Source organism: Myotis daubentonii, chromosome 15 (genome assembly GCF_963259705.1).
Source record: "Myotis daubentonii chromosome 15, mMyoDau2.1, whole genome shotgun sequence".
NCBI lineage: Eukaryota > Metazoa > Chordata > Mammalia > Chiroptera > Vespertilionidae > Myotis > Myotis daubentonii.
Window position 1 is genome coordinate 30103615 of NC_081854.1, and position 251218 is coordinate 30354832.

Consider the following 251218-nt stretch of genomic DNA (forward strand, 5'->3'; position numbering starts at 1 on the left):
TCATCAAGTGTCACGCTCTGCACCAGGCCTTTTTATACGTTAATACCATTTAATCCTCTCAAGAAGGGAAACAGATCGGATTAAGGGGGGTTGGCTGGTGGCTGCCCAGGGGACCCACTTATCATGGGCAGGAAAAGACGGCTGGATTAACAGTGTCAGGGCGGTCACTCAGGTCTCCACCCCCCTCAGTAATTAGCAGATGTAAATTGATCTTCAGCGGAAGTGCCCACACTGCATCTGCCCGGCTTATTTTTATTGACTATTACAGTGGGGTGCTGCTTGCCAGGAGCACAGAATTTATCTGTATTTTCAACCCTTTAATAAGAAACTTAAGAAGCTGTGTGGCTGAGAAAATTGAAAAATAAGCCCTAGCCAGTTTGGCTGGTTCGATTCTGGACAAGGGCACACACCTTGGTTGTAAGCTCCTCCCCAGACCGGGCCCTGGGAGGGGTGCGTGCAGGAGGCAACCAATCAATGTGTTTCTCTCACATTGATATTTCTCTCTGTTTTTCCCTTCTACTCTCTCTGAAAATCAATGGGAAAAAATCCTTGGGTGAGGATTTAAAAAAAAAATTGCAAAATAAGACTGCCAAGAAATTAAGGATTAGTACTTCTGATTTTTTTCCAGAATATCGATTCAGCCAGAGGAAGTAAAAGAGAAAGTGGTCTGTTTCCGTGTGGGTAGGAAACCGGTCTCTCCAGCGCTATTCAAGGGCCACTGGACAGACCCTCCGATGCTGCACCAAACAGCAAGCTCTCTGCATTCAGCCGCGGCCCAGGCATCGCGGTGAAGAACGTGAGGCCAGTAGAGAACAGTCACTGGCCCAAGAGGCCACGTAGCTGATGGAGGTCCTCAGGGGTCTTTGAGGGACCATAATCCAGGACCTCCACCCTCCCTTAGAGCCACCTGTCCACTGAGGCTGCCAGGACACAGGCCCACCTGAGGGGTCCAAAAGCATTCTTCTCATACTCCATCGGCAGGTACACGTCTGTTACCTGCTTTTCTGCAAACCAAGCCTCGCATCAGCCTGCCACCAACCGTCTTCCACTCAAATTCCAGGAGTGTTTTGGTATTGCACACAGCGCCCAGACATGCGGCTCTCTTCCAAACTAGGAACAGCTGAGGCCCTCCTGGAACCCCGAGAGACGGCAGGAGGGGAGGAAGTGGCACAGCCCCGCAGAGATACAGCCCCACCCCATGGGCTTCCAACCCACCTTCTGCCCAGACCAGAAGCCCAGAACAAACCCCACGTGGACCCCGCCTCGTGGCCAAGCTGGAGCAGACTCTGTCCTCGTCATGGAGGCCCCAGGGCAGGTGTGCACCTGGGAATGCCCTGGCTCTATTGCAGAGATTTGTGTTTGAAGTAACAGAAATTAGAGCGGCGAGAGGGAGGGTGCCCATGTCTGTAGAAAGAAGCCGGAGGAGAGGCGGAGAGGCAAGGCCAGACTGGGAAGGTGACCAGATGCGACTGCTCACGGGCCTCCCCTGAGCGACAGGGAAGCCTGTTTCATACGGGGACTTGCATCTCATCACAGACAGGCGCTGCTGCCAGTCGCACTGTCTGCGATCCTGGCACATTGTGTGGGGCCATTCGTCGCTGACCACGTGTAATAAAATGACACACCTGTGTCCTTTTGGTCAAGGGGTCCCACACTCAGCCAGCGTTTGCTGAGCAACCAAATCATCAGGAATAAGCAGCACCGATGGTCGGGAATACGTGGTGTTCCTCACCCGGCCCGGCTCCCGGGAGTGCGGGCGCCCCACGCCCTGCGGGAAGCGCGACGGAGCGCTCCTCCCACCGTCAGGCCCCTGCCACCTCCATGCACCTGAGGGAACTCGCTCAGTGGTGTCACTGACAAAAGTCAACGAGCCTCAAATTCTTCCCAACAGATGACATCTGAGTGAGCTGAAATCCAAACTTGGCCAAGAGAACAAAGTGGCTGACCAGCGGCTCGGGCCAGAGACAACTCCAGCAGATATGATTCAGGACAAGAAGTCTTTAGGAGAGGAAGGAGGGAGGGACAAGGGCACTTCTGAGGACCTGAGAGGTTCTTCCAGAGCCCGGTGCCAAGGAATGCTCACCAGCCTGGCCATCAGCCTTCCCTCCGGGTGCCGGGGGAGCGCCCCTCCTCCTGGGTCACACCAGGAAGCACAGAGGAAACGCAGCAGTCACCGCTCCTGACTAACCGTGGACGACATGATATGAGACGTGTCCTGAGGGAGACAGCAGAGTCACGCGGTGTCGATGCCCTGTGACAGGGTGGGGACACACCAGGTTGGCAAGATGGAAGCTGGTGCAGGCTTGTTAGGAGTTACTTGTATATGAGTCCAAATTGTAAATGGACTCACTCCTGGTTCTGTAACCCCGCTGCTGGGAGCTTATCCTAAGGCAGCGATGGGACATTTCAACAAGACGGATAAGTAACTATGCTCATGGCAGCAGGGTGTACAGAGGGAAAAACGGGATTACCCAAACCCACCGATTGGGGTTCATTAAGTAAATGGGCACCCGTGCAGACCTGATCTCTCTTCTTCATTTCTGTATCCTCAGGCCCAGAAAGTGCCTGGCACATTTTAGGATGTTTGCTGAAAGCATGGATACCAGAGGTTACCAGGCGGCCACTGAAAAGATCGCCGAGGCACAGTTCTGTCCTGTCAGGAAGGACGACCCCGGTGCCCAGCGACTGCGAGGTGCATGGGCAGTGGGCATAGTAACCCATTGGCACAAATAGATGTACAGAAAGGATGCATTCAAAACTCAGCCACTGGGACCAGCGTGCTGCTTCCATTTTTTATCAGTAGTATTCTATCAGAAGGCCAGGTAGACATTTCCAATATGGGGCACGCATTATTGTATCACCTTAATATCCCAGAAGCACAGAGAGTTTGCTTCCAACTTGGGTCCCGAGGCCGGCCGGCATTTCCCACCAGCAAGTGACTCCTGGGCCACAGGTCCCTGGACTCTGACCCCACGGAGCTCGGGGGTGGCTGGCAGGGAGGGTAAGAAGGAAAAGCCAAGGCTGAGTGAAAGTGCTCCCAGGGGGAAGAGCTGCTGAAATGTGGGGCTACTGGCAACTTGATTTGGCGGCAGGATACATTGGAAAGAATTCTTCATTCTGAGGCATCGAAATGATGACAAGGAAGAGAGCCCGTGCGTCTCCTGCGTGGCTGTGGAGAGGCCAAACGGCGTGGCCAGCCATGACTGGGAGAGGCGGAGTGACACTCATTGTGGAGCTGCACTTATTAATGGAACTGCACACACCTCGAAGGTGAACTGGACTGCAGGGTCTCCCGTGTCCACACCCCCCCCCCCGCACCCACCGCACCCGCTGCCATAGGAAACCTCCACCTGCTCCGGGTGCTCCTCCGGGACCCGCTGCGCACCAGCACCTGCTGACCTGATGGCGAGTCTCGATGCACGTAACCCCCTTCAGGGCCACCAGGTGGCGGCCAGAGAAACGGGCTTACAGGCTGCGCTGTCCTTGACAAGGGCCCTCAGTGAGTTTCCACTCCAGACATTTCCATTTTGTCCTGAAATCTGAATCCACCCTCGTGAGATCAAAGTTTGTCACAGACCGTCAAACCTCAGAGGGAAGGCGGGGGGCGGGGAAGGGGTGGGCGGGTAAGAGATCAACCAAAGGACTTGTATGCATGCATATGAGCATAACCAATGGACACAGACACTAGGGGGGTGAGGGCATGTGCTGGGGGGTGGGGGTGGCCGGGGAGAGGTCAATGGGGGAAAAGGAGACATATGTCAATAAGGAATTAAAAAGAAAAAAGTTTGTCACCATTGAGAACATCCAAAAGAATGAAATACGGATGCTTTAAGCAATTCCAAAAATACCCTGGTAAGTGGGGTAGAGCTGGGGCGAGCGGGCAGCATCGGCGCTGCCCTGCGAGTCCTGGCCGGTCTGACACTAGACACGCACACTTAGGTGATCTGGGAGCAACTCGAGCACCAGGCACTGAAGCATCACACAGCCCAACAGGCTACAAAACTTCAGTCGGCCAGAGCAAAGCTGAGGGCAGTAGGTTTGAGCTGATACCATCTGATCGGAGAACAGAGCTGTGACAGAGTCAGCATTCCACAGTCCTGCTCCTGGGCTTGTATTTACAGTCAAGGAAAGGAGAGGGAACGGAGGAGGGAGGTGGCTCAGTGTCCTGTGCCTGTTGGAACAAATGCCCACAGCGTGGCTTAAAGCAACAGTGGATTCTCTCTCGGTCTGGAGGGCAGAAGTCCGACAAGGTCTCCCTGGGCTGAAGCCACGGTGTCCAAGGGCTGTTCCTCTGGGGGCTCCGGGGAGAATTCATTTCCAGCTTCCAGAGGTGCTGCATCCTTGGCTCCTGGCCCCTTGCTCCGTCTTCGCAGTCAGAAGTGTAGTAGCATCTTCTTGTCTCTTTAACCCTCAACTCTTCTGCTCTGATCATATCTCCTCTCCTCTCTGACCCCCCTGCCTCCCTTTTATAGGATCAGGATCACCTCCTCATCTCCAGACCCTTAACCACACCTGCAAGGTCCCTTTCCATGTAAAATCACATGTCCACAGGCTCTGGGGTCAGGGTGCAGGCGCCCTCGGGGCCGTTATCCTGCCAGCCACAGGCAGCCCCACTGGGCGGGGCTCTGAGAGAGGCCAGTGCACACACCAGCTCTGCCAGGCAGGCGCCGCCCATCACCCACAGGTGAGGAGCCTGAAATCAGGGCAACCCAGTGCTCAGGGCACACACACATCCAGGAAGCCCGGGGCCAGTCTCTTCATTAGGCGGCTGTCCCAACGGAGCGCCTGGCAGCAGGGCCCAGCCCTCTGGCCAGATGCTGACAGTCATCAGCGTGGCTTTTGAGGATTTTCAGGCCCAGCCAGGAAGACAAGACAAACACATGGAGACACCAACTGCAATACTAACGTTTGCAAAGGACCCGAGCATTTGTTGCTTTGAATCCAGCTCTCACGCGAGAAACCCTGGGCCGGGAAGGGCCGAGTCATGACTCCGTCGCCAGGATGGAGGGATGGAAGCGGTGAGCCAGCCTGTCCATGGCACCGTGTGGAGTGCGCCTCTTGGCTGAGTCCAGTGAATGGATGACCGAGGACGTGGGAGCCGCGCACTCTCCTCGGGAGCTGGTTGTGGCCAGGGGAGCCAGAGGTCAGGGTGGTGGGAGGAGAGACTGTGGGGCCTGAGCATCCTCCCAGTTCTAAGCTAGAACGGGTGGCAGGCGGTGGATTTTGTGCCATTGCCACATGGGAGCGCGGCCAGCTGCAGTCATCACAGGGCCAGCCTGGGGAGGGTAATTTCCAAAACATGTGGCCGAGAGGGATGATGGAGCATCAGCACTCCAGGCCGCAATGCAAAGCAGATGGAGAGGCTGGGAGTGTCCTCCAACCGCTGATAGGCCTCTGAGGGGCCAAGAGTGAGCACCACTGTCCTCAGCTCCCCTGAAGATGGGCGGACAGACGGGCAGCAGCAGGGTCCTGTCCAGACAGGTCGTGTCCGGGCCGCCGGCAGCTCCAAGCCACCCACCCGGAGGGCACAGAGGCGGATCCTGACCACAGGCGTGTTGAAGGGAATGCATGTGCTCCTGCCCATCAGCAGTGGACAAGGCTGACCCCTGTCTGTGTCCCTCTCCTGGAGGAGTGCCCCCCCAAGAGGCCCCATGGACACCACTTTGCCTCTCTCATCTGCTTCCCCAAACCCCACCAAACACGCCCCATCTGCAAGCACCTCACCGAGCCCGCCTCGCTCATCAGCGTGAACTCCCCACGAGTCTGCAGAACACTCAGAGGAGGGGCACTTGGTGTGCTTTTCAGAACTGTGGGAACGGGACACCACACTGCCTTCCGGGCCCAGGAATCAACAGGCCTGGGGAAGGGACGGTTAGGGAACACCTCTCCCCCCAGGAGGGGACAGCGGAGAGGCACCAACTGGCCTTCTGGCTGCATGTGGCCGGGTCACAGACTTCGGCCGCGCTCCAAGTCTGTGTTTTATTTGCCTTCTTTTGTTTTGCTTTTCACTTTTTCAACAGTCTCTGGCTGAGAAAGTGGTCATTCTTAACTCTACTCAACAGGGCGTGATGGTGTGCGTTAACTTTTCACTCTAGAAAGAGACTGAACAGGACAGCAGGCCCCAGCACAGCAGCCCTGCTGCAATGCTTGTGAAAACCAGAATTTGCCCCAACATGATTGCTCTGTTAGGGAGCAGTTCAAACATAGCACAGATGGCACGTTCCCTGATGCACGATTTCACCTGCCAGGAACACCGGGCACACAGACAACGGCGCCCGCGGAACTGAACCTTGGACAAGACCACGACACCCACTCGCCTCAAAGCCCATGGTGACCCCAGGGGCCCATACCCTCCGCTTCGGGACCACTGGGCATCTGACCTCACCGTGGGACCCTCCCAGGCCCGCATCCCAGCAAACTCTGCTGGCGCCCTGTTTATTGTTCTGGTTATGTAGTTAATCATCTAACGCATGAAGCTGGCTGCCATTTTCATTAGGTCCCCATGTTTCCATGTCACTGATGAAGTTTTGAGTGCTGTGCTCCCAAGCCCATTTTCCCACAAACCCTGTGGCTTTTAATGTAAACCCTGAGATTCTGCACAGCTGGGGGATTTTTAGGATCGCGTTCATCACGTTATAGCAGGACCGTCCACGTTACGTGTGATGTGTGGCTTGTCCGAGAACCCCTTGTGTTCATTCTCCCTAAGGACCCAGAGAGCCTCCTGGCACCTGCTTTGGGGGGGGGGGGGCGGCAATCTGCTCCCTTTCCCCGATTCACCGCTGAGGACACAGGTTGCGGTCTGGCATTTATATTACGTATAACAGTAGGTGAAGGCCCGCTCACCTACACTGTATAGTAGTTCATTTAATCAGACATGCCAGCCTTTTTCAATAAAACTACAAAACTTTCTTTCTGCCACATGACACGGTTTTGATTAAAAGTAAGAAGAACTCAGCCCCAAGTTGGCAACTTCAAAGACCAAAGAAACTTAAGGATTAACTCGGAGTAGCTTCAACAGCTGGTCAAGCAATTACCTCGGTTGAACAAGCATTTATTTATCGCCTATTGAATCCTAAGCACTGGCCATCAAGCCAGATCCAGAGTCTAGACAGAGAAACAGGAGCTCGCATAAATTAATATAACACAACCTAGCACTTGCAACAATAAATAATAGGTGTGCAAAGTTCAGCAGCGGAGAGCGGCGAGTCTGCCTCCACTGACTCACCAACTCCTGCCACTGCCAGCCACCGCCCACACCATCCCTCGAGCCACTGACGTTCTGTGACAGCCCTGAGGTGACTCCAGCACAGGGTGAGGGATCGGGGCTCAGGGAGGCTCAGTGACTTGCACGCATTTACACAGAGCGAGCCGCAGAGCTCTCCGCAAATCAGTGAGTCAGACCCACTCCACTGGGGGATTTTATAGTATCACTGTATTACAGTTGTTTTTAGTAACTCGTTTTGCTTACTCTTAACCACTTATACTATATTTATAAGCACAGGACCTTGTTCGAAGCAAAAATATGTGCCTTGCATGTTCACCTTTGTTTGGAGTCTTCCCTAAGTGAAGGGTTCTCTCCTTGACCTCATCGCCTTGAACGTTGCACGTGCGTTCAGAGGGAAGCGGAGCTGCTAGAGCAAAGCCCGCTCACTCTGCCCCTCAGAGGTGCCCTGCAGCCCCGGGGAGCGAGCGCCCAGCCCACAATCGCACAGGAAGGGGCACAGATCCTGGGAAAGGCTGCCAGGGTCCCATCTCCCCTCGCAGGGCAGCCTTGGGGACACATGGCCTAGAGGGGTTTGCACAACATTCTCAGGTGGCGAGAGAGTGCCAGAGCCAATGTTTGCACTCACAGGCAGAGGGAGACTGGGCGGGCGGCAGAAGTCCCTGAGTCCCCCTGGAAGGGGGCTCCTGTCTGGGCTGAGGTGACACACCACAGAGGGTGCCCAGTCCTTGGCTTAGAAGCTCAGGGTCCTATGGGTGTAAAGAACTTCCAGAATGTTCCAAGCCAGCATGGTGACATGGGACAAATGCATCATGAACAACAGTGATGCATCTTCCCAGAGCATCAATTGTATAGGAGGGCTGGAGAGTAAGAACATTGTAAACATTATTTTTGTATGTTAAAAATCATGGCTGTCTGGTGGGATTAAATGTAAAACTTCAAAGAAATGCCATCCTTGTAGAGGGCCGCACCAGCCAGTGCCCCCAAATCGCCATCAGGGTCATTGCACAGATGCTGACCTCTGTCCTTTCTGGGTGTGGGTGGTAACAACCTCACTCCCATGTGTGGGAGGGGGTGCCGGCCCCTCCTTCCCAGGACACACACGTCTCACACGAACTGCAGCCTTTACACAGAGGAGCTTCATGCTTGTATGTGCTGGGGAGGCGTGTGGAAACCAGCTTCGACATGCAGTGCTGGGACAGCCCCTTTAAGACCCTTTATTCTGAGATGAGGAGATAGAAACATCCTCTGGTAATCCGGGGGAAGCATTGCTTCAAGTGACAAAGTTTTCCTCCTAAACACAGTTCTGGTTGTCACCAAACCTAAACTTCTTCGTCTCAAATATAGAATCCAATCGGAAGGAGGTCCTCTCCCTCCCACCAACAGCCTGAGCCTGGCTGGCTTCCACCTGGGAGGCGGGGTATCCCTAAGCCCCACCCCACCCCCCAGGCCCAGCACGCTCAGTGTTTGCACCCTTCATTTTCTCATCTCTATGCACAACTCGTATCACATCTGAACATCCCATACTGAACATCCCATCTGTTACCTACGTTAAACAGATTTATGTGTAAGCCCAAAACTGTTTACACGCTTTAACAGCTGATGGCTCAACGTTTAAAATGAAATTTTTTTTTAATAAACATTGCCTTTATAATTATTCAGAGAGTGTGCTTACATTTTTTGGAATGCCCTATATGTACAGAAACCAACCATGACCTTGCCACTGCAAATGAAAGATCAGAATCAATGACTAAATAGTAAGTACCCATAAAGGTAAAAACAGGGTGATGCTATTAAATTCTATCCAGATCCTGAGATCCAGTGCATTCATCACTGAAGTCTACCAGACATTTGAGGAAAAAAATAACCAGACTTACACAAACTTACTCAGAAAATAAAGAAGGGGTGTTTTCTTATTCGTGTTATGTGGCCTATTACTCTGATACCAAAACCAGATGAAGATATTATAAGAAATTAATATACCAAAACCCCTTATGAACATAGGCATAGAATGCCTTAAACTCTGAGCAAATCTGTTCCGGAAACTTTTGAAAATGACAGCACATTATTACCAGATGGGGCTTGTCCCAGGAATGCAAGGTCAGTTTAATATCTGAAAATCCATCAGCCTAGTTCACTATACAAATCAGGGGGAAAGGAGAAGAACAATAAGATCCTTTTTAAAATTGCAGTTAAAAACTTTTGACAAAACTCAGCATGCAGTTATGATAAAACTCCAAGCAAATTAGGGATAGAAGAGAACTTTCTCAATCAGATAAAGGACTTATATATAAAATCTGATGCTCGGATCATCCTTAATGGTAAAATATTGGGCTTCCCCCTCAGAAGCAGACGAGGCAGGGATGTCCCCTGTCCTAACTTCTGTTTAACGTTGTGTGGAGGTCCTGGACAGTGCAGAAGGACAGAGAGGGACAATAAAAGACATGCAGGTTGGAAAGGAGGAAGTTAAACTTTATTCACAGGCAGTGTGAACACCTACCTAGGTAACCCCAAGGAATTAAAAAGAAAGATGCCACTAGAACTAGGACTAGAACTAAGTAGGGTCACAGGATAAAGGTCAATATCAAATATCAGCACAAGCAATTAGAAATTGGAAAACATTGAATATTGAGTCATAAAATGCTTAGGGATAAATTTAACAAAATATGTGCTAGACCTGATGACGAAAACTACAAAACATTGCTGAGAGAAATTGTAGACGGCCTACATAAAAGAAGAACCTGAATAAAAGAAGAGGCCAACGATATTCAAGGATGATGGAATAGTCAATGTAGTAAGTTGACAACTCTTTGCAAATGGGGATTCAAATCAATCCCAGTCAAGGACAAGCAGGCTGTTTTTGTAGAAGTGCACAGGCCAATTCTGAAGTTTCTATGGAGATAAAAAGGATGTGTAATAGCCAAAGAATTTTGAAAAAGAAGAACAAATATAGAAGACATATTATTTAAAATGTGCTATAAACTACAATAATAAAGACTGTGATATTAGTGTAAAGACAGGTATATAGGAAGAGAATCAGAAATAGACCCACAAGTAAATGATCAATATTCTCAACCAGTTACAAAAGTAATTCTATGTGGGAAAGAATGGTCTTTTCTTTTTTTTCTTTTTTCTTTTTTGTTAATCCTCACCTGAGGATATTTTTCCATTGATTTTTTTAGAGAGAGTGGAAAGGGGCGGGGGGTGAAATATCAACCAGTTGCCTCCCGCACGCCCCCTGACCAGGGCCAGGGAAGGCTTGAGCCTGCAACCCAGGTACGTGCTCTTGACCGGAATCAAACCCAGGACCCTTCAGTCCGTGGGCCAACACTCTATCCACTGAGCCAAACTGGCCAGGGCAAGAATGGTCTTTTCAACAAACAGTTTTGACATAAATGCATATCAATGTGGGAGAAAACCATGAATCTCAACTCTTACTTCACCATACACAAAAATTATCTTGAAATGAATCATACATCTAAATGGAAAAGCTAAATTTATAAAACTTCTGGAAGAAAACATAAGAAAAATTATTAATGACCTTGGGAAAGGCAAATCATTCTTGGAGAGGACACAAAAAGCATAAGTCATTTAAAAAATGGGTAAATTGAACATCATAAATTTCTGTTCTTCAAAAGATATTATTAAGAAAATTAAAAAAGCAAGCACAGATGGGGAGAAAATATTCACAAAACACATATTTCATGAAAGACCTGTGTCCAGACTACATTTAAATGCTTTTGAAATTCAGTAATAAGGATACAAATACCCCAATTAAAATGAGTAAAAGATTTAAGTAGTCATTTCATCAAAAATTGCAAATGGGCACATGAAAAGATGCTCAAAATCTTAGTCACTGGGAAAATGAAAATTAAAACCATCACACGATACCACTACACACCTATCACAATGGCTAAAACATTTTAAAACAACTGGCAATATCCAGTGCTGGCAAGAATGTGGGGCACCTGGCAGCACCAGGACTAGGCTGGGGCAAGGAGGCATCTAGGGTGAACACTTAAAGAGGCATGCCCTCTCAGGCCGACGTGGGGGAGCCTGAGCCTGCACCCTCCTTTAGTGCTGCCTGGAGGTGCCTCCTGGTTTCACCCTCGCCTGAGCCCTGATGTGGGTGCATTGTTGTTGGAACACACAGTGGAGCAGCCACTTTGGAAAAGCTTGGCAGTTGCTTATAATTAAGCACACACTTACCATAAGACCCAGCAGCTCCACTCTGAGAGAGGAGAAACGAAAACACATGTCCACAATAAGACTTGCCCGTGAATGCTCACAGTAACGATGCCTAACAGCCCCAAACTGGGACTAGCCCAGTGTCCATCAGCAGGTGAACACGTAAGTTCTCATATATCCAAACAATGGAATACTACTGACAACAAAAAGGAATAGACCTCTGATAAACAATACTACAAGATTAATCTCAATGTTATGCAGTAAAAGAAGCCAGACACATAAAAAGTGCCTACTGTCTGATTGCATTGATATGAAATTCTAGAAAAGATATTAATCTATGTGAGAGGATGCAGGTATGTGGCCATAGGCTGGGATGATGAAAATAATTTATCTCAATTGTGGTGTTGACTACATGCATGTATAAATTTGTCCAAATGCATCCTATATAATAAAAGCCTAATATGCTAAGTGTCTGGTCAGCCATTCAACCAATCAAAGCATAATATGCTAATAATATGCTAAGGCTGCTCAACCGCTTTCTATGACATGCACTGACCACCAGAGGGCAGACAGTTGACCAGTAGGTGAGCTTGCTGCTGGGGTCGGGCTGATCAGGACTGAGCAAGACTGACCGGACATACCCTGGAACCCTCCCGCAGTCTCTCCCCCACTGGCCAACCAACCATGTCCCTCCCAGCCCCAATCGTGCACAGGTGGGGTCCCTCGGCCTGGCCTGTGCCCTCTTGCAATCTGGGACCCCTCGAGGGATGTCAGAATGCCCGTTTCAGCCCGATCCTGCAGGCCAGGCTGAGGGACCCCACTGGTGCACGAACTTGTGCACTGGGCCTCTAGTCAATATGTATAATTCAAATGATTAAAAGTATTTCAGATATTTCAGAAAATCAGGATTTAAAAGGACCCAGTAGCATCTTGAAGTGTTCCCCACTGGCCAGCAATGGAGCCACTTGAGTATCAAAGTTGTAATGATGGCAATAGATGAAAGCAGACACATGTATACAAACCCTCATGTCATAATCATACTAAAATGTGCTTGGCTTTTTGGAGGTTCATCAGGATAAATGCCTGATTACCCCCTCCCAACTTTACCAATTGCTAGAACCAAGCATGATCCTGTGTGAACTGGGCAGCCTCATGGTCAGTGGAGGAAAGTCCTTCTCTATAAAGAACCATAGCTGAGAGACATGGAAGACCATTACCGACATGCAGCCCCGCGCACAGCCATGGATCCAGGCACGCTCACCTGCTGCTGAATATCCAGAAGGGCTGGAGGGGATGTTGTAATGGACGGAGCAGGCCAACATCCCAACTGGGATTTGCTGTAAATACTCGGGTAGAGGAGTGGGGTGTACATGGGAGGGAGGGGTGGAATTGGTGAAACGAAATTCCGACCTGTTGATCATTGCTGCAGCTGGTGATGAAGTTACTCATTTATATTCTTTGTTTTACTTCTGTGTAGGTTTGAAAAAAGGGAGAGAAATAGCTTTGATGGGGAGGGTAGTGGTAATGGTGGAGTAAGAAAGAAAAGACATATTTTGACAAAATAAAGCCAGAATTATAAAGGGTGAATTTGACCAGAGCAGGGACCTAGCTTGTTAATATTTACGTAGTTACATCAGAACTATGTAATTTGGTCTGGCAACTGCTTTGCCAATTAGGGATTAGGAAGGCAAGACTTAAAGGTTACTGAACAACAGGCAAAATGATTTATTATTCTTAGGTCATTGGAATAAAACATAGATATGCTTAACTATTTATGGAATTTCACCTACTCTCACTCAGGCCGAGGGCCAGATTTAAATATATGAGCCAGCATCATGCTCTTACAGCCAGACTTCAAGGGCTGTGCAGCCAAAGTTGAATTCCTTTCAAGGACGGTTTTGTTTCTCTGCTGATAATGTCATTCTGATTGTGAGCCCATTAGTCCACCCCATGGCCATCACCAATAGTTTTGAAATTTACAGCCCATGATACGGCTTTAACTGCATTGCTTAGTCTCTATTTTCTGACTTTGAACAAATCTCTTAAACTCTGAGTCTGTTTTTTTTTTTAAATGTATAATAGAGTTACCTCTTAGAGGTTTGGTTTTTGTCATTGTTGGGTTTTTTTAATGTGCTTCAGGCATGAAACAGCTCTGGCCACGGACACAGGCATCAAGTAAGGATGAACTAAGGACTGTCCATCCACTTTGCCCCTGATTGATACAAAAGCAACACCACCAATCAGGTGTCTCCTGGCCCACTGCCAGGCGTTCTAAGAGGGTTTATTAATTCTCACCGAGGACATGTTTGTTGATTTCAGAGAGAAAGGAATGGAGAAAGAGAAAGAGAGAGAGAGAGACATCGATGTGAGAGAAAACATCCACAGGCTGCCTCCGGCACGCGCCTGGCCAGGGCTCTCGTAGGGTGCTAACAAGGCTCGGGCCAGAGGAAGGAAAACCTCGGCACTGGCTCTGCCTGGTACTCGGTGGAGAAGAGACAAGCATCGCACACCTTATAACGAGGCTCTTCCAGAACCTCAAGAACAAACTCAATGGCAGAGATCCAAGAAAGACCACACCCATTCCCGCCAAGGCCCAGGGCAAGCGGCTGCAGGGGCAGCGACTGGGCGGCGAGGCCGGGCTTTCTGACTGCCCCACCGGCCCGTCTCCTCCAGAACCAATACCAGACCCCAGTGACAGCGACCGTCCTCCGGATCCCTTTCTTCAGCACTTTCCAGGCAGCGATCAGTGCCTTCCGCAGCCAGGAGCCAACCCGGGGGAGCATGGGGACCGTGTGTCCTCACCTGGGAGGAGGTGACTCGGGCTTTCTGGGGGGTGAGGGCTGAGCACCGTGAGCCCAGCTGAGCGGCCAGGCCGAGGGCGGCGCCTTCCCCGGGGTTGACACGCACCTCCACTCGGCCACCAACTTCAGAGTCAGGTCACGGTTGCAGCAGCCAGCAGCCTGGGGACACCCAGCCTCCAGCCCCTGCTGCCTGCCATTAATGCGTTTTCAGGTGACCATCATAACATCCGGCCACTTCCACAGCTGCCCGTGGTCTGGGGAGAGTCACCTCGGCCTCCTTTCCAGCTCTGTAGCTAAAAGTACCTCCCAAAAGGGCCCGATGACATCACCGCGTGGAATGAAAACAAAGCTTCGAGGCACAAATTGCTTTATCGTCTGCCACCGCTGTGATGTGCGCACAGAAAGAGGCTGTGGCCTCGTTCGCAAGCCCCGGGGAGAGTAAGCGTTCAGAGGCACCGCCAAGGAAGGGACGCCTCCCTGGCCGGCTCTGGCTTCCTTTGAAGATTGTTCCCGTCCTCAGAAACCAATCTGGCCATCCGCATTCTCTGGAAACGCAGGGCTGGAGAAAGGGTTGGGACAAGCGCTTCCCCACCTTCCACAGGCCACGTCCACCCACCATGGAACCAGCTGACATTAGCTTCGTTCTCCAGACCCCCATGTGGGGGTGTCTGGGTTCTGTTAGTGACAGACCCAGGAGAAAGCCTGGCCCGGTCTTCCCAGAAGAGGAGCTTTCCATACGGGGAGCAGCTTGGGCAGGACACCCGGCGCCCAGGCTCTCCAAGCCGACTCCCACTGCGGCAAGTCCTGGTCTGAGCGAACACTCAAGTCGCTGCACAGTGGTGTCAGAGCAGGATCCACGTGTCCATATTTTTTCACTCCATCTTCCCAATTAACAAAGACCGGGGTTCAGGGAGTGGAGCCAAAACTCCTTTTGGAACTGCTCCCCGCTTCCCAGACAAGCGGAGAGCCAGGGGAGGAGACCAGTAGGGACAGAACATCCTCGGGACTTCCAGGGGGGCTGGCGGTCGCATCTCCCGCACGGTGGACAGCCACCTCTCACGGGATAGCTTCCAGCACCTGAATCTCCAGTGCCTCAGCCTCACCCTCCGTGGAAATCACATCCCAGGTGCTGGCCCCTGAGCCAGGTAGCAGGGTTGCTCATCTCTGCACCCGGAGTGAGGGGCTGCTGGAAGTCTGGTCTTGGGCACTTAGAGCAATTCGCAGTGGTTCTCAACCTTCCTAATGCCGCGACCCTTTAATACGCCGGGTACTCATATGTGGGCGTATCTGCATGTGGGCAGACCCGCCTGGAGACGGATAGAGGAGCGGTGTCTCGGTTCCTATGACCATCGCGACCCACAGGTTGAGAACCGCTGCTAAAGGAAGGGTGTGAGAGGAGGGGAGGGGAGGGAGAAACACTGGAGAGGGAGTGGGGAGTCTTAGCCTAGAGCTGACCCTGGGCCCAGAGCCTGAACTGCGTTCACCACCACCGCAGCCTGTAGGAAGCTTACACAAAGGCGCCCTGCAAAGCCCGTCCTCCCTGGGTGCCTTTCCTCCATCTCACAATTTCAGGATTGGAGAGACGCTAGTACTACTCAGCAGGTACAAGTGTCCGGACACCTTACAAAAGACTTAAGAATGGGCTAACAGTGATGATTGAGTGTCCTCTCTTGTCTCTGCCTTTGATCAGCTCAGAGTTGACAAGTCTAAATGGTGGAAAAGTGGTGATAATGCAAGTGACTCTTGTCCATAGAAATGCAAATGAATTGTGTGGGTGGCACGTGGATCCTAACCCTGGGTGGGCCAGCTTTTCACCCCAGCACTCCTCGCTGCCTCCTTTGAAAAGCTAGCAACATCTTACTGGACCCCTCAATAGCTCATGAGTTAAATAAAATCTCTCACTTGTGTGCGTTTCATATTGGTTTGACTCAGAATTTTATCTTCTTTTAAAAATGATCCTTCCCCACCAGGTCCCACTGCTAGTAAACGGCAGAGTGGGATCTGAGCCAGCGCAGCCCACTCTGTCCCGAGGAGAGAGGAGAGGAGCCCGTCTGGCAGGTCGATGATGTGCCTGCCACCTGTGCTTCCTTCAGTCCTCGCTCTGCCGATGAGGCCATAGCAGCGAAGCAGAGAATCCACCGAAGCAGCAGATTCTGCTCCTAAATCCATGACCAGCCCCCAAAGCCGGCTCCTCCGCGTGGAATGGACGGGACACTCCTGTCCTTGCTGTTGTCTGTCTCTGAGTGGCTGACCCGAGGCGGCCGCCCACGGCCTCCACTCCTCAGGGACGTGTGTGACCAAAGTCAAAGCACCGCCAGGCTTCCAGAAAGCCCCACTCGGAGGGAACCCAGCGCCTCTGGGAGCTCAGGGGCAACTTTTCAATCCAGCCATAGGGAGATTGCGAAAGAGAAAGGGAGAGAGAGTAATACAACTGACAGCGTGGGTTCCTCATCAGTTACCAAGGCTCAGGGAGGGTCACGACCTTCCGGGGAAAGTCCCACCTCTCCCCATCGCTGTCTGGGAAAAGCCTGACTCCCGCAGCCCAGCCTCCCAGAGCCCTCTGGTGATTCAGACACTAATTATTTAAAGATCTCAGCCAGTTCTCCAAGTTTAAAAAGATTAAAGGGACAAAAGAATTTGTGGTGCGTTTTCTTTGGTCCCCCTCCCTCCCCCCCTTTTTTTTACTTTCAATTTTGAAATAATTCACAGGAGATTGAAAAGAAATGTACAGCAGGTCCCACACACCCTTTCCCTACTCCTGTCTCCCCGTGTTACCATCTGACACAACTGCAGTATCACTGCAGCAGCACAACCAGGAGGTTGGTGCAGTCCCCAGAGGGGCTCAGATTCTACCAGTCCTGTGTGCATGCATGTGTGTGCGTGCACGTATATGTGTGTGTGTGTGTGCATGTGCGTGTGCGCATGTTTCTCTCCCTACTGAGAGTTTGTTCCTCTTTATTGTCCAGTAGTATTCCATGGTGATCAAAGACTTCTGAGGTGTTTCCAGGTTTTGACTGTTAGGAATACAGCTGCTACGAAGATTCGTGTACAGGTCTTGTGTGACAATAGGTCTTCATTTCTCTGGAATAAATGCCCAAGAGTGTAATTGCTGGGTGGCCTGTTCAGTTTTAGAAGGAACCGCCTACCTGTCTTTTAGAGTGGGGTACATTCTGCATTCCCAGAATGCATCCTGGCAGCATTTGGTGTTAACTGTTTTCACTGCAGCCATTCTGACTGGCATGTGCTGGGATCTCACTGTGGCTTTAGTTTGCGTGTCCCTGACAGCCAGTGACACGGAGCACCTTTTCAAGGCCTTATTTGCCATCCATATCTCCTCTTTGGATGTTCGTGTCTTTTGCCCATTTTTTAGGTGGCTTGTTTTTTCACCCATTGTTTTGAGTGTTCTCTATATATTGGAGACCAGGCCCTCTGTTGGACATGTGGTTTGCAAATATTTCCTCCACTAGTTAGCTTGTCTTCTGATCCTCTTAACAGAGCTTGTCAATAAGCAAAGTTTTTCCTTTTGATCAAGTCCAGTTTATGGACTTCAGTACATGCTTTGAGCATCTAAGAACTCCTAGCCTGTCCCTAGATTCTAAAGCTTTTCTCCTGTTTCTTTTTTCCTGAAGTTTTATAATTCACCATTTTCCACTTTGCATTGGTCTTGGGAGAAGACGCAGGGTTACCTGGCAGCTTGTTCTCTGCCCCAGACGTGGCTGCTCCAGCACCAGCTGTGGAAAGGCTGTCCCCCACGGAGGAGCCTCTGACCTTTACAGAGAATCATCTGGGCACATCTGTGTGGGTCTATTTCTGGGCCTTCTAGTCTGCCCCATCCATCTGTGTGTCTGTCCCTCCACCAACACCACATAGCCTCGAAGGCGGTCCCTCTTAGGCGCTGGCATATCAGGTACAGTGATCCTTCCCTCTTGAGTCTTCTTTTCCAAAATCCTGTTAGTTCTTCTAGGTCCTTCGCCTTTCCGTATAAATTTGTTTGTGTTGACAGGATTCTTGCTGGGTTCTTACTTTCTCCTTTTAAAATAAGCATTTGAAACGATCTGCATTCTCTCGGGCATTTCTGCAAACCCCTGTCCGGTGGTGCCTCAAAGGCTCCCAGAGCTCTGGGTGGATATAAGCTGGACTTCCTTGGACACCAATGTTTCGAATTAGTACGTGGCCTTCTGGGTGGCCCTTCCTGCTGGCTTCCTCAAGTTGTCCCCTCCCCCAGCACATTCACAAAACCATCCCAGAAAGTCTCTCCCAGCTGCTTCCTCCGCTTCTTCTACTCCTTCGGGCTCTGCCTATGGGGCGTGGCCTGGGAGGAAGCTTTCCTTAGAAGCGTGGCTTGAACTCCTGCACTGATAGGCACCCGAGGGCCCACAAAACGCAGATGCCAGCCTCACCCAGCGCTTCTGATTCAGGCGGCCCGGGGCCCGAGACTCTGCATTTTTAACAAGTTCCCCGGTGCTGCTGCTGGCTAGGAGCACCCCTTGAGGACCCCTCCATTGTATGAGAGACTACTGTTGCATTTTTAGGTAAAAATTGTTTTCCCAATACTATTTAAAGGAAAGTGAAGAAGTGAGGAAAATGCTTCTTTTCAGAGGAAGTCTAATTTAAATGGTTTGCTGGTGGTTCACAGAACCTTTTACTGAAGGAAAATACAGATAACATGGTGCAGGAAACATAACGGGAAAACGGGCTGCTGCGTGTCGCACTCTCTGCTCCAGACCCCGTGCAGGGGGCTTTGCAGGGTCATCTTGTTCATTCTCCCGCCATTCTTGCCCGAGCTGACCGGGTGGTGCCGGGGACAGCCAGGCCCGCAGGCCTCCAGAAGCACCAGGCAGGCTCTTCTTAGAGAAACCACTCACAGGACGTTAACAGCCCCAGAGATACCAGGTCCTCATCCCTGGAGCCTGTGAATGTGATCTTATAAGGAAGAAGGGACTTTGCAGGTATGACTGAGTTAAGGGGAGACTACCTGGATTATCCTGGGGAACCCTAACTGCAATCACAAGTGTCCTTATAAGAGGAGGAAGATAGAAGAGGAGGGGAACATGAAGAAGGAGGCAGAGACCTGAGCGATGTGGCCACAAGCCAAGGAATGCCTGGAGCCCCCAGGAGCTGGAAAAGCAGGAAGGACCCTCCCCGAGGACTACGGTTGAGGGGCAGCACAAGTGTGTCTTTCTTAGCCCCTCGTGAATAATGCATTCAGGGCGAGCTCACCAGGGTGCTCAACCACACAGCCTCCTTTCCAGGCTGCGAGGCCCCAGACGGCCCCTCTTCAATATCCAGCTGCTCTGATTCCCACCTCGGGTGGAAAAGCTGTTTCTTCTGGAGAAGTTTCCTTAAAGTGAGTGTGCTTTATGATCCTTAGCTGACAGCTGCAGCTCACACGCTAGGAGAACTTTTCCACGCTGGGTCAGACTGCGGCAAAGGGAGGTGGCATGAAAACCACCAGGTCCCAGTGGCCTCGGGCCGGGTTCCGGGGCTGCGCGACCTCAAGCAGGTCACGCTCTGGCCTATGAAACTGTTCATTTGTGCCCTGGCCCACAGGCCTTACATGCAGACCCTGTAAGTAAACTACAGCATAGTCAGCTGGGTACACCCAGCGACACTCCTAGCGCCGGCCCTGGCCCTGAACCGGGGGGTGAGAATCCCAGAGGGGTAGCAGCTGAACCGGGAGCTAGAGGGGGCTCTTTAGTGGGGCCCCGGCCAGCAGCAGCACCACCACCAGGTACGTGTTAGAAATGCAGATTCCCAGGTCCGTCCAAGACCTGCCCTGTGGAAAGCCCTCCGTTCCTGATTATAACTGTGTAACTGCCACCGTTTACCTCGGTCTCCAGGGAACTCTGAGGCTCTGGCTGAGAGGCACTGGGCAGGTGGTTTCAGAAGGGCTGGTCGGACTTGCACCTAAAGCCAATGTTAATCATTTCATCTGGTTTCTTCTTTGTAGTGTTCGCATAGATCAGGGGTGGGCAAACTTTTTGACTCGAGGGCCACAATGGGTTCTTAAACTGGACCGGAGGGCCGGAACAAAAGCATGGATGGAGTGTTTGTGTGAACTAATAGAAATTCAAAGTAAACATCATTACATAAAAGGGTACGGTCTTTTTTTTCAATAGTTTTATTCATCGGCCCGCGGGCCGTAGTTTGCCCACGGCTGGCAGAGATGATTAATGAGGGCAAAAGATGGATTATTAACGGCGAAATTCCAGGCATGTGGGTGGGGTTCAGGAACACTGTTTTCTCAAATCGTCCTGTGGATGGCCACCTCTGTGCCACCTGTTCACTCTACTCAGCAAACATGTGTTAGAATCCACCGTGTGTCTGGGGGTAAAGTGTGATGAGCTGACGAAGCCCCTGTCCTCGGGGAGCGAGGAAAGACAAGGAACACAACACAAAAGCCCAATCTGATCACTGCGACATCAGGGGGCCAGGAGCAGCCGCCGGGTCCGGGTCCCAGGCGGGTCCCAGGACATGAACAGGGGCAGGGATGAGGCTGGAAACGTTCCACAGAGGGTGCTCGTAGGAGCCACGTGCACAGCGAGTGAAGGAGGCCGGCCTGGGCAGAGCACAGGTGGCCTCAGCTGAGGGCTCTGAAGCTGGGACACAGCACAGAGGCAAGAAGGCCGGGCACTTACCCTGTCGTGCACCGGCGGCTTCCCCAGGCTGCCCCGGGGAAGGCGTAATTGTGGGGAACACAGCAGTTTCCAAAGGGTACTCAGCTCTAGCCATCAGCCCCTCCCTCCACCTGGGCATACCAGCAGATTAGTTCTCTGTTGCTGCGTAACTGTGTGTCTGAGAACGACAATGGTCATTAATTCTCTCACAGCCTCGGTGGGTCCGGAATTTGGGTGTGGCTTGGCTGGCTGGCTCTGGCACGGGGTCTCTCACGCTGGGGTCATCAGAAGGCTGGACTGGGGCAGCAGGCCCCACTTCGGAGGCGGCCCCCTCATGGGGCTGTTGGCTGGGCCTCAGTGCCTCTCCCTGTGGGACATCACACAGGAGCGTGGCCACGGGAGGCAAGGCTCACCAAGAGCAGTTTGGGGCCACCTCCCTGAGAGGAGGCATCTCCCAGTCCTGGGGGTGTCTGCATACCACAGGGCAGCACCACATCATCCACTCTCCAGAAAGTCTTCCGCGGATGAGACCCTTGACCTGGGGTTGTCCAGGCTGACGGAGGACGGGAGGAGCCCAGGATGTCTCCACATCAGTAACTTGGCCCTGAAGCTTCCTCGTCCTAAGCACTCCCTTCCCCGCAGTCTTGTACGACAGTCTTCACAGTACAAGAGCGCCGGCTCCCCGTCACACAGGAGGATTTGGCATGATCAGGAAGCTCACTCCCCAGCACTGCCCCCCTCGTCCCCCTTCTCTACTCCCCCCCCCCCGCCCTGAGGTTCCACACCGATAGCAGAGCCAGCGGATGGTGCGAACTCTAACCTGGAAGCGTCCTTGCCCTGTCGCTGCTTGTCTCCCATCCTGCCGTTGGCGACCGTTGCCATAAGCACACGTGGAACGATAAACAGTCGGTGCCACTGCGGACCCCAGCCCCGGGGCTGCACTGTACCTCCCAACTGCAGCAGCCCCGCCTCTCCAGGCAGAGCGCCCTCCTCGGGGCTGGGCTGGGCCCGGTGAGCCAGATGTGCTGACGGTTGGACATGTTGGTGAGCTCTCCATCCCGGGGGGGGGTGGGGGGGCGGCGGTAGTATTATTTTAATGACGAAGGTGCTGAATTTGGAAACTATGCACTATCACTGCCCTTGTTTTACGGATGAGAAGAGTGAGTCTCGGGGCCTAGGACGCTCGTCCACAGCCTGCAGCACGAGGCTGGGCCCTGGGTCCATCCATGTTCACAGAACCCCCCTTCCCCTTGAGCCACTTCAGGTTGGAACTCGCAACACACAAGCTCAGTACCAAGGGGAAAGCAGACCACAGGCCAGAATAAGCTGAGTACTGACTTGGTTCTAGACAGTCAGCTTTCCGGATGCCCAGAGCGGAGAAAAGAGCATCTGGGAGCCTGGGGACCTTCAAGAGGAGCTGCCCCCCAAACAGGCTGTACAACAGGCCCACTTGGATGGGAGCCACGGTGACTGGTCCGGTCTCTCGCTCCACTTTCTGCCTGTGAAGCAGGTAAATGGCTCTCCTACCGCTCCTCACTCCCAGCCCCGTCCTCACTCCCCTGTCCTGTCCTGTCCTGACTACTGGGGGAGGCCTCCTCACCAGGCCATGCGCCCTGCAGTCTGTTCCCTGTGCCTCACGCTTCACTCTGCTTGGGGACTGGACGGGCTGAATTAAAGCCCCAAAAGATGCACACATGTCCCAGCCCCCAGAACCTGCGACTCTGGTCTTCTTTAGGAAAAGGGTCTTTGCAGGTGTGATTAGTTAAGGATCACAAGATGAGATCATTCTGGATTTAGGATGGGCCCCAAATGCAATGACTGGTGTCCTTATAAGAGAAGGACAGAGGGAGAACACAGACACAGGGAGAGGCCATGTGAGGACAGAGGCAGGGACTGGAGAGATGCAGCAGCAAACCAAGAACACCCGAGTCCCCAGGAGCTGGAGGCAGGAGGCAGGATCCTCCCCGGAGCCTTCGGAGGGAGCGGGACCCTGCCCACACCTTGATTTCAGACATCTGGCCTCCAGAACCGGGAGGAACTACATTTCTGTTGCCAGCCCCTGGATTGTGGTAACTTGTGGCAGCCCCAGGAACTTAGGCAGTGTCCAGCCTCCTTGGGCAGGAGGGGTCAGCTGAAATGCCTGCTGGGCAATCTGGGTTCAGCCTCTTGAAGAGCAGCAGGCAGGAGACGCCAGGAAAGGGGCATCAGACGTGGGGCCCCGTCGGCGCTTGGCAGGGTTTGGCTGAAACAGGCATATCCTGGTAATGTTGATTTCTTGGCACATTTTTGTGGATAAACAATGATTTGAGCCAATAAGACTGGAGCTTGATATGGTGGGAGGTGCTCACCAGTGCCCTCTCCCTCCTCAGCTCATCATCCACACAGACCCTGCACACACACACACACACACACACACACACATACACACACACGCTGCTCTTTATTTCTAGGAACCCGTGCAGTGACATCCTGTGCAGTTCATGTTCTAAAAAGGAAGAAATGGAATCATTTTCCTATCTTAACAGCAAAACTCACTGAAGCTGTTCACACAGTAACTGGGCCCTGCTAACTTTCCAGAGCTTCTCTGTCCCTGTCCTCTCATTTTAGCCTCATCATGGCCTCCCAACCCAGATGGTGCAGGAGGCACCCTGCCCATCTCCAAGGCGGCATGAATGCTGGGGAAGGGAGGGCTGGCCTAGGGCCGCAGTTCCTCCATAACAGGGCCTGCTCTGCCCAAACCGCACCGGCACTCACCAGTGGGGCAGGCAGCCGGAGAGCCCAGTGCTGCGTCTCTCTGTCCCCTTTACACCGGCCCAGCTGACTCCGAGTGGCTGGGTCTCCCCGTCAGAAATGACTTCATAAGCTGAGGGGCTCAGGCCTCATTTCTTCTTATAGAAAGGGGAGCAAAAATGCCAGGAAAAGAAGTCCTCTCTCTTCCACTCTCATTCGTCTACAAATGATACCAAAAGGTGGTGCGGAGGAACCGGAACCCTGGGGTCAGCGAGCCTGCACTAGGGTCCTGGCTCTTAGCTGATGACCTCCTGAGTCACTGCATGGGTTTCCTATGGCTGCTGTAACAAGTTACCACAAATTTATTTTCTCACAGTGGGCCCTGTGAGGCTAAAATCAAGGAGACAGCAGGGTTGTGCTCCCGCCAAAGTCTCCAGGGGAGTCTGCTCCTGCCCCTGTGGCTTCTGGTGGCTGCCCTGACCCGTGGCTTGTGTGTGGCTACACTGCTCTAGCCTCTGCCTCTGACGTCGTGTGGCCTCCTTCTCTCCTGTCTGTGCCAAATCTCCCTCCACCTCCCTTTTATGATGACCCTGTGATTACTTTGGGCCCACCTGGACAGTCCAGAAAGATCTCCCCATCTCAAGTCCCTTAACTGAATTGCACCTGCAAAGTCCATTTTCCATGTAAGGTCACATATCCCCAGGTTCTCAGGATTAGGATGTGGACAACTTTGGGGGCCATTTTCCAGCTTACCACAGTCACTTACCTTACACGGGAGTGATAAACCTGCCCTTGTGGGCCTGAGAGGGCAGAGAACCTAGAGCCATGTGCCCCCTGAGGGCCTGGTAAAGGTCAACAAGGGCAGTGGGAGTGGTGACCGGCCTGAGCCCAGGCACTGCCACATCAAGAGCTGGTGAACATCAAGTGTCCACTCTCAGGGCTGGTAGAGCCACCCCACCCCCTGGCCTGCTCAGGTTAAATACCCACCTCTCGGGACCAGGAGAAGCCTTGGGCCAGTTCAGCCCGCCTGCCCACAGAGCCATGAGATGGTGGATGACATTCCAACTCAACGCTCATGAAGGGAAACTTCTGGTCAACCCAGATATGGAGAGACTGACCATACTCTCTTCTCTCTGGTCATGTTTGCTTTCTGAATTGGTTTTTAAGGAAAAAAAAAAAAAAGGATCGTTCACAAGAAAAGAGTTAAATAGGAGGTTGCAAACAAAGGAGATAAGTAAGGTGACAATGAAGAAAGTTCTAGAATTTTGGCAGCAGAGTCCAGACACCCTACTCCCTTGGGAAAGTACACAGGGTTCTTCCCATTAGGCAACCAATCTCATTGTGAGAGTTTATTATATTCAACTCATTCTCTGTTGGAAGAGAATTCCTCCAGGAGCCCCTATCAGCCAAGGACTGTTTGTTAATTATGAGCAGGGGAGGTGCAGGGGGCAGGGCAGTGCAGGGGAGGAGGATGGGCTTGCAATTCCTGTGAATGCACTGACTTAGAGGTGTGGGCCATGTGGTGGGAGGCTGGAGCCCAGCCCGCGGTGCTGGCACCCATCCATACTGACTCCCTCTGCGAGACCCACTGGCCAAGAAGGAAATGCATTGTGCTGGCCCAAATATTGCCAGATGTGACGAGGCAGTGGATTCTGTTTTTTAAATCCTCGATTACGCAGAGGTGGCTGACCTGGGGCATGACTTCTTCCTAGACTTCCTGAAACCAGCTTGCTGGGCCTCTGCACAGACCCCACCTCATTGAAATGTGGCCTGGTACTGCACGGCTGGGTCTAAGGACGTGTCCTTCAGTCCACACACACACAGGAGTTGGTGTAAGTACTTGTCCTCTCAGTGTGCCTCAGTCCTGACTTCTGGGATCCAGTAACTTCTTCCTTCTTAGCAAATTTGCACTAGACACCACCACATAGCACACTTCCTATTACCCCATTCCCCAGTCCATGGCAGACATCACTATCAATCACCCAAATCCCAAACTCTTGTGGAGAGTGTCCAGCCAGGAGCCCCTTCATGAGAGGGTCTCAAGGGAAGCGCTCCGCAGAGGAACAGCACCCACCCATGAGCGGTGACTGCCTCCTTCTAGAGCAGTGGTTCTCAACCTGTGGGTTGTGACCCCTTCAGCGGTCGAACGACCCTTTCACAGGGGTCACCTAAGACCATCCTGCATATCAGGTATTTACATTACGATTCATAACAGTAGCAACATTACAGTTATGAAGTAGCAACGAAAATAATTTTATGGTTGGGTCACAACATGAGGAACTGTATTTAAAGGGCCAGAAGGTTGAGAACCACTGTTCTAGAGTCATGTAAGGGAAGGTGGGAGTGGGGAAAATGAGGCTCCCCAGGCTGCCTGAGGGCACTCTGAGAACCCGAAGGCCTCTCCATGCTCAGGACTCTAGAGTTGGAGGCAAGCCACACCTTCTGCAGAGCCTTTGGACACTTGCAAATTTGGAGACCATTTCAAGAAAAAACAAAACCATGAAAAGGTGCCTTTGCCCCAAGCCAGGCAGCTTCCCTCCTTCTGGAGTCACAGCCTCAAGGCACAGGCCCTGGGACACAAAACCCAGGGGACAGGATCCCAGCCACAAATGTGGGAACAAATACAGGGTCCCGGCAGCTCGTTTCTGTCTTTCCAGCCCAAACCAAGCTCCGGGTCTGGACGGACTGTCCTCCGTGTCCAATGGGAACGACAGATGGCATTTTCCAATCTGGAAGCCTGACCATAGCGGGGACAGATGGACCAATGCCATAGGGCGGTCAGGGAGCCCGGGTTCTTAGCGGTCCACACTGGAGCGGGTAATCCTGCCAATGTTTTCAACAACCAAAAAGCCACTTCCGCCCTCTCTCCCATTACAGCTCAGGCCGCGGAAGGCATGAGGAATCGCCAACACATGGCAATAGCTCACCACAATTTCGCATCAAGCCAGATTTTTACACAAAGCATAATGACTGGGGAGAACTGGGAACTCCTGAAACGGCCCTGGTGAACCCCATCCATTTCCCTTGCTGTCCCGTCTTTCCAGTCCCCTCCAAGCAACCCTGTTAACAATGCGGCCACCATCCTTCCCAGCTATGAAGTTCAAGGCCCAGGGCTGACGGCCAATCCTCCGCCCCCACCTGGTGAGAGCTTTGGGTTGAGCTTGCATGTTATGGAAGAACCTTCCCAGAGAGTTTCAGGAAGCTTATGTGCGGAAACCCTGATTGTCACTTTCGTTCATTGCCCAACTGTATAATGGGAAACAGACATGTCAATAAGCACCAGGAAGAGACCTGCTTTGAAAACTTGCTCAGATGAAGCTGCTGTGAAGCTCACACACACTGTAAAGGCGCTTATCATCGGTACGGCATGCTTAAGGCAGCTTGTGTACAACTGCAAGCTGCTGATCCCCAATTCTGATCCTGGTTAGTTGGGGGGACCCAGCCCTACCTCCATGCTCGGTCGGAAAAGCCGTAATGAGATGCACATTTAGCAAAAAAGTATAGTTAATCGGGTTTGTTTGTGGCATATCCGAACCCGAGTGCTGAGAGACAAGCCTGTCACCAGGGACATGTCACAAAAAGGAAAGAATAAAGCAGTAATTGACAGAAAACCGTAATGAAGGAGGCAGCACTGACTGCGTCAGATCAAAGATAGCAGACAGATCGCTGTTCGTACCAAATGAATCTGCTGTTGAGCTCCTGCATTTGGTCGAACACCCGGACTTTTCAACGGGAAAACAGAATGCTTTGTTTTGCTTAAAGATATTCCCAGGCTGCATTTATCACATAATTGCATGGCAAGTCTGAATGCATTAATAATATTTAAAAATACACATTGCCCAATAGCATCACATCCAAACTCCTAAAGAAAGCGCTTAATTTCCGATGTTCCGGCTGGTGCCGGAGCCGGCTCCCAAGCTAGGGAGCCTGCACTTACCCTGGAGGCAGCGGTGGGTGTCGGCCGCGTGTCCTGCTGTGTGGCGTGTGGCGGGTCTGCTATGTACGCGTCCTCCCTGACTGCATTGGCCCAGGTGCCCGCAGTAGCCGCAGGGCGCTGACTCTGCTCTCCTGGACTGGCTCGCGCTCAGCGGGGAAGTTTCAAGTTCCAGGCAGTCTGGGATTCCCTCTTCCCTCGCACACACTTAACCCTGCTTTTGCCTGGTTAAGAGGGATCTGAGTGAAATCAGCCTTGCACGCTTGGGGACACCGACTGGCTGTGCTTGGGGGCGAAGAACCAACTCTTGGTCTCCATCTGGCTTCCCTGCTGCTTTCTCCGTAATAAACTGGAGCATGTGGGGAAGATGCTTCTTTGCAAGGCTTTTTGGTTTTTTAACCCACTGGACTCTTGCTCCCCTGAAGGAGTCCTCCCTAGGGATGACCAGGCTGCTGGTCTTAGGATGACGGGTGCCCTTTGTGGGGCTCCTTTTCAGGGCCACCTTGGGGAGTTTAGGGCTCAGCTCTCACCCTTGGGCTCAGGGAGGGTGGAGGCCCTGGGGAGAAGCCAGCTGGTAAATTCCAGCCCACTCCCAATTGTCTGCAGATGCTCAGCCTGTCTCCTTCCTTCCAGAGTCCCAGTGTCTGTAACATGTAAATAGCACCCACTGACCAATAAACTCTGAGAAGTGATTTGCGTGCCCAGTGGAGGCCCAGTGGATTGCCAAACATCTGAGCCCACCTCTCCTCTGAGCCCTCACACACCCCTTGGCCCCTGAGTCACCCATTCTGTCCGCTTACCAAGGCGTCCTCGGCTCTCATGAGCTACAGGGAAACTGAGCCATGAGAGCTTGACATGCTGTCATTCACTCCAGAAGTAGGCACTGAGCTCCTACCATGCACTAGCTGGGGGTTCCATGGTGGATGTAGGAAGAGATGACAGCAATGACACACACACTCTCACACACGCTCACTCACATGTGCACGCACTTACACACGCTCACTCACACACTCACACATACACTCACACATGCTCACTCACATAGGTGCACACACCCATGCATGCACACACATGCACTCACACACACATGCACACATGATCTCATCCTTGCTCCTATCTAACTGCGTTGACCGCTTGAGGCCAGCATTACTATGTTTTCCGGTCACACGAGAGTCACACAACCCTCCCAAAGAGTCCCTGGGGTCTCAGATATTCTCTCTTCTTAACTAAGACACCTTCAAGAAGTAGGTGTCAGTAGCCATTCGCTTGGGAGACTGAAAAGACATGTCCCCAATCTCAGTTCTGATTCATGGTTCCAGAACTGACACCCCAAAATTCCAGCCCTTGGAGGCAAATCTCTGGGTCCTCTTTCAGTGGGCTGATGGAGGAAAGGAGAGACACCCTCAGCTCCCACACCACGTGGTCCAGACTGACTGCAGCCAGCTGCCTGGATTCAGATGGGACTTCACCACTTACTTGGCTGTGCCATTAAGGCAAGTTGCTTAACCTCTCTGAACTTCAGTGTATGCATTGCTAAAATTCAGATAACAGTACCCCTCTCACGGGGATGATGTTCAGAATTAAATACTTTAAAACATGTAGTTTTCTTGGAAGTGTTATTACTGAAACTCATATCAGAGATGCCATCATCCCCTGGTCCCATCACAGGGCTTCCTGGGAAGGTCTGGGGGCTGGAGCACCAGAGAAGCAGTCGCAGGCACTCACGCCTGTGACTGCAGCCAATTTGATGTGTATCTGTAGCCCTGAAAATGCTGTTAACCTTTGCCACGGTCATTCTCTGGAATCTCCAGAAGAAATCCAAGATAGCAAATTAGGAGACATTGTGAAATGGGTCAGCAGCAGCCCACTCCACAGGGTTTAAATATAAATGCATATTTAGATATGAGCACTTTATCTAGAATTGATAAAATAAAATATTCAAAATGGAGAACAGTGCATTAAAATATAATCATTAGAAGTTTTAAATCATCTTAATTGATGTCTGAGAAGCAAAGCCTTGTGTCTGGGGTGGGAGTGTGGAGTAAAGACTGAATTGGCTACAGCACCCCACACGTTCAACTTGGGGACGTCTGCATGGTAGTATTATGGGTGGTCTTTATCTTGTTTTTCTGCTTTTCTATCTTTTTGACGTTTTCTACAATGAGCATGGATTTCTCTTATTACCAAAACCCAGACATTTTATAAAATAAAAAAGCCAATTCTGACCTGTCCCTCCCTCATTTTCAGTCATCGATTCTTCCTTTGCAATGTCTTTCTCATTATTTTCAATTTTCTGTCTCAGCTCTTCTCTGCCAGGCAGAAAATGTCCCACCAGCCACCTCTGGCTTCCCAGACAGTGCCCCCTGGTCACTGCCTGGGGCCACCTGCCCACAGTGACCCAGCCCACGATCACATTCTCCCTCCCGTCAACCTGGGGTTACCAGTATCACTGTGCCCGATTCACAGATGGGAACAGTGAGGCTCAGAGAGGGTAAGTGACTTGCCCAAGTCATTCAGCTAGCAGGTGGTAGGGCTGGGACTTGAACCATTTCACACCAAAGCCCTTAGCCATCCCGGGAGGTGAGGCATTCCAGCCCATGGGGCGTAGTTGGAAAGATGCCAAATTTGACCTGCTGCTTCCGTTTCAGGGTTTGTCTGGGTGCTGCCCTTCAGTGTCCTGGCCTCATGACTCACATCCCAGTTGTCTCGAGTGTCATCATCACAGCATCTGGTGGGCAATGAGGGTGTGCAAAGCCCCAGAGGGAATGAATTCATAATCCACTCACTGTGAGCAATGGGGACCCTGCCATGAATGAGAGACAAGTTCCCTGCTCTCCGGAGCTCACACTGTACCAGAGCAGATGAATGAAAAGGCACACAGATGAGGAGCAGGGAAACATCGGATGTGCTGAGTGCTGTGCGTCCGGGCAGAATTCCAACAGGGCCTCTATTTCAGGGGGTGACCAGAAAGGCCCCTCTGAGGAAGGGACAGGAGGGTCCCATGCCAAGTTTGGGACCTGGGATGGTCAGGTTTACGTGTTGGCTCAGCCAGGCTGTCGTCTCGGTGATTCAATCAAACGCTTACCTGGGTGTTGCTGTGAAGGGATTTGTGGACATGGTTAACCTCTGTGTCAGACTTCCGGTAACGGAGACCACCACCTTCCGTAGTGTGTGGGCCACACCCGCTCACTCAAAGACTTTGGGAGAAAAACTGAGGTTTCCACGAGGGAGGAGGAAGTCTGCCTCTGGACAGCGGTGTGGGCTCCCGGTGCTTCCAGCCCTGCCCCATGCACACAGGCTCGCCAGGCCCACAATCGTGGGAGTCAATTCGCTAAAACAAGTTCCTTAGATATGTAAAGCCTCCTATTGGCTCCATCTCTCCATACAAGATGGAAACTTTGTCTGAGTCCTGGGACTCTATTGTCCGAAGGAGCCGTAGGAGTTACTAACACGTTGGACTTCTCTAGCGTGCTTCCTTCTTAATGAGGTTTTGTACAGCTGGGAAACTGCAAGGCAGGTAACAATCGGTTAACTACGGTGCTTGTGGCCATTTCCATTTAAAAGCCAGGCTGGGCATCCTGCCCTCCACAGCACCATGGCACTTTTTCCTGTGGCAAAATGTGATTCAATATAAACCATTTCAGGTTAGACCACCATTTCCAGAAACCTAATTTCCTAAGTTGTGGACTGCCAGTACTTGTTGGATTCTACTTTTTAACCAAGAGCTATTTTGTAAACAAGGTCTGAAAAAACTTTATTAGCGTGACGCTGGTAGATTTAAACCAGTGGTTTCGACTGTAGCTGCACATTCGCCGGGGTAGGCTGGTTTGAGAGGACCAATCCAATCCAGACAGCTGAGCCCGTCACATGACAGCCTCACCAGAAAGTCGGAGATGAAGACAGTGCTGACCTCCCTTCTACATCCATTTGTTGAAAGAGCAAAGGAGCGACAGAAAGCATATTCAAGTACCAAGAGTTATGCTGTTTTCATTAATTTATTATAATTAGAATAAGGCCCTTTACAAATTACAGCTTCATTGTGATGTAACTCACATACCATACATTTCACTGACATGAAGTGTGCGGTTCACAGCTTTTGGTCTTCCACCACTACTATAGGACGAGAAGGCCCCTCTGGCACCTGAGAGGGCATTGTCAGACCCCGACGGGGCAGGAGTTAACGGGGGACTAGCACCACGAACGGAATTCCAGCTGAGAAAGGGCTGGTGGCAGCAGCTGACAGGCGGGGGCTGGGCCACCTGGGCGGGGATTGGGCAGAATCGTTTCACTCCCTTAGGATGGAGTGAAGGCTGGCAGCCTGTCCTGAGCGGCCTTGGCACCAGTCAGAACCCGCTTCCTGACTCCCGAGCACCCTGGCCCACGTTCCTCCCCATGTTCTCTTACTCTGGCACCAGGAGGGCCCCTTTACTTTCAAGGTGAGATGTTGGGGATGGGGGGCCCTGGGGCCTAGGGTACCCATCCAGCCCCGTGGGGTGGGGAGAAAGGTCAGAGCTTGGGGATCTAATCCTGCCTCGTGGAAACCTGCCCTCAGTGCTATGGCTCCAGCCAGGCCGTTCTGCTGCCCAACGAGAAAGGAGGGTGGGACCCTACAGGCCAGAGCACAGTAGTCGGTTGAGCAAATAGTGATCTCTCAGGATGGGAGACAGACTCGGCCCTGCCCAGGCGCCTCAACAAAGGAAATGGGCCAGAGTCAGGAGTGCTTTCCCTGCTGGTTGACACATCCAGGTGGAGACAGGCGCACCTGCAGCAGCAGAGGGAAGGCAGGGCCGGCGAACACTGACTCACTGGACGTGCCGATTAGGACTTGAATCTCTCCGTCCCTCCCTTGCTCTCCAGCAGGGGTGGGGGACTTTTTTAATGCCAAGGGCCATCTGGATATCTATAACATCATTTTGGGCCACACAAAATTATCAAAAACTAGCCTTCTATACTTGGTTAAACATTTACTTAACTCACCCCTAATGCCCTGGCAGGGCCAGAGCCAGTAGTCGGCAAACTGCAGCTCGGCAAACCGCGGCTCGTGAGCCACAGGAAGCTCTTTGGCCCCTTGAGTGTGGCTCTTCCACAAAATACCGACTTCTGTGCATGGGCCACGAAGTTTCAATTGCACTGTACGTGCGCACCCGCACGTGGTATTTTGTGGAAGAGCCACAGTGAAAGGGCCAAAGAGCCGCATGTGGCTCACGAGCCGTGGTTCGCCAACCACGGGGCCAGACCAAATGATTTCTTGGGACTTCTACGGCCCGTGGGCCAGATGTTCCCCACCCCTGCTCTACCGCAAGTCCAGGGAGCAGAAGGCACTGCCAGTCCACAAGCAAGGGTGTAGGGATGTCTTCTGGAGTGAAGCTGGGGGCTCCAACATGCCCCCAGCAAACAAGGAGTCTGGGCCCCCCAGGGACACAGGACGGCGTGTTCTCTCCTTTCTGCACTGTCCTGGAGCCAAGTCCAAGCTGTTCTGCCAAAACATCCTCTCCTCTCACCTCCACAGGCTTCACTGGAGAAACTACCACCCTGCCCTCCGACCCGGCCCTCAGTCAGGAGTCAAGAATTCGGTGGCTGACGCCCAAGCCACAGGTCAAGGAACCATTCTCTCATCGATGCACAGGAAGGGTTTTCAACTTTTGCTCTTATAAAGAGCACAGCAAAGGCTAGAAATCTGTTCAGAGAGCCTCAATGGCAAATTGAGTTCTGCCGCTCATCCAGGTTTCCCGGTGAGCCAGGGCTCCCTCCATCTAATTACAGGCTTGAGGGAGATGCTTCTTCCGGGCCTGGAATCCTGCTCTGGATCGAGTGAGGAATGCTGTACATCAATGAAGTGAAAACACAGATCGCTTGACAAGGGAAGCCAGCCAGCCAGTGGCTGACTGGGGAAAACTCACTGGCAGATAAAGATGGATAAAGTGTGTGCGCGAGTGAATGCATTGTGCGGGTGTACATTTGTGTGAGTGTGGACTCACATACACACATTTATCTGTACACACACGCACACACACTCATGCTCACACTCACACTCACGCCCTGTTCTGGTCACTGGGAGGGCTGGGTCTGGACATCAGGAGCAGGAGCACCCCCAGCACCCAGATCGTAGTTTCTAAATACCATCTTCCTCTAACAGTGACCAGGATTCCTTGGAGAGACAGCCAATTCCAGTCTGAGCAGGAAAAATACCAGATGCTTCTGGAACACCTTGACACATCAGATGGCTGGGAAGCCATCAGGAGCCGGGGCACCATCAGTGCCCGGAGAGCCAGCTGGACGGGGCGTACTGAGAGCAACAGATGACACCCTGTTGAAAAAAAGTGTAAATCATGAGTTCCTACTCAGACAAAGACAAACAAGGGAAAGTCTGGGGAAGCATGAGATGTTTATGTAGTTTTCAAGGACTTTTCTACAAAATACTTATTTATAATAAAGAGGGAAAGTCACTTTGCAGGGGAGAGGCCTAGCAGACATCATGTTAATTAAACAATCAATGTTCACATGGCCAGTAATGAGACAAATTAAAAAGTTACCCCATCCCCCATGGACGCACAGAGAGGCACAGCTCCACTTCCTGCCATTCCTACCCAACTGGAATCTCATCTCCAGGAGACACCAGACCTGGTGTGAAACCCAGTGCCAAGGTGGAGCACGTGGGAACAGATGAGAAAGTTGCAGAGACTAAAGGAAGGGGATCGAAGCTGTGTGACAATCCTGTGCCAAGCACAGATGGACCCTCTGCTCCCCGGCCAGGCTGGGATGGGCTCAGACGGACTGCGTCTCTTTCTGAATCTGACCCACACTGAGGCTTGTGGAAGGCCTGTGTCTGAAGGGGACACAAGCCAACGTGCTTGGAGATGGTGGCTGGCCCCCACCCTACGCCGCGTTTCCTGCACACGGGTAGTGCTCTCTGCGGGGCACTCCCTCGCCTTTGCATGGAGCTGCTGTCTCATCCATGTGTCCCTGGGTGTGAAGGCTAGTCCTTCCACTCCTCACCTCTGCTCATTTCTCCGCTCCCTCTCCTGATCTGAGCAACTCCCCCTCCCCCACCCCCCACACACATACACATACCGTATGTGGCACATTCTGCTGCCTGGAGTTTCACCCTAGAGGAGGGCCCAGGGCTAGGGCAACGATGAGGACTTCCCAGGGAGAGGGTCATCGAAGAGGAACCCCTAGGGCCATGGGTCTGAGCAAGGCCCCAAGAGACAGGCATGTCCTTTGTACCCTGAGCATCCACAGGAGGTCCCTGACCTAGTCCATCCACTGCCCACGCCTCCAGTAAATGCTGCATTACAGATGCCAGGGTGAGAACACCCCTTGGGCCAGGGCGCCCCTCCACACACTTCTCCCCTCTGCCCTTTTATGTTACTCTACTGTCACCCCCACATAAGGATAGGAAGCCAGCTGGGCCCTGAGGGTGCCTGGCCTTGCTAGGGAAATGGAGCCTTTATTTTATTTTATTAAATATATTTTTATTGATTTCAGAGAGGGAGGAGGAGAGACAGAAACATGAATGATGAGAGAGAATCATTGATCGGCTGCCTCCTGCATGCCCCCCTACTGGGGATCAAGCCTGCAACTCGGGCATGTGCCCTTGACCGGAATCGAACCAGGGACCCTTCAGAATGCAGGCCAATGCTCTATCCACTGAGCCAAACCAACTAGGGCGAAATGGGAGCCTTTAGTGCACTCCCTCCCTCTCTTTTCCCCACACCAACTCCTGCACCAGCAGGCCCTGCCTCCACCCAGTAGGTGCCAGTTGCACCCCCTCCCCAATGTGACAAACAAACATGTCTTCAGACATTGACCCATGTCCTATGAGAGGAAGAGAGCCCACCCTTGTCCACAGTTACCCGCAAAGCTCCAGCTCTGTGGCTTATTGGCAAAATGACTCCACCAGCTGAATGGGGAGGCGGTGGGGGCTGGGGCCTGGGAGCTCCAGGTATCCAGGCAAGTCCCCTGGGCCTGTGGAGGCCTGGTCCCAGCTGGCTGGTGAGAGAAGCATGAGAAGAAAGCAAACTTCGTTGGGGACACAAGAGGTCTATCTGCAGGGTTTGTGATAAACTCCAGCAGAGCCCAAATACAGGCTTTCCTTGTCATCAGTAGCCCACAGCCTGAGTCAGCTACGCCCACAGCACTGAGATCGTTCTTGAAAACCCCAATCACAGACAAGGTGAAAGCTGGAGGAAGTGAGTGAGAGGGAGCTGGTTGGCTGTGATAAGCGAGGGGGCTCAAGGGGTTCTGGGGCTGCCCCAGGCCTGTGGCCAGCATGAGGTCCTCCCTTAGGTATGCTGCCCTGGGCCCAGCAAAGGGAGCCTGGGAGTCCATGGAGAAGCCTTGACCCACACCCACTCAACCTGGCTGGGAGCCAGGGGCCCCTGTGTGATCACACCCGGAGGGCCTCACAGGGAGCAGTCAGCAGCCAGGGCAGCGAGGGAGCAAGGCCTCATGGCTCACCTTCTCCTGACAGCCTGGTGGCCCGAGCAAGGCTGGAAGGACATGGTCAAATAGAGCTATCTGAAGGCGATATTTAAGCCAGACCAGCCCATGGGCAGGCGAGTGCTGGGCAAGGATCTCCAGGAGGCCTTCTGGGTCCATTTCCCATGGCAGGCAGGGCCAAGAGTGGAGCACAGGCCTGTCCAGGAGAGAGGCTGCTGCTTGTCCCCCCCAAAAAGGGGCCCCAGCTCTGGGGTTCACATCCACTCAGGGTTCAGGCAGTGGTGACGCATGGCTTGTGAGCAGAGGGGTCAGAGGGATGGCGCACAGGAACCAAGCTGGCAATCAGACCTCTGCCCACACTCCAGTCCACATCCGTGGCCCTTCTCCTTGGGCCCTTCCACCACCCAGCTCTCCCAATCTTTCTCTCTGAGAAAACAGGGAGTTGGTGACAAGATGGAGAACAAATTCAGGTTATGTAATTTGGGAGGATCTTTTCAAGAAAAGCAATACAAAATCACAGATACCAGACTCGGCACAACGGTGAATGCTTAGCTACTGCTCTCTGGGTGCCCTGAGGACGATTTGATGATCACATGATGACTGACTTGGGAAAGTGGAATTTTTCTGCCCAGAGGCTGCAACACCAGCCACAGACCTCTCCCACTGTCTTGGGCCAAATCGGTAATAGTCTACCTTTCCTTGAGAGTTTTGCTCACTCCTTTCAACTTATGCTAATCCTATTTTTTAAGCCCCATAAGACATTATTTTCCTTATAGTTTCAGTTTTTAGACTACGCACACATTTACCACTTTCTCTGCTCTCCTTTCCTTCCGCATCTCAGGTCTTCCATCTGGGATCACTTTCCCTTTGACAAAAGTATAGTCTTTAAAACTTCTTTTAGTGCTTGTCTACTGGTGGCAAACTTTTCTCTTTTGTGTGTTTTATTTTTTTAAAAAGTGTAAATTGAAGAATGACAGAGATAAGTTGCAACCATAGCACTCCTTCTTACAACGTGAGTGCCCTCAAAAACACAAGGACGCCAGGCTCTGCCTCCCAGGAGGCCCACACTACGCACATGCAACTCATCCGTGTGACTGCGGGAGCGACAATGTGTTCACTTCCATGGCTGTTCCGTATCCCGTGGAATGAGTCGACCGTGAAGAGTTGTCCTTTCTGCCCTGGTGGGCGTACTCAATGGTTAGAGCACCAGCCCACGCACTGAAGAGTCACAGGTTTGATCCCCAGTCAAGGGCACGCACCTGGAATGCAGGTTTGTCCCCAGCCCTCTTCTGGCGCGTGAGGGAGGCAACCAATCGATGTGTCTCTCTCGCATTGGTGCTTCTCTCTCTCTCCTCCCTCCTTCCACTCTAAAAAATCAATGGAAAAAATATCAAAATACCTGGTGAGACTTAACAACAAGAACAAAAAAGAGTTGCTCATTCTGCTAGTGATGGGCATCTGAGGATTTCCCGTTGGGGCTCACAATCCGCTGCTGGGGCCGTCCTGCGTGTCTTCAGAAGCACATGTGCCGAGTTCTTTTGGACAGAGCCCGGGAGGCTGTTGGACGATCATGTGCATGTGCTCACTTCGGCAGAAGGCGCCTCACTGTTTCCTCAGTGGTTTTATCAATTCCCACCCTCCCTTTAAGGCAGCGGTTCTCAACCTGTGGGTCGCGACCCCTTTAAATACATCCTGCATATCAGATATTTACATTACGATTCATAACAGTAGCAAAATTACAGTTATGAAGTAGCAACGAAAATAATTTTATGGTTGGGGGTCATCACAACATGAGGAACTGTATTGAAGGGCTGCGGCATTAGGAAGGTTGAGAAGCACTGCAAGGCATAGGAGGCCCCCAAGTTCACCTACCTCAGTATTGTTAGTCTTTTAAATCTTAGCCATTCGGAAAGTATCTCGTGGTGGTTTTGATTTGATCAGTGAGGTTGAGCCACCTTTTCAGATATTTATTGACCATTTTGAGATCTTTTCGTGTTACATGTTTGTTCATGTGTTCATGCCTTTTGCCTTTTGGGGGGTGAAGTGGGGGACAAAAATTAATTAACCATTAAATAATTCAGCAGTAACAAATGACTGAGAGTTACAATCCTCATTTCTGAAAATGACCAGGACGGCTTTCCCTCCTCCATCTCCATTCCTTCTTTTGTAGGCTTCCTGGCAGCACGCCTGTGCTTGGTCCATCTACACATGGAGTTGTGTATCTGTATTACCTTACAGGTAATAAAAACCTGATTACCTCTCATAAATAAGTCCTTTATTGGTTAAAAGGATAGCAAATATCCATCCCACTCTGGCTTGATTTTCTGTCCTCGTTTACTAATGCTGTCTCTGATGAACCAAAGTTCTCAATCAGAATGAACGCCAATTTGCCAGTCTTTTCCTTTATAGTCAGTACTTTTTTTTTTTAAATCCTCATCTGAGGAGTGAGGATATTTTTTCCATTGATTTTTTAAGAGAGAGTGGAAGGGAGGGGGGAGGGGAAAAGAGAGAGAAACACCTACGTGAGAGAGATACATCAATTGGTTGCCTCCTGCTCATGCCAAGACTGGGACTAGGAATCGAACCTGCAACCCTTCAGTCTGTGGGCCGATACTCCAGCCACTGAGCAAAACTGGCCAGGTCTATCGTCAGTCCTTCTGCATTCAGTTTAAAACACCTTTGCTAACTCCAAGGCCATGAAGAAATCTTAGTTTCTCCTAAAAAATTTGTTTCCTTTCACAGTTTCTCTGTAACTGATTTTGTGTAACTTATGAGATGGGGATTCATAATTGTTTCCTTACGAATATCTAGTTGACCTGGAACCACTTATTAGCAACAGTGCCTTTCCTCTCTGAGCTGCAGTGTCTCCTGCATCGCCCACCAGAAAGCTGCATGAGGGGGTCTGTTTTCAGGCTCCGTATCCTGCCCATTGCCCTCTGGACAGAATGATTCTCACACTAACACTGCTTTGCTTTCTAGGAGCACGGCAGTCCTCCAAAGTCGTCCAAAGTCTTCAACACCATCTTCACTATTCTTGGCCTTTTGCATTTTTCAAATACATTACAGAATAAGTATGTCAATTTCTAGAAAAATCGGTGCTTGAATTTCGGTTGGAATAGCACTGAATCCACCATTTAGGGAAGAATTGACTTTTTTACAATATTAAGGCTTGCAATCCACAAACATGCCCTACACTTACATTTCTTAGGTTTTCTTCACTTTTCTTCAATAATATTTCACAGCTTTCTGTCTCAGCTATCTTTTGTTAGATTATTTCTATGTGGAAGTGTCTGGAAGGTTATCATAAATAAAATTTATACGTGATTATTGTTTCTGATATTTAGAAATACAACTGATTGGCCAATGTTGAGCATGAGTCCAGCAATCTTGCGAAAGTCACTCATTGCTTTTAATATTTTGCTTTTGGATTTCTTTGGCTTTTCTTTATAAATAATCACATCATCTGCAAAAAAAAAAAATCAGTTTCATTTCTGGCTTTTCAAGTCTTATACCTTTAAATCTTTTATGGCTAGGTTCTGCGGTGCAGTGCCCAGCAGAAGTGGCGTTGGGCAACCATCCTTGGCTTAGTCCCACCTCAGGGACAAGCTTTTGCTATTTCACAGTTTTGTGGGATGTTTGTCACAGATTTCTGATTTGATCAGATTAGGGAAGTTCCTTTCCATTCCTGGTTTACTAACAGCTCTATTAATCATGAATGGGTGTGGAGTTGTACAAATGACTTTTCTGCTTTTATTGAGATGATCATGTAGTTTATTTCTTTGTTGATGAGATGAACACATTTGTTACTTTTTAAAAATATTACACAAAACTTAAATTCCTGAAGCCAACCCAACTTGTCCATGACATATTATCACTCAATATCACTGAATCCGCTTGCTCATACCTTGCTTAGAATGATTGTCTGGGATTTTCAAGAGAAACACTGTCCTATAACTTTCTTTCTCTCTCTTTTTTTTGTAACATACTTCTCAGGTTTAGATTTCAAGGTTATATTGCTTCATAAAACAAGATGGGACATGAACCTCTTTTTTTGTTGTTGTTCTGTGGAAGAGTTTATAACAGATTGCTGTTCTTTCTTAAACATTTCAAACATTTAACTTCAGTGAAGTCATCTGAGCCTGGAGTTTTTCTTGTGACAAGATTTTAAATTATAGGTTAAGATTACCTGAAGATAGACACTATGAAGAGTGACCTCAGCAAAATGGCAGAATAGGAGTTTCTGGTGCTCATCTGCTCCCAGAAACATTAATTTGAACAGCTATCCATGCATGGAAATGCCTTCAGAAGAGCTAAAGATTCCATGTGAGAGATTACAGCTCCTGGGTTAAGCCCAGATAAGAAAAGTCACATTGAAGAGGATAAAAAAGACAGTTTCATGTTGTCACCCCTCCCCCCAGGCCCAGGCAGCCCAGCACAGAGAGACACCCTCCACAAAAGGGAGTATCCAACTTCACCATGGACTCCAGGATGAGCTCATAGGTGCCAGGTTTGTCCCAGTGAGCCTAGATTCCAGGCCCAACCCTGTGGACCCAAGCCCCAGACCTGCTCACCTGCTTACCCAGGCACCAGGGTGGCCTACCCAAGAACTCCACTCAGGTTCCTGGATGGGCAAAGTGGTGTAGGACTTTCCCTGCCACAGTCAGTCTGTGAAGACTGGAAGAGGTGCCTACTTCTTCAAATGTGCAACATTTGAAGAATCATGAATAATCAAAGAAAACTGATACCACAAAAGGAAGCTAATAAAAACTCCAATGACTGACTCTAAGAAATACAGATCTATGAAGTATCTGAAAAGAATTCAGAATAACCTTTTAAAGGAATTCAGTGAACTAAATACACACACAGATAGCTAATTAAACAAAATTAGGAAAATGAACAAAATGACAAGTTCAATAAAGAAACAAAATAAACATGTTTTTATAAAAAACACAACTTGCAGAAATCCTAGAGTTAAATAAGATGTCTGAAATGAAGAATCTGAGAGAGAGCGCTTCAATAACAGACTGGATAAGCAGAAGAATTAGTGAACTAGAAGACAGGCCATTTGAATCATCCAGAAAGAGGAGCAAGAAGAAAAGGAATAAAGGAAGCCTAAATGAATTACGGGATATCATTAAAAGAAAAAATACTAGATATTATGGAAGCACCAGGAGGAGGAGGGAGAAAGGGGTAGAGAGCTTATTTTAAAAAAATAGTGGCTGAGAATTTCTCATATCTGGGGAGAGTTTTAGATATCCAAGTTCATAAAGCTCATTGATTTTGCCCACTCTGCCAAATTTCAACCCAAAATGATTTTCAGCAGGACACATTATAATAAAACTATTTAAAATCAAAGATAGAGTTTTAAAAGGAACAAGAGGGAAAAAATTCTCACAGACAGGGGAGCCCCAGAAGGCTATAAGTACATTTCTCAGCAGAAACTATGGAGGCCAGGAGAAAGTCGGGTGATGTATTATTCAAAATGCTGAAAGGAAGAAGCTGCTAGAAGAATACCTGGCAAAGTTGTCCTTCAGACATGGAAGAGAGATAAAGGCTTTCCTAAACAAATAAAAACAGAGGGAGTTCATCACCACTAGACCTGTCTTATAAAAATGCTAAAGCAGTTCTTCAAGCTGAAATAAAAGGACACTAAATAGTAACATAAAAACAGACAAAAATAAAAATTTTACACTGGTAAAGGTAAGTATATAGTCAAATTCAGAATACTCTAATATAATGGTGTGTTAATCACTTAACTCTGGTGTAAAAATTAAAAGACAAAATTATTAAAAATAAGTACAGTTACAATAATTTGTTAATGGATACAGAATATAAGATGATATAAACAGCAACATTGAAAACAAAAAAATTGAGAGCAAGGAAATAAAAGTGTAGTAAGGTTTTTGTATGAGATCAAAGTGGTTATCAGCTTTGAAAAGACTGTTATATTTATAAGGTGTTTTATGTAAGTCTCATGGTAACCACAAAGCAAAAACCTACAGAAGATACACAAAAGGTCAAAAGAAGGGAATCAAAACATACCACTACAGAAAATCATCAACTCACAAAAGAAGATAGTGAAAGAGGAAGAAAAATAAACAATGAAATAGCCAAAAACAATATGGCATTATTAAGTCATTACCTATCAATAACTACTTTAAATGTAAACAAGTAAAATCTCCAATGAAAAAAGGCATCAAGTGGCTGAATGGATTTAAAAAAACCACACCTTAATTGTATGCTGTCTACAAAGTGACTCATTTCAGCTTTAAGGATACATAGGCTCAAAAGGAAAGGATGGAAAATATATGGAATGAAAATGGAAAAGAAAAGGCAGCAGGGGTGGCATGGACTTTAAGTCAAAAACTGTAACAAGAGACAAAGGTCATTATATAATGTCTAGAGGCCCAATGCACAAAATTCATGCAAGAGTAGGCCTTCTTTATCCTGGCTGCCGGCACCAACTTTCCTCTGGCACCCAGGACTCAGGCTTCCCTCACAGCCCAGGCTTCATCAGGAAGGTTGTCCGGAAGGATGTCCGGTTTAATTAGCATATTACGCTTTTATTATTATAGGCTAGAGGTCCGGTGCATGAAATTCTTGCACTGGGGGGTGAGGGGAGTTTCTCTCAGCCTGGCCTGCACCCTCTCACAGTCCAGGAGCCCTCGGGGATGTCTGACTGATGGCTTAGGACTGCTCCCTATGGGGAGCGGGTCTAAGTTGGCAGTCGGACATCCTTAGTGCTGCCACAGAGGCAGGAGAAGCTCCCACCACTGCCGCTGCGCTCACCAACCATGAGCCCAGCTTCTGGCTAAGCAGCACTCCCCCTGTGGGAGGGCACTGACCACCAGGGGACAGCTCCTGCATTGAGTGGGATTGGGCCGAAACCAGCTCTCCGACATCCCCCAAGGGGTCCCAGAATGCGAGAGGACGCAGGCCAGGCCAAGGGTCCCCAGCAGTGCATGATTAGAGCCAGGGAGGGATGCGGGAGGATGGCCAGCCGGGGAGGGACTGCAGGAGGGCTGCAGGGTGTGTCTGGCCCATATCACTCAGTCCTTATCGGCTGGACCCCAGCAGCAGGCTAACCTCCCAGTTGGAGCATCTGCCCCCTGGTGGTCAGTGCATGTCATAGCGAGCGGTTGAGCGGCCTTAGCATATCATTAGCATATTATGCTTTGATTGGTTGAACGGCCGACTGGACAACCAGACACTTAGCGTATTAGGCTTTTATTATATAGGATAAGGGGGTTAATTCAGCAAGAGGATATAACAAGTGTAAATGTACACTGAGTGGCCAGATTATTATGACCAGCCCATCAGTACTTCATTGACACTTCCAAAAATACTGAATATTGAAAACTTCCTAAGCCAATACTCTCAAGATTTTATTATTATTGTTATTTGCATAACTAATTCACTTCATTGTACTGATGGGGTGGTCATAATAATCTGGCCACTCAGTGTATATATTGCTCATAGTGCTAGTTTCTGAAAAGAAAGACACAACTGGCAAACCTTTAGCTAGACTAAGAAAAAGAGATAGAAGACACAAATACATATAATCATAAATGAGAGAAAACATTACAACTGATTCAATAGAAATACAAAGGATCATAAGGGATGACTATGAATAATCATACACCAACAAACTAAACTAGAAGAAATGGTTGGAAAATTCCTAGAAACAAGACTGAATCAAGAAGAAATAGCCCAGCCAATGTGGCTCAGTAGTTGAGCATCAACCCATGAACCAGGAGGTCACAGTTCAATTCCTGGTCAGGGCACGTGCCCAGGTTGCAGGCTCAATCCCCAATAGGAGGAGTGCAGAAGGCAGCCAATCAATGATTCTCTCTCACCACTGATTTTTCTATTTCTCTCTCTCCCTCTCCCTTCCTCTCTCAGAAATCAATAAAAACCTTTTTTTAAAAAGAAGAACTAGAAAATTTGAAGGTACCATTAATGAGTAAGGAGGATAAACATTAATCAGAAACCTCCCAACACAGAGAAGCCCAAGACCAGAGGGCTTCACTGGTGAATTCTACCAAACATTTAAAGAACAGTTAAGGCCAATCCTTCTCAAACTCTTCCAACAAATTAAAGAGGGGGAAATACTCCCAAACTCATTTTACAAAGCCAGCATTACTCTGATACCAAAGCCAGATGAGGACACTACAAGAAAACTACAAGTCACTTATATGCACATATGTATAACCCGTGGACACAGACAATGGTGTGGTGAGGGCCTGGGGGGAGGAAGGGATGGGAAAGGGCTAGAAGAGGTTAATGGGGGCAAAAGGAGGACCTATGTAATACTTTCAACAATAAGAAAAAAAGAAAATTACAAGTCGATATTCCTGATGAAAAAAGATGAAAAAATTCTCAATAAAATACAAGCAAACCAAATTCGACAGCACATTAACCCCTAGAGTGCTGGGGAGCGCGATCGTGCTCCTCCTGTCTTTCGCCAAAAGTGCCGGGAGCGCTATCAAAGCTTCGAAATGGCGTCCAGTTCTAAGTCTGCTTTTATTAGTGATGATGATATTGCTAAATATGTCAATGTAGTAAAGGTTTCCTTAAGTTTTTGAATATGTAACTTCATTTACTTGCAATTCATAATTTTTTCCCCTAAACTGCTGTAAAATCAGCAAAAATGCCTTGGCAATTTTAGCATAGTTCCTAGGATATTGGTTGACACTCAAAGGGTTAATATGATGATACACCATGATCAAGTGGGATTTGTCCCTAGGATGCAAAGATGATTCAACATATGCAAATCAATAAATGTGACATACCATATTAATAGAATGAAAAATATCATATGATCATCTCAATAGATGCAGAAGCATTTGACAAAATACAATATCCTTCATGATAAAAATTCTCAACAAATACAATGTAGAAGGAACATACTTCAATATAATAAAAGCATATATGACAAACTCAAAGCTGACATCATATTCAACAGTGAAAAGTTGAAAGCAATTCCTCTAAGATCAGGAATAAGACAAGAGTGCCCACTCTTGTCACTTCTATTCAACATGATACTTGACGCCCTTGTCAGAGCAATCAAGCAAGAAAAAGAAAAGGCATCCAAATCAGAAAGGAAGAAGTTAAACTGTCTGTTTATATATGATATGATCTATAGAGAAAATCCTAAAGATCCCCCCCAAAAAACTGTAACATAAACAAATTCAGTACATTTGCAGGATACAAAACCAACATCCAAAAATCCGTTGCATTTCTATACACTAAGAACAAACTATCTGAAAAAGAACTAAATAAAACAATTTCATTTATAATCGCATGAAAATAATAAAATTCTTAGGAATAAATTTAACCAAATCTTTCAAGGAGGTGAAAGATTTCTACACTGAAAATTTTAAGACATTTATGAAAAAAAATTAAAGAGAAATAAATGGAAAGATATGCCATGTCTATGAAACAAATATTGTTTAAAATGTCCATACTAACTAAAGCCATCTACAGATTCACTGCAATCCCTATCAAAATTATAATGATGGAAATAGAAACAAAATCCTAAAATTCTCAATGGAACCACAATAGACCCAAAATAGCCAAAGCAATTTTTAAAAAGAAAACAAGGCTGGAGATATCACAATTCCTGGTAGCAAACTATACTACAAAGTTATAGTAATCAAAACAGTATGGTACTGGCATAAAAATAGACTCATAGAACAATGAAACAAAACCAAGAGCCCAGAAATAAACATATATAAACTAATATTTCACAAGGGAACCAAGAATATACTATGGGGAAAAGACAGTTTCTTCAATATATGGTAATGAAAAAACTGGATATTCACATGCAAAAGAATGAAATTGGACCCCTATCATAAAACCACTCACAAAACGCTGACTCAGTCAGGTGTTGTAAGGCTCTGAGGAGTGGTGGTGAGGACACCAAGTGCACCTTGGATGGCATGGGTCCAACACGGCCATGGTGGGCACGCTGGTGAGGAAGGTGGAGGACTATGTCCGGAGCAAGGATTTCCAAGACTACCTCATGAATATAAAATATATTTAGGGAACACTGTGGCCCTGCTTTAGAAAGCTAAACCAGCTACGCGGCACCTAGAAGAGTCTGCAAGTTGCCTCTGAGCTTTCATGGCTTAGGTGCAGCCATCAGAAAAGAAACCATAGAAGAGCTATTGCCTGAACAGTCCTCTTAATCATTTGTGACCTGGGATATTGAGCTCTTAGGTTGTCAGAATTCCAGTTCATGCGGCAATCTGTATCATTCTGGTTTAGCCAGATAGCAGGAAAATCTTGGGAAAGGACAACAGTGCAGGGACAAACTTCCCCCAAACACATGTCTGCACCAGCCAGAGTACCTGTAGCATAGTTTGCATGACCTGGTTGGGGTTGAGCCTCACAGCCAGCCAGCCTGAGAGGAGATCCCACCCACAAATGGGGCAACAACAATCAAGACCCAATTATAACAGAAGAGCACAAATAACCCACAAATGGGACACTCGTAGAACATCCAGCTCAGTAGTTTAAGGAGATTGCACCACTGGGTCCCACAGTACATTTACAATAAAAGGCCACCACATGAAGACTGGGAGTCATAGCAATTCTATCTAATACATAGAAACAAACACAAAAAGACAACTAAAATAGGGAGACAAAAAAAAACAAACAAAAAACCACCCCCAAATGAAAGAAAAGGAGGAATCTTCAGAAAAAATAACTAAATGAAATGGAGATAAACAATATATCAAGACTGGAAGATGGCTGCCATTGGGAAGGCAGACTGCAAGATAGTGCGTGAGTGAGAGAATGAAGGGAGAGTGTGTGGTCACATGGGGAGTGTTTGTTTGTGAGTTGAGGGACAGCTATACTCCAGGGGACTGCGGGGGATTGCCAGACAGGGCTCCCCTGACCGGACAGCTTCCACTGATGCTGGGATCCTTCCCGGAGCTACCAGCTCTGATGCGAAGACCATGCCATCTTGAAGGGGAGAGTGGATGTTGTTGGAAGTCTGAAGGGCCCAGGAATCTACAACAACAGCACCCAGCAAACAGCTGCAAACCCAGGAGCATCAGACCCCAAGAGGAGCGGGCACGCGGATTTGGAGGAGCTCTGCACCCCCTCATGGAAAGGGCAAATTTTGCCTGGGATAAGGAGAGAGAGAGAACTACATAACCAGACACCCGGAGAAGAGAGATCATGGGGAGACAAAGACACAGCCTGCATATGAAAGAAAAACAGGCATCAGCAGAAAAGGAAGTAAACAAAATGGAGGTAAGCAACCTGTCAGAGAAAGAATTCAGAGAAATGGTCATAAGGTGGATGAAAAGAATGGAAGACAAATTCAACAATATGTGTAAGAACCAAGAGGAAATGAAGAAGAACCAAGAAGAAATGAAAAATGACATCACTGCTATAAAGAACTCAATAGAAAGCATCAACAGTAGACTAGAAGAAGCAGAGGACTGCATCAGTGAGCTAGAAGACAAGGTAGGAAAAAATACCCAAGCAGAGCAGCTTCTAGAAAAAAAAATTAAAAAGCAGGAGGAGAGCCTAAGAGAACTTTGGGACAACATGAAATGAAACAACATCCACATAATAGGGGTACCAGAAGGAGAGGAAATTGAGGAAGGAATAGAAAACCTGTTTAACGAAATAATGACAGAAAACTTCCCTGACATAGGGAAGAATAAACTCACACAAATCCAAGAAGCTCACAGAGTCCCAAAGAAAATGAACCCTAAAAGACCGACGCCAAGGCACATTATAATTAAATTGGCAAACTCCAACGACAAAGTAAGAATCTTAAAAGCGGCCAGAGAGAGACAGAAAGTTACCTACAAAGGATCCCCCATCAGACTAGTAACTGATTTCTCAACAGAAACACATCAGGCAAAAGGGAATGGAATGAAATATACGAAGTCATGCAAATCAAGGGTCTGAAATCCAAGAATACTGTACCCATTGTGACCTTCTCAGATCACAATGGCATAAAACTGGAAATCAACTACAATAAAAACAATCCAAAAAAAAATCAAACACCTGGAGGCTAAATAGCATGCTATTAAACAATAACTGGGTTACCAGAAAGATCAAAGAAGAAATAAAAAACATCATGGCAACAAATGACAGTGAAAACACAACAATTCAAAACCTATGGGACACAATGAAAGCAGTCTTGAGAGGGAACTTCATAGCTCTACAAGCCTACTGCAAAAAAACAAGAAACAATGGTAATAAATTACCTAACCCTACAACTCAAAGAGTTAGAAAGAGAGCAACAAGAAAAGCCCAGTGTAAGCACAAGGAAGGAAATAATAAAGATCAGAGTGGAGATAAACGACATAGAGACAAAAAAAAAAAAATACAAAAGATCAACAAAACCAAGAGCTGGTTCTTTGAAAGGATAAACAAGATTGATGAACCTCTAGCCAGGCTCACCAAGAAGCAAAGAGAGAAGACCCAAATAAACAAAATCAGAAATGAAAGAGGAGAAATAACAACAGACCCCACAGAAATACAAAGGATTTTTTTTAAATACTATGAACAACTCTATTCCAACAAACTGGAAAACCTGGAGAAAATGGGCATATTCCTAGAAAAATACGACCTTCCAAAACTCAATCAGGAAGAATCCAAAAATCTCAATAGGCCAATAACTATGGAAGAAATTGAAGCAGTCATCAAAAAGCTTCCAGCAAATAAAAGCCCGGGGCCAGCTGGCTTCACAGGGGAGTTTTACCAAACATTCAAGGAAGAACTAAAACCTATCCTCCTCAGACTACTACAAAAAATTCAAGAGGAAGGAACACTTCCAAGCTCATTCTATGAAGCCAACATCACCCTAATACCAAAACCAGGTAAAGACAACACAATGAAAGAGAATTACAGGCCAGTATCCCTCATGAACATAGATGCTAAAATCCTCAACAAAATCTTAGCAAATCGGATCCAGCAGTACATCAGAAAGATCATACACCATGACCAAGTAGGATTTATCCCAGGGATGCAAGGATGGTACAATATCCGCAAACCAATAAACGGGATACATCACATAAACAAACTGAAAGAAAAAAAACCACATGGTCATATCAAATGATGCTGAAAAAGCATTTGACAAAATCCAACACCCATTTTTGATAAAAACTCTCAGCAAGGTGGGAGTAGAAGGATCATACCTCAACATAATAAAAGCCATATATGACAAACCCACAGCCAACATCATACTCAATAGGCAAAAACTAAAACCATTCCCCCTAAAAACAGGAACAAGACAGGGATGCCCCCTCTCACCACTCCTGTTCAACATAGTACTGGAAGTACTAGCCGTTGCGATCAGACAAGAAGAAATAAAAGGCATCCAGATTGGAAAAGAAGAAGTAAAACTGTCCTTATTTGCAGATGACATGATACTGTACATACAGAACCCTAAAGACTCCATCAAAAAATTATTAGACTTAATAAATGAATTCGGCAATGTAGCAGGATACAAAATTAATGCTAAGAAATCCATGGCATTTCTTTACACCAATAGTGAACTTACAGAAAGTGAAACTACAGAAGCAATCCCATTTACCATTGCACCAAAAAAATTAAAATACCTAGGAATAAACTTAACTAAAGAGGTAAAAGACCTCTACTCAGAAACCTACAGGATGTTGAAAAAAGAGATAGAGGAAGGCATAAACAGATGGAAGAACATACCGTGTTCATGGATTGGTAGAATCAACATCATTAAAATGTCTATACTACCCAAAGCAATCTATAAATTCAACGCACTTCCCATTAAAATACCAACGGTATACTTCACAGATCTAGAACGAACTCTCCAAAAATTCATCTGGAATAAAAAAAGACCCCGAATAGCTGTAGCAATCCTGAGAAAGAACAAAGTAGGTGGGATCTCAATACCAGATATCAAGCTGTATTACAAAGCCACTGTTCTCAAAACTGCCTGGTACTGGCACAAGAACAGACATATAGATCAATGGAATAGAATAGAGAGCCCAGAAATCGGCCCGAACCAATATGCTCAATTAATATTTGACAAAGGAGGCAAGAACATACAATGGAGTCAAGATAGTCTCTTCAATAAATGGTGTTGGGAAAATTGGACAGCTATATGCAAGAAAATGAAACTAGACCACCAACTTACACCATACACAAAAATAAACTCAAAATGGATAAAGGACTTTAATGTACGACAGGAAACCATAAAAATTCTAGAAGAATCCAAAGGCAACAAAATCTCAGACATATGCCGATGCAATTTCTTCACTGATACAGCTCCTAGGGCACTTGAAACTAAAGAGAAAATGAACAAAAGGGACTATATCAAAATAAAAAGCTTCTGTACAGCAAAAGAAACCATCAACAAAACAAGAAAACCCACTGAGTAGGAAAACATATTTGCCAATGTCATATCTGATAAGGGCCTAATCTCCAAAATTTATAGGGAACTCATACAACTTAATAAAAGGAAGATAAACAATCCAATCAAAAAATGGGCAAAGGACCTAAATAGACACCTTTCAAAAGAGGACATTCAGAAAGCCAAGAGGCATATGAAAACATGCTCAAAGTCGCGAATCATCCGAAAGATGCAAATCAAAACAACAATGAGGTACCATCTCACACATGTCAGACTGGCTATCATCAACAAATCAACAAACGACAAGTGCTGGAGAGGATGTGGAGAAAAAGGAACACTCGTGCACTGCTGGTGGGAATGCAAACTGGTGCAGCCACTATGGAAGACAGTATGGAGTTTCCTCAAAAAACTAAAAATGGAACTCCCATTTGACCCTGTGATCCCACTTCTAGGTATATATCCCAAAAACCAGAAACACCAATCAGAAAGGATATATGCACCCATATGTTCATAGCAGCACAATTCACCATAGGTAAGATCTGGAAACAGCCTAAGTGCCCATCAGTAGATGAATGGATTAGAAAACTGTGGTACATCTACATGATGGAATACTATGCTGCTGTAAAAAAGAAGGAACTCTTACCATTTGCAACGGCATGGATGGAACTGGAGAGCATTATGCTAAGTGAAATAAGCCAGTCAATGAAGGAAAAATACCACATGATCTCACTCATTCATGGATAATAGAGACCATTATAAACTTTTGAACAATAATAGATACAGAGGCAGAGCTGCCTCAAACAGATTGTCAAACTGCAGCGGGAAGGCTGGGGAGCGTTGGGGGGCAGGAGGGAGGAGGGTAAGAGATCAACCGAAGGACTTGTATGCATGCATATAAGCATAACCAATGGACATAAGACACTGGGGGGTAGGGGAGGCGAGGGGATTATCAAGGGCGGGGAAAAAAAAGGACACATATGTAATACCCTTTGTAATACTTTAAGCAATAAAAAAAAGAAATTAAAAATAAATAAATAAATAAAAATAAAAAATGTAAAAACAAACAAACAAAAAAAAACATGACCCATATATATGATGTCTATAAGAGACCTACCCCATGCACTGGCCAGTGTGCTCAGTGGATTGAGCATCAGCCCATGCACTGGAGGTCACAGACTCGATTTCACATGTCTCAGTTGTGGGTTTGATTCCCAACCCCAGTAGGGACAAGTGTGGAAGGCAACCAATCGATGTGTCTCTCTCACATCAATGTTTATCTCTTTCTCTCTCTCTCTCTTTTTCTCTCTCTCTCTTCCCCCTTCCTCCCTCCATTCCACTTTGAAAATCAATGGAGAAAATATCCTCAGGCAAGGATTAAAATAAATAAATAAATAAACACACACACACACACACACACACACACACACACACACACACAGAGAGAAGCACACATACACATACACACACACACACACATATCCTCAGGTGAGGATTAACGAAAAACATTTTTTTAATCATATGATCATATCCATAGATGCAGAAAAATCATTCGACAAGATCCAGGAATAAACTTAACCAAGGAGGTAAAATCATGTACTTGGAAAAAAGTGTAGAACAGGAAAGAAAGAAAGAAAGGAAAGAAAGAAAGGAAGGAAGAGAGAAAGAAAGGAAGGAAGGAAGGAAGGAAGGAAGGAAGGAAGGAAGGAAGGAAGGAAGGAAGGAAGGAAGAGAAAAAAGGAAGAAAGAAAGAAAGAAAGAAAGAAAGAAAGAAAGAAAGAAAGAAAGAAAGAAACAAACAAACAAACAAACAAACAAACAAGTGGAAGCATATACTGTGTCCACAGATTGGAAGAATTAATATCATTAAAATGTCCATACTACCCAAAGCAATCAATAGATGCAATGCAATCCTTACTAACATACATTCAGCATATTTCACAGGTCTAGAACAAATATTACAAAAGTTTATATAGAACCAAAAAAGATGCCAGATAGCCTCAGCAATCTTGAGAAAGAAGAATAAAGTTGGAAGGATCACAATACCAAATATCAAATTATACTACAAAGCCATTGTAATCAAAACAGGCTGGTACTGGCACAAGAACAGGTATATAGATCAATGGAACAGAACAGAGACCCCAGAAATCAACTTACTCCTTTATGGTCAATTAATATTTGACCAAGGAGGCAAGAGCAAACAATGGAGTAAAGATAATCTCTTCAATAAATAGTGCTGGGAAAATTGGACAGGTATATGGAAAAAAGAAAAGAAAAGAAAATTAAGAAAGAAACTAGATTACCAACTTACACCATACACAATAAGCTCAAAATTGACAAAAGACTTAATTGTAAATCGTGAAACCATAAAAATCCTAGAAGAAACATAGGCAGTAAAATCTCAGACACCTCACATAGCAAAATTTTCACCAATACATCTCCCAAGGCAAGAGAAACAAAGGAAAAATAAACAAATGGGACTATATCAAACTAAAAAGCTTCTGCACAGCAAAAGAAACCATCCTCAAAATGAAAAGGTAACCTACTGTATGGGAGGACATATTTGCCAATGATACATTTGATAAGGGGGTAATTTCCAAAATACATAAAGAACTCATACAACTCAACAAAAGGAAGACAAACAAACCAACTAAAAATTGGGCAAAGCATCTGCACAAAGCAAAACACTTATCCAAAGAGGACACACAAATGGCCAAGAGACATATGAAAAAAATGCTCAATGTCACTAATCATCAGAGAGATGCAAATTAAAACTATACTGAGGTGTCACCTCACACCTGCCAGAATGGATACCATCAGTAAATCAACAAACAAGTCCCAGCAAGGATGCAGAGAAAAGGAAACCCCAGTACACTGCTGGTGGGAATGCAGCCTGGTGCAGCCCTGTGGAACACAGTATGGGATTTCCTAAAAAAATTAAAAATGGAACTGCTGTTTGACCCAGTGATCCCACTTCTGGGAATATATCCTAACAATCCTGAAACACTAATCAGAAAGAATCTATGCACCCCTATGTTCATTGCAGTGTTATTTATAATAGCTAATATCTGGAAACAGCCCAAGTACCCATCAGTAGATGAGTGGATTAAAAAAAGCTGTGGTACATTCATACAATGGAATACTATGCAGCTGTAAAAATGAAGGAGCTCGGGAGAGAAACCAAGATGGTGGCATAGGTAAACACTGGAGATTGCTGCCTCACACAACCACTTCAAAAATACAATTAAAAGACGGAACGGACATCACCCAGGACCACAGGAAGGCTGGCTGAGGGGAAATTCTACAACTAGAAGGAAAGAGAAAAGCATACCAAGACTCAGAGGAGGCGCAGTGCGGAAGTAAAATACAAAGGTGCGGAGGTGCGTGCAGAGTGGGCTGGCGGCTGAAGGCGCGGTTGTCTGTTTCAATCGGGAGGGAGTCTCAGGCTCTGAGCTCCAGTTCCGGGTGAGTCTCTGGGGACCCAGACTCAAACGGGAGAAGCGGGACTGTCTGGCATCAGTCGGAACTCGAGGGCAGCTTTCTCTCCGTGGTTTGCAGCAGTTGCTGGGACATAGAGCCTCTGGGGACTGGACTGAGAGCAGCCATAACTGCTCGCTCCGCCCGCCCTGTTGATCCCCTGGGACCCGCCCTGCCCAAGCCCTGCACAGAGGCATTTGCAGGATAGCCTCATGCAAAGGCTAGATTTGGACCTCCCTAGAGGACAGAAGTTCTCCCACTGCAGACACAGTTGATTCTCACAGCCAGTTGGCCTGGAGGTCAAATCCCCCCCAGTATTACCTACAACAATCACGGCTTAACTACAACAAGACTGCGCACAAAGACCACAAGGGGTTGCACCAAGAAAGTAAAAAAAAAAATGAGGAGACAAAGAAACAGGACACAAATGACAGAAATGGAGGATATAGAGTTCAAAACCACACTTTTAAGGTCTCTCAAGAACTGTCTAGAAGCCGCCGATAAATTTAATAAGACCCTCGAAAAGACTGGTGAGACTGCCGATAAATATAGTGAGATCCTCAAGAAATCTAATGAGACCCTTGATGTTGTGATAAAGAACCAACTAGAAATTAAGCATACACTGACTGAAATAAAGAATATTATACAGACTCCCAACAGCAGACCAGAGGAGCGTAAGAATCAAGTCAAAGATTTGAAATGTGAAGAAGCAAAAAACACCCAACCAGAAAAGCAAAATGAAAAAAGAATCTGAAAATACGAAGATAGTGTAAGGAGCCTCTGGGACAGCTTCAAGCGTACCAACATCCGAATTATAGGGGTGCCAGAAGATGAGAGAGACCAAGATATTGAAAACCTATTTGAAGAAATAATGACAGAAAACTTCCCCCCACCTGGTGAAAGAAATAGACTTACAGGTCCAGGAAGTGCAGAGAACCCCAAACAAAAGGAATCCAAAGAGGACCACACCAAGACATATCATCATTAAAATGCCAACAGCAAAAGACAAAGAGAGAATCTTAAAAGCAGCAAGAGAAAGAAACTCAGTTACCTACAAGGGAATACCCATACGACTGTCAGCTGATTTCTCAACAGAAACTTTGCAGGCCAGGAGGGAGTGGCAAGAAATATTCAAAGTGATGAATACCAAGAACCTACAACCAAGATTACTTTATTCAGCAAAGCTATCATTCAGAATTGAAGGTCAGATAAAGAGCTTCACAGATAAGGAAAAGCTAAAGGAGTTCATCACCACCAAACCAGTACTATATGAAATGCTGAAAGGTATCCTTTAAGAAGAGGAAGAAGAAGAAAAAGGTAAAGATACAAATTATGAACAACAAATACGCACCTATCAACAAGTGAATCTAAGAATCAAGTGAATAAATAATCTGATGAACAGAATGAACTGGTGATTATAATAGAATCAGGGACATAGAAAGGGAATGGACTGACTATTCTTGGGGGGGAAAGGGGTGTGGGAGATGTGGGAAGAGACTGGACAAAAATTGTGTACCTATGGATGAGGACAGTGGGTGGGGAGTGAGGGCGGAGGGTGGGGTGGGAACTGGGAGGAGGGGAGTTATGGGGGGAAAAAAGAGGAACAAATGTAATAATCTGAACAATAAAGATTTAATTTAAAAAAAAAATGAAGGAGCTCTTACCCTTTCAACAGTATGGATGGATCACGATATCATTATGCTAAGTGAAATAAGCCAGCCAGAAAAAGACAAATATCACATGATCTCACTTATATGTGGAATCTAAAGAACAAAATAAACTGATGAACAAAATAGGTCCAGGACGCATAGAATAGACTGACAGATCTCAGAGGAAAGGGTGTTGGGAGGGGCAGGAAGAGATTAACTCAAGAACTTATAAGCATAGCTCATAGACACGGGCAATAGTGTGTTGAAGGCCTGGAATGGGTTGGGGGCTGGGTAGAAGGGAGATGAGGGACATCTGTATAATACTGTCAACAATAAAAAACAAATTTTAAATAAATACAAGGGAAAAGGTTAAAAAAAAAACAAAACCCAACACTCACAAACCTTAAGTACATTAAAGACTTAAACGTGAGACGTGAAACATAAAACTCCTAGAAGAAAACAAAGAGAAAAAGGTCTTTGACACTGGTCTTGGCAACAATTTTTTGGATGTCACACCTAATGCACAAGCAACAAAAACAACCAAGTGAGAGACTACATCAAAAAAGATTGTGCAAAGCAAAAGAAATAATCAACTAAGTGAAAATGAACCTACAGAATGGGAAAAAATATTCATAAGCCAGCCATCTGACAATGGGTTAATATCCAAAATAAATAAGGAAGTCATACAACTCTATAGCCAAAAACATAAAAAAAATCCAACTAAAAAGTAAACAAAAGAACTGAATAAACACTTTCCCAAAGACAAACATGGCCAACAGATATATGAAAAAATGCTCAATGTCACTATTCATCAAAGAAATCAAAAGCATAATGAGGTATCACCTTACACCTGCTAGAATTGCTATCATAAAAAATACAAGAGCTAATAAGGACTGGTGGGGATGTGGAGTTAAGAAAACCCTTGAGCAATGTTGGTGGGACTATAAATTGGTCTGGCCACAATGGAAAACAGTCTGGATGTTCAAAATAGAACTGCCATATGAACCAGTAGTCCCACTCTGGAAATACAACCAAAGGATTCCATAAGTTTTGATATGTCAACTTGTCATATTTAATTGTCAGTTGAAAATACCTTCCCACCCTGGCCGGGTGACTCAGTTGATTGGAACATCATCCCATACACCAAAAGGTTGTAGGTTTGATTCCTGATCAGGGCACATACCTAGGTTTCGGGTTTGACTCCCAGTTGGGGATATATAGGAAGCAACCAGTCAATGTTTCTCTCTCTCTGTCTCTCTCCCCACCCCTTTCCTTCTCTCTCTTAAAAAAATAAAAAAATAAAATAAATTAATAAACATATCCTCAGGTAAGAATTTAAAAAATAATTTAGAGAGTTGTGGCAACATACCACTAATTCCCATTTTGATTTATCTGACCTTCTCTCCGGTCAGGACTGTGGCCAACTTCGATCAAGTTCCGAAAAAAAACATGGAAGAATGTGTGCTCTACACGTCAAGTAGGTCAAGTTCCTTTATCCCACAGTGGAAATACCCCGTTTATATACTGTTTCTTAAACGTTTGTCGCAGATATTGAGTTTCATGTCTTAAGACTGTACAGTATCTTGATCCTTTTTTTCCAGGGCAATAAAAGAGAGCTTTAAAACAATTTAATTCCTTTCCAGGCCATCTCAACTTACATTGTAATGTTTCCCAATATTTTATTGTTTTGACAACTTCATTGTGAGAGAGTTTGTACAGAGCACTTAGACATATCTGTGTGTTTACTGTTCTAGTTGTTCACCACCACTTCTTGCTCAGAACCTCCTCCTGGAATTCGTTCCTCCTCTTGAAGAAAATTCCTTACTACTTCCTTTCTTGAGGAATTATCTGCAAGTAACACCCTCACTTTTGTTAATTAATGGTTTTTTAAATGTCTTCCAATTCTTAGTAGCTTTGAGATATAATTTGTATACCAAAAATTCACCCTTCTTAGTGTGCAACTGAATGACTTTTAGTCATTAAATTTATATAGTTGTGGCAACATTACCACTAATTCCCAAACATTTTCATCGCCTCAAAAATAAACCCTATATCCCCATTTCTCCCTCCCCCCAGCCTCTGGCAACCACCGAACAGCTTTCTGTCTATGCATTTGCCTATTCTGAACATTTCATATAATATGCAGCCTATTATAACTGGCTTCTTTCACTCAGAATGATGTTTTTGAGGTTCATCCATGTTGTAGTGTCAGCTTTATTTCTGTTTATGGCTGAATAACATTCCATTGTGGTGATGGACCACATTTTATTTATCCATTCACCTTTGATGGACACCTGATTCTCTCCAGGTTCTGGCCACTGTGAATAGTGCTGCTATGAATATTCACATACAAGTTTACATGTGGACATACGGTTTCAATTTTCCTGCATGTACACCTTAGAGTGGAACTGCTGGATCAAATGATGATCGTCACCGGCGTTCTTGAACAGTTTCACTACAGACCCAATTCTGTGTAGATAATATTTTTCTCTCAATGCTCATTGGTACTACCCTCTGCTTCGGACGTCCAGTGGTTGTTGAGAAGTTTGCTATGGTTCCTTCATTCCACTGTAGGTGGTCTCACCTTTCTCTCTTGCTGCTTTCAGAATTATTTTTGTCTTTAATGTTCTGTGTGTGTCCAGGCATAGATTTATTTTTATTTCTACTTGGAATCTATTCTGCTTCCTGAATCCTTTAAATGTTTTATTTCTACTGTTCTGTCCATTCCCTCCACCTGGGAGTCCAGATACGTGTTAAATTAGGCCTTCTCCTTCCAGCATTTTGACTGGTCTTTTTCTCATGTCCATCTCCTCTCTCAGGTGACTATCCATGGAAGTTGTGAGTCCTCATCTCACCATGCCCATCCCTGGAGGATGCATAGAGGCATGAAATGTAGACATGCTGTCCCCACCCCCACCTTCACCCCCCAGCATGCCCTGATGTAAACTACCCAGCCCAGGAACCCCCATGGGGTGGAGGGGGAAGAGGCATGACTATTTGGAATGGCAACTTTGAATGTTTCTCAGAAAAAGCATTGAGCATAGTCCAAATCAGTGAATACGATTTTGTTGTGAATTTCACAAACCCCACTAATGTAACTGCCAAAACCATGTGAGAGAAGCAGGCCCCACACGCTGATCACGAGCAGTGCAGACCACCTCTGTGCTTCGAACTGTTTTCTCTGCCTTTGTTTTTTATGTTGTTGTTTTTTGTTATGTGTACACTTTTAATGGGTTTAAACATTTAGTGAATCAACAATGTTAGGCATGATTATAATGAACTCCTTAGACATTTAAAATCTGCCTTTGGCCCTGATCGGTTTGGCTCAGTGGATAGAGCGTCAGCTTGCGGACTCAGGTCCCAGGTTCGATTCCGGTCAAGGGCATTTACCTTGGTTGCGGGCACATCCCCACTGGGGGGTGTTCAGGAGGCAGCTGATCACTGTTTCTCTCTCATTGATGTTTCTGACTCTCTATCCCTCTCCCTTCCTCTCTGTAAAAAAATCAATAAAATATATATTTTTTAAAAATCTGCCTTTGTTTTTTAACTTTAGATGATGAGGCAGGCTCCTCCGGACATGACTTGCTCTAAGAAGCCCTGGAGCTATAACTTTCTGGAGCTGGCAATGGTTGTGTCATGCAACAGGCCGGGTTACCTGCAATACTGAAGCAGGCTCCCACTGTCTCAGGGACCCTGTGTCTGAGAGGGAGCACTCCGCCGGGCAGTGTTCTGTGTATCGGGGAGCTGATCTGACAGAATAAGCCACCCCCCTCCCTTTGCAAGAACCCCACAAGTACTGTCAGCACAGTGGAAAGGGCTCGTGGGTGATCCCTGAGCAACCACCAGGAGGGAGGCTGGCCTCGGCAAACCACCTCTTCAAAGGAAATAACATTAAAGCTGCTGTGGTCATAAATACATTTATTTCATTAAAAATGCTTAATTACAGTGCTGAGAGCATTTCCCCCTAGAAAAGTAGGTAAGCAATATTTCCATCAAAATGTTAGTTGTCTCTGCAAATACCTATTTCATTTCACAGAACAGAGCACACAGCAAAAGGCTTCTGCTACTCCTTTTTTTTTTTCCATTTTCTTTTTTGTTATAAACACCATAGCAAATTAAAAAAGCTGTTTAAACAGAGAAAAATATTGTAGTTCTTGATTTTCTGCGTGAACTTAACGCAATCCACACTGTGCTTCCCACTCTTTCTCTAGGTACCAACAGTGGGACTCAAACGAAGGGGTCTTCTGGAGGGTTGGCGGCTGTTGTCATCTGTTATTTACTGGGACACTTTCCCCTGTGGATGAGGCTCCAGATGCATTTTAACAGAACACGTGCAGTCACCTCCATTCAAAGCCATGGGGCCAGACGCGTGTAGAACTGGGTGGTTGGCTGGAGCCGGCGCTGAGAGCGGCAACGGCTCCACCTTGGGTCCTGTCATGGTCGGGCAGCCAGTCCTGCATCACTGGATCTGGATGGCTCCGTGCTCAAGCTGCATTTCGGGCTGCAGTGTGGGCTGCAGGGTCTCGGCCGTCTGCAAGAGGGGAGAGAGGAGGGCTTTTCTATAAAAGTACCCACCAACTCAAGTCCAGGACACTCACTGGTCACAAAATACCAATGGTTTTCATGCACAGAGCAAACACACAGCAGAGCTGGAAGGTCCGGGTCCTAAGCGCACCCCTGTTTTGATTGATGACTCCCAAAACTTGAGCTGCTTCGCAGCAGCTCTGATGAATCCAGGATGTGGCCCCTCCTTGCGGGACCGCCTGCTTGCTCAGGTCCTAAACGACCCTCCCACACAGCTGCAGAGGTCCCTAAAGTCTGTGGTGCTGATTTCCTATTCCCACCCCCTGCTTATCACTGGGGATACTCTTGAAGTGGTTAACACATCCTTAACCTAATATATTTGCCTAGAATTTCAGTTACCATTTTGCCTTTTCTTATAAAAACTGTTCCAATGTTCCAAAAAAGCATTTAGGGGCAGCTAGCTTTCTCCCCTTAAAGACATAAGTTCTAAACAATGAGTTATAGATATTAAGATATTTTTAATGCATATTTACAATGTTAAGATTCATTAAAGGGAAAAATATAATCTTGGAATAAGTCACCAGTCATCCACCTAAACCATGCAGAACTGGCTCCCAGATGGAGATTTGGGGATTTTTAGGGTCCTCTAAGCTGTCTGTCAAAGGCAATGTCACAAAGACTAGACCCTCAAGGGTAGTCCCAGCTTCCCTGGCAGGAAATTTAGCTGGAGAGGCCTGGCATGGCAACTGAAAAGAGACAAAGAAAGCCACAGAGACTGGAAGGCGGAAGTCCCTGGGCATGGGGGCTAGTGCTACAACCCCTACTGCAATTCAAGGCTGAGATTTTGAAATACTATACAAATGGCATTTATCAGTGTTTCCTTGAAGCAGAAGCCTTCCAGTCTCAGACGAAGGACTCAGCACAGGCATTGCCCGTGCTGTCTAAGAGCCCACAGAATGGCTGGGCAAGAGCAACAAAAAAGGGACCAGCTGACACAGACGAGGTGGGGGCTTCCCCACACATTTCTGGACAAGGGAAAGTGGATTAGACAGTGCTGGTGTCTGCAGACAGGAGAGAAGCTACAGGCTGGGGCAGTATGCATGCACCTCATTCTCTGCTCTTCTATCTATCCTAATTGAATGGATCTTGAGACCTGCCAGGTGTGAATCGAGACAAAAAAATAATGCAGGAAGCCAAGGTGGCAAGGTGCTAAAATGGACACAGTTTTCCTCAACTCTGAAATCTGTAATGGCAACAAACCTACAACATGGAAGATGACCACCACAGAGCCCCCCAGGCCTGAAGAACACACGCCGTGCCAACCTCTGCGCCGCCCAGCAGCAGGAGTGAACTGCTTTTACACACAACCCTTTCACAACAGCGTGGGTATCAGACACCATCACCCGGCATGAGACGAGGTGGGTACACATGGACAGGTTTGTTCTTAAATCACAACAGAAAACTGGTCGGGGAGAATTCCTCTCCCCACACGCACACACCCTTCGTCGGCTCCAGGCCATGCCTCATCCCTCTCCACAATGGAAGGGCCTGTATGGTCACTGCTCTGAGGAAGCCCAACACCACTCAGGGTGGGAAGTGCCTGGGCTGTGGGAGCGGCTGGAGGGGTCTGGTGGGGGGTGAGGCGCACACCTTCTTTAGGACACACCTTCCCAAACTCTGGGCCAACTGGGGCCTCATTGTGAGACAGGAGAATAAGAATTTAAGTCCTCAGAGGACTGCTGAGTTCACTGAGCTGGCACCTGGTCAGCAGGGTCACCATGGGCAACCTACTTGGTTCCATTCCTCAGCAACCACCTCACGAGGCTGCAAGAAAACCAAATGAGAACTTCCTTTCCTCCCAGGGCAATGGAGAGCACACGACGCCTAGCACAGTGCAGAGCAGAGTGCAGGAGGGAAGAAGGACCGCCTGGAAATGCGGGGCTTTAATTCTAAATGTCAAAGGCTGACGGCATCGACACAAGAGGCTCAGCAAAAAGGAGAGGAGCAGACCCAGAGAGGACAGCAGACCATGCAGAAGGCGGGGCAGGAGCCAATACCTAGCAGGCTGGAACAGAACATCCACAGGGTCCTGTGGGCAGGGAGCTCTGAGGCCTCCCCAGGCCAAGGCTGCCCAGACACATGCCCCTGCCTTCCCATGGCCAAACACCTACATCACAAGGCATTTGTCTTATCTCAGCAGTAAAGTTAGCGATTTAACCCCACGGCCTGTGAGGTCTGAGAATGCAGGCCACCGGCTTCTCTGTGCCCTTCACAGCAGCCTTGGCCTTGTTCCCACGACTCACTGCCCTCTCAGGACCAATCCTATGGTCACTCTCAAGAAATAGGAATATGCACTGACTTTAGAACTGGTTGTTCTAAACACAACCAACCAACCACACAGAACCACTCACACTGTCCCCTAAAGGGGATCAGGCTGTCAGGCTTATGCGAGCTCTCCCCACTAGATTAGGGGGTGAGAGGCAGGCCTGGGTCCCCTGCAACCAGGGTGGCTCTAGAGAAGCCACAATGCTTGCTCCACTGAGCACACTCACCGAGGGGCAGCTCCAAGAACACTTCAAATATCTAAAGAAGCGACTCACTCATCTGACATTTCAGAAAGTGTCCAATCGGAGCATGAAAGCCGGTTTCCAGTGCTCCCAGGAAGCATGGATAAGGGCAGCTTAAGCGGAGATCCAGCAAAGCCAGATGCCGAGAGGCTTCCGTGGAAGCTCGCCGGTGCTCAAGCAGACATGCCAAGCAAGCACATAGCAAACACAGGTGGGCCTCACAAATGCAGAGTTCCCGCCAAGGCCGTCAGACTGCTATGCTAGAAGTATGGTGTGGGAAGCTGGAAACCTGGCCAAATGGTGCTCCCAGGACCAAGTGCAGGCACCACAGCTAGCCGGGCCATCCTACATTTCCACCCTAAAGCAGCGGCCTGCTCAGAGGCAAGTGGCCCAAAAACCTGCCCCTGGGAAAAAGGTGAACGCTGAGGGCTGCGCCAGCAGGAGTGCCAACCACTGGGCCCTGGGCCCTGGGCCAGGTGCCACCCACACAGAGGAGCAGTGAGGTCTCAGGTCAATGGGAACCCCTCACTTTCGAAGGAGAATTGACCAGAATTTATTTTTTGCTTCTGAGTTTATAGACAAATATTTGCACAAGACAAAATAGCTCAAGAATCAGTTTAAGACTGGCACCTGGGTTGAGATCTAACTTCTCACCTTCCTCCTGGAAGAACGTCAGAAGTAGAAATAACCAAGCTGCGTTCATACCTATAGAAGACCCAGGACTTGTCCACAGAGACCCACCTGAGCTGCCGTAGTGTGGTCAGTCACTGGCGCCAGCTGGACGTACTGGACCTGGATGTCACTGCCCTGGAGAGGTGACCCATCCATGCCGGTGGCAGTGGGGTCTGAGGAGGCCACCGCTATCAGCTGGGCCCCCTGAAGCACCTGGAGGGACAAAGCAGACACCGTCAGCACCATCACGGGTACAAGGGCAGAGTGAAAGCCATGCATGCAGACTCCACGTGACAGCATGGACCAAGGAAGACGACCCAGCACTGCACTCCACACTGTGGGGTCTGCCTGCCTGCAAATCATCTGGAGTAACGTATGCGTGTGTAGAGAGCATACGTGAATGTATGTGTGTGTGATCAGATTGTTCCACATCTGCAAGGGACCTCCCTCAAACATCCACATTTCAGAAAGATGGCTTTTTAAGCCTTAGAAGAAAAAAGCAACCAGCTCAGGTTTCTGAAGAGTGTGGGACGTGGCCAAAGGCATGCCTGAGAGCGCTGGGATGGAGAGAAAGTGGGACATGGAGCAGGAGATAAAGCACGTGAATACCTTGGGAAATCACTGTTGTTCTAGGTTCACGTGGGGAGACATGGAGGGCAGCCAGGAGGGACAGGAAAGGCAGCAGGTTCTCCTGGAGCATTTGCAAGTCACGGGAGATGAAGAAGTGCCCCCCCTCCCCCCGCCCCAAGAGTTGACCATCGAGTTTAAGAAATAGCAGAAACATGGGTGTGAGTTACAACACCCAATGCTCCAGATGGAGCCAAGAAGACCTCTGTGTGAGGAGCAGCGGCTGGGAGAGAAGACACTGATGAAAGATAGCGGTAGAACTCCCGGGGGAAGAGGGTGCGGGGGGAGGGGGAGAACAAGTTCCAGAGACAAATCACCAAGGCACATGCCCCCATGACAACCAGGGACAGCACCTGGACTGTGCCTGGAGGTGGGGGCCAGGTGAGGGCCCAGAGACAGGGTCTGGGTAACACTACTACTCATGAGCACCCCCACATCCAGGCCCACCTCCAGCCCAGCCCTCCTGGTGCTCTAGCAGCCGGAAGATAAGCTGGTGCCTTGACCTCCCAAAGGCCAGGATGGGGAGGTGGTAAAGGAGGTCTCTGAGGCTTTATATTCATGACAGTGAAATGCCAGAGCTGTGAGGGTTTTTACTTGGGCAGTGCACCCCACCCCTCCATCAAATTATATGCCTATGGCACCACCTTCCAGGGTCACTTGTGGGCCATCCATAGTGGGGCAACAATGACCACAATTCCCAGCCAGCCCACTACCTCCTGCAACAGCATAAGAGCTAAGGAAGAAGGTGTGGATCCGCAGAGAAAAGAGGGATTGCCCACTCTGGGAAAGGTGGGCTCGGAGTCCTTACGAAAATAGAGTCTGTGGTTTTAAAATATCATTCTAGTTTTTGATAAACAAGAGTTCTATTTCTTTAACAAGGAACTCATAAAGGAAAAAGAGGTAAACTCCATTTTTAGAATAAAAGATGACAGAAGGTTGTTAACTACTTTTCGTTTCTTCAGAAACCACAGTTTCACATTCTAACACCAGCCGGCTATGTTGGGAGGATACTGCCCCAAGATGCACACCTTCTTCTCCCCGGACCCGCAGGTGTGTGCCCTGATACTCGCAGAGGCACTCTACAGACGGACGGATTGAGCTGGTCATTTCAAGATGGGGAGAATGCCCTTGAGTATCAGGTGGGCCCAATGTCACACGGGTGTCTTGAAAGCAGAGACTTTCCCAGCTGCAGAGAGGCAGAGGGATGCCACATGCGAAGAGTCACTGGCCATGGTTGGCTAGGAAGATGAGGAAGGGGCCACGAGCCAAGGACTGCGGAGCCCTCTGGAAGCTGGAAAAGGAGCCTCCAGAGGAACCAGCCCCGCGACCCCTGGCTTTAGCCCAAGGAGACCACGTTGGGCTTCTGCCTTCCAGTCTACACAGCAGCCACAGGATATTCACAACTGCACTCGCCATTTCCGAAACTGCCTTCTTTGAGCACAGGAACTTGCTTCTGGATCCCCAGAGGGCTGAGCTGACAACAATGGCTCTTACTTAAAACACTACTCATTTCCATTATAAACTGTTTGCACTAATGAGTTTTTGAAAGGTTAAAAAATAAAATTAGAGAAAACTGAAGTCTCCTCTAAGAATTCACATTTTCTTTTCCCCAGCACTTACTCTCCTTCAGATCTTTCATGATCAGAAAACAGGGCACGGTTCTATCCAGTTCCATAGCTTTCCTTCCCCATCTCAAGGGAGGCTGCCACCCTTCCTCCTCCCCCCACCCATGATCCATAGAGTTGAGCAGTCAAAGGAGCAGTTAGTGTGGCTGCAGCTGGCGTGGCCACAGTCCACCTGAGGAGCCAGCTCTGCCTGGGAGCAGTCAGGAGACAGCAGAGCTTGGGGATATCCCCTCAGCACACCCACAGCCCTCGGTTCTCAAAGCTGAGAATCCAAGTCCCCTCTGCATGGCCCAGAGGCCTCCGCTGGGCATCAGTCTCCTTGTGGCTTAGGAAAGCATCATTGTTTTTTAAGAAAGAGCAGCAAGATCTAGGCGGGCTCCCTAGGTCCCTCCAGCAAGCATCCCTATATGCTCTTTACTCCACAAACTCCCAACACGAACAGGTCAAAGGACTCTAATCAAGAAACACTATCTGGGACTTGAAGAAAGGGAGACACAAAGCTGTGTTTAGTCATGGAAGTGTTTTAGGAGCCTCTGTTCCTCAGAGGGTTCGGCAGTGGCTAGCTTGTGTTTCATCCCTTTGCCTCTTTTTGGAGGTGGACCACCAGTTCCTTCTCTCCACAGGTTGCTTTCACTCTGGTCTGTAAGTCTGAAGTTAATGACTGAACCACTCTGCTTCATCTTTCCTCGCTCCCTATCTTCACAACATCTCTCAAATTGTCAATTCTTTGTGCTACTTAATGTATAGCTACGTTCTTAGGAATCTGGAGATTCAAAACCTCTAGCTCAGCAGAGGAGCCCTGCAGAAACACTGACTAGACAATGTGTCATTAGTTGACCCCGTGTCCCACACGACCTTATTTCAAGTCTAAGACAACACAGCTGCGAGTGGGAGACCTGCTGGTTTGGAGCCTGGCACCGTGCTTGTGGCATCTGCACCTACATCTCTTAGTGAGCAGACTCACTCCTGACTTACAGGCATCTGTGAATTTTTTATGAAGTAGTCCCATGCAGGACTGTCCACGCTATGTTCTTGCTTACCAGCCCTCATGTCCCCCCAGTGTGGCACCTCATGTCTAATTGGCACAATCAAGTGTGGTTTATTCCCAGTGTCAAAGCTGAGGAAAAAGTAATGTGGGCAACAACATCCCACCAAGTGGAGGGTTGTGTTTCAGGTCAGAGGCTGTGCCAGGCAATAATGCTGCTCCACAACAGCTCGGAAAATCAAAATGGGGAAAAGATGAGAGGTAAGAGACCTGGTAGGAAATCCTCAAAACCACACAGCCACCTGCCCTTTTGGTGGGTGAAAGCGAGAGAGGGTACAGACTGCGACGCCATGGCTGCCCTAACTCAGCACTGATTTCTAGATCCTGGACTGAACTTTAAAAATCTAAGCAATGTTTTCAAATACTAAGCTAAAATGTTAGATATTTTAATGTAGTTACAGTTTATAATTGATGTATATTTTAAAGATCCCTTAACAAGTGAATTTAAGGTCAAATCATATAACAATTTTTAAAGGAAACTTATGAAATCATGGAACTTATTTCTGAGAAGGTTCTGCCTGTACTCTGGTTTTGGCAATGAGTCACAACCCTCTACAAACGGAAGGCATTTTACAGTATCCTAAGATAGATTTTCCCCTGTCAGCATTGCCAATAAAGGGACTTCTCACATGATCTACACAGCTGATTAAATCTTAAGAATTATGTCAGAAATCTCAGAATCTAAGTGTGCAGAATTATAATAGTGAAGATAGGCACATTACCAGCCTGGCTGGTAAATGAAAATAAAAATAGGAAAATGTTCTCCATTGGGAATTCATTCAAAATGCTATGCCTTTTAAACATTTCCACATTGGTTTGGTTTTGCTCAGTGATCAGAAATGAGTTAAACATTTAACGTGCAAACTACTGGAGGAAAAGACCTTCAGCCACTTAGTTATCATTCTTCCCCTGCTCGTACTCCAGATCCTGCAGAGAAACTTGCCCAGGGGACTTCCACCATGTTGGGCCTCAGCGGAAGCCCTGCTGCTCAGCTCCAACACCTTGACTCCAGCATTGGGAGAGGGTGGGTGGCCCAGCACCTAAGCCTGCCTCCTGCTCCTCTCACCATGCCCCATCAGCGACACAAAGCTGGCCTGGATGAATTCCCACTCATTTCCCAAAAATGAGCTTTCAGCTCCTTCTTCATTCTTCCTGCTCATTTTCTGTTCAGTACCTTTTCCAAACAGGCTCTGGAATGTAGAAAGATCTAACTGGAATGCAGTGAGCTTCCAGGCCAGTAGCCAGAGGCAGCACCTCCCGGCTGCCAGCCACTGTGAGCCTGCGGCTGCACTTACTGTGGGGCTCCCCAAAGGGCAGCACATCGTCCATGAGGCACTCATGGGTGGGGTGCAGGCATGAGCCGTACCCCAGCTTCATTTAGAGGGTTCCTCTACATTTCTGAAGCACAGCCAATTATTTTCCAAAAGAAAATAGCCCAGGGCACAGATATAAAGCAGCCTACTAAGGGGATCCTGGACCTAAGAGCACTGTTTTGTGGAGCACACACATCTGGTTTTCCTCTCTATATTGCCAATTCTGAAACTATTTAATATCCAAATGAGATAATGCAAAACTGGTGCAGAACCAAAAATAAATGCAAGAAGCCCAGGGACTTTTCAGTAATATTCAGATATAGAATTCCCAATCCAATCAAGAATCCACCCAGATTAAAAAAGAAAAGAAAGCCTAACACTCCTCCCCACCCCCCCCAAAGAAACCAACAAAAAACCCTTAATGCACTTACAAGATCTGCTTGTAACAGTTTAATTAAGTTTATAGCCAGGAACAAGATCACTAATCCTAAGGTCCCCTAGAAACAAATCCCTTACTTGTTTTGTGTTTATGTTTAAACTAGAGGCCCGGTGCACGAAATTCGTGCGGTGGGTGGGGGGTGGGGGAGGGTGTCCCTCAGCTCAGCCTGTACCCTCTCGCAACCCGGGACCCCTTGGGTGATGTCCAACCTCTTGCAATCCGGGACCGCTGGCTCCTAACCGCTGGCCTACCTGCCTGCCTGATCGCCCCTCACCACTCTCTCTGCCTGCCTGATCACCCCTAAACCCTCTGCCTGCCTGCCTGATCACCCCTAACCACTCGCCTGCCTGCCTGATTGTCCCTAACCACTCGCCTGCCTCCCTGATTGCCCCTAACCACTCGCCTGCCTGCCTGATCGCCCCTAACCACTCACCTGCCTGCCTGCCTGATGATCACCCCTAACCACCTCTGCCTCAGCCCCCGTGGCTTCGTCAGGAAGGACATCCAGAAGGTCGTTCAGCTGCCCGGTCTAACTAGCATATTACGCTTTTATTATTATAGACTGAACTTGCTGCCCTGGCCAGTATGGCTCAGTTGGTTGGGCATCATCCTGTGCACCAAAAAGGTTGCTGGTTTGATTCCGGATCAGGGCACATGTCCAGGTTGCAGGCTTGATCTGCAGAAGGGGGTGTGCAGGAGGCAGCCGATCAATGTTTCCCTCTCACACCCATCTTTCCCCCCAACTTCCTTTCTCACTAAAAATCAATTTTATAAAATATCTTTAAATTGAACTTATAAAGGTAATGCAATCAACTAACCAGGCTGACTTTCTCAAATCTGGATATTAATTCAAGGAGTAGCTTCCTTGTCATAGAAAAGTGAGGAGCTGAGAGAAAGATGCCTGTCCCAGGGACACACCCAAACCAACTGGCCAGGAGATCTACCAGCCTGAAATCTTTTTTGTACATTTGTACAGCAAACACCAAAAACAAATGACCATTCTTAAGCCTTTAAACTCTCTAACGGACCAGCAGCATATTTCCCTAGACTCCATTTTTGAGTGCTTTCATAAACCACATCGCCATTAGTAGTTGGTCCAAAAGGAGCTCAAACGGCAAGGCTCCTCTGGGATCGGTCCTCAACAAGACCCAGCACAGAGACTTCTCACAGCCCTCAGATTCAAGCCAACATTACAGAAAAGCATTCTATGGCCAGCAAGGCTACAGTTGCAAAGCTAACAGGCTAATAGCCATAAGCCAGATTTACAGCCTGGACCCGAGGGAAGATGCCCCAGGGAACCCAGGTCTAGATTATGTGCACACAAAGATGCTGTGTGGCAAGCAGTAATAAAAAGCAGGTTCTGCCATATGCTCTGTGGCTTGTGTGTTCCAGCATGGGAGCAAGAATCTCAAACACAATCTAAGAGAAAGCAAAACAAAACCTAAAAAATAGAATAAAGCAGAAACGGGAGCCTGGAGATACTTGGTATTCATCCCCGTTTCAGATAGCTTAGCCTTCCTAGGAACAAATCTTAACCATGTGTCTTAAAACTTTCCAGTTGATTGGGGTTGGGGATGGAGGGAGGTTTAATAACTCAGCCAGAGTCAAGTCCAAGGCCCTTCACTCTTTCCCAGGAGGTCTCTAGCTTCTGGAGTGGGTGAGACAGAGCAAGAACGAAATGAAAGGTTTATTTTAATTATGCATGTAAGTGATTCATTAGATCACTATAGTGCCATTTAGACTGGAAAGGGGTAGGGTTGTCAGTCTGCCAGCCATCACACTTCCTGGCTGCAATGAGGTGGGATGCCAGCTATCGTCCCAACTGATAATGAGAACAAAGTGGCCACCACCTCACAGACAGAGACAATGCAAGCACTGTGCTCAGGGATGCTTCCTTTCACTGTCCCATGACTGTTCTCACAGCTCTGACCTTTTTTCAATTCCGAAAACTCACTGCACAGAACAGCAAAAATTATTGTTGTGTTCACTGTGATGTAGCAAAACAAAACAACTAAAAAGACGTGATGCAACTTTCCTGTTGAGTTTAATTCAGTAAGAAGCGTTAATAAAGTACTACTTTATAAATGTCCATGTTTTACTGAGTGATATGGGTGTCAACTAATGTTCCCTCCTAATTGGAATGGAAAAAAAAGTCTTTCAGTCTTCATATTCTCACCTACAACCCAAACTGCAGGAGTGATCTAGGTTGCAGACCCACAGCCTCCCTGGAAAAGACCAAGAGAGGTGCCTCCTATGGCAGGTGCACCTACAGAGGAAATATTTAAGGGTTCTTGCATAAATTTAAAAGTTCATCATGTTGCAGAAACACAGCTTCGATATTCATGATGACTAGTGGGACATCTACATATTCCTCATACTGGAGCACAGCCTCCATCAGCCCAGTGTTACTATTCTATTGTGATAAACCACGGTGCCTGCCATCTCTTATAGAGAAGATAGTTCAGAAACTGATTTGTACACCAGCTACTAACAGTAAGACTATTTTTTTTTAAAGAGTTTTGCTTTTTTAAAAAAATTTCTTTATTGGTTAAGGTATTATAAATGTGTCCTCATCCCCCCATTAACCCCTAACCTTCCCCCGCCCGCCACTCATGCTCTCATCCCCTGTTGTCCGTGTCCATTGGTTTGGCTTATATGCATGCATACAAGTCCTTTGGTTGATCTTCTTAACAGTAAAACTATTACACCCTGACTACTAATAGTAGGACTATTATCACTACTTACTAAACAGCAAGACTATTATACACTGAATATTAATAGTAAGTCTATTATCACTACTTTCTAATAGTAAGACTATTACACATCCAGTGGACAAAGTCTCATTAGGTGTCACCCTATCTCTGTCTTCACCAGAGGCCCTTTGGTGAGGATGGCACTCTTCCCCTTTCAAGGCAACCGTTCTAGAGGCGACTCCACTCCCATGCCTACCCTCAGTGCAGTGGTTCTCAACCTTGGCTGCACATTAGAATCACCTGGGAATCTTTTTAAAATCCTGATTTCTGGGCCTCATCATTAGTAACAAAGAAACAGAATTTCCGGAGGATGAGGCCCAGAAATCAGGATTTTAAAAAGATTCCCAGGTGATTCTAAAGTGCAGCCAAGGTTGAGAACCCCTCCCTCAGTGCATCATAACTTCCATGCATTGAGGAGATGCAGAAAAATCTGCCCACTACTGAGTGTCCTTTCATACAAGTGAAGAAAAGACTGCGCCTGTGTGCGCATCAGACAGTGACTGGGAGTCCCAGGAGGGACTCTGAAGGCACAGAGAGCACACAGGCATCTCCCACAGGAAGCCCCACCGCACCCAGAACGTCACCAACTCACATTGTTTCACAAATAACTTGTGTCATGGTGCAGAGCCTGGATTTGTCACACATCTCTGTGGGATGTAGGCCCAAGGGGGGGTGGGGGGGGTTCAGCCAATGTTGGGGTCAGGGATATAGTAGGATCAATTATGTCTTCTAAGCTATCTCCTGGTCCTAACCTCTGAAACAGCTAGTTGGAACTCTTTTGAAATGGGGTCCTGGAGAATGCAAAAGATGAGACCACATTAGAACAGGATAGATCCTAATCCAATGAAAAATATCCTTATAAGAAGAGGGGAATTGGACATAGATAAAGAAAGGAGAACACCATGGAAACACAGAGGCAGAGGTTGGAGTGATGCAGTCACAGCCAAGGACTGTCAGGAGGCCCAGGAACAGGGGAGACAAAGATGGATCTACCCCTAGAGCCTCTGGAGGGAGTGCTGCCCTGCTGCTGATGCATTTGGATTTCTGGCCTCTACAGCTGGAAGAAGATGCATTTCTGGCTGTTTTAAGCCACCCAGTGGCGGTCACTGGTTTAAGGATGACGGCCCAGGAACAGTCTTCACACTTTCAAACCCTCAGCTAGAATACATGCCCAGGGCCATCTGGTCAACTGTATTTAATTGACAAAAGTTCAGGCCTTTTGCTTCCTGAGAACATCCTGACAGTTCCTCTCCTCTCCCTAATCTTTGTCAGCTCTTCACAGGTGGGTCTCTCTAGGGAACTCAAAGGATAGCTTGCCCCTCTGCCCTTTCAAAGGAGAAGCCAACAGTCTCCCCCCAAAATCGCTGGGCTATAGGATTCCTGGACACCCTAACAGGTGTGAGCGCAGGTCTGCGTTGGGTCCAGTACAGGCACGTCTTGAACCAAGAACAGCCAGTACAAGACTGATGCCACCCAGCAAGATACACAGACATGAACTCAGTAGTGCAGGGCTGTAGACAAGAGCAGCCAGACACCAGCTCAAATCTTAAGTTGCTCCTGTTGCTTAAAGACCATAATAAGAAAGCTGCCAAAATTCAGAAGACACAAGCCGATGGTCTATTAAAAAAATAGATCCCAGCCCGGCCAGTGTGGCTCAGTGGTTGAGCATTGATCTTTGAACCAGGAGGTCACAGTTAAATTCCTGGTCAGGGCACATGCCCAGGTTTTGGGCTCAATCCTCAGTGTGGGTGTGCAGGAGGCGGCTGATCAATGATTCTCTTTCACCATTGATGTTTCTATCTTTCTCTCTTGTTCAAAGGAGACAGATTCCAGCCCTGGCCGGGTGTTCAGTCAGTTGGAGCATCATCCCATACACCAAAAATGTTGCAGATTCAATCCCCAGTCAGGGCACATATAAGAGGCAGCCGATCAATGTTTCTCTCTCACATCAATGTCAATGTCTGTCTGTCTGTCTGTCTGTCTGTCTCTCTCTCTCTCTCATTAATATTATTAACATATTCTAGGGTGAGGATTAAAAATAAATAAATAAATAAGTAAATACCCAGATTCCGATTTCCCATTGAGAAGAACTGGCCATGGGCAGGAGCTGTTCTCCTGACACTCAGTTCCCTTAACAAGACCCACTGAGCAAATGGCTACTGGGCTCCAGCTCCACCTGGGGCCAAGAACTTTCCAGGAGTTCTCAGAAAATTCCACGTTGAGGTAAGACAGTGAGATTACTGTCTGATCAAGATATCAAGGACCAAGCAGCCACAAATATTTTCAGGCTCAAATCCCTTTCTGCATCCACAGCAGAGCTCAGTCACAACATCCCATATCCTTTCTAGGAACAGACAGGGTGCCCTGGACTAAATGCCTGTGGAACCCCCCAACACAAAATTTGTATGTTGAAGCCCTATCCCCCACTGTGATGGTGTATGGAGGAAGGATCTTTGGGAGACAATTAGGATTCAGTGAGGCCATGAGGGTGGGTCCCTATGATGGAATTAGTGCCCTTCTGAGAGAAGTGCTCTCTCCATGCATGCACCAAGGAAAGCCATGGGAGGACATAACCAGAGACAGAGTCCTCACGAGAACCCAACTGTGCCGGCAGGCTAATCTGACTTCCACCCCCCAGAATGGTGAGGAACAAAGGTCTATTGTTTAAGCCCCTACTCTGTGGTGTTCTGTTACAACCACCTGAACTCAACAGAAGGTGTGGTACATAAACATCATCATCATCTTCCTTCTTGTGAGGTGAAACCTGTTTGGAGATGGCCAGAAGGACAGATAACTGTGAAAGAAAAACCCACTAATAAACCCACAGGCATCTCTAATAGATCAATCAGCCTTAGGTTCAAAATTCACTGTTGTTAATTTTGTGGGGCTTTTAAATGAAGGGACAGTCAGATACACACACTGTGTTATCTTCAATGATTTGTAAAGACCTAGTTTACACACCTTTCAAGTTCAATTTAAGAAGAATCCCTTCAGCAGGTCCCTGGACTCCTGACACTATGGATCATTCATCTGGGATCATTTATCATTTTGAATTTGGGGACTTCACAGTGTGTTACCTCAGTCCCTTGACACTGAGAGACTATCTTTCTAACCTCTAGGGTTCAGAAAGAGGAAAATGTAAGACGGGCGAGGACAATGGCAGTTTTAATATGCCTGTTTCTGAAGGGTTCCTAGGCTTGAACCAGACCAGCACCCTATCCTCTCCCCTGTGCACCTCAGATGGGCCAGGAGTCATTAGCACTGTTAAAGCACACAGCACGCTGCCCACAAACACATTGGGCCAACACAGAAAAGCCTGGTTCGAATGTGACAACTGCTTGCTCTCACTGCATAGTGTGCTCGAGGCACCCCACTCCGAGGTCAGATTAACTGACACCAGGAGTCAGAAACAACACAAATGTTTAACTTCAGGTGTAAAAAAAATTTCTTTAAACTTTGTCCAAGTGAAAAACTCAAAAAACACTTCACACTCAGCCAATGGTGGGCCACCTCTGGGGAGGAGAGTGAGGGCTGCTCGTGAAGAGGGAGTTCACACTTTACAGCATGCTTCCATATTACCCAGCATGGTCTGTGTTCGTGCTATCACTCATACACTGAAATGAGAAACCACCACCCCGGTAACTCCAAATGAGAGATGGAAGAAAGGAGGGAGGAAGGACAAACTTCCTCCTGAAGGTGATTCAACCTCAGAAAACCCATTTCGCAGATATGGAGTTAAAGCTACAAGCTACAGCTGTGCTGGGGTGGGGTGCAGGCCATGGCCCAGGGCAGATCAGTGGAATGAAGGCCTGGAGCTCGGGGTTCCCTTCCTCCTATGCCCCCCACTGGCCAAACCGAAGAGGAAAGCCAGTGGGTGAGGGAGCCTAGAGAAGACTGAGCCAGGAGTGCAAGGGTTCATATAAGAGAGGCCAATAACAAGGGATATCCCTGGGTTCTGCTCCACTGCAGTGTCCTCTCTGAGGGACATCCTGGCTGCTGATGGCTGCTGCCGATGGCTGCAAATGTCAGGATCACACATCCGCTATTTTAGTCATCAGAAGAGCCCGTCGGTCACCATTCAGCCCTAAAGTGAGCAGACAAGGACCCAAAGCCCTGGATGGTGGGCAGGACCATGGTGCCAGTGAGTTTACATGGGAGCAGCAGGACTGGCTGGGGTCCCGGGGCCCCGGCTGCACACTGGGCATTCAACACAGATGCCATCTTGTTTGTTATCATTAGTTCTACTTTGCCAAGAGGAAATGGGGCCTCAGAGGCTAACTTATGTGCCCAGGATCACAGGCCAATAAAAATACAACCAAACAGAAGAGGCTTTGAACACAGTTATAGTAACTCCTCGGGGCTGCTCCCGTCGCACCACAGGCCAGAGCCAATCCCTTGTGGGTGACTGAGACATGTTAGAAAAAATCGAAAAGAATGATTACGCAACAAATCATACCACTAAGAAATCTTAAGAGCTCATTTTACTTTAATAATCATTTCCCATTAAAACAAAGAGAATTATTTATGCTAAAATCCCCTCTACTTAAGCCTTAGTTAAGAAGAGAAAACAGCTACAAGGCCTTTACTCAGTTTCTTTTTGGCCAACTTCTCTCTTAGCTGAACACCTGCCAATCACAAATTATTAAGCCTTGGTGTATTCTCCAACTCTGGAGGGGCTTTTGGGAATTCAACTCAGGTGCCAACAGAACATCACCCCAAATGGAAGGTAATTCTCTCAAAAAGATTTGCCAACTGTTTACATCATGAGGACCTATTTTTAAGGAGCCACACTTTTCCATCCTATTTCAGCAGGCCTTCCATTAACTGGGGCCTGGTTTACCCGACTGTCTTCAACGCAATGAGATGGACCTACCAGTGGACTGGGGTTGGTGCCCATATGTGGGTGTGTGGCCTAGGAGAGTTCATGTCTCACTGTTCGGTCACTGCCTGACCCGCTCTGGGTGAGGTACTACCTCCATCCATGGACAGAAGATCTACAGCTGGATTGTTGGCCCACACAATCACAATTCTAAAGGCTCCCACTTCAAAGTCATCTGTATAAATCAAATCTCATCTTTCACCAGCTGGAATGCCATCCTCAGAGCTTAGACCAGCCTTCATCAGTAGGCACCGGGCTTATTTCTACGAACTATACCATAACAAGTACATGGTATTGGGTGCCATGTATACATCTGATGACATAGGAACATTAAGTGAAAGTAGTTATTGAAAGCAAGCAAATAGCTCAAAGGGGCAGGTGAAGGGGCAGAATTAAAAATCTGTCTGTGTCACTTTACAAGTTTTTTGTTTTTTTACTTTGGGAATCAACATGAAACAATGGAATGAATTCTAACAGTAACTGACCAACTATATTTATGTGCACATGAAAAACCATTCCTAGATGATCTGCCTGACCTGCATGTATATTATGCACAAAGCAGCTATTAGTTCAATGTGTTCTTAATCTCCCCTCTCCCTGTCTCTACACACACACACACACACACACACACACACACCTGATGGTCTCAGCTATTACACTTTTTCTTCAATCCAAACCCAGTGGCATGTCACACATATTTCAGTTTCTATTATGACACAGCAGCCTGCTAGCAGGCACATACACAGTTAAAAGACTGTGACAGAAAAGTTTCAGAAAAGCCCAAAAGAAATCACCAAAGCTTCCTTATACTGAAAAATTTCTGCAACTAAAAAGAAAAATGGAATTGCTCAGGAGTCACACATTTTCAGGTTATTGAGCTGTAGGTTTTAAATAAGAACTCTTCTAGCCTGGCATGAAAGGCTCAGTGGCTGAGCATCAACCTATGAACCAGGAGGTCACGGTTCCATTCAAGGTGAGGGCACATGCCCAGGTTGTGGGCTCTATCTTCAGTAGGGGGTGTGTAGGAGGCAGCCAATCAATGATTCTCTCTCATCATTGATGTTTCTATCTCCTTCTCCCTTCCTCTCTGAAATCAATAAGTATTTTTTTTTTAAAAAGAACTCTTCCATACATTTCCAGGCTATTATTCATGGTTAAAATTATTGATGAATATATACTACATTTTTAATGGTTTAAAAATGGAACTGTTTCAAAGTTCTTCAACTAACCTGTGTCTCTTACAATTAAATAAGTGCCAATTTGTAATAATAACTATTGTATTCATTCATCAATCATTAAATATTGATAATTTGGTACTACCCCAGGTACTGTGTAGAATAGAAATGAACAAAATTTAGATCTAACAGTATTAAAACTATTTAACCTTTTAAATACATATTTGACAATAATGAAGTTGATAAAAAATGATTCTGTAATTTTAGGGACTGCCACTCCTCCATTAACTATCTGGTCAGAAGACTGATGTAGAACTCCACCAAAGGGGCCCAGGGCGGTCGTGAGCACAGAGACTAATGTGCAATATGTCCAAATCTCTGAAAATTATCTTTGGGGTTTTATTATAAAGATACTTCAGCCAATACTAGTAAGAGCCCCTTCAAAGACATTGTCATTTCAACTACCCAAATACTGGAAATGTACATTTAAGTAATCATTTCATCCAGCTTCTCTCTAACATTATAATACCCTGCCCAGCCCAGACTGTTGCCCAGCTTTTTCCTGGTCTTTCCTGACCTGAAACAATCTCCGTTACAACTATAGGGACAAAACAAAAGGCCTCATGGGACACGCCAGCGTTCCTAACCAATCGTCACCGGAGCCTCAAACTCCCTCCTCACCGCTCAGGAGAAACCAAAGAGCTTACGAGTTCTTGGTTTTCTATGCTCACTGGCATCCGGTCTGTTTTGATTCATATAACAAGCCTCTATTGGGGACCAGAAGGATTCCTGAAAAATTAGAGCCAGCAGCAGGAAATACCGTGGGCCTCTTGTCTGGTCCGAGCCAACCGCCTCAGACAGAGTGACGAACCTACAGGGTCTCGCTTAGCCCAAGGCTGCCAGTGGGCCATGCTCTTCAACCAGTTGTTGCTGTGACTTTTCTAGGATGATTTTTATACCAGTCAACTCCGCTCTGACCTTTAATGGCTTAAATTATATTTTCCACCATTTCTGGTACAGAGGCTTTTCCATAGGGATGAATTCCCTGAGCTACGTAGGTTCTCCAAGATTTCTGTTTGTGTTTTGGCATGCAATACAGGAACATATTTCCTTGAAGGGAACATTTGTATTAGAAGTGAAATGATCAGGGTATGCCATCTGGGAAGCTGACACTGTTCTCCCCAGTGTGACAAACCAATAAAAGTGGACTAAAGCTTCCCAGAAATAGAGACATTTTACAGCTACAGATAAAGGCACCCTATACATGCATGCATGCATGGACACACATATCCTACACACATGCCTTATACACACATATACACACCTACACAAACACATCCCTCTACACACATGCACCCTACACAATCATGCACACATCCTACACACATACATATGCACAACCTACACAAACACACACACACACACACACACACACACACACACACACACACATACCCTACACAAATCCCCTACACACACACACATTTTTCTCACCTACTCCAAAAAAGTCCTACATATGAAATGTTGGATACTTCTCATCTCTTCAAGTCTTTTTCCCAGCTGGATTTAGAGGCCTCGCTTCATGGGGAAAATTCTGACAGCCCCTGAAATTTACCTTGAAGCAAAGTATAAGGAAGGACACAAATGCCCAAGAAGTCGAGAGGTTTAAAAGTTTAAAGAAGGCCCAAGTTTGTTAGTTGATTGTTAGTAACGTTATCTCATCAATACACAATGAGATTAACCTGGATTTATCACTGTATTGTTTAATACACATGTATCATATGTGTGTGTGAGTTGTATCCAGTATTACGAAGATGGGCTTACCAGAACACACAGAATCTTCCTAATTATCAAGTACTCTGACATTGTTTAGCCTATAGACATACAGTATATAAACTTTATCACATACATCTTAGATGACATTAGATCCAACTGTAAAGAGAAAACCTATTGGTACCAAAGTACGCATATAGCTAAACCAGTTCTAAACCATTTCATGATTCATGATCTAAGCAGCATGACTAAAACTCAAGTCTTTCAAGATTTCCTAAGTGGCTGGAAACCTCCCAAATACAGAGAAATAATTGACCCAGAATTCAGTGTTTCAATACATATAATTTTACTTAGCAACAGAGTCTGATACAAAGTGAGTGTTCAAATCTTTCTAAACTTCAACCTACTGGGTTCAAATTCTATACCCTGCATGCAGCCTGTATCTGGAAGCAGCCCCGTGCCTCTTCCTGGTTCTGCTCCACACCAAAGTGCCTACTGAACGCACACTGTACCAAGGCAGGAAACAGCTCCCACGATTTGTCCCATTTCTTGTACATTTTCATAGCTTCCGTTACCTTACTCCCAACTAAAATTCCTATGAGCTGGGCAAAGAAAACACCATCATTTCAGTCCCAACTGAAAGAGGTAGAGAAGGCAATAAATAGACAAGACAGATTAGAACACAGTTCAAGATCATCAAAAAACTCACTCGATTCCTTGGTGGTGAGTGGTGGTGGTGGTGGTGGTGATGGTGGTGATAATGATTATAGTGGTAGTGATAATGATGATTATGATGATGGTGGTGATGGTGATAATGGTGGTGGTAGTGATGATGGTAAGAATGATGGTGGTGGTTGTTGGTGATAATGATGGTGGTGGTGATGCTGGTGATGGTGATAAATGGTGATGATGGTGGTGGTGGTAGTGATGATGGTCATAACAACAGTGATGATGATGTCCTAGACAACTGTAGCTACTCTGAAGCTTCAGGAGTCATGAGAGTTGGGTTCTGGATCCACCCCTGATTTCACCTCCTTCTACAATCCTGGAAAAACTACTATCTACTGTCCCCATGTGTAAAGGGGAATTACATTCACCAAGTTCCTGAATTTGTCTCATTTCTTCTAGAACAGCCGTGGGCAAACTACGGCCCGTTTGAAATGAATAAAACTATTGGAAAAAAAGACCGTACCCTTTTATGTAATGACTAGGGGCCCGGTGCACGAAATTCGTGCACTGGGTGTGTGTGGGGGGGGGGGAGGGGGAGTGTCCCTCAGCCCAGTCTGCCCCCTCTCACATACTGGGAGCCCTCAGGCGTTGACCCCCATCACCCTCCAATCGCAGGATCGGCCCCTTGCCCAGGCCTGACGCCTCTGACAGAGGCGTCAGGCCTGGGCAGGGGACCCTCATTTCCCCCCATCACTGGTTCTGCCCCCAGCCCAGGCCTGATGCCTCTGGCCCAGGCGTCAGGCCTGGGCAGGGGACCCCCAGACCCCTCCAATTGCTGGCTCTGCCCCTTGCCCAGGCCTGATGCCTCGGCCAGAGGCATAGACCCCCATCACCCTCCCATTGCCTGATCGGCCCCTTGCCCAGGCCTGACACCTCCGCCAGAGGTGTCAGGCTTGGACAGGGGACCCCCATCTCCCCCCGATCACTGGCTCTGGCCCCCGCCCAGGCCTGAGGCCTCTGGCCCAGGAATCATGCCTGGGCAGGGGACCCCCATCTCCCTCTGATCGCTTGCTCCACCCCCCACCCAAGCCTGACACCTCTGACCCAGGCTTCAGGCCTGGGCAAGGGGACCATCATATCCCCCCAATCCCTGGCTCCGCCCCCCACCCAGGCCTGATGCCTCTCGGCCAGAGGAGTTGACCCTCATCACCCTCCAATCACCAATCACTGGATCGGCCCCTTGACCAGGCCTGAGGCCTCCGGCAGAGGTGTCAGGCCTGGGCAGGGAACCCCCAGCTCCCCGCGGTTGCAGGCTCCGCCCCTGCCCCTGCAGAACGCCTCTGGCCTAGGCGTCCGGCCCGGGCAGCGGGGACCCACAGCTGCAGCGGCCCGCGATCGTGGGCTTCGCTTTTGGCCCAGGCAAGGGACCCCTAGCTCCTGGGACTGCCAGCTTCGACGGTGCCCAGCTCCCATCGCTGGCTCCACCCCTACTTCCTGCTATCACTGGCCAGGGCGGAAAAGGCACCTGATTTTCCGATCATGGCTGGGGGGCAGGGCAAAGGCGGCCCCAGGGCCGCCTTTGCCCTGCCCCCCAGCTCTTAGCTCCCCCCTGGGTTTCCGATCACTGTCAGTGGCAGGGGGCTTCTTCCTGCTTTCCCTTTCGCCTCCCTGCATTGTGCCTACATATGCAAATTAGCCGCCATCTTGTTGGCAGTTAACTGCCAATCTTAGTTGGCAGTTAATTTGCATATAGCCCTGATTAGCCAATGAAAAGGGTATCATCGTACGCCAATTACCATTTTTCTCTTTTATTAGATAGGACGTTTACTTTGAATTTATATTAGTTCACACAAACACTCCATCCATGCTTTTGTTCCGGCCCTCCGGTCCAGTTTAAGAACCCATTGTGGCCCTCGAGTCAAAAAGTTTGCCCACCCCTGCTCTACAGACTACTACCAAAGAGGTTATGACATAGGAGAAAGCACATGCCCTGCTCCAGGAAAGAGATACCTGAGTCACTGCAGGCAGATGACTAGCTCCCTGTGATGTTTTGGGAAGAAAGGTATAATTTACCTGAAGGTAATTTTATATGGCGGGAAACCTTTATACATTACATAGACGTTAAAGGGACCCCTGACTTGTTCTTCTTGATTATGTTCTTTATTAGCAACTTAGTATTAACTAAAACAACACATCCATCAGCACCCTCTCAGGAACAGAGGCCTATCCTTGGGTGTTAAAGAGCCCAGTAAGCAGAGGAGCTGCAGACATGGTGCCCAAGAGGAATCGGAGGTCAGCCAGCAGCAGCTGCCAATTATCCAAAAACGGACTGCTTTTGGAGCGTTATTTCAAACATGAATAAATGTTTAGGTCTTTTGTTTTCTTAAACTCTGCAAAGAAATGAAATGAACAGAATGCAAAAGAATCTCAGAAATTGTAAAAATCTATATTTTAAAAATCTTATTTGTTTGAAGCAAAAAAATTTTTAAGACTTTTAATAATTCAATAATTACTTGGGGTGGTGAACACACAATACAATATACAAACAAGGTATTATGGAATTGTACACCTGAACCCTATATAATTTTATTAAATAATGTTACCCCAATAAATTCAATTAAAAGCCACAATTCAATAATTAACAATGTATAATTATGAAAATGTAACAGATTATATCATTAGTCAAGCTGTCCCAAAAAAGCACACAGTTCATCAATCAATCATGTAAAGTTTCTCGATGTAGATTTTATGCCACACAGGTGGGCTGGTGTCTGCCTGAGGTCATAACACAGGCATAACCCCCAACCCATCAGCCTGAACAGGGAAGGTCATTTCAGGGGGTTGTAGCATAGGATTCACCCAATAAATGTCTGTGTGGAAATATGTCCATTCTCTAACTGCAGTGGTGCCTCGCCTTAGAATAACCAAACTCCAGTGCAGCCCACGCTTCCTGTGTGCCTCCTGTGCACTTGGGCAGGGCATGGCCTTCCTTAAAGAACCGAGTGAAGATGTGTTAAGCACAGCAAGGATGCTGAGAGATGCAGGCAATCCCACACCTCATCCTTCTCCATTCAAGATCCTGGCATGGGTATCCCACACTGCCTCTCCAAGAAAACAATCACCATGGGGGCTTGCAGGGCCCACAGCCTCAGCTCTTAAATGCTGGTTGCATCCCCTCTTGGAATCTTGCCCCATACTGTGAGGGCTCAGGCCACGCAGGGAGCGTGGATGAAGGAGAACCGAGGAGCTCAGGCAGACAGCCCAGCTGAGCTCCCAGCTGTAAGCTAGCACACTCTAGCCTGGGAGTGAGCCCCCAGACAGGGCAGCCTACTGAGCCTCCAGATGACCCCAGGTGATCCCAGAGACACCACTTGGAGCAGAACAATCACCTGATTTGCCAAATAAACCCAGAGAATCATGAAAGATAATAAATGGTCATCGTCTTCAGCCTAAGTTTGTTAATACAGCAAGAGGTAACTGAAACAAGAGTGACAGCTGGTTGTGTAGGGAAGTGTCCTCGTGCTTACAAGTTCTATGATAAAGTTTTTGGTATCTGCAACTTACTAGCAAATAGTTTAAAACATAACAAACATCCATACATCCATACTTACTTATACAAATGTATGGATTTCTGGTTGTTTATACTTTTATATAATTGAATCAGGACTCATTCACAACTGGTTCTAATTCAGGCAGATTTAGAACTAGAATCCTCTGTATTTCAATGCCAATGTCAATTAATGTCTGCAATTTTTATGGACATGGTAACTTCTTGTTCAACCATAATTCCCACTTACATGACTATGTGGAGACAAACCACTTACTCAATTTCACTGGCAACTCAAGTGCTCAAATCAATCAAGAGTAGCAATCACAAAGGCAGTGGATATACTAAACGCAAAGTGCCTTGTCCATGTTTAGCTGCACTTATCCCAGTTGACCTTGCCGGAAATATCTCAATTAACCCAGAGAGGATTCACATCCTTGTCAATGTGACTGAAATGCTCAGCTGGCCTACATGCCCATTCTCTCCTAAAAAAAATGTTCTTAATTTGAGTATTACATGATGCTCTAATTAAAACAACACATTTCCTATGCCTTATGCAATCTAAATCCCAAGAAAACAATTATCTTTAACAAGAGGAAAAAAGTAAAATATTTTTGTTTCAGCTCACTTAAATGAGTTACAGAAGATGTCTGGTTTTGATATGAAGTCATGTGGCTGGGAGCTTCATGTCACCAAGTGTGACCTCAGAGCACTCCTGCTTCCTCTGTGGTGCCAAAGTCAGGCCCCTGTGCTATGCTGACTCCACAAAGCCTCCCGCAGGGCAGGGCACACCTCACAGTTTCAGAACCACCTTCTCCCTCACCTGTCACACAAATGTACACTTTAATACCTTATACTGAGGATATTTTTAGAATAAATGTCCTTTCTTTTTGGCCACTTCTTTCTTCCACTACTCAAATTTAACCTAATCTCTCCACTTCCATGTTTAAATTTATAATTGCAATGCAATCTCCTAAACTAAACCAGATTTTTTTTGTTGTTTCTCCAACTGATTAGATACTTCCGTAAAATTATTTTGAGTTGGCCAAGTGTTTAATCACATCAAATTAATCAGAACCAAACCATGAACCTCTTGCTATTTAAACTGAGTATCTGAACATTCCCTATAAGAACTTGGGAATTTTTTAACCAAAATTCACCATTTAAATGGAAAAATTGCTATAACAAGCTCGCAACTGTTGGAGGTGCACATGATTTCTGAGAGGCTGGCCTGCACTGCTGAATACTCACATCTGAGCTTGCCCCATCATCTGTGCTCTCATGGTTTTAAAGTATCACCTGTCAGCTTCCACTCACCTTCCTGAGGATTAACCTCCTAACCCACAGTTTGCTGCTGCCAGCACCTAGGACAATGCAAATTAGGACCAAATTTGGATAATAGCTTTGATATTATTTAATTACAGGACATAGTCCTAGCCATGTAAATAGGAAGTATATTTACATACAACATTTGAGTGTATTACTGCAAGTGCACAACACACACGAGCAACGAGTTTGTGAAGCCGGTCACTGGTGCTTTAAAAGGCTCTGAATTAAGCAGAAATGCTCTCAGGATGTAACATAGTTGTGAGAGTGTTTTAGTGCTATCTAGGGAAAGGTGGGAGTTTGGGATAGGCTGGAATGCACTGTTCCCACTTAGAACATCAGAGTAGAAATCCCCCACGCACCAAAGCCTTGCTGTCCAGTGCATTTCCGGAAGAGCAGGGATCTGAGGAGTGAGGGTGCCTGGCTGGGGCCAAACTCTGACTCACAGCCACGAGTGCTCATCTCTGAGCCTAAAAAGGGCTCCCAGAACAGAACACACACTATACTTTATTTCACCAGACCCCACCACATGTAGGCTTCGCCGTAGAGGTGGCTTTACCTGTCCCACAAGTGAGGTGGGCCGAGTTCAGAGTGTGACTTGAGCGACCTCAGGCTCTGTGTGTCCTCCCACCCTACCTCTGAGGGGAATGCTGCCTATTCTCCTCTCCTCACCTGCAAACTGCAGGTGAGAGCACCAGGCCGACTGAGCACCTTCCTGAGCTCACCTAACGAGTGAAGGAACCCACGCCAGGGCTGAGTGCTCATCTGCTGTACTCTGCGGGGACTGTTTGTGGCAGGCCCCACTTTTGAGGCTCAAATCCAAATCTGAAAAGTTAAACGGAATTTCAGAGATCCTCTTGGTTTTCCCAGGAAGAGTTCAACTTGGAAGTAACACTATCTATGTCCACCAAGCGCCTCAGGCTCCTGCCCTCCAGGAGGTAGGAGACACGCACAACCATCAGCCCACACCACAGGCCCCTGCTTCCTAAACAGTTACTCATAGGAAAGGCACTCATTTCAGAAAACAAATGTTTCCTCTCTCCTCCATGAGATTTGCATTTTGCTTGAATCCTCACTTTCCCCTGAAGAACAGCCAGTGTCATGAAGAACAGAACCATCAGGCTGGCCCACCACGGCAGGTGATGGGACTCCTGGACAGTGCAATGCACACCGATATGTGACCTACGTCTAGAATTCCTGGCTATGACCAAAGGAGTTCCCGTGAAAGGACAGCAGCATGACTGTTACATGAACGCAAGGCACAATTAATCAGAATGTAAGGGTTGCTCCCAAAACATATTTTTAACCTCATCATTCTTCATCAGTACTCAAAACTGAGCCAGATTCTATTCATTTAAAAGTGTTTTTAAAATGTCTTGCCAAGGTTAAAATGCCCACATAACTTTATAAGTATTTTCTACGTACAAAGGAGCAAGGCCAAGAAGACCTGGTCACCAAAGTTAGCCAGAACTGAATGTTGTGCCTTGACCTTCCAAGCAACTGGACTGAGGAGTGTTCTAGTCACATTTGACCAAACTCCACTTCCTGGATCAGGGAAAGGATCTCAGGCACTGGAAAACAGGCACAGGCTGCCGTGACCAAGATGTCCATTCCACCTAATGAGAGTTGTAGGAAGTGTGACTGCAGTTTTCTCCGAGGAATTAGAACAAGCACCCTCAGCCTTTTCCGGCCCCAGCAGGACCGAGTTACACGGCAGTCAGGTCCAAACCTTGGCAGTGCTATGAACCATAATCTGGGATTTTCAATAACACAAACATAATGCCTCACGCCATCTGAGATTCCACTTGCTGACTGTTCCCTAAGGTTACTAAAACATTTCTTTAACAAATAATTTTAATTCATTTAAAAAAGCTAAGTTCTAATCTAAGTTGCTTCACAGTGATGAGGCTCAGATGATCTGCTTTCTTTGAAAGATTCATTCATGGCCATAATTTTAACAAGAAAAGGAACATTTCCCAATTAATGCTTTAAATATATAGTTTTCTAAAAAATGTCTCTAAAATCACACACACACACACACACACACACACACACACACACATACACACAGACACACACACACACACAAATAAAGGGATGTTCTCTGCCAGACTCAACATGCAGAATTTCAAAGGGTCACAGTCCAGTGACATCATTCAAGAACAAAACCAATCTTACCTATTTTGGGGGGCTTTTTAAAAAAAACTCTCACCTAAGTATATTTTTCCATTGATTTTTTTTAAAATGTATTTTTTATTTATTTCAGAGAGAAAGGATGAGAAAGAGAGAGAGAGAAGCATTAATGATGAGAGAGAATCATTGTTCGACTGCCTCCAAACTGGGGATCAAGTCCAAAATCTGAGCATGTGTCCTGACCAGGAATCGAACCATGACCTCCTGGTTCGTAGGTCAATGCTCAACCACTGAACCATGCCGGCTGGGCTCCATTGATTTTTAGAGAGAGTGGAAGGGAGGGGTTAGGGTTAGGAGAGAGGACCATCAATTGGTTGCCTCCCGCACGCACCCTGACCTGAGTAGGGGATCAAACCTACAACCAAAGTACACGCCCTTGACTGGAAGTGAACTGGGGACCCTTCAGTCTGCAGGCTGATGCTCTATCCACTGAGCCAAACCAGCTAGGGCTAAATCTTGCTTTTATAAGTGTGTAAAGTAAAAACTTATCTCTTCAGAGTCTATTCATCATTCTCACACCCTGCCTGTGTGATCAGTTTCGGGGGGTTTGGATATATGCACCCACTCTCCCCGAGAGGTGGCCATGTAGACAATGAGCGTCTATCAGGAGCCAACCAGATACCAGGCTGAGCACTCGTCAGCCTCTGTTTTGGGGGAAGGCGCACCTTCCTGAAGCAGGTCCCATTTCAGCGTCGAATAAACAAAAGCAGAACAAAGTAAAGTCTGCCAAGAGGACACACTGACAGAGTGGCAGCACCGAGGAGAGACTTGGGCCCCAGTTACAACTCTCCCACCAACTGGCTCTCTTCCAAACAACATCCCATCCCAAACAAGGGTCTCAGGAGGTAGCACCATGGGAGTGCACAGATATGCCAGTAGGCAAGAACCCTGAATAGGTGCTTCACCTCTCACCCCTCACCCCCATCACAGAGCTTACCAAGGGCAACAGGGGCCTCCTACTCTAACTTTCTCTGACAGAGAGTAAGTGGAAGACGCACATGCATTAGGTCCAACATGGCTGCAGGGCCCCATGAGAAAGGCCTCTGTTTCTGGCAGAAGCTGGCTCCACGTCCCTGGCTGCTCCCAGCAGGACCTTCCAGTACAGAGCTGCTGCAGCTGACCCTCCAAGACAGGGCTCCTTCTCTCCCCTAACCTTCCCCACAAGGATGACTAAGTAAGAAAGGAGACAGTAGCATGCAGTAGTGTAAGACGTCACCTACACTCCAATAGTATCTATGACCAGACTGGGGACAAGAGAAATCAGCACAGTTTGAATTGGTTTAATAATATGACTTTTAACAACAATAGCATCTGGAACAAAGCCATAAACGCATGTGGACATCTGGAGGACCAGCCTCTGGCCCATGCATCTTTCTCCAAGGAGGTGCCTTTGCCCAGAACCCATGACCAGAATTACTAGAAGAGACAGTATCTTAATTTCAACCCTAACGAATTTGGCCATCTGGTTTCCTCGCAAAACAGTAGATGCGATGAAGGACGAGGAATAATCGCTACTAGAAGATATATATGCATGGCCGAAAACTGAGGGACGAGAACAGGAAACACATGAACACACCCAGGGCCCAATGCTGCCTCGAACCTGCTCACAGACATGGCCATCCCTTGAAATGCGGCTTCCAACTATACCTCCAGTTCACCCTGGTCTCCAAGTTGGTCATCTTTCCAGATCCTTCTTTCCCATGTTTGGGAAGCAATGGACACTGCTGCCCTAAGCCCCAATGTGTGTAATGTACCAGGCATTCACATGCTCTCATTGGACCCATGGTGGACCTGCCAGGTGCCACACCCCTACATGGGACAAGAGCAGGATCTCTTGATAATTAATTTGAAGAAAATATATGACTCCAAAAGGATGGTCCACTGTCAGAACCATATTACACGACTATGTAAATGTAGTATAATAAACACCATGCCGCATGAAGACATCAGATCTCTCTCCTGGAAATGAAATTCACTGCAGACTTGACCATACAAATCCCACCAGCAGCAGGAGGAATCAGCACAGCACTCCTGCCAGGTAGTGCTTTCACAGAAGCTCTGCCCTCAGCAACACAAACAAGGGCAGCGATACCCATCTTAGAATCAGAAACAAGAAAGCCTGTGATAAACATGACCATATTATAGAAACAGAAGTGGGCAGGGGCTCGACAGCCCTGGCATCAGGAAGGAAGTATCCCTGCCATCAGCTCCTGAATGATGCTTAACTGTACGGATTTTGAGTGTTGTTACTTAACCAGCCTGAAATTAAACAGCAGTTAGACCTACTGAGCAAGAATTTAACTTGAAGCTCATAAAATAGTGGATCTATGAACTCAAAAAGACATGTAATTTTGTGTACATGATGTCATTTTACATAATTTTAAAATTACATCAATAATACATAAATTTCTTTTTGCACTTCTATAATTCAGGAGGATTTTCTGTTCCCCAGAGTTGAGATAACTACTCAACACCTTTTGCCCAAAAAAACTGGCATGAGCTTGGTGTTGTCAGTCTTAAGTAAATGAAACGCCAACACTTACACCAGGACTGGAAACCTGGAGTAGGCCCTGGAGCATTACGGAGGGAAGATTCTGAGGCTGTGTCAGGCTAAAGGGGAAAGAGCCCTTGGCACTCAGGGCCTCTCCTCTTGTCGGCATGAGAGACCAGGGGGAGGGGGGGGAAAGTGGAGAGGCAGTCAGAGACTGATACTGAGGTGATGGACGGAGAAGGTGAGGATGGGACCACAGGGCGCCTTCTGCACTGCTGTGTGTCAGCCCTCTCAGTGGCGTCGAGTTGAGTGGGGTGTTTTGTGTCTGCGAAACATCATTCTGTTTCACAAGTACTTGGTCAACTTAGAAAACAAAGTTGTTATGAGCAGGATAACTTAACAGGAACAAGAACTGGATAGATGATAAAATAACAAAGAAAGGATTAGCTAAACAGATGTTTAACAGAAATAGGCAGCTTCTTATGAACACATACTGTTTATTTAAATCAGGAAGCAGAGTTTCTTTAGAAAAGAAAAAGGTGTTGGGTTTTCTTAGTCACCATCGGCATCAGTTTTGCCTTTACTTAAGTTCTATCTTTAACTGGAGGTCCCACAAAAGTGACCAACAATGAGAATCAGGTGGAGATTTTCTAGGCAAAAAAATACAGGTGACTAATTAAATTATTATTTACTAGTGGCCCGGTGCATAAAATTCATGCATGGAGGAGGGGGAGGTTCCCTCAGCCCAGCCTGCGCCCTCTCGCAATCTGGGACCACTGGCTCTTAACCGCTCACCTGTCTGCCTGCCTGATAGCCCCTAACTGCCTCTGCCTGCCTGCCTTATTGCCTCTAATCCCTTCTGCCTGCCTGCCTTATCACCCCTAATCTCTGCCTGCCTGCCTGATCGCCCCCTAAGTGCCTCTGCCTTCCTGCCTGATCACCCCTAACTGCCCTTCCCTGCTGGCCTGATCTTGCCCCCAAATGCCTGTGCCTGCCTGATCACCCCTAACTGCCCTCCCCTGCTGGCCTGATCTCGCCCCCAACTGCCCTCCCCTGCCAGCCTGATCGGCCCTAACTGCCTCTGCCTCGGCCCCCACTACCATGGCTTTGTCTGGAAGGAAGTCAGTCGACCCAGTCTAATTACATATTACCTTTTTATTAGTATTATAGATAGATTGATTATATAGGATAGGATTGCTTAAATGGGGGGGGGGGAGAGCCTTTTTCAGCAGGGGGAGATGCTTTTGGCAGACAAAAATACATAATCCCTATATCTGGACTGATAGCCAGCCATATGCACTATACTGCCAAACCGATCATTAAAAAATTGAACCCCTTTCTTACACCTTACACCAAACAGCTGTTGCCCTTAAAACCCCTCCTCAGCCCTCACCTTAGGTTCTGCCTTTGCAGTTCACCCAGATTAGGTTCTGATTGGTCAGTTTCTATGGCAGTCAGCGTCAGAAGCTCCACCTCCTAGGCAGCCACTGGCTCCTCACAGTTCACCCAGATTTGGTTCTGACTGGTCAGTTGCTATGCCAGTCAGCATCAAAAGCTCTGCCTCCTAGGCAGCTATTGGCTCCTCACAGTTCACCCAGATTTGGTTCTGATTAGTCTGTTTATATGCCAGTCAGCGTCTCTGGGCCTATCTCCAGGCCTGATCAGAGAGGCGGTGCTCATCAGCAGCCCCCACGGAGGCCTGGGGAGAAAGAGAGGCGTGGCTGCTGGAGAAGCCCAGAGAGAGAAAGAGAGAGGGGGGGGGGGGGGCAATGGCTGATCAACAGCTGCCACGGAGGCTGTGGATCAGACCCTGCCTCTCTCTCTGGGCCTGATCCACAGCCCCCTCAGCAGTCAGTGCTGGGTCACTGCAGCAACCCAGCACTGACTGTAGGAATGACTTCCAGTGTTCAGTCAAGCCTTCGGTCAGTCGTTACAGACCATGGGTTTTTATATATTAGAATGTGACACAGAAAGTGATCAGTGCAGTAGTTCTACTTATTTTGTAGTAAGGTTGCTAAGAGAAAGAGTCAGTGGGAACTTGGAGGCAGACAGGCTAGAACAGACATAAATCCGCAGTAAATCCCTGCTCGTGTGAACAGGCCGATGAGGCATGGACAGGAACTTAGGAGAGGCAGCAGCACTTGGTGAGAATGGGAAAGCGCAGAAAATGCTCTTGTTTGGGGAAGCTGCAGAAGGTGGCTCTTCGGATGTGAACTTTAGGAGCCTTCCTGAGCTAACAATCAGGAAGAGAGCTCATGTGCCTGCTATACCTATCCACAAAGCCGGGTTCTCTGCCTTCAAGATGTATTTGGAATGGTGTTGCCTGATTAGACACAATGAAAGGATAGTAACATAATATAAAAACCTGATTATATTTCAAAATCTCTAGTGGAATTTTGCTCAGGAAAAGAGACAGAAACAACAGTGAAATCAAGATCAACAGACTTGCCGTAACTGGTTTGGCTCAGCGGATAGAGCGTTGGCCTGCGGACTGAAAGGTCCCAGGTTCGATTCCGGTCAAGGGCATGTACCTTGGTTGCGGGCACATCCCCAGTGGGGGGTGTGCAGGAGGCAGCTGATCGATGTTTCTCTCTCATTGATGTTTCTGACTCTCTATCCCTCTCCCTTCCTCTCGGTAAAAAATCAATAAAATATATTTTTTTAAAAAAGATCAACAGAGAACCAAGATGGCGGTGATATAGGCAGACGTGTCCCAGGTCGTGTCCCGGAGCAAATGGAATGAACAGCTGAAACTAGTAACACCCACACCGAATTGGCGAAATTGCTCAGCTGGTGAGAGGGTTTGCAGCCGGGAAGAGCAGAACTCCCCTGGAAAGGTAAAAAAAAACAGGGATTTGGGCAGGAAAGTTTGCCAGACCTCTGAGCCCAGAGAGTCGGAGGGAGACCGCGTGGCAGACAGCCGCGTCCCCTGGGACAGTCACAGCCCCTGACGGGGGAAAGGAGAACCGCGGGATTCCTGGCGCCGCCAGGGAAATTGAGAGCTGGGTTCTGTGACCGCGGAGGACTGAGCCTAAAGGGGGCAGCCTGAAGAGCTGACCTGACCATACAGTCCCGGTAAGAGAAGAAGCTTACAGAAACCAAGCCTTCCCCGTTTCCGCGGCCGGCGTTTGTTTGTCTGTTTTCACTGAATCCTGTTCATGGGACATTTCGGATACAGACACTCACCTGTGCTGAAGAGAGGGAGAGTGTGCGGAGGAGTGGAATCTGGGGAGAGAGGGGGAGCCGGGAGAGGTGGCAGCGAATTGAGTGCTGAGACACCCCTGAGCCCAAGACTGGGGCAGCCATTCTCTCCAGAGAGTGAGGCTCCTCCCCCCAGCCCCCAGGCAAGGAGCACAGCCATACCCAGATTCCACCCTGTAGGAGATCAAGGATTAAAATAACCTTATCAGTCCCTGGGAGTTAACAGGGTCTGGCCTATAGAGGGATTTTCAATCCCAGCAACAACATAGCGCCGGTAACTAACTATTACGCAGTCAGCTCTGGGCAGTGAACTTCCACTGGACAGAGAGGCCCTATAGCCCCAGAGGCCAACCCCAGAACATTGCCACCCAGAGGCTGACCCACAAACTGACTCTTTGCTAAACACAAAATAAGGCAGTCTGGGAAATAAATGCGACCTGCTTTAAAATAAGGACTGTGGTTCACAACACAGAGGAACAGTATATCGCAGGGAAACTCAACACTCTCCTGAATACCTGGAAGGTCTAAGGCGAGCCACACTGAAGAATAGAAGAACCGAAGGACCTTCACTACTGCATTTTTTTTTCTTTTTTCACTTTTTAACTAAGAAATCAATTTTTTTTTCATTTTTTTTCTGTTCTTTTTTTTTTTCCATCACCTGATTTTACCCTTTTAATTACTACCTTCTTATTTTTTAACCAGTATTATTACTGCTACCATTTTACCATTTTTTAAAAGTGCCATTTTATTTTCTCTTTACTTTATTTTGGGATTAGTGTTCTCCATTCTATTTTCATTGTTATATTATTGGTTGTTTCTAGTTTGCATTCATATCCAGGGAGCTGTTGCTGGAATTTGTTGGGATTAATGGCTGTTCTATAGGAGTATTCTCCTCACATAAAAAGTCTCTTCCCCTCTTCCACTTCATTCTCTCTTTTTGCTCTTTTTTTTTTCTTTTCTTTTCTCGCTTTTATTTTCCCCCCTCCTTTTTCCCGATTTCATTTTTGCACTCCTTTTTATGGTCCCTACTTTTCTTTTCTTTTTTTTCTTTTATCTTTTTCTCTTCCTTCTTCCTTATCCCCTAATTCTCTTAATTCAGGTGGTCACCTTTATTTGGAGTTATTAATATCGTGAATATATTTGTGTATAGTGCCTGGTACGTGGTGCCTTGTTGTGTTGTATTTTGTGCCTTTAAATCAATGCAGCAGATCCAAGCAACAGCAACCTCCTGAGCACCACATCCTCTGCTGAGGAACAGCAGCTGTACGTGAAACCTCGCCCCACCAGCCAGAAGAGCCACCACAGCTGTGAACAGCACCCACCAGAGAAGCTGCTGCCAACTGAAGAGCAGCAGCTACCGCAACCGCCCGAAGAGCAACCACAGACCAAGGAGTCACTGCCACCCAGGGAGCAACCACTGAACGACTCAACATCTAGATATGTCAGTGAGATCAAACATGGGTAGACAAAGAAACCCCCAAAGGAAAGAGAAGGAGGACTCTCCAGAAAAGCAGCTAAGTAATACAGAGGCATGCAACATGACAGATAAAGAATTCAGAATAAGGGTCCTAGAGTGCATAAACCGGATGGAGGAAAAAATCGACAACCTCTTCAAGAAGCAAGAAGAAACAGATGAAAAAATCGATAACATATGGAAGAAGCTAGAAGAAACAGATGAAAAAATCGATAACATATGGAAGAAGCTAGAAGAAACAGATGAAAAAATCAACAACTTAAGTAAGACCCAAGAAGAAATGAAGAGTGATATAGCTGCAATGAAAAACTCCATTGAAAGTATCAACAGTAGACTAGGAGAAGCGGAGGACCGAATTAGTGAATTAGAAGACAAGGAAGCAAAACACACCCAAAATGTACTGCAATTGGAGAAAAAAATTAAAAGACAGGAGGAGAGCCTAAGGGAGCTTTGGGACAACATGAAACGAAACAACATACGAATAATAGGAGTACCAGAACAACAGAAGGATGAACAAGGATTAGAAAACCTACTTGAAGAAATAATATCAGAAAACTTTCCTGAGGTGGGGAAGAAAAAAGTCACACAAGCCCAGAGAGTCCCAAACAAGGTGAACCCGAAAAGACCCACACCAAGACACATCATAATCACCATGGCAAATGTTCAGGACAAAGAGAGAATCTTACAGGCTGCAAGAGAGAGACGGAAAGTTACATACAATGGATCTCCCATTAGACTGTCAAATGATTTCTCAACAGAAACACATCAGGCCAGAAAAGAATGGACTGAAATTTACAAAGTGATGCAAAGCAAAGGACTGAATCCAAGAATACTCTATCCAGCAAGGCTATCATTCAAACTTGAAGGGGAAATAAGAAGCTTCACAGACAAAAAAAGGCTAAGGGAGTTTGTCACCACCAAGCCAGCAATGCAAGGAATGCTAAAGGGACAGGTATAAAAAGAAGAAATAAAAAGCTCAGAAAGAAAACAGCCACACACACACACAAAAAGAAATGGCTACAAACAAGTACCTTTCAATAATAACTTTAAACGTAAACGGACTAAATGCTCCAACCAAAAGACATCGAGTGGCTGAATGGATAAAAAAACATGACCCATACATCTGCTGTCTACAAGAAACCCACCTCATTAGAAGGGACTCACACAGACTGAAAGTGAAAGGATGGAAAAATATCTTTCAGGCAAATGGAAAGGAAAAGAAAGCTGGGGTAGCAATACTTATATCGGACAAAATAGACCTCAAAGTGAAGGCCTTAACAAGAGATAAGGAAGGCCACTTCATAATACTAAAGGGATCAATACAACAAGAAGATATAACCCTGGTAAACATATATGCACCCAATGTAGGAGCACCCAAATTCATAAAAAAACTCCTGGAAGATATCAAAGGAGAGATCGACAACAATACAATCATAGTAGGGGACTTTAATACACCATTGACAGCACTGGATAAGTCCTATAGACAAACAATCAGCAAAGATACAGCAATCCTAAATGACTCACTAGATCAGATGGACTTAATAGACATCTTCAGAACACTTCACCCCAAAGCCAGGGAATATACGTTCTTCTCAGGTGCTCATGGTACATCTTCAAAAATAGACCACATATTGGGTCACAAGCAAAGTATCCCCAAATTCAAGAAGATTGAAATCATAAAAAGCATCTTCGCAGACCACGATGGCATAATACTAGAAATAAACTACAATAAAAACAACCCAAAATACTCAAACACCTGGAAGCTGAATAGCATGTTATTAAATATTGATTGGGTTACCAATGAGATCAAAGAAGAAATTAAAAACATCCTGGAAACTAATGACAATGAAAACACAACAATCCAAAACCTATGGGACACAATGAAAGCAGTCCTGAGAGGGAAGTTTATAGCTCTACAGGCCTATCTCAAAAAACAAGAAAAAATGGTAGTAAATCATCTAACTCTACAACTCAAAGAATTAGAAAGAGAGCAACAAGAAAACCCCAGAGTGAGCAGAAGGAAGGAGATAATAAAGATTAGAGCAGAAATAAATGACATAGAGACCAAAAAAAACAATACAGAAAATCAATGAAACCAAGAGCTGGTTCTATGAAAGGATAAACAAGATTGACAAACCTCTAGCCAGACTCACCAAGAAGCAGAGAGAGAGGACCCAAATAAATAAAATCAGAAACGATAGAGGCGAAATAACAACAGACCCCACAGAAATACAAATGATTGTTTAAAAATACTATGGACAGCTCTACTCCAACAAACTAGACAACCTGGAGGAAATGGACAAATTCCTAGAAAAATACAACATTCCAAAACTCAATCAGGAAGAATCTAAAAATCTCAACAGGCCAATAACTATGGAAGAAATTGAAGCAGTCGTCAAAAAGCTTCCATCAAACAAAAGCCCAGGACCAGACGGCTTCACAGGGGAGTTTTACCAAACATTCAAGGAAGAACTAAAACCTATCCTCCTCAGACTACTACAAAAAATTCAAGAGGAAGGAACACTTCCAAGCTCATTCTATGAAGCCAGCATCACCCTGATACCAAAACCAGGTAAAGACAACACAATGAAAGAGAATTACAGGCCAATATCCCTCATGAACATAGATGCCAAAATCCTCAACAAAATCTTAGCAAATCGGATCCAGCAGTACATCAGAAAGATCATACACCATGACCAAGTAGGATTTATCCCAGGGATGCAAGGATGGTACAATATCCGCAAATCAATAAACGTGATACATCACATAAACAAATTGAAAGAAAAAAACCACATGGTCATATCAATTGATGCAGAAAAAGCATTTGACAAAATTCAACACCCATTTTTGATTAAAAACTCTCAGCAAGGTGGGAGTAGAAGGATCATACCTCAACATAATAAAAGCCATATATGACAGGCCCACAGCCAACATCATACTCAATGGACAAAAACTAACACCATTTCCCCTAAGAACAGGAACAAGACAGGGATGCCCCCTCTCACCACTCCTGTTCAACATAGTACTGGAAGTGTTAGCCATTGCAATTCGGCAAGAAGAAGAAATAAAAGGCATCCAAATTGGAAAAGAGGAAGTAAAACTGTCCTTATTTGCAGACGACATGATATTATACATACAAAACCCTAGAGATTCCATCAAAAAGCTACTAGACTTAATACATGAATTTGGCAATGTAGCAGGATACAAAATTAACCCCAAGAAATCTGAGGCATTTCTATACACCAATAGTGAACTTTCAGAAAGAGAGATTATAAAAACAATCCCGTTTACCATCGCACCAAAAAAATTAAGCTACCTAGGAATAAACTTAACTAAAGCGGTAAAAGACCTCTACTCAGAAAACTACAGGACGTTGAAAAAAGATATAGAGGAAGACATAAACAGATGGAAGAACATACCGTGTTCATGGATTGGTAGAATCAACATCATTAAAATGTCCATACTACCCAAAGCAATCTATAAATTCAACGCACTTCCCATTAAAATACCAACGGCATACTTCAGAGATCTAGAACGAACTCTCCAAAAATTCATCTGGAATAAAAAAAGACCCCGAATAGCTGCAGCAATCCTGAAAAAGAACAAAGTAGGTGGGATCTCAATACCAGATATCAAGTTGTATTACAAAGCCACTGTTCTCAAAACTGCCTGGTACTGGCACAAGAATAGGCATATAGATCAATGGAATAGAATAGAGACCCCAGAAATCGGCCCGAACCAATATGCTCAATTAATATTTGACAAAGGAGGCAAGAACATACAATGGAGCCAAGATAGTCTCTTCAATAAATGGTGCTGGGAAAATTGGACAGATATATGCAAGAAAATGAAACTAGACCACCAACTTACACCATACACAAAAATAAACTCAAAATGGATAAAGGACTTAAATGTACGACGGGAAACCATAAAAATTCTAGAAGAATCCAAAGGCAACAAAATCTCAGACATATGCCGAAGCAATTTCTTCACTGATACAGCTCCTAGGGCACTTGAAACTAAAGAAAAAATGAACAAATGGGACTACATCAAAATAAAAAGCTTCTGCACAGCAAAAGAAACCATCAACAAAACAACGAGAAAACCCACTGTGTGGGAAAACATATTTGCCAATGACATATCTGATAAGGGCCTAATCTCCAAAATTTATAGGGAACTCATACAACTTAACAAAAGAAAGATAAACAATCCAATCAAAAAATGGGCAAAGGACCTAAATAGACACCTTTCAAAAGAGGACATTCAGAAAGCCAAGAGACATATGAAAACATGCTCAAAGTCACTAATCATCCGAGAGATGCAAATCAAAACAGCAATGAGGTACCATCTCACACCTGTCAGACTGGCTATCATCAACAAATCAACAAACGACAAGTGCTGGAGAGGATGTGGAGAAAAAGGAACACTTGTGCACTGCTGGTGGGAATGCAGACTGGTGCAGCCACTATGGAAGACAGTATGGAGTTTCCTTAAAAAACTGAAAATGGAACTCCCATTTGACCCTGTGATCCCACTTCTAGGAATATATCCCAAGAAACCAGAAACACCAATCAGAAAGGATATATGCACCCCTATGTTCATAGCAGCACAATTCACCATAGCTAAGATCTGGAAACAGCCTAAGTGCCCATCAGTAGATGAATGGATTAGAAAACTGTGGTACATCTACACGATGGAATACTATGCTGCTCTAATAAGGAAGGAACTCTTACCATTTGCAACGTCATGGATGGAACTGGAGAGCATTATGCTAAGTGAAATAAGCCAGTCAATAAAGGAAAAATACCACATGATCTCACTCATTCATGGACAATAGAGACCATTATAAACTTTTGAACAATAATAGATACAGAGGCAGAGCTGCCTCAAACAGATTGTCAAACTGCAGCGGGAAGGCCGGGGGGTAAGAGATCAACTAAAGGACTTGTATGCATGCATATAAGCATAACCAATGGACATAAGACACTGGGTGATAGGGGAGGCTAGGGGACTGTCTAGGGCGGGGGGATAAAATGGATACATATGTAATACCCCTTGTAATACTTTAAGCAATAAAAAATAAATAAATTAAAAAAAAAAAAAAAAGATCAACAGACTTACTTTTCTCATCAATTAAAGTTCAGGCTATATCTTAATTAGGATAAAATTTCCCTCCCAGTATGAATACAAACCATTAAATTGTCAAAAACGAAGAGAAACTACTGATAGTGACCTGTCCTTTCTTGCCCCATCCCGACATCTCTGGCCCGACCAAGAGAAACATCACATTGAAGCTGCTGAGAACCAATTCTACTGTGCCTGGCCCACAGCTTTATCACCAAGGCAACTCAGAGGAACTGTGGATCTTAATTTTTCATTTCTTTGGCTTTTTGGCTCTTTTCCATGGAAGCTGTTATATTTATATATTAATATTGCTTCAGGACACTGATTAAAACCTCATGTGTATGTTCAAGAAGAAATTTTCAAACCAAGAAACTCCAATTTAAATAAGTGCAATTCTCCCAAGGCCCTCTGGGGGTTCAAGAGAAAATCCATGGGCTATAACTATCCTTTCATTTCCTAGTCTAGCAACACATGCTCTTCACGACCGGCTCATGGCAGACATCAGGCACTCATGGTGACAATGGGAAAACAGGTGTTTCAAAGGGGAGCATGCACTTGGTTTTGAGAATAACAAGTATTATTATCTTGAAGTAAATGAGTTCTGTGTTTATGGTTCATGTTTTATAAAAAAAGGAAGATCATCAGAATTCTGTCATAATTATTCAAAGGTTGCAAACATCACTTTAATAAAAACTCTTCAAAAGGACATGAAAAATTTATATATATTTCAGAGAGGCGGGAAGAGGGAGAGAGAGACAGAAATATAAATGATGAGAGAGAATCATTGATTGGCCACCTCCTGCACACCCCCTACTAGAGATGGAGCTTGCAACCTAAGCATATGCCCTGACCAGAAATCAAACCATGACTTCCTGGTTCATAGATCGACACTCAACCACTGAGCCATGCCAGCAGGGCAAGGACATGAAAATTTTAATCCCCCGAATTCACCAGCAATTTCACTAGATCTTAGAAAGCAAATCACTCCCTAGAAACCCTCACAGTTGGCACACTTCTCTTTGTGAAAACAATTCATATCAAATGTATGCAATGATGGTCTCCGTTACTTTTGTCCAAGATTAGAAAAATTCCAGCAGTAGCTGGAGTTTGACAGCAATATCCATGAATAAAACCTACCTTGTTTTATTCTACAGCTACTGTACAAACACAGTGATCAACAACATTTATGTCAATTTACAGAAAACAGTTATAAACAGATGTAGAGTTTCATTTACAATTCTAAGAGCTACCTGAAACTCCACAAAGAGGCAGATGCAGCCCAGAGTCCTGCAGTCAATGTGTCCCCATCGGATGTCCTTAGCCACCAAGTAAAGCCAGTATTTCCCTGAGGCTAATGCAGCTCCGCCCTCTGGCTCCCCACTCCTCGATCCCTCCCTGTGGCAATGCAGTGTCTGGGGATCTACTACAGCAAGCAGCATGGAGTGAAGGTAGGTTAGCACTTACCTGCCCATCCTGTCCCACGTGGTGTATCTGTAGATTGCCCTGCAAAATGGATGAAAAAAAAGAGAGATCAAGAATAAAAATGACTTCAAGACATAGCGGCAAAAACTTCCCCATGCCATTCGTGAGTAACCAGCAAAACCACGAACACCAAGTCTACAAAAACTCAACCCTTGTAGAAATAAGCACTCAAAACAAAGTATTTAAGCTGAGTTTACAGGTTACTATTTTTTCTTATAAAAAATAACAAACTAAAAGCAAAACATTTTTACCTCTCCCCTGACCGCAAATGCAATTTTTTTCTAACTTTTATTTTGAGACAAGTTTAGATTCACAAGAAGAATCAAAAGTGGTATAGCAAGAAGTCCCTGTACCCATCACCCAGGTTCCCCCATGGAGACATCTTACATAAGAATAGTGCATTATCACAAGCACGAAATTGGCAGGACACAATACAATTAACCAGACCACAGGCCTACTGGGATCTCACCAGTTGGAAATTCATTTTCACTTGTTTAAAAAAAAAAAAGTAATTGATTTAATTTGATAGGTTCTGCTAAATGGCTCTTTGCAGACATCCTTATTTTGACAAAATAATTATTTTTAAATGAACAAGGTAAAACTTTATTGTGATAAGACAATTGTATATTGTAACCTATTACAAAGTAATCATTAATATTATCAACAATGTCTTCTAATTCATTGCATTCAATTCCTAATGGAAACAAAAAAAAAATACTGGATTATTTAGACAAGAGGGATTCAGCTATGAAAACTGAAAAAGGGGACAAAATCGGTTTCAAAAGTTTAAACTCAAGAATTATTCTTATGCCCAGCCCTGGTGCCTCAGTGGTTGAGCATGGACCTATGAACCAGGAGGGCTCGATTTGATTCCTGGTCAGGGCATATGCCCAGGTTGCGGGCTCAATCCCCAGTGTGGGGCATGCAAGAGGCAGCAGATCCATGATTTTCTCTCATCATTGATGTTTCTATATCTCCCTCTCCCTTCCTCTCTGAAATTAATAAAAATGTATATTTTTAAAAAATACTATGATTCTTTTAGCAAAAATAATATTAAAATGTATGTTGATTATTTCCTTTTACTATTATATCAATTTTCCTTCTTTTCAAATGACTACCAGCAAATTAAGCATTCTGACTAGGTGTACGCACCTTCTAGATTGACACTTCTTAATTGTCGTTTGGCCATCCCTTGTCTGTGTCTTTAAAAATTAAGCCTCCCTGCCCTTCAACAGGACACCCCACTTAGTCTGCAGGTTTCCTGCACCACTCTACACATTTCCCGTGGAACCCACATTAGGGTGAGCCAGCAGACTCTCCACTCACCATCCAGCTCCTTAACTCTGATAGTCAGACCTCTAAGGGCCATCTCCAAGTTCACTGCCTGCTGCTCTCCTTCCCCTGCCGCAGCTTCAGCCACACCAATGTGCTTTCTCTCACTCCCTCGTTTGGACACATGACGATTACTGATTTAATTACTCCTATGAATGAATCAATCCCCTCCTTTGACCGGGTATTTACTGCTCTTCTCATAGGAATTCATTCAGCCACGTATCCCTATTCTTCCCTCAGAACCCCTGCTTATCTCTTCCCTTTGCAGGCTGGGCCCACGGACAAATCTTCGGGGTCCAAATGAAAGAATTTCCCTTAGAAAGCATCCCAGAGCCCCTCTCCCATGAGGCCTCTGTTCTCGGCACCAGCGAGTGCTCGTCACTTCCGACCCTCTTAGCACACTCATCTCAGTGCACTGTGGGGAGCCACTACCTCACATTTTCACACAGCAGCAATAGCCTGCACAGCAACCTGCACAGACTGGGAGCTCAGCAAATGCCTCACACACGAGTCAGTAAGCAAATTACCACCACCTCCACCTCAGCCCCTGGGTTCTGGAAACTGAAAAGTCAAAGGGGCACGAATGCCTTACCTAGTTAAGGAAAGCAGCCTAGCATGCCGCTAGAACGTGAGCAGAAGTGTCCACAAAGCAGCTCTGAAAAGCCATTAGGCACCATTAAACTAGTCAAATGCTTCCCTCGAAAGGTTCTCCTGAAAGGCTCTTTGACAAGTTAGCACTTGCACAGTCGCTGCTGGATCTGTACCTGCTTTCGCCGTTGGTGTGTGAGGAAACCCGACACCATGTAACAACACACCACAGTGCAGGTCTGCACAAAGCTGGTACTATCTTCCCAGCCTAGAAATAAGTATGTTTTTAGCTCCCAGTCCATGCTGCCAGGGGCACGCCGTTCCACACCATGCTTGGCCAGCAGAGCGAGTGTGCACTGCTCGGCAGCCACAGGCAAAGTCAGAGGAAGACAAGTACACTGAGTCTACTGATGTTCTCGTGCTGTAGGAAACGATCGTCAGTGTTCCCCTAACAGGCGGCCTACAACCACCCATGCCCTGGACAAGAAGGCTAGAAAGACAAGGTCCCCCTGAGGGGCTCAGAGAATATCAGCACCATGACCAGCTGGCCTCACCTTCCAATAACACAGATGGTCTACCTGACCTTCACGCACTGACCCCCTATAGCAGCTGATACACATATGCAACAGCACTTGTGCAGCTGGGATGGACTCCCTACATTCTGTCTTTACCATGGATTAGAATTAATGAAAAGCAGAACACCACCAGTGATTAGAAGCCTGGATCTCATGAACTTAAGGCAGCTGAGGCAATCCTAGGAGTGGCAGGAATGGGAAAAGCCATGAAAAGATGCACTGAAAGCTCACAGGACGTACACATGCAGTCTCACCAGTTCCCAATCAACCCACAACGTGGGCACTGGTCTTCCAGAGACAGAGCCCAGGCTCATGAAGGTGAGGAGAACCTGTGAGGTCATGTCGCAGGAGCAGGGCCCCACCTCCTGCTCTTCCCACTCTCCATGCTGGGGAACTCCCTGGGGCAGGAGAGCAGGGCCACAGCCATGCTGGGAATTAGATCTGCATCTCAGATGGGAAGACAGGAAAGCAGGATGGGCAGGGAGAAAAAGGGTATTCGGAGGTCAGCTCCAGCCAGAAGCAAAAACTGGATATAGCAAGTGTTGACAAAGAAAACTAGACTGCCCATATAAACCCGCAGTGCAGCAAAGGCAGGAAGACAGGCAGGGCCATTTGTGCCCAAGGAAATGAGAGTCGGGTGGTCAATGCTGGACGTCATGTTGTCTGGGGATTCCCAGTTGTCTGCCCCATTTGACAAAGATCAGAATGCAGAAAGCCCACAGGCAGTGCTGGTGGCCACGACTCACCTCGCTGTCCTGCGTGATCTGCACCTGCTCCCCTTGAGGCACCTGAGCGATGTGGAGGTGACCCTGTGGGATCCGCAGCGAAAGAAGACAACAAGAAGCATCAGAAGAAAATCAAAACCAGAGGAAACAAAAAACACTTTCTGAAATTTTTGTTCTTAACTATCTGCTCACGATTCAAAAAAAGACGACTAAATCCTGAATAGTGTAATATAATATGTACATAGTATTAGCTACTTAATAGCCTCTTGAAATTAAATTGTTAGTATATAACACATACAGAACATTTGGCAGTAATTCTTAAAGGAGCAATGGAGCCTAGGAAAATTCTGTTAAGTCTTTAAATTTGCTTAAACTGAACAAGCAAATTTCAGAATATGAAGAACATATAGAAAAAAAAGGAAACAGAAATTTCTAGAAAATTAGAATTACTTTTAAAAAAAAAATCATACTATTAACTCAGAGTGATCAGAAACTTTGTGTGCCGTAATCGATTTGGCTCAGTGGATAGAGTGTCGGCCTGTAGAGTGAAGGGTCCCAGGTTCCATTTGGTCAAGAGCACATGCCCAGGTTGCGGGCTCAATCCCCAGTAGGGAGCGTTGATGTTTCTATCTCTCGCTCCCTCTTCTTTCCTTTCTGAATTCAATAAAAATATTTTTTTAAATAAAATAAAATAAAATTCTATCTTAATAAAAATGAGTATTAAGCTACTGTAGAAATTTCTATTGATTTCATTTTACTATGTCTATGTGAACCCTGTGTCCAAGTTATTCTGAAATTCTTTCACAAAACTTTCTAAAGAGTAACTGCCTTTGTGACTGTCAATTAAACAAAGAATTCACTTCTTTTAACTGCTTCATCTCTTCTGGAAGAAGAAAAACTTCATTAAAAGTCTTCATCAATACGTTCTGGAAACGCACCCCTTTCCAGGCAGTGTAACATCGAACTGAGACAGGTGACATCAAACTGAGGTCACCCTTGGACGGGATAGGGGTTCCAGGAGAAAGCCCTGGTGATGCAGATGTACAAAAAGAGTCTAGGTGTGACTTAAACATCAACATAATCTCAGGGGCACACTGAAAACATCCCGTTCTCTAGCAAAGTTCCTGCCCCCCACACCTTGGCTACAGGACCCACACAGAGCAACAAGGCTAAGTGAACTCACCGCTGAGCTAACTGCCCATACAAGCTCAACACATGTCCCACTAACCAAAGGAAATGCTACACAATAACTAAGGTGACCAGCTTTTTCATTGACCCCCAAAAGGAAATTACTTTTTCTTCCCCCAGTAAAAGGGCACTTGTGTTTCCAAAGTGAGAAAATATCTATGACACATCTATGACACCTCCCAGGAGGACAAGCAGCAGCATGCACCCTTAGAGCTGACAGTGACCAGCGGGTGCAGCACAGCCATGAAGGGCCCTCGACAATGTCAGGGTTACCCAGTAATGACCTTCCTTTTGAATGTAAGAGTTCGCACCCTAATTACTTCTACTTTAACATGCATTTTTCCCTCATCCCAAGCTATCCATGTGATCCAGAAACACAAGGAGAACTGGTCTTGGTTTTCCCAATCCCTGCCACACCCTCCCTTCCAGTTCATTCATGGAGACAGGCTAGTAGAAAGGTACATACTACTTGGACCTGTCCATCCTCTCCAATCTGGTGGATCTGGACCTGTTGGGCGTTGGCCAGGGCATAGTGCAGGGCCTGCGGCTGGGGCTGTGGTATCTCACTGGCGGGCGGTGGCGTGCTCATCAGGCTCTCTGTGGGAAAACAGACGGCTCAGCATCAACCCAGGAGACAAGCGTAGGTACACACATCCAGGCTGCCTTCTCTTCCCCAACCCCAAACCCAAACTCCCACAGAAGAGGGAAATTATTCATTCTGAAATCCAAGTCAACATGCCCCAACAGAGAGCATGGCATTTTGTAGAGCTTATCGGTAATTAGGGTTAGATAAGAAAGATTTCTGACCTGTAGATAGAAGGAATCTAAAGAACTGACTATTCACCAACAGACTATTCACATCTACTTATTTAAATAAAGTTCCTCAGGATATATATTGACAAAATGAAAAATGTAAAAAAAGTAGATATTAAACTCTGTTTTAAATCAGCAATAAGTAGTATTTGTCCTTGGATAATTTAACTAAAGAAAAAAGCTCCACTCACTTATTTAAAGATACACCTCTAATAAAATTTTACTTTCTATATTCAATCCCAAATGATGTTTGTTTTGATAATGTGTATTAATTTTAACTGTAAAATCTCAAGCAGAGAAATTTTAAGTACTTTTACTAAAGAAAAGCTTTTCATGTATTTTTTAAATAATTTAATGATGAACATCAAATTGACATGGTATACTGAGTCCCTGCATGTATGTTTTTTAAAGTAATATAGCAGCCAGACTGGTGTGGCTCAGTGGTTGAACATCAACCTATGAACCAGGAGGTCAACACATGACCAGGGTTGGGGACTCGATCCCCAGTAGTGGGCGTGCAGGAGGCAGCTTATCAATGATTCTCATCACTGATGTTTCCCTCTCTGAAATCAATAAAAATAAATAAGTTAGTAAGTAATACAGCAGTATGCCAGAAATTATATCCTTTTAAATTATTTCAAAGTATAATTAAAAATTTTAGGTGTCAACATTTTAAAATGTCAACTTAAAAATATGCAAAGAAGAACACTTTTCCAAACTTCTTTAAGAGGGTAATGATCAAAACATTTAAAATCCACTCTCCCAGTTAGTAAGAGCGATATAGCTAAATAGGTTCCTAAATAATTTCTGCTCCAATGTTAATAAAAATCAACTGATTTTGCTGGTTTTCAAAAATATAATCAAAAAGAATGACAGTCCCCGGAGTTCCAAAAAACCATAGATAGGATTTGTGTGTATAATTGTTCCCAAACCTAAGATTCAAATTATTGAATTTACCATTTAATCAATAGCTCCCTATAATTATACAACATAAAGACCACTTTAAATTCATGTTTTGTAATTTATATAGATATCAAAGTCTAGTACAAAAACTTGCATTGGTGACTCTGTGATCAAAAACAGACCAAGATCTACAGCAAGTGACAGGAGACAAGCATGGTCGGATAGACCCGAGGCCAAGGGACAGTGCTGGTGCGGCTCTGGAGCACAGTGCCCATTGGAAGAGACTGAAACAGAAAGGACAGGCCACCCAATGGGCCTCCTCTCCTCCCCAGCCTGGCTCTTCTCTATGTCCGGTGGAAAACCAGCTGCAAGAGCTGGTCCCTGCAGCTCTAAAATATGGGGCACTAAATGGATGCCCACCTAAGGTCTTCATCTCACCAATGAGACCTGTGGGGGAAATGCTGAATTGTATTTTAAACAATAAAATGTAGCCATCTTAAAATCAAGCACATATAAAAATTTATACAGTATTGCTAGATAAGAGAGAGCAACTCAAATGTTTTAATAAATTGATTTTTTAAAAACGCTTTGAAACTAGTGGCTTTATGGTTTGTGTTCAAACTGGCAGTACTAACCTTGGCTCAGAATTTTATTTATAGCATTTATTTGGAAGTTCCTTTGATGTCCGTTGATAATTCAAAAGTAAGCAAGACACCCCAGATGGAACTACTACCAATAATATGATCCTGGTTTAGTTACATTTTACTGAATCATTTCTGTCACCAGAATAGCCTTACATTATCAGATTTGCTTTGTTAGGCTGAGTTTGCATAAAGAACAACGACAAAAATTCCAGAAGTCCCTTTAACCACCTATTTTGCTTTACCTAGTTTTAGCCAAGTACGCAGTATATTAAAATAGAGAACAATTAAAACAACACAAATTTAAAAAGCAATGTGCTTTTCTTTAAGTTTTGATTTTAAAACTTGAATGTGCTCTATGCTTCTCTCAAAACTAATTTGATTCCAGCGCTCACGAGGCGGAAGACCCTGGCCTCTCCAAAACTGAGCAGGAAGGCGGCACTTGCCAGGGTTTATTAGTAGGAGCAGGAAACTAAATATAATGGCTCAGAAAGACATTCTTCATCCTCTCCAGACAAATAAACATCTGAAGGCAAAGGAATATAATTATGCTCATCTCTCTCCTGGGTTTTTTAAAAGCCCACCTTGAATGCCACCCTCCTCCTTACCCATCGGTGTTACCTCCTACCCCAGACACCGCGCACCGAGCGACATGGTACATAACTCGGCAGAGGAAGTAAAGGAGCTGCTCGGCACGGCGCATGGCATGTCCTGACTGAACCGGCCTCCTGCCTCAGCCCACACCGCGTCAGGGAGTGGCGGCCCTGGTCCGCATGCCCTCTTCTATTGCCAGCGAGAGCCTCAAGTGGGTCCGCCTGTGGCTCCGCACCGTCACAGAAGCAGCATTTTCTAAATAACTTAAGCTGACCTGTGTGCACAGAGTTAGGGTTTGAATTGCTAGTATCCGAGGGGCAGCTATAGATTCGGCAGGTAAGGGGCCTTATTCAGCACCACCCCCCAAGTCCTGCAATGCAAACTGCTCCAGGCTGCTTCCCTAAGTGTACCTGATGCACTGTAAGAGGAGGAGGATGGCGTTCTCCGAGAGAAGCTCTTGACGGCCAGGCTCTGGCCTCGCTGTTTCCGCCGCCAGGCTGTCCGGCATTTGGAGTCGATGCTCTGTTTGATTCGGTACCAGTCAGATTCTGTGATTCCAAATTTATAAAAGAGGTGACCTGGAAGAAAACGTCCCAAATAAAAACACCATGAGGTGAAGGCCTTCCTTTTGGGTCCTGGCTGTTTGGGAGCAATTTGAACACAAAAATGTGATTGGAGCTGAGAGCCCCTCCGCTCCCCCCGCAGGCATGCTGGTTATATGTTATAAATTCTTTTCATTTATTTAAGTTTTAAATAACTATGACTGGACCCACCCAAACCAGATGGAAATAAGGTAACAAGCTAGGTGGTGAGGCTCACAGGAGCTTCCCAGATGCTCCACAAACTTTTCCCTCTCCTCTAACTTCCTTAATGTCAACAATAAAATCAAAGATTCCAATAATTTTATCAAAACTGTTTTTCCAGACTCCATCTCTGTTTATTTATGTCTTCCTGGCTGCCTCCCTCCCTTCTTTCAAGTCTTGGCTTGAATAGGACCTCAATTATCCTACCCTTAACCAGTCCCTTTGACCCTAAGGTTCCTCCCACCTCCCCTCCCGTCCTCAGTCTCTAACATTTTAGAGAATTTATATATTTATTGTGTTTACTCTTTGCTTCTCTCACAGACACAGGGATCTTTGTTTTGTGCACCCATGTATGCCAAGAACCAAGACTATCTGAGCCCATAGTAAATGCTTCAGCACTCGATGACAAACTGGTGACTACAACTCTTCTTAAAACATCTCCATTGCAACTTGAGTCTGCATTTGGCTTGTGGAGCTCTCCATGTGTCTCCATCTGCCTCCCCATCAGAATGGAAACTCCCTAAGGGCAGAGGTGATTTTTTACTCCCTAGAGCAGTGGTCGCCTACCTTTAGGACCTCACAGACCACAGTGGTCCACAGATCACCGGTTGGCGACCACTGCCCTAGAGACCCCGCACCCAAACAGAACTGAACTGCTAGTCACAGAGGGTGCATGTAGCCCTGCAGTCCAGTAGTTTAGCCTGCACATAACAGACCATATTACTGGCACCCACATTTGTTAACCTCTTACATCACAGATAGCTCTCAATATGTGACTGAATGACATTCAGAGACCCCCTTATCAACAAAGAGGAACCCAGTGACATGGGAGGCCATTGAGGAGTGGGTGGCAGATCAAGACTCTTCATTGCCAGCCCTGGCCACCTCTCACTAGACCATACCACCTCTTCTTTATGCTGAATCAACAGAAAGTAAGGTCATGAACGTGGGAACTACAAGAAATGCTTCAGCAGGGTGACCTCCTCTCTAGCTGGCTCATGCAACTTCACTGATTAATGGGAAAACAAATGGATGAAATTCAAAAATTGAATAATAAAAAGATTAAGCTAAAAAACATCCTGTTTCAACTACTAAAAGCATTAAGTTAGGACCATCTACTAAGAATTAACTTGATGCACAATTCCTAAAATCTGTCCCTCTCAAGACCAAAATACTACAAATAATCAAAACAAAGGCAGTATTTGTTCTATTAAGTATCAAAAGTTTCTTTCATCTTGGAAAGACATTTCTGGAATTTTTCTATGAGCATATGCTTAAGACATCTTTGACTCTAAATGTAATGAAAACCCAAATTTCTATAATCTAGATTAAAAAAAATTGAGGGAAGGAGGGGTAGGATTTATAGGATCTGAAAGAACAAAAACCTGAGGTAGTTTTAGCAGCACTGTAATCCTCATGCATAAAAGGAAATACATAAATGAAGCAGCATGAATCTTTGCTTTCTGATATTCAGGTCCTCTGTAAAATAATCACAGAATCATTCATCAATACCTACTGAGGGATTGCTACATCCCAGGTATGGTTTTAGGTGCAGGGGATGGCCTCACAAAGTTCCAGGCTAGTGACCAACATTAGTAATAACAAAAGCCAACCACTGCTGTAGTTGCAGAAGAAACAAACATTAGCTGTAGTTGTATAGTCACTGGAGAACTCAACTCCTGGCTGTAATTACAGGGGAATGCAACTATCAGAACTACAGTTATGTAGCTACAGGAGAACCCAACTCCTGACTGTAGTTACAGGGGAGTGCAACTATCAGAACTACAGTTATGTATCTACAGGAGAACCCAACTCCTGGCTGTAATTACAGGGGAATGCAACTATCAGAACTACAGTTATGTAGCTACAGAGAACCCAACTCCTGACTGTAGTTACAGGGGAGTGCAACTATCAGAACTAGAATGATGTAGCTACAGGAGATCCCAACTCCTCACTATAGTTGCATAGTTGCCCAACTACAACTGTGGTCTCCAAGACAAGAAAAGAAACAGCAACCACACACAGTATCAAAATATCTTATCTATATGTATCTATATCTATATCTCTCTATCTGTATCTATCTACCTATATCTATATTTAAATCTATATCTATATGTAAAAGCCTAAATAACCATTATGGCAGAACGACCAGAATGACCAATTGGCCAGTCGCTATGATGCGCACTGACGACCAGGGGGCAGATGCTCAATGCAGGACATCCCCCGAGGGGTCCCAGATTGCGAGAGGGCACAGGCAGGGCTGAGGGACGCCTGCCCTCCCTCCCCCTGCAGTGCACAAATTTCATGTACCAGGCCTCTAATTAGGTTATATGCTTCAAGAGAACATTCTAGCACTAGCCGATTTGGCTCAGTGGATAGAGCATTGGCCTGCAGACTGAAGAGTCCCGGGTTCAATTCCAGTCAAGGACACATGCTTGGGTTGTGGGCTCGATCCCCAGTAGGGGGTGTGCAGGAGGCAGCCAGTCAATGATTCTCTCTCATCATTGATGTTTCTATTTCTCTCTCCCTCTCTGAAATCAATAAAAGTATATTTTAAAAAAGAGAGAAACATTCTACAAACCATCCTCCTGTTCTCACACCTTCACATTCAAGGAAAACCAACTGAATGCCTCAAGGGATAAATGAAATTATATACAATTCTAAAAACTTGTCAGGAACAGAAAATATATACAAGACACACACAGATATATAAACATAAGAAATGAGCAAAAGCATGAACATATAAATTCAACTTTGTAAAAACCAATTTGCCAGTGAAAACCTGGCTTACATCCTTTGACAAAAAAAAAATATACATCATGTAGTTATATATTATCCATTTTTTAATTCTCCTAAGACATCATATTACATAATTCCTTCCAAAAGCAACTTAAGACTCAAATGCATGGCAAATGCCACCCTGGTGACTGCCAAGAAAAACTAACTAATGAATCAGCAACACAAATGTTCCCCTGTGAGAGCCCTAGGGGGAGCGACAGGGGATGGATCCAATGGGGCAGTGGAGTCAGCTCTGCCCTCAAGAACCCTTGGCCATCAGCAGGCAGCTCCAGGAAGGAGTCCTGATGGCAGAGGATGCAGCCCTCTGACCTCACGTACTGCTGGATGCTGCTGTTCTGACTTTTCCTAAAGCATTCTTCATTTGAACTTAACTGGTACTTCACACTTGTAAAGCATTTTATCTCATAAGAAAACCTCATGAAATAAGAATGCCATTACCCTCACTTCAGTTACAAGCTGAATTATCAGTTAGGAGTGAGACCCGGCTTTAAAGTCAGGTCTCCCAGCGCCCACCCACGTGGAGAAGAAATGGTCACAGCATAAACCCCAGGAGTGCTTCACTCTGTCCTTCAACAGCACCCAAGAGACCCCCTGGGGGACACTCAGGGGACCAGGGAGAAGATGACATCAATCTCACGCCACAGCCTCGTATGACTCCCCACCACTAGGCGATCACCTGGCTGCCCTGTGTAGGAGACACTGCTCAACTCTAAGGCCATTTCTGATTCGCTGCTGACGGGTCCTTGCACAGGGTCCCTGGGGAGCTGCAGAGCCATCTCACCCGAGGGTGAGCCAAATAGCTCTCTCAGCATCTTTGTGGGAGAGCTGCTCAGCAGGCAAGCTCCCAGGCCACGCCCAGAAAGACAGCCCCTGAGAGCTGGCCCATCTGCTTTGCTAACAAGCTATCGGGCCACCTCCTGAAGATCTGAGAGTCCGTCACTGTTAACTGCCTTCCCACTTTCCAGAATGCCCATGGTTGACAATGGTGGTTCAAATCACAAAAACAGATTCCCAGCTCTCAAATAATGAGCCCCACAGCGGGGCTGAGACACACTGTGGGAAAGAGGAACAGAGGAAATCAAATGAACAGAGACATAATCTCGCATCCCCGGTGGGTGGCAAGAGGCTTATCAGTCACAAAGGAATGAAAAACACTATCACTGCTAATGTAATCTCAAGTTCAAGGGGGGCAGAGGGGGGAAGAAGCAGAAAACTGAGTGCCAGCAATTTATTTCTTAAAATTACAGTCTTGACTTCACAGTGACTGGCCTAGAAAAACAACAGAAATCTTCAGCTCTGAGTGAGGGGAAGCTGGCCAGCAAGCTCCCTCATGCGGATGGGGTCACATGCCTCACTGACACACCGTGCACCTCGCATACCCAGTGTGTCCTAGCTTCAAGGCCAGGTCCACCCCTTCTCCCCAAGCAGTGGTGATCCACTGACTAAAGATAAGCACGATAAGTGACACCACTCCTCAGTTTATAGCAGGGGAGCCCGATGCCGCTGTCAGGCTCTCCAAGCTCAGAATGTGACCTCCCTTGGAAATACAATCTTTGCAGATGTGATTAATTACATTAAGATGAGGTCATGCTGGAGAGCAGTGGGCTCTACATCCAATATGATGGATATCCCTATAAGGAGAGGAGATGAGACACAGGGAGAAGATGAAACATGTGACGACAGAGGCACAAGACAACAGGGCTGTGTGATGATGGAGACATAGAGAGAAGACACCAGGTGACAATGAAAATACGGAGAAGACAGCCGTGTGAAAACAGACACAAGGAAAGATGACCACCTGAGAATTACTGAAGGTGTCCATGTCACCCAGACTCTGCAGAAACAGCAGAGAATTGGTTGCGCGTGACCAAGTAGCCAATGCCTACACTCGTCACTATTTAAACTCAGTGCTCAGTATTTAATCCATTCGTTCATTTGTTCAGTTTTTTGAGTAACAATTAGCAATACAAACTAAACTGGGCCAAAAGGAAAAAAGGTCAACAAATACTTTTAACCTTTCAAAATTCCATCTGAATTTTAACACTGAAAAGGCAGCAATTTGCAATGGTTCCCAAATAAAGGAGCACGCAGAAGGTGGCCAGTTTCCCCACCTGCAGGGAAATAGGACTTGCCTGTTCTGACGATGCAGTGCCTCCCCAAGGCCACTCAGACTCCCAGTGGTGACTCCACAGTATGTCCATTCATCCCCACCCCATCCCCATCCCCATCCCCATGTGCTTCTGTCTGAGTCCCACTGCCCAGCTTCCCCACCACTGCTGTGGAACATTCTCCAAGCCTCTGCTTAACAACCTGTGTGTCACAGTCTGCACACACATTCCAAGGCACCCCTCCAAATCATCAGCACCCCTTGCTAGTAGCCCTATGACTCCCTATGGGAACAGTGGCCCACCACCCAGAGGCCATCACACTGCACAATGCTGAGCCAATCCAGGCCACTCTCGGAGCCTTGGCACAAACACCGTTCTCCCTCAGGGCCTTCGCCATCAACCACTGCAGCATGGTAAACCGCCCTGTGACTCTCGGGGCTGCAGTGATTCACATATATCTGACTGCATACTGTGCAGTTGGAGCCACTTCTTGTTCATCTTTACATCCCAACAACACCTCACACTGTGGGTTACACTGTCACATACCATCACATGGTTTGTCACCATACAAACCTACATGTTCTAAGGCTGCACACACGAGTGCCATGCCCACAGATCTGCATGGTGCCCTCTGCTCTAGGCATCATGCTCTAGAGCAGGGGTCCCCAAACTACGGCCCGCGGGCCACATGCAAATACAAATATTGTATTTGTTCCCGTTTTGTTTTTTGACTTCAAAATAAGATATGTGCAGTGTGCATAGGAATTTGTTCATAGTTGTTTTTTAAACTATAGTCCGGCCCTCCAACGGTCTGAGGGACAGTGAACTGGCCCCCTGTTTAAAAAGTTTGAGGACCCCTGCTCTAAAGCATACATTGGCAGTCGGTTGGCAGACTTCTGTCTGCTTTTGAAAGTTAAGTTTATGGAACACAACCACACCTATTTGTTTACATTTGGTCTGTGGCTGCTTCAGAGCTGAATAGTTCACAACACAGACCCTATGCCCGCAGCCTAACACATCAACTGCATGTCCCTCAGGAAAAGTCTACTGACTCCTGCAACACTGTTCATCTGAGAACTGATTAATTCCCACCTGGGGGACTGATGTCAGCTGATTTCACATACAGTTTCTTAGTAAGCTACTCAAAATGATTCTCAGTGTCTGAAAGGCCCACTCTTCCTGTCTTTCTCATGGGCTGGGTACCAAGCAATACTTACTAAAGAAAATGCTTGACCCAGAAATCCCTCTCCTTGCTCTGTGACTAGTTCTGACATCTTCTCCTACCCAATAATGGAGATCCTGACTCGTCCCAAAGCCCTACTTCACAGGGCCCACCCTCCAGCCAGGTCCTTCTTTAAGGAGGTGAGCAGAGAACAGGAAACCCACACTTACACCGGATCCCATAGATGGTGAGGGGGTCGAGCTGCTTCTTGCCATGCTTCCCCTGGCCCGAGAGGTTGGAGACGGCCTGCACCTCCCGGTGAAAGAGGTAGTCCAGCAGCGTCAGCGCCATCTTCTCTGCCGTGCGGCAGTTGGTGCTGATATGCAGCATGTCGGAGGGGATAATGGCGCAGCGCACCCGCATCTCGGGGTTGTTCTCGTCCCCCAGCCAGGTGCCGTTGGGGTAGTCCTCTGAAAGAGAGAAGGGGAGTCTCAGACAAGCTCACACACTCCAAAGGGCCCAGTGTTCAGCTCAAATATGCACAAGAAAGATCCATGGGGGCTGTCGGCATATCACTCCCCTAGCTTCCCCAAGTGTTGGCCAGGAAGACCGGGGCAATTCCTGTGGTCACAAAAGAGTGGTATGGGATCTTACAGTTGATCAACAACAGAAATGAGGACATCATTCTCAAAGGATCGGCCTGGGATTCTGTTGATCATCTCAGGAAGATCAATGTAATGTTTTAACAAAAAAATGTTCTGCCTTAGAGACTGGCTTCCACAGGGCTAAGCCCACCTGATAACTCACAGAAGGCAGAGCGCTGTATGTTGTCGGCATCTTGCCACCGACCCGATGGCCTGCCCAGAGCTCTCACAAGTCTGATAACAGGTAACTGTGGAGGCCCCATAGCGCCGATGACAATGCTGCCAAGACCCCACACACAGGCCTGTGTGTCTGGAAGAGGTGGCATCAGACAAGCTCTAGCCTCAAACCTTGGATTCTCTTTACAAGTCCAGCAGGACAACAAGACTTTTAATACTTGTGTTTGTTTTCAGCTTCATCTGAATCTGGAAGGGCAGCAAATCAGAGTGGCCTGAGAGTTCCAACATCAGGGAAGAGAGAGAGAGGCCGCTCACAGAATACATTCGCTTGGGTTCTGGCTGTGAATCTGGCCATATTAGCGCAGGACAACCACACGGAGTGTTCCATCTCTGGGATGAGAATCAATGAGCAATCCTGTGTTTAGAGGACTCTGTGACTCAAGTCTCCACTTGGAACTGTTCCGAGAAGAGGCCGCTTGGAAGCTGAACACATCCTAAGTGAGACAAACTATTTGCATGATGTAAGCTGTTGTTCTGACCTGCTGAGGAGTTGGGTGGCAGCCAGCTCAGCATGAATAAAGGGCTCAGGGGATGCTAAGCTTCCCACACTCCTCTCCACACTCTGAGTCCTTCCACTGTCTTTCTGTGTGATACCTCACCCCCTCTCCCTTGGCTTCCCAGCAGTGAACCTGGAAGTATACAGATCAGAAGCACTTCCTGGCCTCCTGCTCAGAGCACCATGATCCCTCTCCTCTCCTCATGACGAAATTTCCTGCCACTCATTCTTCCCTTAATCCTATGGAATGCACATCTGTGGCTTTAAGATCTCAAAGGTTACTAATAATGGCATGAACACTACCAAGCCTTGCGTCTACATGCCCCCGCCTTTGTTTTTCTCAAGGGTCATCTCAAATGCAAACACCCAGAACTCGACATTCATGTGTGGGAAGGGCCCTGTTTTCTCTACCGTCAGCAAGGCCACAGTGAAAGAGGGAGGACAGTGAGGGGCCAGCTCTCCCACCCAGAAGGAGAAGCACTTCACTAAGACCACAACTCAGAAGAACTACCGACTTTGCCTTGAAACTCAGCAGCTTTCCAAACAATCTCTTCTGACCCTAATGTGGGTCAGAAGCAAGTTAAGGTACTGCACAAATATGCCACTGTGGGAGGGAAGGACATCAACAGGGAGAGTTAGAGCCTCCCTCCGGCTGGCTGAGCTATCAGAGGGACACCAGCTTTCTGCTGAGTGTCCACTAGGCTTGGGCTGCCAAGTACTGTCACAGCCACAGTCACCACTGCTTCAAAATTTCTCATTCACTTTACTCTGAAGTGTCCTGATATTTACATTCCAGCTTCCATACGCAGAAGAAGTCCTCAGAAAGGGTGGCCAACCTGCCCTGCTTTGCCAAAGGCCTGGGGCAGAGCAGAAGACCGAGTGGCGAGCTGTCTGTGACTCACACCCAGCCTCCTTCACAGGCGGCCTCTCCCAGCCGTGCTCTGGAACCATGAGATTTCCAGGAACATCAGGCAAGGCGTGGTAACTCTGGCAAGATGACCCTTTGCCACGGGCAGACCGGCAGTTGAAGTACTGTTTAGGGAGGTTGAGGCTAGGCTCCTGGCTCTGGCTAAGGCCAGAAACAAATCACAAATCTAATTTTTGGAACTCAGAGTAAGAGGTGAGTAAGTAGTATCATTTCTCAGAAGCGTCGATGATTTGAGAGTGGAGATACGGTACCATGACCATATGCTCAGATATATGCACTTTTCTGACCGTCAGTCAGCTACTATCACATTTAGCCATTTACAGAGAAACCAAATACACACGTGACCTAAGTATGGAGGAGATGAGATTCCAGCGCAGAAGAACCACCGTTCATCAGTAGCAGTCAATCCATGAAGCAAAGCAGAGGGAGGGAGGGGGAGCAGAAGGTAGAGGGAGGGAAGTGGGAGGAGAAAAGGCATAGGGAAGGAGGAACAGGAATGGGAGATACAGGAGGGAGAGGAGGGCTGCTATAGAGAAAAGGACAGGTGCTGAAGCAGGACAGTCTTCTGGGACCAGGAAACAATACTTTGGTTCAAAACATGGTTAAAGATAGTTAATGGACTCAGTGGGACTGAATATTCATGCCAGAGTTCCCAGGACGGGATGCAAGGGTGTGTCCCAGACACGGGGACCTAAAAGAGCAGCAGGAGGACTCGGAGGACTGGAGGACGGGGCTGGAAGGCCATCTACGCCTTCCCTGGGAGGCTCCCAGAAACAAACTTTGTCCCTTGTGCCAAACGCTCCAAAACACACCATACTTAGTTCCCATCAAATCAAGCCTGAGAGGGACATTTAGCACCTCGTGACAGAGATCTTTGAGGAGTAGAGGCTCTGATTAGTGAGGAAGTTGCTAGAATGCAGGAATCCTGAGATCCTCTAGGTGGCTGGCTGCCTCACCAGCTAAAATGACAACAGGCCAGCTTCCCCACATCTGGTTCAGAATCACCTCCTCACTGCTCTGGGCCAAGCTGGAAGTGAACACACTGAAATTCTCGGCTACATCTCATGGACACCTGAGTCAGCCAGCAGAGCTGCCCACACTGAGCTGATGAGTGGAGAGGAGGGTGGGTACAATGAACAGAAAGGTGGCAGCTGCAAGACAGGAAGCGTCACACAGCATAGGGGCAGAGCTGACCATTTCAGATAGACCAGAGCCAGCCTCAGTAAGGAGAGGATTGCAAGCAGCCACCCATGGGCAGAACCACAAAAAAGGTTCCAAAAGAAGAAGAATTTTACACTGGCCTGGGCTGGGAAGGGCCATGTGCTCTGGGAATGAAATGGAGCTAGTGTGACCAGAGCAGGAAGAACTGGGCAAAGAGGCGAGCACAGAGGACTGGACAGGGAGTGACACAATCTGTGCTGAGAATGAATGAAGGGGAGACAGGGCAACAGAAAGAGTACAGGTGGCCACTTCTGGGTTGTTTAGCAGTTCAGGAAGGACCCATGCACACAGGCATTAAATCTCAAGATAGGACCTGTGGTGGGCGAACCTTTCCACATTCAAGCACCGATGCTAAGTGACTGTGAATGCAGTCAAACCGAAGGTGGTATCTAGTGATACTGCGCATATTTAAGTTTAAGTGTTTGAGCAGGAGAATCCCATGTGAATCTGCAGTCAGGGCGGGCGGCAGCATCCTGAACCACTAGAGGTACTGGGCGATGCCACCCTGTCTTCCTGACAGCCATCAACACTGCGCAGTGCAGATGTGAACTGGAGCTCAGCCTAACTGCCAACACTGCTACAGACTGAGTGGCCTTTCTCAGGAATAACAAGTGAACTGAACTCTGCTTAGCAAGCTCCTGGTGTTTACATAACATATTTAAAGCAATGTAAACACTGGACGAGAGCTCAGTGTTGTTTTCCAAACAGCAAGTCAACATCTTGTCAAAGTGATACTGAGACTGTGTGTGCGTGTGTGTGTAATGCCGGCAGGGCAGCCCTACTCTTAAGAAGAGATGACAACTTGAGGTCTCTGTAAACTCACAGTGAACCTTACTTCTTACTCTCGCCTTCAGAACCAGCTTCCTACCAGGCTGTCCTCCATACGCTATCCTCTCCTTACACCATAGCTGTGTCCTCTGCACTATGAGGTTTCCCACTGGCACCATGGAGCACAGGCCCTGCCCAGCCTCTCGAATCACAGGTTGGGGGGGAAGCAAGAGGGCTTCTGATGCTCAAATACCTGCACTAGGACCACTTCACCTTGTGCAAACCCTGTACTTGGCCCTGGTGCTGAACAGTGATATGCAGGAGAAAAAGCCATCCTTCTTCTAAGTGTCACCCACTGAAGAGCCTCATGGTTCCAGGAACAAGCAAGAATACAAGCCCATAGCCCTGGCCAGCATGGCTCAGTGATTAAAGCATCAGTCCGCACACAGGTTTGATTCCTGGTCAAAGGCATATACCTGGGATGCAGGTTCGATCCCCAGCCCTAGTTGGGGTGCGTACAGGAGGCAACCAATCGATGTGTGTCTCTCACAACAATGATTGTCACTCTTCTCCTCTCCCTCCCCTTCCATTCTCTCAAAAAAAAAAAAAATTGAGAAAATATCCATGGGTGAGGATTAACAACAAAAAAAGAAAACAATGCCGCAGGACAGTATTGTAACTTTCCATTTACACAGATGCAGGAAACACACATGTAAAGGCAGGTATTTTCAAACTGATTCTAGAGGAAGAATGAAAAAAATGACTTCATCTGTTCAACTTACTTCTTTTGAAGGCAAAACATGATGTTAAATTAACAAAAAAAAAATTTACAAATGAAAGTTAAGCCTCTTTTTATGTAAAAATTACTCAGGGTTGCAAAAGGTTATATCAAAGGGTATGATGTGAAAGTGCAGTATACCCTCTCAGCTGATGAAGCGACTGTCCAGTGTGCAGCCTGAGAAACGTGAACTGGGAGGGCTGTTTCCTCAGTGGGACCACCACAAGGAAGTCAGCTTCAATGTCCCACGATGACCCTACTCCCTGCTGGCACCTGCCTATGGACGAAAGCCAGTCCGCAGTGCTATGTAGACAGACTTCTGGAAATGTACCAGAATAGTCAAGAGGATAAACAGTGTCATTTTAAACTCCTACAGTAGTTGTTATTTCAGGGAATATTATTCACTCCCCACCCCCCCCAAAAAAAGTAAATTAGTCTAAAAACTAACTTTCCTTATTTTCCCTCTTGTATCACTACAGAAAATAATGGCTTAAATTTCTCTTGTAATGCAGGAAATTATCCAAAAACTTTATTTCAATCTAATATCTCATGATTTTAGAAGGAAATTTATAACTTACTTATAACTGACTCATTCCTAACTTCACATAAATACCCTGTGAATTGTGGTGGTCATCTCTCAAGCAAGAAGTCTGAGCTAGATAGTCAAGAAATACAGGCTGCAGCAACTCTGACCAACACAGAGGTGAAAAATCATAGCCATGGGAACAGGGGACCCATCCCAGGGGGAAGAGGACTCCACCATCACCATCGTGGGGCTTACCTCCGAGCTCCCTGGCAAGAAGACAGGCTCACTGGGTGCGCATTTCTCACCCGAGTCATGCTGGTGCACCTGCTAACTCAGCTCTGCTCCTCTGGAAATACTCATCCCTAACTTACCTCCAACTCAGAGCTGGAGCACAGTCTGGATCCCCACTTCTCCCCAGTAACAATGAATCATGTCTTTCAAATGGAAAATAAGACAGAGTACCTGCCCACATAAATATTTGAGAAATTTGCCTTTTGACAATTCAGAAAGGATATATTTATTTTACTAAAATTGCTTGGTCCGGTTTTGGCATCTGAAACAATAGAAAGATTTTAGTAGCTTTATTTGAAAACTACCAGTCAGAATGTAAGAAAAATAAACTTGCTTTCTATTCCAATCATTTAAATCTTCAATGAAATGAACTGGCACTTCTGAAAAACCTATTACAATGAAAACCCTTCAGCAGTAACCTGAATTTTCTGACCACTAAAACAGTTCAGAACACACATATTTGTTCTGAGGCCCATTTCAGTGCCAGGAAAATGAAGTGACCAGGAGAAAGCACTGAGGTGAAGAGGAGGGCCACGTACATTCTCAAGGTCAGTTTAAAGCCAAGAAGCACAACCAGCTACTGTTATGCTTCCTTCCCCACCTGTTGACATAAATACACATTCCCCTGAGATCATAATGCACATTCCTGCCCACAATGCCAGTCGGCCTTGGGTCCCAGTCACACTGCTATCCCAGGGCCTAAACTTCAATAAATCTCTCTTCCAAGGACAAGAGGATATTACATGGGACAAAAAACAAGACAATATTTACTCAGCATCTACTATGTACCAGGACTTCACGTACACTATTGCAACTTGGGGGCTCTCTGCTAAGCTGACTCCATATGATGCATCCTCCCTCCTCCAAAGCAAATAGCAAAATTCAAGTCTGCACACATCTTGTGTGTGAAAGACCTCAGAAAGTACAAGGCTGGGCAGTCTAATTGCTACCTCAACTCTTTCCAAAGATGACATGGCTTTGCCCGTGGTGTCCTGCCCCCCAGCCACACCAAACATCTCAAGAGGCATGGTGGTGTATGGTGTCAGCAGTTCCGATGCAGAAAGGGCGAGGGAGTAAATTCTGCTTGGACACACCTGTGGATTCCCATTATGCTGCTTCTGCTCCTGGATGCCACCTCACCCTTGCTGAGAGCTGCCTGTCACAGCTGGTCCATTAGCTATTATTAAGACTATATAGTCAGTTCTTTGTACCCATGAGAGATAACTAATGACCTATTTTAGTCTCTACCTAAAACAAACCAAAAGAAGTCAATACTTTATGATTCACTAAAGGCTTCAGGTTGATTCAGAGACCCAAAACAGTGTCAATTCCACAACACGACAAACTTCATGTCAATCTAGTTCCTCAAGGTCAGTTCCCACCATCTCCAGGAAAGTCTTCAGAGAACAGATTCATGGTCATGAACTGGTGTCAGGCTGTATTTTCCATCTATACCCCAAAGTAATTTTCATCTGGCTTGTGTCAAGGCCTGCCCAAACTGTTTGTGAATTTCAAAAGCAGCATACTGCATAAAATAAAAGAAATAGTTCCAAATATGGATGGTAATACAGAATAAACCCCATAGAATTTGCTGAGTAGGAAATCTCAGGCCAGTGTCCTGAAACCTGTCAGGCTGCATTACTGTAAACATACATCAAGTGTTTCCAGAGCCAGGACATGGATTACTGTAACTGAAAATAATTAATTTCTTTCACAGAGGTGGAGAGTAAGAATCCTGCGTGTAATTCATGAAACACTTTATTGTTGTATCACTTACAACTATCTGTTCCATAAAGAATCATGTGTTGGGGTATTCCAGGATCCTAGGGGCTATTTTTATTTATGTAAAAATAAAGCTACACTTTTCTCATGTCAACTCTGGCCATCTGCTAGCTAAATTTCTATGATGTCATATATAGATGCTTCAAAAAGATCTTCATCTCAACCATAAATCAGTGGAATACTCATGATGGGGAAGGGGCCAGGATTAAAAGAGAATGGGAAGGCATGGTGTGTCCTGAATCACATGAACGGCTACATGCGGAGAGGACAACTGAGAAGAGAGGTGGCCTTCCAACAGGATGTCCTTTCTATGAAATCAGGACTTATAATTACATGAAAGAAAATTTGAGAACTTTAAAAATCTTTAAGATTGGCATTTCCCAAACTACAAATTATAGAGATTTCAATTTAGAAATGGTACATTCTACTGTTTTCTGTTTAAAATGCTTTTCTGGTATGAGCTAATTTTGCTTTGGTTTTTTTTAGTGGGATGTTTTAGATCAACAATTCTATTATAAAGATTTTATCAGTAATGCTCAAACATTTCTTAAAGTGAAAACACTATTCAACTATCCCTGAAGTAGTCGGCACCCTGAGTTCTCTGTAACTGGGCGCCCTGATGGCCTGATGGCTAACAACCACTTGAACAGAGGAAAAAGAAGACCTAAACTACAGCCTTGGCATATCCTGACCTCATGATTCATGTCCTGCCCCAGCTTCCCTCTGCCTATCCTCTGTGCTTCTGCAGGCCATGGTGGGGCGCAGTTTTAATTATTGCACAATTCTTCTGCTCTTACATTTCCTCACTATCAATGATCTCATCAGAATCATAATTATGATTGCTACCTTTTCTGAAACATTTCTGTGAAAGATCTGAGTCTCCGCCATGTCCATGAGGCACAGGGGTGGGGAGAGTGGGGCCTTATTCATTCCAAGGCTTCCAGGAGAGCAGTCAATGTCACTGAGCAGGAGTCAGGGTGGGAGTTAAGGGGCAGGACATCTAGTACAGCAAGATGACATGTGCTATCTGAAAAGACACAGATCACTATGATATATTTCATTATTTCTGACACCTCCAACGTTCAGATCTCTCATGTTTCCCAAAGGAGTCAGGGATTAGAAAACGGAGAAGCCCTAACCGGTTTGGCTCAGTGGATAGAGCATCGGCCTGCGGACTGAAGGGTCCCAGGTTCGATTCCAGTCAAGGGCATGTACCTTGGTTGTGGGCACATCCCCAGTAGGGGGTGTGCAAGAGGCAGCTGATCGATGTTTCTCTCTCACTGATGTTTCTAACTCTCTATCCCTCTCCCTTTCTCTCTGTAAAAAATAAATAAAATATATTTTTTTTAAAAAAAAAAAAAAGGAAGAAAAGAAAACGGAGAAGCCTGCTCTAGGAGAATCTTGTCTACACTCGGAATCCAGTACACCAGACAACTACACACAACACAAGGCCAAAACTAAAGCCAGCATGAGCAGGGTCTGAGTGGGCAGAATTCTGAGATGGCTCCATGACCTCTGTCTGTGATTATGTCGAGGGACACAAAGGATCCCACAGGTATCAAAAAAGCCACTGAGTAGTTAGCCCTAGGATGGAGGAGAGTCTCAGGTGGGGCTGACCTAATCAGATGCGCCCAGTAAAAGCAGATTTTTTTCTGCTGGTGGCAGAAAGGGATGACAGAGATATTAGGGTCATGGGGACTTAACATGAGAGAAATCTCCATTGTAAAATGAAGGGTTGCTTGGGCCAACAGCCCACAAGAAAACGGGGACACTGGTCGTATAACTATAGAGCACAATCCTGCCAACACCCTAACTGAGCAGATCTTCTCCAGCACCTCCAGATACAGGCCCAGCACGGTCAATGCCTTGACTTAGGCCTTGTGAACAAAGACTTCTGCCTCCTCAGAGCTGTGAGATAATAAAAAGTGCTGTTAGACCCACTATGTTGGTGGTAATGTGTCAAGCAGCATAGAAAACATAAGTGCTCCTGTAAATTTAAAAAGAAACAATTAGAAAAGGTTATGAAGGAGGCCTCTCGGCCTTTGCCCTGATACAACAGGCTCTAAAGCTGTAGGACCACACTGTCCATCATGCCTCTGGAGGCTGTGGGGCTGGTCAGTCACAGAGGCTACTTTAGGAAACATGTTGGATCAAACATTAATACATGGAATGCGAGGTATTTAAGAGTTATTTTCAAAGTAATATTAAATCTACATTCAAGCCAATTGCTGTACTGCCCTTTCCCAGCTTTAAGTTCACCCACCAGTTTTTAAAACCCTAGTGTTCAATCCATGCCTAAGCTGCTCCTGAAACCCAGTGTTCATATACCTCTCCTCTGACCCACTCTAAGATGCTCAATTCACACTTCAAATGTTTCAATGCAGTATCACCTCCGCCACATCCCGCTCTTACACCAATCTCTGAAGCAAACATCATTAACTCTGGAATGAAAGGACAAGTCCGGGAAGAGGGCTGTGGCTTTTAAAAGTGATAGATAAGGTACCAGGGGTGAGGACCAGGGGAACCCGCAGGCTGGGGAGGAACAGGTCTGGGAATGAACCAAATGAGCCTTTTCAAAGTATGTCTTGCTGGGCCAGGCCTCCCAACACTGGATCACACGGTACTTAGAATCTGGCACCAACTTCTGAGCCCTTATAAATTAAGGTGTTTACATTCTGACTGTGAACCTCATTCAGTAACACTCTATCTCCTCCAAACAACCCATAAAAACTGATGGCCCTTTTCTGGTTTTAGACAGTTAACTTTAAACGTGTGGCCCAACACACACACTTACTGGGGAGTGATGTGACATCTTTAAGCTGTAAACAGACTGATACTTTGGGGGTTTTAAACTGGCAACACAAGACGGTTGAGTTACATATAGGATAATGATATAGGAACAGAGAAAAAACAAATGGCTTTGGAACTGGAGTCCAATCTTTTCCTGTAGCTATGAGCACACTTCATAGAAACAGCATGACCACACCACTGGCTGAGGGCCAAGGCCACCTACTCAGGCCCAGAAACCCCAGTCCTGGAGGTCAAAGCCTGGACCGCAGGGTAGAACCAGGTGGGCTTCTTCTTTCCCTGTGAACTCCTGGCTGCTCAGCACAGATGTTGTCCTGAGCTCGGCCATAACTGAAACAAGTGCTGAAGAGCATCCCTTGGCATAAAGGAGTGGGAACTCCTGGGCACAGACAGAAAGTCCCTAATCAGTGTCACATGCTGTGATTCTGAAATGCAACATGAGATGCTGAAATGATGTCACTTTCCCAGCACTGTTCTAGATCACACACTCCGGCCCCTCTTCTCTGATCTAGGACAAGCGCGGCATTCACTGCATGGTCTTCATGCTCACACATCCACCGACATTCTCATACTAGTTTCTCTTGATTACATTATGGTCATTAACTTGTCTGTAATCCTATTCTTGGCAGCCAATTTATGATCACTAGTAAAATGTTTTAATGTTATCACACACAAAAATATGCAAAGAAGTTTTATGTAAAATAAATTATCAAGAAATGTTTTTGGCTAAATTCCCTCTTTATGTATGCATGGCTGATGTTTTGTGAACACAGCAATTCAAAATGCTTCACCCAGACGACATTGCACCACTCCCAATGAGCACATCACAGATATTTGTCATATAAGTCAGCTTACTGACTGGGCTTTGGAACATTCATGAGGCCAATCTCTGATATTGATTAAATTATACCTGAAGTACAACCCTCTCACTAAAATTAAGTACCTAACATTTTATACACAGGATTAGCCAAGTTTTCTAAGAACTACCAAATGCATGAGCAGCAGGAATTTAAACTCTTCATTAAGAATATAACTAAGTCCCTTCATTAATCAACAGATCCCATTTTTGGTCTGTGTTGCTCATTTGTTTCCCTAACTCAATTAGCTTGCTTAATCTTTAAAGGATTATACCCAACACTTTCCCTACTTAACAAAAATAGAAGTACACCAAGACCAAACCTCCAAGAGAAGGCAGGTGCAAGAAGTATGAAGTAAGTTTACTGTTCACTGCTCTCAACAGTTAGCACTTCTTTCTCATTCTAATGGAGTTCATGCCATGAGAGATGAAACTGCCTGAGCAAAATACTGGGATAAAATAATACAGTATCTTTGCTATAAACAAAACAACTCTAATTTGATATAAAACAGAATGTCAATTCATGCAAACCATTTGGAATTCTTCAGAAGTAACCATTTTGATACCTGTGGTTCTCTAAAACTTTAGGCACTTAAATATTTTTATAAGGAGATAAGAACAATCTGTCTTGTTGTAGCTCTGGGCTCTTATCAGGAACTAAAATGACTCAATCTACAGACAAGCCTATGGCCCTTTAGCACTTTGCATATTAATAATGTTTCTCCAATATAAACTAGCTAACTTGACATTCCAGTTGAGCAAGCTGCTCTAGTCTTAGGGGAGGACACGGCAGGAGACGGCTAATCCAATTCTCAGTGCATTCATAAATCTCAGAGAAATATTTAACAGATGACGCCCTACAGGTCAGTAGTAAATCTGATACAAGAGACATTAATGGATTAGCTCTTCCTCCAACATCACATACACAGCAGTGACTTAAAGACGACTCCACCCACTCCTCTCTGTATCATCTTCCCCAACCCACTGTGCCAACTAAGACTGCTCAGTCCAAGTTCTCGTTATATTGAAACTGCTGGGGGAAGCATTCCCAAGGACAGTGTCAGTGAAACAAATGTATTACAAAATGTTTTCTCCTGATAGAATGATACCACAGAATGGTCCTGATTCATAACCTCTAAATCTCATTGGAAGAAATGACACAGCTTATGGCACGGACCCAACTTGAAAGTGCAACACCTCTGAGAGACTATGTTGGGCCCTCATCAGAGAGACATGGATAGACTTATTGTCCAAGGCAGTGAACCAACTACTAGTTACACCACTAGTTATAAAAATTACAACTGTCCCATCACTAGAAAGCCTCCAGAATTTGTTTAAATAAGTGAAACTGACTGAAAATGATTATGTAAGTCTGTATTAATGTGGAAAGATTTCTACTATGCAAAGGAAAAAAGCAAGTTATAAAATCATAAATTAGTGTGTATGTTAATACAGAAAATGCCCAGGAAATTTATAGATCTCTCTGAACTTGGAATTTACCAGGTTATTTACACTTCCTTCATCATTTTTCTATTTTATCACTTTTCAAAAACAATAAACATATATTAATTTTCTAAAAGGGGGTGGGGGGTACCTAATGCTATTCAGGCAAAGGAAAGGAAGGCTTTGTGGGCGCACCTTCTGAGTTCAGGGTGATGAGGGTGACGTTGTTTCCGATGTTCTGACTTCCCGACTGTCCACAGGTGGAAACGGAGTCACTGGCCTCGGACCCACTCTCCCCATCCTCATTGTGGCTGTCTTCTTGCCCAGGTACCTTCACCACAATGGTGTTCTGCCGACGCCCGGGAACCGCGCTGAGCGGGAAACAAAAACACCACCAGTGTTGTGAGAGCAGCACCACCGACAGGCAGAGACTAGCAATGAGTCGCTGTGTGTTCCTCTTTCCTTCCCTTGTCCGAGGCTAACTTCACACGGAGCAGTGGGCACAAGTCTTCGCATGCACCTCCTCTACTAAGATTAATAGCAATTTGATACCAGTAAATAGTTTGAGGTTGGGAGAAACTATGTAACATTTTAAAAGTTTTAAAAAGTGTTTATATCATGAAGTAAAATCACAGCTTTCTGTGACTCGAGGCCTAAATGCTGTTTTTGGATCACAGAGGTATTCCTATAAAATGTTGACATTCACATAAAGTAACTTTTAAGCAATGTCAAAGGAAAAACTACTAGTAAATTAGGAGGAAGGATGGCTAGAGACTTCCATTGATCTAATCCACTCCATACTGTTAGACATTCTAGAAATGACTCAGCCTTTGAAAATGCAGTTATCACTCCCAATGATTTCCACTGACAAAAACCACTGAAGTAGATTTAAAAAGCCAGTCAAGTATCTCCGATGAAATATTCTCACCACCATCAGGGGTCCTATACGAAGCAATGAGATATTGTCAGAAAAACAGGACACAGCCCAGCTCGAAAAGTACTCAAAAAATAAAAAATATTATCTGGAGACATGCTACTTGCCTTTTTAAAGACCCTTTCAACGGCCCTTCAACGTGGACTGCTAAGCACTGAGAAGGAAAGAGAAGCACAATTTCCCTGTTTACACATTAAAACATGTTTCAAATCCTAGCTCTACCCAGAGAAGGGAGGTATACTTTCTTGATTCCACAGAGGCTTGTCCAGGCTGACTTGGCTCCTAAAGGCTCAGACTCTGAAGGCTGACCTTCTTCACCCGAGCCATCGAGAGGCACACCTGCCCCTGTCTCTTCTCCGCCGACCAGACCTCCTCCACCTCTGAGCACCTAGACACCCAGACTTCACCTTGTCTCCCTACATCCCAGCACGCAGGCCCTCAGACACCCCGGCTATGACAACAGAGAAAATAGGACACAGCTGACGGAGGAGGAACAATCTGCAGAGGAGACTGAGAGAACAGGCAAAACAGAACGTTGTGAAGACACGGGTAAGAAACAAAAAGCAAAGAGCCCTCTTGGAGGAATGTTATCAGGAAAAGCTGAGTCCTGACCACTAGACAAGGCCACCTGGAACTCACTTCATCCTCACATAAGGGTGGCGAGAATGCCTTTTATACACTCCCATCTCCGAAAAAGGTTACGTTTAAAATGTCTCAAAAGAAAAAGGTTGAGAAAAAAGCCATTACCTCAAAATATCTCCACCACTTAGCAAATTTTCACTTAGCAAATTTACATGAGAATAACTGTTGACTTGACATGCTACTGTACAGACAGACTGATGTGAGTAAGCCATGAGCAGGTAAGAGGATAAGGGCTTGACTGACTATTGTGAAAACACAGCATCATGTCTCGATACCACACACTACACTGAACACAACAGTCCCAAACGCCCAAATGCTGTCTGTCCTTTTTAACCTCTTGCTCTTATCCAGCTCATCTGATGACCTTGGTCCGAAGCATGGCACAGCCCCCCCACACCACAAAGAAGTGTGGACAGTGCCTTTTGGGCTCAACCCATGTGAGGACAGAAATGCCCAACTGTGCCCAGTTCAAAATGCTGATTTGTCCTCAAGGGGACTCATCACAGTGGCAGTGGCAGTGGCAGTGAAAGGTGGAGATGGTGTTGTGGCTACTGACTTGCTAATGATATTTTCCAGGGAATCCGGTGCCCTGTTGCTCAAGGGGTCGTCCATCTTGGCTACAATGGCGTTCTGCCGATCACTGTTGAGTATTACTGTAGTCTGGGGGACGACGCTAGGGAACAAAAGAATCACAAAGAAAAAGAAGACCTTAAAACAACAACATTCATTGTAAGAGTGCATAAGAGTAATTCAATACAGTCAGCTCCCAATGATGGGCACTAAGGAAGGGAGGTGGCCCCAAGCAGAAACCACGTTTAAAGTAATAAACAATTTACACTGGGCAAAGAATAAATTGAAGATGGGAATTTTTTATATAGAGAGTGCAACCTTCCTCATTGTTGGTATTCTCAGTTTGCACATGGGGTAATATAGGAAAGGGCTATTTAAACCTTTATACAGAATAGATTGAGATGTCACAAATTATGCACAATTAACAAGGTTTCTAAAGTATCATGTTTCCTGAAAAACATGCTTTTACTCATTCCATCCCAATGGATTCCTACATGACAGTTATAAATGCTACACTTATAAATACCATCCCAAAATGTTAGTGCTGCTCTGGAAAGAAAGGACCAACACAATAGAGGGACTGCGGGTGGGCCACATGGCATTGACCACCTCTAGGTTCCACTGGGAGAATGCAGGAACCAGGAACCAAGGACCTCAGGGTTTTGTTTTCAAGGAAAATTATCACAGGAAAGAACTGAGCCCTCACTGGGCATCTTCGTAGAGGCAGCACTGTGTGTTCACCAGTAGCCAAGAGCCTACCTCAAAGGGCACACTCATTGAGACTTCAGTCATTAATCTTCTAGCCCGCAGGAGTAATGGACCCAGGAAATTTTAGAGTCTTCTCCCATTGTAGGGGTCAGAGTGCCACAATGAGCACTTGAAACACATGGCAGTATTACTTGAAAAGCATGTCATTCTTAGACCTCATTCTCCAAAACACAACTCGGGAAGCAGTGCCTTTACATAAGATCCATGTAGCCAACAGCACACATGAAAACCTAGCCTACTGTCACGGCTACAAGGCTATTCAGCCCTCTCCCCAAATCAGGGCACAAAAGATTCTGCTTCAAAAAAAGAGCATGATCCATAGCACGTCACTCAAAGGTGTGTTGTTTTTTATTATTCTACTTGTTCTTTGGTGACAGCTAGTCACCACCAAACCCTGAGGATGTTGCAAGTAACCTGGGTGACCTTTGACTTGGCCATGTACAGGCTGACAAATTCACGCTTCTCCTATACCAGTGGTCGGCAAACTCATTAGTCAACAGAGCCAAATATCAGCAGTACAACGATTGAAATTTCTTTTGAGAGCCAAATTCTTTAAACTTAAACTATATAGGTAGGTACATTGTTATTAACTTAATTAGGGTACTCCTAAGGCTTAGGAAGAGCCACACTCAAGGGGCCAAAGAGCCGCATGTGGCCCTCGAGCCACAGTTTGCCGACCACTGTACAGACAAAAAGGTTTGCATACATTTGATATTTCCCAAAGAGTATTCCACGGAACACTAGTATCCTCCAGGGCCCCCCTCACACACTCATTCCTGTTCTCTCTCATTACATGAGCAACTAAGGAAGTTCTACTAAGTAGACAAGTTCCATAATGGGGAGAGGTTCCACATTGATTAAAATTCATTTATGCCCATCATCGGCAAAGTTGTTTTAACTAAATATACCTTTCCCCCTAAAGACTCTTAAGATCAAGGAAACAATGTTCTGAGGCAACCAGCTTCAAGCTGGAATAAACGTAAACCAGGAGGCACTTGAAGACTTTCAGGAGGTTCCTTGGTGTGGGCCAGTTCCCAGCATCTCAACTGCAAGATCCTTGCCTTCCAGAAAGTACTATTTCCTAAAAATTATTCTCCTTGAGAAAGCATCTCTGGTCAATTTGTTTGTTTTACTTTTTTAAAAAATTACTTCTTGTTCTAATTATATTCCCTCTAATTATACTCGGGTGCACTGTCCATCCAGGAAATGAACACCTGAGGTACAAACACAGGGCCAGTCTGAAACGTGGCAACACCTCCAATGACCGACTGGAAAACCCTGCAGTGAGCTATTGTTCCATAGCTCTTTGCTTCCAACAAAACTATCAAGACCTAGTTAAAATATCCAGCTCACAGATCATCAAAAATAATTTTTGATGATAGACCACAGCAATTTTTGGCATGTAACTTGAAGACCTGAGGAACTCTTTCCTCTCCCACAGATTTATTTATGGGAACAACATTTCTCAGAACTTAAAACTATAAAAACTAAAAAGAGAAATAAAAGTAATGCTGAATGAACCCTGTCTCATTTTAAGCAATAAGTCATGGATTCAGGAATTAACTAAAACTAAATCCTCACCATCACAAGGATACATTCACAATATTGGGTTATTAAGAATTCATTATAAACAAAAGTAACATATTTATGTTGTTTTGTTCACCTGTGTACTAATAATTTTAATAAATGTCTTTAACCCTGGGGCCTTACAGTTACAGGAAATATTTAGCTTTAATTTCTGTCCATATTTCTGTTACTGAGGAGTGTGACAGCCTGTCAGATAGGACAAAACTTTGGAAAAGAAATGGGAATGAAAGTTCAAAAAGCAAAGAAACAAGGTAAAATTTGGCTGTCAAACGCCTATTCATAGGATTTTTTAAATGGATGATGGTTTTAGATTAAAGTATTTAAAGAGCAATGAATCAGTTTTGTTTTTAAATATCAGTATTACAATATGCCAGAAATTACCAACTCTTAACTAATGTAACTTATGTCAACCTCAAAATGTACCAAAGAATATTTCATTTTTCAAAAATTATGAAACATCCATATCACATTAAGAAGAATGAAATAGTTATCTAAATGTAGATACTGAAAAATTGTCACACTATTAAGTTTCTTGACTAGGCTGAACTACAGTCCCAGTCAATCAATCAGACACTAATCTGGGTGCTGCTTGAAGGGAATTTTGCAGATGTGATTAAAGTCCTAATTGGTTGAAGTTAACCAAAAGAAAGATACAGTAAAAACCTCGATGTAACGGATTAATTTCGATGAGGGGATATCCCTTAAAGCCAAAATCCATTATATAATAAAGTAGGTTTTTTAAATATTTGTTAAAAAAAAAACTGACAAATTAGCTAGCTTACCTGTTTTTACTTATGTAGACATGTTCGTGTAATTAAAATTATGTATGAAAAGCTTAATTTCATAGAAATTTTCTATACATATTACAGTAACTTTAAATTTATACTGAATAGGCCTAGTAAATACATGCATTCACCAGTCACTGTGAGTAAACAAATGCACACAGCTGGGGTGTGGCTCAGCGCAGGTGGGAACATCGGCCAGCACATGTTAAAACTGCTGCAGAAAGTCATGCCAAGTTATAACAGAACCAACTACCGCCCACAATGCAGTGTGATCACATGCTAATCATTTATGGAACATTGTTTACAAGCAGTCTCTTGGACTTAAATATGTAGGCTATACTTGTAGGTATGTAATATTTATTTATGCTGGTGAAATCCAGTGGCAGTGTTTTTTCCAACATATGGCCCATTTGCTAAAATTTGTTTAAAATAACAGTGAATAACAACAACAAAAATAACCTATTAATTTAATTATAAGCAAATCATGGTTAAAAGCATTTTAAAATTAAGAGGGTGTTAATTTTCACATAGGACATACAGATTGGGAATATTGGGAATTTTTTTCTGTTAAATCCAATTAAATTGAGGTCTGAATAACTGAGAGTTTACCATAATGTTGGATGGGCCCGGCCTGATCAGATGAAACTCTTCCCTGGTCTTGGAGACTCCAAACAGCTCCTGCCAGCTGACCATGATGTGCCCTTTCTGTCGACCTGCCCTACAGCCTTCAGGTGCCCCCACAATGTATAAGCCAATCCCTTGTGATAAATTCCTCGTGGGAGTGCTGTATTTCTCTTTCTCTCTCTCTCTCTCTCTCTCTCTCTCTCTCTCTCTCTCTCTCTCTCTCTCTCTCTCTCTCTGTCCCTGTCCCTGACTCTGACTCTCGCTCTCGCTCTCTCGTATCTCCTACTGTTTCTGCTTCTCTGGTTGAACCCTGACACGTTTTGAAATAATTATAGACCCACAGGAAGTTACAAAGAAAGTATACCAAGTTCTGTGTCCCGAGTGGTGACGTCCTATATAACCTGTAGTACAGTATCAAAACTAGGAAAGTGAATGGAACAATACTGCTAGTGAGACTACAGGCTTCATTCAGATTTCACCAGTTTCTGCATGCAGTAACATGTCACATGGAGTTCGATGCAGCTGACATCATGTACAGATCCACGTACTGCTCCATCGCCACCAAGGAGAGGCCGAGTGCTGCCCCTTTAGACACACCCACCCTCCCATCCCACCCTATCCCCTGGCAACCACTAACCTGTTTGTTTGTTTTAATATATATTTTATTGATTTTTATAGAGAGGAAGGGAGAGGAATAGAGAGTTAGAAACATCGATGAGAGAGAAACATCGATCAGCTGCCTTCTACACACCCCCTACTGGGGATGTGCCCGCAACCAAGGTACATGCCCTTGACTGGAATTAAACCTGGGACCCTTCAGTCCGCAGGCTGACTCTCCATCCACTGAGCCAAACCAGTCAGGGCTAAACCTGTTTTAATGTATAGTTCCGACATTTTGGGAAAGTGATGGACATGGAACCATACAGCACATGACCTTTAGAGACTGGCTTTTTGCACTCAGCACAGTGCTCCCAAGGTCATCCAGTGGCAGCGAGTATCAACAGTTCATTCAGTGTTGGTGCTGCACAGCTTTCCATGGAAAGGGTGTTTGTTTACAGGTGGACCAGTTTAACCTTTCATCTGCAGAAGGGTATTAGGGGTGTCTGCAGGTTTTGGTTATTACAAATAAAGCTGCCCTGACATTCATGCAGAGGTTTTAGTGTGGTCATAAATTTTCATTTCTCTGGGACAAATGCCTAAGAATGTGATTACTGGGCCATATGGCAAGTATGTATTTAGCTTTATAAAATACAGCCAAACTTTACGCCAGAGTGGCTGCACCATCCTACATTCCCACCAGCAACGGAGGAGAGATCCAGTTTCTCCACATCCTGGTCACACTTGGTGGTGTCACTATTTTTTATTTAAGCCATTTTGATAGGTGTGGAGTGATATCTCATTGTGGTTTTAATTTGCATTTCCTTGGTGACTATTGATACTGAACATCTAAATAATCATATGTTTATCTGCCCTCCTGTATCTCCTCTTTGGTCAAATATCTGTTTTATTTTTTACCCACTTTCTAATTGGATTGTTTCTTTACTGATGAGTTTTGAGAGTTCTATATTCTAGAAACCAGCTCTCTGTCAAATAAATGGTCTGCAAATATTTTATCCTCAGCTGTAGCTTGTCTCTTTATCCTCCTGGCAGGTCTTTCACAGAGCTTACGTTTCTTATTTTGATCAAGTCAAATTTATCTCTTTATGCTCTTGGTGTCAAGTCTAAAAAGTCTGCCTAAACACCCAAGGATTTTCTCCTGTGTTTTCCGCTAAAGGTTTTCCAGTTGGCATTTAAATCTGGAATCCATTTTAAAATTAATTTTTGTTCAAGCTGTGAGGTTGACATCGATGCTCATTTCTTTTATTTTGCCTGTGGATGCCCAACTGTTCCAGTGCCATTTGTTAAAAGCCTGTTCTTCCTCCATTGAGCTCTTTTGCACCTTTGTCAAAAACTAGTTGCGCATATTTGTGTGGGTTTATTTCTAGGCTCTCTATTCTGTTCCACTGACCAATTTATCTATTTCTTGATTACTTTGTTTTTAAAAAAAAATTTGTGTTTAATTCAATCTTTTGCAATCTTAAACCATTATCTATACTTTTACCTATAACTGTATGTTTGTTATTTAAGCTCCTTAATCAAGCCAACCAGTGTGACTCAGAGGTTAAGCATTAACCTATGAACCAGGAGGTCATGGTTTGATTCCGGTCAGGGCACATGCCCAGGTTGTGGGCTCAATCCTTAGTCAGGGACCTGCACAAGGCAGCCAATCAATGATTCTTTCTCATCATTGATGTTTCTCACTCTCTCCCTCTCCCTTCCTCTCTGAAATAAAAAAAAAAACATCCTATATAATAAAACCCTAATATGCAAATTGTCCCCTCAGGCTGTCCTTCGACCCAGAGACCCGAAGTTTGACTGCCTGCTATGATGTGCACTGACCACCAGGGGGCGGTGTGGAACATGGTGAGCATTGGCAACATGGCGCTGGCAGTGGGTGGCAGTGGAGGCGCTGCCAGCCCCTATGGGTCCTGATGAGAGCAGGACCGTGGTGGGATGGTGGAGCAGGTGAGCAGGCGGTGCCAGGCCAAGGTGGGTGCAAGTGGGGACCCAATCACCCTGCCAATTGCCCTGCAGAGAGCATACAGTAGCAGCTGTGGTGGGGGCGGGGGGGGGAGCCCCCCCTGCCCTGATTGATCGCCCCGTAGGCGGGATGGTGAAGCAGGTGAGGGGGCGGCACCAGGCCGCTGTGGGGCTGCAAGGCTGGGGGCACAAGCTGGGGCTGCGAGGCTGGGGGCATGAGCTGGGGCCTGATCTCCACAGGTCACCCTGAGGGACTCCACCTGTGCACGAATTCGTGCACCAGGCCGAGAGAAAGAGAGAGAGAGAGAGAGAGAGAGAGAGAGAGAGAGAGAGAGAGAGAATTAAACTTTATCAAAATTAAGGAAAAGGGAAATAGCTAGACCCCATAGGCTATCCTGGTTGTTTTAATTCTAATATTATGCTCATTACACAAGTTGAACACTCTTGCCTAAATACAGTATCGGAAGTAAAAAAAGCCCTAGAACTTGGCCCAGTGACCTATGATGGGTGAAACAAGGACCATTCACCCATTGTGGACAGTGACTGTGAGTGTGAGTGCAGGACCCCCATGGACCCCAGCAGGACATCCCCAAAGGCTCCATATAAAAGGAGGCATTCAATCCTGGAAGCCTGTGGGGGCAATGCACAGACAGGTCAATAATCTGCCCAAGCCCACACAGCTGGTAAGTGGCACACTTAGATTTGAGTTCAAATCCTCAAGCAGCAGAACCAACATTCTTAACCAAAATCAATGAAGCAATAGTCTACAGCCCCCAACTTCTGAAATAATAGAATTTCCTGTGGAAGCTATGGCCCACCCCCAGACAGCCTGGGACTTTGGGGGGGGAAAAATACAATTCCCAAGATGATTCTGATGAATGCCTCTGGTTTAAAACAACAAAATTACACACAACCCTATACAAGAGGCACTAATCTGTTCTAGCCACTGTTTCCCCACAACACTCAGCACCTTCTCATCTGTTATACAGTTTAGTTTGTTATGTGGTTGTCCAGGTACAGGGATCTTTTTGACTGTTTTATTCACTGGTACATCACAACTGCTAAGGTGAATGCCCACTACATGGTCAAGCCTATGAGTTAAGACATGAGTGAATGGAAGAATAAGCTTCATATCTGAGTGCAATTCTCTGGTTAATGCCTCTAGATTTCCTTGGTCTCATGCTGCTAATCTGGTGCTAAAAGAAAAAAGGTTGAGGATCACAAGCCAGAACAGAAACCTACGAACACAATGCAGAGGAAGGCCTATGGACGGTGTCAGTGCAATTTCTGAAGATACTAAACCGAGTGTGACCTAGACTCCTGTGGTTTTACTGGTGTGAGCCCAGCATGTGCCACAGAGCCTGGTCAATATTAGACACAGTGAACAACCAACATTAATATTATTAATTTTTTAAACATAAGAGGGTTGAGGAAGATCAAGGAATACTAAACACCTAAATGCATGATGGGAACCCTGGGAAGATTCATTTGATGTGAATCCTGAGAAAAAATTTCTCTGCTAAAAATGGACTCCCTATGGTCAACTGAGGGCCCAAATTTTATAAACAACTAGAGGCCCAATGCACGAAATTCATGCAAGAGTAGGCCTTCCTTTCCCCAGGCTACCAGAACTAGCTTCCGTCAGGCACCCGGGACCCGGGCTTCCCTCACAGTGCCGACTTCATCCAGAAGGTTTTCCGGAAGGATGTCCAGTCTGATTAGCATAGTACACTTTTATTATTATAGAGAAGAGCCTAGTGGCCACTTCCTGATAGGGGCTTCTCACATTCTCTGTATACCAGGACCCTCTCCTCGCTCTGCCTTGTTTGTTTACACCATAGGAGTCAGCCACTGTAGGGAAACTCTGGTTTTAACTTTCAGTACTGCACAACTGGATACCTCATTTACATAAAATGGACCTAATTGAGAGCCTGGGCAGGAACGTTGCTATCCTGCCCTTTGTCTCAGACACAATTTAGGTTGCTACCTGAATCTGTGTCTCCAGGGTTACAGTCCTTTTGGTTGAATAAGTGCTTTTTATTTTTTATTGTAATCTGAAATTGATTTTATTGGTTTACAGTGATCTCTTCCACAGAAACCCTAGCTTACTACTTTTATTCTCATTTTACTGATGAAAAACTGATGCTTAGAAAAGGTAAGAATTTGCCCAGGTTCTCACCATTTATAGGTGATGGAGCCTGGATCTGAAACCAAGTATTTCTCATATTCTTAGTCACTTGCTGGTCAGCAGCAGGAATAATCCTATTTCAATACTGTTACAACTTACCCTTTTCAGTGTTTAAGCATTTTAGTTGCTTTGTTTTTAAATCAATTTTGTGTCCTCAGCTTTCAGAGTTGTCATGGCAAACATTTTCCAAGCTACACTTAGGAAGTGGCCAACTTCTCATCGATTTCAAGAAACAGCTTTGTGACAGTACCTGTATTATTATTTTAAAACATCAATTTTTCTGCCCCCTTTACCGATCAGTCACAAAAAAATGGACTATCATTTGAATGCATACTTAGGAGCTTTATTCAAATCTGTGCAAAAAAAAAAAAAAAAAAAAGGACTTAAATAAAAGACTTGGAAAATGTAGGATGTAAACTATTTTCCACAACTTTGTGTTTGCCACTTTTTATTACAAAAGGAAAACTAAAAACAAGTTGGACAAAAGCAGCCCCTTGGCTTGAACCAGAGAATTTGGAGCCCATAACTTGGTCCAGTGCAGGCAAGGACACCAGGGCAGGATCAGCGAACATTTCCAAGGTCAGTATCTGCCATGCAGAGAGCCCAACAAGAAACACATGCAGACCTGGGACAAGGGGTGGACCAGAGATTGCACCCAAACGCTCTACAGAAGAACTGTGTGCTTAGCGTACTTCATAGAAACTCTAACACAGAATCTGCTAAAATCCTATACAGATTTCCATGACTTCTAATTGGATTCTAAATGTAAACACGCACATATACACACACACCTCTTATAGTATACTAACAGAGGAACAGAGAAAACCCTATAGAACCAAAATAGTTTAATATTTAGAGCCAGCTCCATTTACCTGAAAACACCACACTGATTCAGGTTTGAAGCTCACAGGGATGGGTCAACATCAATTAACAAGTCTGCCATGGAAATTGCTAGAGGTATAGGAGTCATGCCTATAGTCTCCATCCCTACCCAAGAGTTTCAGTGCACTGGGGTTCAAACAAACAAACACTTCTTAAGTCCCCTTGAAGAATGGAGTTCCCTGAAAGAATCTGGTTTGCATAAGCAGCATAGTCGTTCCTTATATCCAATTTCCAACGATCAAGGAAAACTTCCACGAGTACCAAAAGCATTTAATCCAAGCAAAAAGCTCATCCAGGAAATAAGGAACCAACTGGCCTGGCTGGCGTGGCTCAGTGGTTGAGCATCAACTTATGAACCAGAAGGTCATGGTTTGATTCCAGGTCAGGGCGCATGCCCGGGTTTCGGGCTCAATCTCCACTGTGGGGCAGGCAGGAGGCAGCCAATCGATGATTCTCTCTCATTATTGATGTTTCTATCTCTCTCTATCTCTCCCTTCCTCTCTGAAATGAATAAAAATATTTTTTTAAAGAAAACAACTGCCACCAAGTCTGTAATATCACCAACAGTGACATGTCTGTAGATGTTCACTGAACAACCATTGAAGGCTGAGGGGACATGAGCATTTCACATCAAATAATCAAGAATGTCCACAATTATGTTCTTTGTCTAAACCTCACCTTACACATATGGGTACTAAGAGCACATCCTATTTTAGGAGAAACTACTCTTCCAAAGACAAGTTTAAATAACTTAAAATGCCCAAAAGCCAAATCCTCTGACCCCCTCCATCACCAACACTGTCTTGAATGGCAGTAAGTGAGAAGGCCACTCGGACACAGCAGAAATGCTTTACCTTTGTAGAGTTCACATTCTAAGTTATTTATATTAACCCAAACTAGGAGCAAACCTTAGGTAAAACTAAAACTGTACACAGCGCAGTACTATTTGCAAATAACTTCCCACTCATTCCCTATATCAGGTGATATTTCTATTCACACAGTGACCTCCAACTTTGTGTTTTGCGGCTGGGTTGGGAGGAGTTCCACCAGATTATTTGAAGATTATTTGAGAAAGTTTTTGCCTCCCTCCAACCTACAATTAAGCCTCACTAGATTATATCCTTCTGAAACTCAAAATAACTATTCACCAAGTTGAGTTTAGGAAATCTGATATACTATTAACTTTCTAATTTTTGTGAATTATCTCAAAGAAAACCTCTCAATTAACAAAAGCAAGCCAGCAATTCTCTCCAAATTAACCTACAGATTCAACTCAATTCCAATCAATGAAATATGAGTTATTCTAACACTGGAAGTACACCAAATTATTACAATATGCATAATCTATTAAAACATTTGACTATGTTTATTATCTGCTTATCAGATTGAATTTGAGTCATCAGATTATGTTAATGACTCATAAAGTGTATGTGTGTAAACTATATGTTTTCTTTGGTTAATACTCAGTCGTAACATGTACAGGAAATCACAACAAAGGCACCAAAAGTCTGCAGGTGTGTGAGGGAGTGTAGACCAGTCAGGAATAGAAATCACATGCATACAAAATTAAATGGAAACATCAAAAATTCAGCCCTAGCCAGTTTTGCTCGGTGAATAGAGCGTCAGCCTGCGGACTGAAGGTTCAATTCCAGTCAAGGGCACATGCCACGGTTATGGACGAGATCCCCAGTAGGGGAGGCATGCAGGAGGCACCAATCAATGATTCTCTCTCATCATTGATGTTTCTCTATCTCTCCCTCTCCCTTCCTCTCTGAAATCAATAAAATTTTTTTAAATTCAAAATTTGATAAGGAAAAATTAAAACATCTGTCATTGCTGAGATCACACCATTCCCTCACAATTCAAACGAACTTACCCTGAGTTTGTCACATTCTAAAGCTTATGAAATGCTATACTTTTGATTGAGAAGGTCAATGCCCCAAATGGAAACACTCCGAATACTGGTGACCCAGGCCAGTGCTCCAATGCCAGAACAAGATGCACAGAGCGAGTGAGGCCTCTTTCTACCCAGAGCCATGGAAGCTCAAAGACCAGAACATTCCTTCCACAAATATCCAGCAACATTTAAAACAAAAGACCCTCTGGGAAGTAAAAGAGAAAATCAGCAACCAGCATAATTTAAATAATTTCTTGATCAAATACTTCGGTTTTCTGTGGATCAATAATCAGTTCAGAGGAAAATAAAAAATGTCCCCCTTAAACGTCTTACATGATACATCTCTCTGTAAGAAAAACTTTAAATCACTTTTGCCCGGCAGGCGTTGCTCTGTGGTTGAGCATGAACCTATGAACCAGGAGGTCATGGTTAGATTCCTGGTCAGGGCACATGCCCGGATTGGGGGCTCGATCCCCAGTATGGGGCATGCAGGAGGTAGCCAATCATGATTCTCTCATCATTGATGTTTCTATCCCTCTCTACCTTTCCCTTCCTCTCTGAAATCAATCAAAATATGCTTTTAAAAAAAAGAAATCTGCTTTTTACTTTGAGAGGATTTTAAAGAAGCTTCTGATTATTTACAATTGTTTTATAATTATAAAAACACACTAAGCTGTAAAAAAATATCTAAGCTTTTAAAAATAAAAATTTGTTATGTCAATCTCAGCTCAATCAAAATAAACCACATGTGTGCCCTGACCGGTGTGGCTCATTTGATTGGAACATCATCCTGTAAATCACAGGGTGGTAAGATACCAGATTCAATTCCTGGTCAGGGCACATACCCAGGTTTCAGGTTGAATTCCCAGTTGGGGCATGTATGGGAGGCAACCTATCAATCAAGAGTTCATGTCTCAAGACCCACCCCCCGCCACCCCCCACCCCCCCTCCCCCGTACTTCCTCTCTCCAAAATAAAATAAAATAAAATAAAATAAATAATAAATAAAATAAAATAATAAAATTTAAAAAAGGAAAAAACCTACTCGTGCATATAAAAAATAAAATGAAGCCCCTGGCTGGTGTGGCTCAATTGGTTCCCATGCATCGAGAGGTTGGTTGCTGGTTCGATTCCCAGCCAGGGCACAATGCTTGGTTTATGGCTCGGTCTCCAGTAAGGGGGCATGCAGGAGGCAGTCAATCCGAGAAAGCAGTTTGTTTGTTTGTTTCTTTCTTTCTTTCTTTCTTTCTTTCTTTCTTTCTCTCTCTCTCTCTCTCTCTAAAATAAATAAAAGTATATTTTAAAAAAATAACAAAATAGAAATCTACTGTCTTGAAAATAAGAAACACAAGCATTTTTCCAGTTAGTCAATATGTTAAGTTAATGAAAACAAAACCCAAACATCTGGGTTTTGAGTTGCTATCTGACGTATCAAACAGTCTGTTTCTACAAGATCCCACTGGACAGCGGTATTCTATCCCATGATCCATGCACTGCATGTGTGCAGTCATACTCGCATTCCAGCTCAGTCTCCAACTAGGACAGCACCGCCATCAAGCCAACACCAGGCCCAGCTATGTCCTACTAATGCACTTTCTTCAAACGGCTCTATGTCTAATCTCAAGAAAGTGCAAAAGGGGGGTTTTCACACTGATCTATAGGATAGATGTGCCTGTCCATACACGTGATCCCTTCAGTCCACATAATAAAATGAAGGCCCTTCCTGGAATGCTCATAGCTGGGCATTTAAAGGAAGAGCCTACTCTATACGGACTTCCCCAATCCCAACGCGAAACAACCTCACTATTCCAGGAATTACAATAAGCAAAATCCAAATACGGGCACACTTGCGAGGAAGGAAAAAAGCACCTACCTAAAAGAATTCAAGTCGATTTTTCTATTCCTCAATTGGAAGACCGCGGTGGGTGAGGCCCCATCCAAGTAACCTCACATTTTTATTACAATAATTAAGTTTTAGCATCAAAGAAAAAGATTTTCTTTCTTGAATTTATTTAAAGAATCTCATTCAGGTGTAGAATCTGAAAATCTGGACCCAAAATACCAGCTGAGGTTGGCAGCAGTCCACTGCCCCTACGCTCCAGGGATTAAAGAGAATAACTCTCAGCGCTGATACCATGGTCGGTCTGGGCCAGTTTTAATCAGAAATAATCAACAGGTGAGTGGATTTCAATATGCAGAGAGAGATTCAAAAGTGGGCCCCGCAGCTGAGAGGCCGCACCAGGCCCTGCAGGTGGGGCTGGCTTTGGGCCCTGTGCAGCCTCCAAAGAGAAGAGAGAGTGGTATTTCAGTGAACAGCTTATCACCCAGAGGCCTCATTACTGAAAAGACCTTTACGGTGTCTGCATTCGGGCTGTGAGGTTACACTTAGACTTCCCAACAGATCATTCACAACAAATGCAAATGGGCCTAAGGAATCAATGGAGAAAGTATCTTTGAGTGAGAATTTTTAAAAAACTACAGACGTGAATGGAAAAAGTTTGATATACTCAAATAAAATTTATAAATACTAATACGGAGAAAAAATATCTAAAGACTCGCCAGATAGAAAAACAACAACAAAGAAACAAACGCACATCTTCTAAGATGTGATGGGTTAATTTCATAGAAAAGATGCACAGTCTGGTTCATGTCAGAAAGAAAATGTGAGGATGACTCCCAGCCAGTCCAGCAGGGTATCACATGTTTAGTTTGAGTCTAAGTCAGTGGTTGGCAAACTGCGGTTCGCGAGCCACATGCGGCTCTTTGGCCCCTTGATGTGGCTCTTCCACAAAATATTGACTTCTGCGCATGGGCCACGAAGTTTCAATCGCACTGTATGTGCGTGCCCGCACGTGGTATTTTGTGGAAGAGCCACACTCAAGGAGCCAAAGAGCCGCATGTGGCTCGCGAGCCACAGTTTGCCGAACACTGGTCTAAGTGAAATAGGTGCCGTGAAGCTGGAGGCAGATGCCCTCATGTATACTACAATTTGGGTAACCGCACAGAGGAGCCTGGGTGAGGAAGTGACCACGGCCCACACGTCTGTTCTTACCATCGCACTTTGTTGCACGTCTGTGTTGCGCCGAGAGGGGAGCCCGCCACCATGGGGACTTGGATGGGACTGTGCTGCTTGTTCGTGACCAGATCCAACTTTTCTTCTAATGATTTACAAGTAGCCTCAAGAGCTTGCAGCTTGGCTTCAATACTATCCAATCGCAAGCATATTGTCTGGTTAATGGAATACAGGAAGGACTGGAAGTGAAAAAAAGAAAAACTTCAGAAGGGATATCTTGAACTTTAAGGAACCCCAAATGGTTATTTCCTAATGTGAATCACATCTACTCTGATAGGACAATCCTGCACGTTAGCTCTTAAGTTACATGCCAGAAACATTTGAGTAAACAAGTTCAACCTCTTATATTTAAATGTGACTACTTAAATCCTTGTTTTACTTCTATGTGTAGTTGTGATTCTTAGTAACGTTTAAGTCCATATGATAAAAATGTAGTCCTTAGAATGTCCTTCTATTAATCAGTAAATTTACACATAAAAACTAGTCACATCTTTCTAACTATAAAAACACATTTACCTGTAACATCAAAACAGCATGGAAATTACTAGTCCTGCACATTCACATAATCCCCACTGCCCTGTTGTTGAAATTTGGTTTAAAAAAAAAAAAAAGTTACAAATAGCATGCCTGCCACCTAGTGGTTGACATGAAGAGCAGCTTCACACTTGATCACTTTTGAGCCAAGTCCCAATTACTAATTCCAATTGATCACAGTAAGCAGTGACATACATGCCTCCAGACCCAAGAAACAGATCAAATACACACACCAGACAGGAAAACTCTTCACTTCCCACACTGCCATTCCTGCCGTGAGTTGACAAGAATACAAACAGAAGCATGTTTTCAGGTAAGACTTCTACTGTGCAGCAAACACCCTAAACTGATCTCACCAGCTAGTAGAAGGATTCAGAGTGCTAGTTAGAAGCAAGTTCATAAAGTATCCAATAGCTCAATTTAGTAGAAAGGCTGGCTTGAGAACCAACAGCTTAAAATAATGAAGACTCTGCCTTTCCCCTTTCTCTCTGCTTCTCTGCCCACAGTAAAAGGCCAGCCTCCATTTGACTGACAGGACATGCCATCTAACTGCTGCTGGCCTACAGTATTCCTAGGGCCTGCTGCCCTTCTAATCTGAAGCAAAAACAGCAAAATTAGAGCCATATCACATCATGTAGGTAGCATCAAGGTCTGGGAGAAGAAAAATATGGATATTCTTATTCAGTGCATTTTCAACAGACTGAGGTTATCTTGTGAAGAAGTTAAATGCATTTGTCTAAGTGCCTGTAGACATGACAGTAAGGGGCAGCAATGCAGTAAACAAAACCTGCACACTGTCCAAACAACTCACTTTGTCTCAAGCAATCACACCCCCTGATGGGACTCATCATGAGTGCTAACGTATAAAGCAAGGGCTAACCTCCACGTCCCCCAGTGACTGCCTGCCTTCAAGAGAACAGGACGTTGGAGCAAGTGTGTGACCGGGGCCAGAGGCACACACAGTTGACATTCCATCACCCATGATCTACAAAGAGGTAACTTCCATGGTTCACCCTAATGTAAATCACCATTGGAACCACCCATTGGTCCTGAATTCTTGAGATAAAAATCACTTAAAACTCCATTCTTCTTTATCATTTGAAGCCATCAAACACTTGGCTCCGGAATTCTTAAAATACAGTAAAACCTTATTATTTTAACTCTAAATTACAAATGATTCTACCTAGGGTTTGGGCAAAATTCACTATTATGTATTAATGAAACAATTATCAAACAAATTCATGATACAAAGAGCAGAGAACAGTATTTTTAATGTCTTTTTATATACAAGTGATATTAGCCATTCACATTCAAATCTATTCATTGGAGAGAAGAGTTCTTGGCAATTTGGTGAGCAAACTTTTCCAAACAGTACACAAATGTGGCAGTATTCAAACCATAGCCCAAAGTTTAACTTATTGACAGTGGAACTAGGGCTGAGGTCAGCCCACTTTCATCTTTTACTGTATAAATTTCTGTACTGTTTATGTTTATAATGAGTATCTCCGGTGGTAAAATTATAACTGCATTTTATTTTAAAATATAATTTGGTGTTACTAATGCAGACACCTTCTAACCACTAGTCAGAAACAGAAATTTAACTATGAATATATATTATATATTTTTTAAATATACTTTTATTGATTTCAGAGAGAAAGGAAGAGGGAGAAAGAGATAGAAACATCAATGATGAGAGAGAATCATCAATAGGCTGCATCCTGCATGCCCCCGACCAAGGATCGAGCCTGAAATCCAGGTATGTGCCCTGCATGGGAATTGAATCATGACCTCCTGGTTCATAGGTTGATGCTCAACCACTGAGCCATGCCGGCCAAGCTGAATATACTTTTAAATCACCTACATGTTTAAGCTTACACTACTTCCCCTTTTTAACAAAATTGTTAAGTTTTGGGGGATATGAATGTCTCTAAATAGAGGGATTACATGAAAAGCCACTATGGTTTACATTTGCATTGCTGAAACTTCGCACATGTGCTGATATTTATCTCCATGACTCCATAAACACTAAACCAACAAAGTAAATCCAAAGATCCAAAATCACTGACTGACTGACTCAGTGGTTTCAAAGACCACCTCTAGTAAACTGAAATTTAGGTGACTTACATGGTAGGTACAGAAGTACTTTGGCACTAGTGGGAAATATTAGCCACACAAACTGTCCTCTTTCCTTCTGTCCACAACAGGTCTGTGGTTGTAGAGAAAGATGCCTCACATGGCAACATCTCAATCTAAACAATGTTGATTCTTTAAGGGAATTGAATGGTGACTCCCAAAAACAATACATCTATATCCTAACCCCAAGAATGTATAAAGGTGGTCTTATTTGGAAAAGGGTCTCTGTAAATGTAATTAAGTCAAGGATCTTGAGGTGAGATCTTCCTAGATTAGGGTGACACCTAAATTCAATAATAATTTCCTTATAAGAGAAGAGAAAGTGAAACAGACAGCAACACATAGGGAAGAGGCAGTGTGAGGATGGAGGCAGAGATTGGAGTGATGCTGCCACAAGCCAAGGAACATCTGGAGCCACCAGAAGCCAGAAGAGGCAGGAAAGATCCTCCCCTAGAGTCTCTGGAGGAAGCACAGCCCTGCCCACACCTGGGTTCAGACTTCTGTTCTCCAAACCTGTGAGAGGATAAATTCCTGTTGTTTTAGGCTCTGCAGTTTTCGACAATTTGTTATGGCAACGCTAGGAAACTAAATAATAAAATATATTTATATTTTTACCTTTATAGAGGGGTCCTGGCAATTGATCTCTAATCGTTGGCGTTTCAAAGCTGGTTCATCTTCGTCTGTCACTACATGATTCTCCAGTACAACTGAAAACCAAAGCAGAAACAAAAGACTTAAACTTTAATATGAAAAGTTTTACAGACTGTTTTAATATTAAAATAGTAAACCATTCTGACACCTAAAAGTTAAAATGAGAAATGGTACAACCTGTTTCATATTTTACCTTTTCATAGTTATAAGTTAAAATTCTCAGAGAGAGCCCTAACCGGTTTGGCTCAGTGGATAGAGCGTCGGCCTGCGGACTCAAGGGTCCCATATTCGATTCCGGCCAAGGGCATGTACCTTGGTTGCGGGCACATCCCCAGTAGGGGGTGTGCAGGAGGCAGCTGATCGATGTTTCTCTCTCACTGATGTTTCTAACTCTCTATTCCTATCCCTTCCTCTCTGTAAAAAAAAACAATAAAATATATTTTTAAAAAAATTCTCAGAGAGAAAATAGGATCTCTCCTTAATCTCAAGAAAAACTGAGATACTGGATAAATAATTTCCCTAACTCCAAAACTACAGGATTCTCATTCAGTGTTTTATTCAGCTGCCCTGTTTGAATTTCGGCATAACAAAACCAAATCAATAATAGTGATATTTTCCCAATTTTAAAGTCGTGTCTGTTGGCTACCTCATTTCAAATTTAAAAACTATCTGGGCTATTACATCTCCTTAGGTGTTGATCATCAAAACAGTCCCTAACTTAACATACTAAGTTACATGGAAAGCTACTCTACAGTGCCGCTGAAATCAATGCCTCCCCATTGCAATGCTCAGCTGATATTCATGGCTTCCCCACAAATAAGCAACTCAGTTCACATTCAAGGCCTGCCACAATATGGTCAGGTCCCAACCACCTTCCTTTCGTTGGAAATTAGCTACAAAAACAATATTAAAGATACCCAAAGAATCAAAGACCACAACTATCCATAAATCACATCATTTCTGCAAACCATGTTTCTCTGTTCCTAATTGTTTGCTCTAGACCTAGTCAATTACTAAACAGTTACATATTAGCAATTATAGATAGAATATCATAGTCATTTTTTATTTAACATGATACCATGAGTACTTTTCCGTTTTGCTACAGTATTTTTTCCTTCTCCTCTCCTTGCCTTAATTACCAATGATAATTGCCATAATTGCCTGATATATTTCTCCTCACCTCTTTCTACAAGTTCACACATGGAGATAAACATATTACATATATACCAGAGGGCCGCCATCTTTTATCAGATCTGTCTGCATCTTTCATCTTCACTTAACAACGTAATATGGACAGCCCTCCCAGTTAATGGCTTTAACTCACTTTTTATAAGTTTGTGAATCTATTCTCTACAGAAATGCGTACCAGTATATGAGAATATACATTATATATATACATATATATACACACAGAGCATGTATATTATAATATTGTATATATATACATGTGTACACAGAATTGCACTTATTGTAGCACTTGTGGGAGTATCCACCCATGGAGAATAAACTATGGAGCCTGACCACTTTGGCATATCGTCAGACCTCCTTTCAAATGCACCCCATGCTACAATCAAGCAGGATAAACTCGCTGTGGACAGGAGATGCCTGCCTCACCTGGACAATGATGTCTGACAGTCCCAGCTCTTCCCCCTCCAATCTTCCCTGTGCTCAACCACCTCCACTCAAGGAAATCTATCCCTCTTCCACCAGGCCCACACGGGTGCTGGAAACAGTACCTGCTCATGCTGTACCCCCCAGCCCCTCACAAAAGGCTGTCCACAGATGTGGACACAGCACATCTGGCTGGCTTTAGATCTCTCATCTGCTCAGGGAGGGTCAGGGCAAGCACAAGGGAAGCCAAGTGCACAGGTCACTATGGCCCAGGCCCCATCTCAATCAAAGCACCGCCACTTCAACAGGCTGTATATCTTGATATTCCAAATAAGATCTCAATTTTTTTTTAAAGTGTCAATGCCTTTAAACTTATACATACTTGATAATTCATCTCAAAACTCTTAAGTATAAAGATACTGCATAGACCCATAACTCAAACACAAACCTTTCATAGTTCCTAGTCAGGAGTAGTAAAGTGATCTCCCAGAGGTGATTACCCAAAGCTCCTCTGCAGGAACCAGCCAAGGACTGACAATAACAAAAGGCATCTTGCCTACCTAAGATCATTGCACAGTGGATCCTGTGTGGCAGGAAATGCCTTGACCACCTCCACAAAAACAGATAAAAATGAATGTTTATTTAATTAAGTAAAAAGGGGGAAAATCCACGTCTACAAGTGTTTGTGGTTACCAAAACACAGGTTCCTAAAACTTTTGTCACCTCTATAGAAAACTGGTAATTATACCAGGACTAGGAAGACAGAGAGAAACCTTGGCAATCATTTTGATCCTTTTAATTTGCTGAATAGAAAACAAGTTCAGAGAGGTTAAGTGATTGTCCAGAGCCACACAGCTGGTTCCTGTCACCACAGAAAAGACGACTCCATGCCCCTTGGCAGCGTGAAGCACCTCAGGCTGGAAGCAAAGAGCAATGAAGCAGATGCGTAAAAGGAGATGTGTCCGTGGCAGACAGCACAGGCATCAGCACCAGAATTTACCAATAACTTCCCATTGGCTGCAGGACTACAGTTTCTTTTCTTTGTCCTTTGTTGCATTGCTTATTATAATTTTGTGTGCATTACTTTTAGATTTATATTAAAGAACTCAATACTCTCTTTTATTTGTTAATCCTCACTGAGGATATTTTTTCCATTGACTTTTAGAAAGAGTGGAAGGGAGGCGGAGAAACAGAAAGAAACATCAATGTGAGAGATGCACGTCGATTGGTTGCCTCCACACGGCCCCGACCCAGGGCCGGGGATGGAGCCTATAATCAAGGTACCTATCCTTCAGCAGAATCGAGCCCAAGACCCGTCAGTCCAAAGGCCAATACTCTATGGAAATTGTAAAGATACTGAGCAAAACCAGCCAGGGCTTAATACTCATTTTAAAGCCATCACAATCACCTGGAATGATAGGTCTGAAGAACGTTACATGCAGACAAGTGAAGTAAGTGCAGCTGTATGGTGAGTACATGCAAAACCAAAACCTAAACATTTATTTTTAAATGGAAATTAGGACATACATGCCAACATTTTAAAAGCAGTTCTATTACTAGGATTATGGGAAATTTTTGTTTCTTCTACTTGCTTAACTACTTTTAAATTTCACAAAGGTCATATTTTAGAGATGAGGAAAAAATAATCTCAATCTTAAACCCATTCTGACTACAAACATGTGTAATGCACCATGGTATTTGCTGGATGTATGCAAGTTCTTTTGAGTCAGAAATTGCAGGCTTTCTGCCCATAAAGGCCTCAGAGAGCCTTGCATACAGGTTCTCATTAAACAGTCAATAAACTATAATTCCCAGTTATTTAAGGAACAGAGATGGAACAGAACAAAATTAGAAATGACTTCTCTATGCCTTCCCTGGACTATAATCTACAGAGAAGGAATTTATGTAGGAAGTCAGCTATCAGAATTTGAATAGTTCTAAAAGTGCTTAAATTTTATGTGACTGGAACATTTCTCTGTTATAACATTGTAGTGTGTGCTTTCTAAAGAAATTGTTGTTCACCTACCAAAATATAAACACGGATATATTTTAAATTGCTATATACAGTGATAGCGCTGCTTCTTTTTAAGTTCAAAGGTTTCTAAGGTGTGGTGCTAATGAGGTCAGGGCTACAAGTTCTAGCTCTAAACAAATTGGTTAGTTTTTACAGAGAAAATTGTAGTTGAATAGCTGCACTCATATGCCCAACTTTGTTCAATGATCTGATGAAGCTCTTGATTTTGCCAGTTAATAGGTGATAGTGCTTCTTACTAAAAAAATCAGAAGCAGCTTTGGCTCTCTGCGCAGCACCATGGTAGTTGGCAATAATTAAACAAAAGGCGTCAGGGGCAAACATAGGGGAAGCCAGGTGCACAGGTCACTATGTGGCTAAAAGGGAGCCAAGGAAATGGGTGATCTTTTCTAAGAAAGATCAGTGTCATGTGAAAGCACCAGCTGTGTTCAATATAAGAAATGTCACAAAAACTAGTCAAGGAACCAAAATCACATCTGATGGTCTCAAGGGTTGTGGTTTTGAAGTGAGCCAAACTGATCTGCAGAATGATGACGCTGCAGTTAGAAAATTCAAGCTAATTACTAAATGTGCAGGACAAAACCACTGATTTCCACGGCATGGATCTTACCCGTGACAAAATGAAAGAGCATGACTGAAGCTCATGTTGATGTCATAATACCAATGGTTATTTGCTTCATCTACTCTATGTTGGTTTAACTAAAAAATCACAACAATCAGATTCGGAAGACCTCCTGTGCTCAGCATCAACAGGTCCACCAAATCCAGAAGATGATGATGGAAATCATGGACTGAGAAATGCAGACAAATGACATCATAAAATTGATCAATAAGTTTATTCCAGACGGCATTGGAAAAGATAGAGGAAAGGTTTGCCAACCTATTTATCCACTCCATGATATCTTTGTTAGAAAAGTAAAAATGCTGAAGAAGCCCAAGTTTGAACTGGGAAAACTCATGGAGCTTCGTGGTGAAGGTCACAGCTCCGATAAAACTACTAGGGATAAGTCAGGTGCTAAAGTTGAACAAGCTGCCCTAACTGGTTTGGCTCAGTGGATAGAGTGTCGGCCTGCGGACTGAAAGGTCCCGGGTTCGAATCTGATCAGGGGTATGTACCTTGATTGCGGGCACATCCCCAGTAGGGGGTGTGCAGGAGGCAGCTGATCGATGTTTCTCTCTCATCGATGTTTCTAACTCTCTATCCCTCTCCCTTTCTCTCTGTAAAAAATCAATAAAATATATTTAAAGTTGAACAAGCTGATGGATAGGAGCCCCAAATCCAAGAATCTGTTTCAAATTTAGACTTTCAATGGTGACAAATAAAATAGAATCCTATCTGTGAAAAAAAAAAAAATCAGAAGCAAAATAAGGGGGAAACTGACCAAAGAATAGTATTCCTGAAAGGAAGCACTTCATTTCTTTATGACGGCTCATTTAATTCCAAAATTATTTATATTACTTTTCCCTTCTGTATCGTAACTAATTTCCAAATGAAATGTTTCCCAATTAACATATCAAATAGATCATACAGGATAGACATCATGCTTTCTTATGAAATTTCTGAAAATTCTCTTTTTTATTGGAAAAACAATTCAGTATTTCAATTCCACTATTCTAAAAGGAAAAAACAGGCAACAGACATTCAGTGACTTAATTATGTGCACTTGTAACTATATATAAAACACTTTAAGGCAAAAAAAAAAAAAAAAAAAAAGAGGAAACCTACTGAGAAATCCTTTTACAAGTAAAAGTGTAGTCAAAGCTTTTTCATAACTGAAGTTCTTGAAATTTAGGGTTTCCTTTATGAGGGGGCCTTCTTTTTTTTTAAATATATTTTATTGATTTTTTACAGAGAGGAAGGGAGAGGGATAGAGAGTCAGAAACATCAATGAGAGAGAAACATCGATCAGCTGCCTCCTGCACACTCCCCACTGGGTATGTGCCCGCAACCAAGGCACATGCCCCTGACCGGAATCGAACCCGGGACCCTTGAGTCCGCAGGCCGACGCTCTATCCACTGAGCCAAACCGGTTAGGGCTATGAGGGGCCTTCTTAAAACAAATATTTAGTTAAGGTTTCAAAGTAGATGTATGCTTTTAACATCAATAAGAAAAATTACCAGCCTTAGCCAAAGTGTAGGAAAATAGTTGTTCTCACTCAGCAGATGGAAGAGTAACACAGTAAAACATTTCTGGGAAATCTGTCAGTGTCTTATCAAAATTGTAAACATACAAAGCAATTCTGCTAGGAATTTACCATAAAAAAAGATTTTCCAAGATATACTTGCAGGGATCTTTATTGCAAGGGTTTATATGAAATAGAAACAGTGCAAAAAATATAAATGCCACCCACAAGAGGAAAGTTCAATAAATGAGAGGACACCTATAAATGAAATACCATGTAGTTGTCAAATAAATGCAGTCAATTTGGACATATCAACACGGTAACATTTCCATGACCATTTAATAGTAAATTTTAAAAGGTGGAAATTATAAGGAACTAAGCTGTCACAGAGGTCCCTATAGGTGGGGGAAGGAAGAGGGAAGCAGAGACTTAGTGCCTGTGCACATCAGAGGAGGGAAGAGTGGACAAGATGCTAGAAGGCTACCCATTTGAGAATGGACCTTTCACACAGTGCATGCATCACTTTTTCTCTTTCTTTAAAAGACTAAAGAAAACTTCTGGAAGCACTTTTGGATTTTTATTTTTATTTTAAATATGGTCTTTCTTATTTGAGAGAGAGAGGAGGGAGACAGATACAAACATCAATGGGAAAGAATCAACATTGATCATCTGCCTCCTGCACGCTCCCCCAACTAGGGACTGACCCCATACATGGGGCATGTGCCCTGACCAGGAATCAAACTGGTGACCTCTTGGTGCATGGGTAGATGCTCAACCACTGAGCCACACCAGCTGGGGTGCACTTTTGGATTTTTAAAAAATAGAACAAAGTCCATCTGCTCTCACATAGCTCTATACCTGGGTGATGGTGACTCAGGTCTTCTACTGCAATCTGCACCACGTCCGCCAGATCCTGTTCTGACATCATCCAGAAGGAGAGAAGAGGGGCCAGTCAACAAGCAAGAATCAAACTCACACAGGGCTAGGATTCTGTCACCTACAAAACAAACACAGAGCAGAGAGGGAGATTAATGATTGTGACCTGTGAAATGAAAACTACTGACCATATATATTCAAGAGCACATCAGGCCCTGGCCAGGTGGGTCAGTTGGTTGGAGCGCCATCCTGTGCACCAAAAGGTTGTGGGTTCGATTCCCAGTTAGGGCACATACCTAGGTTGTGGATTCTATCCCTGGAACATGTCAATGTTTCGCTCTCACAGTGATGTTTCTTTCACTTTCTCTTTCTCTCTCTCTCCCACCCCCCTTCCTTTTTTTCTCTCTCTCTAAAATCAATAAAAATATCCTCGGGTGAGAATAATAAAAACAAAAATAAAAAGAGAACATCAGATGTCCACAAATTTTGTTTTTAATATAGGGTTCTTCTTCCCCCAAACCACCAAAAGGTTAGCAATTTTGGAGAATTGAGAAACAGCCCAAAAAATGCTCATTGCTTCTGTCTAGCCCCTACCTGAGAGCCTCTCACTTTATCAATCCATTCCTCACACTACCTCCAAAGTCACCTTCCTAAAATGGCTTAAACACATCATCCCCAAGCCAAAAGTCTCCAATGGTCCCCTACTGCCCACAGAATACATCCTATCTTCCACCTGCTCCCCGTGGGGTCTCAGCTCACACACCCCAGAAAACCATCGCACTGTTGTCTCCACTAGTAATAAAACTCTCACCTCCCAAAGTTTACCTAATGGATCTTTCAGCCAAGGCTATCCCCATACTCCATTTCTCCTACTCAAATCCACCCTCTCTCTGAGCTCCTCTGTTTTGCTTCCCCTTGGCTTCCAGCACAGACCTGAACCACAACACAGCCCACTGCTATGCCCAAGAGCACTGCCATCCTATCCACAGGGTACCTTCTGGGGCAGGGCCACCTCTGGTGTGAGTTGTCATCCCTGAGCCTAGCATTGTGTCTGGAATAGAGTCAGTTATTTTCTTCCTGACCCTGAAACACTTTGATTAGGCCTAGAGAGACCTTATTTTCCAAAACAAAAATGAGACCATATCATTCCAAATGTGATCTCTTGATCAGAGATCCAAATATAGTACTTGAAAAAGAGGATGTCCTGAAGAACTCAGTAATCAATGTCACTATTTTTTATCTTATTATACTTTATACTAGAGGCCCAGTGCATGAAATTTGTGCACTGGGGGGGGGGGGGGTGTCCCTCAGCCCAGCCTGCACCCTCTCCAATCTGGGACCCCTCGGGGGATGTCCGACTGCCAGTTTAGGAGTTGGGAGCCTGCCTGCCTGATTGCCCCTAACCGTTTCTGCCTGCCAGCCTGATCACCCCCTAACCACTTCCCTGCCAGCCTGATTGACGCCTAACTGCTCCCCTGCTGGTCCGGTCGCCCCCAACTGCCTGCCTGGTCTCCCCCAACTGCCCTCCCTCCCCTGCAGGCCTGGTCCCCCCCAACTGCCCTCCCTCCCCTGCAGGCCTGGTCCCTCACAACTGCCCTCCCCTGCTGGCCTGCTCACCCCTAACTGCCCTCCCCTGCTGGCCTGCTCACCCCTAACTGCTCTCCCCTGCAGGCCTGATCGCCCAGAACTGCCCTCCCCTGTGTGACCACATGGGGGTGGCCATCTTGTGTGGGGGTGTGACAGTCAATTTGCATATTACCTCTTCATTATATCAGATTATGTATTTACAAGTAATTATTTACAAAAGAAATTACTTTCCCACCTAGACTACATGCTCCCTGAGGGCAGAAACCATACACTCAACTCTACAGCATAGCTCCTTTCATCGGTAAGTACTTACCATCCCTACACGGCTCCTGTGGGGCAGCAGAGAGATAACTTACAATTTTCAGATCATCTAGTTTCAAGTCGGAATCTCCTGACAGCAACTTTTAATGGTAAGTTCCAACAAGCATTAAATTAATTTGCAGGTTTCACATGTGTTCTTTAATCCTATAAGTAACATGATTCCTCTTCTCTTTTGTCCAGACTTAAATTCTACAGCTTAAATGGTAGCTCCAGAATTTCATAGGGAAGACAATTTGTAGGAGGAACAAATCTCCTCTCTTAAGTCTCCCTTTGTAAACATCTAATCAAATGTATGATCACTTCATACAAGACTGAATGAGGTGAGAAAACATCAACTGTCCTTAACAAAAAAGAGATTGATAACCCCCCCAATCTGGATGAGAAACAAAAGATCTCAGAGCAACTTTGACTGAGTCCTTTACTAAAAGATTTTTAGTCTCCTCAAATCCCCCATAAAAACACATGGAGCAGCTAGGAAAGCAAAATCAGGCCAATGTCTATAGCAGAACTGAGTGATGAGTTCTTCCTAACAAACCCCAAAATGCAAGCAAGTAGGGACACACCACTGACAGCAACAAGATCATCATTGTAGAAGCAGGGAGCAGAGAAGTAATGTGTCAACCTGAGAACAGCAGCTAAAACCAGGAAGTGAGCACAGTCCCAGAGAAGACAAATGCAAGAGGTCTGCAATAAAGTCCAGAGGCCTAGAGCATTCTGGGGTCCAGGAACTCTTAAAAATAATCATCCTTGCCCTAACCGGTTTGGCTCAGTGGATAGAGCATCGGCCTGTGGACTGAAGGGTCTCAGGTTCGATTCCAGTCGAGGGCATGTACCTTGGTTGCAGGCACATCCCCAGTAGGAGGTGTGCAGGAGGCAGCTGATTGATGTTTCTCTCTCGATGTTTCTAACTCTCTATCCCTCTCCCTTCCTCTCTGTAAAAAATCAATAAAATATATTTTTTTAATAATAATCATCATCATCCAAAGCTCCCTTTAAGCCAAACACACTGAAACGAAATGACTGAAAACAGAATACAAAATATACAGGACAGTGAAAACAATGACAGAGACAAATCAAAGTCTAATTAAAGGTGGGAGAGAAAAACAGAGCCAGGAGAGTTCAGAAAATGAACTGCTACATTTTTTTTAAGACTTCCCAAAAAACATGTAAAATAAGAGCTCTAAAACACTGAAATTAGAAAAACTATTCTAAATCAAGCCTCCCTTCTAAATAGTCAGGAAAATTAAATCCACATCAAAATAAACAAAAAAAAATTGAGGTCCAATTGATGAAAACATAATATATATTAAAAGAGAATAAGAAGCAAAATAGCCTCGGCTGTGTGGCTCAGTGGTTGAGTGTTGACCTATGAACCAGGAGGTCACAGTTCGATTCCTGGTCAGGGCACATGCCCGGGTTGTGGGCTTGATCCCCAGTGGGGAGCGTGCAGGAGGCAGCTGATCAATGTTATCAATGTTTCTTCTCTCATCATTGATATTTCTCTCTCTCCCTCTCCCTGCTTCTCTGAAAAAGAAGAACACCACCACCACCACCACCACTAAAGTCAGTGAAAACAGGCTAAGAAGACATGTTACCAAAAGAGATGAAAAATGCTAATCTAATATTTCAAAACAAGTTAAAATACATGAAGGAAATGATATGGTGCTATTAACCATAAACCATCTTGAGAAAAGCTCAAAAATGAAGTGACAGAACTCAGAAAAGGTTAGAAACAAGGCAAAACAGTTTTGGAAATGAAAATTAGAAGGAATCCAAGAGCAAATAAACAATAAATTATGCCTTCAGAAAAACAAGAGGAGGAATTTTTTTTTAATTAAAAAGAAACGGAAAGTTCAAGAAAAAGTAGCATAGTGACAAAGAAGATCCAGCATATGTGTAACAGGAGACGCTAAGAAAAAAAACCACAGCAACACTCAGTGTGGTACACTGTATTGGAAGAGTATCAGGAAATAGGAAAAATAGCTCTCCTGCACTTCTGGTGGGAGTATAACCCTAGAGAACAACAAGCAAGATAGCTATCAAAATGCACTGGACACAGCCCTGACCGTGTCATTCCCTATTCAGGAATCCTTCCAGCACATAGATTCATGTATCTGTACATAGATCTACATACCAAAAAACAAAAAAAAACAAAAAAAAAAACACACAACTAAGGCATTGCTTTTAGCAGCAAAAGAATGGATGCAACCTAAATGTACATCAACAACAACAAAACGTATGGCACTGCCACACAATGGAATTTCAAAGAAATGTAAAAGGAGGCAAATATCTCTAAGAACAACTCCCAAGATGCAGTATTACACGAATATAAATGGGGCAGGATGTGCACAACATACTTTAAAAAAAATATGCTATAAAAATATGCACAGAATTTCTCCGGAACATAAAGGGTAAAAAGAAAACCATTTTTTACTTTTCACCCTTTTATACTATTTGCATTTTTTATCAAGTGCATTTATCACCTCTCCAAAATTAAAAAAAAACGAACGAAACAAAACAAAACACCACACACTTTTTAAAGATGTCCAGACAACTAAATATTTAGGCATAACACAACTAAATATTTAGGCATAAACTGTGGGGGACATTCTCAATTCCAACCTCAGTTATATCCAGTAATATTCTCTGAACCTGGTGCCTGTGCTGAACACTGGGAGTTTCTTCCACCTTCATCCTCAGCAACTGCTCCAGAGCACCTGTCAGGATAGGAAATAAGGTGTTGTGCTAAATGTGTGTCCTCTGAAGATGACCTCTAAGTCACCTGGTGGTTAACTGGTGGTAAGTTTAAAGATCAAAGCTACTCATGCCATAATCTCAGTCTTCTTTTTACCAAATTAAAAACCAAAGCAAAAATTATTAAAGGGATACACTGAACTCTGTAATGAAGGTGGTAGTCCTCGGTTAGATACCACCCAACTGATCTTTGACTTGATAGATTTAAAACATTTTAGAGTCACAGTCTGCTTTAGAATTTAATTAAAAACAAGCAAACAAAAAACCATGGACCCTTTCCCTGGAAATTTGCACAGACAAAACTCTACCAAGTTTCACAGGCTTCACCAATACCAGTGTAAGAGCCCTAATTTATAGGGCCATGAGGGCACCAAAGGAAAGCTCCCACCTCTCCTACAGCACACTGTGGCTACCTGACCAAGTTTGAGCCTATGGAACATGAGCTCAGACACGGTGCATGGCAGCGCCAGCACCTCATCAAAAGAAAGCTGGCAGTGACCATGGCCCTCCTGCTGCTGCTAGACTCTAGGGATGAGGATGGACAGGCGCTAGAACGTTGGAGCAAAGAACAAGAAGGAAATAGCCTGGGTCCTCACATCTATGGAGCTGCCACGCCTCCTGGACTGCCTATCTCAGACGTTCTCATAAGAAAGGAAAATAAACAACCACCTGCTTTAAAACAATGTGTATTTTGCAGTCTGTCACATGCAGCCAAGCTTAACCTAAGTGATACACCTGAAGCCCATTCATGATGGCCCTGGATCCATAGCTTCCAGGTTAGATACCTATCTCTCATAAAGGTCTAGAGCAGCGGTTCTCCACCTGTGGGTCGCGACCCCTTTGGTGGTCGAACGAGCCTTTCACATGGGTCGCCTAAGACCATCCTGCATATCAGATATTTACATTACAATTCATAACAGTAAAAAAATTACAGTTATGAAGTTGCAACGAAAATAATTTTATGGTTGGGGGTCACAACATGAGGAACTGTTTTTAAAGGGCCAGAAGGTTGAGAACCACTGGTCTAGTGGAAAGTTTTCAGGGGCCTTTTTCAAGCCTTTTCTTGATTTCTGAAAGCTCTGCAAGTGGCTCAAGAAAATACTCCAAACTCACCATAAAATCCTGAATCTTAACCTTTTCCAAATGAGGACACCATACGTTATCCAAGTTGTTTACTCAAAACGATTCTCTGGCCAGGATAAAGAGTCATTTAAAATTCTGCTAACACTGAAGGCTTGAATAGAAAAGTAGGGCAACAAGCCCAAGAAAACTGGAACAGAGCAATGCATGCCGTTGCCATTTTGGCAAATTAAATTTGCCATTTCTCAGAAGTCCTGGAGACAGTCCAGTCTTAATATAATAAAACAACTGGACTGAGATTAATGTTCAGTAATGTCTTTAATGGCAATGACTAGTTAGAACCCTGCTTTAAACTAACGTATTTTGGACTCCGTCACATGAGCCACCCTGAAGCCCATTCATGAGCCAAGGCTTCCAGGTTAAATAAATGTCTCTCAGAGAAGGCTAGTGGAAAGTTTTCAAGGGCCCAATTCAACCTTTTTCCTGGTTTCTAAAAGTTCTACAAGTGGCTTAAGGAAATACTCCAAACTCACCATAAAATCCTGAATCCTAACCTCTCAAGTGGCTGAAGAGAGCCTCTTCTAGGGGGCACATGAAAAAAGAGCCCACCGACCGAATCAACAACCTAAGTGCTCAATCTTAGGGGAGTGGTAAATGAAAGTACACCCTATTATAAAATACTGCAGACACTAATGTCAGTGAGAATGGTTTGATTGCATGAGCCATAATAGAAAGGTCTCCAGAATATACTACTAACAGAAAGGAACGTAAAAGGAAAATTGCAAAACAGTATATGATCCCTATTCTGTTTTCTAAAAATGCATGTATGTATAGTCACATATCCATGTGTGTCTGAAATGATACATTCTGAAGGTTACCTCAGAGGTAACCTTCAGTATGAGCTGGCTTTCATTCTTGATCCTTCAGGATTGTTGAATTTTCTATAAGCCCATATTCATTTATCACCTGTGAAATTGTTTTTCTAAAACAAAGTAACAAGTATATAACCTACAACTTGTGTGCATCCATCACACACAGCCATGACCACTAGTGCTGATGTGTCCGAGGCTGCAGACACAAAGCAGCCCTTCCCTGAACACTTCCATTCTCCTGGACCACTGTGTCATACTTTCTCCTCTCCCTTCCAAACCCCAGCTCCTCCTTCCTCAGTGCTTTCTCTTCCACATCAGAGTTCCTTTGAACTTAGCCACCCCACCTCTGGCTGCTTATTGGCACCACCTGGCCTTGCTCCGATCCAAAGGTACTGGTATGCCCTCCCCTCTTTACCGCCAGGGGCTCCCGCACTTCAGCAGTTCTCTCCGAGTCCCTTTACCATCTGCCTCCCAGGTCATTCCCAATACACACTGCACTGCTACTTCCCCACCTCCCCTTCAGAGCAGAATTCCCAAGAGTTGCCTGTACATGTGTCTCCATTTCCTTCCTTCACATTCTCTCTAGAGCCAGTCAATCAGACTCTGGCTTTTCCACTGACCAAACTGCCCCTATCCATCCTGCCCTGGCCCCCACAAGCACCTGCCCAGGGCTCACTCCCACCTGCTCCACAGCCAGCCTCCCTCCCTCGCCTTCTTGGCCTGGCTCCTCTCCTGGCCTTGTCTTGCAGAGGTTCTTTGAAGGTGTGCATGATCTCCCTGATGTGGAAGGACCAGGGCCAGGTGCTGGACCTCTTCTCAATCATTCTGAAATACCATCTATGTGCTGATGGCTCAGATTCACCCTTCAACTCAGACCTCAGACGTGAACTACAGATAGCCTGCTGGACAGTTCCCCTGGGTATCTAGTCCCAACTGCAAGGCACCAAACTGAACCCGATACCCCACAACCAAGTGCTCCTCCCAGACTTTCCATCTCAATTTATGGTAACACCAGTTGCTTAGACCAAAAACCTTCAGTCCTTGGTTTTTCTCTCTCTCTCTCATGTTCCATCTGTGGGCAAATTCTCTCAATAAGCATGGGCTCATCTGGAGTCGTGCACCGGCCTTCACAGAGGCCTTCCTGCTCTGCCTTTACACCATAATTATTCCCAATGCCTGGTTAAAAGGCTTTCAGGATCACATCAAACACATGTCAGACTGTCCCTCATTTGTTTAGAGCCCTCTGAAGGCATTCTGCTTACTCAGGATGGCTTTCCTAAAACCCTGAAGCCACCAGCCAGCACCTCACAATGCCCCTCAGGTTCTCCTTGCTGCTCCTCACTCACCCCTATCCAAAGAGGCCTCTCGAGTGCAGGTACACCCAGCTCAGGGCCCTTACACGAACACCCGCCTACCCCTCCACCACCTACTGCCAATTCCATAATTGAATTACACCCATTCAATTACACCCACCACCAGCACCCACCTCCCTGTTCCCTTCCTGCTTCTTCGAAAAGCACTTACTGTCCAACTTACTACATGTGCTAAATGTTCATTTCGTTTAAATCTGTCTTCCCTACTAGAAGATCAGCTCCATCAGGGCAGGAATTTCCCTTTTGCTTCCTGTCTGGCACAGGGTTGGCACATGCTGGCCCTCAATGAACACACGTGATGAATCTAGTGGAAGAGCCCATTATAGAGTTACACAGCAATGCAGAACTATGAAGGTCAACATTTCTACTTAAAAACCATGGATTAGGTCTTCAAAGTTCTTTCAATTTATATTTTGATTTCAATAGGAATGTACCATAACTAAGTCACGAAGCTATTTAGTTTATGACTGTGAACTTCATGTGACACTTTCCGCTAACAGTGAAAATCCAACAAGCTGCTTGTCAGCCATCAGCAAAAGACACAGCAGCTGTTCATCAGCTGAAATACAGAACTGCAAATTTATTTTAATTTTTAAATAAACTTTAAGTTTGGACATCCATACAATAAACTCACAAGGTCATTAAAACAGGGATAAAAGAAAGGCTCCTGTGACTGAGCAATAAGCTTAGCTTCAGCAGTAAAGGTTAAAAAAGAAAACACTATAAACTATCAGCTCTCATTATGTAAAAATGGCAGCAAGAAAAAAATAACCAAACAAAGCCTCGCTGTATGGACACAGGGATATTCTCGGTTACTGTGAAAATGACATCACTTGGATCATCTCATTAGGGATGTCACAACATATGGGACAATTTTCCCATCAGTTTTTTAGGGCGGTCTTCATAGAGCAGTTTCTTATACCAACCCTGATGCTGTGTCTGACTTAGATCAGATGATTTCCGCAGGAGGTAGAACAATGTAGCCAGGTGTATAACCTCCAGGGCAGTGACCTGCTCTACTAGACTTATTTATCAGATACATGAAGAGTGGCTAAAGAGAAGCAGTCCACAAGTCATGGGTAAAAAGCTTGGTATACCCTTTTCATTTCTTGGAGGGGCCTTGGAAGTCATCTAGTGCTAACCTAACTTCACTTTACAGATGACAAAAATATAATCTGAATGTATTACTCTGAGGGTTAGAACTGTCCATGAACAAGTACAAGAGGGAGATGGGCCTAACTACAAGTCTTTGAGTACAATTCTGCAGAAAAGACGCTTGCTTCAGGAGTGATGAGGAAGGACCATCACCAAGGTCCTATAGCAGACTCCACCTCCCTGGAGCCTTAAAATTAATGAGGCCCCAAAACCTTGTGCTTGTATAGGTATATGGTTGTATTCTTGACATTACATCACCCACCACGCCCCACCCAAATGTCAAGTCCACAATGCCATAAAAATCGTAACAGTAATTTCCAATCCCATGTGAGGAAGGAGCTAAGTGGTGCCTAGTTAAAAAGCTAAATCTCCAGGAACAGGGAAACCTCCAAGAAACTAAAGAGCATTCCATCTAGTCAAATCTTTTTTATGTAAGTATAGTAATAAAATAAATAATTAAAAGTCAGTATGAAGTAAGCAAAGAAACAAATTTTTATTAAACTGAGATATAGGGGAAAGACTCAGTTTACTTATTTTTCTCCCAAAATCAGTGTGGGGTGGGAGGGGAAATATGCAAAGGATGAAATAGGGAACAAAGAGCAATTTGACTAAATGACTTGGTAATAGATAAACTAGGAAATTAGGAAGCAAGAAATACTTCTTCCTATGGTTTCCAATGAGGGAAATTCAGGCCATATTGTTTCTTCTTTAAGACAGCCCCCTTCCCAAAAAATGTTTGAGTTTAAAATTAGGAAAAGATCAAACTAGCCTGAGAGAGCTAATTTAATGTTTGATTAAATTAGTCACTTTTATTCATGTTTTCCAAAATATGTAAACCTCCTCAAATATAAACCACAAATGCAGAAAAGAGAAGAAAATGGATTTAAGTTGATCTCACAGCACTCACTGTCACAATCCACAGACTCACTGGTCTAAAGACCCCCTTTATCATCTTAAAATTAGTAAGGCCCAAAACCTGTGCTTGTATAGGTATATCTATCAATAGTTATCACATTTGAAATTAGAACAGAAAATGTTTGAATATTTCTTTATTCATTTAAAATTATAAAAACCAACATATTACATATTAACATACAAAACATTTTTATGAAAATAAACTATAGTTTCAAAAACAACAAACGCAGCAAAATCTAAAGAAGAGGAACACAGTTTGGCATTTTTACAAATCTCTTTAATGTCAGACTTAATGGAAAACAACTGGATTCTCATATCTGCTTCAGCTTTCAATCTATTGTAATAGATTGTTCTGGTTGATGCATATGAAGAAAACCCAGCCTCACAAAGAGGTGCATGCTGGGAAAGGGAAGAGTATGTATTTTATTTTATTTTTTAAGAGTATATATTTTAATAACCTTCAGCTAACTGTAGATATTCTTCTTTAATACAATACCAAAACTCAACAAGTGTTTTATTTTTCCTAAAGGCTTGCTGCAATGTGAAATCTAAAACCATATCAGTGAACTTTTTGTATGCTATTACTTTAAAATCCATTGGTCTGTACTGCCCTTTAAATGGACCTTTACACAAGTGTGATTTTGAAACTCCATGCACTTGTCATCTGGAAAATACAGATTCACTGAGTTCTGAATGTTGTTTATAATATACTATCAAAAGCATTACATTCATTGATATGAGCACTGATCACATCAGAAAGTCTTTAAGTATTAGGAAGCTATCGAGCTCATAGCAGCAGATACAAGCTTTCTGAAATTCCAAGTTCACTTGAAAGTTCAATCTGTATCACTGGCAATTGTGTTAGTTGCTTTCCTTGAAGTGGCAAGCTGAATTTGTTCACTTAGTAGGAAAATTGGTAGTTTGTCAATTATTCTTTCCTAGTGGTCCATGAAAAAAAGTGGCTGAACTAGCTAGCAACTCAAATAATTGCAGGACTTGTCCTTGAGGGAATCCTCTAACTCCAAAATGCAGCACAACTGCTTTCCACATACATCCTGTCTTAAAAAGAGGTGTACTGGGTTGAGATTTACCCTGCTTCATCAAGTACATTCTTAGGTGAATAAAATTTTTTAAAAATTGCATGGCAGTAAAGACTACAATGGTACAACTGCAGCTTGGGGCCTCAGCCTCAATTGTGCTAAAGCAGCATCAGTTTTACCACCACTGACCCTGCACCATCAGTGCAAACATCAACATGCAAAAAAGGCAATGACCACTTAACGATCATTATGAAAACTGCTTTGATCTCACAGACCCTCTGGGAAGGTCTCAAGGACACCCTGGGGTTCTGTAGACCACACTTTGACAACCACTGCTATCAGGTACATTTTTAGAAAGAAAACCTAAGAACCACATATGAATTAATGTGAATTCCAGATTAATCCTACTATAAAATATAAACTATAAATGCATTTAAAAGCAACTTTTACTTGGTTTACCAACTGCCAATGGTAAATATAACTAATATTGCAGAAGCCTGCATAAACCTTGCAACAAAAATTTTGGTTTTTACATATATAACACCCATATTTTAATTCTTCCCTGACAGCTACTAAATTACTTACATTGTGAAGTATCATCTGTTCTGATCAAATAAAATACTACAACTGCCAAAGATGCGTAAGTCTAATACTGTACAATTGACTGTAGGCTAAAACACCTTAATCTTATTTCGTAGTTCCAAGTCAAACTTTAATAAGTCTCTATGAACTCTTTTACACAATTAGTATTGTGATCTTACTGCATTCATTCATAGATTATTTAAAAAATCATTGGGCACACACTGCACATACATACAACTAGACATACACTACAAGGGAGGAGAATGTAACCCTACCCTTAAGATGCATACTAAGAAGTAACACTTGGGATCTACTGCTTAGCCATAGCTAAAACAGCATTAGGGGAACACAGACTGAGGCAGCTACCCTGGCCTTGGAAGATCAAGGAAGGCTGCCCAGAACTGGGGGAGATCTGAGAGTCAGGAGGGGACAGAGCAAGAGCAAAGGGGTCAGAGGTGTAGGTCTACTGGTTGGGAGTCTTAAAAAGTCCATGGCACAGAACAAACTAGCAGAGGTCTGCTCTCAATTAACTAAGGAGACCTGCCAGATGAAGTAAGGTCCTGGGGATGGGGTGGGGTTCAGCCATAAAAGAATTTCAAGGGAAATTTAAATATGGACGGAATCTTTAGTAACACTGAATTATTGTTCATTTTTTTATGTGTAGTTTTGTAAAAGAATGTCATTGCTCTCAGACATGAGTGCTCAAGCATTTAGGGAATAAAATAAGGTGAGCTCTCCAACTTACTTTCAAATGCAGGAAAAAACCCACACAAATGTTAACCCTTTGTGAATCTTGATCAGTGGTTCTCAACCTGTGGGTCGCAACCCCTTTGGGGTCAAATGACCCTTTCACAGGGGTCGCCTAAGACCATCGGAAAACACATATATGATTACATATTGTTTTTGTGATTAATCACTATGCTTTAATCATGTTCAATTTGTAACAATGAAATTGGGGGTCACCACAACATGAGGAACTGTATTAAAGGGTCATGGCATTAGGAAGGTTAAGGACCACTGATCTAGATGAAGGCTATACACCTGTATATTCATTGTGCTCTTTAGCAACTTTTCTCTAGATTAAAGTTAGGAGGAGGTAGCACAAAATCACTGATTTAGTAAAACATGCTCACGCTCCATCAAGCAGAGCTTGGAGAGCTTCATGTTGGCAAACACTGTCCCACATCATGGTGGTGCATGTTGTTAACGGGGAGAAACTGGGTGTGGGGTACACAAGAACAAGCTGTACTATCTCTGCTATTATCTGCAAATCTCAAATTATTACAAAATAAAAGGTTTTAAAATAAGTCAGTCTTTAGAAAAAAACAAAAATAAAACTCTCCAATCCACTCTGCCTGCCACCAGCCACCATCATCACATCTCTTCTGTGCCAAACTCCTAGAACATGTTCTAGAGCCCAAGCCCATCCACAAACATTGTCTCTTCCCACTCCCTTCTGAATCCCCCCAAAAATCTGTTTTCCAAACTCGCTGTTGGACTGGAACTTTTCTCCAAGAGACCAGACAAGAGCCCTGTAAACAATTTCTAACTGCCTTTTAGCATCAGCATTTCTTTTTCTTCTTCACTCAGGCCACCCATCCATGTCTTCCTCCCTTTCCTGGGGCCTTGCTCCAGGGTTCACCTGAGACCACTGTCCTCCTCTGAAAGCTGTCCCTTGCAGAGCATGTCCACCCCCCTGGCTCCATGTCACATGGGCCACTCCAATTGCAGTGCAGTCACTAACCAACAGGCTGCAGGTGCCTATGCAGCCCCTTCCGGTCTTTCAGGAAACAGAGCAGCACAATGGAAGGCACTGTCTCCCAGAGGGTGCTGGCAGGCACTCACTTTGATTACGGAACTGACAACCATCTCTCCCAAAATTTTGCCACCTTAAACACGCACCAACGACTTTCCCAAGTCCAGTATTTCAAACCACCCTATGCCCATAAGACAACAGACAATGAAATCTATTCCAATATTTTGAAAGATGAACTCTTCTCATGTCCCTATTAGCTCCTTTTCCCCAAGAATATTGATCAAGGAGATACCAACCCCTCTGAGAAAGAACCCTGCACCTTTTTTTTTTTTTTTTTAACTCTCTCTGCTCTGTTACCCATAAGTATCCAACCATCACCAGACCCTATCCTATAGTTTCTTCACGGCTTATTGATTCCAACCTGACTTTCTCTTCCTCTCCCCCACTGCACCTGGTCTGCTAAGTGCCTCATTATCCATGAACTAGCCTCCTGCCCAGTCCCTGCCTCCAATCTGATGTGTAGGCACACTCTAAAGCTGAGTCCACTGATGTGACAGAATGAGTGTCCCTTTGTCCCTCCCAAAGTTACACATGACTGAGGCAGGAAGCCAATCCTCTCTCATCCATCCTCTAAGTTCCAGAGTGATTTTTCTGGAGGGCTCATCCTCTCAGAGCCCAGCTCAGCACATTCCATGGCCCTCCTCTGCTGACAGCATCACATCTAAACTCCTCCATCCAGGTTTCAAGCCTTTCCTAGTCCGGTTACCTCCTGCCTGCCTATATATAATCTCATTTTATTCAATCACCCAACAAATGCATTCTAAGCCAATGGTTGGCAAACCATGACCCTATGGGCCAAATCTGGCCCTCTACCTGTTTTTGTACAACCCATGAGCCAAATCAAAAGAAAAGCAATATTTTGAAATGTCAAATTATATGAAACTCAAATTTCAGTGTCCACAAGTAAAGTTTTATTGGAATACAGCCATGCCCAGCTGTCTGCATACTGTCTACAGCTGCTTTGGGGCTGTAATGGCTCCTCTAGTGGCTGAAAGTCTCACTTTAATGTAAAAACAATTGCTCTATGCCTTGGATCATCACTAACACAAGCACCACGCTGGGCACACAGGAGTCATCCACAAATGCTTTAGTGAAGAAAGTAATGATCTTCAGGTTCAAATGATCCTGCAAACACAGATAATCCTGAAACTCATGGATACCTTGATGCCCTGACAGCTCTTTCAAACCTTCTGCTGCAAGGACAATAGGAATCTTGGTTTAATTATCTTCTAATTTTAAAAAGTCAAGAGAAGCCCAACTGGTGTGGCTCAGTGGTTGAGCGTCGACCTCTGAACCAGGTTCAGGGCACATACCCAGGTTGTGGGCTCCATCCCCAGTGTGGGGCATGCAGGAGGCAGCTGATCAATGATTCTCTCATCACTGATGTTCCTATCTCTCTCTCTCTCCCTTCCTCTATGAAATAAATTTTTTTGTAAAATAATTAAGTTAAAACATTAAATATAGTGGCGGGCATGATGGGAATGTAGGTTTACAGTTGTGAGTACATGAAACAGTTTATTCTTGTATTATTATTTATTCATTATTGTATTATATATTTGTATTACAACTGTAAACTACTTTTGCCCACCCCTGTATTTGGAGACCACAATTGATGCTCTTTCCTACACTTTCACTGCATTTATACCTCTATATTTTACCGTTAAAATGAAAAACATTTAGAGATGTGAAAATGAATTAGATGACATAAGTCAATGTTTGTACCTCTACTGAAAAAAGTTATGTTTCAGACAGATATTATATTGATTTTGATATTTATATACTTAAATTCAACTATAGCTCACTTTATAATCAGATACTGAATTAGAGGTAAAATTTTAAAGTCATTTTTCCACTGACATATGGAAAGTGTTCTCTTTTTTTTTTTTTCCTTTTTTTTTAAAGCCTCACCCAAGGACATGTTGAGAAAGAAAAAGAGAAACATTGATGGGTTGCCTTCCGTACATGCCCTGGACCAGGGATCAAACAGGCAACTTTTTGGTGCACAGGATAAATGCTCAACCAACTGAGCCACTCAGCTGTTCTTATAAGAAATATTGGCCCTAACACAGTACGAATTCATACTCAATATCACAAATTGTCTAAAATCATCTAATAGAATTGAAAATTATCACTGAATATCAAATAATACACCAAAATTACAACACCATATAGTAATCACAATTTACAATAAAAAGTACAACAGAAAGGTCACTTCCCTGGAGAGAACAGGAGGGTTCTAAAGACTATTAAGGACTTCTGCTGGGCCAGGGGGCTGTGATTCCACGCCCTCAGAGTGTGGGCCTACATGTGGTACTGGCAGGTTCCTCACAGAAGTGCAGTTATCATAGGTTCTTGCACTTGTTAACAAGTGTATACTTTACAATCACAGCCGAGCTTTTAATTAGCAACTTGTACTAATTTACAATACCTCTAAGCTCCTGTCCAAATCTAAATATCTAAAATTATATGATGTAAGTTTATCACAGACAAAATTCAGACTATATGCAAAACCTCTACCAATTAAATCAGCACCATTTGAGGTTGGCAAGCATAAAAAGATATAGGACCTGACAGGTAAAGTTGATAACAATAATTATAGGAGCTACCATTTATTGAATCCTAAACACTATATTAAACATTATGTCATTTAATCTTCCCAACCTTTGATGTAGGTGTGTTCCCATTTCACAGAAATAGGCCCATCCCTAAATGCTCCCCTTATCTGAAACATACACCATGAATATTAGGGGAACATGAGACCAGAGAGCAGTGAAGTGGGATGGGGAGGAAACAGAGCACACTCCCACAGTAACACATTTTGTGTCCTTAACTAAGCCCACATGTTAGCCATCACCATGTGTTCCCGTTTCCTTTCCCTGGAGTTTGGGCCTGTGCATCCATCCATCTCTCAGCTCCCTCTAAAAACTGAAATCCTTTTATCACCCATCTGTTCCTCCTGTTTATTGCCTCATACTGCAAAGCTTGGGGAGGGAGGTGGCCAGCAGTTCAGGGCTAAATGTCCTAATCTCCTTTATCCACCTCACAATTCTGTAGAATCCAAACCAAACAACTAGATTATGCCAAAATGTTAAGGGAATTTATAATCCTAACCAGCAACATAAAAACAAGAGAAAATTAGCTCCTGACATGAGCAGTCATTAGAACAAATAACAAAGTTAACAATGGCAGGTGGCAGATGCAGATGCAGATGCAGGGACCATTCCAGACATTTCTGACCCACACAACAGATGTCAGATAAGTGCAATCCCTCAGAGGCAGAGTGGATAACCAAGGAGAACTAGTTAACATGATCTAAAGCAGCAAATGGACAAAAGCATGGGTAGGCCTGCTAAGGTCATGTGGCAGACACTGGCTGACCACACACAGCCCTGGCAGACACATCCACCACAGTATCATCATGGGGGCCAAATATTCTTGGGGAAAAATATATTCATCTAAGTTCATAAAGGAGTCCCCTTTTCTTTCAGTATAAAGGACATTATTGAGATAATTAGTAAAATCTGAATTAGATCTGTTGCTTAGATAATAGAGCTGCATCAATGATAAATTCTTAATTTTAATCATTGGACTGTGGTTATATAAGAATGTCCTCCTTTTTAAGAAACAGACACTTGCCCTAGCCAGTTTGCTTCAGTTGGCCTGTGGACTGAAGGGTCCCAGGTACAATTCCAGTCAAGGGCACATGCCCAGGTTACTGGCTCGATCCCCAATATGGGGCATGCAGGAGGCAGCCAATCGATGATTCTCTCATCACTGATGTTTCTATCTCTCTCTCCCTCTCTTTTCCTCTCTGAAATCAATAAAAATATATTTTTTAAAAATGTAAGTAGTTAAAAGAGATTATGTCAAACTTCAGGAAAAAAACATGTATATACACACACACACATACATTTATAGAAACAGTAAAGCAAATATAGAATATTAACATCTGAGAATCTAGGAAACTATACAATTCTTTGTACAATTCTTACAACTTCTAAGCCTGAAAAAAAAAATCCTACAGAGATGTTGAGGCTTTTTCTCCAAAAAAGGTGGTAGTGAGAATGGATAGAGGCATTTTCATTTGAAGGTGACTTTGCCAATGCTAATTATACTTATAAGAGGCTTCCACTGACAATTTCTTTCCAAGTAGATTTTCTCAAAATAAACTAAAAGATTCTGACCTACACTCTCAGAGATGGTTCAGTGGATTCCTCCAGATTGCCCCCAAACTCTCCAAGTTGGCAGTGAAGAGCATGGATGCTAGAGGAAACTAAGAGAGTAATGCCTAAATGACACTTTGCACAGTGCTTGGCACCAGCTGAAGTATGCTTTACTATCATCATACTGTTATTGAACTTCCAACCATGATTTCTTTCTCCAACTTGCAGTGAAACTTTTAGTCTAGAGCTTGGGAATTCACACACTACAGCCCAAGGGCCAAATCTAGCCTGGTGTCAGTTTTTGTAGGTAGGTTTCACTGAAAAACAGCCATTCCCATTCAGGCTTCCACCCTGCAAGGGCAAACAGAGTTGAGCAGCTGTGACAGAGATTCCAAAACCAAAAATATTTTCTGACCCTTTAACAGAAAATGTTTGTTAGCCTCTGCCCTCGTGTTTAATGATGTCCATGGCATCTACAGAATCTTGAAACTGCCTCTTTTTGAGACTGAAGGATAAAGAAATTAAAGACAATTATTGAAGAACTAGAGGCCCAGTGCACAAAAATTTGTGCACTGGGGGTGGGGGGAGGTCCCTCAGCCCGGCCTGTGCCCTCTCGCAGTCTGGGACCCCTCGAGGGATGACCACCTGCTGGCTTAGGCCCCGGGGGATTGGGCTTAAGCTGGCAGTCAGACATCCCTCTGGCAGCCCAGGAGCCCTCGGGGGATGTCCACTTGCCAGCGGGGAGCAGGCCTAAGCTGCAGTCGGACATCCTTAGCACTGCTGAGGAGGAGGGAGAGGCTCCCACCACCACCACTGTACTGGCAGCCGTCAGCCTGGATTGTGGCTGAGTAGAGCTCCCCCTGTGGGAGCACACTGACCACCAGGGGGCAGCTCCTGCATTGAGCGTCTGCCCCCTGGTAGTCAGTGTGTGTCATAGTGACCAGTCATTCCCAGTCTTTCTGCTGTTAGGGTCAATTTGCATATTACCCTTTTATCATATAGGATAGTAATCTTGACCTCCTTAGAGGTGCCTCCGCTATTATAGGATTGTTCAGTTACCTAGAGGCCTGGATTGGTTCTTGCTGATCCACCTCCTGTTAGCTACAAAGAGCAATTTATGATTCAGATTATAGTGGATTCATAGACATCCCAATAAGGCAAAGCAGCCTTACTGACTCTTGAATGATCCTGGGAGAATCCATGAAGCAAGCTGAACTGAATTTTTTATTAACAGCTCTGTGTGGAGGGAACCCCTAGCAGTATGTATTTGCTTTCAGCTTATTGTACGTCCTTGAGCTTCCTTTCTACTCCCTAACATAGTAGGACTGCATTTTATACAAATACAAATTATACAAATTTAAATCACACAAATTTAAAATAACAATAAATAGTAAGTCCTCATTTTGCAAAAATAAAAAGTGAAATTAGTTAAATCCTGTAAATATTAAAATGTGTAATTTCAATTAATTGAAAACTGTGCTTGCCCCCTGACAGCTGCAACTTTTAAATGGTTAACAGAACACCAGCCTTTTTTTTGTCAGTCAGTCTAAACACCTGGGTTGTGAACTACTTGGCATCTTCAGAGAAGTGTTCTGGGCATAAAAGCCTAACACAGTGGTTTGCTCCCAAGGCCCATGCCCGACTCCCACTGATGAGAGTATCCATAAGGCAGGCTTGGCAACAGGAGTCCCAACCTGGCCACCCACCTACCAATGGAATTGCAGGGCTGCACTGCATGGTGACAGCAGGAACTGCAGCTGGAGTTCTTCCCTGCTCCGTATAGGAAGATTAAGATGCCTGTGTCCCTGGCCATATTCAGGGGACATGTAGTTCACACCAGTGAGGAAATGCCAGCAGCACACATACCGTGTTTTCACTGCCAGTTTATCCAAACCCACTTCTAATTCAGAAAGGTTAACCTTTGCTTCAAGTTATTTGATGATTTTCCACCTTAAGGAAAAAGGAAAAATCACTGGAGACTACAAGCAGCAGCTTTTGAAGCACACAATGTAAATCTATTACTAAAAGGTTTGTCAGTACAATCGCAAAGTCCACAGGCTGACTGGTTCGACGCAGGCGCAGGTTTCCCGACAGTGCTCTGGTCAGAACGAAGGGGAAAATAAGACATGGGGGTGAGAGGTGGCTAGCAATCTGAATCTGTGCCAGTAACCTGCCTTCTAACGCACACTCCTACTAGCTGATAACTAACTCCACTGATGCTTGTCCTGTCTTGCAGAACCAGTTTCCCAGAACACTCCCATTTTACTGAGGCCATAAACCATGAACCATACACAACCCCCAAAGGGGGTTATCAGCACTGTGCCAGGCCAGGCCTTTGGGTGTGGTCTCACGTCCCCCATCCCAACACAGAGGGCTTTTCGCAAAGCCCACGAAAGATCCGGAAGCCTGCCATATTCGGGGGACAAAGAAACCAAAGGGTATGAAGGGAAAGCATCCTCCGTATTCACTCACTCCAAAATAAATGGGTTTTCCTGAATCTCCGAGTACTCCCTGTGTATTTTTTGGTCACCTGGTAAATTCTGTAACAAGAATAGCCAGGCCTCCACCCCAACCTGGGCCCTCTGCCCAACTTTCACTTTTGATGCCTTATTTGTGCTCAACTATTTAAAATGCTAATATAAAAATAACTTAGGACAATGTAATGGTAGTCAATTTCCCCACATTCAATTCCACTTGTCTTTTTCAGGGATTTAACTAAAAAAACTATTCTTATCTCTTCACTTTCTCTGGCCTTTTAGACAGATTTTATTCTTCCATGCTCATACCTTGTAAGAAATCCCACCTTGTGTGTTACCTGTCTGGGGCACCTCATCATTCACACCACCACCATCCCACCCTACCCAACGTGAGGCTTCTTAAAGAGACAAAGTGAACTTTACTGTCACCCCATCATGGAGGTAGATAATCCAAAACATTTTAATCACATCAGACAGTTCCTAACTATGGGTAAATGTGGAAAATGCAGATATGTCAATTCAAAATAGGAACCGATTTCATGATTTTACAGCATTTGGGGCAAACTATTTGCTTGTGGTTTAAAAAGTAAATGGTTCTATCATATTTTAATTCAAAAATATCCACAGGTTTCAAGCAATGGGAGGCTCTGGGTGCTGATGCCCAGCTCCACTTCCACTTAAGAGACTTACTTTGGAGCACTATGATGTGGATGCCCAACCTCGCCACTGCAATGGGAGTGGGAACGGGTCAAGGGCATGCCTTCTGCTTCTTGACTTTAGGACTGAGGACAGGCACCCTCTCGTCCATGGAGACAGGCTGAGCACAGCCCTGGACAGTGGACAGAGCCAAAGACAAGGCAGAGGGCATAAATGAGATGAGTAGCTGAGGCTCTCATTTTTAAGTGGTTTCACATCCTGCACAAAAGTGGGAAACCTAGAAGTTATTTTTAAAACTATTTGCGAAGGCAGAGATGACTGCTAAGATTCTAGTTCTGTGATGTGCTAAATGAGCTCAGAAAACTGTCCATGAACAAGACAAGTATAGCTTTTTAAGAGTAAATTGCAAGCATGTAATCCCACTCAATATTTGCTTTCAAAATCCTAAAACTCCTCATATCCCCAAAAATGAATATTTCAGAATGGTTCAGAGCACTTCTGACAAACAATTCATTATGTGATTTTGTTTTTATGTGAAATCAGAGAACACAATAACAATCTTTATTTACTTCTGGTTTTGGGAGGGCTTTTAAAACTTTTATCGGAGACATTCTCATTGAGACCCTTAATGTGCATTTCCCCCCAGAAATCTTTTCTTCAAATGAGAAAATGTTTATTGTACATGGGCATTTTAAAGTCAGTCTTGCACCATCATGTAACATATTTAATTGTATAGCTAATGTTTTCAGGATACATGTAGGACAGATGAAGATGGTAAAGAAAAACTAAAGCTAATAAGCTATAACAGATGTTAAAGCTAATAAGCTATAACAGATGTTATCAATAAATCATTAATGAAAAATCATCTAGAACTTGTGCCTAGCACACCTAAATAACCCACACACAAAACAAGATTTGTGGTTCATTATTTCTTATTTCCTTGACGACCATCTAACACAGAAGCATTTCTTCAACATCAAAGTGAATATGCAACCCTGGCAACTTTTTAAATGCAAAGAGAGTCTTTCCCTGTCCTTCAAGACTGGCACTTCTATTAATGGCGACATTCCATCTATAGATTAACTAGAAACAACCTAAATGACCAACAATAAAAAAACTGCTAAGCAAGTTATGATACATCCACTCAAAGAAATGGATTAGATTATCATGAGAAGTATGGAATGGGGAAAATAACTGTCATGTTTTTAAGTAAAAGTCACTGAAAATGTTATGTACATATGTAGACAAATTATGTTAAAAATATCTTTTGCAGGTAAAAACTGGAAAAATATTCTCAGATATATAACATTAATGTGGTAGGATTAGAGGGGTTCTTTCAGAATTTTCTTTTACATTGATGTGTTGTTTTACAATAATAAAAGGAAAATGTTTGTGAAAAGTCTAAGTTTTAAGATAAACAACTGTATGCTTTATCCTGAAAATCAACCTTGAAAAAAGCAAATGCATTTAACTCAAAACAGTGGATCAAAGATCCCCAGACTACTATGTGGTGAGGGGGAATACGGGAAGAAAAAAAAAAAGCTATTAAATTTATAATTTTCGCCCAGCCAGTATTGCTCAGTGGTTGAGTGTCGACCTATGAACCAGAGATCACAATTCAATTTCTGGTCAGGACACATGCCCAGGTTTCAAGCTCAGTCCCCAGTAAGGTGCATGCAGGAGGCAGCTGATTGATGATTCTCTCATCATTGATATTTTTTTCTTTCTCTCCCTTCTCTCTCCCTCTCTCCGAAATCAATAAAACATATTATTTTTAAAAGTTTATAATTTTTTCCAATTATATCAAAACCTGAAGTTTATTTCCTGAAGTATTATTCATAATCAACTTTAAGCCACAACAGAAGAGTATGGATATGCTAGAAACCATACCTATTAGCCTTTTATGCATTTTCTGACAGTCTTTGTAAGATTTTACTTCAGCTGATACTAACAATTACACCAAGTAGGTGATGCCCCAAGAATTCAGGGCATAAAAATCAGTTTTCTCAAAAATCTCTGGAACTGCCTTCTCTTAATAAAATAAAACAAACAAACAAACAAAATAAAAATAAAGCCTTTTATTGGATTTGTCACAATATTGCTTCTGTTTTAGGAGAGAAATATCAGTTCACAAAACTGGGGCTACTATTAGCCCAATTGAGTTGTTTTACAATAACATCTGGGGAAAACCAGTATGTCACTTCTCCACAATACAGCTTATTAGTTAAGTAACTCAGAAGCTCACAATATTCAGTAAGTGGTTGACTGCTAACTTAAATCGATTTAGAAAATATATTCACAGCATTTCTTTGGTTCTCTACACTTTCATTGTGGCAATAACTTTGTTTGACATTATTTTGTACATGTAATAAAGTATATACACATAAGCTGTCTGCTTCCCAAGAGAGATTTGAGCCTTAGTTTCCAAATCTGTAGTAATCTCATTTTTTCTTTGCTGATCACATGCCATAATATTTGTAAAGTGCTTAATTCAGGTGCGTTTACCTCACAGGGTTATTGCAAATGAATGAATTTTTGCATATGTAGAGAACTAGGACAGTGTCTGGCATATATTCAGGGTTCACTACCCTTTTGCTATTATTATATTTTCTCCTGAGCATCAAGACTGTAATTTGGATAAACTGCAACAAAAGAGGCTTCATTGTCTTTAGACAACTTTAGCTATCATGAAACTGCCAGTATTGAGACACAACCTTCCCACTGGCACAGCCAAAGGTAATTAGCATGATTTCTTCCTCTGTTACTTTAAAAGGGTGAGAAAACATTTGCAAATATTAGTATAATATTTATACTTTAAAGTGGGATGATCAATGGACTTTTTTTCAACCATGGGAGATATTTTTTGGTTGCCCAAGTGATGGAGAAGAGGTGCCACTGGCAACTGTAAGGGGAGGGGGGGCTGTACATCCTGTAATGCTTGGGTTAATCCTTCACAATAATTGTCCGGCATCCCTTGACTTTCAAATATCCAGAAGACATTTCATGTAAATGAAAAATCTGTAATTATCACACATAGATTCTAACTGTATTTTAAATGTAAACACAAATACTTTTGTTCTAATACTGTTGCTTTTCCAAATTATAAAATAACTAGAGGCCCAGTGCATGAAATTCATGCACCGGTAGGGTCCCTAGGCCTGGCCAGCGATCAGAACCTATCAGGTTCCCCACCTCCCTACCTCCTCCTTCCCTCACTCCCTCAGCACCCAGCTGCCATTGGTCACCTGCCACGTTATGCATCATCCCCTGGTGGTCAGCACACATCATAGCAAGTGATCAAACTCCCAGTCTCCTGGTCAAACTCCCAAGGAGACACTTTGCATATTAGCCATATATGTATATATGTATGTGTGTCTATACACACACACACACACACACACACACACACACACACACACACACTCTAGAGGACCGGTGCACAAATTCGTGCACTGGTGGATTCCAGCCGGCCCGCCCCAATGGCGGCCATCAGGGGTGGGCGGGCTGGCGTGAGAGGCCACAGGTGGTTTGCCAGCCGGTCCTGCCCCCGACTGGAGTCGGGGCAACCACTCGGAGGCTGGGCCAGCCAGGGCAAGGGGCCACAGGCGTTCCAGTTGTTCCACTGTTCAGTCAATTTGCGTATAACCCTTTTTTATATAGGACTAGAGACCTGGGGCATGAATTTGTACACTAGTGGGTCCCTCGGCCTAGCCTGCGGGATCAGGCCAAAACGGGCCCTCCAACATCCACCGAGGGGCCCGGACTGCGAGAGGACACAGGTCAGGCCAAGGGACTCCACCGGTGCATGATCGGGGCCGGGGAGGGATGCGGGAGGTTGGCCAGCAGGGGAGGGACTGCAGGACTCCAGGGCGTGTCCAGCATGTCTCACTCAGTCCCAATTGCCTGGACCCCAGCAGCAAGCTAACCTACCAGTCGGAGTGTCTGCCCCATGGTGGTCAGTGCACGTCATAGTGACCCGTCGACCGGTTGACTGCCTGCCTCCTGGTGGTCAGTGCACATCATAGCAAGCAGCTGAGCAGCCTTAGCATATCATTACCATATTACACTTTGATTGGCTGGACGGAGGACGGGACACTTGCATATTTGGCTTTTATTATATAGGAAGAATATTAGGCTCCTTGTAAAATAATGAAACATTATAGAAATTGTAGAAAATATTATTTAGGAAAAGTAAATCTGCCACATTGTCACCTGTTATGGACTGAATTGTGTGTGTCGTCCCCCCCCCCGCCCCCCAAAAATTCATGTTGAAACCTTAGTCCCAGTAACTCAGAATGTAACTGTATTTGGACACAGGGCCTTTAAAGATGGGGTTAAGTTAAAATGAGCCATTAAGGTGGACCCTAATCCAACCTGACTGGTATCCTTATAAGAAAATTTTGACAAACGAAGAGACATCAGACAAATATGTACAAAGGAAAGACCATGGGAGGATACAAGGTGGCCATCTATTTGCAAACCAGAAAGGCTGGAGAAGGAACCAAACCTGCTGACATCTTGATATCAGATTTCTAGCCTCCAAAACTATGAGAAAATAAATGTTTAAGAAAAACAAAAACAAAAAAAAACCTGGACATTTCTGAAAAGCACTCGGCAGTATTTTGGCAAATGTCCCTCTGAGTTTTCTCATGATTAGACTAAGGGAATGCATTTCGTCTCAGTGGATCATACCTGATATTATTATGTATTATTAGTGGTGATGTTAAGGCGGTATCTGCTGGGTTTTTCACTGTGATGCTACTAATTTTTCCTTTGCAATCTACAAATATCTTGGGAAAGATACTTTTGGGCTATGTAATACCACAGATTGGAGATTTAAGAAGACGTAACAACTGAATAAATTGTGGGATCCTGGATTAGATCCTGAAACAGAAAAAGGATATTAGTGGAAAATTGATGAAGTTCAATAAGGACTATAATTTAGTTAATATACTGTGCCGATATGTTAATTTTCTGGTTTTCCTAAGGATATTTGATTAGTAAGGTGTCAGCATTAGGGGAAGTAGGTGAAGGGAGCAGGGAAGCCCTCTAAACAATTTTTGCAACTCTTTTGTAAAATTACTTCAAAATTAAGTTTATAAAACTGCAGATTCTAATTCCATATGTCTGGGCAGGGCCTGGGAACATGCATTTCCCTAAAATGCCTAGTGTGGTGATGTTGCTGGCCTGTGGACCACTTCACTAGCAAGGCCTTGGCAAACACAGCTGATGCATTTCACTGTGTGCAACTTTCAAAGGACAATAGACTAAAATGCATCACAATTACACTTTGTTCAGTAATCACTGCTTATCTAGAGGCATTCCTTAAACTTTGGCATGCTGAAAGGCTCTCCTAGAACACTGACAGTGAAAGCCGACTAAAGAATCTGAAATCACAATCTTTGCTACAAGACTCATCTATGATTGGCCTTCCCCAGCTAAGCCTGGCACCCACTCGAAGGCTGCAGAGCCAGAAGAACCTCCACAGGGAACAAACACCATCCACCCACACTTGCAATATGGAAACAGCCATGGGGATCATGACTGGCCCCATGTCCCACTGACGGTGGGCATCATCACCTAGACCACTGGGAGGCAGGAGAGAGGAGCACAGTGATGTGGAGAACAGGTTCTGGAATTCTGGCTCATAGCAAGGAACTGGCTGTTCACATGTGATCACTGCTCATCCCATTAAAATGAATTTAACAGTATATAATAAACCCACAAGAAAGAAAATAAGGCAGACAAGAGACTGCAAATTTCTGGCAGACTAAGAGAATCTAACGATGACACAGGAAACAGCAAGTAGAGCATACAAGAGTGGATACAACCAAAGGAGGGCTCTAAGCCCACATGCAGCATGCTGGGTCCCAAAACCCAGGACTCTCAGCAGAACTCGAAGTCTGCGCCTGCACACAGAAGACAGTCCTGGTACAGAAGAGCTGTGCAACAGGCCCTCTAGATCAGTGGTCGCCAACAGGTGGTCCACTGGTGGTCTGTGAGGTCTGATAGGTTGGCGACTGCTGATTTAAGGAAACCTTTGGAACAGCGGTTGCCAACCAGTGGTCCGTGGAATAACTGGTGGTCGGTGAGGTCTGAAAGGTTGGCAATCACTGCTCTAGACCAAGTGGGACACCCCCAACCAAAAGGATCTTCCTTTTGCTGAAAGGCCCAGATACAATCTCTCAAGCCATCTGGCATTCCAGGTCCAAGCACAAGTTCCCAATCACCCAAAGGGAAACCCACACATTTTCAAAACCAGCCCCACAGACTCAGATCTGCCGGTTTCCTCTTGCTTTAGACAACAATTACCAATAATTGAGGAGTACTTGCCATATGAAGCAAGAAGCCAGTATTTTTTAAAGGACAACAGCGACATTAAACGAAACAAGAAATTAGAAAACAAAAAAAAGAAACAATCCTTATTTGTATCCTCAGTGTCAAGAAGATAATGCATTATAAAACAATAAGCTACTATGAAAAAGGAATAAAACAAATATACTCTTGGAAATTAACATTTCAATTATGGAAATAAAAAATCTATATACATAAAAGCCTAAACGACTGTTCAACTGGTAGCTATGACATGCACTGACCACCAGGGGGCAGATGCTCAATGCACAGGCATGCAAACATGGAACAGACTGATGAATCTCCGAGGGAAGGGGGGAGGGGGAGGGCAGGAAGAGATTAACCAAAGATCTTATATGCATCCGAGAGACCCAGTGCACAGATTCGTGCACTGCTAGGATCCCTCGGCCTGGCCTGTGGGGATCGGGCCAAAACCAGAAGTCCAACATCCCCCAAGGGGTCCTGGATTGTGAGCGGGCGCAGTCCAAGCCAAGGGACCCCACTGGTGCGCAAATCTGTGCACTGGACCTCTAATTTAAAATAGAATTAGAAAGTAAATTGAAGCCTTCTCTCAGATATAAGAATAAAATGACACAGGAAGAAGATAAAGATAGATTCAGGAGGTCAAGATGTCCATTATCAAACTAACAGGAACTTGTAAAAGAGAAAAGAGCAGAAGAAATTCTCAAATAAATGAAACAAGAGACTTTCCCAGAGCTGAAGGAAAAGACCCCAGGATCAAAGAGCACATCCTTTGGCATGCTGGAAATGTCCTAAAATGAAAGAGGATCCTAAAAAGCTAGCCAAAAGGAATAAGGCTACTTGGCCAAAGGCTCTCATTGAAATGAAAAAAGCCAAGATTAAAATATGGAGTCCTGAACAAGTCCAGATGTATAACAAAGGAAAATATCAGGATGATGCCTGTGCTGGCATGGAGCAGTTAATCCAGGTTAGAAAAAGGACAGAGGGTTGGAGGGGGCCAGGAAGGTTGAAGAGATTTGACACTATATTGAGAATTTAACCCCTAGAGTGCCAGGGAGCGCTATCGCGCTCCTCCTGCAGTGTCACTGTTAGATGCTAGTAGTTCACTCTTTATTAACAGATGGCACTTAAGTGCAGAAAACAAATGTAGTAAAGATTTCCTTAGGTTTTTGAATATGTAACTTCATTTACCTGCGACTCATAATTTTTTTCCTAAACTGCTGTAAAATCAGCAAAAATGCCTTGGCAATTTTAGCATAGTTCCTAGGATATTGGTTGGCACTCAAAGGGTTAAAACAATGTAAGGCGTCAATGGACACAGGAAACGCAAAGAGAAAGGCCATTACAAACAATAGAAAAAACAGCTGTATTAGAAGGAAAATGCATTAACAAACAGTATTTACATAGTTACAATTTGAGTTAACTGAAACAGTGAATTCAGCAGATAGAAAAAATATATTAAGAGCTAAATCATACTATCGTAACATGAAAAATGTGTAAAATTAGTATCAGCTTATCATTTAGAGCTATTAAGAACTTCTTGAAGAAACAACAAAAAGATATAAGGAGGGGGACTGAAAGGTGGGACAGGGGACTGTTGCTTTTCATTGTAAGTTTTTCATTGTGTATAATTCTTTAAAAGATTAAATACACGTATGTTTAATTTTTTAAGAACATTCAAACCTTGGCTCTGTGTGTCGTAGGCAAGTCACTTAACCTCTGGATCTGTCACCTCATCCATAAAACAGGACAGTAGCTCACTGGGTCGCTGTGATGAGAAACACTGGAGATGATTAGCAGTCCCTGCCACGGCACATTAACGGCAGGTGTGTGTGTGTGTGTGTGTGTGTGTGTGTGTGTGTGTGTGTGTGTGTGTGTGTGTTTTAAAGCCCATGATAGAATACATGACAACAACATATTATTTTAACTGAAAGACAAAGGGGAAACGGAGCTGAATAGATAGAACTTTACAGGCAGTTCTCAAGTTTCCTTTTACCACTGGATGGCTATCTGTACCCAGGGTTGTCCTAAAAGCTGGACGTTATGTTATCCAATCATCTATTTTCTAATGTACCGTTTCCCTCACTGAAGACCACTCAACTATCCCGTTATTTTTCTGTTTCCCAAACTTCCAGCTACAGCTCTACCCTCTCACCAACTGGTTTAGTTCAGTGCTCGTTCTACCAGCGCAGTCGGGTCTCAGCGCACAGTCCTCGGCGGACATCTGGGAAGAACAGGTCACACCAACTAGCGAGCAACCACCTGTTCCACTTCCAGACGCTAAACTGGGCCTCCCTGGTCGGGAGAGGCAAGCTCTCCATCCTCGGAAGTCACTCTTGTTGACAGTTCTTCGGGGAATATTTATTTCTCCAATATCAAGGCAATCCTTGCCATCTCATCAGACAAATCAGTCCTCTATTAAGGCAATGTATGCAATCCGCTCACAGTGGACGTGGAAGGCACAGGCACGGGACGGGGGGCGGGGTTCAAAGCAAAAAACTAAGGCCACATTTTTAAAGGATTAAACCACAGAAATAGCAAAAAAAAAAAAAAAAAAAAAAAAAAGAAGAAGAAGAAGTATAGGGAGGGGGGAAAACACACCCTGAAATCCCCATGCATCCAGCGGGGGAGCCCTGGGCCGGATCCGCCCCGAGGCTAAAGCTGCCTGCTCCCCAGAAGGCCCCGTACGCCCCCCTCTGCCGCCGGGAAGCCGCGGGCGGATCCAGCGAACGCCGCTCGCGGCCTGGCTCTCGGGGCTCCATGCCCCGCCGGTTAACACCGAGCGGGAAGGGGGCCGACAGGAGCGGCCACCGGAGGGTCTTGGGCGTCAGCAGTTTCCCCATTTCCCACAAGTGAGGCCAGCCTGCCCCTCCCGCAGCTGCGAGCCGGCCGTCTGCGGGGAGCCCCTCTCGCAGGGCTGCTCCCCAAGTCTCAATGCAGCTGGCGCGGCCCCCGGTCCGGGCAGGTCACCCGGACCGTCCTACCCAGACGCCGCGGGGCAGGGGGCGGGGGCGGGGGCGGGGCGGGAGGAGTGCAAGTGCGAAAGAAAACTGATGGAAAGAACGGAACCGTCTTCTCCGGGAAGAAAACCAGCCTGCGCTCGGCCCTTTGACCCGGCTCCCCGGTGTCGGAATGCTGCGGGGAGAGCGCCAGGCGCCCGAGGACGCGGGGGCCGGGGGGCCTCAGAAACCGGGGGACTGACAGGGTGGAGGGGCGCCCGGAGGGAGGGAGCGGCGGGGTTACGGGGGTGCCCGCAGGCCTGCAGGGGGCAGAGGTGCCCGGGGCGCTAAGGCCGTGGGGCGTCCGGAGGGGCTGACTAGGCCGAGGGGAACGCGGGGGTAGGCGGGGTGCCCGCAGGGCTCACGGGGGAGGCGGGGCCCGAGGGCGCTGAAGGGGCTACCGGACGGAGGCAGCGGGCCGTTGGCGGGCCGAGCAGGGCGTCCGGGTGGGGGCGGAGGGCGCGGGCGCCGCGGCCGGAGGAGGGCGAAGGGAGGAGGGAGGAGGGGAGATCTCGCTCTCGTCTCGCCCCGCGGGAAGGGGGAGGTGGAGACGCGACCGGCTGCGGGAGCTGCAATTACCGTGTGGGCTGCGGAATTCTCGTGGTGTTTGTCGGGGAGATGCGATAATGGCGCCCGTCCTCGCGAGAGAAGCCGCTGATCTGCGCAGGCGCTGGGAGTCGCTCCCCGCGGCCCTCCACCCTGCATCATCTGCGCAGACTCCCCGGACGGGCGCGCTGGGAGCGAGGGCGGGGTCTGTCGCTCTAGGCCTGTGGGGCGCGCCATCTCCCGCGCCCATAGCCGCCGAGCATGCGCACGCGTCCTGCTCCCGCGCCACAGTTGGGACCCCGAAGAGTTTTTACTTCCCTATGGTGCGCCCGGGCTTCTCGCTTGCCGGTTAGAAGTCGCGTTGGTGGGCCGTTGGAGGAATTTGCATTTTCTTTGATATTGAAGGAATAGAAATTAGCTCCCCGCAACGACTACATATCCCGGAGGGCCCTGCGCGATCCGGGAGCAGTGCATTCTAGGACTTGTAGTCCCGGCGTCTGCTCCATGCTTGCCGGTACTAGTAGTTTCTACAAACTCTGGTCGCCTGGCCCGCGCCTTGGGCTGCTGGGACTTGTAGTTCATATGCTCGAGCTGACTGCTCCCGAGTGTGCTGGCTTCCGCTCTGGCGGGGTTCCCTCCCCACCCCCAAATAGGTGTAATTAGGGGTTCCTAGTGTCATTAATACAGTCTTGAGTGCACGCGAGTGGAAAAACTATAATGTGATATATTTTTACATGTTATGTTATATATCTGTGCCAATGTAAATATAAGCTGTATGAATGCAAATATAGCATGAATGTGGATATAATATATGTATGTAGTATAACTGCGCGTTTGTGGGTACTCGTAGGAAAAAAATCCCAAATTATGGAGAATTCCCAGGAATGTTATTCCTGTGTATTGGTATCACCATTGCTTTTCATGTGTGCTGGAATTACCATTACTTTTCGTTTTTCTTCTTTATACTCTCCCCTATTTTCTGAGTTGTTTACACTGAGCAAGAATTCCTTTGGTCATCCAAATACAAGACTGTGGAACTATTTTCATTTGGAAAAGAAAATGCTTTACCATGATCATTTCCTTTTTGCCAACAATAAAACCCTGATTCGGGGTGGCAAGCAGTTGTGCAATGTTGGGAAAACTTGTTGAGATGAATTTGCATTTTCTTTGATATAATTCTTCCAGAATTAACAATCAGGGGTTCTGTTAAGGCTGGTCACTGGATTCCTTTCCAGGAAATGTGCCTTAAAGAAATTCCGAAGAACCACAGAAGGTCCTCTGGAAAAGGTATTGTTATGGAAATTAGATATGTCCTATGTAGAGATGAAAAGTCCAAAGAGATTGGAACATTTTTCTCAACAAGGCCTCATGACTGGAAAGAGACCAAAGCAGGATTTGCAATCCCAAACACCTGAGTCTGCTCACGTGGGAGATTCTAAAAACTAACCACAAAAAATCCTGAGGCGAGAGGGGGCAGGGGGTGTTCTCTTGAGAGCTCTGCCTTCTATCCTTCTGCCTCAATCACAGCCAAATCTATACCCTTAACTATGTAAGAATTCTTAACATTTTGCATCTGACAGGAAAGCAGGTAAATGTAGGGTAATATTTTTCATATTATTTCAAAGCATCACAAAGTCCTTGCTTGTAGCTCCCTTCCAGGTATAGGTTTGCCTGCTCCTTCCTTCCCAGCCTTGCACACTGTTTGGCTTCAAGCCACTGATGACAAAGTCATGATCAGAAATTAAACCAATCAGGGAGAAACCAAGATGGTGGTGTAAGTAAACGCCTGTACTCGCTACCTCCCACAACCACATCAAAATTACAACTAAAATACAGAACAACCATCATTCAGAACCACCTGAAAGCTGGCTGAATGGAAGGTCTACAACTAGAAAAGTAAAGAAAGCACATTGAGACTGGTAGGAGGGATGGAGGCGCAGGACGAGCTGGTCTGACACCCATGTGTGTCACTTTTATATATATAAAGTTATTGATTTCAGAGAGGGAGAGAGATAGGAACATCAATAATGAAAGAGAATAATTGATTGGCTGCCTCCTGCACGCCCCACACTGGAGATCGAGTCTGCAACCCAGGCATGTGCCCTGACCGGGAATCGAACCATGACCTCCTGGTTCATAGGTTGATGTTCAACCATTGAGCCACGCCTGCTGGTCACGTGTGCCACTTTTTTAATCAGAAGGGAGATCATCTCTGCGGAGGCCGCCTGTGAAGAACAAGGGGTCCCAACCCCACACCAGACCCTCAGCCCCGGGTTCCAGAGCTGGGAAGAGAAGCCCCTGTTACTGTGGGCTATAAAAACCAATGGGGATTGTGGCTAAGAGACACAGAGGCTGCTGGAGACCCAGCTGTTCCTTTTTAAGAGCTAAGGCACAAATGCACTCTGACTTGATACCTGTGAGCTCCAGCAATGGGTGGCTCTGGGGGACGCAGATACATATGGGAAGGAACTGGCTTGTCTGGCATCAGGGCAGGAACTCAGGGGCAGCTTTCTTCCAGACAGGGTTGCTCTCAAGGGTAATTGTTCCTGTGCTGGGATCTCCCCTTGCAGGGCTGCCTGGAAGCTGTAGTGGGGTCTCAATAAGCCTGGAGCACACTGTTAGCTCCACCCTGAAGATTCCCTGAGACCTCACCCCATCCTGTTTGCAGCCCCAACCAATTATTTGCAGCAGGTTTTCCATATGAATGGCCTGTCCTGGCTGAGGCTTCAGACTTTGCTAAATTCTCTCAAACAAGCTGCATTTGGTGACAGCATGCCCCAAACCTATCAATAAAAGGCGCAAGATCCAGCACTAGCATCAGCCTGCCTTGCTTCACAGCTGGGTCTTGCCTCCTACACAGCAGCTCTCCCAATGTAGTTGCAGCTGGTCCTCACAGCCAATGGGCCTGGCAGTCAACTCCTCCCAGAGATGCCACCAGCAATCAAGGCTCAACTATAAGCCTGTGCACACAGCCCACACAGGAGCGCACCTAGAGTGCCCAGCTCAGGTGACCAGGGAGGTTGAGCCACTGGGCCCTATAGGACACCTACTACACAAAATCACTCTACCAATTCTAGAAGACATAGTAGCTCTACCTAATACATAGAAACAAACACAGGGAAGCAACCAAAATGCAGAGACAAAGAAACATGTCACAAGTGAAAGAAATGGAAGTAAGCAAACTACTGGATACAGAGTTCAAAACCATGGTTATAAGTTTACTCAAGGATCTTCATGAGAGCTTCAAGGGATTTAGTGAGACTTTCAAGGATCTTAGTGATAATTTTAATGACATGGAAAAGAACCAGTCAGAAATTAAGAATCCACTAACTGAAATAAAGAACAATTTACAGGGATTCAGCAGCAGAGTAGGGGATTCTGAGAATCAAGTCAATGATTTGGAATATAAGGAAGCAAAAAATGCCCAATCAGAAGAGCAAAAAAAATAAAGAACCCCAAAATCTGAAGAAAAATATGTAAGGAGCCTCTGGGACAACTTCAAGCATACCAACATTTGCATTATGGAGATGCCAGAAGGAACTGAGAGAAAGCAATAAATTGAAAACCTATTTGAAGAAATAATGACAGAAAACTTCCCCTACCTGGTGAAAGAAATAGACTTACAAGTCCAGGATGCACAGAGTCCCAAACAAGAGGAACCCAAAGAGGCCCACACCAAGACACACCATAATTAAAATGCCAAGGTTAAAGACAAAGAGAGAATCTTAAAAGCAGCAAGAGGAAAGCAGTTAGTTACCTACAAGGTAACTGTCGGCAGATTTCTCAACAAGAAATATTAAAAGTATTGAATAGTAAGGACCTACAACTAAGATTACTCTACCCAGCAAAGCTCTCATTTAGAATTGCAGGTCAGATTAAAAGCTTCACAAACAAGAAGAAGCTAAAGGAGTTCATTATCACCAAACAGTATTACATGAAATGTTGAATGTTATTATTTAAGAAAAAGGAGAAGATGAAAAATATGAACAATAAAATGGCAACAAATATATACCTGTCAACAATTGAATCTAGAAATCAAAATAAGCAAACAAGAAATCTAATGAACAAAATAAATTGGTGAATAAAACAGAATCAGAAGCATGGAAGCGTGGAACAGACAGACGAATCTCAGGGAAGGAGGGAGATGGGTGGGAAGAGATTAACCAACGATCTTACCTATGGACACAGACATTAGGGTGGTGAAGGCATGGGGTGGGGGTGGAACCAAGTGGAGGGGGGCAATAGGGGTGGGGGAAGGGAACATCTGTAATGCTCTCAACAATAACGTGTTTTTATTAAAAAAAAGAAAAATCAATCAAAAGTATAACTGTGCTTATGATTTATTTTTCATTTTGTGGCCCAGGAAGCTCAAATAGAGGAAGGTGTTAATATGCACATCCAGCTGATTTGGGGGCAAACTGGAGTCCTGGAGATAGAGCCCAAATGATAATTCAGGGGAAATGGGAAAAGGCAGCACCCAACACTGACTGTGGCCCATCTCCCCCTAGCATGGATCCCACCCAGACCTGGGACAGGCCACAGCCACACATTCTGGGCCTTCAAGAGATTTAAGGACCAGGAAGTGATGTCAATGACATGGCAGAAATAGGATCATCCCCATCATATCCTCCCTCAGCAACAATGATTTGGCAGCCATCCATGGATAGAAGTGCTTTTGTGGGACCTTTGGGATTTAGGTAAGAGACTGTTGAAACCCTAGTGGAGCCCAAAGCCGAGGAGGGCCATTTTGAGTCAGCTGCCCCCAGATGACAGACTCACTGACCTTGGTCTCAGCTACAGATTCCGAAACAGACCATCCTCCTGTGGACTTGGCTACACTCCAATGGACCTTGGTCCTGCCACCAGCATCTTCTGCCAAGAGACCCAGCAAGAATCAGGCCTTCCCAGGCCACAAGTAACAGGCCCACTGAATTTGGTTCTGGCTGTGGACCCCGAAGCAACCTGAGACCTAAGCTTATCCCCTCTTAGCCGTGGCTCAGGAGCACTCCCACCCATCCAGGGACCCAGAGGGAGACACACTTATCCATAATGTGATAGACACATTAACAAAATGAAGAATAGAGAGAAAACCAAGATGGCGGCATAGGTTAACGCCGGAGATTGCTGCCTCGAACAACCACTTCAAAAAACAACTAAAGACGGAACGGACATCATCCAGAACCACAGGAAGGCTGGCTGAGTGGAAATTCTACAACTAGGAGGAAAGAGAATATCATACCCAGACTCAGAGGAGGCGCAGTGCTGAAGTGAAATACTGAGGTGTGGAGTGTGCGCGGAGCGGGCTGGTGGCGGAGGGCGCGGTTGTTGTTTTCAATCGGGAGGGAGTTTCAGACTCTGAACTCCAGATCCGGGCGAGTCTCTAGGGACCCAGACTCAAACGGGAGAAGCGGGACTGTCTGGCTTCAGTCGGAACTCGAAGGCAGCTTTCTCTCTGAGGTTTGCAGCAGTTGCTGGGACTCTGTGAGGCAGAGCCCCCAGGGACGGAACTGAGAGCAGCCATAACTGCTTGCTCCGCCCGCCCTGTAGATCCCTGGGGACCCGCCCCGCCCAAGCCCTGCGCAGAGCCATTTGCGGGATAGCCTCAGGCAAATGCTAGATTAGCGCCGCCCTAGAGATCCAGCACAGAAGCTCTTCCACTGCAGACACAGCGGACTCTCATAGCCAGTTAGCCTGGAGGTCAAATCACCCCTGGTATTGCCGACAACAATCAAGGCTTAACTACAACAAGACTGTGCACAAAGAACACTAGGGCGTGCACCAAGAAAGCATAAAAAATGCGGAGACAAAGAAACAGGACAAAATTGTCCATGGAGGATATAGAGTTCAGAACCACACTTTTAAGGTCTCTCAAGAACTGTCTAGAAGCCGCTGATAAATTTAATAAGACCCTCGAAAAGACTGGTGAGACTGCCGATAAATGTAGTGAGATCCTCAAGAAATCTAATGAGACCCTTGATGTTGTGATAAAGAACCAACTAGAAATTAAGCATACACTGACTGAAATAAAGAATATTATACAGACACCCAACAGCAGACCAGAGGAGCGCAAGAATCAAGTCAAAGATTCGAAACGCAAAGAAGCAAAAAACACCCAACCAGAAAAGCAAAATGAAAAAAGAATCCAAAAATGCGAGGATAGTGTAAGGAGCCTCTGGGACAGCTTCAAGCGTACCAACATCAGAATTATAGGGGTGCCAGAAGATGAGAGAGAGCAAGATATTGAAAACCTATTTGAAGAAATAATGACAGAAAACTTCCCCCACCTGGTGAAAGAAATAGACTTACAGGTCCAGGAAGCGCAGAGAACCCCAAACAAAAGGAATCCAAAGAGGACCACACCAAGACACATCATCATTAAAATTCCAAGAGCAAAAGACAAAGAGAGAATCTTAAGAGCAGCAAGAGAAAGAAATTCAGTTACCTACAAGGGAATACCCATACGACTGTCAGCTGATTTCTCAACAGAAACTTTGCAGGCCAGAAGGGAATGGCAAGAAATATTCAAAGTGATGAATACCAAGAACCTACAACCAAGATTACTTTATCCAGCAAAGCTATCATTCAGAATTGAAGGTCAGATAAAGAGCTTCACAGATAAGGAAAAGCTAAAGGAGTTCATCAACACCAAACCAGGATTATATGAAATGCTGAAAGGTATCCTTTAAGAAGAGGAAGAAGAAGAAAAAGGTAAAGATACAAATTATGAACAACAAACATGCATCTATCAACAAGTGAATCTAAGAATCAAGTGAATAAATAATCTGGTGATCATAATAGAATCAGGGACATAGAAAGAGAATGGACTGACTATTCTTGGGGGGGGGGGGGAAGGGGTGTGGGAGATGTGGGAAGAGACTGGACAAAAATCGTGCACCTATGGATGAGGACAGTGGGTGGGGAGTGAGGGCGGAGGGTGGGGTGGGAACTGGGAGGAGGGGAGTTATGGGGGGGGGGGGGAAGAGGAACAAATGTAATAATCTGAACAATAAAGATTTAATTAAAAAAAACAAAATGAAGAATAAAAATTGCATGATCATCTCAGTAAGTGCAAAAAAAAAGCATTTGACAAATTCAATATCCTTGATGATTAAAACTTTTAACAAATATGGTATAGAAGGAAAAGACTCAATATAATAAAGGCCATACATGACAGGTCTATAACCCACATCATGCTCAATGGTGAAATGGTTGAAAACTTTTACTTTAAGATCAAGAACAAGCCTGTGCGGAGTGGCTCAGTGGTTGAGCACCTACCTGTGAACCAGGAGCTCATGGTTTGATTCCTGGTCAGGGCACATGCCAGGGTTGTGAGCTCGATCCCCGGTAGGGGACGTGCAGGAGGCAACCAATCAATGATTCTCTCTCATCACTGATGTTTCTATTTCTCCCTTTCTATCCCTCCTTTCCTCTCTGAAATTAATAAGAATATATTTAAAACAAGACAAAAATGCCTGTTCCTATTTAAAATAGTACTGGAGCCCTAGCCATTTTGGCTCAGTGGATAGAGTGTTGGCTGCAGACTAAAGGGTCCCGGGTTTGATTCCGGTCAAGGGCACATACCTCAGTTTCAGGTGGCAACCAATTGATGTGTCTCTCTCACATCGATGTTTCTTTCTCTCTGTCTCTCCCCTTCCCTTCCATTCACTTTAAAAACCAATGGAGCCCTGGCTGGTTTGGTTTAGTGGATGGAGCGTCGGCCTGTGGACTGAGGGGTCCCAGGTTCCATTCCAGTAAAGGGCATGTACCTTGGTTGTGGGCACATCCCCAATGGGGGGTGTGCAAGAGGCAGCTGATCGATGTCTCTCTCTCATTGATGTTTCTAACTTTCTATCCCTCTCCCTTCCTCTCTGTAAAAAATCAATAAAAATATTTTAAACAACATGGAAAAAATATTCTTGGGTGAGGATTAACAAAATAATAATAATCTACACTAATAAAAGACAGACATGCAAATTGACCATACCTTCGCTATGCCTTAAGCCATGCCCACAAGCCAATCAAAGCGACTATATGCAAATTAACCCAATCAAGATGGTGGCCGGCAGCCATGGAGCTGGAGCAAGCAGGAGGCTTGGTTGCCCCAATGATGGAGGAAGCCAAGCTTCCCTTCTGCCTGCACTGACTGGCTCTGAGCTCCTCTAAAGGCTACAAAGTTTCAATTATAGAAGGTAAATAAATCCCAGAATAAAAAAAGAAAAAGAAAAAAAGGAGAGGCTGGGAGCTTCCATCGCGGGGGGGGCTTGGCCAGCCTGAAAATGGCCCTCAGCCCCTCACACAGACTGGCCAGGCACCCCAGTGGGGACCCCCCACCCTTAAGTGGGTGTGGCCAGCCTGAAAACAGCCATCAGCCCCTCACCCAGGCTGGCCAAACCTCCATGGGGTGAGGGTCCCCACTGGGGGGTGGGGGTGTTGACCAGCCTGCAAACAGCCATCAGCCCCTCACCCAGGCTGGCCAGGCACCCCAGCAGCACCCCCACCCTGATCTGGGACACCCTTCAAGGCAAACAAGCCAGCCCCCACCCATGCACCAGGCCTCTATCTTATATAATAAAAGGGTAATATGCAAACTGACCCTAACAGCAGAACGACTGGGAATGACCGGTCACTATGACACACACTGACCACCAGGGGCAGAAGCTCAATGCAGGAGCTGCACCCTGGTGGTCAGTGCGCTCCCACAGTGGGAGCTCTGCTCAGCCACAAGCCAGGCTGACAGCTGCCAGTACAGTGGTGGTGGTGGGAACCTCTCCCACCTCCTCAGCAGTGCTAAGGATGTCCTACTGCAGCTTAGGCCTGCTCCCTGCTGGCAAGTAGACATCCCCCGAGGGCCCCCCGGGCTGCCAGAGGGATGTCTGACTGCCAGCTTAGGCCCAATCCCCTTAACTGGCTGCCTCCTGCATGTCCCCTACTGGGGATTAAGCCTGCAACCTAGGCATGTGTCCTGACTAGAAATTGAACTGGTGACCTTAGGTGCACAGGACAACACTCAAACAACTGAGCCACACCAGCCAGGACAGAAATAATAGTCTTTTCCATAAATGCTACTAGGAAAACAATATCAGCATGCAAAAGCATGAAATGTGCCCCCTATCTCACACCATACATAAAATTAGCACTAGAAGTCTATTAAAGACCTGAAACCATAAAACTCCTCAAAGAAAACATAGGGGAAACTCCTTCATACAGGCTTTGGCAGTGATTATTTTGGCTATGACAACAAAAGCACAAGCAGCAAAAGCAAAAACTAAAGTTTCTGTGCAGCAAAATGAAAAGACAACATACAAAATGGGAGAAAATATTTGTTAACCATATATCTGAAAATCAGTTAATATCAAAATATATAAGGAACTTATACAACTAAACAGCAAAGAAAAAAAAAACACCCAACAACCTGATTTTGAAATTGGCAGAGGAACTGAGTGGACATTTTTCCACAGAAGTTATTATAGCTACATGAAAAAGTGCTCACTATCACGAATCATCAGGGAAATGCAAATCAAAACCACAATGAGTTATCTTCTCACACCTGTTAGAATGGCTATACTCAGGGAGACCAGAGATAACAAGTTTTAGTGAGAATGTAGAGAAAAAGGACCCTGAGCACTGCTGGTGGAAACACCATTATGGAAAACTGTATGAAGTTTCCTCAAAAAATTGAAAATAGAATTACTGTATGATTCAGAAATCCCACTTCTGCATACTTATCCAAAGGAAAGAACTCAGTACATTGAAGAGATATCTGCTCCCCTGTATTTATTGCAGTGTTGTTCACATTCATCAGGACAGGGAAACAACCTAAGTGTCTACCAATGAATGAATGCACAAGAAGATGTGAGATATCACACACACACCACCACCACCACCACCACCACCACCACCACCACCACCAATAACAACAACATGGATGGGCCTAGCCCTAGAGGACAAATACTGAATGATCTCATATGTGGAATCTAAAAATAATCAAACTTACAGAAACAGAGAGTACTTGCCAGGGACTCTGAGGTGGGGGAAATAAGAGAGATTGGTCCATGGATACAAACTTTTAGTTATATGATGAATAAGTTTTGCAGATCTAATTACAGCATAGTGACTATCTATAATAATTAAAGGGCAATATGCTAATTAGACTAGACGTCTTCCGGACATCCGTCCTGACGAAGTTGGGCTGGAGGAAAGCCAGCCTGGGTCCTGGGCACCTGAGGGAAGCCGGTGCCAGCAGCCGGGAGAAGGAAGGCCTACTCTTGCATGAATTTTCAAGCATCAGGCCTCTAGTAATTAATAATACTGTATAGCAGCATTTTCAACTGGTGTGCCACAAGAAATTTTAAAACATGCTACTTAGGGGCACTGACCTCTTTTCCCTTAGATTGTCAAATAAAAAAATGGCAACAGCCAACATAACAGTCATCTGGTGTGAATGCCTTGTCTTGACCCATAAATATATAGGTCAGATAATAGAGTTGCATATTATTGGTCAATTCACATAATACCTATTTTTGTCAGTGTTGGGGTCCAACCCCAGCAGGTCCACGGGTTCCCAAAGGTGTGGACGGAGTCGGCGAAGAGGAAATGACACGGAGACAGCAGCGTTCAGTTGATCAACAGCCTAGCCAGGTTCTCTAGTCAGGTTCTGTCTTTATTTTCCTGTTATATCTGTATTTATACCAGTTGATTTTAATCCTATTCATTCTATTCCAAAGGTTAGGGTGTTTGTTATCTCCATTCCAAGGTCACATTCTGTTAAGCTACAAGGAAGTTAACTGAAGGAGATTATCCTAAGTAAAGATTATGTAGTTTAAGTGTGATTGTTCGTAGTTAAAGTGATTAACTACCCGCCTGGCACTTAGTTCAGGGGTTTTACTGATTTATTCCCTTCCTTAGTCCTGTTAATCCCTAACTTCATGGAAAAATCCCCACCTGGGGAAACAACCTTTCTCGGAGAGGTGACCTTGGTTAAAACACATAGCGCTAAGTAGGGGAGCAAACATATTAAGAACAGTATGCCATATATGCCAGGTCCCTTGAAACATATGCTGAGCAGGTGTTTCTTCCCTGCAGCGACTGTGTCAAGCAGCAAGGATGGACTGGCTTCTGGCAAGTCAGGTGGACAAGAAATATATTTTCTGGTGTGTTGCAGAATTTTAGTAATTACTTTAGGTGTGCCATGAGAAGAAATAGGCTGAAAATCGCTGTTGTATGGCATACCAGAAATTGACTAAGATCTCAAGCATTCTCATCACAGGTGATGGAGGTGTTAGTTAATCTGATTGTGGTTATCCTTTCAGAATGTACACATTTATTAAATCATCATTTTATTTGTCAATTATACCTCTAGAAAGCTAGAAAATAAACACTTTCAGAAAATGTAAAAGCAATAAGGACCTGACCCAAACACCATTGAAGGACTACGATGTCCTGCGGAACTGGGAAAGCTACCTAAACTCCCTGTGCCTTTGTTTCCTGGAAATAGGTAGGAAGACCTCATGAAAGTTAGCAGTGAGTAGCGTGCCTTTGAGTACAGACTCAGTGGGTTCCACTGGGCCAGTAACATAGTATCCCTGGCCTCAATGTCCTCATCTGTAAAATGAGAAATACAGTCTACCTCACAGAGTTGTTTCTAAGTTTTGACATTGACTATGGAGAGTGCTTGCTCACAGCATTTGACACAAAGGAGACACCCTGATACTTTTTGTAAAAAAAACAAACGTATCTATACAAATGACTTAGACAATAAAACCACTGCCAATCTACTACCAATGAAAAACAATATCATTAGCCACCATGATCGATTGCTTTCTAGATCCCAATTTCTGTGCTTTTGCCTAAATCATGTGATAGCCCGCTGGTCCATCTATACTTTGCCAAACCTGCTTGACTGCTTTTTTTCCCCCTGTTTTTCTCTTATCCTATCTAATAAAAGAGAACATGGTAATTGGCGTACGACCACTACCCTTCCCATTGGCTAATCAGGGCAATATGCAAAATAACTGCCAGCCAAGATGGCGGCCGGCAGCCAGGCAGCTTGAAACTAACATGAGGCTTGCTTGCTTCAGTGACGGAGGACTCCAACGTTCCCCGCCTGCCGCTGCAGGCCTCTGAGCTGCAACTCTAAGCAACTATGTAACAAATATAGAAGCTAAATAAAACCCCAGAAACCTGCTTTAGTCCGGGCTTCAGCCAGCAGGATTGCAACATTGTAAGCAAAGGCCAGAAACCTACTTTCAGCAGTGGAGGCCTAAGAGCTGGAGCCAAGCCTCAAAGCTAAAGCTGGCCCAGAATAAAATAAAATAAAAATAAAAGAAGGAGCGGTTGGGAGCTTCAGTCACCCCCAGCCTGAAAACAGCCCTCAGCCCCTCACCCAGAATGGCCAGGCACCCCAGTGGGGACCCCCACCCTGAAGGGTGTGTGACCAGCTGCAAACAGCCATCATCCCCTCACCCAGGCTGGCCAGGCACCCCAGTGGGGAACCCCACCCTGAAGGATGTGTGACCAGCTGCAAACAGCCATCATCCCCTCACCCAGGCTGGCCAGGCACCCCAGTGGGGACCCCACCCTGATCCAGGACACCCTTCAGGGAAAACCAGCCGGCACCCACCTGTGCACCAGGCCTCTAACCTATATAGTAAAAGGGTAATATGCCTCCCAGCACCGGGATCAGCAGAGCCGCGAGGCCTCCTGGCACCTGGATCAGCATGACAGGGGGCAGCGCCCAAACTCCCTGATCGCCCTGCGGCTCTGTGTGTGACAGGGGGCGGGGCCACAACCTCCCTATCCACCCTGCTCTGTTCGTGACAGGGGAAGGTGCCCCAACCCCCTGATCAGCCCTGCTCTGTGCCTGATACGGGGGAGCTCCCCAATCCCTTGATCGCCCTGCGGCTCTGTGTGTGACAGGGTGCGGTGCCCCAACGCCCTCCCCCCACCACAGGCCCTGCTCTGTGTGTGACGGGGTAGAGCCATAACCTCCCCATCGGCCATGCCCTGAGTGTGAGAGTGGCGGCGCCCCAGCCCCCTGATCGGCCCTGCTCTGTGGGTGATAGAGGGCAGCGCCCCAACCCCCTGATGGGTCCTGCTCTGTGAGTGACAGGGGGCAGTGCCCCAACCCCCTGATTGGCCCTGCTCTGTGCATGACAGGGGGTGGCGCCGCAACCTCCTCATCGACCCTGCCTTGAGTGTGACAGGGGACGGTGCCCCAACCCCCCAATCGGCCCTACCCTGAGCGTGACTGAGGGTGGCATCACAACCTCCCAATCGCCCTGCTCTGTGTGTGACAGGATACGGAGCCCCAACCCCCCAATCGGTCCTGCTCTGATCCCAACCAGGGGCTGCACCTAGGCATTGGGCCTGCCCTCTGCCACCTGGGAGCAGGCCTAAGCCAGCAGGTCGTTATCTTCCGAGAGGTCCCAGACTGTGAGAAGGCACAGGCCGGGCTGAGGGACCTCCCTCCCCCCCGAGTGCACAAATTTTTGTGCACCGGGCCTCTAGTTGTATTTATAAAATTTTAAATTTTACCATTTTAAAGTGCACAGGCATTAAGTACACTCACATGTTGTGCAAGAATCTCCACTAACTCGTTCCAGACTCCAAAAGGAAACCTCATACCCTTTATCAGTCGCTCCCCCTTCCTTCCTTGCCCCCTTCCCCCAGCCCCCGGAAACCACTGATCTCCTCTCTATCTCTACATACTATTTCATAGCATTTGCCTATGCTGAGTATTTCATGTAAGTGGCATCATACAACATGCGACCTTTGTGACTGGCTTCTTTCACTCAACATAATGTTTTCAAGGTTCGTTCATGTTGTAACATGTGTCAGCATTTCACTTTTTAACACTAATAGACTTTATTTTTATTTATTTATTTTTTTTAATATATTTTATTGATTTTTTACAGAGAGGAAGGGAGAGAGATAGAGAGTTAGAAACATCGATGAGCGAGAAACATCGATCAGCTGCCTCCTGCACATCTCCTACTGGGGATACGCCCGCAACCCAGGTACATGCCCTTGACCAGAATCGAACCTGGGACCTTTCAGTCCACAGGCCGACGCTCTATCCACTGAGCCAAACCGGTTTCGGCTAATAGACTTTATTTTTTAGAACAGTGTTCAGTCCACAGTAAAGTTGGGCAGAAAGGTACAGAGATTTCCCATATGCCCCTGGCCTCCCCCGTTATCAGCATCCCTCACCAGAGTGATGCATTTGCTACAGGTAAACTTACATTGACACATCATCACTCAGGGCCCGACAGTTCACTCTTCCTGTTGCACACTCTTTGAATCTTTTCCTACTATTTTCTCCCAGTCTATGACTTGTCTTGACAGCATCTTTCACAGAGCAGTTTTTAATTTTATTGAAGTCCAGCATACCTATGATTTTTTTTCATGTATCATGCCTTTGGTGTTATATCTGAAAAGTCATTGCCAAATCCGAGGTCATGTAGGTCTTCTCCTATGTTATCTTCTAGGAGTTTCATAGTTTTGTATTTTACATTGAGCTCTGTGATCCATTTTAAGGTGTGTGTGTGTGTGTGTGTGTGTGTGTGTGTGTGTGTGTGTGTGTGTAGGGCGTAAGGTCTATATCTGCTTGCATTTATTTTGCATGTGCATGTCCAGATGTCCCAGCACCGTTAGTTGACTCTTTCCTCCACCACACTACCTTTATTTCTCTGTCGTAGATCAGTTGACTATATTTATGTGGGTCTATTCTGTCCTATTGATCTGTTTGTCTGTTCTCTCACCAATACCACATGGTCTTGATTACTGTAGCTTCATTCTTTTTTTTTTTTATGGCTGAATAATTGCGTTTAGGTGATATACCACTTTAATTTGTCCATGGATAGACATGTGGGTTATTCCTGCCTTTTGGTCATTGTGAATGAAGCTGCTATGAACATTTGTGTACACGTGTTTGTGTGGATGTATGTTTTCATTTCTCTTGCGTATACCCCTATGAATAGAATTGCTGGGTCACATGGTAACTCTGAGTTTAACTTATTGAAGAAACTGCTTCACTTCCTAAATGTTTTGGTGAGTAAAAGCTGACTTCCTGGCTCAGAGGCCCACATGGAGAGGAGCCGCCCGCCAGCCGGCACCCCCTCGCCAGCCGTGTGAGCGCGCCATCCTGGCAGTGGGTCCTCCAGCCCCAGATGAGCCACCTCAGCCGGTGCCTCCTGGACCAGCGACGGGCTGTTTCCAGTGAGCCCTGCCCACATTACACGTGTTGTTTTTAGCCACTAAGTTTGGGGGTGGTGTGTTAAGCAGCAATTGATAATTGGGGCATAGGCTTCAACACACACTTTATAGTCCAACTGAAACTCTAGCACCAGGTGATAGGTTGGAATAGATGATTGGCCACTGCCTACAGAACAACGTGCACTGATTGTACACCTTACGTGTGTGCCCGTGGAAGCAACCACAGCCATGTGGTCGGGCTCAAAGAGATAATGAGCTCGAGGCCACCAACTTGAGTCCTGCCTGGGCCACTTTCTAGCCAGGGAGGACTTAGCCCAGTGATGGCGAACCTTTTGAGCTTGGCATGTCAGCATTTTGAAAAACCCTAACTTAACTCTGGTGCCATGTCACATATAGAAATTTTTTGATATTTGCAGCCATAGTAAAACAAAGATGTATATTTTTGATATTTATTTTATATACTTAAATGCCATTTAACAAAGAAAAATCAACCAAAAAATGAGTTCGCGTGTCACCTCTGACACGCGTGTCATAGGTTCGCCATCACCGACTTAGACCATGCATGTCAGCTTTGGTTCCTTCATCTGTAAGATAAAAAGTGAACTATCTACTAAGTTAGGACCCTTTGGAATGTAGAGAGAAAAAATAACAAGCTTAATAAAAGGAACTTCAGGATTCACATAAATGAAAAGTTTGGAAGTGGAGTTCAGGATATAGGAATAGGAATTGCTTGGCTGAGCAATGTCATAGTCTCTCTGTGTCACTTTCTCTCGGATATCTCCTCTTTCTAAACTAATGTATCGACTGACTGACCCTGGTGGTTCTTATTATGATAGCAAGATGCCCTTCAGTGATAACCATTAGGCTTCTTGGAGGGAAAAGTTTATTACTCACACCAGGGGGCACCCAGCAAGGCCCCTGGTGCAGAGAGAGCAGGGGCCTGGAGTTCTCCTTTGTTGGGGTTGAGCGTGGAGGCCTGGGGTTTCATGGGCTCACTTTTTATTGGTGAATTTAAAATAGAAGAGCAAGAAGGTGAAGTGTGGGAAGAGAAGAAAACAAGTGGCCCGAGGGGCCAGTTATTAAATCAACCAAGATCTCTAAACAAGGTGCCTCAGTGCGGGTGCCAGGCTCGTCAGCCAGCGTGTGGCTGGTGTCCGAGTTACTGGAGGTGGCCGTCTTTGAAGTGGATGCCTCTTTGAAATGAATGCCAGGGCCGTCAAAGCTTCACTCCGACACTTGCATTACAAAAAAGAAAAGCCACCATCAGGGCGCACACTACAATTCCTCAGTGTTTGTGGTGCTGCTGGTGCAAGCAGACTCCCTGTGGTGTAGACGCACAGCACATACAGCCACGGCAGGCCTGCCACCTGGGCGTGGGTCAGTGCCCTCCGCGATGCTTGCACAACGATGAAAGCACCCAACGACCCATTTCTCAGAAGACATCTCTGTTGTTAAGCGGCACATGACCGTGTAAGCTTAAATATCATGGAAATTTCCAGAAAGAGCCACAAGACCCTGCAATCAGCAGTTCCGTCTGGGAAAGAGAGATTTTTACTTTTGACCTTTGAACTGCTTGTACGGTAGATGGCTTTTATGTATTTTTAGTGGCAGAGGTTTCGGTTTCTAGCGCTAACAGTTGAAGTGATGTAGGAGCCAGCTGTGAGGATGTGCAGGTTGAGATGGGCTGATGATATTTTCCAAGCAAAGCAGAGCCCTGCCACGTGGCTCCGAGGAAAATAGGTAGACACAGACCCGCAGGGCTGGCCAGGGATGCGATCTACCTAAAATGGGCGGCTGAAGGTGGCAGGGCAGCCTGGATGGCCGAGGACATGCCCTTGAGAGCAAAGAGCCCTGTGAGTGTCCGCTGACCGCTTGCTCATGCCGGGAAGCCTGCACTCATCCAGGCCTGCATGGCGCTCGGCATGTGGTACTGGCAGCACGACCATTCTAAGCACTTTATGCATATAATCCATTAAACCCTCACACAACCCAGCAGAGTTTTATTTCCACACTTTACAGATGAGGAAACAGAGGCAGAAGTGAGTGAATGAATGCATGAAGCTACCTGGGGTAGCTACATTTCTAAAGTGACTCTAGGAATCTAAGCAAAGACAGGGTGTCCCCCCAAAATGTATACACACTTCAACAGCTGATAGCTCAATTTTGAAAATGAAACGTATTTTAAGGAACACTGCCTTTATAATTATTTAAAGTACGTGTAGACATTTTTGAGGGACACCCTATATTCCAGAGTTGTTTTTTTGTTGATTGCAACAAAGGCAATGAACCACGGGTCCATCAGAGAATCAGGTGAAACCTGTAGACCAATCATGCGTGTGACCACGGGATCCTTGGGTCCCGGAGCCCAAAGTGGACGCAAGGTTCAGAACTCGTTCCGCCGGGTCTTTCAGACCTGAGACCCTGGGATAAGTTGTGATATTCCTTGTCCCCTTGAAGTTTCTAAGTTTAACACCCACACACACCAAAAAGGTACAAACTTCTCCAGCCCTGTAGTCATCATTTCACGGGTAAAAGTGGGAAATAAATGCCATGTAGTCCAAAGTAAGTTTGTTATCTGGCGCGTGCAAATATTACAAGTTGAATAATGCGGAGGACCATCTACTTTGTCCAGATATGGACAGTTTTATGCATGAAAGGGGCACCGCAGCCCGGGCGTCCTGGGCTAACCAGGTCAGCTGACTTGGGCAGAACACTTTTGTATCGAATCAAGTCTGTTTTATGGAGAAGGGGACTGGCTGCTTTCCCAGGAGTCCCAGGCAGAGAGTCACGTGCTTACCTGCCCCACCCACCCGCAGCTCTGAGTCCCATCCCTGCACTTTTGAACCTATTGTTCCCTGTACATACACACAGCATGGCTTTGTGCCTGGTCTGGAGCGGCCCGAGGCCGGAGAGCTGCTCACTCCAGGTTAGAGGTCGACGCCAAGAGCAGGGACTTCGCCCTCCCCATGTGCCCTCACCTGCTCCCCGGGCTCACAGCAGGCCTGCCTCCCTGTCCCGCTCACCTCACTGTTTACCAGATCAAAGCACAGTGACCCCAGGAGCCTGGCCGCAGTGAAGGCCACTTGTCCCAGTGCACCCACCCCTAAGCCAAACCAAGTGTCATCCCAGAAGCCAGGGCGGGCCTGGGTTGAAATTTAACTACCAGGGCTCATGGTTTGGGTGAGTTTTTACAATAAGAAGTGGGTCCACTCCACTCCACCGGTTTCCCAGTCAAAGCGAGGATAGCAGGAAAGACCCTCTCTTTATTGGGCTCCGCGGGGACAGACCCAAGATGCTCAGGACCCCGACGCTGGGCAGGAACCATGCGAAGACCTCAGGCTTCTCCATCTTGGCCAAGCAGGTGTGGGGGGCTCTACGAAGCCATCGGCTGAGGCCTGAGCGACCGTGCTCCCAGGTGCCCTGTGCGCAGAGAAGGAGGAAGAACGCTTGTAAGTAGAATTTCTGAGAATCCTCCAGTTTCCCCAAATGCAATTAGATGTTTAGCTAACGTTAGGGTGTCTTTCAAAATGAAGGCAGCCTGGAGGCGGAAGGCTTGGGTTCAGATTTCTGCTCTGTCTCTTTTCCTGTGGGCGACCTTAAACGAGTTCTTTAACCTGATTCACCTGGGGTGGGGGTGGGGTGGGGGTTGGGAGGGCCAGAGGCTTGGAACAAGACAGGCACCCCTTCCCCAAGGCAAGCTGTTATTACAAAACACCCAGCCCCGAAGGACCAAATGAGCCAGTTATCAGAGTTCCAAATCTCCCCAGCAGAGAACGTTCTCGGCAAACAGGCAGTAAGTACACCCAGCCACCCTGTCTATGGACTGCCCGTCCTGTCTGCCTCACTCGGGCATTTGCGTGCTTAATGCTTTGTGAACTTGGACGCATCCTTTCCACTTTCTGGGTCTCAGACTCTCCCTCTGTCAGACAAAGGGCCTGCGCTGGAGGCTGATAAGGTGGCTTCTGACGTAGAGAGTCCACACTTCCCAGGACTGGGTAGTTCACAGAGCCCGGGCCTCAGAGCCAGTCGCTCCTGGGGCCAGGCATGGGTGACACCTGTCTGCAGGGGGAGCTGGGAGGTGGCTTCCCCCCCCCCCCCCAGCCTCCGTGTCCTCATCTATACAGTGGGATGACTCGGTGTCGCACGGGGCTGCACCGAGATGAAATGGTGCGTGGAAAGCCCGGCACACCCAGGCTCTCAGTGAGCACTGTTAGCTCTTTCCCATGCGTCTGTGGGTCCACCCCTGAGGACGATGCTGAACTCTGTCTCGAAACCACAGGGCATTTTAGAGGAGCACTCCAGGCTCCACTGGGGTGCTGCCAGGCCAGCACTCCGGCCGTGAAGCGAGGGCAGCAGCCTGGGCCGCGCTGGGCCACACGCCCTGGGGTAAGCCCGGGCTCAAGCTTTAAGAGGACTGTGGTGCTCGGGAGCTGCTATAGGCCTCCGAGCGCAGGGAACCCACGGAGTCCTCCAGGACGAGGGTGGCACAGAGATGGAAACCAGTCACCAGGATGCACTTCAAGCCCCCAACCAGCAGGGGCTGGGATGGAAGCCTGGTCCCACCCCCAGCCCCAGTTCAGTTACCCCCACTCAGAGTGGGGTGCCCAGACCAGCCGCCGCAGCACCACCGGGGAGCTTGCGAGAAATGAGGAACCTCAGGCCCCACCCCAGACTTACCTGAGATTTCAAACCATAAGCAGCATATTCACTCACAGAGAAGACCCTCCCACAGGTTCCCCTCTGCCCCAATTCCCAGAGTGCTTTGCAGTGCAGCTGCCTGACGCTTTCCCCATGCACAGAGAAACATATTCACGCATCACAAAACTTTCCAAAAAGCAAAAAGTACTGCACTGTGCATGCTTATCTGCATTTGGTTTTCTTTCTTAACTGTACACATTTCCACACTGTCTCTCTGTAACTGTCCTCTCTGAGTGCTTAGTTCAACCATTAAGAGCATCAGCTCACGTGGATGGAATCTTGGCCTCACCACTTTGTGGACGCCTGCCCCTCGGCAAGTTTCTTACCCTCTCAGAGCCTCAGTTTTCTCACCTGTAAAAGGTGAGTAATAAGCCCGGTGGGTGTGGCTCAGTGGTTGAGCATCAACCCATGTACCAGGAGGTCATGGTTTGATTCCGGTCAGGGCACATGCCCATCTTGCAGGCTCAATCCCCAGTAGGGGGCGTGCCGGAGGCAGCTGATGGATGATTCTCTCTCATCATTGATGTTTCTATCTCTTTCTCCCTCTCCCTTCCTCTCTGAAATCAATAAAAATATATTTAAAAAAAGAAAAGAAAAGGAAAGAAAGAAGAAAAGAAAGGCTTGGACCAGTGCTTGGCATCTTATGAGAACTCTCTGAGCACTGTTATTATCGTCATGGGCCATCATACGCATGTCCCTGTATTTAGCCATTACCCTGTTGGGAGACATTGATGGTGCTCAATTTTTAATTCTTACAAACCATACTCTCCCACATCTTTCACATGTGTGCAGGACAGAATAACAAAGTAACTGTATCGAGTGCCTAAATCGGTTTATGCTGTATTTATGCTGTAGTTCTGCTGGTGGGGGAATCCCAGGGGTTCTCTTCACTGTTTTGTTTATTGGGATTTGGCAAAACATCTCATTTGTGGGGGAAAGAACACTTGCTACTAAAAATGATTGAGAATCACTGGTGGTGTGGTCCCAAGAGAGTCAGAGTTATGAAATGTTCAGAAATAATTTTAGGGACCATTTCAATGAAGCGTGCTCAGACCATGTTTCAGTGTGTGTGTAAGCTACCTTTTACCAGCAGCGGGCATCTCTTCCGAAGTCTGTGATCAGTGCCTTTCATGTTGGTAGCTTAAAGCCGGCCCTGGAGGGAGTATCCCCGTGGTAATCAACAAACCTTCCACCTCAGAGCTTCTCCCCGGCTGAGCTGGTCCCTAACCTGCAGCAGCACACCAGTGCGTGCTCTCAAACATTTAACAAGCCGTTCTCACTCATTTGTCTGCAGGGCTTGGGCTCGGCTCACCCTGGCTGGGCTGGGCTCCAGGCTGGGTCGTCGGATCTGTTCAATGTGCCTCTCATCCTTCCTGCACATGGGCCAACCTGGGACCCACGGGAGGAGCTCTGTGAACACTTACTGAACGGTTTAAGCGGCGTCACTCCTTTGCAGGCTGTGATGGGCAACACCTTTCCCTCAGTGGCAGGGACGGTGTCCAATGCTGAGGTTTCATCATTGGCGGCCCCTTCAGCCTTCATGAAATGTCACAAATGCACCCTAAAGACCTCCACTCTTCTGCACCTTGCATCTCTGTGGAGGGGAGGGCGGCAGCTGAGTCCCCGGTCAGGGGAGGCTGCCTCTGTGGCACTTAGCTGTTCCCGTGTCTGTCCATGCTAAGGGTCGTGCAGCCGTGTAAATCCCCGTTTTCCCTTAGGGAGGATGGGTGTGCACATGACAGTGCATGGCAGTGTGTGTTAAATGTCACGTCCCATCAGACACAATCATGGTTTATGCAGCTCAGAGGGGTTTGGGAGAGAACGGACAATGGAAGACCAGGCACTCCGGGTACAGATCTGGGTTAGAGCAGAAGGAGGCTGAACAAAGGACACCAGACAAAGGCGAGGCCGATTATCCGGCTCTGAGTCTGCTGTCATCCTTTCATCATCAGGAACCGGAGAGGCAGAGTGCTGGAAAGCTGCAGGGTGCCCAGGCTGCTCCTTCTCTCAGCCCAGCCAGTCATTGCTTTAGGGCACTGGGCAGAGTGGGAGCTAACATGGATTCCACAACCTGCTATTATTATATACTACTAGAGGCCTGGTGCACGAAATTTGTGCACTCCGCGGGGGGCGTGGTCCCTCAGCCTGGATTGCAAGAGGGTGCAGGCCAGGCTGAGGGACCCCACCGGTGCACGATTGGGGCTAGGGAGGGACGCGGGAGGTTGGCCAGCCGGGAGGGACTGCTGGAGGGCTCCATCTCACTCAGTCCTGATCTGCCAGACCCCAGCAGCAAGCTAACCTAACAGTCAAAGCATCTGCCTCCTGGTGGTCAGTGCACGTCATAGCGAGCAGTTGAGCAGCCTTAGCATATCATTAGCATACTAGAGGCCCGGTGCACAAAAATTTGTGCACTTGGTTGGGCCCCTCAGCCCGGCCTATGCCCTCTTGCAGTCTGGGGCTCCTCAGGGGCCCCTTCCCCTGGCTGCTGGCACCAGTTTTCCTCTGGTGCCTGGAACCCAGGCCTTCTCTCTTCGCCGGGAGGGGCCCGGGCCCTGGGGGCATGGCGGAGGCCGGCACGGCTGGAGAGGGGCTTAGCCCCTCGCTCACTGCTCGCGGGCCCCAGGGGCATGGCAGAGTGTCCGCCTCAGGGGGGCTCTCCAACCCCACCAGCCACCCTGGTCTCTGACCAGCATTTGGTCTGAGAGGGTCCCTGCCACCGGCACCACTCATGTGCTCCACCAGGGGGCAGTGTGCTCCCCATGACCCTGAACTCTCAGAGCAGGGATTCCCGTTTTGCCCACCCCTGGCCCCAGGAGAGCCAGGACACCAAGCCACAGAATTAACTTCTCACCCAGATTCACTTGCTGCGCAGGCCCCGGGAGCGTGGTGGAGGCGGGTGCGGCGGGCTTCCCTCTTTGCTCTTCGCTCGCCATGCTGGCCTTCGCTCACTGCTCCTGCCCGGGGCCAGGTGGCTTCGCTCCATCGCTTGGCGCCTACGTATGCAAATTAACCGCCATCTTTGTTGGCAGTTAACAGCCATCTTTCTTGGCAGCTAATTTGCATATCACCCTGATTAGCCAAATGGGAATTATAGCGAAGGCACGGTCAATTACCCTTTTTGTCTTTTATTAGCTAGGATTACACTTTGGTTGAATGGCCAACCGGTTGACCGGACACAGCATATTAGGCTTTTACTATATAGGATTATTCATGTTCTTACAGATGAGGCTGTGTGTGTGTGTGTGTGTGTGTGTGTGTGTGGTGGTGGGCGGGGGGTGTCAACAGGGAGAAGGTAAATAACATACCCAATAACTCAAGTGGCTCATTTGGTCACAAATGTGTCTTTCCCCCTTCATAATGGTAAAAACTTTAACACAAAGTTAATTATCAGCACAAACAGGCTCAGTGAGGCCAGTGCAGCGTCAGGATCTCCTTCTCTCCCTCTCTGTCCCCAGTGCACCCCCTTTGGAAGGGCCCAGCCTCCAAGCCCGGGGGCTCCCGGCAGTCCCCCATCAACATCCGCTGGAGGGACAGTGTTTATGACCCCGGGCTGCCCCCTCTCCGGGTCTTCTATGACGCCGCGGCCTGCCGCTACGCCTGGAACACCGGCTACCTCTTCCAGGTGGAATTTGACGACGCCATCGAGGGCGCAGGTGAGCCTGGAGTGGGATTTGAGGCTTTTCTCTTCTCCTGTCACATCCTAAGCGCGGGGTCAGGGACTTAGCAGAGAAGGGCCTGAAAGCCTTAAGTATGAAATCTGGGGACAAGGAACAGCATGGTGGCGGCAGAAACAGGATGAATTCTCGATGGCTCTCTGCGGGGACAGGGATGCTTATGTTACAGATTATAACGCCAATTACACGGTTCTGCTGGGGACAAAACTATGAACAAAGTTAAGTCCCTTCCTTCTGGGTTACATTCCAGGGACTGGGGAGGAAGAAACTCTAAGCAAATAAAAACACAAATATATGGCCCATCAGAGAGGAAACCAGAGAAGGGCCGAGGGGGCTTGGAAGGAGACGAGGAGGAAATGGCGTCTGGAGCCTGGTCACCTCGCTGGTTCTTATTCAGGGGAGACGGGTGGCCAGCAGACACTGAGCTGGCTGAGGTTTTAAATGAACACCCAGCTGCCAGGAGGAAGGGAGCGGAGGGGGACGGGGTGGAGGTTGTCTGGGATGATGCAGGGCTGAGGGGCAGGTGGGCAGGGTGGCGGGAGAGAAGCCCCCAAAGCCACTGTCCCTTCCTGGGGCCCCGCGCTCCATGAACCAGCTCATTAAATCCTTGCCAGGATGCTCGGGAGTTAGGGATGGCTACTCCGTCAGGCTGGGGCTGCTCCTCCTACCTCCGAACTCGTCAGGATTGTAAGCTTGTTTATGCCGCACATCCGTGTTCTTTCTGGGAGCGGAGAGTATTTGCCAGGTAGAGGGTGCCCCTGTGACCAGCCCCCAGTGAACACCTTGGGCACCAAGTCTCCCGTGGGCATCCCTGGTAGACAACACTTCGCCCGTGTTGTCACAGCTCATTGCTGGGGGGTCAGCGCGTCCCTGTGGCTCCACCAGAGAGGACACTGGAAGCTGGCGCCTGGTCTCCAGTCATCGCCGGGGGGAACCTTTTCCCTTTGCAGATTTTGCTTGGATCCTCTCTCTGTTATAAATCCAACCCTCAGGGGCACTTCTCAGGTGCGACTCCCCAAAGGCCAGGAATGAGAACCCTAACTCTGGCCAACATAAGCAAAGAGGAACTGCTCGGAAGGCTAGGCCTGGCTGGAAGAAGAGGAGGGAGGTGGATACGCAGATCTTGGAAAGCACAGGAACCAGGCCAGCTCCGGGCGCCCGGAGCAGGGGTTCTGCATGTATTTACTTAGCACACCAACTGTTTTTCTGCCCTTGAACTTGGTCTGTTCCAAGTTCAAATTCCCAAGGAGCAACTAAAATGGGCTTTTCAGGAATATGGTTTGTATTAATTTTAAACATTTTATGCAGCCAGTTGAAAAGATTAAATAAAGAACTTTTGCTTGGTTAATAGTTGTGTGATACATATTCTAATAAGACTGAGAAAAACAGATATGGATGTAGATGAGCTCATAATCCTCCTATATAATTTTTATGTGTAGCTATGAGTCTGGCTGATATCTATAAACAGATTTATTTTCCTTTAAGTTTTAAAATATAAAAAAACTTTGAAGGTTACTTTGGACTTTTGTATGAATAGAGTTAAGATACATTTGAAGAAATAATTCAGATTCCCAGAGGGAAAGGTCTGGTGGCTGAGCTTGGCATTTACCCAGCTCTTGGTCAGTGGGGAACCCAGCACCCTGACCCATGTCCTCACCAAGACCACATGCTCAGGTGCTATTTCTAGAAGGGGAAGCTATGCTGTACAGACAAGCAAACACCCTCTTTAAAAAGCAGCACTATGACAGCACACACAACAGGCACCACTGTGGGCGTGCTGGGGTCCTCGTTCTATGCAAGAAGGAATGGAGGCTCAGAGGGAAGTGACTCATCACGATCTAATGGCAGGGAAGTAGGAGGGTCCTGGTTCAAGGCCAAGTCCTGCAGGTTCTAACGCCCCCGCCAGTCGTTGACTGGCTCCTTCTCCTCGTCAGGGGCTTCACAAACTTCAACATTCCTTGTAACAGCCGAGTGAGACGAATATTATTCCCCATTTGACAGATGAGAAACAGGAGGCTCAGATCCACGGCAGGAGGCCACTGAGCCCGCACAGTGAGAGTCTCTGCTCTCCGCAGCAGGGAATTTTAGGAGCACGAATCCTCTGTGGAAGGCACCTGCAGCCGATGTCCACAGGGTTCAGGCATGAGGCCAGAGGTGCTAACCGCATGCAGGGAGGAAAGTGCTAGCACATGGGAGGAATGTGGTCCTGTCAGCCCCCAGGAGAGCCAGCAGCCAGCGCAGGGTCCAGGTGGGCTCCTGGCTCAAGCCCAGCCAAGCCGTGTCCAGCGTGCTCACCCCAGCAGGATGGCCAGGGGCAGTGAGGTCATACTGGGCTCCTGTCTCTCATCTACCAGCAAGAAGATGCCCACACCCAGACTCTCCTGACAGGTGGAACAGGGAATCTCCTCGGTGCTCCAAGGGCCCGATGGCTTATATTGTATTTTTATTTGGGTGTCTCACAGCATGGGTGCCTTGGAACCTAGTTGCTCCTGTGTCCCATTGGAGTTCAGGGTCAGAGTTTAGGCTGGGAAACTAGACTATTACAGGTGACAGTCAAGGCCTCTTTTTGGTCAAGAATTTCAGTGTCTTGAATTTTACCCAAAGCTTGAATCATAGGAGTGGGCGTGGCTAGTCCCAGCTACCCTTTCTCTGACTTCAGTGATTGGTTCAGGCGTGGGCATGTGACTCAAGCCAAACCAATGAGAGCCAAAGGGTTTTTCTTGGAAATGTTAAAAAAAGAACCTCTCTTTCTGCTAAGGTTGTGCTGAGGCCAGCTTCATGGCACAGCAAAGCCAAGAGATGGGTAAAAATTGAGGCTGGAGGCCATTGTCAGAGCCTCTAACTGCAGATCTGCCTCGAGCCAAACCAGCTGCTGGACTGTTCAATCTCTTTTTTGCCTCAGTCAGTTTGATTTATCTTTCAGTCATTTATTTTCAAGAGTCCTAATACAAGTAAACAAACAAAAAGTGACTAGATTAAGAGAGAAGAAATAGAAGGGAGGCAGCTGGAGAATCACCAGTTTCAGTCCTTTTAATCTTTGCTCAAATGTAATTCAGCTGTAGGCTGGGTCTGTGCCACCCAGGGTGGAGGGGAACGTTGGCAATGATCTGTTTAACTTGACCCAGAGAGATTATTGGTAAGAGCATCGTGCTTTAAGACTCTCAGACCTGTCTGGGAAGCCAGGCCCACGTAAACCTGGCCCTTCTGAGTGTATGGAGTCCTGGTAAATGTTTAGCAACTGGCATGCTGGGGTGTGGGTTGTGGGATGGAGGTGGGGGGACAAGAAGCCATAATTTGTAGTGTTTGCCACTTCCTGTGGTGTAAATACTCCTGCACTGCCCGCCTATTTCAAGCTCCAGTGCAAAGTCATTGACATGATTTAGAAAGAGGCGCACACAGTTCCCAGGAGCCCGTATGAGCTTGTCCCACATGTCACTCTCTTGTTCTTTCTTCTCTTCAGTCCCTGCTGCCTCAGATCTTATTTTTGTTCTCATTTTTGCACGGCATTCATTGTATTGGTTAAGACTTCCTTTGTGTTGCATGTGGCAGCAACTCAACTCAAACTGGCTTAAGCAAAGAAGAGGAAAACTTATTGGCTTAAATTCCCCTCTCAGCTCTGCCTTCCCCTGTCACTAGGGCCTAGTGGGTTCCATTTCCCCTGGAATGGGGCAAGGATGGTGGCCCTGTAGACCCTCCCAAAAGAGCAGCACAAAGGGACAGCCCATGTCTCTGTCCCAGCAACAGCAGCATCGGCCCCAGGGCTGGTTGCCATGGGTCACTCATTTTGGGTAAACCAATCACAGTGACTCTGTGATTCTCTGTGATTGGCTGCCTTGGAGCAAGGTGAGGTCAGAGTGGAGGACCACAGGGGTGCTTTCCCAGAACTGAGGTGAGGCTGGAGAGGCACAGTGCTATCTCCACTGGGCCTGACATCCTTGCTCTTGACCCTGAGCTGACCTTGGCTCACCCCTTTTTCTCATTGCGCTCAAAGCCCAAGGCTTTTGCACCCATTATTGCAGCCAGGCCTCTACATTGACCTGGCCGTGACCCCCACATTTTGGCTCCTCCACCACCTTCTCAATCTGGCTCAAAGGGACCCCACCCTGCCACAGACCGAAAGAATTATCTGGGTGTCTCTCCCCGGCCACATAAATTAGCTGGATAATTCCCCCTGTGGCTCATGTCCACACAGGCCAATCTGGTTTTACTTTACTTGTTATTTTCTCCAAAACGCAGTTTCCCTCTTCTTTCTTTCCTACTCAATTTCCCAGGCTCCCACACCCATCTCTATAGCTCCCTTTCCAGCCTCTAGCCCCCACCTTTTCAGATGATCTGTCTTGTCCGTTCACCTCTAGTGGATATCGGGAGCCGTGGGAGGAAAGGAGATGGAAAACACAGCTGAAAGATGGAAAGTACTAAAAAAAAAAAAAAAAAAAAAAAAAAAAAAAATTGTAGCAAGAAATGGAAATTAATGAGATTCTCCCACAATTAAAAGAGAACAAACCCTGGATGTACTAAAAGGAAATGCTCCACGAGCAAGGGAGGAAGTGAGTGGAGAAGGCACGCGGGGTAGAGTAATTCTGCATAAATGTGATCCCTTAGGTTGGGTAACACCAACAGGCGGGAGCCAAAAACTCAAAGCGAAACGCAGCTGGGAGGCCAAGGACATTTTCCATCAGTGTGGAAGGTTCCGGCAGTGCTTCCAGCGGGTGAGGGACACCAGTGCTTGGAGAGGAAGGCCAGCCAGCGAGGACGAATAACAGAGGTGGAGGAGGCCGGGGCTCCTTCCAAGGAATGTGAGTGGTGCTGAGGCCCAGGACGAAGGGGCTGGTGGAGCCATGAAGGACTTTACAGGAAGGGGGAGCCCCTGCCGTCAAACCCATTAAGCGCCTCGCACAGGAAAGAAGACCCCTTGAGCCAGCGCAGCGATCCTTCGCGTGATGAATGACGGCGCTGGTTCCACCTGATGGGCAGGTTTAGTGCAGAGAATGTATCCAAGGTCCAGGTTCCAAGGCCGGGGGTAGACCCCCTGCTGAGCAGGCACTGTTCTGTGAACCAGATCCTAGCTCACTGCTGCTTGGCCGTGACCCCTCAACGTGCTAACTGGGGAACAGTTGTCAAGGCATTTAATTCTCACAAATCCCAAGAGAGGTAAATATTTCCACTTATTGGAAGAGGATACCTACATCCAATAGTCAAACCCAGGGCTGTTTCCAAAACCTCCTCCCTCCCTCCCACCACATGGAAAAGCCGGTGCATCTGTTCTTGCTGACAGTGCGGGGCCTGACTCCAGGGCGCTGGAGGCCCTGCTGTCCCCCATCCCACCCTTAGCTGAGGGGAGCGAGTAGAGCAGCAGATGGCCCAAACTGCTTCCATGCCTCTGTCTTCCTTGCCAGGTCCATCTTCTTTGGGGGGACAGGGTCCTGGGCTGCCCCTCTAGCACCCAAGTGGTACCTCATCCTACTCCTCAAGGGGTGGGGTGACAGCCTGGGGCTGACGGGCTCACTCTCAAGTTGAAAAATGACAGGGTGTGAGGCCGAGTTCCTCCGCTTACCATCTGGGTGGCGTGAACATGTCACCTACCCTCTCTGGCCCTCGGTCTCCTCCTCTGTGAACTGAAGCTCTGGCTCCGGTTGGCTGTGGGGAGAGTAGAAGAGGACCCGTGTGGCGCGCTTAGCTCCACGGCCGAGAACCAAGCACTAGGTCAGGGATAGCTTTGCCTTCTGTGGTGCCTCCCAAATCAGATGGTCAAGCAGGCCTGGCCGTGTGCTCCTTTACTGTCTGCCACTATGCCAGGGGTGGGCAAACTTTTTGACTCGAGGGCCACAATGGGTTCTTAAACTGGACCGGAGGGCCGGAACAAAAGCATGGATGGCGTGTTTGTGTGAACTAATATAAATTCAAAGTAAACATCATTACATAAAAGGGTACGGTCTTTTTTTTTTTTTTAGTTTTATTCATTTCAAACGGGCGGATCCGGCCCGCGGGCCGTAGTTTGCCCACGGCTGCACTAGAGGGCGCACGGAGAAGGCAGAGCCTGGCTCTCTGGCCACCGAGGCCTCTGTGTTTGCTTTATCAGTGGGCAGATGGAGGGCGAACGGAAACCTCGAGCCTGGAGGCTCCACCGGGGCTTGCGAGCAGCCTTCCTGAAAGGTCACTCACTCGCAAGGACAGTAATCGGCAGCGAAGGCACCAGGCACTGAAGCCACAGCCCAACATCCTTTTGACATGGGAGTGAATTTTAAGTCATTTCTAAAGTGGGGCCAATCACAGCCTTTGTCCTCTAGACGACAATTGATACCTGTCCCCACTGCCAAGCGATCCCGGCTGGCAGGGCCCTCGTTCACCATTGCAGAGTCAGCCGCTGGCGCACACGCAGGAGGCGAGCGTGTGCTTGCTCCTGGAGTGAACGTGTGACCTGCACACCCGTGTGATTTCCACGTTTGCAGACTTCACTTCCATCGGGTGGGAATCTTCAGGTGTAGCCAAAAGGGGGCTGCTGGGGAGCATCTGGGGCTCCCCCCGACAGGTGGGGCCTGGAGAGGGGTCTGGCACTGAGCAGCAAGAACTGCTTTGCCATCTCTCCATGCAGGACCCAAGTCCCAGGGGACCCCTCCGCTGGCTGGGCGCCTGCAGTGAGGCATGAGCTAATGGTCCCAAGATTATGCAGAGGGGAGGGGAGGGGGTCTCGAAGGGGAGGGAAAGCCGTGCTGTCAAGAAGGGGACTGTGGCTGCAGGTCGGAAGACGACACCTTGCCTGGGATGAAAGACTGTGATGATCACATTCATCCGGGGCAGTTATTTTTCCCTGCAAATGTGTAAATTGGCAGTCTGGTTCCTAAAACCATATACTTTCCATCTTCGTTTAAAAATGAAGATGTATTTTATCTGCTACCTTACTTATCTACTGGTCCTGGATATGGGTCCTTTTGGAGGTTGGGGGGAAGTGTGATTCTCCCTCCACGGGAATAATAATTCCCACCTAGGAAAACGCTCTGCCCTCTGGGACCCACGAGTCCACAGCACTCCCAACCCCCCGCAGCCAGTCCCCGTGATGGTCTCTTCCTCCTCCCGCTCTCCCACCCTCTCGCCTCCCCTCCCCCACTGCTCCCTGCACTCGTCATTTCCTCTTCCCTGGCATTCTTCCACACTCTGATCACACTGTCCTCCCAGTTCCCCCACATCTGGAGCACAGAGAGGCTGAAGAGGGCTCCCAGACGGACATGACGGATGTGGCGAGTCTGAGCCCCGGCTGGTGCCAACAGTGCTCCACTGAGCAGGAATTGACTGGGAAATGGGCGATCCTCTGAGGACCCTCCGAAACCCTGTCATGTTGTTAACGCCCACGTGGTCCACTGGTTCCAAGCCTGCTCCCCGTCTCCATCATTAGGCACGCAGCTGTTCCCCGGTGCTGCCACAGAAGCACCCAGGAATCAAACGTACTTGTTCCGTATCAGAGGCTACAACTGTAAACCTGCATCACAGCAACGCAGGTCACTTTCTCTTGGCAAGTTCTTACTAAGCACTCACTGTGGGTGGAAATGCGTGAAGTCACAGAACCCTCCCGGAGGCCATCCTTGCTCACAAGCTCTCAAGTGAGGAAATAGGTGGAAAGGTGAAGTGAAAGATAAACCAAGTCCTGGATGGAGAGGGGACAATGTGAGTGTGCCATTCCCCACCCCCCACTCCCTCGAGGAAGACATGATCTGTGGGTCCCAAATCCTCCCAAGTCCCTGCTCAGGCCGCAGGCATGGCACCTGCTGCCCTCAGGGAGAGACGCAGCCGGCGGGCCTGGCAACCACGCCTGCAAGGCTGGTGCAGAGCTGAGTGGGCCGCTGCGCTTTCCAGGCTCTGAAAGGCAGAGAACCCGTGGTTGTGTGTGGCATGTTGGAAGAAGGAGGGAAAGGAGGAGGAGGGGGAGGGGGAGGAGGGCTATGTGTGGCTGGGGAGAGGAGGGGAAGGAGATGGTGGGCGAGAATGGAAAGGGGGCAAGAAAGAGCTTTGAAAGGAGCCCCGGTGGAGGCCTTGGGAGGTGAATTCAAGGCCTTTCTGAAGGAGATGCTGAATAGATTCCTGTGACACTCAGGAGAGCCAACCGCAGAGACTGTTCTTCAGGGCTCGTAATGTGATCGAAAACAAGGTCAATGGCAAGGGCACGCAGCCTCTGGCACCCAGCTGTGCTCGGTTCCTCTGCTCCAGCACGGTGGACGCCCAGCCCACACGCCTACCTAGACGCCCAGCCCACACGCCTACCTACGTGCTGAGGTTAGAGTCAGGCCGGGAGCTGAGGAATCAAACAGTGGATGGCTTGGGCAAACCTTGCATGATGTGTCCATTTTTAAAGATCAGAACATTCAAAGTCTGTTGATGAACGCTCCCCTACTTAGCCACTGCCAGCGCCTACCCCTTTGCCCCCCACCCCATTTGCCCTGCTCCCTCCTCCCCGGACACTTGAACCATCCGTCTGTGCCATCCTGGTGGCCTACTCCCTCTCCCTCCAGTTTAGGTACCCCCAAAGCACTGAATCCGTGCCTGTCACAACATGCAGACCTGCTCAGCCTCGTTAGCTGTCTGCCTGCCTTTCTGGATTCCCAGCTCCCAGGGGTCAGGATGACATCTGTACAATTCTCTGGAGATTCCCCAGTACTCAGCTTAGACTGTGGCACACTGTAGGAGCTCAGTGAATATTTGTTGAATGAATGAATGAATGATTTTTCCTCTTTTATGCATCTGTGGCTGGCTGAGCCCCTTCTATTTTCAAAAAATATATTTTATTGATTTTTTACAGAGAGAAAGGGAGAGGGATAGAGAGTTAGAAACATCAATGAGAGAGAAACATTGATCAGCTGCCTTCTGCACACTCCCTACTGGGCATGTGCCTGCAACCAAGGTACATGCCCTTGACCAGAATCGAACCTGGGGTCCTTGAGTCTGCAGGCTGACGCTCTATCCACTGAGCCAAACCGGTTAGGGCTGAGCCCCTTCTAAAAGACAATCTCTTAAGATAATATTTATCCTTCAGTGTCTTTATGAGAAGGTCCTATCTTGGGAGAAATAGTGGCTGTTTCAGGTGACTGAAAATCTCTGCTTTGATGATGATGGTGATGAGCATTGTAATAGAACAATAATACCAGTAATAATAACAGGAAGTGCTGCCACCAGTTGAGACCTGCTGGTGTTGGGGGCTGTGCTGGGGAGTGTTTTGTCAGCATCACTGTATCAGTTCCTCTGATGTTCTGATGAACTAGTGTCATTATCTTTTTTCTTTCTTTTTTTAAATATATTTTTTATTGATTTCAGAGAGGGAGAGGAAGAGAGAGATAGAAACATCAATGATGAGAGGGAATCATTGATCAGCTGCCTCCTGCACGCCCCCTACTGGGGACCAAGCCCACAACCTGGGCATGTGCCTCTGACCGGAATCGAACCTGGGACCCTTGAGTCCACAGGCCGATGCTCTATCCACTGAGCCAAGCCGGCTAGGGCTAGTGTCATTATCTTTTAAAAGTGCCAAATCTGAGACACAGAAAGAGAAAACAACCCACGCAGAGCTGCACTGTGTGAGACTGGCATGTGAGCTCAAGTTTGTATGACTTTAAAACCGGAGCCGATAGGTAATGATCTCCGAGTTTAACTCCAGGGAGTGATCTGGATTCCCTCATTCCGGGATTTTGGGGTTGGGCTGTGACCCCCACACTGACAGTGTGCTGGTACCTGCTGTGGCTCCCACTTGCAGGGGGGGGGGGGCGGAGGGGGGCGTTACAGAGAGCTTCCTGGTCTGGAGAACACACGGAAAACCTTTGACCTTGAACTTTACAGCTTCAGAATATTGGTTAAACCCCAGAGTGGCACCAAGGACCGGCTGCTCCTCGGTGATGTCGTGTTAGTTGCCGTTTTGACCAATTTGAATATCTCAAACGTCTCTTACATTTATTTTAAGCCGTAAAACAGCCGTGCCCAGCAAAAGCCTGCTTATCCTAGGAAAACCACCGAACTACAAACAGGTGGCTACTAGCTGCCACTGTTGTAAGCACAGAGACGGTTGTGTCTGGGACCAGCCAAGGGCAGCAGGGCTCATCCTCCAATGTCATCTGTCCTCGGGGGTCTGAAGGGTCTGGCAGTCGCTGATACAGCACCTGCTCGTGGAGAAGTCTGCGGTGATGCACAGCCTCCTCTCTGTGGACAGACCCTGTCGATGGCAGAGCCTGGGGGCTAGGGGCTGGCAAACTAAAGGCCCCTTTCTGTACTGGGCTTGCCTTTTTAAAATATTTTATTGAAGCGATATTTTTTGACACAGTGTTGTCTCTATGAAAAGTCAGGCTGAGATTTTTAAAATCCGGGGCTGCAATCTGAAATCGGGCTCCTAATTTTCCTGGCCAGAAAAACCTCAGTTTGGCTTGAACCCTGCTACGCGAGCTGATGGTCTGAACCTTCAAGCAGGTATGGGGTGAGGTCACGGGGTGACCTGGGGCAGGTGACTTAACTCCTGAGTCAGTTTCCTCATCTCAAAAATGAGCTAATGGCACCTGCTGCGAGGAGGTCCCACGTTCCCTGGGGGAACCTGAAGTGCTTTGCACAATGCCCAGCAGTAGCAGGTGCTCGATAAATGCCGGCTTGTTAGGTGGTAGTTTTGCAGCATGCACTCACTGCCCCTCAGGTGCTGACGGTACACAAGCTGGCGGACGCTGCCCGCACAGCACCCAGGACACAGGAGACGCTGAGCAGTGAGAGCCTTTCCTCTTTAATCGGCTATTTCATCCCAGACAGAGACAGGACGATGGCTGCTGGGTTTTGTCTTGGAGCGCTTCCAAATTGCCAGGCATCGTGCTAAGAACTTTGTATTTACCGCATCACTTAATTCTTGCAGTGTCCCTCCTCGTACGCACTAAGGTCATCCCCATATTACAGGTGGGGAAACTGAGGCTGGACCAAGATCACTCAGCTTGGAAGAGATGGTGCGGGCATCTGACTCCAAACCCTGCTCCCACAGAGAGGGAGACAAAATAGGATTTCCCAGTTTTTAATAAATACACAGGCACTTTGCTTGTGGGCTGTCTTTGCGGTTCGGGTCTAAGTTAAGAGACATTATTACAGTGAGATTCTTCTCTGTGGTCCATGTCTGCTGACGTTCCTGTTAAGGCGCTTCCTGACGCCCTCTTTTTCTCTTCTGAAATGCATTTGAAAGAGTGAGGCTGCAACCCTCAAAATGGCAGATCCCGGTGTGTCTCCACCCATCGGCCACATGGGGGCGCTCCAGCCCAGCCCATGTTACAGCCTAGCCCCGCCTGCCCGCCCCAGACCTCTTCCTCCTCGCCACCCTCCTGGAAAAGCTTATCTCCTTATTTACATTTGCACATGACAGGCTAGCGAGGGGCAGCAGGCTTTTGGGGTGTCGGTTCTGGGTTTGCTTGGTCCCAGCCCAGGTTTCCAGCAAGGCCCTGGTTCATGGACAAATGACCAGAATCAGCTTGAACGGGAGGAGGCCTATAGTCTGGAGGCCCCACTGAACACTGACATCCTTCCCTGCAGTGGGAGAGCCCCGGGATTTCAAAGACAGACTTCCGTTTATGTTCGGGCTGCCCGCAGCAGTACAGCAAAGAAGAGCAGGGGCAGACAGGCGGGAGTCTGACTGGTGGGGGGCTGCTTCGGTCAAGGGTCCTGGGGGCGGTTTGATGTGGGAGTGGAGCGTGGTTGGCTCCAGTCCTGCTCAGAGTGTGAACTTGGGAAAGTCTCCTGACCCCTGCACCTCCTCACCTTACAGAGGACGGAGCCACGCTCTGTGCTCACAGTCCCCGCCCATCCCAGGGGTCTCCGGTTCTGGCTCTCTGTGGCCGGCAACAGTGGGGAGTGACTTTGCTAAAGGTTATTTTTGGCGGGGATCTGGCAGGCTTCCAGCTAGCGGTGAATGTATGCCTCATGCAGTTGGTATCTTTCTTTTTGGAGACCTGACCTATGGACCTACGTAGAAGTCTAAGATGCTTGAGCTGGAAGGGTCCACAGGAACCAGGTAGGTAGTACTTCTTTTTTAATAGAGGAAGGAGCTGCGTCCCTGAAAGGTTACATGACATTTAGTCACTGGCATCATCATCGTCGTCATCTGACAACACTTTACAAAGTGACCTTCCTGCCATTATCTCCACTTATCCTGCCAACACTCCTCATTTCACAGGTGGGGAGGCTGGGCTCAGAAAGGCTGAGAAACTTGCTCGAGGTCACACAGCAAGTTAGAGCTAAGCTGCAAATCCAGCTCTTGAAATAATTAGTGTTTGGTGGAATTCCCTAGGAATCTCAGGCAGTTCCCAAGCTACCATGGGAAAGGCTGCATTCTGCTGTAATACACAGATCTGCTTACTGAGTGACTGACTGAACCAATCAATGAACTGAGTAATCCTACTCATTCACCCACCAGGTGCCTCCAATGGATGTATCCTGGACTAAGTGCTGAGAATACAATGATGAGCAAGACAGAAATGGGCCCAGCCCTGGGAACTTGAGTGGATGGTACTTAGCTCGCAGCCTTCTAACTGTTCACCAGTTTGTGTCCCATTCAATTTGTCCCTTAGCTGAAACACCCATCATTCCCACCTTCTGCACTTATGTTCTGGAAAAGATGATACAGATGTGCGCTGTATCCCCGTGGTTACCTTCTGCGTGCGCGAGCACATGGCCAGTCTCGGGCTCTCAGTCGCAGGGTACCTCCTGGAGGGCGTTTGGTCAGGTGACAGGCTCACCTCTCCGTCACTAAGCGATGTACTTTGGTTGCATGTGGTCTCCGGCTGCCCAATGCTACAAACTCCCTTTCCACCACAGATATAAGGCGCCAGGCAGAAGTGCACAAAGATGACCTCTGCGTGCCTCATGGTTCTGTAACTCCTTAGATTACATTTTGTACTTTGAAGGTTAAAGGGCAAAGGCGCACATTTGGCATCAGGCCTGGGTTCAAATCCTAGCTCCAATTGCTGCACCTCAGGGATTTCTCACAACCTATTTAACTACTCACCATAAATTAAAATACAACATAAAACTACAAAGGCCAGTCTGCGCGAGCATCCTCACCCCCTTGAAGGAAAACAGTCACCTCTCCTGAACTTCTAACTGCAAACATCTCCGTTAAAGCCTTGCAGTTTGAACCACCCGAGAGGCTCTCCTCCTTCATGTCACAGTACTCTTGGCCACCGATGGATTCAGACTTTATGATTTGAAATGTGGGGTCTTGTTTTTCTTTATCTCACCCAAGGATATGCTTTATTGATTTGAGGGAGAGAAGGGGGGAGGGGAGAGAGAGAAAGAGAGATCAGTTGCCTCCTGGAAACACCCCGGCTGGAGATCTAATTCACAACCTAGCTATGCACCCTGACTGGGAATTGAACCCACAACCTTTTGATGAACAGGAAGATACTCCAGGCAACTGAACCAACTGGCCAGGGATAAAATGTTCTTATATACTTGATAAAGAAAGATATTTCTGCCTGTTTTTGAAAGTAGGGATGTAATTCGTGTGTGTGTGTGTGTGTGTGTGTGTGTGTGTGTGTGTGTAAGGAGAGTAGAAGATTACCTTATGAACCATAGAACTGTATGATTGGACGAGACCCTAATGACCTTGACCAACACCCTCATTTGGAGTCAAGAAAGATGGCGGGAAGCTTTACAACTCAATTGGGAGCAGAATCATGAGCTGAACCTGTTTCTTGTTTATAGTTCAGTGTTTCCTGCTACAAATACCTTTTATGGTAAAGACCAAACAGAAAACACCACTAGCCAGTAGCATTTGACATGTAGAAGGGTTAAGGCAAGCAAGGCCCCTGGAATTCACTCCACTGCTCTGCCATGTCTTCCAGACTTGTCCCAGCCACCCCAGTAGCACAAGCTCACTTCAACCAAAAGTGAGATGTTCAACAGTTACCATTGCATTTGTTCATGGAAATCTATTAGCAAAGTGCAGTGAGGGGCAGGCCAAGCCATGTCCATCGGAGCCACCCAGGAGACAGTTAAAATGCACTGTTCCTGCCCTAACCCTGAGCCCCTGATGGCTCTCCTGCAGTTGGGAGCCAGAGTCCTCCTTGGTGGATGCTCAGGTCTGAGCCCGAGTACACCCAGCTAACAGCTCCTGGGGAGGCTCCGCCAGGCATTTAGAGTGACTTAGAAATGAGTGTTCCTATAAAACCTGGTCATATAGTGGGACTAGACTGAGCTAGAGCTGCATCAAGACCAGAGCTGGTGGAAAAGGTAGCATGTTGTAGCTCAGAATTTGTTTAAAATCTTGCTCTTAACATAGTAGGTTATAAAATTATTTGTTGACAGGATTTAAGCCTTTTTTTCATTCAAGAGACATATATTTTTTTCTTAGTTAAGGAATCTGGAAATCTTATAGGACAGGCATACATCTCAAATGGTTACTCTTTGCTTCATTGCTGCGGGGAGGGATTGAGGCCCTACCGCCACCTGGTGGCAGCACTGGAATCTGCATCACTACTGTGAGCACGATGTGGGCCGCCTGGGGCCCGGTAACTGGGACATGGGGCCCACCTTCCAGTGTGTCATTTCAGCAAGACAGCGGTTGACAGTGAAATCATGCGGCTTCGATCCAAAGAACAGACAAACTAACACGCACGGGTTTCATTTTTCAGGAATTAGCGGTGGCCCCTTGGAAAACCACTACCGCCTGAAGCAGTTCCACTTCCACTGGGGGGCAGTGAACGAGTGGGGCTCCGAGCACACGGTGGAGGACCGCGTGTACCCGGCAGAGGTGTGTAGATGTCCGAGCGGCCCGCATGTGGACGCTGTCTACGTGCCGGGCCCCGTGGTAGGGTGGCCATCCATCCCAGTGGCCCAGAAACGGAGGGTTTCCTGGGAGGTGGGACTCTCCGTGCCCCAACCAGAACAGTGGGCCACCCCACCCGTTCAATCACACAACCATCCTGAAGGGGGGGTGTTTTTAGCACCTTCATTTAACAGAAGAGACGCAGAAGTTCTAAGAGGTTGGGTAGCTTGCCAGAACCAGGCAGCTGGGATTCAGGAACAATCTGTGCTCTAAGCCACTCCCTCAGCCCCGCGCTTGCTGGTGGTCCACTTCCCACTCGCACCTTCCTGTCCTTCAGGGTGTGAGGCCACCTATCGAGAATCTGAAAATCTTTACAATACAGATCATCCTAAAAAAAGTGACCTCTGAAACATTAAAACAAAACGGGAGTCAGGGAAAAAATGAGCAGAGATTAATGCTAGGAACTGGGTTTTGTAGTTACGGTGGGGTGATAAGTGGTAATGTATGGATTTCCCCCAATATTTTATTATGAAAATTTTCCAACAAACCAAAAAGTTGAAAGAACTGTACACTGAGAACCCGTGAGTCTGCCACTAAGATTCTAAGATTAATGTTTTGCCATGTTCACTTTATCAGACGTCTGTCCACCCACCCACCCCTTTATCCACCCACCAACCACCTGCCTTTCGGATGCATTTCAAGTTACGAGCTGTTTTTGTTTCAACTTTCTGTCACCATTGTTATGGGAGTAATACTATAGTTAAAATCGAACTAGAGTCCAGCCAGCCCCCCAAATAAAAATGACCAGTAACCACACACCCAGGTGTGATCTCTGGGGACAGTTTATAAAGAGGCAATTACATCTATTGATATAATTACACACATGTTTACAAAGGTGACAAAAATGAAAGAGCAACGGCTTGCAGCATGCTCCCTTTCATTTGACAACACAAACTGTGTATCCGCACCACGGTTTTTAATGTTGACAGATATTTTAACAGAGGAGCTTGTTGTAATGTATTAGCATAGAGGCGAGATCAGCGATGGGACCCACGCATGCTGTAAAGTGCCGTTTCCGGTGGGATGTGGAGGGCAAAGCCAGCTCCAAAGGTGGCGTCTGTGAAGGCAGGAGGCTGCAGTCAGGGCTGTGGGCCAGCTGTCTCTGTTTCTGGCAGATTGCAATAGGACAGCAGGTGGGGGGTTCCAGGTAAGTTACAGAGAAGCAGGGGAGGCCTCGCCACCCCCATTGTCCCCGGTGCACATGGCTGGGAACACTGGGACTTGGGAGTGAGGTGCCACCTGGAGCACACGTGGACCCCGGCAGAGGATCAGGGCCCTGGAATCCAGCAGCGCCTGGGGAGGGCTTGCTGCCTCGGCGTTCGGGTCTCCGTTCAGAAAGCCCTCACCACAGCTCATTCCTGTAGAAGGAAATCTGTAAGGACACCCAGGCCCCGTCCATGTTCTGAGCCAGACCGGCGTGGGCAGCACCGTGCGCTCTCATCACAGAGAACCCCGAGCCAGTCCAGGGGTGCTGGCTCTGCCTCCTGCTGGCCAGTGACCCGGGACAGCCTGCTTCCCAAGCTGGGCCCCTGCCCCTGATTTAAACCCTTGTCATCTGGCCAGTCCTGGTGCCAGAAGGAAGGGTGTGAAATAAGGACACAGGAAGTTCAAGCGAGGGCGACACATGGAGAGAAAAATGCAATATTGGGGGCATTAAAATTATTTGTTATTTATGTGAAATTCAAAGTTTGGGGGTCCTGCATTTGATCTGGCAAACACTTTCAAGGATATCTGAAAAAATATGAAAAATAGCAAATAGCCCACTCTCTCCAACCCCCATTTCTATTTTATAAAGTTAAAACGAGCCTCTTTCTCTCCCACCAAAAACACGAAGGCCCTTACAGCCTATGATTCTATCAGCCACGTGGGGCTCCGAGCATGCTGGGGGCGCCCGCATTCCTTACCCCGGCTGCTCAGGCTGAATTCATTAAAACCATTGAATGGACACGCAGGTCTGCCACACAGCAGGGGGGCAACGGTTTCATTTCTTGCTGCAGCGTGATGGGTACAAGGTCTCTTCCTCCTGTGTTTCAGCTGCATTTAGTTCACTGGAATGCTGTGAAATACCCAAACTACAAAGAAGCTGTAATGGGGGAGAACGGCTTGGCTGTGATAGGCGTGTTTTTAAAGGTAACCTCTCGCTGGGCTGGGGCGCCGCCCTCCTGGTGAAGAAGTGGTGTGCGGCCACGGGGCTGCTTTTTGAACAGTCCCCGTAGGATGAGGCGCGCTTGGCGCCCTGCCCGCTGCCTTTTCGAATGAACATGTTGTGTCTGTGCCGCGCAGCTGGGGTCCCACCACGAGGCGCTGCAGACGCTGGTGGACGTCTTGCCGGAAATAAAGCATAAGGTAAGCCGCACATATCAGACTCAGCGTCCCCGGAGAAGCACAGCCGGGCAGAGCACTGGCTCGTTGGCAAGGGGAAGACGGCCAGCTGGTGCTCGTGCCGAGGGGGTCTGAGTTCCATCCTGAAACGGAGCTCGCTGGGGCTGACTCCAGGTGTGTCGCGCGCTGGCCCACGCTCTGCTGTCACTGTGTCACTGCTGTTCCTGGGCCCCTGTCTTCTCAGTATAGATGGGGTGTGGGACTCGATTTGAGTTTCCCCCAAAATCCAGTCATTCAGGCAGCATCTTGAAGATTTTTGCCTTGTCGCCCTGCACTGGCCCTGTCCTGAGCAGTGACATCCATTAACGCTAACATCTGTTTTAAAGCTGATGGAAATAAATACCTAACGATTAACCTTTAAGAGTGCCTACCCAAGTGCCACCTGGCACTCTCCTGGGGGGGACACAGGACCACCCATCCCTGAGAGCATGGAGACCATGGGAAGAGGGAAACCCACAACCCACCACGCGTGGGAGGCAGAGCGCATCTTGGCTCAGCTCCCCTTGGACACCTTGTCGCATTAAGCACAACAATGTCGCTTTTCTCCAACATCGGCTAAGAGAGGACTTTGATGGAGAAGTGGACATTCCAAAGAAATGCAGTTTATTTGTTCGGGAGCAAACAAAAGCATTCTGAGAGGGAAGGAGTCGCTGTGGTCCTTGAACGTGGTCCTTGGACGGATGGGGCTCCCACCTGCCTTAACAATGGTGAGCACGGCCCACAGGAAGGCTGGGGTCAGCCCTTCCTTGGCTGGCTCACGGGGGCCCTTTGATCTGTGTGGTGCCTTCCCCTTGATGTGGGCCTCTGCGTGGGCCTCGTGGGACCGAGCCCAGATCACCCTCCCCACCCCCCGCCGCCATGGCTGCCAGCTCAGGAACTCCACAAGGACAAGGTGCTCGGAGCATCCTCTTCCTCGCTGGTCTCTGGCCAGAGTAAACCTGGGATGTTTTCCCCACCAGCATCCACCGCCTACATGGGGTGGCCTCCGCCTCCCGGTGGGAAAGAAAGGAGCTGGCTGTGAGGTCCTGTTTGCTCAGGGGGTGTTTCCCTCTGGAGAGTTCCCCCCCACACACACACTCACATGAGCTAACTCAGGGTCTCCTGGGCCAGCCACCAGGGAGGAATGGTGTCTGACGTGCGGTGACAGGAGACGCTGCCTGGGCTCAGTCTGGTCCTGAGGATCATCTCTGGGCCTCAGTTTCCTCACCTGAAGCATAAGAGAATCTTAGAGGTGAAAGGCCCAGCCCTGGTGAGCAGGAGCCGTGCTCCATGGGATGGGAGGTGTCATCCGTTGGTCATTTGTCACAGTCTGCACTCCGTCCTGGTTCTGGCCGATTTTTTAAATTTTGCAGTGTTACGAGTCATCTCTCTGGTGTACATTCTATCGGTCTTGACACATTAGTGGAGTCACCCAGCCGGGCCCACACAAAACCGTGCCCCGCCTGGTATGTCCTATCCTGTGGCCCTCGCACAGTCGTGCCCCTGCCCCCAAGCCTGGGCGACCACTGATTTGTTCCAAACCCTATGGTTTTGCCTTTTATCCCATTTTATTCTCCCACGTTGTACCAAATGGAGCTTCCTTTGTCCACTACCTTCCCTCTTTCCCAAGTGGGATGTGCATGTTAGAAAAGAGAACGGGAAGACTTTCGAGTGGGCGCCCACCCCCAGGAGCCGGTTTGTCCGTATTCATGCTGCACGCTGGTGCAAACCCGCGTGCGTTCCCAGCTAATCCGCTAGCCAGCGGGGCTTGACAGACACAGAGAGAAGGGGCCTTAGCTCGTTTTAAGGGCTCCGAGGGGGAACAGCTTTCTGAACCCTGATGTGCTTGAGGGACAGGACACAGAGCTCTGAGGACATCACTAGAAATACATAGATGTCCTCTCAAAATTGTAATTGGCAAGTACCTGGCAGTGGGTGGTAGCAGCCCACCAGCTGCTCCTCCGTGTGACCCGCTGCCTCACACCCACCCTGCAGCCCCGAGGGGGTTAGGACAGACCTCCCGGCACCTGGGTCCTGCCACTCTCTAAGTGTGGTTCTGGGAGAGCCACTGACATCGGTTTACTTTCCTCATCAACAACATAAGCATACCCCGTAAAGGGTGATTCTGAAAATTCAAGGTAATGGCCTCAGAAGGTGCCTGGCAGCCTTTGGGGCTGGACAAGGGGAGCAGGAGGGGATGTGTCTGTCACCACGAACCCACTGGCACGTTTTGCGTTTTGTCCCACGACCTCTGTGACCTGTTTCCTTCACGAGTTACGCAGACCGAACAATGGAATGTCGTTCGGCATGAAAAGGAGAGAAGCACCAACCAGCACACAGCAGCCGGGAGGGGCCTTGACGGTATTGAGCTGAGAGAAGCCGGACACACAGGTCCGCATGTTGTGTGATTCCGTCTGTAGGAAATGTCCATGTAGGCAAGTGCACGTGGGCTGAAAGCAGACGGGGCCTGTGGCAGGGCGCGGCAGGGTGGAGCGGTGAGGGAGGGGACAGCCACAGGGTTTACTGGGGTTCTTTCTTTTGAGGTGAAAATGTTCTAACTTGACTGTGATGGTGGTTGCACATCTCTGTCTGTGAATACCCTAAAAGCCGTGGATCTGGGCACTTTACAGCAGTGAGTTCTACGCTATGTGAATTACATTTCGGTCATGCTGTCCTGAAGACATTCCTAGATAATTAATCACACAGTGGAACAACACCTGCTCGCGCAAGGCGCCTCATAATCGCCCATTGGTGTGAACCAACTTCCTTTTTTTTAATCCTCACCCAAGGATATTTTTCCATTGATATTTAGAGAGGGTGGAAGGGAGAGGGAGAGACAGAGAGAGAAACATCGATGTGAGAGAGACACATCAATTGGTTGCCTCCCGCACGCTCACTGACCAGGGATGCTGGTGATGGAGCCTGCAACCGAGGTATGTGCCCTTGACTGGAATCGACTCTGGGATTATTCAGTCCGCAAGCCGATGCTCTATCCACTGAGCCAAACCTGCTAGGGCTCCATTGGTTTTTGAGAGGGAAAGACAGAGAGAAATATCGATGTGAGAGAAACACATCAATTGGTTGCCTCCTGCACAGCTCTAACCAAGAGCCAGGCTGGGGAGGAGCCTGAAACCGAGGTACATGCCCTTGACTGGAATCGACCCTTTGGTCTGCAGGCCGATGCTCTATCCACTGAGCCAAACTGGCCAGGGCCCAATTTCCTTCTTGTGGGCCAACATCTCTCCACTTCTGATGAATGAATGCCAGCAATCAGGGTACGAGCCAGGTCGTCCGGGCCCCGCGCCTGTGCCTTTGAAGGCTGGGTGGAAGGATTCGATGTGCAGAATCTTTCTTCTTTGGGAATGAGAGGGTGTCTGCTTCGTGCTTAAATCCTCCCTAGTGCCCAGGCCGGTGTTGAGGCCGGATGTGCTACGTTGCGTGCGGGCCTGTCCCTACCTCTCAGTCTCACTCGATTTATAGAGGGTGGAACCCACCATCCTGGGCCGTCAACCCGAGGGACCCGAGGGATCATCTCCTCTCCGAGCAAAAGCCTGTCGGATGCCTCTGCCTTACAAGGAGGCAGACACTGGCAGAGGCCCTCCTTCCTCTTTCCACCCCAGGCGCCGCGCTGAGCAGCGTCCAGGTAGCGCCCCTTCTCCTGCCTCTGCTGGTAGATTTTCTCAGTGGCCTCAGCCGGACAGAAGCAGGGGTGTCCCCCTCTGTAGGACCCCCACCCTGTCTCTTTTTACTGCCTTTGTGTGTCATTTACTCATTCCAGCCATGTGGCCACTTTGCTGTTCCTCTAGCCCAGTGGTTCTCAACCTTGGCTGCACATGAGAATCACCTGGGAATCTTTTTAAAATCCTGATTTCTGGGCCTCGTCCTCCGGAAATTCTGTTTCTTTGTTACTAATGTTGTGGCCCCACCCCATAACAAAAAAACAGAATTTCCGGAGGATGAGGCTCAGAAATCAGGATTTTAAAAAGATTCCCAGGTGATTCTAATGTGCAGCCAAGGTTGAGAACCACTGCTCTAGCCCATCAGGCCGCACCCCACCTCAGGGCCTTGGCACTGCCTGTGTCCACCCCCGGAACCTGCATGTCTTTGCTCAAATGTCACCTTCCCAGTGACCATCCTTCTTACCCACCCCCCTCCCACCCTCCACTCCCTACTTTATTTTCCTCCATCACTGTGCAAATGCTAGAAATCTACTTATTATTTGGGGTACTGCCTGCTTTCCTTGGGTAAAGGGAGAGCTCCATGAAGGTGGGTGGTTTTGAACCCCAGAGCCTAAGATAGCATTGGGTTTACCGTGAGTGCTGAATGCAAAGCTGTGAGTGAGTGAGTGAATGAATGGATCAGCCGTGACATCCCATCGGTGTCCGCTGGAACACAGGTTTCTCCTTACCCTTTTATAAAGCACAGAAATCGAGCAAACTGTGAGTTCTGAACACTGGACTCCCAAGCAGGACATGCTGATGGGCGGCCCTTGTGGGAGCAACGCAGAAATCTGGGGACACAGTGGTTGAGAACAGCTGTCCACGTCCACCAACCCCGCCTGCTCCCCGTGAGAAGGACGATTCTGGCATATGCTCCACGCAGGGCACCCTCCTGAGTGTGTGTCCTCACCGCGGCCCTGACACCCAGGGACGGCTGCTTTAGAGAGAAGTTCAGCTGTCTTGAGGGGCAGCCACTGTGGAAACAGTGTGACAGTGCCTCAAAAAACTAAACTTAGAATTCCCATCGGGTCTGGCACTTCCATTTCTGGGTAATATGCAACATAATTGAAAGCCGGGTCTTAAAGGGATAGTGGTATGTTCATGTTCACGGCAACATTACTCACAATAGCCAAGGAGTGGAAGCTCTCCAAGTGTCCACTGTTGAGTGAATGGATAAACGCGGTGTGGTGTACTAGTCGGTCTTAAGAAGGGGGGAAATCCTGGCACATGCTACAACATGCATGTACCTTGAGGACGTTTTGCTGAGTGAGATAAGCCAGTAACAAAAGGACAAATAGTGCGTGATTATTCCTCTCATACAAGGTCCCTAGAGGAGTCAGATTCCTAGGGACAGAACGTGGGATGGTGGGTGCCAGGGACTGGGGGAGGGGAACGGGGAGTTAGTGTTTCATGGGGAAGGAGCTCCAGTTTGGGAAGATGAGAACGTCCAGGAGATGGATGGGGGTGATGGTTGCACAACAGTGTGGATGCAGTTACTGCCACAGGACTTAAAAATGGTGAAAATGGTAAATTTTCTGTTATGCATGTTATTTTACCACATTTTTTAAAGTATAATATTTTCACAGCCTGGGCATGGGAAAATAGAAAACTTTAAAAGAAAATATATAAGCATTTGGTGAGGATTCATGCTCTGCGACAAGGGTCATATTCTCTTGTTACTGCTTCCAAATGTGACAACCGTGGCCTCACAGCCTTTATCTCGGGGAACACACTTCCCTCCTAGCCTGGCGAAGCCACATCTCCGAGAGGAAGATAGAGCCGCTGCCTTCCTCCCTGAGCTTCTGCCCCTCCCATCTCCGCCTGATGCAGCCTGTGGCCTCTGTCTCTCAGGATGCACGGGTGGCCCTGGGCCCCTTCCAGCCCTCCTGCCTGCTGCCCACCTGCCGGGATTACTGGACCTACCCGGGCTCCCTCACCACTCCCCCGCTGACCGAGTCTGTCACCTGGATTATCCAGAAGAAGCCCATTGAAGTGGCCGCGAACCAGGTGAGCTGCGCCGCAGCTGGTGTCGTGGGACTGTGTTGAAGAAATTGTGTGGCCGTGTCACTAAGATACTGTAAGCGAGCACCGTGGAGTTTTACCTTTTGGTGCATTTTGGATGTTCCTGCACCAGAAGGAAGTTCCAATTGAAGCACAAGCTTGTTGAGACTGAACAGAGGTTCCTGAAAGCACGATTCTTTGACCTTGAGATATTAGTGTGTGAGGGAGACAGAGACAGAGAGAGATGGGGTGGGGCCAGGGTGGGGGGAGGAAAGGGTAGAGGAAGAGAACACTTTAGTTTGTTCCACTTGTTTGGGTGATAGAACAGTAAGCTACAGAGCTATATATGCTGAGATAAAATTCCAGAAGGATTGTATTAGTCAGCTATTGCTACAATAATGCTGTGTAACAAACCTCCCCAAAACTCAGTGGCTTATAACAAACATTTGTTTTTTTTCCTGCTTGTGGGTTTATTGATTGTCTTGGGAGGCTCTATTTTCTTTCCTTTTTAAATATATTTTTATTGATCTCAGAGAAGAAGGGAGAGGGAGAGAGAGAGGGAGAAACATCAATGATGAGAGAGAATCACTGGTCAGCTAGGGAGGCTCTGTTTTAGGCTTCACCGAAGGTGGTCAGTGGTTGGGTTGGACCCAGTGTCCCTCATGCTCCTTGGACCAGTGACTGCCAAGGGCTGGTTCTCATGGTAAATGACAAAAATGCAAAAGGCAAGCCAAACGACACATGCACACTTAAGGCTTCTGCTGGCATCACACCCATTCCCATCCTGTTGGCCAGAGCAAGCCACAATGGCAAGGCCAAAGTCAGTGGGGCAGAGAGGAAGGGAGTGAATATTTACTGAACAATACCCCGGTTTATCACATAGATACACACCAAAAAGTTACTACTCATTATCCCAGGGTCATAGAACTGCAGTGGTTTTTATTTTCTTCCTTTTCCTTATCTAAATATTCTATGGTTCTAAAATAAGTAGATATTACATATATATTTTTTAAGTTGCAGTATCTTTTTCTTTGGAAATCTAGAATCAGGAGAAAGTCCGTCTGTTGAGGGCAGTTTAGATTTAGGGATGATAACTACACAGCAAGCACAGTGTCACTGTCCCACCCCTGCCTCAGGCAGAGACCTCTGATCAATCTCAGGAGTATTTATCAGCTCTGGTTCAACTGTCCTTTTCTGAGGGCTCTAGATGCGCTCTCAGAGGTACTTCCAGCCTCACGGGTCTGAAAATATTTTCTTATTTAAGAGTCACAGAATGGTGCCCTTTGCCTTGGGAGTCTGAACTTTGAGATGTGGGCTGCAGATCACCCATCTTACCCCCAAACCAGAACTATTGCAGACATCAGGACGGCCTTGGTGGAAGTATGACCCCTGTCACCAAGACCCCTCTGTCACTCAACAAACATGTCATAAGCACCCATTCTGGGTCAGGTTTGTAGCAGGAGAGAGTGGGAGAGGGGTAGGAAAGGAGAGGGTGGTGCAAAAACAATGATAACAGCCTCTGTAAACTGCTGTCTGCAGGGAAATGAAAACAGGGTTGGGTGTTATTAAAAAATACAGATCAGAAGCCCCTTACCCTGACCAGTGGAAGTGGGAGGTGTGTGTGCACCCCCGGGGCAGTGGGAAGGAGATGGCCAAGTGGAGGAGAGGAGAGAGGCTGCATTTCTGAGAAAGTAAAAAAAAACCCTGCAGTGAGCTTGAATGTCTGGGAGACTGTGCACCACGCCCCACAGAACTCCGCAGGGCGCGTCATCAACCACACAGATCTGTCTTACTCAGTAAGTGGTCACTGTATAGATAAAATGTCACTTCTGTATTAAGTAAACATGTGAGTTATTTTCACAGAGCTCATAAGTATATTAGAACAAATGAGATGATACATAAAAAATAATCCTTTAGTTCCTTGAGTGAAAAGTAAATCAAAGGAGTGTATGCATTAGATCTCTATTGCTGTGTAACAAATAGCTCCAAAACTTAGTGATTTTTAAAAAATCATTTATTATCTCTCAGAGTTACTGTGGGCCAGAATTTGGGGTGGTTCTGCCCGGGATCTCTGATGGAGCTGCAGTCAGGTGTCAGCTGGGGCTGCAGTTTTCCAAAAGCTTGCCTGGGGCTGGAGGCTTCATGCCCAAAGTGGCCCACACGAGTAGCCTGCAAGAATGCACGCCACGTGGGCCTCGCCATGGGCTGTGTCAGTGTCCTCACAACATGGCCGCTGGCGTCCCCAGAGACCCCGGTGGAAGCTGCAATGCCTTTGCTGACATCGCTCAGGAGTCCCCTCTGCCATGTAGTATTGGCCACACAGGCCATCCCTGATTCACGGCGGGCGGGGACTACACAGGCCCTGGCAGCTGTTCACTGTCCCTGCACCCAGGTGACTGGTGGCTCTCTGTTCCAGCTGGCCGCGTTTCGCACGCTCCTGTTCACGGCACTTGGTGAGGAAGAGAAGACGATGGTGAACAACTACCGCCCACTTCAACCCCTGATGAACCGGAAGCTTCGTGCGTCCTTCCAGGCCACTGAAGGGGGCACCGGGTCCTAAATTCATTACGTCCAAGTCAACGGGCTGAACTGACTTTAGAAAGAGGAAGTATTGTTTCCCAAGTCTCATGGCCTGATCATATGCAACCCCTGACATTAAAAAGAAAGACAGAGATCATTGTTTTAGTCAATGTACTTTTCAGCTGCAATGAAAATCACTTCAAAGAAAGGGAATGGATACCCGGGACCCGGAGGATCTCATGGGACTCGCAGCAGGTCCCAGCAGCCTCACGGGGCCGAGCAAGCCCCCGACTGACGTCATCCGCCCAGCCCTCTCTCGGCTCCATGCTGCCCTCTCCCCAGGTGGTGTCCCCTGTTTCTCCACACTCATGGCCACCCCGTAGTTCCCAGGCAACAGAGTCTCGATGTATCAGTGTCCCGGGGCTCCTATAACAAATGACCCCAAACTGAGGGGTTAAACATCAGAAATATATTATCCCACAGTTCTGAGACTGCAAGCCCGAGGTCGAGGTGCTGACACTGCCAGGGTCTGGTGAGACCTCTCTCCGTGGCTTGCAGGAGGCACCATCTCACAGGGCCTTTCCTCTCTCTCTTCCTCTTATAAAGCCACCAATCCTATCGAATTATGACCCCACCTTTATGACCTCGTTCAACCTTAATTATCTTCTAAAAGTCCCATCTCCAATACAGACATATTGGAAGTTAAGGCTTCAACATAAGAATCGGGGCGAGTGACACAATTCAGCCCATAGCAACCATAAACTGTGGGCCTAACCCCACAGAAGTGTACTGTCTCACAGTTCCGCAGGCTGGAAGTCCAAATTTAAGGTGCGGGCAGGGCGGTTCCTCTGGAAGCTCCAGGGGAGAACCCATTTCCTTGCCTTTTCCAGCTTCTCGAGGCGCCTACGTTCCTTGGCTTGAGGCCCCTTCCTCCATCTTCAAAGCCAAAGGTTTCTCCAAAGTGTTTGGTGAAAGGCGCACCGCTTCTCCTGGCGGTGCCGGGGGAGGAGTCTGACCGCCCGGCTCTGAGATCCCTCCGCGCCCGCCGTAGGGCCTGGCCTCCCCGGAGCGGGTCCGAGTCTCCGGACCGGCTGCGTGGTGGCCGGCGGCGGGCCGAGGGGTGGGGGCCTGGCGGCGACCGACCACGGGGCAGGTCAAGGGAGCGGAAGGCCTCACCGCCTCGCTCTTCCCTCCCTTCCCCCGTGGTCGGCTCCCCGCTTGCCCGCGCTGGGGCCGAGGGTCCGTGTGGCCCTCGGGGGCCCGGTCCTGGGGGACCGGGGCCTGCGTGGGCCCCATGTGGGGGGCATTGGCTCCCCGGCCCACAGCGGGAGCCCGGCGCAGGCTGCCCCCCCCCCACCGGCCCGGTGCAGCAGCGGCGGCAGCGGAGTGGGGCGCGTGCCCTGGCTCGGGGAGGCCGCCATGCTGCAGTGCACCGGCCCCATGGGCCGGGCCTGCTCCGAGCGGATGCCGCTCCTCCAGAGCTGGGCCGCTCCACCGGCCGCACCCCGTGTGCTGGGCCTGTGCCGCCCAGATGCGCTGGAGTCCCGGTCTGTCCGCAGGCCAGCTGCGGGTGCTGTGCAGGGGGGGGGCCATCCTGCCTTGTGGCGAGTTCGAGCGGCAGCAGCAGGAGCCGGACAAGGACTGCGCCCTCCATCTTGCCTTGGGTTCTCCATCTTGGGACAGAACCATGTGCGCCCTCCATCTTGCCTTGGGTCCTCCATTTTGGGATGGGGCCACGTGCTTCCTCACGGGAAGAAGCCGCTGCTAGCCACACCCAGGATTTCTCTGGATTAACCAATGATGATCAAGGGAAGTGCACGCCATCACTATGACCACATCCTGTACCGACTCCTGCCTGGCCAATCGGCAGGGCCCACAGTGCCCTCTCCTGCCCCCACTCCACCCCCCTTTAAAACCCCCTGTCCCATCAGGCCTCTCTCTCTCGGCCACTGGACTTTCCGCTGTGTCGGTGGGTCTGGTGAACGGGGAGCGCAGGCCGGCTTGCATAATAAAGGACTCTTTGCTTTTGCATCGGACTGACTGGCTCCCTGGGGGTCTTGGGAACTTTGAAATCTGGGCACAACATTTGGTTGTTCAGGACATGCCACCATTCTGGGTGTAATGGTTTCTCTAAGTTTTTAATTATTGTGAAATACACATGAAATTATCTTAACCATTTTTAGGTGTACAGTTCAGTGGCATTAAATGCGTTCATAATGTTGTGCAGCTATCACCGCCAACCATCACCATAGCTCTGTTCGCCAGGTAAAGCTGAAACCCTGTCCCCACGACGCTGAATGCTCTAGGAATCCGTGTGACAGGAATGACGCAGTGTTTGTCCTGTGACTGCTTGTTTTCTCAGCATAATGTCTACAAGTTCATCCACGTCGTAGTGTGTGTCAGGATGTCCTTACTTTTTCTTTTTAAGTCTGAATAACATCCTAAGTGGTAAAGAGTATTTTTATTTTTGGAACATTTAAAACATTCCCCTCTGGTAGGGATGCAGCTCTGCAAACACCTAATCAGGTTCTCTTCGAACATTACCTTACAGTCAGATAAACAGTGAGAAACAGCACAGGAAAATAAGCAAAGGCTGTTTGTCTACCACGGGGCAAGGGTACAGTCCGTCTCAGTCGGGGGAGGTAAAGAATAAATATACTCACTACAGTCCACAGATAACACCTAAAATCAGAGGGGACCTATGTTATGAGTGTGGTTTATTGTGGCAGAGATTTACATTCTCCCCCGCACCCCTCCCCGCACCCCCCCCCCCCCCCCCCCGCCCTGAGTCACAGAACTTCTTATGGGACCAACAATTTAGAGTCTGGCTTTGAGCTACTCAGTGTTCCGGCACCTCCTACAGAGATGGCGGTCCTCAACTTCCTTACGTTCGTGCTTCGCTGGAGGAGTGCAGTGCTCGGAGCACCCGTCCTGTTCCAGTGCTTTGTGCAGACCAGCACCACGGACGTTCATGTCGGTTTACAAAGGCCCCCAGTCATTTTTGCTTCACCACAAAACAAGACAGTTTGGGAGCATTGGTGGTGGGTCGAGGCACGGGTGTCAGGCTCTGGATGGGTGGATTGCTTCAATGCCAGAGACGTGTGGTGTCCGGGAGGGAAGGAGATATTTTTAAGTTTGGTTTGGACCCCAAAATAGTTCTTGACTTTTGAGAAGATGTAGCCATTCTTGAGTCTCTAGTGAAGCAGGCTTTAGCCTATAAGGAGAGTTTCCTCTGGCTGTTGTAACAGGTGACCACACGGATGACCTCCCTCCCTCTTACCAGGACCCTGTGATGACACTGGACCGACCAGATACCCAGGATACTCTGTCATCTCAAAGTCACTCCCGGAATCACACCTGCAGAGCCCCTCTGCCAGGCCGGGTCGCACAGGGCCCAGGGCCCAGGGCCCAGGGCCCAGGGTGTGAACATCTTGGGCCGTGACTCGGTGGACGGTACATGCAGGACCAGCCTGCGGCCACGTCAGCCAAGCAGCAGGCAGCAGCCCCGAGGCCAGTGTCTTCCGCAGCACGGGGAGGGGACGGGTTGGGAGAGGTGCAAGAAGCCGGGCAGAGTGGGTAGGCATTGAGTGTTCCGGAGCTCCGCTGCCCCACAGCACTTTCTGTGAGGGTGGCATGATCCAGAGCTGCGCAGTCCGGTGTACACAGGAGGCCACTGAGCACCTGAAATGTGGTCAGTGTGATAGAGGAGCTGACGTTTAATTGTACATAATTTTAATTAGTTCAAATTTATTTATTTTTTTATACATTCTTTAATTGATTTCAGAGAAGAAGGGGGAGGGAGAAAGAGATAGAAACATCAATGATGAGACAGAATCATTCATCAGCTGCTCTACACTGGGGATTGAGCCTGAAACTCAGCCGTGTGCCCTGGCCGGGAATCGAACCGTGATCTCCCAGTTCATAGGTCGACGCTCAACCACTGAGCCATGCCGGCCGGGCATAATCAGTTCAGATTTAAATACACAGCTCTCTTTCTGAGCCTGGGCATTTGTTACATGGGTTTGTATGTATGTAAAACACCACAGGGGTGAACACTCAATATTCATGCACTTTTCACACTTCACAGGGTGTATATTATACCTCAATTGAAAGAAGTACTTTGCTTACCCACTTGAGAGCTCGGGTTTCTGACTTCTGCGGACAGGATACCAGGCCATCTGGGATGTTGGCTCAAGCGCTTCTGGGAGTAAAGCAGGCAGGACACTGTAAGCACCAGGGCACACTGACAGGGCTGCCGGGGCTGAGAATCAGGGATGTCGCCAGAGCCGCCTGCCTTGTTCCTGAGCTACCTACGAAGCACACGATGGAACACACTGCCACCAGGGAACTGGCGTCACCAAGAGAAGTCAACTCTCTACTGAGGCAGACACAGGCAATTCACTCCCAACAAAAATGGTTTAAAATAAAACAAGTTTGGCTTTAAAAGGATTGAGTTCGGCCCTGACTGGTTTGGCTCAGTGGATAGAGCGTTGGCCTGCGGACTGAAGGGTCCCGGGTTCGATTCCGGGCAAGGGCATGTACCTTGGTTGCGGGCACATCCCCAGTGGGTAGTGTGCAGGAGGCAGCTGATCGATGTTTCTCTCTCATCGATGTTTCTAACTCTCTATCCCTCTCCCTTCCTCTCTGTAAAATCAATAATATATATATATATATATATATATTTTTTTTTTTAAAAAGGATTGAGTTCGGTCGTTAAGCTGGGTGAAAGAGGATTGGGCTTGAAGGAGTCAAAATTGATGTTGAAAAAGGAATGCAAACAAAACAGACACGTTTTTGTTCAACTCTAAGCTGATGTCCCTGCTCACTTATAATCGATAATTAAGTTTACCGAGCAGCAGGGTGTGCCACCACTAATAACAGTTCACAGAGCTCCGTCTGTGTTCCGCCAGACAAGGCCTGAGTGTTCCCAGGCATGTCCAGCAACCCTCAATCCCACTGTGTGTCTGAACCACGGGGCCCCAGCCCTGGTCCCCAAAGCTCGTGCTGCCCTGGGTCTGAGGAATGGTTCTTACAAAGCTCCCCAAGTGACTGGATCGTGTGGCCAAGGATGAGACCACAGCATTCCCACTCAGTCGTTATAACAAGTTCGATGAAAATTCTATGAAATTGTCCTCAGGGGAAACTGAGGCTCACGTGAGGGGTTGAGAGTCTTGAGCTCTCTGCATTATGGGGCCTGTGCAGCATTTCGCTTTTGCCCTCTCTGATGTGTGCAATTCAATGAAAGAAGAAATTCAGCCTTCAAGCAAAAACATAAAACCTGAACTTTACAACACGAGAAATCGTATTCTACCATAACCTGGACACGTGTTTCCAAACGCCATCCCAAAGCGGCACCCGCTCACCCTCCTGCGGCGTGTGAGTGCGTCCTTCTCGCGTCTGGAAGGAATTGCAGTCACTGGGGGAGGGGTCTGTGAGTTGGAGGGTGCAGAGCAGCCACATGTCAGTTCTCTGGGGGCCGTTTCCCAGGGGCATTGGGAAGAGCAAAGCCCAGCTGAGCAGATGAGCTGTGGGAGGGAGAAAGGACCTCGGCCTCTTGAACTCGGTTCCACTTGCCAAACGGTCATAACATGTGCCAACAAGAATGCCAAGAACGGGCGGGGTACTTTCCCCCCATTTTTTCGTGTGGCTATAGGTCTGTCCCCTGAATGCACAAACACCTTTGTCTCCTGGTGGATGTTCTCTGTTGTCAGTTGTTTTTTAAAAACCGGCCTGAACCCTGAGACACAGATTTTCCTGGGGAGCACACCGAGCCGGACGCATTGCGATGAAACCACAAACACGCCGGGAGGAAAGACGTTGATCTCAGCCCTCAAAGCAGCAGCGATGAAACAAACAGGTGCTTCCACTGTCCCGGCGGCCGCGCGGAAGTCAGGTCCGCGCTGGACAGGATGGCTCTCGCTGGGACACCATTGTGGTTTAGAACTGTGTTGTACAATTTCTGGCCCAGCTTTTAAAGTTCAAGGCTTCCTCTCTTTGCTTTTATGTTATTTTCTCATTTTGTGAAAATACAAATGTGTGAGAGTTTGCAGGTTCATGGCAAACTGCTGTCTATTCACACCCCCCCCCCCACACACACACACACTTGTTCTTGGGTGATTGAGTGGGAGTGGGCTGCAGGCCTGACTAAATCCCCATTACCCCCGTGGGACAAAACCCACTCCCCACAGCTGGTCCTGGTCAGCCTGGACATCCCCTCTCCCACCTGCTCCACAGCTGCTCCCCCTTCTGCTCTCAGCTGAAACACCCACTCCTCACAGGCCTCCCTGGAGCCCGCAGACTGCACCTGGTGCACAGCTGTACCCCAGCAATGAAGGGGTATCTTGTTCCTCCTGCTGAAAGGCACCCACTGACCCCCATCTCAGTAAACGGCACCTCCATCCACCCAGCACTCAGGACAGCCTAGGGCAGTGGTTCTCAACCTTGGCTGCACATTAGAATCACCTGGGAATCTTTTTAAAATCCTGATTTCTGGGCCTCATCCTCCAGAAATTCTGTTTCTTTGTGGGGGGGGGGGGGCACAACATTAGTAACAAAGAAACAGAATTTCTGGAGGATGAGGCTCAGAAATCAGGATTTTAAAAAGATTCCCAGGTGATTCTAATGTGCAGCCAAGGTTGAGAACCACCAGCCTAGGGGAACCCCTCCTTGCTCCCTGCACCCTATTTGAGCATCCCAGGCAGCAGTGGGTCCTGTGGGCGGATGCCCTACCCTATGGCAAGCTCCAGGTTCGCTCGCTGTTCTCCATTTTCTCTGCTACTGCCACGAGACAGCCCCACCTCTAGCTGGAATTATATCGCTAGCCTTCTGCTCTTGCCACTTCTTCCCAGCATCTCCCCATCCCCACCCAATCCATTCTTCTCTTAACAGTGCAGAGATTTTGGAGGGGGGATGTCAACTTGACTATCTGCTTCCCTGTTCAAAACTGAGGCCTCCTGTTACACTTGGAATTGAGCACAAGCTCCTCCCTTCCATGTCGACCTCTGAGCATGAGGCTTGCCTTGCTGTCCCCACAGCTATTGGCATGAGTCACCGGCTTCCTCAATCTCCTCCTCAGCCTCTGTGCTGACCACAGGCCGCCCTGCCATTCTCTACCCTCACTGCTTGGATCCAGACTCATCTCTGTCCACAGTTAGCTTGTTTTCATGCTTGTTAGCTGTTCACTGCTTGTTTCTCATGCTGGGAGGTAAGCCCTCTGAGGGTGGTGCCCTCACTTCTCACATGCTCACAGCACCAAGTAAACATTCATTGGACGAAAGTGAAGGGGGCGCTCCAGCCCGTAGAGCTCGGTGCTCCTTGCTATGTATCACTGCCAACCGGCTGTGTGCACTCCGCCTCAGCACCTGAGGTCATGCTGTTCTCTCTGCTGCGAATGCCCTTCCCCTTCAGGCTCTGCTTGTAAACTTTTTTCTATCATTCAGGCTCAACTCAAGTGCCTTCTCTTTTGTGATATTTTCTTTGGTGCCACCCTAGGAGAAGTCACCCTCTCCTCTGTGCTGCTGCCCATTCTACTGATGTGTGTGAAAGTGAGTGAGGGGGAGCAAGTATGGATCAGTGTGGGTCAGCATGGAGAAGACATGGAGCAGCATGGAGCAGCGTGGAGTAGGCATGGAGCAGATTATGGAGCAGCATGGAGTAGGCATGGAGCAGGCATGGAGCAGCCATGAAGCAGCATGGAGCAGGCATAGAGCAGCATGGAGCAGGCATGGAGCAGGCATGGAGCAGGCATGGAGCAGCATGCAGCAGGCATGGAGCAGGTTATGGAGCAGCGCGGAGTAGGCATGGAGCAGGCATGGAGCAGGTTATGGAGCAGCATGGAGTAGGCATGGAGCAGGCATGGAGCAGGCATGGAGCAGCATGGAGCAGGCATGGAGCAGGCATAGAGCAGCATGGAACAGGCATGGATCAGGCATGGAGCAACATGGAGCAGGTATGGAGCAGCACGGAGTGGGCATGGAGCAGGCATGGAGCAGCATGGAACAGGCATGCAGCAGGCATGGAGTAGGCATGGAGCAGGCATGGAGCAACATGGAGCAGGTATGGAGCAGCGCAGAGTAGGCATGGAGCAGTGCAGAGTAGGCATGAAGCAGCATGGAGCAGCATGGAACAGGCACGGAGCAGGCATGGAGCAGGCATGGAGCAGCATGGAGCAGGCATAGAGCAGCATGGAACAGGCATGGAGAAGGCATAGAGCAGCATGGAGCAGGTATGGAGCAGCGTGGAGTAGGCATGGAGCAGCATGGAGCAGGCATGGAGAAGCATGGAACAGGCATGGAGCAGCATGGAACAGGCATGGAGAAGCATGGAGCAGCCCGGGTTTACGGGCCTCAGTAGGGGGCATTGTGTAGGGCAGTGGTTGGCAAACTGATTAGTCAACAGAGCCAAATATCAGCAGTACAACGATTGAAATTTCTTTTGAGAGCCAAATTTTTTAAACTTAAACTATATAGGTAGGTACATTATTGTTAACTTAATTAGGGTACTCCTAAGGCTTAGGAAGAGCCATACTCAAGGGGCCAAAAAGCCGCATGTGACTCGCGAGCCGCAGTTTGCCGACCACGGGTGTAGGGTAGTGAACATTACTGAAATACAGAATTGAACTCTTAGCTCCAAATCTCCCTTCGAAAATCTGACTTCCTGACCCTGACCTGGTGTGTGTAGCATGTGGCCTTGTGTCCAAAACTGAGAGGAAGGCCACGTAGCCTGAGTGAGCGACTCTGAAAACCATGTCTGCAGAGCGCAGGTCTCTCCGATCTCTACAGCGTGACAAGAGCGGCTTCCCAGTGCACACACATCATCCTCGCTCTGCTCAGTGCCGGGATGTGGCGCGCAGTTCAGGGCACAGTGAGAGCAAGTTCAATGGGAAAGTCACCTTGTCCTCACATCTACTAATACACGGACGCAGTTGCCCTTGAGGCTGAGCAGTGGGCATGCCTGGCTCAGATGTCTATGGAAATCTTCAAATGTCTGTCAACAGGAAAAAAAATTCTTCTGTTTCCGCCATACTTAAAATATATTCAGCAACTGTTGCATTGAAGATTAAGGCTGTGTATTTTTTCAATGTCAAGAGTATTCTCTGTATCAGAATTTCCTGTGTCAGTTTGGGATATTTTATTTTTTTTAGTAACAATGAAATAGGGGAATTGTTTTTAAGCAAAGTGAAATCGTCTGATCCTTTTTATGAATTCTTGAAATTCAGAGGGGCCCACCCTATAGAGGCTCTAGGTCCCTGAACACATAAACATAAATCAAAGGTGGAGATGTCAAACAATAGGCTTTCCATATATATCCACCTTACATATTCCTTGACTTTTTTCAGTATTTCCTAATGAAGCACACAGCATCTCTCCAATTTAATGTCCCACCAGTGTGCACCAGTTAGTGTGCAAGACACGTGGGAAACGTCAGTGGACAAAACTACCAAGCACGCAGGCCCTGGTGAAGCTCGCACCCACAGGTGGACAGTACCGAGAAGATGGGTGGAATAAGCAAGTATGGAATATGCTAGAGGTGACCAGGGCTCCCAAAAAGGCAGATTGGAGGCAGGGAGCCAGGTACCAGGTCAGGGCGGCCTCCCCGAGAGGTTGAGCAAAGACTTACAGAAAGTGAGGGGGGAGCTGTGCAGAAACCAGGCACATGGTTTCTGGAAAGTCTGGAGCAGCAGAGAGACCAGAGTAGCCGCGATGAAGTGAGGAAGGTGCAGTGTCAAGAGAGGAGGAATCACAGGGGACAGGTCCAGAGGGGCCTTGAGGACCATTCAAAGGTGGGGCTCCACTCGAGGGCAGTGTGGACACTTCAGAGCAGGCGCGGCTCACTCGTGCTCTTACAGAAGGGAGAGGGGAGACCCAGGTGAGCTGCCAACTGCCCAGCCACACTGTGCAGCAGTGGTGGGGAGAGGGTCGGATGCTGGAGACATCTGCACTGTGGTCCAGCCCTGCTGGCTGTAGGATACGTGAGAAAGTGAGGTGTTGAGGATAAAGCCACGTGTCTAGTGGAAGGAGATCAGAGGTAAGAGTTGACCTCAGGGGACCTGGAAGGCTGGGGGTAGGGTTTTGGGGGGAAAGGTGGGGAAATACGATCAAGGCTAGAGACTGTCTATCCCTGTAACTCTGACTTCATCTTGTCATTTTAAGTTGTGAGAGCTACACTTTTGATTAAGAGTAGCTTGGTTTTCCATCTCCGTCCATCTCACTTCCAGAACCTAAAAAGGGCAAAAGGCCGTTACATTTTTAAAAATATATATTTTATTGATTTTTTTTTACAGAGAGGAAGGGAGAGGGATAGAGAGTTAGAAACATCGATGAGAGAGAAACATCAATCAGCTGCCTCCTGCATACTCCCTACTGGGGTTGTGCCTGCAACCAAGGTACATGCCCTTGACCGGAATCGAAGTCGGGACCCTTCAGTCTGCAGGCTGACGCTCTATCCACTGAGCCAAACTGGTTAGGGCTACATTTTTTTTTAAAGGGCAAATGCATTGCTGAGTAAAGGAAGAAGGAAATGGTTGGGTCGGACCCTCGGCAGGTAGGCATAGCCCAGTGGGTCTCGGGGAGCCAGAGTGCCAGGGGGTGACCTGTGCAACACCCCCCAGAATGGGGTGCTCAGAGCTATCAGGCACAGTGAGCAGGAGCTCCTCTGGAGTCCCTCTGGTTTCTCCTACGGAAGCCTCCAGTCCCACGGGGTTGAGAACAGAGGCAGCCAAGAACTTTCCACCAATGGCATGTCCACGTGGGATGGAATTGTCAATGGGTACAAGACAGGTGATGCTGGGGGCCCTCACCAGCCCTTGCCACTTCCTTTCTTCTGGCCTGCGCTGGCCTCCTGGAGCTGACTGGCTGCTTGGAGCTCCTTCATCACCCTTGCCCTCCTCCCCCAACCCCCACCCCGCTTTCACTCCACGATTGAGGAAAAGAGAAGGTTCCAAATGCCCTGGAGATGGCCAGTGTGATGGGGGAGGAAACCCTGGGTCCTGACGATGTGCACGCTTAGATCAGCGTCTGCAGGACCCCTTCTGGAAGCTCCCTGGTGGGGCCTCTGCAGGGCAACATCACATCTGTTCTGACCTTCCAGCCACAAGCTGACTGCACGGACTCGCTCTGCCCAGCCTCTGTCGGCTTTGCGTCCCACTCACTTCAGAGGCATCTGCGCATCCACAATATCGTGCAACCATCACCACTATCTAGTTCATCACCTAAAATAAGTCATCACCCCAAAGAGAAACCCAGTCACTCCCCATCTTCCTCCCACAGTCCCTGCAACCACTAATGTACTTTCTGTCTCTCTAGACTTACCATTTCTGGACATTTAATATAACAGAACCACCCAATGTCATGTGTGTGGCTTCTTCCACTGAATGCAATGCTTTCATAGCCCATCCATGCTGTAGCACGTGTCGGTGCTTCCTTCCTTCTCATGGTTGAATGGCCCATTGTATGGTTAGAATGCATTTTATTTGTCCATCTATCTGCTGATGGGTAGGCCTGAATGCTTAATCCGTTTCCTACTATTGCTTCCCCGTGATCTTCAGGAAGCAGAACACCCTTTTGGAGCACATTGACGGGGCCAAGCCTGGGGACAGAGCTGAGAAGCAGGGCATAACCCTCACAGGGGCCAGTCATAAGCCCAGTGACAAACACAGGCAAACTCCCCTTAATTTTTTATAATGTAGCAGGACCCTAAGTGAAAAATCTAGCTCTATAACCTCCAACTTTGCTTCCCACTGTTACTCAGAAATGCCCAGGTCTCTGGGTTCCGCCTGGATTACAGACACTATGACTGCCCTCTGAAGTGCAGAAAGTTGGGAGACTTGGCTGAGCATCTGAATGCAGCTGAGAAGATTCTATGAAGGAAGGTCATGGAGTCCTTTTCTCACAAGATGGGGGCTTAGTCCAATGAAGGGTAACCTGCAAGAAGCCACCAGGAGCAGCTGAAATAAAGCTCTCATTTAACCAAAAGAACCCAGGTACTCATAGGTCTGCTCCCGGAGGGCAGTGGCCTGGTTGCCTGTGTAAGAGGCATAGTCATGGGGCCATGAAACCGGACAACCACTGAGTCCAGGCTGCCTGTCACTACTTGAGCCAATTAAGCAGAGACGGGATTGACTCATATATGAGCATTTATTCCAATAATGCCAGCAGCCTGGGAGAGCAGCAGGTCATCCACTGCACTACCCCTCCCCATAAGCCAGCTGCTTCTATGGGGCACAAAGACAAAGATCACATGAGGAAGTAGGCAAAAGGCATAAAAATAGGTATAATGGTTACAGATTACAGGCCACGTGGGCTGGGGGTTTGCAAAGGGCAGGGGACTCCATTGCTTCCTTCCCCCAATAAGGTTGCTGGTCTTTCTGTGTCAATAGGCTGCTCCTGGATGGGGAGGGTAGACAGCATGCCTAGGTGAGCTCCCAGGCCCCACCGTGCAACTCCCAGCCAGGTTAGAATGTGCTTTCTTCAATCAGAACAAAACAACCTCGGTTGATAGCACGATTAATATTTCTTATAATTATTTATTACAACTAATAGCTTGTCCTCAATATTCTATTTCTGTCCCTAATAGCCACAGCATTGCAACTATGATTTCAGGCCCACCTTGAGTCTGAAGCTGGGCTAGGCCACTTACTAAACTTACTAACTGCCTTAGTTCTCCAGCACAAATAGGCACTATTAATAAGATCTAACTATGGTTGATGGGAGAATAAAGACATAAAATATATGTAAGTCCTTGCCCAGTTAAACACTCAGTATGTGGTTACCTTGTTGGCGCTGGGGAGCCTTCCCTCCTGCTTCTGGCTGGTCAAATAATTCAAACAACATACAGCAGACTAACAGGTGAAAAACAAAAATGTTTAAAAATATATTTTTATTGATTTTAAAGAGGAAGGGGAGAGAGAGAGAGAGAGAGAGAGAGAGAGAGAGAGAGAGAGAGAGGGAGAGAGAGAGAAACATCAATGATGAGGGAACATCATTGATTGGCTGCCTCCTACACACCCCCTACTGGTGCTCAAGCCCGCACCTGCACCTGGGCATGTGCCCTTGACTGGAATCGAACCTGGGACCCTTCAGTCCGCAGGCTGATGCTCTATCCACTGAGCAAAACCAGCCAGGGAAAGAAAAACAAAATTTTAATACCTGCACACAGGGAATTCACATAAGCATGAAAATTCCAAAAACAGTGAGGTGGCATTGGGTATGCATGACATTTTTTTTTTTGCATTTTTCCCAGTTTTCTTTCTTTTTTTAAAAATATTTGTTGTTGTTATTGATTTCAGAGAGGAAAGGAGAGGGAGAGAGTGATAGAAGCATCAAGGATGGAGAGAATCATGGATCGGCTGCCTCCTGCATGCTCCACACGGGGGATGAAGCCCCCAACCCAGGCATGTACCCTGACCTGGAATCGAACAATGACCTCCTGGTTCATAGGTCAACACTCATTCAACCACTGACCGGGCCATGACATTTTGGACAACAAAGAAAAGGGGATCTGGGGTCTTAAATTTCAGAAGGAAGAATGGGCGACTTATGGCTATTTGAGGAAGAGCTGAGCACACCTGGCAGCTAAATTTTTGCTGGGCAAGTCAGGAACAATGGGACGGAGCGGGGGAGTAATCTAGTCAACATTCCTGGAGTCTTCCCCATGCTAAGGTGAAAATGTTACAGGTGATGATGCCAAAGTTCCTATTCAAAGTTCTGAATCTCTTTAAGAAAAAGGGAAGTAGAGGGTTGAGGAGGCCTAATATATGGCCACGGAAGATGGTTTGACTATGGGTGGTGGGCACAGTACAATATTCAAATCTTGTATCATAGAAATGTACACTTGAAACCTCTATGATCCTATTAATCAATGTCACCCGAATACATTTGTTTTTAAAATAAATAAATAAAAGAAAAAAGAAAGAAAAAGTGGAAGTAAAGAACTCTTCCTGAGTTTTTGAGCTTTAATTGATTTCAGTGAGAAATCATCTGCCGGCCAGGGTGGCACATTCTGGGGACACGCCCTCCGGACACCCACAGTTCCCTCCTCTGAAGCTCCCTAGCAGCGTCGCATGTCCAAACCAGCTGGTGGCTGTGCAGACAAGTGAGTCAGTAGTTGAGTGGTGAGGGAGCTGCAGAGGGAGAAAAGAACATAGGGGCACATGAGGAGAAACAAACAGAAAAGAAGCAATTGGAGCACGTTTTCCACACCCCATTAAACCAGTCCCCCATTCCTGGGGATGTCAGTCCAACAAAGTGTCTGTGGTTCATTTGTCTGATGGGAAGTATCAATCCTTTCTTTTCACAGATTTCAGTTGCACACCACCAGCCTCATTTGGTTTACATGAAAGCAGCAGTCTTCACCGATGGCTGGACAAGCTCCCCCTTGTTGGGCAGTCAGCATATCTAGGGCGTGACGATTTTGGAGAACCACAGAGGTTAAGCTGTTGACGTTGCAGAGTGGCACTGAACTCTTGTTTCATTACCATGCCGAGACTGAAGATCGCTTTTTCCAATCCGTAATCTCCAAAGCGTGGGAATAAGAACCGAATGCTGGAAAGAACTCGGAGCTGTGAGTGTGTCTCTGAAAGGCTTTCGCAAAATGTCCAACAGGTGCTTTTGGATGTTCTCCTGATTCAACGTGTACCAACTCACTTTAGGAGGAAAGCCCTCCGTCATCACTCCTAGAAACCCTTGGATGTCAGTTTCTCATGGAGCCGTTTCATGCTCATTTGCAGGAGGGCCTGGCAGAGGGTCTGGCCATCTGTTTCCCCTCCGAGGGATGTTCTCCAGTGGTCCTCTGGCCTGTCTGATCATTATTGTGTAATCATGGGCTGCAAGTACCCCCCTTAGCAGCCAATCGAGACCCCTGTCGTGGACTTATGAGTAGCTATTAATCTTTCTAATTCCTCTCTGAATTTTGTCGGATCTTCTGAGAGAAAAGTTCAGAGGATTTAAAAGATGGGCTGCCATCAAGGGCACATGTCTTCTTGGTGGTGGGGCAGGGGTGCAGGATACATCCTCAAGGGACATTGCATATGAATAGCTGAAGCTGGTAAAGTCTGTTTATGAAGTCCTGGGAAACAGGAGAAATCAGAGGGGACAGCTGAGTGAGCCCTCTGCCCTTCCTGACTTTCAGCAATTATACAAATTACCAGGCCACCTCTCAGCCTGGAGGTCAGGCCCGAGTGCCCTTTGTAAGTCTTGTAAAGAAAGGGAAGATAAAACAGGCAACTGGGCACTTAAGGGGTCTCATGGGGAAGGTAGGGGCTATTTAGGATGGCAGGACTGGGGAGCTGGAGTGAGGTGTGGAGGCGCATTTAGGCCAGAAGGTCTTCTGGACCGCCAGGGACAAGGAGTTGTGGATAAAGGGGAGTACAGGAGGGAGGAAGAGAATGCACACCAGATTTGGTTTTTAATTTTTGCGCTGAATCTAACTTCTGCTCTTTTATTTTATTAAGGGACCTTTTAAGCCAGGTGTCATGCTTCTGTGTGTTCTCCTGTCACTCTGACCTTCCGGGAAGTACCAGCAAGGCAGCTGCTGGTTATGAGAATTTTCTGAAATTTGTTTTAAATATAGAAGTTTCTCCAATTCAAAATCTGCCCATGATGAATAGGATCCTCATCAGTATATTTATTCCAATAGCAACTCATTTCAATAATCTTGTAATAGAAAGACCCAGGGTTAACTTCCCAGGCTTAGGGTAAGTTTTATCAGGGACACTAAAGGCGCCCCGGAGTGGCTCATAGTGTAGCCTCCATAATCCGAAAATTCACTCCCAAAGAAAGTCAGAGAGAGCACAGGCCTTCGTTACACAGGCGGCAAGGGTGTGTAGTGGATAAGGTATCTCGGGTCACCCACAAAATGTGAGAAGCCTCTGGCCACAACTGCTAATTTGTGGCGCTGGGCAGGCTCTACTAAAATGAGATTTTTCCAGCACTAACAATTAACAAAGGTTTAGACAACACAGGCCCCTATGGCCTGGGATCCCTTATGACAAACTCCCCTGAGAGCTGGCACAGCTGGACAAAGAGACCCTAGTCCACAGCCACCAGGTGCACCCTGTAAGTAGACCTTCTGGATGGTGAGACCAGAGAAAATATATTCACTGGTCACTAAGCCAAGGTCTTAGGACATAGAACAAAATGAAAGGAAAATCTCATTGGTTTTTATATCAGGACCCACAGCAAAGGTTGTCTGAAAGGCACCTGTCTAGAGAGAACTGCTTAACGCCCCGGCCGGCCTGTGAGGCCGGCTCGAACGACAGCTGACAGGGAGTCTCTGCCTGTGTTCTATTCCCATCGTATTTCCTTCTGATGCCAAACAACCCAGACCCAGGGGAGACCATCTCTCGGAGTAAAGAATCAATAAAGAAAACCTTCATAAATATTTCCTGCCAATCTAAGTTTAGAAGAGAGAAAAAGGACTCTCCCCACTTCTAACTTCTATGGAACCCTGCAGAAAAAGACCAGAGGGGGTGACCAGGCAAACGAAAGCAACGCTCCCCTCCGCGGCAGACTTCCGTGGCCGCTCAGGATCAGCAGGCCCCGGAGCCAGCCAGGCTCGCCCATTGCCGCGGCTGAGGAAACGTTCCCTTTAGTTCTGCTGGCTGGTTGAATGAGTCAAACAACATACAGCAGATTAACAGGAGAAAATCAGCTTTTTAATACGTGCACACAGGGAATTCACATAAGCATGAAGATTCCAAAGACAGTGAGGCAACACTGGGCATATACGAAATTTTGGACAATGGAGAAAAGGAAGGAAAATGGTCTTAGATTTCAAGAGTGAGAATGGGCAGTTGACAGCTACTTGAGGAAGAGCTGAACACACATGGCAGGTAAACTTTCGCTAGGCAACTTGGAAGCTTGGAGGTTTCCTGACTAACGCTAGGGTGAAAATGCTTAGGGCGACTGACTAGGTTCCCCTGCTGAAGCAGGTTTTCCTATCTGAACGGCTTTAAGAAAAGGGGGAGGTAAAAAACATTCTGCTTCAGTGTGTTCGGCTTTAACTGATTTCAGTTTGAAATAATTCACATGCCACGGTGGCACATTCTGGGAACACTGCTCCCGACCCTCAACTATGCACTAACATCTGCTGGGAAACAGAACCTAATTTAGGATATTGCTAAGGGCGGTCCCACCTTTTCAAGCATGCAGACAGGAAAAACGAACAGCTGAGCACAATAAAAGCATGGCTTTTAAAAACAAATTTCCAGAAGAAAAAAAAGACACTTGCTACGTGAAAGGAACACAAACATTTCTCCCACATGGCTGAGAACAAACCTAGCAGGGCAGCCACACAATGGGGACAAGGGGACAGGCTTCCACGTCAATGATTTATCAGGTACATACTTTCTGGGGAAAAGAATGAGTTCAAAAGAAGAGCAAAGATCTAATAGGGCTATAAATACTCAGGCCATCACTCTTGAATTCTGCAGGGGGGTTAAAACCACAACCTTGAGCATCAAGAAAACTAATTCTGCAAAAGCAAAGAATTGTCTACTCTCCTCCCTTTTCAACTCTCTACCACCTTGCTGCTGTATTGTGGGTGCTTACAAGGAGACAGAGCAATGACACAGGTTAACCCAGTCGGAGAGGGCAAGCTGTGAACCTCTCTGTTCTGGTGCTCTGTGAGGTAATGTATCAGCCTTATCTCATTTAAACCTCAAGCAAGTACTATTACTTCCCATTGCACAGATGTGGAAGCTGAAGCACAGGTTGACACACCATCCAC

The 251218-nt window shown here is 46.4% G+C and overlaps 2 protein-coding genes across 17 annotated transcripts; one reads left to right on the forward strand and one right to left on the reverse strand.

Annotated features, from left to right (window-relative positions):
• Window positions 1-31459: 31459 nt before the first annotated feature.
• Window positions 31460-184660, reverse strand: BANP (BTG3 associated nuclear protein). 15 transcript variants are annotated; one of them, XM_059667102.1, is made up of 15 exons: window positions 184521-184614; window positions 182626-182710; window positions 158348-158442; window positions 153800-153938; window positions 147139-147230; window positions 143836-144035; window positions 129460-129576; window positions 127523-127698; window positions 114780-115019; window positions 108088-108255; window positions 105193-105323; window positions 103560-103631; window positions 100301-100339; window positions 63252-63395; window positions 59321-59950 (listed from the first exon to the last, which is right to left on the reverse strand). In XM_059667102.1, the coding sequence occupies exons 4-15, from the start codon at window positions 153867-153869 to the stop codon at window positions 59879-59881; spliced, it is 1521 nt and encodes a 506-aa protein (XP_059523085.1). In that variant the 5' UTR covers window positions 153870-153938; window positions 158348-158442; window positions 182626-182710; window positions 184521-184614; the 3' UTR covers window positions 59321-59878. The 15 variants fall into 15 exon arrangements, with proteins under 15 accessions (XP_059523091.1, XP_059523085.1, XP_059523083.1 ...); XM_059667100.1 differs by lacking the exon at window positions 182626-182710 and having other exon boundaries at window positions 184521-184621; XM_059667105.1 differs by lacking the exon at window positions 182626-182710 and having other exon boundaries at window positions 158378-158442; window positions 184521-184617.
• An 18208-nt stretch (window positions 184661-202868) lies between these two features.
• CA5A (carbonic anhydrase 5A) lies at window positions 202869-234200 on the forward strand. Of its 2 annotated transcripts, XM_059667116.1 has the most exons (7): window positions 202869-203149; window positions 207854-208051; window positions 222700-222818; window positions 224928-225023; window positions 225177-225239; window positions 230825-230980; window positions 233391-234200. In XM_059667116.1, the coding sequence occupies exons 1-7, from the start codon at window positions 202993-202995 to the stop codon at window positions 233532-233534; spliced, it is 933 nt and encodes a 310-aa protein (XP_059523099.1). In that variant the 5' UTR covers window positions 202869-202992; the 3' UTR covers window positions 233535-234200. The 2 variants fall into 2 exon arrangements, with proteins under 2 accessions (XP_059523099.1, XP_059523100.1); XM_059667117.1 differs by lacking the exon at window positions 224928-225023.
• The last annotated feature ends 17018 nt before the right edge of the window (window positions 234201-251218 follow it).

Coding starts and splice junctions, on each gene's coding strand:
- BANP (XM_059667099.1), bottom strand. CDS start 153,869: ATGATGTCAGAACAGGATCTGGCGGACGTGGTGCAGATTGCAGTAGAA. Junction 115,020..127,522: donor CATCACCCTGAACTCAGAAG/GTGCGCCCACAA, acceptor TCTCTCTTTCAG/AGGACTACCCCAACGGCACC. Junction 103,632..105,192: donor AGGATGGACAGGTCCAAGTA/GTATGTACCTTT, acceptor CTTTCGCTGCGG/ATCCCACAGGGTCACCTCCA.
- CA5A (XM_059667116.1), top strand. CDS start 202,993: ATGCTCAGGACCCCGACGCTGGGCAGGAACCATGCGAAGACCTCAGGC. Junction 225,240..230,824: donor TGCCGGAAATAAAGCATAAG/GTAAGCCGCACA, acceptor TCTGTCTCTCAG/GATGCACGGGTGGCCCTGGG. Junction 230,981..233,390: donor TTGAAGTGGCCGCGAACCAG/GTGAGCTGCGCC, acceptor TCTCTGTTCCAG/CTGGCCGCGTTTCGCACGCT.